At 42.0% G+C, this 288,358-nt stretch overlaps 2 protein-coding genes across 4 annotated transcripts; one reads left to right on the plus strand and one right to left on the minus strand.

The window, feature by feature from the left end:
- Positions 1 to 912: 912 nt before the first annotated feature.
- OC90 (otoconin 90) lies at positions 913 to 24,905 on the plus strand. 2 transcript variants are annotated; one of them, XM_067467030.1, is made up of 20 exons: positions 913 to 976; positions 2,341 to 2,408; positions 4,358 to 4,414; positions 4,620 to 4,679; positions 6,030 to 6,204; positions 7,330 to 7,442; positions 8,871 to 8,999; positions 9,717 to 9,758; positions 10,443 to 10,499; positions 12,472 to 12,522; positions 12,651 to 12,695; positions 13,938 to 13,988; positions 14,408 to 14,461; positions 16,019 to 16,069; positions 17,219 to 17,269; positions 18,747 to 18,884; positions 19,738 to 19,830; positions 20,392 to 20,566; positions 22,339 to 22,445; positions 23,944 to 24,905. In XM_067467030.1, the coding sequence occupies exons 2-20, from the start codon at positions 2,360 to 2,362 to the stop codon at positions 24,264 to 24,266; spliced, it is 1,821 nt and encodes a 606-aa protein (XP_067323131.1). In that variant the 5' UTR covers positions 913 to 976; positions 2,341 to 2,359; the 3' UTR covers positions 24,267 to 24,905. The 2 variants fall into 2 exon arrangements, with proteins under 2 accessions (XP_067323131.1, XP_067323132.1); XM_067467031.1 differs by lacking the exon at positions 12,651 to 12,695.
- Positions 24,906 to 26,387: 1,482 nt separating this feature from the next.
- EFR3A (EFR3 homolog A) lies at positions 26,388 to 124,880 on the minus strand. Of its 2 annotated transcripts, XM_067467281.1 has the most exons (25): positions 124,750 to 124,880; positions 104,766 to 104,836; positions 88,969 to 89,045; positions 85,745 to 85,872; positions 83,851 to 84,001; positions 79,041 to 79,162; positions 73,939 to 74,088; positions 69,801 to 69,938; positions 67,514 to 67,592; positions 65,252 to 65,387; positions 64,985 to 65,149; positions 61,587 to 61,701; positions 60,235 to 60,286; positions 56,714 to 56,886; positions 55,822 to 55,897; positions 52,893 to 53,054; positions 47,187 to 47,318; positions 46,639 to 46,709; positions 44,440 to 44,567; positions 39,712 to 39,762; positions 37,257 to 37,345; positions 34,981 to 35,029; positions 34,567 to 34,670; positions 32,560 to 32,609; positions 26,388 to 31,151 (listed from the first exon to the last, which is right to left on the minus strand). In XM_067467281.1, exons 2-25 carry the CDS (start codon positions 104,776 to 104,778, stop codon positions 31,046 to 31,048), a joined length of 2,517 nt encoding a protein of 838 aa, XP_067323382.1. In that variant the 5' UTR covers positions 104,779 to 104,836; positions 124,750 to 124,880; the 3' UTR covers positions 26,388 to 31,045. The 2 variants fall into 2 exon arrangements, with proteins under 2 accessions (XP_067323382.1, XP_067323383.1); XM_067467282.1 differs by lacking the exon at positions 104,766 to 104,836 and having other exon boundaries at positions 124,750 to 124,801.
- Positions 124,881 to 288,358: the final 163,478 nt, after the last annotated feature.

Genomic DNA, 288,358 nt, shown 5'->3' on the forward strand with positions numbered 1-288,358 from the left:
TCATTGAGAAGAACAGGGCTAGCGTGGGTGAAAACCATGTGATCATGCTTCCCCTTGAGGGATGGGTAAGTGGATGATGCAGTCGATGCGAGGTGTGGGCCAATGGGTTTCCCTTGCTGCCCACTGAATTCGTCATAATGCATGGCAAATCCACCCGCTATCACCCACCAAGTGGACCTCAGTGTGATGAAATCCTAAGTCTTCTTTTGACTTGTGGTGTCCCCCATGAATGTCATTTATATTTCATATAAATGGTATATTCATAACCTGAATGTAATTGTATACAATATTTTTTAATAATGTTCTACATGAAGCAAAGTTTGTGTGTGTTGAACTATTAGAAAGCAAAGATGTCACTCTCTCAGCCACTGATGTGGACAGTTTTAAATTTTGGAGTATTTCTGATTTTGGAATTCTGGATAAGGGATGCTCAGCCTCTATGAGTTCTTAGGTCATGTGTATATGTCTGTGTGTATTTCAGTGCTTTTTACACATTGTAATGCCTCACTGCACACACCAATATACCAGCTAGGCTTTTCAACACTTGGAGAAGCTGAGCTCTGTAAGGCAGTCTAGTTTTTCACCTGTCTCTCAACATGGAACGCTGCCTCTTATTAAGTTCTTACCATGTTGGTCACATGACTAACCAGGAGATGGCTAACAGAGGAACAATTGTTGTGTAATTACAACAGGGCCTGTATTATTTTGGGAACTTGCAGTACCCTGGAGAATAGGCCTATTTAATATAGCCCTGAGTATATAAATGATCTATAATGTTAAACCTCGCCGCCGCAAGCGTTGTGACCTGCAGAAATCTAATGAAAGGGCTGATTCAGAAGGGTTGAAGTGGGGAAAGGGGGGCTGAGGAAGAAAATGGTCACATGGGAAGAGGGGTCATATCCAGGTGGGTATAAATCACCAAGTTCTAACCTCCTTAAAGCCAATTTCCTCCTCCCTTTGGGCAATATTCTTCAAGGTAAGTCCCATTCCCTGTAATTTTTCTTGGATGGGGATCTTAGGTAATGAGGAACACATTTAGATCATAAAATATATAGACTAGGAAAGAAACTTTAGCAAAAACAAAAACCAGGAAAAGGGGGACAATCCTAACTGTGCTTTCTGGGGAACAAAGTCCATTTCAATCCAGCCAGACTTTCTTGAAAAAATACACTGTGTAGGATTGAGGCTGTTCGTGTTGGGTTGGATTGTGAGCACACATGAACATGAGATTCCATGCATGTTTTTCTGCAGTTCCTATTAAGGACTACAGCCTTAAAATACAACATGATAGCTCTTAATTAAAACAAGTAGGCGTATAAATAATACAGAAATGTGTTTCTGCTTTTGATGACTCCCAAAAACGTCACATGTTTGCAGTCTTTTTCTGTAGTCTCCATAGTAAGAATGTCAATAAAAGTCACATTTTTTTCATGTCCTGTAGAAGAAAGTGGGTCTTGAGACCCCTGGTTTAGAAAAGGATATTTTTAAATTTTTTTGCAAACATACAAATTATTTGTGAAAACGTTTTTATGCAGAAAACAACATTTTGAGCAAAAAACCAATGATTTTTGCACAAGGTATGGGGACAATCCTAATTGTGTCTTCAAGTTGCCTGTTGATTTATGACAACTCCATGGATTTGTTAGGGTTTTATTAGACAATGAATATTTAGGAGTGGTTTTGCAAGTTCCTTCCTTTGAAATGTAACCTACAGTATCTGGTATTCTTTGGAGGTCTCCCATACCAAGTGCTAACCAGGGCTGACTGCTTAATTTCCAAGATCAGACGGAATTAGTGCCATTAAGATATTTAGCCTTTTAGTGACTCTTACTATTGAGTAACTATGTCTAGAACCGCTAAAGTCTTATGCCATATATATGTATTTTCCTTTGGTAAGCCACCATTAAGGGCAATGTAGTCAATATACCAATTGGTGGATCTTTTGCCCAAGACTGGGCTTGATGAGCAACACCACCAATATGACCTAAAGTCTATTTTAGTCCTTACTAGAGTTTAACCTATTTAAGTTAATTGGATTTACCATGCTGGATTGGGACTGACTATCAGAATTTTGTTTGCCCACACACGTTCTGGATATGTATTAAGGGGAACTTCTTTGGGTTGGCTGTAGAACATCTTTATCAGCTCACAGATTTCTGTACTTCAAATGCATTCCTAGAATAATGCTTTCCTTCATCACTATTATATCATTGTCCTGGATAATAAAACAAATGTAGGAGACTACAGTAATTGGATAATCCCTCCCCCTTCTTTGGGGCAATTGTATTTTGAGATTTGAAGGCAATGTATGCAGTTTTACCATGTTACTTAATTCATCAGGAAAGTTTTCTGCAAAAGGATGATGGTAATCCTACTGGTGAAAGTATTGATGATATTGCATAGTAGTGGTAAGTGGAAAATTGTGTTACTATTTCTCCAGCTCTGTTAAGTAGTGTTTGTGGACATTGTGTAGACATTTTGCCTCTTTAGAATCGTCTTAGGCCCCTTCCACACAAGTGTATAAAATCCACAATGAACTGGATTATATAGCAGTGTGGACTCAGATAATCCAGTTCAAAGTATCGTGGATTAACTGCCTTGATATTCTGGGTTATATGCCTGTGAGGAAGGACTCATAAATATTCAATAACAACAGGTCAACAACATATGGTGCTAGGTTAACACACACACAACACCCAGTTTTGAAGCTCTGGAAAAAATCTAAAAGATTATTCGCAATAAAATTGTCCACTTTGTTGCAAAATATAAAAAATGTAAGGATTAAAGAAAGCAAAACAGGGACACTTAAGCATCCATTGGTCAAGAATATGAAATTCCTTGAAGTATGTGATTGTTCAAGAGGGCTGGAGAAAGTGTGCCTGCCAATTCATTTTATGGCCAACAAAGGTAAAGATTTTTCTCCATGTGCAAAATCACAATGATCCAAAACATCATTGGGCAACACCTAGCATCACCCAAATCACCTGAAATCGACAGAAAAAAACATGACAGTTAAAAACCAGATATGGTCTGGATGCCTGTTGGTGTGATAACCTCAGTATGGGGTCTTACACACACAGTTGGACTTCTTTGGTTATTGTACAATGGACATTATTTAGCTCATGGTTGGTTTAAATGGAGTTCTAAATTAACTTTTTATGTGGTTTTCACCATATTATCAGTTGCAAATAGAATAGGTCTATTGAATCAATTGGATCTACATATGTGTTGACTTAACATTCAACAATTGATTGAATAGATGTAATCTAATTGAGAATCACACACAAAAAAAGTGAAAAAGAGAGCAAAGATTAGGCCAACTTATCATGAGGTAGGGAATTGCGTACTGCAGGAATGGTGTGTATTTATCTGTGCTTTCATTTGTTGCATTCCAGTTGCCAAAACAGCCATTGTGTTTTCCTATTGTTTCTTATCTATGCTTCTTATTTGTGTAACACATATGCTTACACACCACTTTTGAAGTTCCTTTAAAAATGTGGTTGTACATATGTGGTAACTGTGTGTAATGGTCATTGGACATGTTTAGTTCATGGCTATGTAAGCAGTCACACAAATGTAACTATTTGATATTGGCATGATAGTTGCTGTGTGCCTTCAAGACATTTCTGACTTATGACAACCCTACGGCAAGTCTACCATTGGATTTCCTTGGCAAAATTTCTTTAAATTAAGCTTGCTTTTGCCTTCCTCTGAGGCTGAGAGAATGTGACCTGCTCAATGCCACCCAGTGGGTTTCCAAGTCCCAGTGAGGATTCAAACATTGCTCTCCAGAGTTAAATCACTAAAACAGGCACGGGCAAACTTAGGCCCTTTGGGTGTTTTGGATTTCAACTACCACAATTCCTAACAGCCTACCAGCTGTTAGGAATTGTGGGAGTTGAAGTCTAGAAGACCTGGATGGCTGAAGTTTGCCCATACCTGCTTTAGACTTTGCAGATTGATTTTTGGCTAAATCTCTGATGCCATGATCTTTAACGCAATATCCTCTTGGTAATAATGATACTGGACTCCTAGTTCCTAAGCCCACTTCTTAGTTCTTCTAAGCAGTGGGCTGTTAGAATTTCCCCCACTCATCCGCTGGCATTTTAGGAACCGAGATTCTTTTGCCGTCTCAATGAAATTCTGTGGTAAAACTCTGATTCACTATATAGTTCAGACATACTTTAATGCCCTGCCTTCTCAGCCCTATGCAGGACATTGGACTACTAATTGTTCTTTGTGGAATCTTTATACATATTTTCATATTTTGTGTTTCACAACGAGGCCCTAATTAATTCAAATAGTATTCAGATTGCTTTTTCTGTTGTAATTGTTTTTTCTCTTCTGGGTGAGCCAGGAGGTCAAGGGCCGGAGACTCCAGCACTTCCAATGGATCTTCCTCTTGTGACAGAAAGTAAGAAGCTTTTATTCAAAATCTGTCTAGCAATGAAAAATCTGGGAAAAGGGGGCGTATAAATGTCTGAAGTTGCACAGTGTGGCCTGATTTGAATTGTTGTTTACTTGTGGTATGCTTTCCACCATGTTGTCCTAGTGGTTAAGATGGAAGGAAATGAATTCTAGAAGAACACAATTAATATTGCAAAACAATTTTTATTCAGATAACATTACATTCTTCAATGGAGTCTTTGCAAATGTGGAAAGTGTTGCAGTGTTTTTTGGTAAGTCTAGCTTTTTGTTTCCTCATAATATTCATAGAATTATGGTAATCCAGTCCAACCCCCTGCCAAGAAGCAGGAAAATCATACTCAAAGCACCCCTAACAGATGGCCATTCAGGCTCTGTTTAAAACTTTCAAAGAAGGAGCCTCCACCACACTCCGGGGCAGAGAGTTCCACTGCTGAATGGCTCTCACAGTCAGAAAGTTCTTCCTAATGTTCAGGTGGAATCTTCTTTCTCGTAGTTTGAAGCCATTGCCCCGCATCCTAGTCTCCAGGGCAGCAGACAACAAGCTTGCTCCCTCCTCCCTATGACTTCCCTTCACATATTTATACATGGCTATCATGTTTCCTATCAGCCTTCTATTCTTCAGGCTAAACATGCCCTGCTCTTTAAGCTGCTCCTCATAGGACTTGTTCTCCAGACCCACAGACTTTAGGGGGAAGATATCCTAATATATATCAAGATTTTGTATATATTACTATGAAATGTTGATGTATCTGAATCCAATAATGTGCAAGTGCAAAATTGTATGTTTTCCTGTATATCAGGAATGAAGACGTGGGAGCCCTGTGAAAACTCTAAAGTGTTATTTTGCTCTCTTCCTGACAGATAGCAACCTTTTAATTTCATTTCTTCTCCCTTTCTTTCCTTTCCTTTACAAAATAAATCCATGGTCACTGACCAGTTTCAGTTATCAGTGGTCTGATTCTTAGGCTCCATCTTTATAGTCCCCCCCCCCCAAAAAAAAATTACAAACTTTCAGCATTTATCAAACCGTGGATATTTTCCTCTTGTGCATGAGTAAGTAAGTTTGGCTTAAATCAAGATTTATTTAATTTTATTTAAGATTTAAATCAAATTAATATGAACATAAGGGTTACTCCATGTCCTTACCCTCCTATCATTTCCTGTCCATGTTTTGATAAGTTTGCGTGGAGAATGAGAAGATTGACACTGAATCAAATTAGAATTCTGTTTACCAGGTGATAACTCTCACTGTTTTTTGTCCAGCACGAGTTTTTCCTTAACCTATCAATCTTGCATTTGAAATTGGCCATTGGAAGGTTAACTTAAAGTACAAGTCAGATTGCTGAAGCAACCTCTAAGTAAATTTTTATTAGAATAATAGAAATAAATTAATGATAGCCAGTCTGCATTCTCTTTAAGTTTGATCCTGGGAAGCCAAGGCCATCTTCATGAGACATGTTTGGGGATTTCTTTTTCATCTTATAAGGAAAAAACTTAGAAGTTTCTGAGTTTCTCCCCAAAATTCTCTGTATTGAAAAGAAACTTCTTTATGTATGTCAATGGGCCTTAATGTTGATTTCTTAACATGCATGTTCGTTTAGACTGTTTAGGTTCCCACTTCACCTGGCTCCAGTCTATATTCACCAACTTTCCTGCGTTGCTCAACTTTGTGAACAAAATGAAGTGCGTGACTGGCATTTGCCCAAGAGAGTTCGAAGACTATGGTTGTGCCTGCCGGTTTGAGATGGAAGGCCTCCCTGTAGATGAAGTAGATAAGTGAGTCTAACACTGGCTCTATACAATCATTGTGCTGAATGACAGTGTTGAGCAACTAAATCAACACACCAAAATTATGCAGAATAATAATAATAATAATAATAATAATAATAATAATAATAATTCGAACTTCAAAGACTCTGGCACAAGCCAATAAAGGTGGTCCCAGTGGTGATCAGCACACTGGGTGCAGTGCCTAACGACCTTGGCCTGCACTTAAACACAATTGGCGCTGACAAAATTACCACCTGCCAGCTGCAGAAGGCCACCTTACTGGGATCTGCACGCATTATTCACCAATACATCACACAGTCTAGAAACCTGGGAATCTGTTGTGGACTCATCTTGTTGTGTTTCAAATAATAATAATAATAATAATAATAATAATAATAATAATACACTTTATTTATATTCTGCTCTTCTCCCTTAGGGGACTCAGATAGGATTACAGTATTTACATACATAGGAAACCATTCAATACCCTTACAATCACAGATATAGTGAGACACACAAACATAAACAAAGGCAAGGCTTCTCCTTTCATTTCTGGCTGCTGGAGGCTATGCTCATTTCTGGCTTTTCTCCATTTTCAAGCTGAGGAGCCTGCATTGTTACCTCCTGATTGTGTGGCCAACAAAATTGGTTGAAGTGTCTCTTGCCTTTTCCTGCTGAAGCTGTACCTATCTATCTACTCACATTTGCATGTTTTCCAACTGCTAGGTTAGCAGGGAGCTAGGGCTGACAGATGGGAGCTCACCCCATCTCATGGATTCAAACTGCCAACCTTCAGGTCAGCAGTTCAGCCAGCACAAGGGTTTAACCCATTATAACACCACAGCCACAAGCAAGCCCACTTGAACATCCATGTGCAATGTGATCCATTGGATTGAAATGTGGACAATCCCCATTGAATAATTTGTGCACATTTAAGTATACCAACAGCATTACAGGTCTTAAACTCTCTATGATTCCAGATATGTGCGAGCTTTCGATGGTTACTTGAAGATATGGGAAAGAGAATTCTTTCACAGTAGGCCAGTGAAACATGGTTTGGGGACTAAGACAATACTCAGATGAAGTATGCAATGCTAATTAATTTTTTCCCCTCTCTCTTGCCCTAATAAGTTGCTGTTTCCAACACCGAAAGTGCTACGAAGAGGCAAATGATGAAGAATGTATGTGGGATCCTGCCAAGATGACTATGGATGTCAGCTGTCTCACCAAAAATATCACCTGTGGTAAGACTGAAGAGAAAAAGTGTCAAAGATTAAGGATGCGGAAAACAACAACCTTGTACATTTTCTTACCCTTGATGAGAAAAAAGGTGAAGGCAATTCATCTCCCTCCCCTAAAGAAAGGCCCAACATAAGAGTCTACTCACCCCATTCTGGGACTTTTGAATGAAAAAATCAGCTAGTAACAAACATTTATTTTCAAAAAACATCCTGTTTAAAAATATCAGTGTTTTCTATTGCCAAAACGATATTTTGCGCAAAAAGTCCAGGTTTTGTGAAACAAGTTTTTGTGTGAATTTTTCATGAAAAAAATAGCAAAACACACACACACAGTGCCACCTTTAACAACATCAACAACAAGTTTATTCTTATACCCCGTAACCATCTCCCTGAAGGGACAACTTACATATGGGACAAAATGCCCTCAAGACATAAATACAAAATATCCATTATGGCAAAAACATAATTAAAATAAGAGCATGGTAAAATATAACAATCCAGATAAAAATCCCAATTAAATAAAACATCAGAATATAAAGCAACAGCGTTGAAACTCAATCAAAACAATGCTCAACAAAAAGCAATAACCAGTAATACAATGGGCGTGACCAGGCTGTAAAAAGGGCTGGGCATAGGGTAGTGCAAATTGTGTACCATAGGGCCAGGGTCCTGGATGAAGTGCAGAGAACAAAAGATTATCAGGCAACCTAGGGACTGGGCATTTATAACAAGGGACCAAGTGTTATCGAATGCTAGCTGAAACATCCAGGTTTTCAAATCCTTGCGAAAGAAGAACAGTGTGAGGACTTGCCTAATCTCCCTTGGGAAGGTGTTCCAAATTTGGGGGGCCACCACTGAGAAGGTCTTCTCCCTTGTTCACACCAACCTTGCTTGTGATGGTGGTGAAAGTGAGAGGAGGGTCTCCCCGGCAGGTCTTAGAGCCCGTGCCAGTTTATACGGGAAGATGTGGTCTCAAAGATAGTCAGGACCCGAACCGTTTGGTCATATGTTCATACCAGAACCTGTTCTTTCAACCCTAGAACACTTTGGGGAACGGGGAGTGGTTACAAGATTCCAGCCAACATTTTCAGAAGCTTAATTTATTCTAACAATTTAATTCCTTGAAGACAATCTTTCTGAGCCAGATATTGGCCAAGAAGACCCCATTTTATATAGACTGGAATCATACGTTGTGCCAAAACTGCGTTTAAACTGGCTCTTTTTGTGAAATTTTCTCAGTCCTGAGCTCATTCTGTGCTGGCTGAGTCATGTCAGTGACACAGGATAGGATTTCCTCTCTACAAAATGAAATGTGCTTGTCCAGGTCGAAACCTTCTAGAGAGAAGGCAGAGTGTGAAAACAGATCTCTCAATACTACTTTGTATGTGGGCCTCTTTCTCTTTCGAAAACATGATTTTCTTTCATCTCCAGAGTCTGAAGATTCCTGTGAGCTCTTTCTCTGCAACTGTGACAAAGCAGCCATTGAATGTTTTTTGCACTCCCGGTTTAATTCTTCCATGAACAGTTTGGATGTTTCATTCTGTCCGACTCCAGTTACAGGTGAGAATATAAAGAGAGAGCTCTCACAGTGAGACCTCAGTTCCTGGACGTGCCTGGTTTTCCCTCAAATTGCATTCTGATGGTTCTTTTACTTGCTTAGTAACTTTGCATAATACCATTTTCTGGGACAAATTTATTTATTGTATTGTCAGAGGCTTTCATGACTGGAATCACTGGGTTGTTGAAGGTTTTTTGCGCTCTATGGCCATGTTATAGAAGAATTCTCTCCTGACATTTTGCCTGCATCTATGGCAAGCATTCTTGCTACCTCTGTTTAAAAACCTCCAAAGAATGACCCTCCACCACCACCGGGGCAGAGTTCCACTGCTGAACAGCTCTCGCAGTTAGGAAGTTCTTCCTAATGTTCAGTTGGAATCTCCTTTCCTGTAGTTTGAAGCCATTGTTCCATTGTGTCCTGGTCTCCAGGGCAGCAGAAAACAAGCCTGCTCCCTACTCCTTATGACTTCCTTTCACATATTTATACATGGTCTCCTCTCAGCTTTTTCTTCCACAGGCTAAACGTGCCCAGCTCTTTAAGCCACTCCTCATAGGGCTTGTTCTCCAGACCCTTGATCCTTTTAGTCGCCTTTCTTTAGATGCATTTCAACATCTCCCTTCAATTGGACACAGTATTCCAGGTGTGATCTGACCAAGGCAGAATAGAGGAGTAGCGTGACTTTCCTGGATCTAGACACTATGTTCCTTCTTTTTTTTCAGAGATGCCTACTGAGAAGAGCCTGACAACAGTTAAAATTTCAGGTATGCATTTTGCCCAACACAGCATTGGTCTCTGGCCTTTTGGGACAAAATATGGACAATATTTTATCAAGAATGGCATCAGAAAACAGGATCAAATAGTCACATTTTCTAATCATGCAATCGTATCCATCCCTTCAGGGATCTAGCTTAATACCTCACTTTGCCCTCAAGTCTTTCTCCACCCCATTCAACAATGCCAGCTTCAACCCTTTCTCCAAAATTGCTGACATTAGGAAATACAGCAAGTCTTGAACAGAGGGTCAAACTGATGGCTGAAAATTGGTTCTGTTGGTTCCACAGAACCAACCAAGTGTGGAGAGGTGAACTTCTTGCAAGATTTGTTCCGAAGTGATTTGCTATTGCTCTCCTCTGAGACTGAGAAAGTATGACTTGCCCAATGCCAGTCAATGGGTTTCATGGCCAAGTGGGGATTCGAACCTTGGTCTTCAGAGTCATAGTCCTGCACTAAAATCACAACACCACACTCACTCTGAAGATACAAATACTAAAATTCATTTGTACAGGGACATCACAGCTAAAAAGTGCATCAAGGTGCCATAATTGTGTGGTGTGGGTATATCCCTAGAGTGGAGAGAAGCACTGGAATAAAAGATGACACGTCAACACTGAATCTCAGACCAAAACAAGAAGCATGTTAATGCCATTTCTTTGTATTTTTTGCAGACCTTCAAGATCAGAGGATTGAAGACACACAGTTGACAGACACATCTGTGGCAGAGGGTATTCACTTGTCTCCCACTGTTCTTATTTAGTGTAGTTCTGGTCAGAATTTAAAATGAGCAGAAATCAATTTAGGCTGATTTCTCTTCCACAAAGAAGCAAAAACTTTAGCCCTTAGAGCTTATTTTCATGGTTATCAAAATATGGACTTACGCTCTGAGTTGGCTCCTGCTTGTCCTCATGATATTTTTTATCTTCCAGTAAGCATTCTGGGTTAAACCCGTTTAGCATTGTGTGGGGCTTGCTTGAAACTGTACCCCCATGGATTTGGGATAATGTGGACATCAGATCAAATTTGATTCATTAAATACACCTGCACCAAAATTGAAGTCTTCTAAAGGTCCTTTTCTATGTTCCATCAGTGAGCTCAGTAAGTTGTGACAAAAGCAAGGTTGCCTTTTGGATTTTTGGAGGGAGAATGGATCTTTTCTTCCATGGGTGGTTGAATCTGTGGATACAGAATCAGTGGATATGAAGGGACATCTGTAATTTTGACCTATTCAATTGTTTTGAATTGGTTGTTCTGATTTCATTACATGTCATCATGAGGTTCCATGATATTGTTGATATGTGCTGCAATGTTGGCTTTAATGCATGTTGAGTGATAGTCCTCTAAAACCCAGTTATAGGCCAGGATAAATAAAAATATTTTTTTAAAATAGATTAATAGTTTAAATCACATTGATTGATGAAATCTAAACATGAATAAATATCAGTATGTGCATTCATAAGTAATTTTGCATATTTTCTTTTCGGTATTCCAGAAAGTTTCCCCACTTTCTTCTAAGCTATAGAGAATGGAAAGATGAGATGCCTTATGGGGAAATGGGGTTAAATCAGTTGCAAAGTAGGGAAGGTATCTGCAAATTAATTTGCCAACCACAGACAAAGAGCAAATAACTTCTGTGTGCCTTTATTTTATGGTGTATGAGATTTGTCAAGCAGTGATGGATTCTGTTTATTTATTTATTTCGTATCTAAAGTATTCAATAAATTAGTATAAAACAAATAAACTGATAAGTGGCTAAATATCTTTTGACCAAAAATGGGCAACAGCAACTGTATTGTCTGTAGCCTCCAAAAACTCTTCCTTTGTACATGAGGCAGGCCATTGCAGACAAGCATGCAGATACAGAGTTGTTTGTTTTATTCCACAGTCACACAAGGTGAAGGATTTTTCTAGATAGTGCCATTTTGCCAGGTTGTCTTTTGATCTGCCCAATCCACTTCTGTGTCTGTTCAGGGACTTTCAAGTTACCTATTCTTGGTTTGCCCCCGGTAACAGAGACTCAGGGAGGGGGGCATCCTATTGAGATTTCCTGGTTTAGCTGCCCAGAGAGATATTCTTGTTGTGCTGGGGAAAAATTAAGAGGAGTGATGGTTCTCATGAAACTTTTCCTTGATTTGAGTCTACTGGGAGGAGGCTGATAGCAATGAAGTGGATGGCTTTCACAGTGTTCAACCTTATTTCTCTCACAGTTAGCAAGAACTTCCCTTCACACGTCAAGGAGGGCAATGCCAATTAGCTTGTAGAGTTTTTAAACAGCCGTAGGTTTGAGACATCTTGTGATTATTCTGCATGTTTTGTTCAATGCTATGTTCACCTGCTTCACGTGGACAGACTTGTGCCAAACAGGGTAGGCATAGATTCTTTTGATTTCAGAAAATACAGAGCATCATCTACCATCAGCATTATGAACAAAATTAAAACAGAATTGTTTTTTTTCTAATTGTTACAACTACACTACATTAGGACTTAGGCAGAGGATGATGAGACCTAGATTTTCCCATTTGGCTATGTGTACCACACTTCACTTACAGAGATGCTCTTCTTTATTGATTATTTTCCCATTAGGAAAAGAGTCACAGCAAGCTATTTTTCAATGTATTTGGAAAATTAATCTGACAATGAGTTCTGCCTAAGGTTTTCATGCTACTATGGATGTAACTTCATGTATTATATATCTTACAGCTACTCCACCACCCACCAGTGGAACAGTAGTAGAGATGTCAGGGACAGAATGTAAGTGCTTCGTAGTCATATGTTTTCATTGGTGTCATCAGTTGATTTTATTAGTTTGCACAATTGTTCTTCATTCTGTTGACAAAATTATTTCTCTCTTTGTATTTTTTCCACTTTCTTTTCAACAGTTACTTCCCAAGATAGAATTCTTGGGATCCATGGAGGAGGAGGAGGTGTGTATCCACTTTGTGCTCTTGTGAAGTACTTTTAAAATGTGGACATAGACATAATTGCTCAAACTGCCCTTTATGAATTAATGAATGAATCAATGGCCCAATTGATGAATCAAATAGTTAATAGGTAGGGGAAAAATCAATGGTCTTCCTATGGATTATTTGTTGAGTGATAATAATCAGAATGGAGACTGAAGTCAAGAAATCTGAAGACTTGGGCTTGGCATGGCAGCTGTGAAGGAACGACGCAATATGACGAAGTGTCAAGATATATATTTCAGTGCTAAAATCAGGATCTTCCATGCCATTGCATTTCTTGTCTCTAATATGATCGTAAAAACTAGATAATGAAGAAAACTGAATAGGAAATCGACTAATTTAAATGTAGTGAGGGAGAAGAGGTCTATGAGTATCATGGACTGCTAAAAAAGATAAATCAGTGGGTCCTAAAGCAAATAAACATGAAATCTCCCTAGAAACCAAAATGACTAAACTGAGCTTGTTGAATATTCGACATATCATGAGGAAACATGACTAAAAATAATAGAAAAGATAATAAGGATTAATAAGGTAGAAGGCAGTAGGAAAAAGAGGAAGGTTGCATGAAATGACTCAATTAGAAAAGCCATTTACAAGTTCTTGATCAAGGCTGTTGATGATAGAGGGTTTTGGAAGTCATTCATTCATTTTGGCGCAATTCAAAATCTACTTTGCAGAACTTAACAACAAAAGAGTGATCATTGAAAGGAAAGACAGAAATCATGTATTTTCTAATTGAGTTCTACTCAAATTTATGGTCCCTTGACTGATGCCAGTCTCACAGTCATTGGCTGCCAGTCCCTGGTGAGTTTACACAAGAGACAAATGATTATAGCCAATAAATACAAATATAATGCAATTCTCTAATATTCCTCAGACCTCACTACCTCTGAGGATGCTTGCCATAGATGCAGGTGAAACGTCAGGAGAGAATGCCTCTAGACCATTGCCATACAGCCCGAAAAAACCTACAACAACCCAATTCTCTAATACATTATAAGAAAACAAATGCTGGTTCCCAACATCAGATAGCTTTAGATTCACTCAAACAGTGCTTGGAACTGATCTTAAGCATTACATTGCTATTAACCGAATGTTCCAATTATTAATTATAAAGAAAGTTGGATTGTCTATTCTGTTACATAAGCTCCAGAGTAGGATCCCAGTCAGATGTGATCTAAGTTGTTATTTTTGCTTTGACAGATATTCCTTCCGATATTAGTGACCCGCTGGTGAAGGACTTGGAAGAGGGAGGCAAGTATATATCCACAGTTGGTACCACCAACTTCTTGTGATAATATAGGAGACAAAGATATCATTATCTCTATAAACCATGTATATATACACAAACACACACATATATACACATATACACAAATATATATACACACAAAACACATATGCACAGACTGGGCCACAGCAACGCATGGCAGGGGCCGGCTAGTTAAGTAATGTTATGCGAGCAGTTGGGGGATGCAGGCTACAAAAAACAGGGAGAATTTGCATAATTCTTTGTTCATGATAGAGATCTATGATAGATCTTAATCCAGGGCATACTATCCATCATTGTGAATTATTTGCAGATAATCAGGTTTTTCTTTTGGAATGGATGTGGACAAGTTTCTTTTTCTTCTCAAAATCTTATACTCTTGTCACTTTATTTGCCATTGTAGCTGTTACACCGGACATGGAGAGTGGTGGAGGATTGGAAAGCCTCAGAGAAGGAGGTGAGTGGGTGAGAATTGCTAAAAATTTCAGTTTTTCAACAAAAAAAAGTGGGGGGGGGGGAGAGAAGGTTAAAAGCTGGGGCTGGGGCACATTCACTCCCATATTAACATGGGAGCCACCAGCCACCTTTGCCTCCATGCCCTCCATGCTTATGCACCCCCCCCCCCCCAGGATAAGCGGCTCAGGCTTCTTGAGCAAAGACATCATAAATCATAACCATAAAAAACCAACCATCAAAGCAACCAATAGCCTAACTTAGAGGCCATATACTGAGGTGAGGGGCGAGGCAGTAGCTTGTGCAAAACAGTTGCAAGGACAGAGTGGATAGAAAAGTGTGGGAGCCAGATGGTAAGTTTGGGCTAAACGGGCCAAGTCAATTTGTGAAGCACATCTAATTATGGCTGGAGGGACCAACATTATCTAGTGAACTGATTAATCAAAAGCACATTGGAACAACCAAGATAACCTGCCACTTTTGAACTCTCACTTGCTGAGGTATTCCTGCGAGTATCTCTGTAGATCGTAGGAAGCTTTTGAGATGATCTGAGGGAAATAAATCATAGTATAGACTGTCATAGATGCTTGGAATGCTTGGAAACTGAAGAAGTAGACTAAACATATGAAATTGTCAAAGGCTTTCGTGGCTGGAATCACTGGGTTGTTGTAGGTTTTTTGGGTTATATGTCCATGTTCTAGAAGCATTCTCTCCTGACATTTCACCTGTATATATGGCAAGCATCCTCTATGGCAAAGACCTCACAATCTCTTGTGGATGCTTGCCCTAGATGCAGGTGAAATGTCAGGAGAGAATGCTTCTAGTATAGGGGTCTACAAACCTTTTAAACAATGGGCTAGGTCATAGTCCTTCTAACTGTTGGAGGGCCAGATTATAATGTGAAAAAAACATAAATGAATTCCTATGGACACTGTACATATCTTAGTGCAAAAAACACTTTAAAACAATACAATAATTAAAATGAAGAACAATTTTAACAAATATGCACTTATTAGTATTTCAATGGGAAGCGTGGGCCTGCTTTTGGCTCATGAGATAGGATTGTTGCCGTTGTTGTGTGCTTTGAAGTCATTTCAGACTTAGGTTGACCCTGAGCTAGGGTCGGGTAAATGACCTTGGAGGGCCGCATCTGACCCCCAGACCTTAGTTTGAGGACCCCTGGTATAGACTGTCATAGATGCTTGGAATGCTTGGAAACTGAAGAAGTAGACTAAACCTATGAAATTGTCAAAGGCTTTCATGGCTGAAATCACTGGGTTGTTGTAGGTTTTTTGGGATATATGTCCATGTTCTAGAAGCATTCTCTCCTGACGTTTTGCCTGCATGTATGGCAAGCATCCTCTATGGCAAGGACCTCAAAATCTCTGAGGATGCTTGCCATAGATGCAGGTGAAACGTCAGGAGAGAATGCTTCTGGAACATGGCCATATACCCTAAAAACCTACAACAACCCAGTAAACCTATGAAAGCTTATGCCACAAATTGCACACTGATATTCCAGACTAACACAGCTATGACTTTGTTTCATGACTATTTGCAGTAATATCACAGGAGGGTGTAACTGCTACTTTGGACAGTTTCAGGTCAGGAGGTAAGTCCATATCAACCATTGGCTTGTTTCCAGTTCTCAATAGAACTCCTAGTTGTACTGTGTATTCCAGATGCTGAAGGGATGGGTCATGTCTACTTAGGACAGAAAAAGGTTGCATCCTAGACACATCTTTCTGGAAGTAAGGCGCATTGGCAACAGTGGGACCTGCTTCCAAGGAAACATGGATTGGGCTGGTATAAATATTGTGCTGTAGTAAACAAAGAAACAACTCCTTCTTTTCCTTCTTTTCATTCATACCTTATATTTTGCCCCCTCCCCCCCCCCAAAAAAAACCTAGGAGTTATATTGTCTTACATATCAAAACAGGCACAGTACAGTTAAATATATACAAGATCAACATGAAAGTAGAATGAAAGCTTGACAAAACTGAAAACTAATTGGAACATGTCATTAAAATGTTACCTCTCCGAACGTATTAAATGTTTTAAAATGTTTACCTCTCTGAACGTATTCTCCCCTACGAACCATCAAGATTATTAAGATCATCTGGAGAGGCCCTGCTCTCGGTCCCACCGGCCTCGCAAGCGCGCCTGGTGGGGATGAGGGACAGGGCCTTCTCGGTGGTGGCCCCGCGACTCTGGAACTTTCTCCCTCTGGAGGCCAGAACCGCCCCATCCATCCTAACATTTAGGAAACGGGTGAAGACGTGGCTGTGGAGTCAGGCCTTCGATGAATGAGACAACACCATAGGACCCTGGATGGAAGTTGATGTAGATCCATCTTAATAGGACGACTGACCACTGTAGTTTTATATATAGTGTTTTTAAAGTTGTTTTTGTAATTGTGATATATGATATTTTAATGAGTGTATATGTTTTTATGGCTGGAAACCGGGCTGTGTCCCTCAATGAGGTTGAGAAGCTCAGTATAGAAAACTGTGAAATAAATAAATAAATAAATAATAAGCTGTGTAGACACAATACAATAACAGTGAAACCCATATCTGTGGTTTCACGTAGCCATCTCTGAGGTACAGTATCCCTCTAGGAATTGGCTAGATCCTCAAAGAAATTATATGGTACGCTTCCCTCAGATGCTTAGAGATTGAGGAGGTAGTCTTACACTATAATTTGCACAGTGACATGCCAGAACAACACAGCTATGTCTTTGTTTTATGTATATTTGCAGTAATATCACAAGAAGGCATAACTGCTCTTTTGGAAAACTCCATGCCAGGAGGTAAGTCCACATCACCCAATTGATTGCTGACAACTATGAACAGATCATAAAATGTGGCTGGCTGTTCACCTTTTTCCAGATGCTGAAATGAAGGTTCATGAAAGGAGACATGATGAACATGTTTAAATATTTGAAAGGATGTCATAAGGAAGATAGGGCAGGCTTGATTCCTGCTGCCCTGGAAACTAGGGATGATGTCACCTCAGCATTATAAAGCGGAGGTATTTGATGTATTGTCAAAGGCTTTCATGGCTGGAATCACTGGGTTGTTGTAGGTTTTGGCCATGTTCTAGAAGCATTTTCTCCTGACGTTTCAGCTGCATCTATGGCAAGCATCCTCACAACCTCTGAGTATGTTTGCCATAGATGCAGATGAAACTTCAGGAGAAAATGCTGCTAGAACATGGCCATATAGCCTGAAAAACCTACAACAACCCGGAGGTATTTGTTTCCCCATCAATCTGTTTGTTCCTGCAGAATTATGGGAAATATAGTTTAGGGAAGCCAAGGACCTCTGTAACTGAGAATTCCAAAAGCCCCACAGTAAACTACATTTTACAGAATTCTGAGGAGCAAACAATGTAAGGAAGTGAGTGCTTCTGCTTTATAACACTAACGTGGTATTCTCTTAGGACATGAAGTGATGTGTTGAAATTACAGGAAAGGAGATTCCACCTGAACATTAGGAAGAACTTCCTGAGTGTAAGAAGAACTGTTTAACAGTGAAACTCACTGCCTCAGAGTTCTTTGAGGCTTTTAAGCAGAGCTGGAAGGCCATCTGCCAGGGTGCTTTGAATGCACTTTTCATACATGGGAAGGGGTTGGACTAGATGTCCCATGTGGTCTTCTTCAACTCTATGATTCTCTGATTCTATGGTTCTGTGCATATTTTCCCAGACCTAAGATCTTCTGGCAACAGTGGGATCTTTTATTTTGGACTGGTATATTAAACCTGTAATGCATATGGAAACTCACCATCATCTTTATCCTCATCACATTTTTATATCCTACTTCTATCCATTCCTTAAAAAGAACAGAATGTATAGCAGCTTTCAACTAAAAATGAGTAAAGTGAAACATAGTCAAGGTAAAGGTTGTCCCCTGACATTAAGTCCAGTCATGTCTGACTCTGGGGTGTGGTGCTCATCTCCATTTCTAAGCCGAAGAGCCAGCGTTGTCCATAGACACCTCCAAGGTCATGTGGCCAGCATAACCGCATGGAGCGCCGTTACCTTCCCACCGGAGCAGTACCTATTGATCTACTCACATTTGCATGTTTTCGAACTGCTAGGTTGGCAGAAGAAGTGAAACATACAAAGATCAATATTAAAATCTGGAATAAGCAGGATGCTCAAGATGATGGGAGTCATTTTCCAACATAGTTAGAATATGGTTGGAAAACTCTCCATTGGTGAAGACCATTTGCAAAACAGGTTTTTTTCTGACAAGGTAATCTCTTCCTGATATTGTTAAAAAGGAACCATGGATATGTCTTCAGATCCAACTGAGGAAGCTTTCTTCACAAGGGAAACCCCTTCTGCTTCATCTGATATGAACTCAAATGATCCTCGAATGGTGCCAACCTCAGATACTCCAGGGCAAGCTACAGAGCATGGCAAGTAGAACTTCTCTAGCTGCGATTTCCAAAGAAAGTAATGCAAACTCTTCTTTACCCTTTGTTGTGTATTATTGTGTAGGATGGGACAGAATATCCTCCCAGGTGGAACACAAAGCTAGGATGAGCCCTGAAACTTAGTAGGAAGACAAACAAACACACAATAACTTGGGCCAAAGAAACTAAAGCACAGTTCTGCCCTCTGCCCAGTATGCTAACAACACTGGTTGAGAGAGAGTTTATTTCAAGCATGAGTATTTTAGAGCACTTCATAGCTGAATGCTTGAACAAGCATTTAGGTAGAAACTGGGAAAAGTACTTTTTTTTTGGACTGCAGTGCCCAGAATCCCAAGGGAAGGATATTAGAGGCAAAGTTGAAATACTTTGGCCACATAATGAGAAAACAGGAAAGTTTAGAGAAGACAATGATGCTGGGGAAAATGGAAGGAAAAAGACGCTGACCAAGGGCAAGATGGACGGATGGTATCCTTGAAGTGACTGGCTTGACCTTGAAGGAACTGGGGATGGTGATGGCTGACAGGGAGCTCTGGCGTGGGCTGGTCCATGAAGTCACAAAGAGTTGGAAGCAACTGAACGAATAAACAACAACAACCCAGAATCCCCCAGCCTACTTGTCTAAGGACATCCTGGATGCCAGGAACCTGAGAGTTATGATGCAAAAAAAGTAATTTCACCAAACTCTGGTTTTATGAATCCTGCAGAACAGGTTCTGGTCCATAAAAGCTTATGTTGCCAAAACTATCATTCCTCTCTAGGATTTGACTCTAATTTTTAGGTTGATGTGATTTACATCCTGACATTCTAAAATGAACCTGCTTTATCTAATCTGCAGAGAATAATTTCAAGATCATTGGAGAGGAAGGTGCAAGATTGTCCACCGTGGCTCCAGAAGAGACATCAGATCCCGGGGAATCCTTTGGAGAAGGTGAAGGGTCCTCTCACTATAAAACTGGGGCACGTGAGAAAAAGTATTGCAGGTTCTGAGGAGTTAATGGGGATTAAAAGGGCAAGCCACATGCTCTCAGCCTCTTGGGCAAGCCACATGCTCTCAGCCTCAGAGAGAAGCAAATCTGAACAAATCTTACCAAGACAAACCCACATTTCTGAGTTACGGTGACCTGTTGGAATCCATGTAGTTAATTTTGACCCATCTCTATAATCTATTGAAGTCATTTTGAATTTTAATCCTTACATCTGGCGTACTAACTATCCCTCCGAATCAGCAAATTTAATACATGTGACTTCTGTTTCATCATCCATGTCATTGATAAATATGTGGGATAGCACTGGGCTCGGGACAGACCCATGTGGCTCTCCGCTGGCCACTTCTTTCTTTCCAGGATGAAGAGGAGCCATTGGTAAGCATTCTTTGGGTTCGGTCAGTCAACCAATTCCCAATCCACTCCACAATAGCATTGTCTTTGGGATATAACATGACATTGGATGTAGTGGAAAAAATGACTTGCATTCCTTCTTCTCTGTATAGTTTGTGACCGCTACACCTTTCTGCAACTGAGAGAAAATGGAAGAATCAAGAGGGTATTGCCACAATTAGGCGAGATGCTTTATTGCTTAACCGATCGATGCCCAGAAGAGTTTGAATTATATGGCTGCTACTGTGGCCAGGAAGGGAGAGGCCAGCCATCAGATGACCTGGACAGGTAGAGTGCAAATACTTCTCACACAGCCTTGAGTTATGGCTGTTAATGTTGTCTCAAACTATATTAATTTTATAGTGCAGATGTATGCTATGGCAATGACAAACCACTGCATAATAAATCTTATCACAAAAGTGCTATGACAGGGTCTCCAGAAGCCAGAATCATTGTGAAGGCACATAACAACAACAACATAATGAAAAGATATTCAAATTGATCTTAGCTGCCATTTTCATCAACTCAAAGACTTCAGATAAAGATATGAATTTGCTGACAGGAGTAACGAATGGTTCCCATATCAGTGGGCCAGCGAATCCTTTCTGGGGTTTAGTCTGAACCTTTAGGTTGCTATACAATGGCTGGAACAGGGTTGAAGAGCCTTAAACAGTTTCTTATCATTTGAGCTTGAATCTGAAATGGAGTTATCACCCCACGGATATGCAAGTCACTCTGGCTGGTTACTGTTTGCCATTGAGGGGAATTAATTAATGTACTGGATCAGCTCTAGATTAAGGCACTGTGTGCAGTTGAGCTAAGTTTTGAGTGGGAAAAGGCATTCAGCAGCTGGAATTCCAAAATGAACCTTATTTCCTGAGTTTGATGTAGTATTTCTCAGTTCTGAAGATACTTATTTCTTACTTTTTAAGCTGTAATGTCTGCTGGATGCAAACAAATTGAAAAATATGAACTAATCTTTTGCAACTACATGGCAAATACTTTCTAGGCATTTTCTAGATCCTCTAGGCCAGTGTTTCTCAACCTGGGGGTCGAGATCCCTGGAGGAGTCGCGAGGGGGTGTCAGAGGGGTCGCCAAAGACCATCAGAAAACAGTATTTTCTGTTGGTCATGGGGTTCTGTGTGGGAAGTTTGGCCCAATTCTATCATTGGTAGGGTTCGGAATGCTCTTTGATGGTAGGTGGACTATAAATCCCAGCAACTACAACTCCCAAATGTCGAGGTCTGTACCCCTAAACTCCACCAGTGTTCTCATTTGGGCATACTGGAAATTCATGCCAAGTTTGGTCCAGATCTATCATTGTTTGAGTCCACAGTGCTCTCTGGATGTAGGTGAACTACAACTCCAAAACTCAAGGTCAATGCTCACCAAACCCATCCAGTGTTTCTATTGGCCATGGGAGTTCTGTGTGCCAAGTTTGGTTCAATTCCCTCGTTGGTGGGGTTCAGAATGCTCTTTGATTGTAGGTGAAGTATAAATCCCAGCAACTACAACTCCCACGGGATAAAATCAACCCCCCCCCCCCTCACCAACCCCACCAGTATTCAAATTTGGACGTATTGGGTATTTGTGCCAAATTTGGTCCAGTGAATGAACGTACATCCTGCATACCAGATATTTACATTACAATTCACAACAGCAGCGAAATGACAGTAATGAAGTAGCAACAAAAATAATTTTATGGTTGGTGGGTAACCATAACACGAGGAAGTGTATTAAGGGGTCATAGCATTAGGAAGGTCGTGAACCACTGCTCTAGGCAATTCTATGATGTTTCCGCTAGAGGCTAATTTCAGAGTCATGCTTGAGGACCTACTGATAGAGAGATGTCATCTCTAGGGATTTCCTATGTGCTCTAGCATGACTCTGGTATGCTTCTGCCAAAAGTCATTTGTTCAGTGGGGTTTGCTATTACTGACTGTTTTACATATCCACATGAAGTCCTGGAGTATTTCTCTCATGGATATGATGGCTGTATTGTACTATAGAGCGGTTGCATATTGTTTGCTTAATTAAGCAACTCTCTGCTTAATTGAAGGTGCTGTTTCTCTCACCATTGCTGCTTGGAACAAGTTAGGAAGTTGGGATGCCACCCAGAAAGAAATTCCAGATCTGAGGTTGTCTGTTTTGATCACACACCAAAGTGTAAGTTTATGATGAATGATGAATGAATTTACTTTCGTACAGTAAAACTGATCAGTCCTCTGTTATATACTGTACTGGTATAGATAAAAATTCAGACATTTTTGTCTAATGCAGAGCAGTCACTTTAACCTTAAGCTTACAGAAGTGCACTTCTCCGTGCAGCAACCTTTACACACAGATGAATGTAGAATTTGCATATATTTGAGCAATGATGTACACATTTGCACAGGCATTTTGCTGCACATCTGGTCTTGTAACAACATTTACCCAAAGGACAGTAGAAATGTATGCTCAATTTCCTTGATATAATCTCAACCAATGTATTTCACCTAAATAGGACATTTTGGTCTTCCAGTCTATTGCCTAAATTCTATTACTCAGTGGTGAGTAAAGACGACCCATTAAAGCCATTGGATTTACCTATATGTTGGCTCACTATTCAACAATTGATTCAATGGGAGTTACTTGATTGGGATTTCTAACAGGATCAAATTAATGTAGAAGTAAACCTAGAATATAGACATTTTGTAGCATCATTGCTTCAATACTGCTGTTACTCTCCCCCCAAAAAACAAAACATTACTCACATTGACCTAGTTGAATTTAGCTAGATGTTGGCTCAATATTTAAGAGCTGATTGCTATGGAATCCTGGGGTTTTGTAGTTTGGTGAGATACCGGTCCTATTTTGCAGAGAAAGCTAACTATTTTGTAAAGCTGCAAATCTCAGGATACCATAGCACTGAACAGAGCAGTTAAAGTGGTATCAAGCTGTGTTAATTCTATAGAATAGATACATCAGAAATCTCAGTCAATGTTTCTGTACAGAAAATGGGGTTTTGGGGTTTTGATGAACAAAATATATTTTGTGTGTGTAGGAAAGAAACCTCGTGTATTCTTGTGCAGAATGTTCTGAAAGTTTCAAGAAGTATAAACACTGGAAGAAAAGTGTTATTTTTCCTGATGCAGTTTTCCAAGGGGCAAGAGACCTTTCTCAGTGTGAGGAAATGAACACGAATGAAAATTGTATTGTCGAAGGCTTTCATGGCTGGAATCACTGGGTTGTTGTAGGTTTTTCAGGCTATATGACCATGTTCTAGAAGCATTCTCTACTGACATTTTGCCTGCATCTATGGCTTGCATTGCCTGCATGTATCGCCTGCATCTATGGAGGATGCTTGCCATAGATGCAGGAGAAACGTCAAGAGAGAATGCTTCTGGAATTTTTATTTTTGGGTTGTTGTAGGTTTTTCGGGCTATATGGCCATGTTCCAGAAGCATTCTCTCTTGACGTTTCTCCTGCATCTATGGCAAGCATCCTCCATAGATGCAGGCGATACATGCAGGCAATGCAAGCCATAGATGCAGGCAAAATGTCAGTAGAGAATGCTTCTAGAACATGGCCATGTAGCCCGAAAAACCTACAACAACCCAAAAATGAAAATTCTTTCTGCATGATTCTTTTCTTAGTAACTGAACAATGGTCATTTTCCCCTTAGGTATTGGATGGACCATGTGCGAAAAGCTCCTGTGTTCTTGTGATAAGGCAGCGGCCGAGTGCATGGCTGCAGCTTCTTTCAATGAAACCTTCAGCTCCCCAAACAGACAAGCTTGCCATGAGGACAAACTGCTTTGCCGCAGGGGAGGGCACGGAAGGCCCCTGAGTAGCCCTGGGATTGGGACTGGGTCCTCAACTTCCAGTGAGGAAGACAGCAGCAGTGAGGAGGCAGCGTCACCCAAGACTCTCTTGAGAAGGGGAAAGAGAGCAGCGCTCCTGGAGGCAAGGAGAAATGCCAGACCGTCACCACCACGAACCAGATAATCTCTATTTCATCCTTCCACTGGGAATCAACCAGGAACAGTCAGCAACAGACAACTAATATCTAAAGTTAGAGATGGGATATCTGTAATATCACTCTTTGGGTTTTCTGTAGTGACTTTCCATTCTTCAATGTAGCAGCTGTGAGAGAAGAGAGGTGGGAGGTAATTTGGATTAGTATAGCATTTGGGGAGAGGCTAAGCCATTCATCACTTGCTTTGCAATGGTAGTATTTACTCTATAGGGTCACTTATTTCATTTGTAGATATGTTAAGAAGCAATATAGTAATCTGTTGAAACCAAATCAACCCAGAGTTTGTGTGTCATCTGAAAGAGTAACCTATTTTAATTTGCATAAGCCGTTAGGGATTTAAATTGATGTCATCAGGTCTATCTGACAATAACTTGTGAGCCTTTGCATTTCTGCACAGGCCATAGAAAGGACAATGATTTTAATCTAGAAATAAAGGGTGCATCTACACTGTAGAATTAATGCAATTTGACCTCACTTTAAACTGTCATGGCTCAATGCTATAGACCTGAATCCGGCTACTCAAAATTGTATGTTTCAGTGTTTAATGAAATACAAAGGATCTGCTGTGACCAAAGCCCCAGGTTTTGCTTAGTCTTATCTCCTCCCTGACTGCTATCATTAGAAATGAATTTATTAAATGCATAAGCTGCAGAGTCTAGATCTGAGATTTTCTTCAGTACTTTCACTACTATTTAAGTATTATCATAGTGGTATTTTGCCATTTTTAAAGGCACATTTATTATATTTAGCATTACCTAAAGAGGATTTCAAATGTTCTTACAATTCCTAGGGCTGTTCCAGATTAGCCTGGAGCAACTAGGCTTTAGGGACGCAATTGCACCCAGGTTAAAGGCCTCACTTGCTCCAGAAAGTTTGTGCTTTTCTTTGGGGGGGGGGGGGGTCCTGAACCGGGATACAAAACCAAACCCCCCAGAAGAACCTTCAACTAGTCTGTTGCTTCCAGTTTTCTGCCATCCCATCAACTACTGGTCCAGTCAGTTTTAGTTATGGAAAACTAGCAAAATGTCCTTGGCCCCAAGCAGCAAAATATCCTGAGGCAGCCTTTTAAGAAGTTGAAACTTTATTGGATCACAACTCTCAGAATCCTACCAGTGATTTGAGTACTCACCATGACAACTGGGAAGTTTTGAGAAATGTAGGGCAAGAAAAGTAACATTCTTCGTGTTGTGCAGTGCAGTAAGTTCTTCTACTATGACTGCAAACTACCACCAAAAAACCCCCAAACAAACATCTCCCCTTTTCTGGCAATCCCCTGGTGCATAGAAATGATGTGCCAGGAGAAAAAGTGGGCCAGGAGTGATTTTCCTTCTTCCCCTTTCTCCTGGCGTGCCATTTCTATTCGCCAGGAGAGTGCCGGTGAAGGGGAATGCAGCTGGGCAAGTTATTTTCTCTCTTAAAGGCTTTTCTGGGGGGTTTGGGGAGGGCATTAAAGCCCTCTTGGATATTCTGGGCTCATGGAGCCTGGAATACAAAGACCTGGGTCTTTCAAAATGAGCCAGGTTTTTATAGTTGACAAATTACTACAGAAAAAGCAGGGTTTTCTTGTTTTGTCCTGAAAGCAGTCACTTTTATGTCTGGCGTCATTTGGACACCCCATATGTAAACGCAGGATCTCACGCTTCTAAGGGGCTGTCTAGATGTGCCCCTAGTTTTGATTTAACTGAGGTATTTTGTCCTAACACAAGCCAGTCCACTAACATAGAGTTTTTGCATTTAATGTTCTAGATCTAGTGTGTATCTCCCCATCAGGTGTTTCTTTTGGAAGGAAGAAGGGAGCTAGCCAGCTGGCCTTCTTTGGGTAGCTTTTCAATTTTCTTAAATTATCTTAATACTAGGAAGAACTTAAACTAGAGGTAGGGGTTGGTTTGTGCGATGTTTTCCAATGACTGCTTTTTAAAAACATGCATTATTTTGGGTTTGACTGTAATATGCCATCATTTGAGAGAAATAGAACCCACCCTCAAGTATTTGCATTGACAAGAGGTAAGCTCCAACAACAGCGAAATTCACCCTTAATTAGGAATGATCAAAGACAAAACACACACTGAAGACAACTCTCACATGAAATGTACAATTGCAGAATCTTAATTTCCCTTTTATTTTCCTGAATACAGAACATTACAGAAGCACATTGCGACATTGAATAAAAACCAGCCATTAGGTAAAGCCAAGAAAACATAAACAGGAAAGTAATCAACTAACATTAGTTTTACTCTATATTGATTGATTTCAACGCAAGGGGATAAATGCACTTGTCCATTTACACAACAATAATTTTCCCTAAGGAAGCTACAGGAATGATTGTCAGTGAAAAGCAAGACTACAGATACACTATGCAGGAGTCCTGTTTTCATATTTGAGGTACAACTAATATGCAAGGATCTATATGGTGCATCTATTTCTAGGATTTTGTTCTTGAGTGATATCAAGAAACAACGCTGTTGGAAAATGCCAAGAACACATGTGAATGAAGATAATTTAGAGCAATTTATGTATGGCCAAAGAATTCTGAATCCCAAAGTATGTAAGAAAAGGAAAGGGTCACATATAAACCAAACAGAGATGTTCAAAGGTGCAAATTTATGGACAAACTAGTATCAGTTGGCCTCATTTGGATGTGATTCTTCATGAAAAATATCCCAACTATTTTCTTTTAAAAAATAGATAGTGGAGTCATCCTATGAAATTCTCCAGTCATACCATAAGGGTACAAATGGAAGATGTACAAGTGTTTGTGCAAATCTAATTTGTGGCAAGAGAGCTTGGCACAAAGACAATAACAGTGATAGCAACCATGCTTGAGAAGTAATCCAATGAGGTCCACAATGTAGTGGCTTTTTAAATAAAGTAAAAACCATCCATGTGCACAATATTTTTATCTGCCTTGCTGAAATGACACTTTGGAAAAAAATGTCCATGAAGGCATAATGCAGTAGTTCTCAACCTGGGGTCCCCAGATGTTTTTGGCCTACAACTCCCAGAAATCCCAGCCAGTTTACCAGCTGTTAGGATTTCTGGGAGTTGAAGGCCAAAAACATCTGGGGACCCAGGTTGAGAACCACTGGCATAATGGACCTTGGTCTACATCCCAACTTTCCTATGTGTGTATAGATGGGTTTTATGTAGATGGTGTACAGACAGGCCAAGAAAAGTTGGAATAGGGTCATTAACTGGAGAGATGCTGCATGGCTGTGTGTATGTCTTAATATATATGTGGCGTCCTTCAGGCAGTTTGTGGACCAAACACAGGGAATGCTCTGAGTGCACATTCAAGTGATTCTTGCTTGGTCCTGTTGATTCTCAGGAATTACTTTAAAAGTGTATACAAGGAATTTATATTATATATGGGGAAGTTAGGATTACAGCTGGAAAAGGTTACTCTTTAGACTACAACACAGAGAATCCCCCATCCAGCAGGGCTACTGGCCATGCTTACTGAAAGGTCTAGAAGTGCAGTTGGAAAAATATACTGTTCCAAGCTCTGTGGTGTAACGAATGGCAACATTTTCAATATCTTTAAAGGTTATTCGGCCTCTTGGAAGCAATTACCCAAGGGATGTGTTCATTCTAGAAGGAAAGTCTAAAATAGTGGTTCTCAAATTACCCATGGGTCCCCAGATGTTTTGGCCTTCAACTCCCAGAAATCCTAACAGCTGATAAACTGGCTGGGATTTCTGGGAGTTGTAGGCCAAAACACTTGGAGAACTACAGGTTGTGAACCACTGGTCTAAAAGATACCATATTGGTAATTAAACTGAGTGGTTACATGCTATCTTAATAATAATGCATATTTCCCTCATCCCAACACTCAATCTACTGCTACTTCTAAGGGGACGGGGGTGGGTTAGGGTTACAATTAGTCCATTAGGATGAATGAGCCAAAGAATAATCTTGCAGGATGGAGTTCAGGTTCCAAAGACTTTGTATGAATCTCTCTGGGGTCCTTCAGGGCTCTCCATGAAACTCTTGCATGCCTAATATTGGTAGACATTTGGGCCAACCATCCAGTGAAATACAAGGCCTTGCTGCTGGAAGGGGGACCATTGTCACATCCTTTGGGTCATTTGGATTCCCTCTGAACATGAGGAAGAACTTCCTGACTGTGAAAGCCATTCAGCAGTGGAACTCTCTGCCCCGGCGTGTGGTGGAGGCTCCTTCTTTGGAAGCGTTTAAACAGAGGCTGGATGGCCATCTGTCAGGGGTGATTTAAATGCAATATTCCTGCTTCTTGGCAGGGGGTTGGACTGGTTGGCCCATGAGGTCTCTTCCAACTCTTTGATTCTATGACTCTATGATTTGGCTCCAACCTTGGACCTTCCAAATGTGTGGACAGTTACTTTCCAACACACTGGAAGAGGCCAGTGTTGGAGGAGGACAGCTTTGAGTACATCCACTGGGCTCTTTGGATCCAAGCTTAAAGTCTTGCAAGCCAGGTCTTTGTGCTACAACGGCTCCTTCGTTTTACCTACAGGACAGCAAGGGTAACAACATTCCTAATCATTTACACATTTTTATACATCACTTTGCAACACAACATTGAGAAAGGATTATATCCTAACATTTATACCAAATATATGAACTTCAGTTTAGCCATTAAACATAGTAAAATACATACAAACCACAAGGTCTTTAACATATGTAGGCCACAGCATCTTAACACACATAGATATATCGTCAAAAGGTCTTATACACCACATAGGTTTGAAGAACACTCATTAATACAAAGAGAGAGACTTCACACAACGTAACCTTTGCTTCTTCAGTTTCACAGTTTAGCATTTATCAGTAATTGATCCTTTATTCTTGTGATATCAAATATATATATTTCCTACTAATTTCCCCGGCATTGACAAAATAATCTGCTTTCCTGAAATCCAGTCTGTATGAAACTATATTTCTTTAGTCATGAAAAATATTGCACATTTGAGAACTTTCAACAGAAGTTATCTGCCTCTCGAGAGGTGCAGCTCTGGAAATGAAGGGAGCACTTTAGAAGTGCCAACGATGGCAGGAAAAGGTGCTCCATTCAAGCATGGAGCCAAACATGGCACGGTCAGCAGCAGGGTCCCACTCATGTATGGGGCTCTGCTTCACAGCTTTTGACCTTTGGCAGGAAATACAGCACATTTTGTTACCCTCTTCCCATTAGGTAAGACACTTTTTAATGGGTTTCCAAATCATTATGTGGAATGTTGAAGGCTTTCATAGCCGGAATCACTGGCCCCTACAACTGGGTTGTTGTAGGTTTTGTTGAGAGGTAATCACCTCTCAACAAAAGTTTACTCCAGGCACTGTCAGGCCATTATATGCTAATCAAGGTGGTCAGTTGAAACATTCACACCTAGCTCCAGCAGACAAGAGTCCTTTGTCCCACCCTGGTCATTCCACAGATATATAAACCCTTTTTCCTAGTTCCAACAGACCTCACTACCTCTGAGGATGCTTGCCATAGATGCAGGCGAAATGGCAGGAGAGAATGCTTCTAGACCATGACCATATAGCCCGCAAAAACCTACAACAACCCATTATATGGAATAGTGCAATCAAAATGTCTTGGATAGCTCAAGTAATATACATACAAATAGTTACATAATTATGAGCTTCATCATAGTCCTGTTAGGCAGACATGGATCTTCTTAAGTGGAACCCCAATCCAGGAAGAGGACGTCTGTTAGCTTACAAAACTGTGACATTTTAAAAACAAAATTAAAAGGAGAAGAAAGTGTGATCTGAATTAAATCCTTATTCTTCTCCTTCCTCATAAGGATAATTGGCAACATTGAAAACTAGTAAATGTATTTCTAGCCAGTACTACAGTGGCTAGAACTGAATGCAAAACATCTGCTGTTAGAGTGGATTTTCAACCAAGGAAAAGGTTGATACATAGCACCTTATCTGTGCATGCATTTTTTTCTATTTTACTTAGCAATAGAATTATTTCTAACCAAGTTAGGTTTCTCTTAACTGAAAAATCTTGGGTGCAGCATTTCTGTGAACGTGAATATCAAAATCTCAAAGCTTATAGGGAAAAAACCAAACTTCTCTAGATTCTTTGGGAAGGATCAGGAGATTCAATCCAGTTTCAAAACTATTTCTAATGGCTACTGCTCATGTGGTCATAGGCCTTTTAACAGTATAGTCCCGTGCATGTATTCTTGGAAGTAATTCCCATTAAATGCAATGGGGCTTCCTCTAGTTATGTGTACATAACTTTACAGTCTTGGTCACAAAGAGAGTCACACTTTATATTTACTAAGAGAAGGCCTATTCCACAGAAGTATACATCTATGTGAATTTTGTGAATTTACTGAAATGGAGAAAGAAAAATGTTTTGAAAAATACAAGTTAGACCTGTAAGAAAAAACCTCATGTGTACACAGATATTTAAAAAAGCCATTTGCAATTTAAATTAAAAGAGTAACACAATGTTAAAATACAGCAAAGAAATAGAGAAAAAAAGTCTTTGAAATTAACATAGGAGTGCAATTCAAAACCAAAGGTAATTTGCTCTATGGAGATACCACATTAGTTTAGTTCAGTATTGTTTTCTCCAGATGTTCTGGACTTCATTTCCAAAACTTCCAGCTGGTATAGTCAATGTACAGGAATTATAGGAGCTGAACGTCCAGAACATCTGGAGGAAAAAAGGTTGAGAACCACTGATTTAGGTGGAATAAGTATCAGAGATGTTTAAATCTTTCTTCTTTTGTTAAAAAATGAAGGAAGTTCAGTACACACAAAGATCTGGAAATTTTATCTCATAGACTGGGATGGACTGGTAATGGGCATGTCCAGCAGTGATTGATACTGTTCCAGAAGGGCTAGGAGGTGGTCTAAAAAAACAAGCAAAAAAGAGTATTATTTTTAAGCTTCACATATTCATAAATATTCATGATTTTCAGTGATAATCCTGTATCAGCTATTCTGTTAAGTACAGTATGACCCCTGTATCTGCATAAAAATACATAATTGAACTTCACATGGAAAAGTGAAACTATGGATCATAGTGAACTGTGTTGAAACAAAGGTTTTCCAGCCCAAGAATACTGTAGACTCACACTGAAGTCCATAGGAAATGTCTAGAGCAGGCATGGGCCAACTTTGGCCCTCTAGGTGTTTTGGACTTCAACTCCCACCATTCCTAATAGCCTCAGGAAAAGGAAATGGCCTGAGGCTGTTAGGAATAGTGGGAGATAATACTAATACTAATACTAATACTAATAATTTATTTATATTCTGCCCTATTGCCCCAAGGGGACTCAGGATGGATCACAATCCACATACATGGCAAACATTCAATGTCCTTTTGGACAGACATGACAGATATAGACAGAACAGAAAGGAGGTATGTTATGTCGACATCCAGCTTTTTGGCGCATTGGAGGCTGTGCTCGAATCCAGCCACAGGGTGGTGCTGTTGCTCCATCCTCTATGACGAAGAGCCATCAGGATTTGCGCCTTCCTTTTGGACGCTGGGCATTTTCTGATCTTTCTCTTTATGGTGTTGTTTTTGCAGTACCTAATTTCTCTACTTATAGCTCAAGCTGTTTTCAAACTGCTTAGGTAAACAGTGAGCTAGGCTTACAGTTGGGTGCTCATGCCAACAATGGGGCTTCAAACTGGCAACCTTTCATTTGGTAGATCTTATCATTGCTGGTGATTTACCACCTGTGCTAAAGCCCAGCTCTTTTGAAGTCCAAAACACCAGGAGAGCTGAAGTTTACCCATGCCTGCTCTAGAGAGACCATATTTTGTTGGATACAGATAAATGAAACTGTGGGAACTGGTCCTACAGATACCAGGGCCAAAATGTTACTTAACTAAGCAATGTCTTCTGGCCTACTTCCCTCTAAAATGACAGAAATGTCATTGACCCATATTTCAATTACAATTAAAAATGAATCTCATTCTCTCCATGCAGCCTGGTAAAGTTGTTGGGTGAAGCTCATGGGCTCATTCCAACGTTATGATTGTCTGATTATATGAGAAAGAATGGTTACCAAACCAAGTGAATTGCAACAAATGTTTTTAATATGGAGAAGTCATTGGAAGACTCATTGGCATCTGTTATTAACAGCCTGCAACACCCAAACCATATTTACTTGGAAGCAAGTCCTAGGAAAGAAGCCAAAATGGATGCAGCCTTTTAAAACTGCAGAAGAAAAACAAGTTAATTAACCCAAAATCATCTGTTTCACATATTCATTGCCACCTCAAACAAATGTATTACCGTAGCCTTACCGAACAGTGCGTTCCAATATCTGTGTCAGCCTGTCATGGAGGAAGTTTGCCTAGAAAGAGGAATGATTTATTATTTTAGAGAAATGCTGGATTCTCACCCTCCTCTTCCAACAAATTAGGCTAGAAAACTGACATCTCATAAAGCTGACATTGCTTGTTATTGGGATTTAACTGCACCAACAGCTCACCTGTATGGATGGGGTACCATGATCCCATAGACCATGTTCCTGGTGGGATTATGGCCAAGTGCACCCTCGCAGAATGAGAACAATAATTTAATTTTATTATTTTTTGGTATGTAAATGCCTGTTCTCCTTTTGTATGAGGGGCATTCATTAAAGATTTCACCTGACCCACTTCTATTTATCACAGGATGCTGAAATTGCACATGTGTAATGATATAAGTCTCTATAGATTACGTGCCAATTTACAGTCTTGATTTTACAAGTGCTGAAGTGGTGTGAGGTTTGATAATGGACCCAGTGGAATACAGAGCAGTCCTCAAGTTCTTTTCCTTGAAAGGCCACACACCAAAGGAGATGTTCGATGAGATGAAAGAGGTTTATGGTGATGATTCCCCCCATATGATGTAGTCAAGAACTGGCATTGTCAATTCAAATGTGGTTGGACTTTGGTGCAAACAGCTCCAATTTCAGGGCGACCCCACTCTGCTGCTGATGAGCACACCATCCAGCAAGTGGAGGTTGCCATTTTGGAAAATCGCCATCTAGTCCAAAATGTCCAGATTACTGTGGAGTCTGTGGAAAAAATCATCCAAGACCATGTTCACATATGCATAAGGTATCCTCTTGCTGGGTTCCCCGGCTGCTCACACCTTTCCAGAAGCAGGAATGAGTTGAATGCTCTCAGGCTCAGTCAACTATATGCCATGGAAACCAGGAGGACTTTTTCAACAGACTGATCACACAGGATGAAAGCTAGATCCATCACTATGATCCTGAGATGAAAGTCCAGTCAATGCAATGGAATCATCATGACTCACCGCCTCCAAAAATGGCACGTGCCCAGCCCAACTCTTGGCAGGCAAGGTCATGCTCACGGTATTTTGGGACCAGCACAGAGTAGTATTGATGGATTTTCTAGCAAATGGTACCACGATCACTGGGGCATACTATGCTTCACTCCTGCAAAAATTGCAGGAGGCCATCAAAACCAAGAGATGTCTGCCTTCTGCAAGACAATGCACCAGTTCACAACTCACATGTTGCCCAAATAATAGCATGCTCCTGTAGTTTTGAAATTCTACCGTATCCCCCTTATTCACCTAGTTTGGATCAAGACCAAACATGGTACACAGAGTCCCCATGGCCCACTCTACATCCTGGTACGGTCTGTGGGATGATGGAACATTCACAATGGGACTTCCAATACTTTCACTCACTTCCTGAGACCACTGCAACCCACACCAATGACTGATCAAAACCAAACTTGGCACACACAGCCTCCAATGACCTACATCCTGGTGTGGTTTGGAAGAGGGTGGACCATGGACGATGGAACTTACATATGGGAGTTGTAGTTCACCCGTACCCACTGAACCCAGTTGACATAGGATCTAGACTAAATTTAGAGCACAGACAAACAATGCCTTTCTCAAATAACCTGGGCACTGCTGGGTCTCCAAGTTAGTAACAAAACTTTATTTCTAGCCCGCCCTCTCTCCCCAAAGGGACTCAGGGAAGTTTACATGCACAAAAAGTAAAGCATTTACTGCCTCAGGTGAGTACAAAAGTATCAAAAGAGTACACAATAAAGCAACCGTAATAACAGTAAGCTTATGACGAAGAATTAAGCATTGTGATGAAAAATAAAACAAAACAATCCAATAAGACATAGTTAACTAAAACGTAAGTAAACATTACAACAAATACCCTAAAATGAATTTAAGATGAGATCTAGTAAAAGTGGATATTTAAATTATGTGATTTGAAGAACAAGATGGCTTAAGATAAGCAAGCAGGTTGCAGACACTGTCTAAATGCTCACCTTGGTTTCACATTGTGCGGCAATTTCTTCAAAAGGAGCCTTCTGGAATTTTTCAATCACAAGGCGCCTCTTTTCCTTCTCTTGTTCCTCAAGTGCATTGTTGTCTTTTGGGAAATTAAATAAAAATACTGAAGTTACATTTGCAAAGTATCTGATGACATTAGTAAAGCAACCAAAAATAAGGAAGCAATGCAAAAAGATGTCAATAAATCGCTGAAGTGGCAGTGGACATGTTTATCTGTCACAAAGTTCTAGGAGGAGTTGGAAGGAAGGTAATGTGATGCATCTTCTAACAAGCCATGGTTGATTAACCAGACAAAATGTATTAACCAATAAAAATCCAAATTGCTATCTCGGGTAACAAAAGATGGGGTGGGACAAGATGTGTGGACATAGAAACACAATATATCTTACCTATGGCTTGCTTCAGTGTTTCAAAGGTGATCTCTTCAGTGCTATTTGCCTAGAACACATAATGATGAAGAGCTTGATGAAAATACAGTTCAGCATGGTTATTTTGAGGGTCGACATCAGGACTATTCTTACTCCTCTAAGAGGTTATAAGGATGGAGTAAAAGCATTTTAAATGTTAAGACTAAGGTTATGAAACACTCTCACATATTTTCTAATTGTTGGCCAAAATGAGCACTGTGAAATAAAAAGATCCACCATTGGGAGATTTTTCTTTTCTGGACATTTTGTGAGAAATTTCCATCTCTTCTTTCCACAAAAACAGTTTTTACCATGAATTCAAGATCTTAGATACAATTTTTTTAATAATCTAAAGTATGCAAAAACTTTCCTAATTGCATCCAAAAAGAAAAAACCATTGAAAGTATCCAGTCTTTTTAGCAAAAGCAAAATAGTCATGATTTATCACCTTACATCAGACACTATTCCAATTTGAGCCCCAAATCCAAATGCCATAAAGGATGAGACAGCTGGCTTGGCATATGTTTATATTTTACCTTGAAAACTCATGATTCTTTGAGTCTCTTTTAAGAGAGAAAAGGCAGCATATAAATAAATATAATAATTAAGTAATAGTAACAATGACACAACTTTTAATTAGCTGGTCTTAGATGTTGAGCAACCTTTTCTCCACTGCTATTTAAAATTGAAATAAGAGAATGAACAAAAAGAGACAATTATTCAATTCCCGAGTATACTAAAGCTATCAAATATGAGAAGAATTATGGAATTTCTGGTGGAAATCACAGATGATGATGATACTTCATTTATATTCTGCTTTATTTTCTCAGAGGGACTCAGATCAGATTACAGTTCTACATATTTAAGGCAATCATTCAGTGCCTTTTTACATAGAAACAACAACATACAATACACAGTGGTAAAGAACTTCTGCTTCCATCTCCAGAATCTGGAGGTTATGCTCAACTTCGACCATGGGGAGGTGCTCTTGTTCCTTTTTTCCATGCCGAAGAGCCTGTTGTTCATCGTCTTCTCTGATCGTGTTGCATGTCTGCATGGGGCAACCTTCCTATTGATCTACTCGCATTACATGCTTTTGAACTGCTTGGTAGGCAGAAGGTAGGGCTGACAGCCGGGATCGCCCCCTGTGCAGGTACAGCTGTACCAGGAGCTCCAATTTTGTTTGCTTTGCATTGAATGTTTGTTGTAGTCCTAAGTTTCAGGGACTCTGCAGATAGGTGGCTTCTTTTGGCTGCAATCATAGGGCAAGCCACCTCTCAATTATAGTTAGGTTCCCTGGTCCCACCCCCTTTTTGGGTTTTGGAGGAAAGGGAGCCATTTTGGGTTCAGTCCATACAGAGAAGCCTTTCATGCAGGACATAATACCAAGAACTCCTGTAGAAAGCTTCATCTTCTACAGCTTGGCCGGGGAGAAAGGTCCCGTAGCTTGGCCGAGGATTATACAGCCTTACAGTTCCTTTGCTGAGGGACTTCAGCTGGCCATCACCGAAACCTGAACTCCTTTTCCCCTGGAAGTCTACAAAGCTCTGCTTGGTAAGGGTCACTTGCGGAAGCCAGAAGTAGTTGGTACCGGGTGCAGGGGCTCCACGCCAACAGAGGCAAAGACAGACTGCCCAAATTAGAAGTTAAGGATTTCCCCATTAGTTAGTATACAGTTATGAAGATAGTGCCTGTTCCCCATGGACAAGATTAAGAGAGAGGCAATAGACTGTTAAGAAAGCCTTAAAGTACCTGTTTGTTTTCAACAATAAAGAACTTTGTTGAACCTTTAAGCAATCTAAAGACTGTTTTAAGGAAATCCAAGGGCCTTTAATCTGAGGCAGCCCCGGCATCCTGTTGGGCACACAGAATTTATGTCCTGTCTACAGTCTTATGCACAGGCCCAGCGTGCGACAGCACACCGCCCAACTTGTGGCTTCAAACTGCTAACCAGATTTTCTGCCGCTATTGGCTTAACCCGCTGTGCTACAGCGGCCCCCAGTTCTTAATGTCTTTTACAATGATATAACACCAGTTCAAATGTGATGCTAATGAATACCAAAGAGACATCAGACTTTGATATGTTGCAGGTTGTAGGACTATATTAAACGTATATTACACATCAGCAATATTACTGATGTTGAATGCACACCAGGGTTTTGAGCTGATATTTTAAAATTAAAGGTGGGGATGTTGGAAAGCATTAGGAAACACAATGTAAAAATGACATTCTTTTAATTAAACGAGAATTTACATACCCTTTCCTCCTGATTGCAGCCTGGCAGAATGTCTACTTGAATTGACAAGGTGTCCACAATACTCTTCCTCCTGGACAGTCTATCTTCATCTGGACAAAAAGAGTAACAAGAATTCCATCACCCATCTTTTCATATACTTAAATTCATAGTCCCAGACTGATGCAAGTTGAATAAAATATTCATAAACTATTGTTATTTTGTTTACTTTTGTATCGGCAATGTATGGCATGATGGTCTTTATTGTGGTCTTGTTTTTACAAATTATTTCCCACAACCAACTACTACAATGCAAATGCTAAACTACCAATGCACGGTGATTCTCTGGCACAGTTAATTCTTAATTCTTCCAAGGCATTGACATCTCTGGCCCATCCTCTGTTTGGATATCAGTCAGTATGTTGATGACTTAAGTCAAGAAACAACTTCCTAAGATCTACAGAAATACACACAGGAACACCTCAGCAAGTGAGTGCAAAAGTGGCAGGCTAAAACCCAGAACCTCAATCAGTGACTGATACCAGATGAGAAACTTTCTTCTGAGCACACAGACGACTGGGCGTCTTGGAAGACACTGAACGGACGGTGCTCTGGTACCATGAGATGCAGAGCCAATCTTAAGAAATGGGGCTACAGAGTGGAGACCATGACATGCGAATGTGGAGATGAGCAAACCACAGACCACTTACTACAATGCAGTCTGTGCCCCGCCACATACACAATGGAGGACCTTCTTACAATGACACCAGAGGCAATTGAAGTGGCCAGCTTCTGATCAAAGGAAACTTAGCATAATGCCCAGTTTTCAAACTTTGTTTGTAGTTTTTATACATTATAACTGTAATCTCTGTTAGCTTCTTTCATGATAAATAAACACCTAAAGATCAAAAGTGAGAAAGACTAGAAATATCATCCTGCTGTATTCCAATTGCGGGAGGAAGAGACCACTATTACTTGATGTGGGTGCTGGCTATTAAGCTGGGCTTGGGGAGTCAGGTCAGGAGGCAAGATATAGTTATACATTCATAACTACATCTGTTATATAGAATCTTGGTGAGTATTTTTGTTCTTATTGGCAATTATTTCATTCCCCATACACAATGAAGACAAGAAGGGTTTCTATGAAGCTACTAGGAAGTTCATACATGTTTTTGCAACTTCTCTGGTCCAAAGTCATCAAAAGATTTCTTGGGAGTATATTTATAGTAGTTTGCTACAATTTTAATTGTCAAGGGATCATTGTACTGCATCTTGGGATTTATAGCTTGGTGAAGAACTTCAAATTCTCCCTCAGAGAGTTCTAGTCCAGCCACCCAACCAAGAATTGTAAGAACTTCATCAAAGTGTAAATCACAAGATTCAGTAAGATGTGGCTATGGCAGTTAAAGGTGTTGTCAAACTACAACTATGCATTGTAATTACACTGTCCAATCCAAAAACAGTATTTTAAATGGTGCCTGGAGGAATACTGGTGAGATACTTTTCAATCTCTTAGTTCAGTGGTTTTCAACCTGTGGGTTCCCAGGTGTTTTGGCCTACAACTCTCAGAAATCCCAGTTAGTTTACCAGCTGTTAGGATTTCTGGGAGTTGAAGGACAAAACATCTGGGGACCCACAAGTTGAGAACCACTGTCTTTTGCTGTTCATTCGTTCAGTCATTTCTGACTCTTCATGACCTCATGGACCAGCCCACGCCAGAGCTCCCTGTCAGCCGTCACCTCCCGCAGCTCCTTCAGAGTCAAGCCAGTCACTTCAAGGATGCCATCCATCCATGTCCTTGTTTGGACCCTCTTCCTTTTACCTTCCACTTTCCCCTGCATAATTGCCTTCTCTAAGCTTTCCTGTCTCCTCATGATGTGGACAAAATACTTCAACTTTGTCTCTAATATCCTTCCCTCCAATGAGCAGTGGGGCTTTATTTCCTGAAGTATGGACTGGTTGGATCTTCTCGCAGTCCAAGGCATTCTCAGAACTTTCCTCCAGCACCACTGTCTTAGTCCCAGTTAATAATCTGGAAACCAATTTCATAATGTAAAAGAGTTTAGCACTGGTAACAGAAGTTCAAAGATGTGCACCAAACTGTTATAGCAACACCTCTATAAATGCCAGAACCCATGCAAAAGAACCCATTTCTATACATTTGGAGATGAGTGAATTTCAACCCATCATTCAAAACAACACATCTGTAGATACTACTCCAATGGGATTTCAAGGGTTCGCCACAAAACAGAAAGTGTGTTGTGTGATGTCCCCATGGGATCCTTTTGGGAAAGTGTCTAGAGACGGGTTCAAAATTGTATGCGATGAGGTCCAAACTCACAACATAAAAAATTAGATGAAAGCCACAGTAGCTCTTTCTATCTATCTACGCAAAGGATGCTTACTGGGATGTCTACAATTCTAAACCACGACAGGAAAATGCTGCAAAAAAGGATAAGCAGCTATAGTTCCAATTTACCTTTTGACTTGCGCCTGCATTTATGAGGCTTTTTGCCAGATGGAAACAGAGCTAAATATCAAGAGATGTACAAAGGTGGAAACAAAACATTTAGGTTGACATGCTAGCCAGGAAATTCAAAAATAAGGATAGCAGAAAAGTCATAAACATGATGCCAGGATCAAGAGAACTAGATGACTGGAGAAAGGTGTTGACATCAGCTTATTTGACACACAAATGGACATGAGAGAGAAAAAGGTTCTATTTTGGGAAGACAAAAAACTCCAAACAAATCTCAAAGTGTCTACTGGCTACAAACAAAATCCTTTATAATATACAGTTACACCACATTTTCAGGTTGAACTTTTATGGATTTAATTATTCGCATATTGATAAATATAGTCTTTCAAGGAATTGCTACTTCCTCCAGCTCAAGTCTATATTCAGGTTGACTATAGAGTTGCCCTAGAAGAGCTAGAGAAGTGTCCTCTTAGGTACAAAAATAATTCAAGGATTTTTATTGGTCTGCTGTGAGTTTTCTAGGTTGTATGGTTATGTTTCAGAAGCATTATCTCCTGATGTTTCACCCACATCTATGGCAGGTATCCTCAGACCTCACAACCTCTGAGGATGCCTGCCATAGATGTAGGCAGGAGAGAATGCTTCTGTAACATGGCCATACAGCCCAGAAAACTCACAACAAACCAGTGATTCTGGCCATGAAAGCCTTTAACAACACAGGGTTTTCATTGGTGGTTTTTCAACTTCTATGGGGCCTATATAAGCCCCTCACAGCGACAAACGTGGAGGGCTGATTGCACCAGAACTAAAAGCATCTGAGTGTAACGTCTAGGGCAGGGGTCCTCAAACTAAGGCCCGGGGGCCGGATGCGGCCCTCCAAGGTCATTTACCCGGCCCTCGCTCAGGGTGAACCTAAGTCTGAAATGACTTGAAAGCACACAACAATGATGACAACAATCCTATCTCATGAGCCAAAAGCAGGCCCACACTTCCCATTGAGATACTAATAAGTTTATATTTGTTAAATTGTTCTTCATTTTAATTATTGTATTGTTTTTAAGTGATTTTTGCACTCCAAATAAGAGATGTGGTATGCATAGAAATTCATTCATGTTTTTTTTTTCAAATTATAATCCGGCCCTCCAACAGTTTGAGGAACTGTGACCTGGCCCTCTGTTTAAAAAGTTTGTGGACCCCTGGTCTAGGGTATAACCATTCCAAGCAGAGTTTCCATAAACCCGGATTTTAGGCTAACTGCCGTCATATCAACTGAATATCACAGAAGGGGAGAAGAGCAGCAGGTGTCGTACCATTACGCTTAAACCTAGCAATTGAGAGGAAAAGCACTCCCTCAATCCCAGCCATGGCCTCTGAGGCACAGAACAGCAACTAGGATTTGCTAGAGTTAATCCTCTCTTCCATTTCCATGCTCCTATCCTTGTGTTTCATGTCTTCTTGATTTGCAAGTATGACAGTAGGGAAGTGTCAAATTAAAAATCTGTAAGCTGCTCTGGGAGCCTTTTTGACTGTAGAGATGGGAATAAAGGCTCTAAGCAAATAAACATTGATGCAGTCAAGAAAGATAGCAGAGGAATTACAATAAATGTGCAAGCTGTCTTCAATTATGAGCAATCAGCATTCTCACATACCATGTGAGAGTATAGTATGATCCCAGTATCCACGATGGATACATTCCAAGATCTCCATGGATACCTAAAACCATGGATAAGAGCAAACCCTACCTTTTAATTATACTTGGGCTGAAGACATACCATAGGATCGCACTGGAGGATCTAGAATGGCCCACAAACACTTCCTGGGTTGGGGGAAAAGATTTTGAGTCTCAGTAACTGTGGATATTGAATCCAAGGGTAATGTACCAGGTTGTGTACTTGTTTGTTGAACAACCAGTAACTCTACTGGATCTCAGGAAATACCTTCTCCTGGCACAGCTTGCTACCTGAGATCTTTTGTCTGTCAACCCCTGAAATAACAAAGCCACACAACAGTTTTTGCATTAAAATATGGGCAACTTTTATTTAACTGTTACCCATTTAACTTGAACTGAGTCTAAATCATTGAGCCTGAATTTGGTGTGGCAAAGCCGAGGTAGCGTCCCTGCCCAGCTAATTAGGGCGAAACACCAGGGTTCCCTGAATCTGGGTAACCTCTATGGGAAATGTATCAGAGAAGTCTCTCTCAAAGTTAATGAGGCCAGACTTGTTACAGTAAGTCGCAGCAGGAACAAGTGTGTATGTTAAAGAAAAACCTTATTATGTTAATTATTATGTGCAGCTGGTAATGTAGGTCGGCCAGCATATTTTGACCACACACGGTGGGGTATAAGTGTATGGATTTTAGAATGCAGTTCGGAGAAGCAATATGCTGTAATGCTGGTATGCTCTAACAGCGATGCTCTCTGCTATGGTGGAACAGCTATTTATTTACTCAAGGTTTATGTTTTGCTCTCTCATTTGAATGATGATGAAGAAGCCTTATTCTATGTTACTTACAAGAACTATGTAAGTTTATTGCACTATTTGATTATGTACGCAGCACTGCAAGTTTATGTTTTGCCTCTGCTGATAAAATTCTTTCTGTTCCTTTTTCCTCTTGCCTGTGTGTCTTTTGCATTGGACCTGGCTAAAATCTGCTTCTGCACAACAAGACTCTCCCCATTCCTAGGCCATCTGATTTCACCTCACCTTGTCAAATAGACCCTAGGTGAGTGTTTTAGTTAATGGCCTTCACCCCTGAGGGAGGTATCTTGGGTGTATACCAAACCTTTTTATTTCCCTTACCAGTTGAAGATTATTTAATGGTGCACTATCCCAATTTGCCCCACAACAGTATAGGGTAGGCAAAAAACCCTTCCAGAACATAGGAGGGAAAAAATCCTACCTGATCCCATACAGCGACCAAAATTTAGACTGTTTAATGGGCAACTGTGGTAGGTCGCAGATCAGGTCTAGAATCATTTAGGGGCAGGCTCAGGCAATTAGCCTGGCTCTCTCCCAGCCCTCAGTACTTCCAGTCGGAACTACTTTAATTTCTCTTTTTGGGGAGAAGGCAAACTGCTTTCCTCCCACAGCTGCGCAGGGGTAGGACAGCTTATTAAAGTAGTTGCCAGACATACAGGGTTCTGCACCTCAGTTAAGTATCCTAGCTTTGCACCATTGGTTGGATATAATAATAATAATAATAATAATAATAATAATAATAATACTTTATTTATACCCTGCTACCATCTCCCAAGGGACTCGGTGTGGCTTACATGAGGCCGAGCCCACAATACATCAATACAAGCAATAAGAACCACAATACAAAACAAAATACAAATACTAATACAAAGCAATCGAAAATAAATCTCATACACAAATAGCATAAACATTGAACAATAGCACAAAACACATTTAAAATCTATGGCTGGGCCAAATGTAATTAAAGTTAAAAAATAATGCTGGACATGAACAAGAAAGAAAGAAAAGACTGAAATAGCAGTGATCTATACATTCTACAGTATCTTAGAACCTCCAAAGTGGAAACCCTGACAAATAAAACTACACTATAATGTCATTTGTTTGCTCTTGTTACTGCTCATTCACTAATATCACACCATTTCTCTCCAGACTGGGGCATAAAATGAACTACAAAAATATTATAGTATATTGTGTACACTCATGTAAACTCAATCTGTGTAGATTGAGGGCAGATTTTGGGTCAAATTATGGGTTTTGTATGACCTCTGAATAAGGAGAATGGGAAGCATCATTGTTGATTTGAGGGCCCAGTTAGCCCGGGCTGCTGCCAAACATTCAAAATGGGCAGAAGCAACACCGTGGCAGAGAAAGTAGAAGAGATTGGTGCTTCTTTTACGTTTTCTCAGGATAGACTAAGCTTTCACCTTATACCAGTCTATTCACAGAATTTATTTATTTATTTATTTTATTTATATCCACCTTTCTCTACCCCAAGGTGGACTCAGGGCAGCTCATATATGGCACATCCATAGTGCCTTAAAAACATACAATGGTAATTTAAAATAACTTGAATGAAAATTAATACATAATAACATGACTAAAATACATTTCAATGTAATCATGCCATCCAGGGTCAAAGTCTAGGGCCATTCTGTAGTCAAATTGCACATTTTCCACATTTAAATTACTTAACTGCATTATTTTCCAAAAGCCTGCTCCCAAAGCCAGACTTTTACTCTCCTTCTGAACGCTAGGAGGGAGGGAGCTGATCTGATGTCACTAGGGAGGGAGCTCCACAGCTGAGGGGCAACCACAGAGAAGGCCCTGTCTCTCATCCCCACCAGCCATGCTTGTGAAGACGGTGGGACCGAGAGCAGAGCCTCCCCAGACGATTTTAACCCCCGAGATGGTTTGTAGGGGGAGATATGTTTGGACAAGGGAATACGCTCGTAAAAGGGAATGGTTTGCCTTTTAATAAGGGCTAAGATATAGTACTATATTGACCTGGGAATAAGCCAGCCCTGGGTTTTGGGGTTGATTTTTTGAATAAAATTTCTGGACTTAGATGCGAGTATTTCGGGTAGATACAAACACATATAAAGAAATGTAAGGAAAAACATTAAAAAGGTAAAAATAGGATGAAATTGTGTACAAAAATGTTTAAAACAAATCCAATAAAATACAGGTGTGTGTGTGTGAAACACCAAATATTTTTTTTAAAAAAACTTGTGAACCATCAATAGCCTACCTGTCACAAGAGGTACATAAGGGACCGATAGCCGTTCCACACAGTATCCACTGCCACCCAGTGATTCTGCCATCTGGTTGGTCAGGAAAAACAAGTTTGTTTCATCCTTTCCCAGGGAATTGGGTAGGCTTCAAAACAAAATTCAAGATTATTAATTTCTATTCATCATAGCACTAAGCCAAGAAAACAACAGCACAAGAGGGAGTACAGATTAATGTAAAGATCTCAGAGGTAGTAACTGCTAATATTTTTGTTCCCCTTGACAGTTTGCAGAATACATGCATCTTGCCCTCTGTTTACCTTTAAAATCAGTTTTAGACTTATTTATTTCTGCTTTTGACACAAAATAAATTAAAACCTTTAAAATGGGTTGGGGAATATGTGGTCCACAAGGTGTCACTAGACATCAGCTTATATCACTGTTCATCATTGGATATGTGATATAAGGTTCAAGGCAGTTGCAGTCTAGCAACATCATAGAATCATAGAATCAAAGAGTTGGAAGAGACCTCATGGGCCATCCAGTCCAACCCCCTGCCAAGAAGCAGGAATATTGCATTCAAAGCACCCCCGACAGATGGCCATCCAGCCTCTGTTTAAAAGCTTCCAAAGAAGGAGCCTCCACCACACTCCGGGACAGAGTTCCACTGCTGAATGGCTCTCACAGCAGGAAGTTCTTCCTCATGTTCACATGGAATCTCCTCTCTTGTAGTTTGAAGCCATTGTTCCGCGTCCTAGTCTCCAAGGAAGCAGAAAACAAGCTTGCTCTCTCCTCCCTGTGGCTTCCTCTCACATATTTATACATGGCTATCATATCTCCTCTCAGCCTTCTCTTCTTCAGGCTAAACATGCCCAGCTTCTTAAGCCGCTCCTCATAGGGCTTGTTCTCTAGACCCTTGATCATTTTTGTCGCCCTCCTCTGGACACATTCCAGCTTGTCAATATCTCTCTTGAATTGTGGTGCCCAGAATTGGACACAATATTCCAGGTGTGGTCTAACCAAAGCAGAATAGAGGGGTAGCATTATTTCCCTGGACCTAGACACTATGCTCCTATTGATGCAGGCCAAAATCCCATTGGCCTTTTTTTTGCCGCCACATCACATTGTTGGCTCATGTTGAACTTGTCCACAAGGACTCCAAGATCTTTTTCGCACGTACTGCTCTCGAGCCAGGCATCGTCCCCCATTTTGTATCTTTGCATTTCGATTTTTCTGCCTAAGTGGAGTATCTTGCATTTGTCCCTGTTGAACTTCATTTTGTTAGCTTTGGCCCATCTCTCTAATCTGTCAAGATCGTTTTGAATCCTGCTCCTGTCCTCTGGAGTATTGGCTATCCCTCCCAATTTGGTGTCGTTTGAAAACTTGATGATCCTGCCTTCTAACCCTTCATCTAAGTCATTAATAAAGATGTTGAACAGGACCGGGCCCAGGACGGAACCCTGTGGCACTCCACTCGCCACTTCTTTCCAAGATTAAGAGGAAGCATTGGTGAGCACCCTCTGGGTCCGTCCATTTAACCAATTACAGATCCACCTCCCGTAGTTTTGCCTAGCCCACATTGGACATCAGAAGGGTTCCACATTCCGTTCCCTTGCTTTATTGTTGGCTGCTACTTAGGATCTTGAAAGACAACTTGGTCTACTGACTGGAGTGCTGGACCAGGACCTAGGAAACCAGGGCTCAAATCTCCCCTGGGCCATGGAAACCCACTGGGTGATGTTGGCCAAGTCACACTATCTTCAGGCGCTTCCAGACAGGCCCTATATCCCAGGATCTGATCCCAGGCTTTTTTGTTTATCCCACATTATCTGGCAGTGCAGACTCATATAACCCAGTTTAAAGCAGAAAACCTGGGCTCAGATCCTTGGATATAGAGCCTGTCTGGCAGGGGCCTTCGTTTCAAAGGGAGGAACTGGCAACAAATCTTGTAACACTGATTAAGGCTGATGAGGCTTGTAATCCAGTAACATCTGAAGGGATCTACATTCCATTCCCTCCCTTATATTCTTTTGAGCTACTTACTAATTGATTACTGACTTACTAAGTCCACCCAAAGTAAGAATTGTGCAACTCTCCAGATAGTGAACTGTAATTCTCAGCAACCTTTTGTGCTGATCAGAGCTGATGAGAACTGCAGTTCAACATCCCAAGAGCATGGAATTACCAACACAGGGAGCAAAAGATATTATTTTGCATACTTGCATTTCTTCTCTCTGAAAATGGTTTCTGGTAAAAAATAGGGTGCTTCTACATTTCTGGTTTCAATGACCTGCAAAACAAAACAAAACTATTGTTCTCAATACAGTGAAATTGTATTCTTGGTGTCATTCTTGATCTGGGTTGGAATGAGTATTTCATTGTGAGTCATAAAGGTGGAACACGTGTGAATAACCCTTTCAGGGGAACTGCTGCTTTTCCCTTGATTCATAGAAATATGTCTGCTGATATATTTATTGTGGTTGAGGAGCTTCTTTACTAGCTGTGTGGATGCCACACAGCTAGAATTGCCAAAAGCTCCATGTCAGCAAAAGGGCCACACATACTATAGGGATGAGCAACTGTGTCTAGATGACTACATTACACTCCTAAGAGATGTTGGACGACTGCAATTCCATTTGCCTCATACTGTTTGCCCCTACTTCCCAAAAAGCATTTACCTCAAATGCATTTCGTCATTGTATTGTCAATTTGCTTTCTCCCCAGAACCAATACCAGACATATGTGATACTCCAAAGCAATACATTACCTTGCCGATATGCTGGCAAAAAGCAGGAACCGCTATCATCTGGCTCAGAAAATTGAGGTAGGCAGCTACTACTGCCATGATGCTACAACGATGGAACATGGGCAAATTATCCTCATTAAGGATTGCAATGTCCTTCAATTTGAAAAAAAAATCAAGTATAAGATATGGTGCTCTACACATTTACGGAAACATAGAGAGCTGTATTCAATTTAATATAAGTGGAATGGAAATCCCCATTAACACGATTGTGCTGAATGACAATGATGTTGATGTGCATTCCACCTTCTTATCCAAGTGACTCAAGCTAATTTACAGAACGTTGAAACCAAAAGAAATTAAAAACATATAAAAACATCAATTGTATATGCAACTTGCTTTTAAAAAGCAATAAAGCAATTTAAATATTTAAAACCATGCAAAATTCATTAGGAGACAGGATATGAAAAGAAACAAAAACAACATTAAGAGGTTGTTGCAGTCCATTTTGAAAAGCCTATTAGAAAAGTGTAAATTTTACTTGGTCGTAACACTTCACTAAGGAGGATATTTCAAAATCTGAGGGCAGCGACTACCAAATGTTCATGAAAAGTTTGTAGGACTGAAATAATGGTTTCTCCTGAAGATCTCCCCCTGAAGTCACAGGTCCGCAGTTTGGGTGTCCTCTTGGATTCATCACTTATGCTTGAGGCTCAGGCGTCGGCAGTGGCTGGGAGGGCTTTTGCACAATTAAGACTCGTGTGCTAACTGCGACCGTACCTCGTAAAGGCTGAACTGGCCGGGGTGGTCCATACCTTGGTCACCTCTAGATTGGACTACTGTAATGTGCTCTATGTGGGGCTGCCCTTGAAAACGGCTTGAAAATTCCAATTGGTCCAACGGCCGACGGCCAGGTTATTAACTGGTGCTCCTTACAGAGAGAGGTCAACCCTCCTGTTTATGGAGCTCCATTGGCTGCCGTTCATTTTCTGGTCCCAATTCAAGGTGCAGGTGCTCACCTACAAAGCCCTAAACGGTTTGGGACCCGCCTACCTGCATGACCGCATCTCCGTATATGAACTCACACAATCCCTCCATTCATCTGGAGAGGCCCTGCTCACGATTCCACCTGCGTCACAAGCGCGTTTGGTGGGGACGAGGGACAGGGCTTTCTCTGTGGTAGCCCCCTGACTCAGGAACTCTCTCCCCAAGGACATCAGACAAGCCCCAACATTGGCAGTCTTTAGGAAGAGCTTGAAGACCTGGCTGTTCCAGTGTGCCTTTCCAGAATAGGAAACTCCCAGCATCATGTCCCAAACACACTTTATTAGAGATTTAAGATTGTCTGCACATCGCACCTACCCTAAAATCCTTACATTTCACCTGTCATGTCCAGCACTTTTAATTTTAGTCATTACATTAGGCCCGGTCCTAGTTTTAAATGTGTCATGACGTATTGTTTTAATGTTTTTATTGTTACTGCTTTAATGTTTATTGATTTGCTTCATGAGTTTGAGTGTTGTATTTGTTATGCTGTTGTTTTATTGAGGGCCTTGGCCTTTGTAAGCCGCACCGAGTCCTTTGGGAGATGTTAGCGGGGTACAAATAAAGTTAATAATAATAATAATAATAATAATAATAATAATAATAATAATATCTTAGAGCTTGGGCAGGGATTTCTAGGACAATATGGTCCTTCAGATATCCTATCTGAATTACATTATTTTGCACAAGTCATTGTGCAAGAAACTTAACTGTGTGATTCCAGAGCACATGATGTGCTTTGTGTTTTTTTAACTGGTCCAATAAAAATATCACTGTTTTGTGAATTTTTGGGGTTTTTGTGCTAGTAGTAATTCAAAAGAGCTCCAGAACAGATTGTGTCACCTTACAACTGCATTGAAAGATTGCTTGCACAATAAACATGTACTGGATACACCTCTGACTCAAATCTACAATCATTAATGAAATGGAGCTTATCCATAACTAGATAAATTACAAGGTGCTACAGGATAAACTACAGGTGCTTCCATTTTTACTCATGAATAATGTTAGCTATTTACATAGTGATATAAACACAACTGTAGAGTTTGTTTCCAAAATGTAGTAAAGGTAAAGGTTTTCCCTTGACATTAAGTCTTGTCGTGTCCGACTCTGGGGAGTGCTGCTCATCTCAATTTCTAAGCTGAAGAGCCAGCATTGTTCATAGATACCAAGGTCATGTGGCCGGCATGACTACATGGAGCACTGTTGCCTTCCCGCTGAAGTGGTACCTATTGATCTATTCACATTTGCATGTTTTCGAACTGCTAGGTTGGTAGAAGCTGGGGCTAACAGTGGGAGCTCACCCTGCTACCTGGATTCAAACTGCTGACCCTTTGATCAGCAAATTAAGCAGCTCAGCAGTTTAACCTGCTGTGCCACTGGGGGCTCCAAAACTGTATCATAGCAGCATTAAATAAAAGAAAAATACAGTTGAAACAGATAGATCACCAATTTCTTTCATGTTTTCGAACTGATAGGTTGGCAGAAGCGGGAGCTAACAACAGGAGCCCACCCTATACCGCAAAATCGAACTGCCAACATTCCAGTAAGCAAGTTCTACAGCTTAGAGGTTTAACCCGCTGTCTTAGCCCCTTCCAAAAGGTACCAAATAAAAAAGAAAGGAAAATTGAGTTATAGGTAGTAGAATATTATGTATAGATCAAAACTATAAAAATGTATCAAATCACTTCAGTACAGAGTTCGTATTTAAATTTAATTTTACATCAAAAGAATGCATGCCCACAGCAATTATTCAAAATTGGTTTGGGATACTGACTAGCACTTGACAACATGTCTAATTCATAACTATTTGATACTAATTATTCAGTGCAAAATTTATCTGCAACTGATGTTTCAGGACAAAATCAGTTGAGCGTACAAGCACCTCTTGAAAAAAAAAAGATTTACATCCATTCGGAAATTTCTAATTCACTTGCAACACACACATACACACACTTTATTACTTCCAATGGTTTAAGAGTAATATCAAGAACCCCACACCTCCACCTCCATGAGCAATTGAAAGGAAGGAAACATGAGAGATAAACCTGGTGGGGGATCTTAAACTTCTAGTAACATAAAATAAAACCCAGGGTGGTTCCAGACAAGCCTTTATCCCAGAACCATCCACATTTTAAAAACGCAGATGTTACTTGAGGCCTTTCTATACAAACCCCAGAAAGTGTGGGCTTTCTGAGTTGGGTGTCCAGATGCTCTCATGGAACGGCCACCCTTCCCCAAAGTCCCCAAACCCCTATGAAAAGTAAAGAAAACTTACCTGGCCTCCACTAGACTGTAACCGGAGTTCTCCCGGTACGTAGAAATGATGCGCCAGGAGAGCATGTCATTTCTACCCCCTTGCTCTCCTGGTGCATCATTTCCAAGCTCCGGGAGAGCTCCGGCTACAGTCTACTGTAGGCCAGGTAAGTTTTTTCTTACCTTTGAAAGGGGTTTGGGGGCTGTGGGGGAGGAGGGGTATTCCCACAGTTTTCCAGAATAATTTAGTCCGGAAAACTGTGGGAATGGTGTCTGGACTGCAGTCAAGAAATTCTAATTAATTTGCTGCAAACCAAAGTTTGCAAAGTTCTTGGCAGGGGGTTGGATTGGAAGGCCCATGAGGTCTCTTCCAACACTTTGATTCTATGCTTCTATGAAAGTTTCCCTAGTTTGTGGATAATTAATTCAGGATTATCCAGGACATCCTCTGGACAGCCCCTTCTTTATTTCGGGAGTTACTGCAAAAAAAGGGGCTCTCTGAATGCGCCCTCCACTTGCCTGCAAGTCAATCCAGCCCTGTGTTAAGCAACAGAGTGTGCAAAATCAACAGTTTTGCAATACGGATGCAATCTCTAGAGCCTGTGCATCACCATGAAACTCAGGTAGAGGTGATGAACTACAAAGCAGAACTTCACCCAGAGATAATTCCTCTTCAGAAACGGTTATCTCTTATGCTACATTCTGTCGGTAATCATATTCACAGCATTCCTTCTTCCAGGAATGAAAACAGAGGGAATACGTTCAATCTATTCCTTCCATGTTTTCACCTTCACCTTAATTTTTTTTTAAAAGCAAAGAAAGTCCAAGTTATGTGGGAAGCCGTGTGACTCATCTGCTCAGAGGCAAATGCTCCATTAAGCCCCTCCGAGGTAATGAATTATAGTACTAGAATACTCTTATGTAATAGCACTCTACTACTATCTCTGGAATACTTTCATGCAAGAGCACTCTAACACTAAAACCTTATTGAGTATCCCAGGAAAATTATATCTTTGCTTTTTTAGAGTAATTGCAAGTGATGAGATAAGCCACATGTGTCCCAGTGTTACTTACACTGTTTTATATTTTTAAGAAGAAAGGAAAAGAAATAAGATATTCAAAAATGACTAAGAAAGCTCACTTAGGGAACCAACATACAGAAAGGGTAGGAGTTGAACACATAACTGAATAAGTTACTGACACATAACTGAATGTGTAATTCTTATGCAGCCAGTAAAAATAATAGAATCATAGAATTTGAAAAGATCTCATGGGCCATCTAGTCCAACTCACTGCCAGAAAGCAGGAAAATCACATTCAAAGCACCCCAACAGATGACCATGGAGCCTCTGCTTAAATGTCTCCAAAGAAGGAGACTCTACCACATTCTGGGGTGGAGAGTTCACTGCTGAACAGCTCTCACAGTCAGGAAGTTCTTCCTAATGTTTACTTGGAATCTCTTTTCCTGTACTTTGAAGCTATTGTTCTGTGTCCTGGTCTCTAGGGCAGCTGAAAACAAACTTGCTCCCTTCTCCCTATAACTTCCCCTCACATATTTATACATGACCATCATGTCTCCTCTCAGATTTCTTTTCTGGAGGTTAAACATGTTCAGCTCTTTAAGCCACTCCTCACAGGACTTGTTCTCCAGACCCTTGATCATTTTAGTTGCCCTCCTCTGGACACATTCCAGCTTGTCAGCATCTCCCTTCAATTGCAGTGCCCAGAATTGGACACAATGTGATTCCAGGTGTGGTTTGACCAAGGCAGAATAGAGGGGTAGCATGACTTCCCAGGACCCAGTTACGATACTCCTATTTATGCAGGTCAAAATCCCATTGGCTTTTTTAGCTGACACATGACATTGTTGGCCCGTGTTTAACTTGTTGTCCATGAGGACTCCAAGAACTTTTACACACGTACTGCTCTCGAGCCATGCGTCTCCCATTCTGTATCTTTGCATTTCATTATTTCTGCCCAAGTGCAACATTTTGCATTTGTCACTGTTGAACTTCATTTTGTCAGTTTTGGCCAGTCATCTCTCTAATCTGTTAAGATCGTTTTGAATTCTGCCCCTGTTTTCTGGAGTATTATTTATTTATTTATTAGACTTGTATACCACCACTCCCAATTTGGCTCGGGGCGGTTTACAGCAGTAGATTAAAACAATACAATTAACTTTAAAATACAATAAAACAAGAACAGACATAGTCCTGAGTTATTCACCCATCGAAAGGTTGTCGGAAGAGAAAGGTTTTACAGGCTATTAGCTATCCCTCCCAATTTTTTCTCGTCTGCAAACTTGTTAATGGTGTGAGGTATAACTCATTCCTTTTTTTCCCTTAACATCAACCCAATTTCTGATTAGACATAATCTCTAGACATATCAAGGCTCCACAAACACATCCAGATACACTTGAAAAGTCTCACCTGTAGTGCAATGGCCACTCTGATGAGGTCAATGACCACTTCTTCATTGGCTAATTCAATGGTGATGAGAGCCAGAGTGGTATATAACAACTCAAAATTCTTTTGGATGTTGTCTTCCTCCTTACATCCTAAGTAGACATGCCTGTACAATTGCTGCCCATGCTAAAAAGAGGAGAAAGAGGGGGAAAGGCTACTGTTTATTTAAAGTTAGGTCGATGGAGGAGGATATAAGGTAGGAATCCACTTATTCAAAGAGAATCCAATCCCTTACAGAGGAAACATAAATCCACAGATAATAGCAAATTCTGTTAAAAGGAACCACCTCCAGCAACCCATATCATAGAAGGACACTGAAGAGTGTACAAAATGTCAACATCTCTAGCATTTTAGGTTCTTCAACATGGCCACAATGTGGCATAAGAATACTACAGAATTGCACTAGAAAATGTCTAGAGAGAACACTTTTCTAGCAATTCTAGGTCCTTCTACTGCTGGAAATATTTCACAGAATTGTGCTGGAGGACTTAGAAAATGTCTAGAGAGAACATCCATTTTTGAATGTGATCAAATTAAACTGCTGACACCAGTCCTGCAGATGCAGGAGTCGTATCATAGTTAAGACTTTACACTTAGCTTATTTAGAACAAGAACACATATCACTCTCTAGTACTAGAGTTGTGTAATTTGACCAAAAGACATGCCGTTTCAGGGTCCATTTTCAGCTAATCCCTCATTTGGTTAACCAGGAAGTTATTCAAATCGGGAGGGGTATAGCTGTTTTCATTCAGCAAAAATTTGGTCCATTGGCTACAATGTGAAATTTTAAAGGCTCAATTCTCAGCCATTTTAAGGCCTATCTGCATGAAAACTGCCTCAGTTTTAGATCCCATTTACAACTGCAGGCCTGCCAAATTTCAAAACAATTCACTAATCTTCCAATTTTTTATTATTATTTTAAGCTTTAACCATAACATTTTTTAAAAATAAGACAAACCGCAAGAGAGGATTCTGAGAATTATAGTTGCCGGTTGTGTCCATTCTCAGCCAATCAGAACATGGACACAACCAGGCTTTTTTATTGGCTGAGAAACAGAAAAAAAACTTTGACTCCCATTATGCTTCAAGAAAAACTCAGAGACTTTTCAATGCCTGCCCCGTGCAAGTGATGCATTGGAAAGTGAGTTCTCCAGCAGGTCCCTCTCTCGAGTAAGAGTCTAGGAAACTTTCCAAAAGTTTCCAGCAGCTGCTGCTGCCAGGGAAGGAGAAAAGGCCATTGCAATAATCCCATCTTTTTCAGGAGCCCAGTAGCAAACTGTTGCCTCAGGTATATTGCAGACTTAAATCTATTCAGTAGCTGATAAAATCCAGTTCTCTTAATCCATTTCACCAAGCCTTTCAGTTCCCTCCTACCCATTTAGGAGATTATATGAAACAGACCACCGAATATTACAAATAATTTTTGTTCAAACCAATTCGGGCCTGTGCAGGTGCAATTCCAACAATAGAAAGGGTATAGGGATTTTTAAGTTTAAAGATCCCACCCGCTGTCACCAATTGTACAGACCGTTCTTAAATTCTGCCACCAATTATACAGGTGTGGATGATTATGGATGTAATTAATCTCCGGCCTCAATTGTGTATAAGAATTTGTTATAGGGTAGGCCAATTATTACTTGTAAATTAAGGTAACTGCCACCAACGTGAGGTATTGGAGGTACCACCGATGAGATCTGGCTCCACAGACACAGATTAATGGAGATGAGACGGTCTTCAACAAAAGTTAACAAGTTTATTATGTACAAAGCGTATGGTTGCAGGCTGTTAAATAACTTTGAATAACTTATAGAACTTTGAATAACACTTGGTTTGCAATATAGTCTACTCTTCTAGATGACACAACTTGTGATTAACTTTTACTGAGGTGAAGCACTTTAATAAGCAATGTTTCCTAATGTGAATAGCCTTCCAATTTGATCTTTTCTTGATCAAATCCCTGACCTCTAGTCCTTCCCTGACTAGTGATCTTAACGAGCTTCCTTTAGTCTACTTTAACTAAAGAAACTGGCTAGGTTTCTCCCTTCAACCTTCCTAGACTGAAAACCTCCAGCTTTTCACACACACTGACTCTCCACTCTCCACTCTCAACTGCCAACTCCGACTGCTCCTTTCCACTGTCAATTCTCAACACTTCCTTTTCCAAAGACGCACATAACATTTTCTTGCTTGGCTCCGCCCACTTCTCACTCTCCTGCCTGGTCTCCTTGGCAACCTCACCGTGGATACAACCAGTTAACTCTAGTTTCAGCTACTGTTACCAACACAAATATATTCTAACAGTTAAACATATACATAGTATCAATGACTTCTGCACAGGGCCCTTTTTTAACCTCTTCCAGGCTGACTATAATCTAATTCTTACTGATCCTACTACTGGATTCAAACTGCGTCTTGAGCACTGAGTAGACCTACCAGTAAAGGCTTGCAGATTCTCCAGCTGGAGTTCTCTGGGTCTGTAAAGCTGTTTTCCCTCTGGAATTTCTTAGAGACTTTAGGGCTGTTTCCCTCAGACGCTGTAAGGCACTATGTCTCACTAAGACTAACTAAAAATGGCTCCCTCTTCCCTTCCCATCTCCCTGGGAGAAGAGGCGGATCCAAACTTAACAATGATAGACAAGTGGCTTGCCCTATGACTGCAAACCAAAGGAAGCCACCTTTTTGCAGAATCCCTGCATGCAAACACTTAATAGAAAGAAAATAAAGTTGGAGCTCCTGGTACAGACGTACCAGCACACAGCAGTAATCTACCACAAATTAAATGCCACATTTTTCATTGCATCATTGTATTAAGGGCACTGTGCTTCTTCTGTCTGCTTTCACAATCATCACCTGACATGCAGACTATTATCACAAATTAATGTAATATGATTACCTTTTTGATGAAATTCACATCTTGCCTTGAAATTTTGTCTCGTTTTATCTTCAGATCTGAAACATCAGGGATTATTCTAGGCAAAAAGAAATCAGTCAGTCAGTGTTGTAAAACAGCCTTCCATAATTATAATTTATAAAACATAATACTTCTCAGTAGGTGGGAATGAGAAGCGCACTGGAAAGCATATTCCATCTATTTAGACATTTCTGAAGTAATTTTCATTTTAATTACACCCAATGTCTAGTTTAAAAGATGGAATCATATGTAATTATGATTCAGCAGAAGTATAATATTTCATTTCGGACAAAACCTGTTTTGTACTAAACAGAAATATAATTACAATCTTAATTAAACCAACTTAGAAGAGATACATTCAGTATTATGCAGCTGGGGAATGAAATGATCCAGTAAGTTCAATTGTGGCATTCCTGTATTTGTTTTGTTTTTCCCCCACTGGAAAAATGAACCATGGCAAAGTTGCAGAAAACGGTCTCCGTTTAGTACCATGCATTGATTCCAGCCAGGAAACCATCTGCTAAATTACATTCGTCTGTCATGCATAATTAGTTGCCAGTTTTGTAGGAGGTAATCTAGAAGGGGAACTTTTCTCAACCAGAGAAAAGTACAGTCCCATGAAAGCATCTTACTCTACGGTGCTGGATGCAAAGAACTGTGCGTGCATGGGAAATAGCTGCAAGCACAATAACAAACCTTTAGGACACGAGTTTCAGAGTTTGAGAAAACTTGCTTGAGCAGATGGATTGTTCATGCCACCTATTCAAGCATTTGCCACAGGGATCCCTTCATTCTATTGATGTAATCCCTATATTACATTGAGATGAATTTCATCAGGCCTCAACAGAAGTTCCATCTAATGAAAAAGATTAACCTTATTCCTCGGAGCTTTGCTCTGTTGTCATGCCGATCGATAAGGTTATGCAGTATTTCAAGGACCAGTTGTCTTAGTTCGGAGTCATCCATGAGAGAAGGGGACAGCAAAGGGTCCAGGAAAGGAGCAGGGAGAGCAGCAGCAATGGACTTGGCACTATATCCTGTAGTCACCTGATTGGCAGAGAAGGTAAATATTAATTACCAAAGCAATACTCCTACTGGAGATTGATCAGAGGTTCAGACTGGAGGACCTAGACCTTCCTAGAGAAAACACTTCTCCAGGCATTTGTAAATCTTTCAGCATGATTTTATTATCAATTTCTAAAATGTGCTGTCGAAGGCTTTATGGCTGGAGGCCCTGGATTGCTGTGAGTTTTCCGGGCTGTTTGGCCATGTTCTAGAAGCATTCTCTCCGGACATTTCACCCACATCTATGGCAGGCATCCTCAGAGGTTGAGGGGTCCCCTCAACCTCTGAGGATGCCTGCCATAGATGTGTGTGAAATGTCAGAAGAGAATGCTGTGAGTTTTCCAGGCTGTTTGGCCATGTTCCAGAAGCATTTTCTCCTGACATTTCACCCACGTTTATGGCAGGCATCCTCAGAGGTTGAGGGGTCCCCTCAACCTCTGAGGATACCTGCCATAGATGTGTGTGAAATGTCAGAGGAGAATGCTGTGAGTTTTCCAGGCTGTTTGGCCATGTTCCAGAAGCATTTTCTCCTGACATTTCACCCACGTCTATGGCAGGCATCCTCAGAGGTTGAGGGGACCGCTCAACCTCTGAGGATGCCTGCCATAGATGTGGGTGAAATGTCAGGAGAGAATGCTTCTAGAACATGGCCAAACAGCCTGGAAAACTCACAGCAAACCAATTTCTAAGAGGCAGAAAAACAACTGAAAAGTGCAATAATAATAATAATAATAATAATAATAATAATAATAATAATCTTTATTAATACCCCACCACCATCTCCCCCAACGGGGACTCAGGGTGGTTTACATGAGGCCAAGCCCAAACAGCAAATTACAATAAAATAAAAAAACAAAACACAAACAAAAACGCAATAAAATACATAAAACATATGAATACAATAAGCAATATACATAAAACACATGAATGCAATGAACAATCCTAATGACAATGAGCGGGCCGCATGTGCAAAATAAAATGTTAAAATTCCACAGATATATAAACCTTTTTTCCTAGTTCCAACAGACCTTACTACCTCTGAGCATGCTTGTCATAGATGCAGGCGAAACTTCAGGAGAAATGCCTCTAGAACATGGCCATATAGCCCGAAAAAACCTACAACAACCCAGCGATTCCAGCCATGAAAGCCTTCAACAATAAAATGTTAAAAACTCAAGGTGAGATAAAAAAGGAGCAGATTATTTGTGAGGGAGAGCTCATGAAGAAATGGGGTTGTAAAAACATGCCTTCATACAAGGAGGGAAATGTACTCCAAGGGCAAAAATGTTGAGGGGAGCAATAGTGTAAAGTTGTGTGGCTACTCTCCGAAGGCGCAACAGAAGAGCCAGGTTTTGAGATTCTTTTTAAAGGTTTCTAAGATGGGGGCTTTCCTAATCTCTCCGGGCAATATGTTCCAGAGTCGGGGGACCACAGAGGAGAAGGCTTTCTCCCTTGTACCCACAAGACGAGTCTGTGAAACTAGCAGGGGTGAAAGGAGGGCCTTCCCCGAAGATCGAAGAGCTCGGGTTGTTTCATGGAGAGAGATATGGTCATGAAGGTAGGTGGGTCCCAAACAGTTTAGGGCTTTGTAGGTGATAACCTGCACTTTGAATTGGATTTTACTAATGGGAGAATCATGGAATCAGAGTTAGAAGGGGTCTCATAGGCCGTAAAATCAAACCCCCTGCTTAGTGAAAAAACTTTACCCTCTTTTTTGAAGTGGTCCAGAGGCTTAATCAACATTCTAGGTAGAAGGCTCCGTTGCCAACTGCTCTTATTACCAAATTTCTACTAATGTTCCATCAAAATCTACCTTCCTATAACTTAAAATATTACACCTGTGCTGGTACGGCTGTACCAGGAGCTCCAACTTTATTTGCTTTGTATTAAATGTTTGCTTGCAGCCCAAGGTTTCAGGGACTCTGCAGATAGGTGGCTTCCTTTGGTTGCAGTCATAGGGCAAGGCACCTGTCCATCATCGTTAAGTTTTGATCCCGCTCCTTGCTCAGGACAATTGGGAAGGGAAGGGAGCCATTTTTAGTTAGTCTCAGCAAGGAAAGCTAATGTACAGGCCGTGTGCAAGCTTCCCTTGTACAAAAGCTTCAACCCTTAAGACTTTCCAGGGGGAAAACAGTCTTAAGAGCATCCAAGACTTTCCGAGGGAAAACAGTCTTAAGAGTGTCCAAAGATTTCCAGGGAAACAGCCCTAAAGACCAAAGAACTCCAGCTGGAGAACATCTAAGCCTTTACTGGTAGGTCCACTTGGCGTTCGAGAAGCAGTTCGACCCAGTAGTGGAGCCCACATCAGTAAGGGTTAGATTACAATCAGCCTGGGAGAAGTTAAAAAGGGGATTTTCCATTTAAAGTAAAGAAGAAGTTATTGAAGACAGTTGCCTGTCCTTCGTGGGCAAGATTAGGAAGTCACCAGTTGCATAAAACGTGGAAGCATTTGTTTAACTTTCTGAAGACAAGAGAAGTTTCTGTTTGATTGTTCATTAATAAAAGACTTTGTTATACTTCACAAGCCATCTGAAGATCATTTGCGGTAGAAAACCTCTGAGAACTTCTCCTTGGGCCCCCTGGCTTCCCGCTGGACAAAGGTTGCACGTCCTGTTCTAAAGGAAATTCTTTACAGGCCCAGCGCGCAACAGAACAACACCTGGTCATACCCTCTGGGACAACAGAGAATGAACCTGCACTTTCCTCTCTATGAAAGCCCCAAGGAATGGCCATGCCCCATGCAACCCAGATATATGTCTATACTGTTGTGCAGTATTCAAATCACTAACAGACAATGTCCCATTAAAAACCCACAAATTTCAAAAGTTGAAATTAATGACTAACATAGATGTGTACATTGGACCATCTGGATCCACAGGAGTTCTGTTCCAGGAACACACAGCAAATCATGCAGATGATAATGCATGTGTCCACATCAGACCATGCACATGCACTTTGGCCCCATTTTAGGCATGGCCTGCAACAATCCATATTTCAGTTGAAAACATGGATCGGGAGCTTGTGGATCAGGAAGGTCCATTGTACTAGAACAGCAAATGCCTACGCTGGTAGCTCATGACTCAACACTGTTTCATAATAAATTTGCTTGCTATTTGATTCATCCTCATTTGGCACAAGTAATCAGTCAAATAACTATCAGACTTGAATTGTTCTCAAGGAAAATATATCATTTTCTCATGGGAAATGCCAACTTTTTTCATACTTAAAATTTAGAGAAATGACTATTCTGTTGACGGTCTATGAAAATAGTTTGTTTGTTTTTTTAAAAAAAAGTAAAATCTATTGCCTTTGTTATAAAAAAAGTCTTACCATCAGTAGTGATCTCAGCAACATGATCTGAATTCGCCTGGTTCCCAAATCCCTAAAAGCAAACGAATAAAACAAAAGTCTGCATTAATGTTGATCAACACTTTCCCCCAACAATACTAAATGCAATTCCTTAGGGAGATTAAATTGGAATACAATGGGTGCACATTTGTATTTAAATGTTGAAAGGCACTATAGTAAGTTTTTTTCCCTTAAAGAACGAAGCTTCATACACTTTTAATTAAAAACAAACCAGAATGTTTCAAGTCTAAAATCCTGCTGTTTGGACTGGGAATATTAATAATGTATTTCACAGAATATCTCTGAGAATGAACAAATTTCAGTATCAGCTAAAACTACTGGTTCTGCCTTTTGTGAAGGGATCTGACGTTGGTGCATCCTCCTCTCTCCATAAAAGAGAAGGGATATTAGAAAAGAAATTCAGGATAATGGACCGAAACAACGATGCTCCTATTAAAGCAGCTCCACTGGTTGCTGTTAAGTTTCCAGTCCCAATTCAAGGTACAGGTTATGACCAACAAACCCCTAAATGGTTTGGCCCCTGCCGATCTTAGTGATCACATCTCCCCCTATGAAATGGTGCTAGCTCTTCCTCCTCTCACTTCCACCACTGTCACGAGCATGGTTGGTGGTGTCAAGGGAGAGAGCCTTCTTCGTGGTGGCCCCTGAACTCTGGAACACCCTCCCTAGAGGGGACTCAGGGCAGCTTACAACTGACAACCATTAGATGCCAACAACAACAATAAAAACACAGTTAAACATTAATTAAAACATCACCATATGTTAAAAAGAACATTTAAAAGAGAGAAACCGGACAAATTAGATAGAGATCAAAACTATCCAAATATATCAAATCACTTCAGTACAGGCCTTGGAAAAATGGATTTTACAGCAAAAGAATGCATATTTTCTGCATGTTTTTTTCAGCTCCTGTAAAATTTGTTCAGAAGGATTAGGAACCTTTTGGAAACAAGCTCCACAGATGTCTCCAGGGCCATTGTAGAACACTTTGCTGTCCGGCGCAATGAAAAACATGGTGCATTTCATTCCTTCAGTACAAGACGCCTGGACTACCACTGCACATTGACTATTTCTTCAATACTAATGACAAGAAAGGGAGTATCTCACACCTAACCTGAGAGTACTTGGCTACCTTGGAGTGTACAAAACAGACTGGTGGAGGACAAAGCTGTGCGTTCCAGAAACTGTCCAGTGTAGTAAGAATGAAGGACATGACAAGTATCAACTACATCTGTGCTTTCTGCACCACCCAACACTATTCTAGAAGCAACCTGAACACAAGAAGTCCAAAATATGGAGTAAATAGAACTCACCCAAGTTGGCTGGTGTCCAGAGTATGAGACGTTGCCCCAAGAACAGGGACTTTCCCCATAATGAACATCATAATTTCCGACCGATGGTAGTCTGGCAGGTTGCTTCCAAAGAATCCTAGACGGAATGGGAGAGATGAAGAAAAAAGAAAGAATATTGTCGAAGGCTTTCATGGCCGGAATCACTGGGTTGTTGTAAGTTTTTTCGGGCTGTATGGCCATGGTCTAGAGGCATTCTCTCCTGACGTTTCGCCTGCATCTATAGCAAGCATCCTCAGAGGTAGTTTGCCATAGATGCAGGCGAAATGTCAGGAGAGAATGCCTCTAGACCATGGTCATACAGCCCGAAAAAACCTACAACAACCCAAAGAAAGAATACATCTCTTTCCCTAAACCAAAAGAAAATAGTTTAATAAATATATATTCAACCAACCTTTAAAAATATATCCAAAAAGATGCTAATGAACATCTATTATTATCACAATTTAACAAGCTCCCTTGAACCTAATTCCATTTCTAGCTTTAAAAAGACAATTTGCATATTCATTCATTTGTAAACCAATCAGTCATAAAGAGTGAAGCAATTTTCATTTAAATGCCTTATTGTTTTTATTGTCATTTTATTGTTAAACTTGATTTTACTGTCTTTTCAAAATTTAATCATTTTTAATCATAATATGATTTCCCAAGAGATATCCACTAGCAGAATTATCTTATGTAACTCCTATACTAAATATCATTGTAGACTAATGTTCAATACACACAGATGAAAATCCATTGCGTAACTGCAGCGTGCAGGTTCGAATCCAGGGAGAGAGTGGATGAGCTCTCTCTGTCAGCTCCAGCTCCCCATGCAGGGACATGAGCGAAGCCTCCCACAAGGATGGCAAAACATCAAAACATCTGGGTATCCCCTAGGCAACATCCTTGTAGACAGCCAATTCTCTCACACCAGAAGTGACTTGCAGTTTCTCAACACGAAAAGTATGAACAAAAATAAGAGCCAAGAGCCAATCCTCCAAAAACTAATCATTTAAAACCTGTGCTAATTTACATAGCAATGTTGTTCATGATACGTTGTCATGTCAGAATAATAACAATAATAATACTTTATTTATACCCTGCCACCATCTCCCCGAAGGGACTCAGGGCAGCTAACATGAGGCCACGCCCAAATAATTACAATAAAGCAAAGTAAAGTACATACAAAATAGTTAATACCATCAAATAAAAATGCTTAACAATGCTTACTTCAGCTATCACCTCCTAAACTGATGCAGGAGCCCAAGGGTGCTTTCGAAGCCCTCAATCAAACCAGACTTTGCAAGGTGTTTTTTTTTCCAGCCAAAAAAAAAAATTGCCTCTTCTTGACGCTTATAGCAGAACCCTTTGAAATAGACTATAGGGTCCCCCTAAACTTTTTAATATGATGGCGGTAGTAACACAAATATTATTCCAAAGATCTGAATTTGGATTACAAGCAGTCCCCAAGTTATGAATAAGATAGGTTTCGTAGGTTTGTTTGAAAGCTGAATTTGTATGTAAGGCAGAACAGGTACATTTTTAAGTGTAACTCCAACTATAGACAGGCAGACAGACAGTAAACCCCCCTGTGTTATTTGTTTTGCTGCCTGTGCCCTAATCAGGCTGTGGTGCAGTTAGTTAGTAGCCAGCTGCATTAAATCACTACTGACCGAGACGTCATGAGTTCGAAACTAGCCTGGGTCAGAGTAAGCTCCTGACCATTAATAGTCTAGCTTGCTGTTGACCTATGCAGCCCAAAAGACAGTTGCATCCGTCAAGTAGAAAACTCTTTATGTGGGGAGACTAATTTAAATAATTTATGACACCATAAAACCTTCCAACAGCATGCAGAAGAATGAGGAAGTACTCCATCAACGGACCCAAGTCACAAGTGGACGGTGAAGCAGCAGTTTCCCCTGTGGCCAGAACCGAGCATACCCTCATGAAGCTGGAAAAACTAGTATGTTAAATTGCCTCTGTGTCTATCTATATATGTTATATGTCTAAATGGCATTGAATGTTTGCCATGTATATGTGCATTGTAATATGTCCTGAGTCCCCTGAAGGGTGAGAAGGGCGGAATATAAATACTGTAAAATAAATAAATAAATAAATTTCACCTCACTTTCTGTTCTTGGGATAACTAGATTTTTTTTAAATGGCTTATTTGTTGCACTCCAGAACAGGAATAACTCTCTGACTTTAGAACACCACACACTGAGCAAGAAAACAATCCTTTTTATTGACGATAATTAAAAACAGCAAGGTAAAAAGATATGCTTTAAGAAGGCAAATAAGTCCCAATAAGGTAGGAAGATAAGGAGGAACAAAGTATTTCAAGGCAGGGTTCAGCAAAGTTCGAAAGCAAAGTTCAGACTTTTGTAATAAAATCCAAAGAACCAGGAAAGCATTAAACCACAGCATGAGTATACAATCCCAAGAGACCAAGAGTCAAACCATGAACAAGAAATCCTTAACATGAATCTTCCAAGCAAGGCTTCCATAGAACAAGAACTAGGACTTAGCGGGATTCTGAAATGATGCTTCATCTGACTATTTTTTCCCTCGTGAGAACTTTATATCCCAACACCCAGATATTCGTTTTGTTTTCCTTGACTGCTTCTCGCCTTTATCTCTCGAAGCCTAGTAGAACAGCAGAGGTCTTGGCTGAGCTGTCTGTTTTGGCTAAATTTCAGCCGTCTATGTGCTCGTTATTTTTCTGCTCATTATTTTCTCCAGGTGTCAAGCTGTTTCAAACCTCAAATCTTGGGAACTCTCTGATTCAGGGAGTAAACTATCATCTCTAGACCCTGTAGGAACATTCTCATGGGGAACTACCCTTTGAACTGGTGTCCCTATGTCATTCTCTGCATTAATATTATTGACCAAACCATCTCCATCTTGACCCTGAGTGACATCATTCCCCACATCAGAAGCACCTTGATCCTGAAACACAAACACAGGCTGAATTCCAACATTATTGTAGAAACAAGGATTGGTGAGAAAGCTTCCGTGGAGACAAATCTTTCCCTATAATAACTATTTCAAGAGTGAAATAGTTATTATTTCCCTTCCTAGGGGTAGATCTCTAATTTCTTGTTGTCTCACCCTCATTTGTAACTATAAGTTGTATGTAAGTCAGATATTTGTAACCTAGGACTGCCCGTAGTTGTCATTTCTCTCATTGGCTCACAGACTTACTGTGGTTACCCACCTCTCAATCCAAAAGGCCTGTCAATTAATATTATGAACTGGGAACCTTCTCTTTCTCTAACCATCCCAACAGAATTGTAAGGGACCCGAAAGGCAGCCTATAACCTGTTTGATGATACAACTGAAGATCAATAACAGTGGTTATACAGACAAGGCTCACTCACCAATAGTTTGAATAATAGCATTCTGGACAATTCTCTCATCGTTTTCCTTGGTGCTTGTAGTAAAGCTGCCACTGCTTATTGAGCTGCGTCGGTCACTTAATTCAAAATCAACACTGAAACGTAGGTGCTTCAGCAAAGTGTTGAACACTTCTAAGACTGTTGGGCCTGTGGAGAAACCAAAATAATGTCTTTAACATTTGGATTTTTTTTTTTTAAAAAAAAAAAACCAAATCAAGGCAAAGGAAAGGGTTGACTATTCCAACTCACCAATGGATCCCTTTGCAGCAATCGCAACTGCTTGTAACAGGGCTTGAATGATACCTGCTCGGACTCGGGGGAAATCTCTTTTGCGAGCATCCAGGTGTGCCAAAATTTCCTGGATTACATGATGAGAATACTGTGCCTGGGAAATTGAAATTCCTATTAGGTTCTCATTGCCAAGTGTTTTGAAAGAAGCACCTGATTCTTATTCATTATCATTATCTGCCTTTTCACTCCTTTTTCTTTTTCAGAACTCCCAGTACTATTTCCTGGACAAAGTGTCTAAAAAAGGCTGAACTTCAGTAAATATGCTTTGGTTGCACACAATTATGTCTCCCTTTCTTTCACTTCCTGCCACTCTTGTCTGAGATGCTGGGTTTGGCACAGCTGGTTGGGAGTCAGCTGCATTAAAATCACTATTGGCCAAGAGGTTATGAATTCGAAACCAGCCCGGGTCGGAGTGAGCTTCTGGCCATTTGTCTTGCTTGCTGTTGACCTGTGCAGCTCGAAAGACAGTTGCATCTGTCAAGTAGGAAATTTAGGTACTGCTTATGCAGGGAGGATATTTTAACTAATTTATGACACCATAAATACCCCTCCAGCAGTGTGTAAAAGAATAAGAAAGTACTCAATCGGTGTCACAAGTGGATGGTGAAGCGACAGCTTCCCCAGTGGCCGGAATTCAAAAAGCATATCCTCATGAAGCTGGAAAGTTAAATAGCCCGTGTCTCTGTCTATATATGTTGTGTGTCTATGGCATTGAATGTTTGCAATGTCTTTGTGCATTGTGATTCACCCTGAGTCCCCTGTGGGGTGAGAAGAGCAGAATATAAATACTGTAAATAATAAACAAGTAAGTAAATAAATAAATAATGCAGCAAGGTTAATCTCCTTTTCTATCTGTAAACAAATATGGAGCAAGGATGGAGTCACTAAAAAACTTGACATAAAAATGGACCAGTACAATTTAACAAAATGGCTTCATGAGAAGTTGGCAGGCAGAAAATAATCTCCGCCAGGTGACTTGAATTTGCTAAACGTGAGTAAAGGCTCATAGGAAAATAGGCATGCTATTCAGTAATTCAGACTCCAGGCTATGAGAGCTTTAAAGATGGAAAACCAAAACCTTTCCTCATGTCAAGAAGATGACTGAGAGGCGCAGTAAGTGTTATGTGCTCGAGGCACCTCATTCTATTTAAAATGGGGGCTGCTATATTTTTGCATCAATGGCAGCTTTTGCTCACTTCCCAAGGGCAGCCCTACAGTAGCTCTCATAGAGCACAATGGTGCATGTTAGTTGTGTACTTAGTTATGGAAATTCATTACCTAAGAGGTCCAGCTGGCCCTGATGAGAAAGACTTTGTTTTTACTGTATGTGGTTGATAAAGAGCTTTTAATGAAGCGTTTTATTATTTTACTGTGTTTTGAAGAATCTTTTAATGCTGTTTTTAAATCTGTTGCCCAAACTAGCTTGATACCATTTTAATTGTTGTAGCTCAACAACTAACCCACTGACACCACTTTAACACCAGGTTCCCAATTCCCAGTTAGTTCCACTAAATAAATAAAATCAGGAAAATAAAAAAAATATTCAACTGTGATGCCGAATAGGGGAGGAGAAGCCATGATTGGCTGCCATGTCGTCCCTTTGCAGATGGGAATCCATGAAGGATGGCCCATTTTGGGCACCCAAACAAAACAGATAAGCCGAATGGCCAAAGGGACAAGCTAAAAATGGATCTGTGCACATGTCTAGTAAGTTGTTTCTTCATCCGTATACTATACTTGAAGGAGTTGGGGGTGGTGATGGCTGACAGGGAGCTCTGGCATGAGTTGGTCCATGAGGTCATGAAGCAAATGAACGAATAAACAACAACAATACTATAATTGGACAGATTGGTATCTGAATGCTGATAGGGCCACATTTTCTGGCATATTAGAAGGCAATATGAATTTTTAGGGATTACATATACTTTTGTCTTCTATCTCACCATCTGGTGCCTGGACTAACTGCCTCATTCTTCCTAATAATAAGCCTGTCCCTGGTTTCTGTACCAGGAAAATAAATGTAGCAATTATACAGTATCTTTGGTTCAAAGTGTCTTTGCAGAAGCATCCGAGACATCCATATCTATTTATAGTTATGTATCCATCAGGAAGGAATACCATGCTACCTGCTACTGATTAGCCATTGGTGCATATTCAAAAGCATATGACTTTTTATTTTGTTTTTGTTCAAAATGATAAAATTAGAAAATAAAAACCTACCTGTATAGAATACATGATGATTTTGAAAATGGAGACAGCAAACTCATTGGGATCCCAGAGTCTGTGATGGTCTAAATGTCTAAGAAAACAAAATAGTAAACAATAAATGACATCACACTTGGATCAACCTCCGAGTTCAAGTGACCATTTAAAATGAGCTTTTGAATCAAGGGAACCTAAACCTTTGTAAGTTGTTTTGTGTGCCTTGAATTCATTTCCCACAAATTGTAATCCTAAGAGAACCCTATGATAGGACTTCCATATGTGTATGACCCACATATGTTCATACGGTGGGTTTCATAGCCGAGTAGGGAATTGAACCCTGGTCATCAGAGTCATAGCCCAATGCTCAACCACTACACTATGCTCCAAGGGCTATTAGAAATTGTGAATGCATTTGTTTTTGTTTGTTAGTTGGTTTTTTGGGTGGCAAACCTCAAACAGTCCCAGTCAGAATCATTGTCAGGTAACCTGAGAGTTGCAACCCAAAAGAGGAACTTTACAAAATGGTGGAACACATACACCTTGTGACCCAATTCTATAAGTCATAGTGCTGATGCAAGTTATTGATATGACTGGAAATTTCAAAGAGGAACTTAACAAAGTGGTGGGACACATACATTTTGTGATCCAATTCTATAAACTACTAGCTGTCCCCTGCAATGCGTTGCTGTGGCCCAGTCTGTTGATCTGGAAAATAAAGTAATTAGAAAGTGTTGGTTTCTAATGTATGTACTGTCTTGATGCTTGTGGGTAAAAAGTATTTCTTACTGTTTCTTTGTCAGTGTTGATGTGGAGAGGGTCTGGTTTGCCCACCCTGGAACATGAAACATATCATTGTCCTTCTTTAGGAGTCCCTTTCAAATCTATGACATTATACTTGTGTGTATGTGAACCATATATCTCTATATCTATGGCTGGATGGCTCTTTGTCAGGAGGACTTTGATTACATTTTCTTGCCCTGATGAAGGGAGCTGGATTGGATGGCCTCAAGTATTTTCTGTTGGTCATGGGGGTTCTGTGTGGGAAGTTTGCCCTGATTCTGTCATTTGTGGGGTTCAGAATGCTATTTGATTGTAGGTGAACTGTGAATCCCAGTGACTACAACTCTCAAATGTCAAGATCTATTTCCCCCAAACTGTGTTCATATTTGGCTGTATTGAGTGCTTGTGCCAAGTTTTGTCCTGATCCATCATTGTTTGAGTCCACAGCGCTCTCTGGATGTGGGTGAACTACAACTCCCAAACTCAAGGTCAATGCCCACCAAACCCTTCCAGTATTTTCTGTTGGTCATGAGAGTTCTGTGTGCCAAGTTTGGTTCAATTCCATCGTTGATGGAGTTCAGAATGCTCTTTGATTGTAGGTGAACTATAAATCCCAGCAACTACAACTCCCAAATGACAAAATCATAATTTTTGAGTGATGGTCACTCATTGTGTTGTAAGACATTTTGTTGCCAAATTTGGTGTGATTTCGTTCATTGGTTCTTTTGTTTTTAAGGTACTCATTATGTACAGAGCATATATATATATATATATAGAATTGTAGCTGGCAGTTGACCCACTAATATCAAGTGTTGCACATACTCAGTGCCTCCTGAGTTTACAAGACTCTCCCAGAAGATTCTGTGCTAGTCCCAAATAAGAGACAATTTAGAGTCTGTTAAGTCTTTATGTGCCTTCAAGCCATATTATGTCAACTTATGATGATAAAATGAATTTTGGAGGGCTTTCTTAGGTAAGGAATATTTAGGGGTGGTTTGGCCATTTCCTTCCTCTGAAACAGTGGTTCCCAACTTGTTTTTGACCAGGGACTACTTTGACCAGGGACCACTAGACCAGGGATCACTTTGACCAGGGACCACACTCCAACATTAATACCAAAAGGGTTACAAATCAGTTTTTGGTCAACTTTAGATTTGGTTTGGTTATTTGGGGTGCTGATTCAGACAATTTCATTGGAGAGACCACATCAGCTCTAGTTTCTGATATAGAACATATGCCATCCAGTAGTCACCATCTGCTCATCCACAGAAAACCATATTTAATCATCTAGAGCCGCGGACCTTATTTTAGGTCTTGCGACCCACCGGTTGGGAACCACTGCATCTGAACACATAGCCACAGGACTTGGTATTTGTTAGTGGTCTCTGATCCAAGTGCCAACCAGGGTTTAGCCTTACTTTCCAAGATCAGCCCAGACTTGGTGCCTTTAGGGTATTTCGTCCCAGTAGAATATATTACTGTTTTCTTAAATTAATAAGTACATACAGTATTTATTCCTTACGCAAAAACTGGTCGAACAGCATGGTTCATGTTGCCGTAGGTTGCTCGACCCAGCAACTCTCTGAAACAGTTCTCAGACAGCACAAATGGGTTCTCTTCTTTCTCTCTTCCTGATGGTGATGAAGGGGGGCAGCCACGACTGAAACAAAGGTTTGTTAATTCATCCATGTACCATCACTACACATCATGGTGGGGAAGACATAGCTTCAAATACCTCCCCCCCCCCCCGAATACTTAGACATTAGCTTTATTAATACATTTTGAATCAAAACATCTTAAAAACTACCTAAACTGACACAAAATTGTGGCAAAATTGGCCCCACCCCCTGTCTCTACAATTATGTGGGGAAAAAATACAACCAAAACATATTGCCTGGAGTGGCATTGCCTTCCCGCTGAAGCAATACCTATTGATCTACTCACATTTGCACGTTTTCAAACTAGTAGGTTGACAGAAGCAGAGCCTTACAATGGGAGCTCACCCTGCTTCCCGGATTCGAACCACCAACCTTTCGGTCAGCAAGTTCAGCAGCTTAGCGATTTAACCTGCTGTGCCACCGGGGGAGCATGCATATATACTCATGCATAAGTTGGATTCATGTATAAGTGAGGGCAAATTTGGATTTTAGATTTGGATATGTGCCGTGGATAAGTTGAAGGTTATTTCTTGGAGTGGGAAAAGCACCAATACTGCCTCAGAGTGCCAGTTGCTCCCATCACTGTCACCATTTCCCCACCCAGCATTCTTTTACATTCTCCCAGAATAGACTAAGCCAGTGTTTCTCAAACTCTGCTCCTGTAGGTGTTTTGGACTTCAGCTCCCAGAAATCCCAGCCAGCTTACCAGCTGTTAGAAAGTCCAAAACATCTGGAGGAGCACTGTTTGGGAACCACTGGAATAATTTATTGCTTTTACTTGGCGGCAGGGATATATTTAAATCGACCCATAGATAAGTCAATCCAGGTTTTTGGGCTTCTTTTTTGAGACATTTTTAGACTTATACATGTATATATTGTAGTATTTCTAGAGAATGAAGGCGCATGTTAACTATAAGCACCATATGTGCTTATAAACCAATTTCTTGTGTATAACTTGGCCTCTTGTGTAAGTCAAGGCCAAGTTTTGGCACCAAAAAGAATAGATTTCAATCTGGCCCATGGCTAAGTCAAGGGTCATTCTGTGTCGTAGGGAAAGTGCCATGCTCCTTAAGGGTATATCCTTGGCGCCTGCCATTTTTCCTCCCAGGCATTCAAATAGTCCAAAAACAGAGAAAGTATCAGTGATCAGTGTTTCTTTTAGTTCTTCTAGGGTGGACTAAGCTCTTACCTTTCACAGCTCTACTCAGAAATCGTTCCTTTTTTGATATGAGTTAATGTACAGTACTTAGATTGAATAATTCAACCTAGTTTTGGGGGTTCAATGTTTTGACTACAATTTCTAAATCTACACATGAGTATATACGGTACATTTAAGCATGTTGGCTTTATCCAGAGCTCTAAGGGGTTCTTTAAGACACTGCGCAGCATCCTTCTCTTTGAAGTGGGGAGTCTGCTGCTATCCCGTCACTATGGGGTTGCAGAAACTGTTTTCTCCATCATGAGGCCATCTGTCTGGACCATCTGTTTCCCGCCCACTCCTCAAGCAACCTCCCTCGGCACTGCCTCCATATGCAAAGAGTCACAATACCCAAAAAGAAAATGAGATGGGAAACTTATTGCCTGCACTGTATGGGGACAACAGATCAGCAAACTATAAATGCTGTTTTCAAGCTTTGCATCATGTCTGCATCTAAAGGGTAGACAGTGCACTATACTGATTAGCATTAGTCTTTTGAGTAGAATATCTTCATCTAAGGTAGCATTTCAAAGCTGCTGAATTCAGGGTTGCCACTATGCTACAGAAGTCTTAAGACTTAGGAACTGATCAATTTACCTCTTGTTTATGTATGTATGCAGTCACTTAAAGAGTTGATTTGGGACTGAGAAACCACAACATTTTCTATCTTCTTCTTACGTTGTCCTTGAGTTGTTTACATTACTGGGAATTATTTCTTTGCTTAAATTGAATAAATTGCTTATTGTGGGGAGGGTTACCATATCTAAAGGCCTGGCCCAGGTATCTAGCTTTCATGGGCCATCAGGCAGAACAAATTCTCAAGTTTTGTTAGATTCAGTTCTGAGCAAGAGGAAAGGGCTGTGTGCAAACCTTTAATACAGCTAGAACAACATCATATTGCTATATTTTGCAAGCTAAAATTGACTGGTTGCTGCAACTGCAAAGACTCTCCAGGGAGTCTCTGTGTTTACTTATTCAGTTCTGTGACGTCAGAGCCATCCTCTGCTCTGTTCTGCATCACCAACTGCCTACAAACAAATGAGTGTCTGTACCTTCACCTGGCAATCTATGAGATTTCAGAGAATGTTCTTACCATACATCAAGGGAACCACTGACCGCATAGGGAAGCTGATTAATATACACAGTCTACAAACTATCTACAGATCCACTAAGGGGCATTCCACACAGCCCTATATCTCAGAATACCAAGGCAGAAAATCCCACAATATCTTCTTTGAACTGGAATATCTGAGTCCACACTAAGATAATGTGGGATTTTCTGCCTTGATATTCTGGGATATAGGGTTGTGTGGAAGGGCCCTAAGAAAATCCAACAAAAGCTACATTCAGCAAAGGACAAGAGGGATCCTCTCACCTCTGCAAGAGTCTACCGTAAACCATGAAGCTGTGGACAAGTCTCCATAAGGACCACCAAACACAGTATTGCCAAAACACAAATCAAGGAACATGAAAGGCACTGCAGACTAATTCAACCTGAGGAGTCAGCTATAGCAGTGCACCTGATAAACCAACCTGGATGTAGCATATGATTTGAGAACACAGAAATGTTGGACCACAACTACCATGTCAGGCAACACAGAGAAGCCATTGAAATCCACAAACGTGTGGATAATTTCAACAGAAAGGAGGAAACCATGAAAATGAACAAAATGAACAACAACTCTAAGTCTAGTCGTAATTGTTCATTTGAGGAAAACCTAAGTTTCCAAACATGAAAATGTTTTCGTTCTGTATATGTAATGACAAGCCATGAACAAATACAAAAGTATAGGTAAAGGTTTCCCCCTGGCATTAAGTCTAGTTGTATCCAACTCTTGGGGGGGGGGGGGTGGTTCTTCCATTTCTAAGCTGAAAAAATGACATTGTCTGTAGACACCTCTAAGGTCATGTGGCCAGCATGACTGCATGGAGCACTGTTAGCTTTCTGCAAAAGCAGTACCTATTTAGGTTAAAGGTTTCCCCCTGACATGAAGTCCAGTTGTGTCTGACTCTGGGGGTTGGTGCTCATCTCCATTTCTAAGCTGAAGAGCCAGCGTTGTCCGTAGACACCTCCAAGGTCATGTGGCCGGCATGACTGCATGAAGTGCTGTTACTTTCCCGCCGGAGTGGTACCTATTGATCTACTCACATGTGCATGTTTTCGAATTGCTAGGTTGGCAGAAGCTGGGGCTGACAGTGGAAGCTCACGCTGCTCTCTGGATTTGAACCTGCGACCTTTCAGTCAACAAGCTCAGCAGCTCAGTACTTTAACCCACTGTGCCACTGGAGCGGTACCTATTTATCTACTCATATTTGCATATTTTCAAACTGGTAGGTTGGCAGAAACTGCGGTTAATAGCAGGAGCTCACCCTGCTTCCTGAATTCAAACCTCCAACCTTTCAGTCAGCAAGTTCAGCAGCTCAGCGGTTTAACCCGCTGTACTTCCAGGGGGCCTGAACAAATATAGTTGATATTTAATCTGTAATACCTAATGACATCAGTAGCAGTTGTCACTAAGTCTCACGTTTTGGACATAAACACTCAGGAACTGGGACCATCTTGAACCAGCAGCCCAGATTTTAGAATGTATGGGAATTGTAGTTCTTGATATATAAAAATTGCAATAGGCTTGGGAGCATCACTGAGAACAGGGAAAGCAATTAAAACAGGAGAAATATAGCCATCTTTCAAATTTGCATCAAAATCAAATCCTTACATTAATTAGATCATCAAATGTTTAATTAAATCATTAAATGATTTTTGATAGGGGGGTGAATGATTTTGTGAGCTCACATATACATACCTATCAACATCTTCAATCTTGTGCATATTAAAGAGGAGGGAGGGGACTATCTTGTCCATGTGCTGAGGCTCCCATATAGTGGCCTGAAGTTCGTCATTAACAGTCTTCCGGACCACTCCCTGAATGCCCCTGATTCCAGCAATACGGATCCTGGGGAAAAAGGTGAAAAATGACATTGTGAAATTACAATGTGCCAATGTCCTTTTAAAATGATGGAAATATAGCTCAATGCAGTGCTTCCTCCACAGCACATGAGAGAGAGCCATTTCTCCACATTTGCTGAGGTTAGGAGCACAGGACTCCCAAGAAAATAAAAAGTGACCAAGTGTTATCTGTGAAAACACTTCTCTGGGAATTTCATAGTTCCCTTCTACACTGCCATATAAAATCCAGATTACCTGCTTTGAACTGGATTATATGGCAGTGTTGACTCGAGTATAAGCCAAGCGTGGGAAATGCAGCAGCTGCTGGTAAATTTCAAAATAAAAAATAGATACCAATAAATCTATCCCAGATTATCTGACACTGTAGACTCATATAATCCAGTTCAAAGCATATACCGTGAATTATCTGCTTTGATCATTTTGATTATATGACAGTGTAAAAGGGGCCTTAGTCTTCCATCATGACCCCAAGATCAACTTTGGCTGGAAGTTGTACATAGAATCGCATTAGTGGGTATAGATTCATACAGAGGTGTTCTCTCTAGAAATCTTCAGGTCCTCCAACATAACCAAAATAAGGCTGGATCTACACTGCTCTCTATCCAAGGATCTGATCCCAGATTATGTGCCTTGAACTGGATTATATGAGTCTACAGTGCCAGATAATCTGAGATAAGCATATAATCTGGGATCAGATCAGGGGAGTGTGGAAGGGGCCTAAGTTGTCCATAGAATCCACACTAGTGGACCTAGAGATTCCTAGCAAGAACGTTTGTAATTTGGACAGTCTCAAATTACAGTTTTATGTAAATATTCAAAAACATTTAACCTTCAGAAGCCTCAATTAATGTAATTTTATTGGTATCTATTTTTTCATTTTGAAATTTACCAGCAGCTGCTGCATTTCCCACACTTATTATTTATTTATTTATTTATTTATTTATTTATTAACTGCACTTGTAGACCACCGTTCTCAGCCCTAGGGCGACTCACGGCGGTGTACAACATATAGAAACACTTTACAATAAGGCAATTACACAAACAACAACAACATCACTATTACTACTACAATTAAACTAGATCATTCACGACGTCACATCGTAGAATCACAATCCAATCTCGTTTTCCATATTCCGTTCCAATCATCATTGCCAATTGTCGAAGCACTTAATCAAACGCCTTCTCAAAGAACCACGTCTTTAGTTTCTTATGGAATATACTCGAGTCAATAAGTTTTCCCAGTGTTTTGTGGTAAAATTAAGTGCCTTGTCTTATATTTGGGCTGGCTTATATTCAAGGATATAAGATAACTGGAAAACATTACTTGTTCCATCAGGGATTTCGTTATTTTGAAAATGCAATCTCAAAATGGTCTCACCAACTCGCTCTCTCTCTCTCTCTCTCTCTCTCTCTCTCTCTAGTAAATTGATACAGGAACTTGCATTACCTGTAATGGGATTTTCCCAATGCTTACATTGTAATTTTGATGATAGAGCAATGGTTTCCAAATGTTGGTTCTCCAGATGTTTTGGATTTCAGCTCCCAAAATTCCTGACCATTTATTGGCCATGTAGGCTGTATTTGGGAGTTAAAGTCCCAAACACCTAGAGCAGTGTTTCTCAACCTGGGGGTCGGGACCCCTGTGGGGTCGTGAGGGGGTGTCAGAGGGGTCACCAAAGACCATCAGAAAACATAGTATTTTCTGTTGGTCATGGGAGTTCTGTGTGGGAGGTTTGGTCCAATTCTATCATTGGTGGGGCTCAGAATGCTATTTCATTGTGGGTGAACTATAAATCCGAACAACTACAACTCCCAAATGTCAAGGTCTGTTTTCCCCAAACTCCACCAGTGTTCACATTTGGGCATATTGAGTATTTGTGCCAAGTTTGATCCAGATCCACCATTGTTTGAGTTCACTGTGTTCTCTGGGTGTAGGTGAACTACAACTCCAAAAACTCAAGGTCAATGTCCACCAGACCCTCCCAGTATTTTCTCTTGTTCATGGGAATTCTGTGTGCCAAGTTTGATTCAATCCCATCATTGGTGGAGTTCAGAAGGCTCTTTGATTTTAGGTGAACTATAAATCCCAGCAACTCCAACATTCCCAAATGACAAAATCAATCACCCCCATCCCACCAGTATTCAGATTTGAGCATACCGGGTATTTGGGATTTGAAAATACATCCTGCATATCAGATATTTACATTACGATTCATAGCAGTAGCAAAATTACAGTTATGTAGTAGCAACATATATAATGTTATGGTTGGGGTCACCACAACATGAGAAACTCTATTAAGGGGTCACGGCATTAGGAAGGTTGAGAAACCCTGACCTAGAGGATCAAGGTTTGGGAGCCATTGCTCTGACAGAAATTTAAAGTCTCCAGTTTTTCAAATCCTATTGTATCATTGTTCATTATTTTCTTATTTATCGATGTATTATGTTTCACAGTGTTTTTGGCTAGTCAACAGAATTGGATATTTATTTATTTATTATATCAGAAGTGAACTAAGGGTACCGTTGTAATGTATTTTTTAAAAAAACACAGAGTTTAAAGACTTGGGATTCTACTAAATGTCCTTTGACCAGTAGCTGACCACTTGGAGTTGCTGTGCTGTTGCTGTGAGAAGATCCTCCATTGTGCATGTGGCAGGGCTCAGGCTGCATTGTAATAGGTAGTCTGTGGTTTGCTCTTCTCCAAACTTGAAGGAGGACATGAGAGAAGCCTCCCCACAGGATTGCAACACATCCAGGCATCCCCTGGGCAACGTCTTAGTATATGGGTTATTCTCTCACACCAGAAGCAACCAGAAGCGACTTGCAGAATGCAACCGGAATTGGATGAAATGCAAAGAATTTCTCTTAATATACTCTGCTTATATGAACAAGGAATACTTCTTTTCACCAGAGGGAGCTAAAGACCAGGCAATATGCTATTTTGAGTCATAAAACCGAAGGACACAGAGCATCCAAATTTTATTGCCTTTTCCTCAAGCTACTTACATGTTACTGTTGCTTATCTGCCCAATACCATTTTCACAGTCTAACAATGCATTTTTAACAATCCCCCCCCCCCAAAATCTATAAGTGATTCATTAAAATATCCCAACTAGTCTAACTGAAGCTTCCCGTGATAATGTGAAAAGTGATTGTCAGATCATACACAAACTCATTACAGAGAAACGTGTATATTTTGAGAAGTAAGATTTGGAAAGAGATTGGGTGTATGTATAATTCTTGAAGGTGAAACAGCCATCATTAATTTTATTTTATTTGTGCATTTTTTCAGCAAAGGATGCCAGCACATCAAGGCAACATATTATTATAGCTGCTTGGATCATTAACAGCGGCTGCTTTCTGAAGCTACGTTCAGAATTTCAGCTCCAAAGATTAAAAACACCGACATATGACCTGTAGCAATTTATTTTGGGAATAGAGATTGCCACAAATTGTTATGCGGAGGCACCGTGAAATGGTTTTCTGGAAAAAAAACCCAGAAAAAACATTGTTCTGTATAGCTGAGGGAGGGAGTCAAGCTCCTCAAGTCTAGTTGATGTGTCTTAGTCCAAGAAATTCCTGTGTTTTGGTTCAAAAAATCCCAAGCAGATGCTATTGAAAGCAATTCCCTAGTTCTTTTCTTGAAGATTCTGTACATTAAACTTTCATTCTCTTGGGAATAGAACAACAACATGGGATGCATCTCCACTGTAGAATGAATGCAGTTTGATACCAGTTTAACTGCCATGGCTCAATGTTATGCAATCATGAAATTTGTTGTCTGGTGAGGATGCTTGTGCATTTGGGGTAAACCTTGACCCGTTTCATGTTCCAGTTTTCAGTGGGGGCCCCAATATGTTTTTTTGGGAACCTCCCAAAATCAGGAGGGCAAATATCTGTTTTCGCTCTGGGGAGCTGAAAGATCCATTTTCTATCGGCTCATTGGGTCTCCTTCCCATCATGTGAGGCATTTGAGCTACTCTAGAGGAGAGGAACTCAGCTATAGGGAGAGGTGTGCTTTATGGGCCAGCATGGTACACTTACTCTCTCTTTCCGAGGTAAGGAGGCAAGTTCTAACTTTCTTACTCTAGAGGAGATGCTTGGTTGAAGGCAGGCACCTGCACTGGGCCTGCACACCACACATGCCCTCTCTCTTTCCAAGGGAAGGAAACATGAAGCGCCTTGCGCTCATGAAAGCGGGCGGGGGGGGGGGGTTGATGATAGGTTCTCGCTTGCTTTTGTGTTGAGTTGATTTTCATACCGGGAGGGGGCTTCCCGTTATGTGCTCCCGAAGGCAACAAAAGTAAGGAGAGAGCAGATGTAACAAAAGGAAATGTATCCAAACACAACTCTACTGGTGAAGCAAACTCAAGTTTACATAACTAGATAGCTAGCTACAGACAGACAGACAGACAGATAGACATACAGATATTGCAGTGCACTACCTCTTTCACATGGAGGGAAGAGCTTACTAATTATGAATCAATCCTCCCATCTTTCTTCTTTTTCCCCAGTTAAAACCAACTGCAGAATTAATTCAGTTTGACATCACTTTAGCAGCTATGGCTCAATGCTACAGAATCATGGGAACTGAGGATGAACAAGGTCTTTAGCCTCCTCTGCCAAAGAGTACTGGTGCCCTGCCAAACTACAAATCCAAGGTTGCATAGCGATGGCAGTTAAGTAGTATCCTACTAAATTAATTCTACAGTGCAGATGCACCCCCAGAAAGAAGACACGAACCAGAACAATCTGCAACAGTTGATTTTTACTTGAGACTAATGAGTTCTGTAACCACTTTTAACATGCTCCAGTCCCAAAAATGTGGTACATAAGCAGCACATCCAAATCAATATCAGACGACTGTAGTTATTGGAATCAAACATACAAACACTCTAGAACATATTTTGAAGGAAACCTACATATCTGATGACTTACTCAGTTTGTATTTCAGGGTCCTCATGGTAAGAGTGGCACATGGCACTGAATCGAGACACAAAGAAGTCATAACGCCGGTGGTACGAAGGTGTGTCTTCTTCAATATTCGCAAATTTGACAAACTAGTGAAATTGAGAGGGAGAAAACATGAGGTCAACATCATCTTCCACCATAACAAATATATATCTGATGGCAAAACATGAGTAATGTCATCAACACTTTAAGGTAATATCATTAAATCTTCTAGTTTCTTTGCTTGTAATGTTCCTCTGAGAGTCAGTTACATTCATCCCTCCATATTCACTGGAGTTAGGAGCACAACATCCCCACAAAAGTGAAAACCTACAAAATTGCTATTTTTTAAAAAAATGAAACAATACATTTCCTGGAATTTCTAGATCCTCCAGCATGACTCTATGATCAATTTGTGCAGGAATTGCACAGGAGAGCCTAGAGATAACTCTCTCAAGAAAGCTCTAAGACCACTTCCACACAGCTGTACAAAATCCACATTGAACTGGATTATATAGCAGTGTAGACTCAGTTAACACAGTTCAAAGCAAATATTTTGGATTATCTGCTTGATATTCTGGGTTATATGCTGTGTGGAAAGGCCCTCAGTAATCCATGATGATTCTATGGTCAACTTTCAGATGAAGGATCTAGAGAAGGATCTAGAGCATTGGTTCTCAACCTGTGGGTCCCCAGATGTTTAGGCCTTCAACTTCCAGAAATCCTAACAGCTGGTAAACTGACTGGGATTTCTGGGAGTTGTAGGCCAAAACCCCTGGTTGAAAACCACTGCTCTAGAGCTTCTTTGTGAGAACATGTTAATCAAATCCATGCATTATCAAAACTATAAAAGTCAAACCTCCAAATGTGGAGGGTCAACAGAACAACAAAGACCACATTTCAACACCAACACCACCACCCTGAATAACTCAATCACAGCGGGCATACCGACAATTCAATTGGAAGGCATATACGGACAACAAAGAACTTCCTCAGCATGGAAGATGGAGTGACAGACAGCACCCCCTGTGGCCAAAGTTGAGCACAGCATCCAGATTTCAGAGATGGAAAAAAGCCTATACCTCTTTTTATGTATTTGTCCTATCAATTGTATAATGGCATTGAATGTTGGCCTATATGTGTTCTATATAAAGTTTGTACGCCACTCTGAGTCCCCTTTGAAGTGAGAAGAGTGGGATAGAAATGATGTAAATAATATTGCTGAGACATTTTTCTCAGTGGCACATAAGAAGGCAAAAGGACCATGGACAACACAAGCAATGTTTGCAGCAAGTGAAGCAAGCCGAGGGCAAAGGGAAAATACAATAGGAAGAGAGAGAAACTGGGCTTTGTTAAAATTGTCTAAAAAGGTGGGATGACAGGAGTAGCAATTAGGAGTATTCCTGCCAAGTGTGAATAGTTGGAAGGTATGATAATGTATTGTCGAAGGCTTTCATGGCTGGAATCACTAGGTTCTTGTGGGTTTTTTCGGGCTATAGGGCCATGTTCTAGAGGCATTTCTCCTGATGTTTCGCCTGCATCTATGGAAAGCATCCTCAGAGGTAGTGAGGTCTGTTGGAATTAGGACAATGGGCATTCCACAGATATATAAACCCATTGTCCTAATTCCAACAGACCTCACTACCTCTGAGGATGCTTGCCATAGATGCAGGCGAAATGTCAGGAGAAATGCCTCTAGAACATGGCCCTATAGCCCGAAAAAACCCACAAGAACCTAGGTATGATAATCATTTCATGTCCATATAATGTGTCTATGCATGGTACTAAAGAAGCAGCCGTTCATGCTACTGCAGAAGTAAGAGAGGATTTGAAAACACACACAGTCATATGCCTCACTGCAAAACTGAGAGTCTTGTGGCATCTTAATGACTAAATTCTCTCAAATACAATACCATTAATGTCATGCTAAAAGACATAAAAGAAAACGCAGTATCGTTTTTTAATGACAGCAGAATGTCATTCGCCAACACAACATAAGAGAAAGAATAAAACAGAAGCACATGTTAGGAGAAAATATATAATCAGGCTTAAATGCCATCAAAAGGCTGAGTAAAACAGAAAGGTTTTCCAACTAGGCTGGGAAAAAGTGACAGAAAATGTTTGGTGATCATAATGTGAATGACAGCTTGGTGAATATAATATTGATGGCTTGGTGAACATACTCTCACATGGCCTTATTTCTGATTGCCATTAATCTCACTCTAAACACTGATAATACTGTATTTTGTATACTGTACATCGAAATAAGAGCTATATTGACTGTACTCATCCCAGACCACTGGCATCACTAAGGGTTGGTGTCACCCAATGCAATAACTCACTATGTCAACCCCACTCCCATGGATCTCCTCCCATACCAGATCAGACGGTCATGAATGACTTTTCAATGACTTTAAAGCATAGGTTCTTTGTATTGCAATTTCCAGTGCGAGAGGGTATATCAGATTGCAGAAAAACATTTAGACAAAGAATGATATTGGACATACAGATTCTATGCAACTACATTGGATTTACAATTACATGGCTAACAAACAAACAAAGGAGAATTACATTTCCAATCATCATTCACACACATGTACATGCATTCATCCTCATGCATCCAAATATTACCATACCCTTTTCTCCCTCCTTGGAGAGACCCTGCTTAGGGTCAGACCCTGCTTTCCTGCAACCTGCCAGCGCACAGTTCTAAAACTTCCATAACTTTAAAACACCAAAACTTCTTCCCTAAGCACAATGCCAAGGACCAGATCTCTGTTTTCCATACAGCAGAACCTGACTCCCTGCACAAAATCTAAGACTCCAAAAGTGCACTTCTTCCTCTTCCTTTGAGAAAGAAGCCCCAAAGTGACCAGACTGCTCCCATGCAAATCTGCCACTATCCATAGGTACACTATCTCTCTCCTTCCCATGGAGCGGAGCATAGTGGGTGGAACACATTCCTCAGGTCTACCACACTTTGAACATTATTAGGCTTAGTCTTTTTATAGAAATATTCTGCTGATGTAGTCCCAATGTTGTAAATTAATGATAAACGTCTTCCATCCTGGCTCCATCTCAGTTTCCGGGCCAGATGATGATTATTCTTCTTGATTGGTGTTGACAAACACAAGGCTTGTGTTGACTTCCTTCTTCACATGAGGAATGTTGCAAACATTTCTGTTATCACTGTCCCAGTTCTTATCAGAGATTACTTTTCATTTCTCATTAGCAACTTTTAATTATAGTCCAGAAAGCAAGTAGTTAGTCATTGCAGGTCTGGGTCTTTTGCTGGTGTTTCCAAAATCATTAGCTCCATCCATACATTCATATTTCATGTTTCCATTCATTCCCAAACATATTAAATTCACATTTATCAAATCTGCACATTGAATTTCTTATTACAAGACCACAACCCTGTAGCTAAAACACTAGACAATTTCACAAAATCAATGACTATTTAAAAAATTATCAACAAAAACAATACATGCTCCTAGCACAAGCAAGGGCAAACTTTAACCCTACAGGTGTTTTAGACTCCAACTCCCACAATTTCTAACAGCTTACTGGCTGTTAGGAATTGTGGGAGTTAAAGTCCAAAACACCTGGAAGGCCAAAGTTTGCCCATATCTGTTCTAGCACATGTGGATGAAAACTAGTATCATTGTCTTGGGGATAACAAGGACAGTTCCTAATAGAGTGTTTGTACATTAGTAGAAGGTTTAAAAAGTAAATTAGCACAGAGTTTTAGCCTTGTAGGTATATTGACACACTGCAAGCATTTTAAATATAAAAATAATATATTTCTGTTGTAACACTGTGCTAACATTTTATAAGCAAGTCGTTTTGATGTCACTTCCTCTGGTGCCTGAACCCTCCAACCCTAATTTAGACCCTCAATATCAGAGTATCACACTCATAAACCACGACACAGCAGACACTAGGAGTTATTATACAATCAACGAGCACATTCTGACTTTCCACAAGTGTCTAGACAAGACTCTGCCTTGAGGAGGAGAATTATCTACACTCAATGTCTGTCTCTTCACCATTCCATTGGAATTATAATATGCAGAAACTTATTTCCAGCTAATGTGTCTTCTGCCATAATCAAATGCATATTATATTCACACAGACAGGCCGCTCATAAAAATCTATTCCTTGGCAGTTCACACAATGAAGCAGACTAAAGTCTATGAAAGCTTATGCTACTTTCTTGCAGTTTCACTGCTACAAGGTCCCTTTTGCATACTGATTCAAACTAACATGGCTACGTCTTTGAATAATGTAGACCATGATAGAGAATGCCACTTGCATCTGATGAAGAAGACCCAAGTGTACAATAGAATGTGCTTCTAACATTTTTCTCTCATTTAGTCTCAGAAATGTATTTATTACAGATAAAAAGAATGCCTTTCTATTCCTCAAAGGTAGATTAATTACAGTGCAATTCCTTTAAAAAGTCACTAATCTGTGGTACAAACTATACTTTCCTCCTGTTGTCATCTCAACACCCTCAACTGGCATAAGATAGATATAACACCCAGAAACTTGGACTATTTCATTTTCCCCAATAACTTATCCAAATGCTTGGGACAAGAAATCATGTGTGTCTGTGTGTGTGTGTGTGTGTGTGTACACACACACACACACACACACACACACATATACATACACCATACATACTAAAAGTCATAATTTTAAATTGAACTGGGTAGGCCTGCTGGAAAAGATAATTCTTTAATTATTATTTTTTAAGAACCAGATACCTTGTGTAAATAAATGGAGGTATACTCACTGAGTTGGTTCCAAGAACCTGTAGCTTTGGATCCCCCGACTCCAGCAGCTTAGCCACCATGTGAAGGAAACTTTCCACAAATGGCTTAATGCTCTGAGAATGGCAAGCCATCAGAAGTTGGTCCAGGGCCTCCATGGCAATGAAGACATATCTAAGAGATCAGACAAGGATAGACCCACAGATTATAATATGCTGTAGTATTTGGTGAGCTTATATGGAGAAAGACCATTTGGTCTGGAGAAAGACCAAAGATGTTGCTGAATAGTAATTTGGAACGCCTGCACTTTGAAACTTGTCCCAGCCATTAATCTTATTTAGCTGCAGCATAAAGGGCAAGCTTTCTCAGCCAATCAAATTTTCTCTCCTGGTAATTAAAACATTGGTCCAAGAAAGCCTCCAACTGTCCTCATTTGGCAGGAAATGTCCAAATTAATCTTGGGTTGCTGTGAATTTTCCAGGCTATATGGCCATGTTCTGGAAGCATTTTCTCCTGACATTTTGGCCATATCTATGGAAGGCAGCCTCAGAAGTTGTGAGATCTCAGAGACCTCACAATCTCTGAGGATGCCTGCCATAGATATGGGTGAAACATCAGGAGAGAATGCTTCTGGAACATGGCCATGCAGCCCAGAAAACTCACAGCAACCCAGTGATTATGGCCATGAAAGTCTTCGACATCAAATTAATCTTGTGCTATAGTATTTTTACAATTGCTTTTCAACATCAAGTTTATCTCTCATCCCAGCTTTTCTTTTTGTCCTCAGCTTATTTCCTTTGCAGCAAAGTTCAAAGTCAAAAGTAGCTTGCATTCAACTGACTCAATGGATGGAAGAGGACAAGAAAAATCTGCCTCTTCCCTGTAGACTCAGGCAAAAGTAAACTTCTGCATCCTCTCCTAGCTTATGGAATGGTGATATGGCTGACATTACTGTTTTATGGTTTTAATTAATGCTTTATTTATTGTTTTAATTATTGTCTTATTGTAATTGTTGTATGTAACAACCTCTAATTGTTGCTAGGTGTAAGCCGTCCTGAGTCCCCCTTCGGGGGTTGAAAAGGATGGGGTTGAAATGCTAGAAATTATTATTATTATTATTATTATTATTATTATCCACAATAATAACATTTTCCAACTTAGTCACACTCTCACGTTGCTTAGCCACAGCTTTGAGATGTTGAAATCTATCATCCAATAATGTACCTCCTAGGAATCTAGCCCAGTTTCTGAAATCAGGGGTGCACCTACACTGTGGGAATAATGCAGTTTGACACCACTCTAACTGCCATGGCTATGGAATCCTGGGAGTTGTAGTTTGGTGAGGGACCAGCACTCTTTGGCAGAGAAGACTAAAGACTTTGTCAAACACAATACCCAGGATCCCATAGCACTGAGCCTTGGTGATTAAAGGGGTGTCAAACTGCACTAAATCTTTAGTATAGACACATACTACGGCAGTATGTCATGAACACAGAGTTTGGGGATAGGCCCTTTAGAGCTCATTGACACTTACTTTTGCTTAGAAATGCATAACAGGATCAAGCTTTAAGCCTCTGTCATTCTACAACTATAGGCACAGATGGTATACAAGATACAATACCCACACAAATGTCGTTTATGTGAGGATGTAGGAGGTAGATCCAATTCAACTAAGAGTATCACATTGAAACCCAATAGGCAGCAATAGGATATAGTACCTGGGATAATGAACAAAACAATAGAGGGAAAAGGTTTTGCAGAGCTATACTGTATTGTCCAATGAACAATACCTCCAGAACCATGGCTGAGCCACTGCAGTTGTTCCAGGACATTCTGTGAATGCTGATGGGGAGAATCAAAGATTCAGAGAGAGTGAACAAGACTGAAAGAAAAACCATTACTTAGAAACAATCTTACCCATAACGATGTCTGACAACATCTCGGCTCAATCGATCTGCTAAATAAGCACCAATCCGATCCAACTTCTCAGGAGCAGAAACAGCATAGAAAGTCAGTTTCTCCATATCAGCTTTGACGAGGCCATCCTGAACATAAAAATAGCTATCCATCAGTGTTTCCCTACTAATTGATGCAGAAAAGTTACTGCTATGATTTATACTTCCATTACTTTGTGGTTTTTGTTATGTGCCTTCAAATGGTTTATGACTTATTTCTCCATGTCTTCAGTAATATAATCAGCCAAGGATAATATGTTTCCTTTGAATGAATGCCTGGAGGAAGTCATGGGATGGATGAGGAAAAACATACTGAAACTGGATCCAGACAAGACAGTGGCATTTCCTGTCATGAGTCCTAACCTGGGTTTGGAAGTGTGTCAACTAGTGCTAGATGGGGTTACACTCCCCTTGAAAGACTGTATTTGCAGCTTGGAGTGCTCCTAGTTCCATCTCTCATACCTATCCAGCCCAGATATACAAGGGTTGAATGAAAAGTAATGCCTCCACTTTCATTACTTGGGTTTGGATGGGAATATTTTAATAAATCAAATGCAGAATGTGTTCTTTGACTACCACTATTCACTTTTTCACATAATCACCAGACAGTGGGATACATTTCTGCCAACGATGAACAAGTTTTCTGAAGGTGTCACAGAAGAAGTCAACATTCTGTTTCTGCAACCACCGTCTCACAGTTCTCTCAACGTCTTCATCAGAAGCATAATGATGTCCCTACAGATCTTCTTTCATTATCGGGAACAGATGGAAGTCAGACGGTGCTAAATCTGGACTGTATGGAGGATGCCGTAGGGTGGTGAGATCCAGTCTCTGAAGTTCTTCTGTGTACCCATCGTGCACAGATCTTCTGATAGTCAAGCAAAGCAATAATGTGACCCACACGGTCTTGTGAAATGCCAATTATGCTTGAAATTTCTCTCTGAGTGATACGACAATCATCCTGAATCAATCTGTCAACCTTTTGCTTGTGAAACTTGGTGGCTGCTGTCACAGGACGTCTAACTCTTTGTTTGTCCTGTGTCAGATGTTCCCACCTCAACATCTTTAAACTTACTCGCCCAATGACACACAGTACTCACATCAACACAATCACCATAAATAGCTTGCATTCTCTGATTAATCTCCTTTGGGGTGACACCTTCTGCTGTCAAGAATTCAATGACTGCATATTGCTTAAGCTGCATTGACTGACCATCTGTGCAGGGTTCCATACTTTGCACTTTAACAACACAGCCGTTCAATGCTAAGGCTTCCCACCAAAATGGAACTGTAGAGGAGAGTCTACTGAACAAGCCAGTACCTGCCACATACCGGTAGGGCCATCTGTTGAGGAGTTATGAAAGTGAAGGCATTACTTTTCATTCAATCCTTGTATATGAAGACCAGAAGTGCTTACTAACCATTTCAGCTGATAGACCAGCTGTGTCCCTTCTTAGAGCTGGAGGATCTAAAGATGATAGCATATATACTGGTAGCTTCAAGCTTGGACTTCTGCAGTGATGTACATTGGGCTACTTCTGCACCAAATACAGAAATTCCAAACAGTTCAAAACACGGCAGCAGATTAGTACATCTCAGAGAGGCATACCATGCTAGTATTAAAATCACCCCACTGGCTGTTAATTGATTTCTGGGCAAAGTACAAAGTGTTGGTTATGCCTTTAAAGCCCTACCTAATTTAGTCCAGGTGACTTACAGCATTATTCCCTTCTATATAATCCACCTCATACACACAGGTTCTCTGGATGGCATCTGCTTCAGTCAGCCCAAATTAGACTGACTGTTACCCAGAGAGGATTTTCTTCAGCCGCCCACAGATTGCTCTTTCCACAAATTGTGGAAAGAGCTTCAGCTCATGACACTATCTGAGATTAAATAATCAATATATACTAGTTTCTTCCAGCAGGTCTATTCAAATTATTTTTAAATTAGGCTTTTAAAGCATTTACTAGAGAGTTTGACTAATATTGTTTTTGCATGTTCTTTGGAATCCTCAGTGGCATTGCGAATTAAACCGCTGAGCTGCTGAACCTGCTGACCGAAAGGTTGGCAGTTTGAATCCAGGGAGTAGGGTGAGCTCCTGCTGTTAGCCCCAGCTTCAGGCAACCAAGCAGTTCAAAAACATGCAAATGTGAGTACATGAATAGGTACCGCTTCAGCGGGAAGGTAATGGCACTCCATGCAGTCATGCCAGCGACCTGACCTTAGAGGCGTCTATGGTCAATGGCGACTCTTTGGCTTCGAAATGGAGACAAGCACCACCACCCCAGAATCGGACACGACTAGACTTATTGTCACGGGAAAACCTTTGCCTTTTATGTTCTTTGAATTGATGTACTCTGCTTTGTTTGCATTTACTTTCCTCTGAGGCGAGACAGTGAATGTCCTTGGTCAAGTGTGGTTTTGAACCTGGTCTTCAGAGTCATAGTCAACACTTAATCCACGACACCATGCTGGCTGTTCGTTCTATCACTAATGCTAGTAAATCTATGGATTGCTGAATCTTCTTGTAATCCAAGATTCATTTTACCTTTTTAGTAGAGGAGGATAATGTTTATTAATTTCAAGTCCTCTGGTAACTCACCTGTTCTCCACGATTTCTCAAAAATGCTGGCAAGCAATTCTATGGGGATGTTAACAAGTTCTTTTGAATTCTCCAGTATACTGATATACTGTGTGCCCCCTCCAACAAAACAAAATTTGAAATACCCACAGGATTACATTAAACTGTGCAAAGTAAAAATATGCTAATTCTTGCTTCTAAAAGTGCATTCCAGAAAAAAAGCTACCTCCAAATGAGTCATTAGGAAGGCATGAACAAAAATTAATAAGAATTATCCTACTGGGAGACACTTAAATGTATCAAAGGGTTGATCATGTCTTGGCCAATGAAGCAAATACTGTAAAGTCATAAAGATAATAATTATCAGTGCTGCAGGATTGTGGATAGTTGGTGCTCCATTTGGAGAAGGAGATGATATCAGCAGTACTATTTAGGTTTTCCTGAAGTCAATGGGTTGGCATGAAACTGAACTGCATTTCAGCATTTTAGCCAAAAGTTAAAATGGTCGAGATAAACACTTAATTGTGCTGGAAATGGACTGGGAACCAAGTAAGGTGGTTCAACCATGAAGGTTACATTTTTAAGAGAATGACACTACTTACTTTTGGATCTTCAGGGAAGATGTTATCCACCAGACGTTTGTAGCGAGGACGTAAAGCAGCACAACAACAGCAGACGCCTGTTTAAAAAATAATATCCAAAGGCATACAGTGAGAAGAAATGGAACAGCCAGAATCAGGTTAGAACAGAAATGATCCAGCATGAACTAAAATTTAATGGAAAGACAATGGATGATATTTGAAACGTGTCCAGAGGACAGTGACCAAAGTGCGAACAGAGAGAGACTATGTATTCCTCCATGTCAGGGGATTCGCCTTTGTGGTCTCATCCAACTCTTATGATTTTATTTAGATTGAAATTAAGGCATTGAACAGAGCCTTATTTGTTCCAGTTAAACATTAGGAAGAAATTTCTTATGATAAGAGGTTTTGACAGTGGAACAGTCCAACTCATATGTTATTTAAGCCAAGCTTAGATAGCTAGCTCTCACGGTAATATTCTTGGAAATTCCATAACTTATTGGAAATAACTGCACCATAACCTTATTGAAAAGGTAAAAAATGATGTGAATCTCCTTGAATATGTGGAGACTACCTTTTGAAAACCACTAGTCAAGAAAAGCATGAGCTTGTTAGAAGTCAACTCTAAAAAAGTGATATTCATAAGCATTCATGTAACGGCATGCAGGTAACTCAGCTATTAAACTGAAGAATCATGTCTTTAAACTGCCAAAGATAAAGACATGTCACTACAAAAATATATTGGGTTAGTAGAGGATGGTTGTTTCTTTGAAGTAGAATTGCAGTTGTCCAAAAGATATACACTCCATTAAAACCTCTTAGATAAAATATGCACTCAGGGATTTAAAAAAGCAAAGTCTTCTTTGAAAAATAACATATCTTGTTTACACACAAACATCTTGTATTAGTTCACCATACAGGCACATTTCTTATTAAAGTTCAGTTATAGATAAGCTATAGTTCTTCTCTGAGTTGAATACACAGGTTATCATTCCTTATCAATAGTCCATAGTCTTTTAAGTATATGTAGCTGTACATACTGAAGTCCATAAGTCATAATTTTCTATTTATTTATTTATTTACTATATTTATATCCTGCCTTTCTCAATCTCGAAGGAGACTCAAGGTGACTTCCAGCATAGTCAATAATTCAATGCCTCAAAAACAATATGCATCCAATATACAATTAAATAAATATTTCAATTAAAATTTTAAATGAGATTTAGAACATTAAAGCATATAAAACATTGCAATTACAACTATAAAACCATACTATCCGCAATCAGGCCATTTCGGTAATCATTACACATAAATCCAAGTCCATCTATTGTACTGTGTTATTTGCCAAAGGCTTCATCCCAAAGCCATGTTTTCACCCTCTTTCTGAAGGTCAGGAGGGAAGGGGCTGATCTAATATCACTGTGGAGGGAGTTCCACAGCCAAGAGGCCACTACTGAAAAAGCTCTGTCTCTTGTTCCAACCAATCGCACCTGCAAAGGAGGTGGGATCGAGAGCAGGGTCTCTCCGAATGATCTTAATCTCTGAGATGGTTCATAGGGGGAGATACGTTTGGACAGGTAAGTTGGGCTTACTAAAGTCCAAAACAGCTACATGCTTTCATTGAAGACCAAACATATACATCCACCTCCATTGAGGTGTGAAGCAAAATACTGTATACAAAATGGAGTCCTGAGTCTAAACATGCTCAGTACAATCATATGTCTATAACTCATCCCCACACCAAAGAGGTAAGTCAAACTGAGAAATTATCATACACAGAATACAGGTTAGCAAAAATATTCATTAACAAATAAATAGTGAAAAGCTTGGGAGGTTGCTATTTCCAACAAATATAAACACTGGATAGCTTCAATGGCCAGGGGTATCTTCCATGGGATTTAGTACTGCTATCTTCTTTTTTCTACTCCCTTATTGCATAGCTTAATATTTTTCAATCCTACCTAACACACAACATTTGGACATATACAAATTAAACTGGCCAAATTTTGCCTGGTACAATGAGAAAGAACCTGGGGAATTTTTGAACTCATGTATTTTAATTCTGTGGAACTCACAGTGTTTCTGTGCAAAACCCACTTGGCTTTGACCAACAAGCATATTCAGCATGGCACGAAATCCACCTGCAAATGGATCAAACTTTCTAACCCAAACCATCTTTGGGTGGTCAGACCTATCTCAACTGACCAGCTTGGTTCCTTATGGAAGCTTCACTTGTTAGGTTATTTCCTTCTAAACCAGAGTCCTGCTCTCTTAATTCTGCTTGGAAATAGAGCTACGCCATTTTTGGGCTAGTTATTTCCCTTTTCATCTTTCTGGATTGTGTTTCACATGTACTTCATAGAACTCAGATCCAGCAACCTGCAGCAATTATGCAAAAGATTCAAGATTTGCATCATCTACTTCTCCTTTCTCATCATCTGCTTATCATTCATCATCTGCACTGCATAATTCAATCTAATGTTGCTAATTGAAGGGCAAAATTATAAAGGATGCTGAAACACCACCTCTTACTATTGGGAATCTCGCCCTTGACTATGAGAAGGGCAAAGCAAAGCTGTATGCATACCTTCTGACATTTCAGAGATGAAAATCAAAGTTTGGTCAAAGTGGTAGAAGTTAAAAACAACACACAAGGTAGAAATGGTCACAGCAGTTTGCTTTGGCCTGAGCCTACAGGGAAGGACAAGTTTTGTCCCTGCTCTCCTCTCTTCTCAGCGAGTTCAGTATGAACAAACTACTTTAGCTCATTCTACCCAGTTTGCAGCAATTGAAGGAATCAGGAAAAACAAATGAGAGGAAGAGAGACAAACTGGGACACTTTAAAAGTGGCATGACAGAGAAATAACTGGGATTGGCCCTGCCAAATTGGAACAGTTTGAGCGTATGCACATTTATGTAAAAAAATCTCTAGCACAGATGAGGTGCTGCTCTGAGGGTCTTTGGTTTCCAGTGGTTACTTTTTGGGAGTGCTTGCATACTATAAGACAGCGTTTCTCAACCTGGGGGTCGGGACCCATGTGGGGGTCATGAGGGGATGTCAGAGGGGTCACAAAGACAATCAGAAAACAGAGTATTTTCTGTTGGTCCTGGGGGTTCTGTGTGGGAAATTTGGCCCAATTCTCTCATTGGTGCGGTTCAGAATGCTCTGGTTGTAGGTAAACTATACATCCCAGCAGCCACAACTCTCAAACATCACGATTTATTTTGCCAAAACTCCACCATTGTTCACGTTTGGGCCTATTGAGTATTCATGCCAAGTTTGGTCCAGATCCATCATTGTTTGAGTCCACAGTACTCTCTGGATGTAGGTGAACTACAACTCCAAAACTCAAGGTCAATGCCCACCAAACCCTTGCCGTATTTTGTATTGGTCATGGGAGTTCTGTCTGCCAATTTTAGTTCAATTCCATCATTGGTGGAATGCAGAATGCTCCCTGATTGTTGGTTAACTATAAATCCCAGCAACTACAACTCCCAAATTATCAAAATCAACCCCCAACTGCACCAGTATTCAAATTTGGACGTATCAAATATTTGTGCAAAATTTGGTCCAGTGAATGAAAATACATTCTCCATATCAGATATTTACATTATGATTCATAACAGGAGCAAAATGACAGTTATGAAGCGGCAACGAAAATAATGTTATGGTTGGGGGTCACCACGACAGAAGTTGGTCGTGACATGAGGAAAATTGAGAAATTAAGGGGTCGTGGCATTAGGAAGGTTGAGAAAAACTGCTGTAAGATGTACGCTAGACAGATCCTAACTGAAGTAGAATATACTCTTAGGAAATTCTCCTTTGCCTAGAGATTTTAGAAGTTCTGTAGGGAACATAAAAGCACAGACCTGACATGTGCAAGGTCCCAGATCAGTCCCTCCAGGTAAAACGATCTCAAATATGAGATGATGAAAAACACCTCCTTCCTAGGAGAACTGCTGTCAGCCCTAGCAAGGCAATATTGAGGTTGACTGCAAATAACACGACACAAATGAATCTTCTCAGAAGTCTATATTTTTTTGTTGTTCTGTGCCTTCAAGTTGTTTTGGACTTATGAGAACTCTCCAGTGAATGTATCACAGGGGTTTTCTTGGCATTATTTATTCAGTGGAAGCTTGCCATTGCCTTTTTTCAAGATTGACAAGAACATTTTCAGGTATAACTTTGTAATGACAATCATTCTCTGGTGCATCTACATTGTAGAATTAATGCAGTTGGGCACCACTTTAACTGTTGTCACTCAATGCTATGACATCATGGGTGTTATAATTTTAGCATTCTCTGCCAAAGAGCACTGGTGCGTCACCAAGAACAAATCCCAGGATCCCATGAAATTGAGCAATGACAGTTAAAGTGATGTCAAACTGCATTCATGCTACAGTGTAGATGCAACCACTGTCCTGTTTTGCCCCAAGAATAGTCTAAACACTATGTTTACAGGAACCCAAAAAAGCCTTACTTCAGAAAAGTTTAAAGTAGAGAAATCAAATACACAAAAACAAGTTCACAAAAGGCAAGTTTGCAAAACAAAGTGAAAGTCTCTTGGCTGAGCAAAAATAAAGTCTTTGGTAGGGGCCGCGGTGGTGGAACAAGTTAAGCCATTGAGCTGCCGAACTTGCTGACCCAAAGGTAGGCAGTTCAAATCCAGAGGATTCGAATAGCCGCAGACGAGCTATTCGAATCCTTCTTGCTGTTAGCCTCAGCTCCTGCCAATCTAGGAGTTCAAAACATGCAGGAAGGTAAACGTCGCTCCATGCAGTCATGCTGGCAACATGACCAGGACATGTCTATGGACAACGCAGGATCCTCAGCTTGAAAATGGAGATGACCACCTCCCCCAGCGCGAGGGATGAAAGAGGAAGCCTTTGCCTTTGTCTGTGTATTTGTTTTTCATTGTGTTTCATTGTTTCAAGGCATTGAATGTTTGCCTGTGTCTGTATATATGCTGGAATCCGCCCCAAGTCCCCTCGGGAAGATAGGGTGGAATACAAATAAATTATTATTATTATTATTATTATTATTATTATTATTATTATTTATTATTATTCTCAAGGCAAAAACACTTACAAAGACGAGGCTTATTGCTGGAACAGATACAGGGACAAAGACAATTGGATCAGTTGCTGCCAGCAACGGCTGCTTCCCTTGCTCCTGATTTATAGTCCTCAGCCCACAGGATATGTGTATCTAGGGAGTTGTCTGATTACTGTGAGTCTTTTCAGCAATCCTGGCTGACTTATGCCTTGCTTATTTATTTATTTATTTATAAGTTTTGTATACCGGTCTTCTCACCTCAAACGAGGGACTCAGGCCGGTTCACAACATGTGTTCAAATACAATAATATACAAAAACAACACAGTGCATCATCATTACGGATTAAAATGTAAGTACAATAAAAACATCATCATCACATTACCCAAGTCGTCAATACAGTCACAGTCACAGTTCATCCTCCTCCTTCCATGTGGACGAAGGTTATAGATTCAGTCCTCAAATGCCATGTTCCAAAGCCAGGTCTTTATTAGTTTCCTGAAGGTCAGGAGGGAGGGAGCAGATCTGATCTCTAGTGGGAGGGAGTTCCAAAGCCAAGGAGCCACCACCGAGAAGGCCCTGTCCCTCGTCCCCACCAAACACGATTGCGAAGGTGGTGGGACCGAGAGCAGGGCCCCTCTGGAAGATCTTAATAACCTTGATGGTTCATAGGGGAGAATCCGTTCGGACAGGTAAACTGGGCCAGAGTCGTTTAGGGCTTTATAGGTCAGAACCAGCACTTTGAATTGTGCTTGTTGTTTCCTTTTGCATTCTTGAAAAGTAGGCACAACCAGTGTTCCTCCTTCCTTTTCTTCCTCCTGAGAAGGTCTGACCACCTGCCCAGAATCTCCAGCTTTCTCCTCTTCCGACTCCTCCTCAGGGGCAGAAGAGGAAGACACAACAACCCCCCCCCCCCCCCCCCGACACACACAAACACACACATATTTAGAATCAGAGAAGCTCAAGAAGTGCCCCTATCCTTCATCACGTTTAGACATTTTCTCAATTTCAAATCCCCACAAAACCTTGATTCTATGGCCAATAACAGTATATTTTGCAACCAGGTATATGTACAAACAATTCTTTTCTAGTCAGCTCAAAGAACGGAAATAGGAGCAATAAAATGCAAAACAATGCATCAAATGAGTATTTCATATCCAAAGGGCACTTCATGCTGGACAGTTCACTGACTTTCTCTTCCCTCCACTAGTTTATGATTCTTTAATTTCGCAGCCTGCTATGGATAAAGCAGGTAATAAAGGGGCTGCATACTACAAAGGGAAACTACCAACATCAGCAACTAATAAAATAATGACATTTCATAACCTGTGCAGAATGCTTCTAATTAAGCTCTAAGCAAGGTTTTGTCAAGATTGAAGGCCCAGATAGTGATGTGTAATACTGGACTATCATAATGTCCAACAGCAAGGAAAAACTCAGCATACAGCACAGTTGAAGCATAAAACCTGTGGGTCTGGACCCCTGGGGGGTTGCAAAGGGGTTTCAGAGGGGTCGCCAAACACCATCAGAAAATACAGTATTTTCTGTTGGTCATGGGGGTTCTGTGTGGGAAGTTTGGCCCAATTCCATTATTGGTGGAGTTCAAAATGCTCTTTGATTGTAGATGTACTATAAATCCCAGCAACTACCCAATGTAATCTGTACTTTCTGCATCTCTGTAATGAAGGCTCTGCAGAGAAACTCTAAATATTTGGATTGCCGTGAGTTTTCCAGGCTGTATGGCCATGTTCAAGAAGCATTCTCTCCTGATGTTTCACCCACATCTACAGCAGGCATCCTCAAAGATTGTCAGGAAACTAGGCAAGTTGGAAACTAGGCAAGTGAGGTTTATATATCTGTGGAATGTACAAGGTGGGAAGAAGAACTATTGCCTGTTTGAGGCAAATGTGAATGCTGCAATTGGCCACCTTGATTAACATTGAATGGCCTTGCAGCTTAAAAGCCTGGCTGCTTCCTGCCTGGATTATTTGTTGGGATGTGTTAGACCAGTGGTTTTTAACCTGTGGGTCCCCAGATATTTTGGCCTTCAACTCCCAGAAATCCTAATAGCTGATAAACTGGCTGAGATTTCTGGGAGTTGTAGGCCAAAACACCAGGTAACCCACAGGTTGAGAACCACTGTGATAGACTAAAATCTCATAGAAGCTCCACCAAGACTATCCAAAATGAAGGGCTGTTTTCCAAAGCACACGAACAGTCAAACTTTTTTGCAACTCTGCTTTTAATGCCTTTGGTTGTACTTGAGGCTGGAAATGTCAAATCCAAAATATTCCTTCAGGGAACCTTCCCTGCAAAATTGAAGTTTCTGATCATGGTCTCTTTGAGGTTTGTTACTTCTGGTCGCCAAACATTGGTTTAAGGAAGTGCTGGAGATGAAAGTTGAGTACTCTTCTGAAATGTCAGCTTTCTAAAGATTGTTATATTTAGCACATATCTTATATTTTTATATCAATGGCAGTGCCATATTGTTGAACTGAGCTTTCTTAGAACTGGTGCTTTCAAAGGTAAGCCATATGTTCACAACTCTGCCTTTTAAGTTTTATGCCTTTGCAATTTAATTGGAATTATTTTTAGGATGGAAAATAGAAGATCCGGATGAGGCAATGTACTCTGAAGGGAAAACTATCTCATACAGAAGAATAAGCATATTGAAGATGATGTATTTATTCTTTCTCCACATTCTCCTAAAGAAGACTTAGAGGAAATGTTGCTCTCTGAAGACTGTTGTGCAACAAGTCCCATAAGTCTTAGCCAATATACTCAATGGGAATTATAGGATTTGTACTCCAACATTCAAAAACAGAGCCCTAAACGGTTCCAGTCCAGCATATCTCTCAAAACATATCTCTATGAAACAGCTCAGAGGCTAAGATCTTCTGGGGAGTCCATGATGAGGACGAGAGACAGAGCCTTCTTGGTGGTGGCCCTTCAGCTGTGGAACTCCCTCCTCAGTGAGATTAGATCAGACCCCTCCCTCCTGACCTTCAGAAAGAAAGTAAAAATATGGCTATGGGACCAAGCCTTTGGAAAGTAACTTGTAGGGCAACAAAGGGATATGGAATATGTGCCATGAACATTGGAATGGCTCCGGATTACAATCTTGGACTACGTGGTTTTAATAATTGGTGTAATCTTTAAATGTTTTAATTCTTTGGTTTTAATGTAAATGTTTATTTTAACTGTATGTTGTTTCTAAGACATTGAATTGCTGCCCATATGTAAAGCCGCTCTGAGTTCCCTTCAGGTGGGGTATAAACATGGTAAATAAATAAATAAATAAATAAATAAATAAATATTCCCCATTCCTTTCATAGACCCTTAAAGATGTAACATTAGATTAATCAATAACATAGGATTCAAGGGAGAGGCACAAATCTTTTCTTGGTAACTACTAACTAGAGATGTAAAATTTCAGAATAGTTTGAAGCCATAAGCAAAAAAATCCATCATTTTTCTCGCTATTTTTTTAAATTAAACCTTTGAAATTTTTAGAAACATTAGAATATATATTGTATTAATAACATTTGAAAAAAATCACAATTCTATTTAGGGAGCATAACATTAATTATGTATGCTATATAATACAATTTTTGTTTCACATAAAATTATCATGTCTGGTATCTAAATGTACAATTTTTATGTAAGTAATACAGATGCTGGTATTTCCCTTTCAAAGAAATTATTTCTAGTTCAAATGGAATTACAAGGTCCTGAACTGTTAGAAAGTTCTTTGGAGCAGGGCCATCCATAGGGAGACCAAGGTGCTTGTTTATAAAGCTATTGTCCTCCCAACACTGGTATATGCCTGCGAAATGTCGACTGTCTACAGATGTCACATACAACTCCTGAAACAATTCCATCAGCATTGCCTCTGGAAAATCTGGAAAATCTCTTGGGAAGACAGGCAGACAAATGTGAGCATGCTGGAAGAAGAAAAGACCACTAGCATTGAAGCGATGCTCCTATGGCATCAACTCCGCTGGACTGGCCACTCTGTCCGAATGCTTGATCACCATCTCCCAAAGCAGTTATTGTACTTCGAACTCAAGAACGGAAAACAGAATGTTGGTGGACAGGAAAAGGGATTTAAAGGTGGGCTCAAAGCTAAAACTGTGGCATTAATACCGAGAACTGGGAAGCCCTGGCCCTTGAGCACTCTAGCTGGAGGTCAGCTGTGACCAGCAGTGCTCTGGAATTTGAAGAGGCACAAATGGAGGGTGAAAGGGAGAAATGTGCCAAGAGGAAGGCGCATCAAGCCAACCCTCAGCGGAACTGCCTTCCATCTGGAAACTAACGTCCTCACTGTGGAAGAACATATGGGTCAAGAATAGGGCTCAACTGTCACCTACGAATCCACCAACAAGACCCTACACTCGGAAGGCCATCATACTCAGACAAGAGGGATCACCTAAGTAAATAAAGAGCAAACAAAACCCAATATAAATAGAAGAATCCATCAACATTGGTAAAACAGAACAATTTTGTCAAGCAGAGATTGAGTATTCATTCCAATTAAAAAACTGAAAGTAGGAAGCCAAGACAAGGGATCATAACTTCATGGTATGTTGTATTCTGTTACATCATTTTCAGAAATATAAATTTAAAATGATTTAAAATAATGTATGAAATTACCTTCAGTCCATGTGTATATGGTATATATGAAATGTCAATGCATTTTGTATTTACACTTTGCTTTCCATCTCCAAAATATCTCATTACGTACATCTATCCAAATACAGGTATTGTAACATCCCTAATACTTCTGGACCTAAATATTTCAGATAAGGGATATTCAAGCTGCATACTGAAGTTCCTAGACTCATACCCAACTGTGTAGAGTTGTGATCATGAAACACGTTTAACAGACGTTCAGGTTCACTCCTAAAGGTTAATGGAGCAAGAACTCTGGTCAGATTCAATAATTTTTTGTTTGGCATAATACCTTTCTATCTCTCAGCAGTCATTTCCACTTGGACACTCAGGATGTTCGGTTAGCAGCAATATCCTCAGAAGCAAGCTGTTTCTGGAACAGCATGCCCACCCCTGCCTTGATGCTGGCCAGAGGCTAAATACTCAAAAGAACGAAAAATGTTCATGCTTATTTGCACGTTTCTCTTTCTGTCTATCTCTCTCACACAGTTTCAAATGCTATTTCAGAAATGAACTGCTGCCGCAGGGCTCTAATTTAATGGAAAACACCACCAAAGCGAGAAACAAAGACACGTTAATTCATAATATGCAAAACAAATGAACAAATACCATACCCTATACCAGTTTTTGTCAACCTTCCTAGTGCCACAACCTCTTAATTCAGTTCCCCATGTTGTGGTGACCCCCAACCATAAAACTATTTTTGTTGCTACTTCATAACTGTAATTTTGCTACTGATTTGACTTGACATATAAATATCTGATATGCAGGATGTATTTTCATTCACTGGACCAAATTTGACACAAATACCCAATATGCCCAAATTTGGATACCAGTCGGGTTGGTTGGGGGGGGGGGGGGGTGTTGATTTTGTCACTTGGGATTTATAGCTAACCTACAATCAAAGAGTATTCTAATCTCCACCAACTATGGAATTGAACCAAACTTGGCACAAAACGTAAAGTAGGACCACATATTACATGAGGAATAGATTCCAGGACCATTTAGGTAAAATAATATTCATGTATATTATGAAATCTTATTTTTCTTACCTGAAATGAACAATGCCTTGGGCTTCTCACTAAAGTGCACCACAGAACCATGCAGGAGGATCTAGCAATACATAGTGAAGTATTCTAGACCTGCAGCACAATTGTATGGCCAACTTCCAAAGGAATTTATGGAGGAAGCTTATCATAGAATCACACTGGAGGCCCACAGAGAACACTTCTCTAGGCAATGCTATGTTCTCCTGCATGTTTCTGTAGTATTCCAAGCTTTTCACATATAACTGAAATCACATTCAATACGCTTGCACAATAAGCAAACCTACTGCACATCCATGGCGGGTTGAAATGGGGGATCATTATGTCGTTGACCCACTGTATTTATATTTAATTGGAAGAATGAAGGATGCTATGGATGTCTGAGTTCGGACAGATTACAGCAAAGTCTAGTGTTCTTCACGCACTGGGCCTGTAATAATTGGCTTTTGAAATAGGACATGCACCTTGTGCCCAGCGGGGAGCCAGGGCGCCACAAAAGAGACCCTCAAGGATTTCCCTGAAGAAATGGTCTTTAGATGGCTTGAAAGGTTAAACAAAGTCCTTTATTATCTGAACATTAGGAAGAACTTCCTGACTGTGAGAGCCGTTCAGCAGTGGAACTCTCTGCCCTGGAATGTGGTGGAGGCTCCTTCTTTGGAAGCTTTTAAGCAGAGGCTGGATGGCCATCTGCAGGGGTGATTTGAATGCAATATTCCTGCTTCTTGGCAGGGGGTTGGACTGGATGGCCCATGAGGTCTCTTCCAACTCTTTGATTCTATGATTCTATGATTCTATGAAATTAAACAGATATTTCTCAAATCTTCAATGAGTCAAACAAATGCTTCAAGGCTTTAAATCAACTGGTGGCTTCCTTAATCTTGTCCACAAGGGACAGGCAACTGTCTTCATTAATTGTTCTTATACTTTGAGAGGAAAACCCTTTTTTAACCTCTCCCAGGCTGTCTGTTATCTAAGTTTTGTTATTGTGGGATCTACAACCGATTCCAAACTGCGTCTTGGTACCAAGTAAACCTACCAGGCAAAGCTTGTAGATTCTCCAGCTGGAGTTCTTTGGGTCTGTAAAGCTGTTTTCCCTCTGGAATTTCTTTAAGACTTTAGGGCTATTTCCCTCAGATGCTGCAAGGCTGAGAGGCTGCAAGCTCCCAGCCAGAGCTTTGGGAATTTCCCCCCGGAATGGCTTTAAAAATGAAGCTTTTCTGCAGGTGAAGCTTGTCCACGTCCTCTAACTTAGCTTTCCTCACTAACTAAAAATGGCCCCCTCTTCCCTTCCCATCTCCCTGGGAGAAGGGGCAGATCCAAATTTAACAATGATAAACAGGTGGCTTGCCCTATGACTGCAAACCAAAGGAAGCCACCTTTTTGCAGAATCCCTGAAACTTTGGAATGCATGCAAACACTTAATAGTAAGAAAATAAAGTTGGAGCTCCTAGTACAGACATACCAGCACATCTAGCATTCTAATTCTCTATTTCTAGCATTTAACTAATTTACACAGCAGCAAAAATGTAAAATCAGAAACTAAGAACAAGGGCCAAATGAGGGAAGAATCACGTTGAAGAAAAGCAATTTGCATAGGGAAAGAAAATGATAAAGCTCCTTGTGATTTCAAGTTATGTTAAACATGTACGAAACATTATGTGCCATGTTCCAAAATATCTTGACATATTCTGCTGGTATGACAGAATATTGAAATAAGACACAAACAAGTAAGGAACACTCCGTTTGGAAACAGTGCTTGTTCTCCATTGGGAAGTTTATTTGTGAGTCGTAGCCTTTTGCTGATCAATTGCTGCCATCGGATGCAATCTCCAAGAATTCTATATAAAGTTGGCTGAGGTGCTTGTTCAGGAGGAAAGCTTAGGTCACCAAGTGAAGTCACCCAGTATGATGTTATTAAATAAACTGTTAAATTCAATCTATTATCAGATTCCATTCATGAACCTTTGCTGTGTGGTTGTTGTGTGCCTTTATCATTTCCAACCTATGCTGATCATAAAGAGAACCTATCCCAGGGTTGTTTTTTTTTTGTTTTGTTTTTTTTGTTTTTGTTTTTGTAAGACTTGTTCAGAAGATATTTACCATTGCCCTCCTCTGGCACCGAGAAGGTATCACTTACCCCAGCTTACATAATTGAATTTTTAGCAGCGAACTGAGGATTCAAACCCTGTTATGCAGACTCATAGGACGCTTCCAGACAGTGTCAAAATGCAGGGGTTTTTTTTTTAAAAAGGGCAAAAAATCCTGGGATCTGACAACAAATACACACACAGACCTATCAGTCCCAGGAAATGCTCCCCCACCATCCTCATATCTTCCTTAGAAGTGGATCAAGATGGAGAGAAGAAAAGGGACAACCAGAAGGTTTTTTAAAAAACTATCTCAGAAATGAACTGGACCTTATATGCACATGCGAATATCTTAATGTACACACAAGCAGATATCGTTCCTCAACCAAATCTAAATTCAAGCCCTATTTAATACTGTATTATTATAAAGAGCAAAAGAAATTGCTTTCCAATTGTGCTTCTCTTGAGCCACCTTAGATTGTGGAATACTTTGGATTTCAGATGTCTAAATATGCATTGTCCTGTAGGAAGAGTAACAGATCATCTTGCAGCTTGCATTCTTAATATGTAAAACATATCCAAACAGTTTTGTGTGTGTCCGTGGCTCCATTTTATGACAGCCCAATCAGCTGTTTCAGGCCTTTAAAAAGCACACGTGCACTAGAGCAGTCCACAAAGCAGAAAGAAAAAAAGAGCATGTGTTTTGCATGACTGCAGGTATATACAGTAATGCGAAGGTGCACATTTTTTGGGCAGAATCGGTTTTTAGGTGCACCTTTTTAACACGTGCTTTTCAGCTGTGAATCTGATTTTAGCCATGTGTAGACGGGCCCATAGTAAAACACTCAAAAAATTACAGACTTCTCCTTTAGTAGTTACCAAGAAGTCTTTGAAAAGCCATCAGATAGGACATGAGAGGAGTAACATTATTCTTGCTCTGTTGCACCTCCAACAACTGGCAATTCAGTGATATGCTGCTTTCAAAATGTTGGCTTCCATAAAGTCATTGTGACTAAAAGCCATTAACTGGTAACCAAATCACCATCACCAAAACTCAAAAGAGTGGGTCTAAATATACCACAAGATTTCAGCTCAAAGCTTTTCTTTGCTGTTGCTGTAAGTTTTTAAGTCATGGCTGATTTATGTGAACATATCAAAGGTATTTTGTGAGCAAGATTTCTTCAGAGAAGATTTGTGTTTGGCATCTTCTGAGACTGGGAGTGTGCATGTTGACCAGGAGTACTTGGGGCCCATCCAGACAGGGCCCAAAATGTGTGAGCTCTCGTGCTTTTACCGGAGGCATCCAAATGATTTCCTCCAGTAAAAGAGGAATAATTTGTGACAAAACAGGAAAACCCCACTTTGTCATGAATTATTTTGATACTCCATTAGACCCGGGTCTTCCTGAAAGATCTGAGTCTAATGGAGTATGGTTCCTGTGGGGACAGACTACCGGTAGGCCTGGGTAACAATGGAAAAATTTGTTTCTAAAATCGATTTGTATTTGGGGGGTTTTTTTGTTTCGATATTTAAAATAATTACAAAATTTTCCTTTTAAAAAGTTCGATATTTACAAAATTTCGTAAATGTGAAAAAATTACAAAACATTAACGAATCGATTTCCAAAACAATAACGAATCGATTCGTTAATGGCGGACGCGACCGCGAAATACGCTAAAAAACCTCCAAAACCTTCTGAAGCTTCCCTCTCCCTCTGTTGTTGACTGTTGGTGTGATATTATAATTTTTTTTCACTAATTAAACCATAAAACTGGCCCAGACATGCGGAAATAATAACGAAACGACCTCAAAACAATAACGAAACGAATACAATATCGAAATACGAAGCATTTACAAAACGTTTTTGAAAATTCGTTTTTTTTAATAATTGCTCCAGAATGGTTCGTTATCGTTTTGTAATTGGAAAAATTAACGAATTATTAACGAATTACGAATTAACGAAACGAAACCGCCCAGCCCTAACTACCGGGTGTCCAATTACAGCCCAGTTCTCTTATTCGGGCCCCATGGGCCCTGAGAAGAGGAAACTCACCCCTTCCCAAATCTCCCCTAAAACCTTTGAAATAAAATAAACACTTACTGTGCTGCCATTAAGCCTCTCTGGATGCTCCTGTTGCATACCAATGTTGCACTAGGAGGCAGGGGGAATCTCTCCTACCCCACCAAACCTGCATCCTAGTGCAACACTGGTATGTGCCAGGAGCCTCCAGAGAGGCATCATGGTGGCCTAGTAAATTTTAAATTTTATTTAAAGGGGTTTTTTTTTTGGGGGGGGGGGTTGATATAGGTTGTCCCCATTCAAGCACAATAGTTACTCCACTGCAATGGGGACAAGTGACAGGAAAGTTGACTTTTGGGTGCAACATGAAAACAGGTTACTTTAACTTGCAGTCTGAAAATGCTTTTAGTGAGTTTCCATGATTAAGCAGGGTTTTGAACCCTGGTCCTCCACAGCTCTTTCAAGTTTTCATGCTGTCTTCCATGCATCAAAAATTAAAATTACTTACACTCAGTTAATCAGCTCATTGGTTAACTACTGCTTAACCAAGTAGGAATTCTTTCACCGGTCTTTGTGTGTTTGTCAGGAGCGACTTGAGAAACTGCAAGTCTCTTCTGGTGTGAGAGAATAGTCCGTCTGCAAGGAAGTTGCCCAGGGGATGCCTGGATGTTTAGATGTTTTACTATCCTTGTGGGAGGCTTCTCTCATGTCCCTGCATGGGGAGCTGGATCTCACAGAGGAAGGTCAACCCCCTCTCCCCAGATTCTAACATCTGAAGTGTTGTTCATCAGTCCTGCCAGCTCAAGGGGTTAACCCATTGCATCACCAGGGGCTTCTTTCACCCAATGAAAAACCCAACAAAAAGCAAGTATTTACAAACAGTAAGTTTATCCTTATAGTTCTTCAAAACAGGCATTGCATAAACCCCCCAAATACTCACCTTTCCGAACCATGATTTTGAAACCAGCTGCAGGTATTATGCATGAAGTTTAATTGAGTTCCATGCCTTATCTGTGTGAGAGAGGAAGAAAATGAATAAAGTTTTCACCAAACAGTTAAATAAAGTGTATTTGGTACTGCAAAATCTGTCTAACAGGGATTGATTAGGTGGAGGATAAGTTTGTCCATAATTATAGGTGACGAAGAACCTTATATCAATACTGGGAAGGGGACAGTTTCTTCATCATATTTATGGACAGAATGTCAGATCAGGATCATTCAGAGCAGATAGGTGAACTCTATTTTCCAACATCTCAGAACACTTTCACATAGGACTTAAATGCGCGTTGAAGCAGGTTTAAATGTCATCCCAATAACAAGCCATCCCGAAGTCCCCCAAAATAAGCACTTAATAGTTTTTAAAACTTACCCAGCCACCATTATCTTCCTCCTCACACCCAGGAAGATGGGGGCTGAGGAGGAAAATCCTACAAATTATTCAAGCCAAGTATCCCTGATCTCCACCAGCAGAAGTCCAAGATCTCTGCTCATGTTATCCAAAATATGGATCACAAGCAACCCCAAAGGGTCTATATAACTAGGAAATATCACACTAAGTTCTAACAAAACTCATCTTCTCATACCATGCTATTTTAGATCTCTCATATTTTTTTGCACGTGTTTACACATACTGAAAAGGTTGCTCTTTTCAACTGTCTGGCCTTCTCATTTAGCTTCAGATCTAAAAGTCAAACTGATACCTTCTTAACCTGTGCTTAATTGGTTTTAAGAGCTGAGAATAACCTTGCTGGCCTCTTTCTTTTCTGTTTCTTCTTTGCAACAACCTACCATTAGAAGCTGATTGCTAATGATAATACTTAAAGAAGAAAGAACCAATCATGTCAATGGGAGCTTCTTTGAAAAAATATTTAGAGAAACATTATGTTAATATGATAAGGAAATGTAAACAGCTGGCCCTCCATATTAACAGATTTTACATCTACGGCTTGAAACCTCCACCCCCGCATATTAATTTGCCATTTTATATATAAGGGACACCATTCTACTAGAGCATTGTAAATGGTGGGACTTGAGCATCCACAGATTTTGATATAGAATCATAGAGTTGGAAGAGACCTCATGGGCCATCCAGTCCAACTCCCTGCCAAGTGTTCCAAACTGTGTAGGACTCCAAATGATGACACCTGCACATTGAATTCAGACTTGAAGCAAACACAGCTCCTCTAGGCCTGGTGTTATACGTAGTATAGATAGTACCCAAAAATATATATAAACCAAAAATTGAGAGAGAGAAGACATATATGAAAGCTATCCAATAAGTCCAGTTTGCAAAACTTCAAGGGTGAGTGACACCCTTTGTTGTATCTGCCAGCCATAAATACTCAAACTTTGGGTTGCTACCAAACCTTTCATACTATTCAAATATTCATAATATTGCAGAGGAATTCTGCAATGTGAATAGACTCTTACTGTATTAAAACCTCCTACTTGGTGTGCATCTACACTGTGGAATTAAAGCAGTTTCTGCACTGGATACATTCCTGCTTCGACTGTGGTTATGCAAAATAAGGAAGAACTTCCTGACTGTGAGAGCCATTCAGCAGTGGAACTCTCTGCCCCGGAGTGTGGTGGAAGCTCCTTCTTTGGAAGCTTTTAAACAGAGGCTGGATGGCCATCTGTCAGGGGTGATCTGAATGCAATATTCCTGCTTCTTGGCAGGGGGTTGGACTGGATGGCCCATGAGGTCTCTTCCAACTCTTTGATTCTATGAAAATCACATATTTTATCAAACACCATGAAATTACATCATGTCTGGTTCCAGAATACCAAAAAGTTGTGTTGGAGCACCTAGAGATTCTTAGAAAGGTATCCTAGGAGAGTTGTGTTGCAGCATCTAAAGATTCCTAGAGTGACATCCTCTCTAAAAGTCTTCCAACACAACTCTGTTAATTTATGGGAGAAGAATTATAATGTTGCTTGGAGAACTTAGAAAATGCCCAGGAAATGCCCACATTTTCCTGCATTAGCTAAGTGAAACCAAGAATATGTGTTACATGGCTACAGGGATTTTACCGTACCAATTTGGCTATCAACGAGCCCTTACATGGTAGAAACCATGTTCATCACCTTTGGTCCTCTAAATGTTCTGAATTCTACCTTCCAGAATCTCTGAGCATTGTTTGTGCTGACTGAGCTGGGGCTTCTCGGGGGTGGAGATTTAAAATATCTGGATAGCCACTGGTAGAAAAGGTTCTGGGCCATTGTCTATCTATGAGAAAATTTACATACATCACAGAGCAGGACAATTGGACATTGCCCTATGTTAAATGATATTGTGCCCCAGCTCCTGTGCTCTCATCAGACGTGACAGTGCTGGGAAATATTGGTAATGATGGATAAGTTGTCTTTCTGGGAAGCTTGTCTGGTATTGTAAATGATCTCACCAAAGAAGCCTTTGTACATTTCCAATCAACTCCAGAGTTCTCATTACTTACTGTCAAATAATTCTTAAACCAGGTTTCTGACTTCTTACAGAAAGAGCCTTTGCACTAAATTTATCTCGGAGATGACAGGGCTTTTACCAGTACAATGGCTAATTGCCTGAAATAACAGCATACAGGAAAAGTAACCTCTGACAGAATGAATCTGATTAAATTAAGGACCAAGGCCATGTGGAGAAAAAATGGCTACATCAGAAAAACTCACATAACTTTCCCGAAACTCAGAATTGCAATCTTTGAGACGAACCACCTCTCAACTCTACCATTTTCCAAGGCTGATTTTGTGTGGATGCAAACAAAGGCATTCTTACTGCCCTCTTCCATAGTGCTCTCTCCACCAAAGTGATGCGTCTGGCCTATTTGAATGCTTGGGCAGTGGCTCTTTGGTGCTTCCCTTCCAAAGGAGCATTGATAAAGTAGAAGGATTCAGTAATTCTTTTAGGTTCTCCTGAGACACACTAAGCTCTCATCTTTCACTGTTCTACTCAGATAAAGAGATTGCTCCTTTTTTCATAAGAGTTAAGGTAGAGTAGTCACATTGATCTAAAATTTCAAGACTTGTGCATGAGTATAAATAGGACCTTTTGCATATCGGATTTGACTGTACTGCTTTACTGTGGGGAAATCAGGATTATCTTCTTCTTCTTCCTCTTTTTCTTAAGACATCTGGGTGATACTTGCACTTTACGGAACAAACAATGTTTGTACACTGTTTTGATAAACCAGCTTGATTTGTTGAGTCATATGAAATGTTCACTTAAACTGGTTACTGCTCTCTGGTCAATTCATCCTTTCCACTTAAGACAATATCTGAAGAAAGTAGAACATGTCCAGATGAGGTCAATCAAGATGGTAAAGAGGATAAAAGCCAACTCTATATGGAACATCTCTTATAGTATGCTTAAAACTAGAGAAGGGAAGAATAAGTAGAAATATGTCTGCCATTATTACATTTCAGGAAGGCTATCATGTAGAAACAGACTTTGTATTTCTAGGCACAAAGATTACTGCAAACACAGACAGGTAATCAGAAGATGTTTCCTTCTTGGGAGGAGGTCAATGACCAATCTCGATAAGATAGTTAAGAGGAGAGACATCACACTGGCAATGAAGATCCGCATAGTTCAAGCAATGGTATTCCCTGTAGTAACCTATGGATGTGAGAGCTGGACCATAAGGAAGGCTGAGCAAAGAAAGATAGATTCTTTTGAACTGTGGTGTTGGAGGAAAATTCTGAGAGTGCCTTGCACCAGAAGAAGATCCAACCAGTCCATACTTCAGGAAAGAAAACCCGACTGCTCACTGGAGGGAAGGATATTACAGGCAAAGATGAAGTACTTTGGCCACATATTAAGAAGTCAGGAAAGCTTAGAGAAGACAATGCTGCTGGGGAAAATGGAAGGAAAAAGGAAGAGGGGCCGACCAAGGACAAGATGGATGGATAGTATCCTTGAAGTGACTGGCTTGACTCTGAAGGAGCTGGGGGTGGTGATAGCCAACAGGGAGCTTTGGCGTGGGCTGGTCCATGAGGTCACAAAGAGTTGGAAGTGACTGAACGAATACACAACAATCATGTAGAAAATGAGCAAGCTTCTTTCTTGCTCATTCCATCCATTGGTCTAATCCACTGAATCTAAATCAATGGATTCCAGTGACACAAATAGAAAATAAAACAGACAACTCTGCATCTGTATGCTTTTCCATTGTGCCCTGCCTCATGTACAAAGGAGGAATTGTTGGAGGCTACAGACAATGCCATTGCTGATCAAAAGATATTTAGCTGCCTGCACACCTTCTATTTTTATCATTTTTATACTAATTTATGCAATGTTTTTGATACAAAATAAAAATAAATAGAAAATTCTGACTAAACATTTGGAAGAACTTCTGACAGTAAGTGATGCTTGACAGAGGAACTGACTTCTTCACAAAGTTATGTTTTTTCATTTGTCACTGATTTTTAAAGAGAATTTGGATAGCAACCTCCCAGGTGTGTTTTACCTGTGGAGGTGAACTAGGTAGTTCCTAGGGAACTTCCCAAAACTATAACTTCTTTGGTGTAGCATTACAACCATTCCAAAGCTTGGAAATTTACTCCCTTTTTATTATACATCCCATCCAACATATCTGGTGACCTTCTCTGGGAGCCATAGTCTGAGACTTCCTGAGCTATACCTTGCACCCTGTTTTTAATCACTTCATGAGAGAAAGTGGCATTAATTTGAAACTACATGCCCAGAAAGATCTAATTTAGCCCACACTTCCCCTACACACAAGGACCACATTCCACTGCTACCATCACTTATATAAAACAAGGTTCCATAAATACCATTAAATGAGAACACGAAACAGTGAAGACAATAAGTTCCTTCAAGTTCCCTTTATAGAATATCATACAGACACAAATCAGAAATACAGCAGAACAAAATTATGACGGTAAAAAGTATTAGACTGGGTAATTAAAAAAATGAGACAAGCCTCCAAACACGTTCCCTTTGTCTAATATGCATGTAATATTAATAGGGAGTATTATGACATTGTTGCCATGACAACCCCCACAAGTTTGATGTGAGGACTTCATCACACAATCAAAGCAGAAGGGATGTTAAAAAAATAATGGGAACTTTGTTGGCAAACAATGCTCAATTATCATTCCATAGGACAATGTAGTGGACGTATGATACGTTTTTTTAAAAAAGTTATTTTTGTGCTAGCAGGCAAGAAGTCTATTCATCTACATTATGAATTTTCTTCTTTCTTTCCTAGTTATAAAAAAAGCAAAGATTTCATAAAACATTTAGAGATTTGATGGGATTTAGTACAAAATATAGTATAACCCCTTTATTCATAGACTCAATATCCACAGTTTCACTTAACTTTTGTTGTTGTTCATTCGTTAGAATCATAGAATCAAAGAGTTGGAAGAGACCTCATGGGCCATCCAGTCCAACCCCCTGCCAAGAAGCAGGAATTCAAATCACCCCTGACAGATGGCCATCCAGCCTCTGTTTAAAAGCTTCCAAAGAAGGAGCCTCCACCACACTCCGGGGCAGAGAGTTCCACTGCTGAACGGCTCTCGCAGTCAGGAAGTTCTTCCTCATGTTTAGATGGAATCTCCTTTCTTGTAGTTTGAAGCCATTGTTTCGTGTCCTAGTCTCTAGGGAAGCAGAAAACAAGCTTGCTCCCTCCTCCCTGTGGCTTCCTCTCACATATTTATACATGGCTTTCATATCTCCTCTCAGCCGTCTCTTCTTCAGGCTCAACATGCCCAGCTCCTTAAGCCGCTCCTCATAGGGCTTGTTCTCCAGACCCTTGAACATTTTAGTCGCCCTCCTATGGACACATTCCAGTTTGTCAATATCTCTCTTGAATTGTGGTGCCCAGAATTGGACACAATATTCCAGGTGTGGTCTAACCAAAGCGGAATAGAGGGGTAGCATTACTTCCCTAGATCTAGACACTATGCTCCTATTGATGCAGGTCAAAATCCCATTGGCTTTTTTTGCTGCCACCTCACATTGTTGGCTCATGTTTAACTTGCTGTCCACGAGGACTCCAAGATCTTTTTCACACGTACTGCTCTCGAGCGAAGCGTCCCCCATTTTGTATCTTTGCATTTCGTTTTTCTTGCCAAAGTGGAGTCGTTGAGTCATTTCTGACTCTTCGTGACTTCATGGACCAGTCCACACCAGAGCTCCCTGTCGGCTGTCACCACCCCCAGCTCCTTCAAGGTTCACTTAACTACAATCCAAAAAATATAATCCCCAGAAGTGTTTGTACACTTCTCAAAGTCCCATTCCACACAGCTGTATAAAATCCACATTGAACTGGATTATATGGCAGTGTGGACTCAGATAATCCAGTTCAAAGCAGATATTGTGGATTATCTGCCTTGATATTCTGCATTATATGCTGTGCGGAAGCGCCCTGAATCCTCCAGTGCTATTCTATGGCATGCTAATGTTCCAAATGCAGACCAAACAAAGGATTTGCTATTATTGATGGATTCAGGTGTCAACAAGGGGTCTTGAATTGTACACCCCAAAAATATGTAGTTTACACTCTATTTTTTCACTTTTGAATTCTGTTTCGAGCAACTGAACTAAGCCAAGGGCAAAGGGGGAATGTTGGAGGAAGAGAGAAGAACTGGACCATTTTAAAAGCAATGGGGAAATGGGATGACAAGGGGGTAATGGGGCCTGACCCTGCAAACTGGGACAATCGGAGGGTACATCAATGCTACCCCTCTATTCCGCTTTGGTGAGACCACACCTGGAATATTGTGTCCAATTCTGGGCACCACATTTCAAGAGAGATATTGACAAGCTGGAATGTGTCCAGAGGAGGGCGACTAAAATGATCAAGGGTCTGGAGAACAAGCCCTATGAGGAGCAGCTTAAGGAGCTGGGCATATTTAGCCTGAAGAAGAGAAGGCTGAGAGGAGATATGATAGCCATGTATAAATATGTGAGAGGAAGACACAGGGAGGAGGGAGCAAGCTTGTTTTCTGCTTCCCTGGAGACTAGGACGCGGAACAATTGCTTCAAACTACAAGAAAGGAGATTCCACCTGAACATGAGGAAGAACTTTCTGACTGTGAGAGCCGTTCAGCAGTGGAACTCTCTGCCCCTGAGTGTGGTGGAGGCTCCTTCTTTGGAAGCTTTTAAACAGAGGCTGGATGGCCATCTGTCAGGGGTGATTTGAATGCAATATTCCTGCTTCTTGGCAGGGGGTTGGACTGGATGGCCCATGAGGTCCCTTCCAACTCTATGATTCTATGATTCTACGTTGTCCTTATATCCTAGGAACTGATCCCAGGTTATCTGCTTTGAACTGGATTATATCAGTCTCCACTGTCATATAATCTGGGATAAGCAGATAATCTGGGATCCGATCCTGGAATAGGACAGTGAAGAAGGGGCCACTGTTGTTGCTTCTCCATCAGGCTGCTTGCATTCATCAGATATCAGAACTTGATAATAAAAAGCCGGTAATGGAAGACTAAATCAAGACAAAATTAAATGTAAGCAGCAGATTGTCAATATGCTATATGCAATTTTCTAGTTATATAAAAATGTCAGAAGGTTTTCTGGAGAGAAAAACAAATAATTTCTCCTCTTCACAAATGTATTATTGGACTCGCTGAAGACTGCATTCAACAGCTGTCATCCACCAGTTTTTGCATCCCACACTAAATTCAAATTATTTATTACTGAGGCTTTTTAAAAAAAAACAACAGAGATTTATCAAAATACTAGAATTAGTTGGAAATACAGACACCGTAGGAACACAATACAGTGGGTCCTTGGTATCTACTGGGTTTTTGTTCAGGATGCTCAAATCCCATTATTTACAATGGGGTTGCAAAAAGGGTGCCCCTTATATAAAAACAGTGAAATCAAGGTTTCTTTTATGATTTTTAAAATATATTTTATTATGTTATAAACACAAATCAATAAGCCAAATTCCAAGTGTTGCACGTATAAATCCTGAGTAATTCAATGAATATTAAAGACATTATGCTAATTTACACTGGTGTAGATTATATTTTTCCCACCCTCCCTCTCTCTTCAACCACAGTATATTTCTACTAATCTTGCAGATCCAGCCACTGATAGAGTCTTTGTATTTTTTTTCTTTAATGTAATCATTGGCTCCTCCAACAATTTGATTTTCTGATTTTTTATTTTAATATTTTGAATTTGTAGATGGATAAAATCCATGGATATGGGAAGGCTGATTGTAGAAAGGCATGAAAAAAACAGACCATCTTGCTCTTAAGCCTCAATCTGGGCTGAATGCATGTATGAAATTCTGCAATCTGTAAATTTTAATCTCTAAATTCACCTCTGATAGTTTGTGCAAACAATTTTTCACAGATTCTTTCCACATTCAAACACAGGGGAACTCCAGACAAGACACAATCAGAGGCAGCTAATCACCTCTCCAGAAAGGATTCCTGCAGGCAGTAACAAGTCACACCTAAAAACTGTCAGGCCATCAAATGCTAATCAAGGTGGCCAATTGAAACATTCACACCTAGCTCCAACAGACAAAGAGTTCTTTCTCCCACCCTGGACTTTCCACAGATATACTATAAACCCAATTTTCCTAGTTTCCAACAGACTTCACAACCTCTGAGGATGCCAGGTGAAACGTCAGGAGAGAATGCTTCTAGAACATGGCCCTACAGCCCAAAAAACCTACAACAACCCAGAGTCTTTCTATTTCTACATAGCACTGATGCCCTGAGGACTAATAGCGTGAAGGACAATTAAAATAGAAACTCCAAGATAGCTGAATTCATCCTACAGTTCTATTATACTCCTTTAAATTCCTCTAGTAGAAGCACTGCAGTAACAGCTCTCAGGACCAAATATCCTTAAGAGAAGGAGACTATATTACTGGAGCGTCCTGATTAGCAGTTATGACCTCATAAGCTTGATTTAATGCAATGCAACTTCTGTATTCATGGAATCAGTAGCTGTGGTTATACTTACATGCATCTGACAAAAATATATTCTCTCTAGGCATTTTGTAGATCTTCCAGGCAATTCTATAGTCTGCTTCCACCTGACATTATATATACAGTCGCGCTGTAGGACCTAGCAATGCCTAGTGAAGTTTTTCTCTAGATATTTTCTAGTTCCTCCAGAGTGACTCTATGGGCAACTTCTGGTTGAAGCTGTTCATTCAGTAGAGCTCACAATTATCCACAGTTTTGCGGATCCATGCAAAGTCCTGGGATTTATCCTCATAGATACAGGGGTCATACTATATTTCAAAACTGCTGGGGATTCACATTTATGATCATGGATTACTGAAAACCTAAATCTGCAGAATGGCAGAATTCCAAATGATGTGCTTCCAAGGTGCTGCACATCAGGACACAGGGGAATTATGTGGGCAGTACTCCTATGTTGCAGGGTGCATTGAGACAAGCCATTGAGACAGGACAGCTACCTGTTTTTCAATGACAGAAGCAAAACTGCAAATTTCATTCTCATCAGATGACCCTGGGCAAGTCACACTCTCTCAGGCTCACAGGAAGGCAAAGGGCAACCCACTGTGCACAAATCTTGCCAAGAAAACTCCTTGATAGGAAATTACTTGAAGGCACACAGCAACAACAAGAAAGCTGTTTACTTGCTTTTAATGCAGCCACCCTTTGTAATGTTGAGATTGTAAAACCCATAAAACAAAATTATTACACTAATATATACCCATTTATCAGATTAGATGGTCTGCAGGTGTGTCCCTATATATAGCTATATAAAGAGCTGGGTTTGCAACAGGTGAAGAACCAGCTGTTTGTCTCTGTGCCTATTAGAAGGAATTTTGACTGCTTGTATGTGCCCTTCATAATTCAATTTTGTGTTAGGTTATTTATATCCACACTGAAAACTTCAAATGCAAAGTTACCCATAGCATCCCAGCAAATAGTGAAAGTTCGCTTCGCTTGGGTGAAATCATTACAAACACATCAGCACACAGACATCATGTTCCCATTGAGAAGTGTTGTTTATGTCTCGTGTTTAATGGTTTTAATGATTTTAATTTATAGTTATATGTTAGCATTTAGTTATTGTGATTTTTTGTCTACATGTATGTTGGCATTGAATTTTTGCCATTACTACATTGTAAATCGCTCTGAGTCCCCCCGCCGGGGTGAGAAAGAAGGTATATAAACATAGTAAATAAATAAATAAGTGCACTTCAGATGTTTCCATTCACATCTTTATAACAATAGTTTCTCTGGTGAAATATGAAACTATGCCTATCCTACAGAGTGAGAAACAACAGGTTCTCCTTGACAGGAATCACAGAACCCTTGAACTTGGATGAGACTATGTCCCTATCATGCAGAAAAGGCACTCCTAAAAGATGCCCATCCAACTTCTGTTTGAAAATCGTCAAAGAAGGAGTCTGCTACCCTCTGATGCTGACCATACCACTATCACTTTCCTGATGATAAGGGAGATTCACATTTTTATAACAGGGATCTGCTTGTGTTCTAGTATGGGGAGCATCAGAAGACCAGTTTGCTCCATCTTTGAAATGAAATACCTTCAGATATTTCAAGATAACTATGTCACCTCTCAGTCGCTGAACAGACTGCACTCTGGCACCACGAGATGCAGAGCCAACCTTAAGAAATGGGGCTACAAAGTGGAATCCACGACATCGAAGTGTGGAGAAGAGCAAACTACAGATCTTCTGCTGCGATGCAACCTGAGCCCTGCTACATGCACAATGGAGGACCTTCTTATAGTAACACCAGAGGCACTCCAAGTGGCCAGCTACTGGTCAAAGGATATTCAATCAACTACCAAGCTTGCAAACTTTGTGTTTTGTTTGTTTGTTTGTTAAAAATGCAATACAACTGTTTGGCTTGCTCCTGACACGATAAATAAAAATAAATAACCTCTCAGTCTTTGCTTCTCCAAGCTAAATATACTAAAATCCCTAAGTCATAGGGTCTAGTTTCCAGAACTCTGATCGTCTACGTAGGTTCCCCACTGTCGTGATGTGTTCAAGATTGTCAGTACTGTTTTTAGCACACTGGGTTGGATTGGAAGGTCCTTATGGTCTCTTCATACTCAAGGATTCTATGATCTATGTCCTTCTTAAAACAAAGTGCCATGAACCAGAATGGTTTTGATCTTCCATATCTTGCCTGTGTTTATACTTCATCTCCCAGATTCCATCACTGTTGGCTGTGCTGGCAAAGGTTTTAAAACCACAGAGTCGGAAGAGACCAAAAAAACCATTCAGTCCAATCCCCTGAATATCTAAACATAGCTATGGATGAGAACCTGTACAGGTGTCTAGGTCAGATGGAAACTTTTTCCCAGATGTTCAAAACTTCAACTTTGTGCAACCGCAGTAAGCCCTGGCAATAAGGAAGGGATTATGGGAGTCATAAACTAATGCATCTTGAAAGCAGGAGTATCTTCACCCATGACTGAGATGTAGACCTCAAGTTCAACCACTCATACTGTTAAACAACAGGATGGGTAAGATTGAAGCCTTGGGGTGCATTGATGAATGAATACAGTTTGACATTACTTTAAATGCCCAGACTCGATGGTATGGAATCATAGGAGTTATGGTAGTTTTACAAGGTCTTCTCTGCCAAAGATTTCTGGTTTGTCACTAAACTACAACTCAGAGAGGTTAAAGTGGTGTCAAACTGCATTAATTCGATAGGGTAGATGCTCTCTTTGAGAATTACTGCTACAGTATCCATCAGAAAGCTGAACAACCTGACTGACAATTTGAGGCATTCAACACAGAAATTGCCTTTTAATTTATGCACAACAGCTTGTAATTGGTGTCCTGGCTAGCAATTTCTGACGATTTCCCATAAATACTGGTGTAATGGCTAAATGATTTAAAATTGCTCTTCCTACAGAGCTATACTGAATGCTAAAAGTTAAATATTTAATATTCCATTGCATTTTCGTTTAAATGTATGGATCATCTAATGAATTGCTATTAGAGTTTTAAAAGGCTTTCTTCTCAAATGGGCTTGAATTGACAATACCTTTTAAAAACAGCAGCTCACAAGCTGAGTCAACCTCCTTTAAAATTAAGGAAGAATCGTTGCACTATTCAAAGTGAATCATTACCTGATTCAAATAGGCACCCTAACTAATAATACAACCACCAGATGAGTACGTGGCTTCCCCCCCCCCCCTTATTGTCATCCTATTCTTCTGTCAGTAAAGAATAGACTAAATCATTACAAAACATAGATTCAATTTTCAAATATACAAGGTGTCCATAAAGTCTTTTTGCCATTTAAATGGTAAAGAGACTTTAAATGGTAAAGGGACTTTATGGACACCCTGCATATTATACATGCAAAAACAGCATGGCTCTGATGATCATTTGTATGGAGGTAGAATATATTACTTGTAAAGAGTCAGCATGATGTAGATTAGACAGTAGATTGCTTGACTGGCATATGGAAAACAAGACTCAAGTGTCTACTGAGCTTTGAAAATTCACTGAATTCATTGGAAAATTCACCCCACATTTGCTAGGGCTAGGCTGCTTCTACAGAAGTTGGCCATAGAATTGTAGTGAAGGACTCTATATGGCTGTGTCTCCCAACCTTTTTTTTGATCAGGGTCCACTTTGACCAGGGTCCACTTTGACCAGGGACCACTCTCCAACATTAGTACCAAAAGAGTTACGAATCACTTTCCGGTCAACTTTAGATTCGGTTTGGTTTTTTGGGGTGCTGATACAGAAAATTACATTGGACAGATCGCATCTCGTCTGCTTTCTGATTCAGAACATATGCCATCCAGTAGTCACCATCTACTCGCCCACAGAAAACCACATTTAACAATCCTCAGCACTATAAGAGGGTTTTGCGAGAGTAGTCACTCTCGTTGCAACAGTGTAGTAACGGTGTGGCCATGGACTATATTTTAGTTCTTGCAGACCAATGGTGGTCCACAGACCACAGGTTGGGAACCAATACTCTATGGTCAGCTTCTACAGAAATTAACCATGGAATCACACTGGAGAACCTACAAATGTCTAGAAGGAGGACCTAGAGATTTCTATAAAGAACATATTAATCAAATCTGCAAAAATAAAATCAAGGTTCTGCAATTTTTTTTATCAAACTTGCAAAATGTTAAACCCGAAAATGCTGAACTGCTGACTTGAAGGTTGGCAATTCAAATCTGCAGGATGGGGTGCGCTCCTGCTTTTTTTTTTTCAGTGTCAGGAGGCTCCTGCTGTTAGCCCCAGTTCCTGCCAACCTAGCAGTTTGAAAACATGCAATTTTGAGTAGATCAATAGGTACCACCTCAGCAGGAAAAGGCAAAAAAAAAAAAAAAAAAGGACGCACTCCATGCAGTCATACCGGCCATACAACTAGGAGGTGTTTACGGACAACGCAGGCTTCTCAGCTTAGAAATGGAGATGAGCACCACCTCCAGAGCTGGAAATGAAAGGAGAAGCCTTTTCCTGTCTATTTGTGTTTCATTATATTTCATTGTAACAAGGCATTGAATGTTGGCCTGTGTTTGTTTATATGCTGTAATCCACCCTGAGTCCCCTTGGGGAGAAGGGCGGAATATAAATAAAGTTTTATTATAATAATTGTTATGATTGTTATGATTATTATAGGGCTCATCATAACTAAGAAAGCTATAATAAATATTATGAACTGCTGTGAGAAAGATATAAATGGGTCTGGAGAACAAGTGCTATGAGGAGCAGCTTAAAAACTGGGCATGTTAAGCCTGCAGAAGAGAAGGCAGAGAGGAGACATGATTGTTGTTGTTTATTTGTTCAGTCGCTCCAACTCTTCGTGACATCATGGAGACATGATAGCCATGTATAAATGTGAGGGGAAGTCAGAGAGAGGAGGAAACAGGCTTGTTTTCTGCTACCCTGAAAACTAGGGTGTGGAACAATGGCTTCAAACTACAGGAAAGGAGATCCTACCTGAACATTAGGAAGAACTTCCTGACTGAGAGCTGTTCAGCAGTGGAACTCTCTGCCCCGGAATGTGGTGGAGGCTCCTTCTTTGGAGGCTTTTAAGCAGAGGCTGGATGGCCATCTGTCAGGGGTGATTTGAATGCAATTTTCCTGCTTCTTGGTAGGGGGTTGGACTGGATGGCCCTCAAGGTCTCTCCCAGCTCTATGATTCTATTATTCGATGAAATTAATCTCCTTTTATAAGTGATGGAGGGTTTGTTCTCCTTTTCTCTCTAGTTTACTTTCTGCTTGTTTGCAGAGGGCAAACAAAGTTGGTTCCCTGTGGGAATATGCTAATTTCTCTCTCCAGGGCTACTAGGACATTTCATGAGAATTGGCTTCCTACCATAGCAAGGATTTACAAAAGCACAGACCAAAAGATCCTCTAGGACCAAAAGGAAGTATTGCCCCCATGCCCCAAAGGAATGTGCCTTGATTCCTTCCAGTTTCCCCAACTGGTGACAATATTTGGGGTTGGGGTATCTACTGCAATCTAATGTTCTTCTACAAAGCTTAATCCATTGTTATTTTCTTGATATTCCCCTTTGACAACAACTCCACAAGGTAGATTAGGTTGACGGAGAAGTGACCAACCCAAAATCATCCAGCAAACCTTGAACCCAAGTCTCTCCAGTCCAAGTTATCCAAGGGATATGTGCACATGTCCCTTGTTAAATTGAAATAGGACTATTATGATGTGGATCAACCTTATTAGATCATGCGGCTTCTGGAGCTCTGGCTCAATGCAATGGAGTCCTGGGAGTTGCAGTTTAGCAAAACACTAGCACTCTTTGACACAGAAAGCTAAGGACCTTATAAAACTACACCTCCCAGGATTCCATCGCATTGAGCCCTGGCAGTTAGTGGTGTCAAACTGCATTGATTCTACTGCAATGTTTCTCAATCTTCCTGGTGCCACGACCACTTCATACAGTTCCTCATGTTGTGGTGACCCCCAACCATAAAATTATTTTTGTTGCTACCTCATCACTGTAATTTTGCTACTGCTATGAATCGAAAATACCCCCTGATATTTTCGTTCACTGGACCAAATTTGGCACAAATACTCAATACGCACAGATTTGAATACTGATGGGGTTGGGGGGATTGATTTTGCCATTTAGGAGTTGTAGTTGCTTGGATTTAAATTTCACCTACAGTCAAAGAGCATTCTGAACTCCACCAATGATGGAGCTGAACCAAACTTGGCACACATAACCAAAAGTAAATACTGGAAGGGTCTGGTGGGCATTGACCTTGAGTTTTGGAGTTATAGTTCACCTACATCCAGAGAGCACTGTAGACTCAAATAGTGATAGATCAGAATAGAACTTGTCATGCATACTCAATATGCCCAAATGTGAACACTGGTGAAATTTGTGGGAAATAGACTTTGACATTTGGGAGTTGTATTGGTTGGGATTTATAGTTCGCTTACAATCAAAGAGCATTCTGAACCCCACCAATGATAGAATTGGGCCAAACTTCCCACACAGAACCCCCATGACCAACAGAAAATACTGTGTTTTCTGATGGTCTTTGGTGACCCCTCTGACACCCCCTCACAACCCCCACAGGATCCCGACTCCCAGGTTGAGAAATACTGTTCTACTGTGTAGATGCAGTATAGAAATCCCTGCAGGGGTTTTCTCCTATGCAAAAAAAGTTTTATTACAGTATTCATGGTTTTTCCACTTTTATGGGGGTCCTGCCTTGACCCCAGAAGATGTGGAAGGCTGAATGCACTGTTTTCAAAAAGTCTCAAAGACGGGAAGATCCCTGTGCAAAATCCAGACTGTACTACATGTGTCTGAACATGTGTTTCCATCTAAAATTATCCTCAGGCATTTGCCCACCATTATTCCATCTTCTTTGACGTAAGACCAATTTGAGGAAGGGGGGGGGGGAGGCAGGTACAAAAATAAAACTAGTTGAACTACTACGTGTTGTTTTTCTGGGCTTCTCTCTTTTCCCCATTTCCTTCTCTCCTCCTGAACAATCCTGTTAGTTCAAATCCAGAGGGAGAGTCGAAAAAGCTCCAGTTCTTGCGTAACAGGCTGCGTTTCACATCCCCTCCCATCAACTTCAACCTCGGGGCTGCAAAAGCTTGCTGGCAGTGAAGCATGGACGTCTAGAGAAGGAGGAAAGCGAGGAAAGCAGATGTGCTTGAAACTGAGGGACAAACAGGATTAGCCGCTCTAAGATGATCAGCAAAGGATTTTCTACCTTCTATCCCAGGCCAGCGATGAGTTTCACAAAGGCCAAGGTTACAGGGCTGTAGCCCATCAGTGTGGGAAAGGAGGACATTGACCCTCCGATGAAATGTTCCCACCGTCCTCAAATTTCCAGCATTGCAGTAACTCAGTTGAACATTTGGATGTATCCAAAGATGCAAGCAAGATGCTCAAGGGAATGTGAACACAGCAAATGAAATAATGGCTTAGTGTGCATCTCCACTGTGGAATTCATGCAGTTTCACCCCACTCTAATTGCCAGGGCTCAATGTTATGGAGTGGTGGGGCTTGTAGTTTCACAAGGTCTCATTCCTAGAGTGTTGGTGCCTCTCCAAATGGCAACTCCCAGGATGCCACAGTATTGAGCCGTGGCAGTTAAAAAATGGTGCTGAACTGCATTAGTTATATAGTTATATAGTGTAGATCAGTGTTTCTCAACCTTCCTAATGCCACGACCCCTTAATACAGTTCCTCATGTTATGGTGACCCCCAACCATAACATGATTTTCGTTTCTACTGTCATTTAGCTACTGTTGTAAACTGTAATGTAAATATCAGATATGCAGGATGTATTTTCATTCACTGGACCAAATTTGGCACAAATACCTGATACGCCAAAATTTGAATACTGGTGGGATTGTGAGGGGGAGGGTTGATTTTGTCATTTGGGAGTTGGAATTTATGCTGGAATTTATAGTTCAGTTACAATCAAAGAGCATTGTGAACTCCACCAATGATGGAATTGAATCAGACTTCACACACTGAACACCCATGACCAACAGAAAATACTGGAAGGGTTTGGGGAAAATTGATGTTGAGTTTTGGAGTTGTAGTTCATCTACATCCAGAGAGTATTGTGGAATGATAGATCTGAATGAAACTTGGCATGAATACTCAATATGCCCAAATGTGAACACTGGTGGAGTTTAGGGAAAAACAGACATTGACATTTGGGAGTTGTAGTTTTTAGGATTTATAGTTCACTTACAATCAAAGAGCAATAGTTCACCTACAAGGATTTATAGTTCACCTACAATCAAAGAGCAATTGTAGTTCACCTAAAATTGAAGTTTAGAATTGGACTAAACTTCCCAAACAGAACCCACATGCCTTGAAGTGACTCGCTGGTGTGAGCCTCCCTCAGCCTTACATGCTCTCCCTCACCTGCACATGTGCACTATGTTGCCATGCACCGAGCATGCCTGCTCTCCTCTCCTGCTTGGAGTCTAAGAAACCGCCCTCCCCTTAGCTGAGAGGCCAGCCAATCACGGCAGTAGGAGGGCTTTTGGTGGGAGGATTTGCCATCTGTTTCCAAAGTGGAAGAGAAGGACAGGCTGAGAGATCTTCAGTCTTTCCTACCAAAGGGATTCCTAAGACAATCAGAAATATATGTTTTCTGATGGTCTTTGGCAACCTCTCTGAAACCCCTTCACGACCCTCCCAGGGGTTCCAACCTTCAGGTTGAGAAACACTGGTGTTGATGCACCTTCACTCTCCATTATGGAAGAAATTTGTGGATTCAATGGGCATTTCATTTATAGAAGCAGATATCTGCCTTGAGGGGCAGTAAGGTAAAGGTAAATGTTTTCCCCTGACATGAAGCCCAGTCGTGTCCTACTCTGTGGGTTGGTGCTCATCTCCATTTCTAAGCTGAAGAGCCAGTGTTGTCCGTAGACACCTCCAAGGTCATGTGGCTGGCATGACTGCATGAAGCACTGTTACCTTCCCACCAAAGTGGTACCTATTGATCTACTCACATTTGCAAATGCTAGGTTGGCATAAGCTGGGGCTAACAGCAGGAGCTCACTCTGCTCCACTTATTCGAACCTGTGACCTTTCAGTTAGCAAGTTTAGCAGTTTAACCGACTGGGAGCAACACCATCATTTTTTCCTGCTCCTGCTGCCACTAAACACAATTCAAGATGGAAATTATAGGAATTCTGGATTTTTCCTTCTCTCCAATGCATACAGCAGTGGTTTGGCTGTAGTGAACATGGAAGGGGGAGTATTTGAAAGGAATGCTCTCTGTGTATCTTCATTCTCTCCAGAAAGCAACCTCTCTTTAGAAAAATAAAAAAACCCAAATCCCAGGAATACAATGTAGCCAGCACCAGTATCTTACACAAATGCAAGACACTCCACTTAGGCAGGAAAAATGAAATGCAAACATAGAGAATGGGGGACGTGTGGCTCGAGAGCAGTATGTGTGAAAAAGATCTTGCAGTCCTCATGGACAACATGAGCAAACAATGTGATGCTGCAGCGAAAAAGCCAATGGGATTTTGACCTGCATCAATAGGAGCCTAGTGTCAAGATCTAGGGAAGTCATGCTACCCCTCTATTCTGCCTTGCTTAGACCACACCTGGAATGTTGTATCCAATTCTGGGCACAATTCAAGAGAAATATTGACAAGCTGGAATGTGTCCAGAGGAGGGCGACTAAAATGATCAAGGGTCTGGAGAACAAGCCCTATGAGGAGTGGCTTAAAGAGCAGGGCATGTTTAGCTTGCAGAAGAGAAGGCTGAGAAGAGATATGATAGCCATGTATAAATGTGTGAGAGGAAGCCACAGGGAGGAGGGAGCAAGCTTGTTTTCTGCTTCCCTGGAGACTAGGACAAGGAACAATGGCTTCAAACTACAAGAAAGGAGATTCCATCTGAACATGAGGAAGAACTCCATGAGTGTGAGAGCTGTTCAGCAGTGGAACTCTCTGCCCCAGAGTGTGGTGGAGGCTCCTTCTTTGGAAGCTTTTAAACAGAGGCTGGATGGCCATCTGTCAGGGGTGCTTTGAATGCAATATTCCTGCTTCTTAGCAGGGGGTTGGACTGGATGGCCCATGAGGTCTCTTCCAACTCTTTGATTCTATGATTCTATGAGGACATGGAACAATGGCTTCAAACTATAAGAAAGGAGATTCCATCTGAACATGAGGAAGAACTCAATTAGTGTGAGAGCTGTTCAGCAGTGGAACTCTCTGCCCCAGAGTGTGGTGGAGGCTCCTTCTTTGGAAGCTTTTAAACAGAGGCCAGATGGCCATCTGTTGGGAGTGCTTTGAATGCAATATTCCTGCTTCTTCTTGGCAAGGGGTTGGACTGGATGGCCCATGAGGTCTCTTCCAACTCTAGGATTCTATGATTTTCAATGGAGAAGGAATGCAGAGGGATGCCACTTTCCCTGCAAAAGGGAATCCTGGGGCTTGTAGTATGGAGATGCACTAGTTAAAAAAAAATTGTGGATGGGTGCTGAATCGGTGGCTCTGAGAGACCAATGCAGTACCTTCAAGGCACCAGATCCCACCTAAACTTGGAAGCTAAGCAGGGCCATCCATGGTTTATCCTTGGATGGGAGATGGCCAAGGAACCTGAGGTGGTGGTGGAGAGTGGAAGCTGTATTTCAGAGGAAGGGACTGTCTGGGGTATTCCTTGCCGAAGAGAACCCTGCGAAATCAATATGGTCAGCATCACCCAATTCGAAGGGACATCTGCACACTTGCATGCCTTTCCAAAGCCAAGGCAAAGCCAAGGCACTTCTGGTCCCCAGCCTTTTGGATCAAGGGATGCTCAGCCTGCGCCTCCAACCCAGAAGAACACGGTCTCCACTGCCATCAAGCTAAGCAAAGAAGGCCAACCCTTCTACATCTACCCTTTCTGAGCTCTCCTTCTTCCTGTTCGCCTACAAAGGAGGAGAGGCCCCTTCTCGCGCATCGCCCCCCGCCGCCCTCACCTGCCGCTTCGATCCCGCATCGCCACCACCATCGCCACCATCTTAAGCCCGGCCGGCCCTATTAAAGGCTTCTCTGGTGCGCTGTGCCTTCTGGGGGATGTAGTTTCCTTTCTGCCCTCCCCGCACAGAAGCTCTAGCTCTCCCTCCCCCTTGGTGAAGGGATTGGGCGATGCGGAGGAGGAGGGTTGCGACAATTGTCGGGTTTGGTTTGGCAAAGACAGCGGGGAAAATCCAAAGGAAAGGATGCTTGTGAGGATGCTTGCCATAGATGCAGGCGAAACGTCAGGAGAGAATGCTTCTAGAGGACATGGCCATATAGCCCGAAAAACCTACAACAACCTCCAAAAAAAGATGTCTTCCTCTTCCTCCTTTTCTCCTTCCTCCTCTTCTTTTTCCATTTCCCTTCCTTCCTTCCTTCCTCTACTTTCTCCTCTCCCTTCTTTCTCCACGTCTTCTTTTTCCGTCTCCTTCCTCCTCCCTCCTCTACTTCTTCATCTTCTTCCTTCTCCTCTTTTCTTTTCCGTTTTCCCTTCCTTCTTCTCTTTTCTCCTCCTCTTCTTCTTTCTCTCCCTTCATTCCCACGTCTTCTTTTTCTTCCCCCTTTCTCCTTCTCCCTTCTCTTCTCCTTCATCCTCCTTTCTCTTCCCTTTTCCCATCCTTCCTTCTTCTACTTTCTCCCCTTCTTCTTTCTCTTTCTTCTTTCTCCACGTCTTCTTTTTCTTCCACCTTTCCCCTTCTTCCTCTCCTTCCTCCTCCTCCTCCTCTTTTCACTTCTGTTTTCCCTTCCTTACTTCTTCTACTTTCTCCTTCTTTCTCTCCCTTCTTTCCCCATGTCTTTTCTTCCTCCTTTCTCCTTCTTCCTCTCCTTCTCTTCTTCTTCCTTCTCCTCCTCTTTTCTCTTCCGTTTTCCCTTCCTTCTTGTACTTTCTCCTTCTCTTCTTCTTTCTCTCCTTTTTCCTCCACATCTTCTTTTTCCTCATTTCTCCTTCTTCTCTTCCCCTTCCTCCTCCTCCTCTTTTCTCTTCTGTTTTCCCTCCCTTCCTCCCTTTCTTCTTTTACTTTCTCCTCTTCTTTTTTCTCCCTTCTTTCTCCTTGTCTTCTTTCTCCTCCTCCTTTCTCCTTCCTTCTCTTTTTCTTCCTCCTCCTCCTTTCTCTTCCATTTTCCCTTCCTTCCTTCTACTTTCTCCTTTTCGTCTTTTTTCTCTCCCTTCTTTCTCAGCATCTTCTTTTTCCTCCTCCTCCTCCTCCTCCTTTTTCCTTCTTCCTCTACTTCAGTGATTCTCAACCTTCCTAATTCCTTGACCTCTTAATACATTTCCTCCTGTTGTGGCGACCCCCCAACCATCAAATTATTTCTGTTGCTGCTTCATAGCTGTAATTTTGCTACTGTTATGAATCATAATGTTAATATCTGATATGCAGGATGTATTTTCATTCACTGGACTGAATTTTGCACCGATTCCCTATATGCCCACATTTGCATGCTGGTGGGGGATTGATTTTGTCATTTGAGGGTTGTGGTTGCTGAGATTTATAGTTCATCTACAATCAAAGAGCATTCTAAACTCCACCAATGATGGAATTGAACCAATCTTGGCACACAGAACTCTTATGACCAACAGAAAGTACTGGAAGGGTTTGCTGGGCATTGGCCTTGAGTTTTGGAGTTGTAGTTCGCCTACATTTAGAGAGCACTGTGGATTAAACAATGATAGATGTGGACCAAACTTGGCACGAATACTCAATATTCCCAAAAGTGAACACTGACGGACTTTGGGGGAAATAGACCTTGACATTTGGGAGTTGTAGTTGTTGGGATTTATAGTTCACCTACAATCAAAGAGCATTCTGAAGCCCACCAATGATATAATTGGGCTAAACCTCCCACACAGAATCCCCATGTCTTGAAGGGACTCTCTGTCATTAATCTCCCTCTAGCCTTGCATGCTCCCCCTTCCTGCACATGTGCACCATGCTGCCATGCGCTGTGCATGCCTGCTCTCCCTTTCCTGCTTGGAGTCTCAGAAACAGCCCTCCCCTTCGCTGAGAAGCCAGCCAATCACAGCGGTGGAAGACTTTGCTGTCTGATTCCAAAAAGGAAGAGAAGGACACGTGGAGAGATCTCCAGCCTTCTCTGCCAAAGAGGTTCCTTTGAAACCCCTTCATGACCCCCCCCCCCCCCGGGGTGTGATCTTGGACTCATCGCTGAGCCTGGAACTTCAGGTTTCAGCGGTGACCAGGGGAGCATTCGCATAGTTAAAACTTGTGCACCAGCTGCGCCCGTACCTTGGGAAGTCTGACTTGGCCATGGTAGTCCATGCTCTGGTTACATCCCGTATAGACTACAGCAATGCTCTCTGCGTGGGGTTGCCTTTGAAGACTGCTTGGAATCTTCAAATGGTCCAACACTCAGCAGCCAGGTTGCTAACAGGAGCGGCACTCAGGGAGCATACAACTCCTCTGTTGTGCCAGATCTACTGGCTGCTAGTTTGCTACCGGGCACAATTCAAAGTGCTGTCATTAGCCTATAAAGCCCTAAACAGTTCTGGCCCTACTTGCCTCTCCGAACGCATCTCCTCCTATGAACCAGTTAGGACATTAAGATCATCTGGGGAGGCCCTGCTCTCAGTCCCACCTGCATCACAGGCACGCCTGGCGGGAACGAGAGACAGGGCCTTCTCAGTGGTGGCCCCTCGGCTGTGGAATGCCCTTCCTACAGATATCAGATCGGCCTCCTCCCTATTGGCGTTTCGAGGAAAGCGAAGACCTGGCTGTTCGAACAAGTATTCGATTAAGCAGTGTAATAAATATAGGAACACGGAATAACGAATGATGAGACTGGATTCTGATTTTACTGATGAGACGCTAATGATTGTTATATTGATGTTTAATTGTTGATGATGCTACTGTTTTAACTGTCCCATAATCATTTTGTGATGTTTTGCATTGCATTTTGCTGTTGTTAACCGCTTTGAGTTGCCTGAGGGCTGAGAAAAGCGGTATATAAATGAAGTAAATAAATAAATACATAAATAAACACTTCTCTAATGCATCTATTGGAACAAAAATTAATATAAGACCTCGTCTTGTTGTCAGGGAAATACGGTAAGAGTAGTTGGAAAGTGGAATTGACTCTCTTGCATAGTAAGAGATAGTGAGGAGCTTTTAATTGATTATTTAGGAGCAGATCTTCTGGATTTGTAAGAAGTTGGATTAATAGTGGGATTCTTTCCATCAGTACAAATTACCAGCAATGACTTTCCAGGAGGTTTTTCTCCATTCCCTCTACATCAGTTCCCTTTCAACTGGAAATGCTGAGAAGCTGAAACAGGAACTTTGCAAATAACTGTGCTGCACGTAGGGTCTAAATATAAATCCACTGGGTTTTCGTTTCCCTACAAATAGATCTCTTTCACACTTCCTGAGATTGGCAACCAGACAAAGAGCATCTTGCTTATGAAAACAGTACATTTCCAGGGCTTGAGAAGCCACATTTGCAAAAAAAAAAAATATGCATCAACCAATGAGGAAAGAATTCAAAAATGCATACACAAGGAGTATAGTAGTAGAAGAAAAAAATAAGAGCAGTGCTCTCTGCACCCCAATTAGTATTCTACACTCAAAGCAAAGTTTTCTTTCAGTACCCAAAGTCCCAGCATTGTAATAGCTTAGCACTTCAACTGAGGGTTTAGAAAGATAGTTTAGGAGTCCAAAGAAGAGTTGATGGGAGGCACAGTTACCAAGGGAATGTGAGAAGAGGAAACAGAATACTTGTAGATATTTACAATGATTATTATCTCAGTCTCTGCAATGGTTAGTCAGCTGGGGATTATAGAAAAAGTACATGGTAGGATTCTTATTTTGGGTATAGTCTTCATTTTGTCATTCCAGAGATCATATTTCAGAGGAGGGAATTACAAGGGTTGAATGAAAAGTAATGCCTCCACCTTCTTAACTCCTCAACAGATGGCCGTACTGGTATGCGGCAGGTACTGGCTTGTTCAGTAGACTCTCCTCTACAGTTCCATTTTGACAGGGTGTCTGCGCCCCACACCACTGGAGAAATTACACTGCTTAGCCGGTATTGCACCACCTGACATCCGCCGGGAAGTAGCAGCCAATAGTGAAAGGACCAAAGCAGAGACATCTCCAGCTCATCCTCTCTTTGGGTATCAGCCAGCACATTGACTTAAATCAAGACATAGTTTTCTTAGATCTACAGAGACACTCGCTGGAACACCTCAGCAAGCGAGAGTCCAAAAGTGGCAGGCCCAAACCCAGCACCTCAATCCATGGGTGATACCAGATGAGAGACTCCCCCCGGGCACACAGAAGACTGGGCGACTTGGAAGGCGCTGAACAGACTGCGCTCTGGCACCACGAGATGCAGAGCCAATCTTAAGAAATGGGGCTACAGGGTGGAATCCACGGCATGCGAGTGCGGAGAAGAACAAACCACTGACCACCTGCTGCAATGCACCCTGAGCCCTGCCACATGCACAATGGAGGACCTTCTTGCAGCAACACCAGAGTCACTCCAAGTGGCCAGATACTGGTCAAAGGACATTTAACCAACTACTAAGTTTGCAAAATATGTGTACTTTTTAAATCTGTGTGTTTGTTTTGTTCTGTTAGAAATGTAATACAATGGTATGGTTGCTGATGACACGATAAATAAATAGCATTGAATGGTTGTGTTAAAGTGCAAAGTATGGAACCCTGCACAGACGGTCGGTCAATGCGACTTAAGCAACATGCAGTCTTTGACTTCTTGACAACAGAAGGTGTCACCCCAAAGGAGATTCATCAGAGAATGCAAGCTGTTTATGGTGATTGTGTTGATGTGAGTACTGTGCGTCGTTGGGTGAGAAAGTTTAAAGATGTTGAGGTTGGAACATCTGACTTGCGTGACAAAGAGTTGGAAGTCCTTTGACAGCAACCACCGAGTTTCACAAGCAAAAGGTTGACTCAAGATTCAGGATGATTGTCATATCACTCAGAGAGAAATTTCAAACATAATAGGCATTTTGCAATAACATGTGGGTCACATTATTGCTTTGCTTGGCTATTGGAAAATCTGTGCACAATGGGCACACATGAAGCTGATGCCCGAAATGAAAGTGCAAAGACTTGAAATTTCAGAGATTGGATCTCACCACAGTGCAACATCCTCCATAGTTAAAGAGCACATTCTAAGGATTATTTCTGCATTTGATTTATTAAAATATCCCCATCCAAACCCAAGTAACGAAGGTGGAGGCATTGCTTTTCATTCAACCTTCGTAACAAACCACCTCCTAATTTTCCTTCCCTAAGAAACCCCAATGAAATTCAAAAGGTCACCATAAGTCCACAGGCAACTGGGGTGTATCTATACTGTGGAATTAATTCAGTTTGAAAGCACTTTAACTGCAAAGGTTCAATACTATGGGATCTTGGGAAGTGTCGTTTACAAGGTCTTCAGCCTTCTTTACCAAAGGGTGCTGGTGCCTCAGTAATCTACAAAGCATTGAGCCCTGCCAGTTAAAGTGGTGTCAAACTGCATTGATTCTTCAGTGTAGAATCAAAAGCAAACACACGTAGTTGTTAGCTACACCCTTGGGCATTAAGAAAAATGTGCATGTTTTAATAATACAAAGATCTACAGAAATATCTTTCGGAAAATTTCAAAACTGTCACAAATGTGTATACCAGTGGGATTTTGAGAAAGGAAGTGAAAATGAGACTTGACATATTTTAATATTCTTAACTACAAAGCTAAGCCCATTTTTTCTCCACCAGCCTTTTCCTCCCCGCAGCACCATTATGGGGAATAGAGCCATTGACCCTCTTTCTTTTCCCCAAAGTATTTTTTTCCTGTGCTTTCTTGACATTTTTTGTATCTTTGGGCATCAACACTTTTGAGTTTGAAGTACTGAAATGTTCATCATCCCTCTTTAATAGCTCCTCTGGGAAAGATCATTACAGGAATAAGCAAGCATCTGCAAATTGCTTTTTTTCCCAGGGTTGGCATTGCTTCTGGTTCGTGGTGGTTGTTTCCTTTCGTCTTCCTCCCTGTGACCAAGCCATATACTTTAAGGATGCAAAAGAATAGGAGTTAGCTTCACTTTGAGAATTTGTTTCAAATGTTTTGGAACTGGTGATGGTTTTATTTCAAAAAATCCAGAAAAACCTAGGCTGGATCTATACTGTCATATAATGTAGTTTGGAACTGCATTATATGGTCAGTGTAAACACATATAATGCAGGAGAGGATGAAGAGTTGGGGAGAAATATATGGGGGGATGTCTGGTTATTGGTGTTTTGATCTTTTTTCTATTTTTTTAATATATGTATTTAATAGTCTTGTGTTTTATGAGTGTGTTGTAACTAAGGCAGGTTCTACAGTGACCATGAATTGAACTACAGCAAGGGCTGGGCTTTAGCACAGCAGGTTAATGACCAGCTACAGTAAATCTTGCCAATCGAAAGGTTGACAGTTCAAAGCCTGGGCCAGGTGAGCTCCTGGCCTTTAGCACAGCTTCTGCTTACCTAGCAGTTTGAAAACAAATGTGAGTAGATTTATTTATTTATTTATCGTGTCATCAGCAACCAGACATCTGTATTACATTTTTAACAAAAACAAGCAAACAAACAAACAGACAAAACACAGAATTTGCAAGCTTGGTAGTTGATTAAATGTCCTTTGACCAGTATCTGGCCCCTTGGAGTGCCTCTGGTGTTGCTGCAAGAAGGCCCTCCATTGTGCATGTGGCAGGGCTCAGGTTGCATTGCTCTTCTCCACACTCGCATGTCGTGGATTCCACTTTGTAGCCCCATTTCTTAAGATTGGCTCTGCATCTCGTGGTGCCAGAGCGCAGTCTGTTCAGCGCCTTCCAAGTCGCCCAGTTTTCTGTGTGCCCGCGGGGAGTCTCTCGTTTGGTATCAGCCATTGATTGAGGTTCTGGGTTTGAGCCTGCCACTTTTGGAATCTCGCTTGCTGGGGTGTTCCAGCGAGTGTCTCTGTAGATCTTAGAAAACTATTTCTTGATTTAAGTCGTTGACATGCTGGCTGATACCCAAACAAGGGATGTGCTGGAGATGTCACTGCCTTGGTCCTTTCACTATTGACTGCTATGAGTAGATAAATTGGTACTGTTTTAAGTGTGGAGAGGATACAGGCACCCATAAGGAAAAGCAAAAAAAAAAAAAAAAAAAAAAAGGCCGGAAATTCTTTCAAGGAGGAAGTTACAAACAAAGCTCTTCAGCAGGGAAGATGGAGTGACAGCACACACACACACACACACACACACACACACACATGGTGGCTAGATCTAAGCACAGCCTCCAAGATGCCAAAAATGGGAATATATATATATATATATATATATATATATATATCCATCCTCTATCTGTATACAGTTGTCTGTCTTGTTAGTGTATAATGGCATTGGATGTTTGCTGTATATGTGTTCTGTGATCCGCTCTAAGTGCCCTTCGGTGTTTTTTTTTTCTTTCTGTGTCTGGGGTGACTTGAGAAACTGCAAGTTGCTTCTGGTGTGAGAGAATTGGCCATCTGCGAGGACGTTGCCCAAGGGATGCCCAGATGTTTTGATGCTTTACCATCCCTGTGGGAGGCTTCTCTCATGTCCCTGCACGAGGAGCTGGAGCTGAGGAGCTGACAGAGGAAGCTCATCCCCAAATTTGAACCTCTGACCTGTTGGTCTTCAGTCCTGCTGGCATAAGTGTTTAAACCATTGAACCACCAGGGGCTCCTCCCTTTGGGTTGAGAAGGGCGAAATGTAAATACTGCAAATAAATAAATAAAATGCATTATACGGTCAGTGTAAAACCATGTAATATAGTTTGATCTGCATTATATGGCCATTGTGGAACCATCTACACTGCCATATATATGGCAAGATTTATTCAGAGGGGGTTTGTGTTTACTTTCCTCTGAAGCTGAGCTGTGTTTCCATGGCTGAGCTGTGATTAGAACCCTGGTTTCTCAGAATTGTAGTTTGATAACCACTGAACCTGATGCTAACTTCTTTATCCAGCAAAATCCATCCATCCATCCATCTAGGGACTTTATTTTCATCTATGCAAAACACAAAACAGCAATGGCTTTTGGTTCTTGCAGTAGGTTGAGCATATCTTGATTTATGGTCTAATTTCCTTCAGTAATCTGGAGTGTTCCATTCGGCACTAATTGCCAACTCCAAAGAATGCAGTGTTTAAATGGGATATTTTCAAAATTATTATTAAGAGAAGAGCTTGTCGGCTATTAAAGGACTGCAGCAGTTAATTTGGGTTTAACATTCTGGGGTTGTTATGCAGTAAATTAATATACGCGAAGCAGTCCCATTAAAAGGGGTTGGATGGATGTTTAAAACGTAATTTTCATAACCTCTAATTTGTGTGTTGCTAATATCAGCAATGAATAATTCATGCTGAAGGAGAAGCAAAATATCAAGAGAAAGTCAGGGCACATAAGACTGGAATCAGGTAAATATTGTCCCCACCTTAAAAATAGGGGAGAAAGGAAAGCTGTGAAACAACAGACCAGACAGACTGAGAATCCTTTATCCTTTATCCAAAATCCTTGAAATCAGAAGTATTTGGGATTTCAGGGTTTTTACCCCCTTGGATTTTGGATCGTTTCTGATTGCTTGAGTTACTATTTATTTATTTACCCTATTTATATCCCGCCTTTCTCAATGCCGTAGGGGATTCAAAGCGGCTTACATATATAGGCAGCGATTCAATGCCACGTCAACATGCATACATAATAAAATAAACATACATATTAAAACAATCAATAAAAATAAAACCTTAAAACACTTATTAAAATCACATTATCCAAAATCATAATGCATGGCCATTTCAAATTGTCATTGCACTATTCCATAATTCTCTATGGGTTACTAACTCAATGCTTGATCCCACCTCCACGTGTTTAGCCTTTTCCTGAAGGTCAGAAGGGAGGAAGCTGATTGGCTATGGAGGGAGTTCCATAGCCAAGAGGCCGCCACTGAGAAGGTCCTGTCTCTCATCCCCACCAACCACACCTGTGAAGGAGGTGGGGCTGAGAGCAGGGCCTCCCCACACAATCGTAACTTCCTAGCTGGCTCATGGAGAGTGATATGTTCAGACAGGTAAACTGGACTACTACTACTACTATGTTCTACATACTGTAATCCATATTATAGACAGTCCCCAAACTATGAACAAAATAGGTTCAGTAGGTTTGTCCTTAAGTTGAATTTGTTTGTAAGTTGGAACAGGTACTTTTTAAAGTGTAACTCTAGCCATGTATGTGTGTGTGTGTGTGTGTATGTTTGTGTGTGTGTGTGTGTGTGTATATATATATATATATATATATATATATATATATATATATAAGCTTTGGATAGCACAGCAAAGGCTGTTTGTTTTGCTGTCTGTGCCCTTGTTTAAATGATTTCACCTCACTTTCTGTCCCTGTGAGAATTGGATTTTTGAAAAAAAAATGGCTTGTTTCAGAAACAAGGATTAGTGATAAAGCTTCAGTGGAGACACCTTTTCCCCATGATAACTCTTCCAAGAGTGAATTTACCTTTCAAGGGACATTCTTAAATATCTGACTCATGTCTATACACCCTGAGTCTCCTTCAGGGTCGAGAAGGGCAGGATGTAAATATAGTAAATAAATAAATTTTCATATATTCATTTTACACATAGATTGAGGATATTTTAAAACCAAATTTGTGCATAAAACAAAGTTTTAGGTACACTGAACCATCAGAAAGCAATGGTGTCACTATCTCAGCTACCCATTTGGACAATTTTAGATATTGAAGTACTTCAAAGTACTTCAAAATTTCTGGATAAAGGTTGTTCGTTTTGTACTGGTAATGGTGCTGGATGAAATTATAGAATAGACAGTTTAATTAGCTTTACATGGATTTAGTGAATAATATTAATCAGCATGGATTTGTCAGGAATAAGTCTGGTTAGTTTATCTTTTAAAAAAAATCAGGTTGATATATGAGTTCCAGAGGTAGAAAAAAAAATAGATTGTGGAAATTCTCAGTACCAGTGGTAAATATATATATATTTAAAGATATATAGACAATATTGAAAAGCATGTTCAGTGGTTCTCAACCTGCGGGTCCCCAGGTGTTTTGGCCTTCAACTCCCAGAAATCCTAACAGCTGGTAAACTGGCTGGGTTTTCTGGGAATTGTAGGCCAAAACACCTGGAGACCCACAGGTTGAGAATCAATGTTTTAGATGGTCAAGCAAACTTGGCAAGAAGACTCCCAGGCCTTTGCAATTCAGGCCTTGTTCTGTGCAAAATTAGCATGTGGTTGTTTTATACAGAAAATGGCATTTCATGTACAGGAAACAGGTGTGGGTTTTTGCACAAAGGAGGAGGAATATTATTTTGTGTATAGAAAAAAGTGCTTTGCATATAGAAAATATTATGAGGGCTTATTCATCACAACATACACATACATGCAAAAAGAAATCAAAAGCTTTCTAAGGAAAAAAATCTGTACAGAGATATTTAGTTGAGTATTCCTGAATTGTGATTCATTCCAACTTTATGATTCGGTGACTATGAGAAATGTATTATTAACAGGAGCAGTGTGAAAATAGCATCGCATCTGGACAGTTTGGGCCTTTTCATAGAATCATAGAATCAAAGAGTTGGAAGAGACCTCATGGGCCATCCAGTCCAACCCTCTGCATTCAAATCACCCCTGACAGATGGCCATCCAGCCTCTGTTTAAAAGCTTCCAAAGAAGGAGCCTCCACCACACTCCGGGGCAGAGAGTTCCACTGCTGAACGGCTCTCACAGTCAGGAAGTTCTTCCTCATGTTCAGATGGAATCTCCTCTCTTGTAGTTTGAAGCCATTGTTCCACGTCTTTTTGCCAGAGATTTTTAAGTAAATCTTTCTGAGGATTTTCAAGTAGAGGCTCTTGCAGCTCCCCTCTTTTGGATTACTTGCATCTCACAAACGGTTAGACTAGATGGCCTGTAAAACTCCACTTTTTAGTTATTATTCTCATTGTCCATTGATGGTGTTCCATTGAGCCTTGGAAAAATAAGATTTAAAAATAACTTCTCGTTCTCTTGATTCATTTGGCACAAAATTGTCTGGTTTGCTTTTGGCTTTGGCCTGAACACCAAAGTCATCTTATTTGTACTTTTGCCCAAATTGGGGAAAAATAGTCAATGTATAAACTGAAGAATCCAGCATATATGTTAAATGTTTATCAAGACCGGAGCCAATGAAAAACGATACTGATTGAACAAGCATTTCAATTGCCATGCAGCCAAAAAGAAAAAAAAAAAGAGTTTTAACAAGAAGGAAAAAAATATCTTAAGTCATCAATAGGGCAGGGAAGAAGACATATGCCTGCAAAGAAAATTCCCAAAGCAAAATAGAGCCATTTCATTCCATTAAGAGAGACAGAACATTTGTCTTCTAATTTTCTAAACAGATGGTCTGACACAGTTGGTAATGTTGGAAGGTGCAAATTTCATCTCACTCGTTCTGATGGGAGGAGAAAATTACAAAGCAAAACAAAATAGGAAAAAGGATTGAGTGGGGGAAGGGGGGATAACAAAGGCTATAGAGCACAGGTGTGGGGAAATTACCCATCATGAAACTAGGAGAAGGAGAGAGCAATTAAGGTATTTCTGATAGAGTGGTCAATGGTGTTCTCCATTATGAAGGATTATCCCATATTTGGGATGCTTTTGAGCTCCAAACTCAAGTTTAAAGATAAAGAACCCTAAGATGAAGGAGCAAAAACCATTAATTTGTCTGTCTACACGTAGTAGCAAGATACAGGCAGTCTCCAAGTTACAAACAAGATGGGCTGTGTAGGTTTGTTCTTAAGTTAGAATTTATAGGTAAGTTGGAACAGGTACATTTTTAAAGTGTAACTCCAGCTGGAAATATTTAATTTTTAGCTTTGATAGTACAAGGAAGGGTTAAGACCCCTTTGGTGTTTGTTTTGTTGCCTGTGCTCCTGTTCAGAAGATTTCACTTCACTTTCTGTCCCTGAGATAGCTGGATTTTGAAAAATGTGCCTTTTGTGGAAATAAGAATGGAAAGAGAATGCTTCAGTGGAGACCCCCTTTCCCCATGATAACTTTTCCAGGGGCGAATTTCCATTCTGAGGGGAAGATCTTTCTCACTTCCTGTTGTCTCACTCTCATTCTTAACTGTGAGTTATTTGTAAGTCGGACGTTTGTAACTCCAGGAATGCCTGTATTGCGTTAGTTGACACACAAGCCACCTGGCCACTGCCTTCTCTACTATGAAAGAATTTCCGTAAAGAACAACAAAACAGGGGTGCCAAATCTTAGCATGCTGTCTGGAGTCTCAATTGTGATCTTTTTCTGATGATCAGGATTTCACATTCTCCTGTTTCAGCTCCAGGGAGAGATAGGGCTGCATGAAAATCTCTAGTCAAGCAAAAAAGTAGAAGAGAGCTGTACAGCTTGATACAGTTTGCAAAAGTTGATGGATTTAAATAAAGAGTGGCAATTTGCAAGCACTTACTGGCCTAAAGGTTAGCAGTATGAATCTGCGAGATGGGATGAGCTCCCATTGTTAGCCCTAGCTCCTGCCCTAGCAGTACAAAACCATGCAAATTGTCGTACATCAGAGCAGGAACACCTCTGACCAAAAACAACACACCAGCTTGGTAAAATCAGCAAGCAGTTTATTGTAGAATATGTGTAGGAAAAAAATACAAAATAGTTCATGAGCTTTAGAGGGAAACAAGATCCATGAGTATATGGAAATCTGTGAAGCAAGACACTTGAAACCATGAAACAAAAAAGCAGGAAAATCCCATAGTAAAAACTTAGCTTGGCAAAACTTGGTGCATGAAACTCAGAGCACTTGAAACCAAGACTGTGATCAAATAACGACATTGCCTTGACTGAGGCAATTCACTCCCATGCACCCTTTTCCAGAACTCAAAACTAACAAGAAAGCATTCTTCTTGACTTTCCCACTAGATAATGGTTTGTTATTTTCATTTGCAGTAGACGAAGGGATCGTCTCAGAAAGCTCTGCCTCTGTTTACTAAAACTTTGCTTTCTGTCCAAGGATTCACTATCTTTGCCCTCATTAACCCCTACACCTGGCAAATCAATCTCTGCATCATTTTCAGACAGTTGCTCTGAGAAAAGCGGTGGAAGGTCTCTCCCAGGACTGTGGCCTTAGGAATCTTCCTGAAACAGCTCAGGAATCTCTTCTGAACTTAACTTAGGCCCAAGCAAACTGTCCTCCCCAGGCCCATCTTCAGGAACACCATTCCCATCATGTACATCTACATGAACATCAGACAGAATCACAGGCTGAACAGGATGACATACAAGCAAATGTGAGTAGAACAATACTTCAGCGGGAAACGACAAAAAGACACTCCAAGCAGTCATGCCAGCCACATGAACAGGAGGTGTCTATGGATGCAGGCTCCTTGGCTTGGAAATGGAGAAAGAACACCTCCATCAGAACTAGAGATGAGCACTGCCTCCAGAAGCCAGAAATGAAAGGAGAAGTCTTTGTCTGGGTTACTGTCTCATTGCATGTCACTGTAATAAGGCATTGAATGTTGATTATGCTGTGTCTGCTTATATACTGTAATCCGCTCTGAGTCCCCTCAAGGAGAAATGTGGAATATAAATAAAGTGATTGTTATTATTATTATTATTATTATTATTATTATTATTATTATTTCCAACTAAGAAAATTGGTTTTCTATCATGGCTTCCACATTCATGGATACCACTAACCATGGCTCCGTTAAAATTCCTCCACATAATCTTTGATTTTACCATTTTATACAAGAGATGCCATTGCACATTGCCATTGTATTTACTGGGACTTGAGCATCCATGGGCTTGGGTATCCATAGGGTGGGTGGGGGAGGGAGGGAGGGAGAATTCAATCCCAGTGGATACTCAGGGCCACTGTAAAAGCAACAAAAGGAAAGAAACAGAAAAAGAGAAAAGGGTGGAGAGGAAACACAGAATCAATTGCTATTAATAATTTTACCAGGATTATTTAGTTGTATATGTAACTAGCTGTCCCCTGCCACGCATAGCTGTGGCCCAGTCGTGATCTGGAAAATAAAGTAATGAGAAAGTGCTGGTTTCTAATCTATGTAATTCCTTTATGCTTGTGGGTAAACAGTATTTCTTGCTGTTTCTTTGTCAGTGTTGATGTGGAGAGTGTCTGGTTTGCCCACCTTGGAACATGCAACATATCACTGTCCTTCTTTATGGGTCCCTTTCAAATCTATGATACTATATCTCTCTCTGTGTGTATCATATCTATCTATATCTATATCTATGGCTGGATGGCTCTTTGTCAGGAGGGCTTTGATTACGTTTTCTTGCCCTGATGAAGGGAGTTGGACTTGATGGCCTTAAGTATTTTTTGTTGGTCATGGGGGTTTTGTCTGGGAAGTTTGCCCCAATTCTTTCATTTGTGGGGTTCAGAATGCTCTTTGATTGTACGTGAACTGTGAATCCCAGTGACTACAACTCCCTAATGTCAAGGTCTATTTTCCCCAAACTCCATATTTGGACGTATTGAGTGCTTGTGCCAAGTTTGGTCCAGATCCATCATTGTTTGAGTTCACAGTGCTCTCTGGATGTAGGTGAACTACAACTCCCAAACTCAAGGCCAATGCCCACCCAACCCTTCCAGTATTTTCTGTTGGTCATGGGAGATCTGTGTGCCACGTTTGGTTCAATTCCATCACTGGTGTAGTTCAGAATGCTCTTTGATTGTAGGTGAACTGTAAATCCCAGCAACTACAACTCCCAAATGACAAAATCATAATGTTTTGAGTGATGGTCACACCTTGTGTTGTGAGACGTTTTGTTGCCAAATTTGGTGTGATTTCATTCATTGGTTCTTTTGTTTTTAAGGAAATCATTATGCACAGAGTATTTTTATATATATAGATGGTAGCATTATATATTTTTCTTATATAAGGATGGGAGGTTGTCAAAGCTCAAAAGTCTTTTACAGCTCAGAAGAGACTGGGCTTTGTGATGGAACATCCAAATGAAAACACATTACCATAAGAATTTGATATTCTGTATTTTCCATTTAAAACACCCACTATAAAATAGTTCTTTAGACATTCTTATTAATGAGGCTCTTTTTTAAAAAAAACACAAGACTAAGAAGCAAACAATGTCTCCTTGATATATTCCCAATTAAACCTAGCCCTGCAGAGTCTGCTTAGCTTCTCCTTACTGAATTTTGAGTCATGACGGTGACTCATTATTCTATATCACTTCTAAAATTCCCTAAAGTGAAAGAGAAAAATGCCATGTGGGCATATCACTTCTAATAGGTTGGCAACACTGATATTAACATGACTTTTAAAAGTCATCTTAATGGGTACCATTTTACAGATTACACCTTGAAATATTCTCCAAGGTGAAATTTTCACTTCTAAAGAAATAATGTTTCCCCATGGAATGATTTCAGCGAACTATTTTCAACTTGGAATAGTAAGCTGCAAGCCTTGATTTATTAATTTTAAAAATAAAATAAAATATGAAAACCAATCCCCTTGGCTGCCTCTGCTGTAGCACTGCTTCTGGCATTTTTAAATGCCTAGGTGGCAAAATGGCAGCGTTAGCGTCTTTGGCGCTTCCACACAAAAGAGCTTCTTTTAGGTTTTCCCAGGATGAATTAAGCTCTTACTTTATGCCATTCTATTTAGAGAAGGGGCATAGTTGAGTTTGGACAATACATGACATTTGCCATCCCAACATGGAGTTTCCAGTCACGGGATGCCATGCCACTGACTTGGAAATATTATTTTTCACCTTTGTTATTCCCAGCCATGGAACATTTATATGCAGAGGCAGCCCTAGGTTATTTTCAAAGGTAAGCAAACAGCATTTTGGCGCCCCCCCCCCCCAACCAATCATTGATATATATTTTCTGTTTGTCGTGGGAGTTCTGTGTGCCATATTTGGTTCAATTCCATCATTGGTGGAGTTCAAAATGCTCTTTGATTGTAAGTGAACTATACATCCCAGTAACTACACTTGCCGCATTTGCTCCCTTGCATGGCCCGCTTTGGGTCCGGAGCCGTGCCTGAAGACCCCGGCGTGTGCACCAAAAGTCACCTCTTCTCCTGATTTCTCCTCAGCCATTGGGACCGAGAGAGAGAGAGAGAGAGAGAGAGGTGGAGATGCCCACCTTTCCTGAAGGTAGGCGCAAAAACAAAGGAGGGAGCGGAGGTGGGAGATACCTCCAGCCGGAGGGGCTCTCTCTCTCTCTTGGTCCCAATGGCTGAAGAGAAAGTCAGGAGAAGAGGCAACTTTTGGTGCACACACTGGGGTCTTCAGACACGCCTCCGGAACCGAAGCGGGCCAGGCACAGTGGCTCTGCCCCTTGGCCCACCCGCGGATTGGGGAGAGGACAGGAGGCGGGTGGAGTGCCGGGGAATTGGGAAAGGGAGCCGGTCATGGGGAAGGGATCGAATGCGGAGAACGATTGAGCACCGGCTCTGCTCACGCACCCGGTGGCTGCGTGGAGCAGGAACGAGAGGGGCTAGGTGAGGCTCAAGGGCCCGGCCCCTTTGGGAAGAGGATCACTCGGCAGCGAGGCAAGAAAACCGAGGCTTTCCCCGGACTGCTAGGGCTGTTGTGAGCTGAGGGGGCACTCCTCAAGTGGCAGTCGAGGGGCATTTACAGAGGCGTCTCTGCGCCCCTGGCAAAAAAAAAGTGTTCTGCTACCGCTTACTTCGCGTAATGGACGAGCCGCCCCTGTTTATATGGACAATACTTTCGGTGGGAACATGTATGGGAGTGTGGTGTTTGGGACATTAGGCTCAATCAGAAACTGAATACTTAAGGGACAATAAAAAATTTGGGAGATCTATCAGGGTCATTGTGTTTGCACACCAGGGATATTTAATCCCATCATCTGTCATCATCTCATCCATTGTTTTGAAACCTGCCAGCCCCTCTCCAACCATTAGACAGAGGGAAATGTCTATCTCAGGTGGCCAGTGCTCTCTCATTGGCTGAGGTGTGCTAAGTTCTCGCCTCTCCAGGGAGTCCCTGCTGACATCACACCAGCTCGGTTAATACTGTCATTACTTTTCTTTACTTTGAGTAGAGTGGTGAAAGGACATTTTGAATGCAAAAAAAAAAAAATGCAGTGGGCAGGGGCACCTGGCCTCTCAAACCAATGTTGGTACTTTCCTCTCGTCATTAAAAATACCATATTTTTGGCCCCCAAACCTGTCTTCAACTTATACATGAAGTTGACTTATACTTGAATATATATGATTCTCTACACTGTCGTGAGATCATAGAATCATAGAATCAAAGAGTTGGAAGAGACCTCATGGGCCATCCAGTCCAACCCCATTCTGCCAAGAAGCAGGAATATTGCATTTAAATCACCCCTGACAGATGGCCATCCAGCCTCTGTTTAAAAGCTTCCAAAGAAGGAGCCTCCACCACACTCCGGGGCAGAGAGTTCCACTGCTGAACGGCTCTCACAGTCAGGAAGTTCTTCCTCATGTTCAGATGGAATCTCCTTACTTGTAGTTTGAAGCCATTGTTCCGCGTCCTAGCTCCAAGGAAGCAGAAAACAAGCTTGCTCCCTCCTCCCTGTGGCTTCCTCTCACATATTTATACATGGATATCATAACTCCTCTCAGCCTTCTCTTCTTCAGGCTAAACATGCCCAGCTCCTTAAGCCGCTCCTCATAGGGCTTGTTCTCCAGACCCTTGATCATTTTAGTCGCCTAGAAAGATGTATCCTCTTTGATTTTATGTTCTATTTGGAAAAGTGGAAGGAGCAGAAGTTGACACATAGTCATACAGTCAGAGATCAAAGCAAGGAGATAAGCCAAGAAAACCATCAGGGAAATGCAAGGGAATAAGGATCTGAGAGCCAAGGTTAAATTACATGGAATATAAGAGTCAGAGGTATGAAGCAAAGTGTTGCAGGTCACTCCTGACAGGCCAAAAACTTCTAATTTCTGCCCTATTGACTGATATCTAGTCAATCGATAAGAAGCAGTGGAGAAATAAATGTGGAACAAAAGCATTATGTTTACTCTCAGCAAATTGTGCAAAAGGTGGTGATGGGAGTGGTATTTTTCCCTTTGTGTCAAGGCAGTATATTTAAGCTTTCAAATGATCGATGATATGATTTTTCCCCTATGGGTAATGGCAATGAATTAAACATGAAATATCTTGATGTAAGATCATGCCACCAACCTAAAAATAGGTTCAGTTAAAGAGGCTGAAATGAAGCTTTGATATGCACAATTAGGTTGGTTGTCTGAAAGGATCCAGAGCAAGGTGCCAGCTGGCAAATGCCTGAGCTGTGCCCACCTTTCTATGGACACCAAGCACACAACCAGCTCAGGCTAAGCTGATCTGGATGTCACATACACTGACAAAGTTAAAAACTTGTCATTATACTAAATTTCCTTTGACCAGAAGCTTGCCACCTTGAGTGCATCTGGTGTCACTGTAAGAAGGTTCTCCATTGTGCATGTGGCAGGGCTCAGGCTGCATAGTACATGATCTTAGCTCTTCGCCACACTCACATGTCGTGGACTCCACTTGTAGTCCCCCTTTTTAAGATTAGCTCTGCATCTTGTGGTGCTACAGCACAGTATGTTCAGCGCCTTCCAAGTTGCCCAGTCTTCTGTGTGCCCAGGGGGGAGTTTCTCATCCGGTATCAGCCACTGGTTGAGGTTCCAGATTTTAGCCTGCCACTTTTGGATTCTTACTTGCTGAGGTGTTCCTGCAAGTATCTCTGTAGATCTTAGGAAGCTATTTCTTGATTTAAGGCATTGGCTTGTTGGCTGAACAGAGGACTTGCAGCATAACTCCCATTAGCAATAGTAAGGGAAACTATCAGACTATCTCACATTGGTAACAAGAACCCAAATTCATTGCCTTCATCCCACATTTTCAGATACTTTAAAATTATCCAAGTTTTTTTCTCTCTTCACATATTCCCCCTTTGTCCTCACTGTACTTCAATTGTTATAAATTGAGTTCAAAGTTCGAAAGTATTTTTTATTTCTTAACTCAATATGGAGTCCAGATGAAGGAGGGAATTTGCCCTTCCCTGAAGTCTGACGCAAAACCAAACTGCTGCAGTCTCTCCTACCTTAACTTTTTTTCTTACTAATAACTTTTGCCATCTTGACTGCACCGGTGTTGCTTGGACACATGTTCTAAGCCAGTGTTTCTCAACCTGTGGGTCCCCAGGTGTTTTGGCCTACAACTCCCAGAGATCCCAGCCAGCTGTTAGGATTTCTGGGAGTTGAAGGCCAAAACATCTGGCGACCCACAGGTTGAGAATCACTGTTCTAAACTTTATCTTTGAAATGTTAGATGATATGCAAATATACCTGTGAAGGTGCTGGGAAAGAGAAAAGGACTTTCTCAGAAGGGCTTTTGAACAGACAGCTTTGTAAGGGAGAGTACAATCCTGCAAATGATTTGAACCTCAGCTTTGGAAACAACATATAATCCTACTCCTAAAGAACACCATGCAGCACTTATGTTATATTTGGGGTGAAATTTTGCTGGTTTCTTGTGCATACATTTGTCACACCTGCAGAAGGAATTGGACATGTATGCATTATGTGGAATGGCTGCTTTCGCTCAAAGTTGTGGAAGCAGAGTTGCACACATGACACTATTGTGCTTGGATATGCACTGTGTTTTGTACATGAGTAAAAATATGTATTTTGTTCTGCATTTGATTTCACATTTGATGCCTTGGTTCAGTTGCACAACATTGCCATTCAAAGCAAAGGTGTCCTGTCACAGTAGATGCATGGGGAGAGTCACATTATGGGATCCTGATGTTGGATCTTGGCCATTATGTGTTTTTGCCCAGCATGTTCAGTCTCTCATTATCAAACTCCGATGTAGACAGTGGCAGTTTATGACCCAAGGGGGAGATTGGCTCCTCTTGTGCTCCTGCACCACTGTTTGGCAAATGTTTAGAAGGCATTTCTGTAAACAAAACACACAGAGCACACGTAGCCAAAACTGCTTTAGGGGTATTATCAAATGGAAAATGTTGGAGACACTGCAGAGCTCTCCTTTCACTCCTTATTTCCCACATCATGAAACACATTGCGACCCTGTCTGTCAGGAGCCAACAGTTTTCACAACAACAACGTCATCTCTGTTCAAGGGCTTGCGTGTGGCACTTCTGGTGGATGCGCTGTCAGTTCTCAAAAACTTCTTGGCAGTTTGCTCTGCAGCTCTATTCACTTGAAGGCTTGCTGGTGACAGGGCAATGTCCATAGAGGGTGGAATCTGAGGGAACCGTTTAGGAAGAAAATCATTTATCCAAGAAGTCTCTCCAGAAGTCACACCTCTTATAAAATGACCCAAAGGACATACCATGCTCGGATTCTATGCTCCTGCTTTCTACATTGTAAATAGCATCATTACACTGACCTCAAAGGATATGCTTGGCTCTTACGGTTTGCCGGTGCTTTCAATTCTGCAAATAGCACAATTACTGATCAAAATCCAATGGTTAGTTGTAAGTACAGTAGACACACCGGGATTCACCAAACTGTGTATTTATTAACTTCCCTTTGACTGAATAGGTATGGGCTAATTGTTTTAATCTAGATGGGACTAACAATTGGATTTAGGACTTTCTCATTTTTCCTGGTTATTTTGATTGTTTCCATGTCATTTGGCTCCTCATCCCTTTACCTCAGATTCTTTGTCATCTCTGGACTTTCCCTTTTTGTCCTTTGCTTTTGTTGTCGTTGATAATAATAATAATAATAATAATAATAATAATAATAATAACAATAACAACTTTATTTTTATACCCCACCTCCATCTCCCCGAAGGGACTCGGGGCAGCTTATATGGGGCCAAGCCCAAACACACAGAGTTAAAACATAGCAAATAAAATATTAAAACAATATAAAAACAACATTATAACAATAGGAAGGCAAGCATCATAAGCAACAGTTGCTTCCAACTCTTTGTGACCTCATGGATCAGCCCACACCAGAGCTCCATGTTTGCCGTTGCCACCCCCACCTCCTTCAAGATCAAGAGAATCACTTCAAGGATACCAATCATCTTGCCCTTGGTTGGCCCCTCTTCCTTTTTCCTTCCATTTTCCCCAGCATCATTGTCTTCTCTAAGCTTTCCTATCTTCTCATTGTGTGGCTAAACTACTTCATCTTTGCCTCTAATATCTTTCCCTTCAGTGAGCAGTAAGGCTTTATTTCCTAAGGTATGGACTGATTATCTTCTTGTGGTCCAAGACACTCTCAGAATTTTGCTCCAACACCACAGTTCAAAAGTATCTATCTTCCTTCACTCAGCCTTTCTTATAGTCCAGCTCTGGACTTTTTCTCTTTTGTCCTTTGCTATTCTGCTGATAAGAGCCCCCAGTGGCTGAGCTTGTTGACCGAAAGGTCACAGGTTCGATTCCGGGGAGCGGCGTGAGCTTCTGCTGTCAGCCCTAGCTTCTGCCAACCTAGCAGTTCGAAAACATGCAAATGTGAGTAGATCAACAGGTACTGCTCCATGCAGTTATGCCAGCCACATGACCTTGGAGGTGTCTATAGACAACGTCGGCTCTTCAGCTTAAAAATGGAGATGAGCACCACACCCCAGAGTCAGACATGACTGTTCTTAGTGTCAGGGGACAACCTTTACCTTTACCCTATGCTGCTGATACACAATAACAGGTTTTATTGAAAACAATGATGGTTAATGGAGGTAGAAGATGGATTAAACTTAACTCATAAATATGTTTATTCTATCAAACAGACTCTTCTATCATATGGATCCTGGGTCCAGAATCCAAAATGCCCTTAATAGATTGGAGAACTGGACCAAAATTAACCAATTGAATTTCAATGGGAATAAATGGAAAATACTACTCTTACACAGAAAAAATTAAATGCACAGCTATAGTATGGGTGACATCGGGGTTGAAAACAGTACAAATGAAAGGAATTTAGGAGTCTTAGTAGACCACAAGCTGAACATGAGTCATTAGTATGATGCAGCAGCTAAAAAGCCAATGTGATTCTAGGCTGCATCATTAGGAATATAGTATCTAGTTTGAAGGAAGTAATCGGACCACTCTATTCTGCTTTGGTCAGACCATACTTGGGATATTGTGTCCAGTTCTGGGTACCATAATTCAAGAAGGATATTAAAATGCTGGAATGTAGTCAGATAAGGGTAACAAAAATGGTCAAAAGTCTGGAAGCCAAACCAAGGCCTATAGGGAGTGAGTTAAGGAGCTGGGTACAGTTAGCGTTGGAGGAGAGAAGGTAAGGATAAACACGATGGCTGTGCAGGTACAGCTGTACCAGGAGCTCCAATTTTGTTTGCTTTGCATTGAATGTTTGTTGTAGTCCTAAGTTTCTGGGACTCTGCAGATAGGTGGCTTCTTTTGGCTGCAATCATAGGGCAAGCCACCTGTCAATTATAGTTAGATTCCCTGGTCCCGCCCCCTTTGGGTTTTGGAGGGAATAGGAGCCAGTTTGGGTTCAGTCCACACAGAGAAGCTTTCCATGCAGGACATAATACCAAGAGCTCCTGTAGAAAGCTTCGTCTTCTACGGCTTGGCCGGGGAGATATACAGCCCACAGCTTGGCCGAGGATCATACAGCCTTACAGCTCCTTTGCTGAGGGACTTCAGCCAGCCATCACCGAAACATGAACTCCTTTTCCTCTGGAAGTCTACAAATCTCTGCTTGGTAAGGGTCACTCGCGGAAGCCAGAAGTAGTTGGTACCGGTTGCAGGGGCTCCACGCCAACAGAGGCAAAGACAGACTGCCCAGATTAGAAGTTAAGGATTTCCCCATTAGTTACAGTTATGAAGATAGTGCCTGTTGCCTGTGGACAAGCTTGAGAGAGAGCCAATAGACTGCTAAGAAAGCCTTAAAGTACCTGTTTGTTTTCATTAATAAAGAACTTTGTTGAACCTTTAAGCAATCTAAAGACTCTGTTTTAAGGAAATCCAAGGGCCTTTAATCTGAGGCAGCCCTGGTGTCCCGTTGGGCACACAGAATTTATGTCCTGTCTACAGTCTTATGCACAGGCCCAGCATGCGACAGCACAATGGCCATATTTAAATATTGGATAGGATGCCATATTGAAGATAGAGCTAGTTTGTTTCCCAACAGAACAATGGATTCAAATTATAGGAAAAGAGATTTCACTTAATCACTAGGAAGAACTGCCTGATGGTAAGAGTTATTGACAGTGAAATATGTTGAATGGCAATTTCTCTCCTTGAGGTTTTTAAACTGAGGTTGAATGGGAGAGCTTTGATTCTTGTACTCCTGTATGGCAGGGGTTGGACTGGATGGCCTTCATGGTCTCTTCCAACTCTGTGTTTTCTGTGATTCTAAATTATAATGCTCATATCTTCCAGAGATGGAGGTTTTTTCATGGTGCTCAAATACTGAAGCAAAAGCTATGGTCAAACTTTCACTTTGCTTTGAAGGGAAACACTTAAAAACACCTAAAATCCTCTACCTTGCATCTCCGTTTTTCTGGTCCTTCTCAAAGCAGCCAGAATAGAGAGACAGATCAGCCACAGTAAAGACCTCCTGCTGCTTCTATGGAAGTAGAAAGGAGGAAAGAAGGGCTCAATTAATTTCATAGCTCTATATGTGCATAACCACTCTGTCTCCAGAATGCTATGCTCAGGGTGAAAAGTTCAGCAACCCATTGCTTTATTTTGCCTGCTCTCTCTATTTTATACAGCACAGGGTAACCCTGTCATGGCATGGTGGTATCCCTTTGAACAGGTCATGCACTTTCTTGATCTTTAATGTGGCCATTGCAAAGACTGTGGGAGACAGAATGTACAGCCAACACATCTCTTGAACAGATGTGTTGAGACATCAGGGTGGAGAGAGTCCAATCTATGACCCTATTCCTGTGTGCAAATTCAGAGGAAATTGGGTTGGTATTACTTGAAGCAAGTCAATGATCTGACAGCAGCAGCACCATAGCCATTACCTCTGAGATCTCTGGCCTTTCCCATCTCTCAGAGGACAGACGTGTATGAAGCAGAACATGTTCTCGGGTTCAAAATTAGTCCGCTGTCCTCAGATGTAGTGCGAGTTTCTCTAGTGGTCAGTGTTGAAGTAATAATCCACTGATGACCCCATTAAGGTTTGTGTCCAGAACTAGGGGAGAGAAATGTGTCATTTTATTCTTTTGTTCTAGCAACATAGCTTTGGGAGGCTCTTTCTTGGCCACTGCAATAAAAGGGTGAAATAAAGTCACTAGCAAAGGAAGACTGATCATAGAGTTTTCAGAAACTAGTATAAAACAACAGGATATTGTTCAGAGTATGTAATAGTGATAGCTCTGTGTCCCAACAATTCCTCCAGAGCCCCCTTTCACAGCCATGACCACTACAGAGTGGGAGCAGTCCTCAAGATTGATTCCTATTATCTTCAGTCAGTGATGGCACTAGGAAGGCGTGTGGGTGCAAACAGCAAAAGGTGACACCTGCTGAGAAAGTGACTTCAAAATGACTATTTCTAAAAATTGTGCAGTGTTTCAACAGCAATTTGTTCTTTTAAAATATAAATATTCTTGCAATTAGTTATAAACTAATATAACTATAGCTGCCTTTCATTTTCTGGTCCCAACTCAAGGTGCAGGTTCTTACCTACAAAGCCCTGAACGGTTTGGGACCCGCCTATCTGCATGACTGCATTTCTGTGTATGAACCCACACAATCTCTTCGATCATCTGCTCACGCTCCCACCTCCTTCGCAGGAGCGATTGGTGGGGACGAGGGAGAGGGCCTTCTCGGTGGTGGCCCCCCGATTCTGGAACTCACTTCCCAGGGACATCAGACATGGCCCAACTCTGGCAGTCTTCAGCAGGAGCCTGAAAACGTGGTTGTTCCAGTGTGCCTTCCCAGAATAAGGAAAACTCTCAGCAATATGCCCTCAAAATGCACTTTACCACTGATCTAGGATTGAATGTGTTCCTTCATTTCTCTCTGAAAATCCTATCCCAGTTATATCCTACCTTGTTCACGTCAGCATTATCTTTTAATTTTAATCTGTTACATTTGGCCTGGCCATTGGTTTTTAAATGCTTATATGCCACTGTTGATTGTTTATGTGCTTTATATGATTTGTACTGTATTGATTGTTTTATTGATGTTTTGTTTATTGATGTATTGTGGGCTTGGCCTCATGTAAGCCGCACCGAGTCCCTTGGGGAGATGGTGGCGGAGTACAAATAAAGTTTATTATTAAAGTTTATTATAAACACAAACTCCAAGCTCCCAGTGATGCAATGGGTTAAACCCTGGCATGACTGCTAACCGAAAGATCGGTGGTTTGAATCCGGGGAGCAGGGTGAGCTCCCATATGTCAGCTCCAGCTTCCCATACAGGGACATGAGAGAAACCTCCCACAGGATGGTAAAGTATCTGGGCATCCCCCAGGTAGCGTCCTTGCAAACAGCCAATTCTTGCACACCAGAAGTGACTTGCAGTTTCTCGAGTCGCTCCTAACATGAAGAAAAAACCCCACAAACACATTTTTGTAAGCTCATCGTACATGCACTGTCTCAATATATCTACAAGGCTAAAACTCTGTACTAATTTAGTTTTTGAACTTTAAAATCTGCATGCACTCTGGTCACATCTTTTCACCCAGTTAAATGTCACTTTGAATCATATTGTTTTGCTTGCATGTGCTATAAGCACACATATTGCTCAGACCTCACAACCTCTGAGGATGCCTGCCATAGATGTGGGCATAATGTTAGAAAAGAATGCTTCTGGAACATGGCCATACAGCCCAGAAAACTCACAGCAAGCCAGTGATGCCGGCCGTGAAAGCCTTTGACAACACATTATTGCTTTTGTTTTTGTTTGTCAGATATGATGGTGTTTTAGTTACAACATGGTCTAGTAAGAGAGGAAGTCCCATACCAGGGGTGACACCAAACCTAGTGATTCCACCATCTTTATCAGAGGCTCCAGCCCCCCCCCCATCCCTTTTATTGCATTCAAAAATTAAGATATATTTTAATAAGTCACAATAGAAATTGTATCACAGTGATACACAAGCAAGGTGGTTTTAAAAATAATACAAATTAAATCCATAGTTTCGTGGGCCTTCCATGTGAGCAAAGCTGAACTTTGAAGTGGGAACAAAAGTCCTTTTAATACCAAATGCTTAGCTACATTTTCCAATCGCTTCCTGGATCAAGTGTAATATGTTGTCCATCAACCTTTCCAAAGTGAATGTATCTGCTAGAATGCAACTGATATGCTCAAACTTTGTATATTAGCTGTTTTAGTCTCCTGAAACCAGAGAATGTGAGAGAGCAATGAAAGAATTACAGAATCATTGAAAGGGGGAAACAAGGCTCATATAGGAATTCGTAAGTGAAGCACTCTTGAGAGATGGCAGTCCAACCTCAGATTTAAAACCCTCAGTGGGGGAGAGTCCACCACCCTCTATGGAAATCTGTTATTTTACCAGACAGCTTTCCTCACCAAGAGGGTCTTCCCAAAGTTTACCTAGTATCCATTTCTTTGTCATTTGAATCAACTAGTTTGTGTACCTGGTCTCTGAAACAGCTGAAAACAGTTTACTGCATCAGACATTTAAAGACGGCTGTCAAATCCTTTCATAAAGCTTTCTTCACGTTCAACATACAGAGGTCCCCATTTTCTCTGGGCTGTCATTGCTGTTTTGAATCAAAGGTATATTAGATTCTAAGGGGCACACTGCATGCTTGCATATGAAACTATTGTGTGTAGTTTTGGGCCATCTAGCCTTGTATTGCTTGTCTCCAAATATTTTTGGACTGCAGTGTCTACAGTCTCCTCCTTGTGGGCACAAGCTCATTGGAGTTGTATACCAATAAATATCTGGGGATGCCCTAGTTCCCCTTTCCTGGGAATAGGAGTGCTGTCCTTTTCAAAAGATTCAAGGAAAGGATATATAAATATAGTAAATGTAAAAGCCACTGAGATTCTGGGTTGCTGGATCAAAAGTCCAGACTGGAAACGATTAGATTCAATAATGCATGGTACATTTGTGCCTATCGCATATCCAGACTCCTGGAATGTAAATGGAGCATGCAGAGCTACAGACGATAAAGGCTAAAGTTGCACCTTTCGCTTTGTCTGGTGCCAAGTTGAGCTTTGCCTTGCTTTGTAACACAATGCTAAGAGCAGCGATTGTGCCCGAGGTCTGGTGTCTGCAGTCAGAAGATAAACAAAAAACACTCTGGCCAGGAGAGCTGATGGATTGTGAAAGATGCCATGCTTGTCAATAGACTGTCAACCTTGAATAGCTTTTGTGCTAAATTTGCAGCCATTATGCAATCTTAGAGCTGGCTTGTCTTGTACGTAGAAGAAGCATTGTAGGTTTCCATTTCACATTGGATCTTTTACTTTTGTCTTTGACGTCTTTCATTCCTCGCTGTGTCTATTCTTTGACATCCATAGAAGCTTTTCGCATTGTTGGGCAACTTATTAAATTATCACAGCATATTTCCATCGCAGTGAAATCCTTTTTCTAAATGAAGTTGTGAGTTGAATCTGATTCCAAGGAAGAAACACATTCAAGAAAAGATAGCGGCATGTCTGTCGGCAAAAGTCACCTTTAGAGGCCATGTCAATTCCTGATATATGTATATGAAATTGTCATGTAAAGCAGGGCCACATTGTGGGTAGCACTAAAATTCAGTGACACGTTTTGGAGAGTGAGAATTTAACATAGTTACATATCAAATTACACATGTAACATAATTACAATGTTACTCTGTGGATGCATCTACTGTGCAGGTACATCTGTACCAGGAGCTCCAATTTTGTTTGCTTTGCATTGGATGTTTGTTGTAGTCCTAAGTTTCAGGGGCTCTGCAGATAGGTGGCTTCTTTTGGCTGCAATCATAGGGCAAGCCACCTGTCAATTATAGTTAGGTTCCCTGGTCCCACTCCCTTTGGGTTTTGGAGGGAATAGGAGCCAGTTTGGGTTCAGTCCACACAGAGAAGCTTTCCATGCAGGACACAATACCAAGAGCTCCTGTAGAAAGCTTCATCTTCTACGGCTTGGCCGGGGAGATATACAGCCTACGGCTTGGCCGGGGAGATATACAGCCCACAGCTTGGCCGAGGATCATACAGCCTTACAGCTCCTTTGCTGAAGGACTTCAGCCAGCCATCACTGAAACTTGAACTCCTTTTCCCCTGGAAGTCTACAAATCTCTGCTTGGTAAGGGTCACTCGCAGAAGCAAAACATTTTAAACATTTTAAATATAGTTGTTATTTTAAATGTGTTATTGTAATTATGAACTATGATATTTTACTGATTGTATGTTTTTATGGTTGTAAACCAGGCTGAGTCCCTCTAAGAGGTGAGAAGCTCGGTATAGAAAACTTTGAAATAAATAAATAAATAAAGCCAGAAGCAGTTGGTACTGGGTGTAGGGACTCCACGCCAACAGAGACAAAGACTGACTGCCCAGATTAGAAGTTAAGGATTTCCCCAATACAGTTAGTATACAGTTATGAAGATAGTGCCTGTTCCCTGTGGACAAGATTGAAAGAGCCAATAGACTGTTAAGAAAGCTTTAAAGTACCTGTTTGTTTTCATTAATAAAGAACTTTGTTGAACCTTTAAGCAATCTAAAGACTCTGTTTTAAGGAAATCCAAGGGCCTTTAATCTGAGGCAGCCCCGGCGTCCCGTTGGGTACACAGAATTTATGTCCTGTCTACAGTCTGATGCACAGGCCCAGCGTGCGACAGCATATCTGCATTGCAGAATTCATGCTGATTGACATAGAATCAGAGAATAATTGAGTTGGAAGAGATCGCATGGGTCATCTAGTTCAACTACCAGCAATGCAGGAAAAGCACAATCAAAGTATCCTTGACAGATGGCCTTCCAACCATCAAGGAAGGCGCTTCCACCACACTCCAAAGCAGAGAGTTCCACTGCAGAACAGTTCTTACAGTTAGGAAGTTCTTGCTAATGTTCAGGTGGAATCTCCTATCCTGTGATTTGAACATGGCATAGTTTCCACTTTCCAGACATTTGATCATCTTAGTTGCCCTCCTCTAGAGCAGTGGTTCTCAACCTATGGGTCCCCAGATGTTTGGGCCTACAACTCCCAGAAATCCCAGCCAGTTTACCAGCTGTTAGGGTTTCTGGGAGTTGAAGGCCAAAACATCTGGGGACCCACAGGTTGAGAACCACTGATCTAGAGGGACACCTTCCAGCTTGACAATATCTCTTTTAAACTGTGGTGCCCAGGATTGGGCACAATATTCCAGTTGAGGTCTAACCAAAGCAGAAGAGACATCACTTTGATTAACCTGGCCCAATGCTATGGAATCCTGGGAGCTGTAATTTGGAAAGGCACTACTACTCTTGGACAGAGAATGCTAAAGACTTTATAAAACTGCAGCTCATCGGATTCCATAGCATTGATTCCACTGTGGTTAAAGTATCAAAGTGTCAAACTGCATTGATTCCACAGTTCAGATTCCCCCTGAATCAGAAAAAAAAATAAGAGAAGGAAAGGTGTGATAGAATTTTTCTATAATGAGTTATTTTAAAATATAGTGTTGTGGGTTGCAATCCAGTTCTTGAGATTATGTGCTAGTAGATTTGAAAAGCTATTTTTGAAGGGCATTTAAAAGGCATTTTCAGAGGCATTTTGACAGGTTTGTTTTTCAAGTTGTTATCTCAAGCAATTTATGATGCTTGAGAAATATGTGAATAGCATATGTATTGCTGGGTCAAGCAGGAGTAGGGAAAAGACAAAAGACAGTTTATTAAATAATATGCTTTAAGAACAGCTTGCCCAACTTGTCCTTTTCCAAAACTGTTGTGCAAGCCTGATCTAGATGATCAAGCACAGCTCCATGGTCAACATCCAATGAACACTGACTATAGAATCACATGAAAAGATCTAGAGATTCCTACAGAGGTGTTCTCTTCACTGGGGAAAAAGTGATTTTTATTTGCATTTTCCCCACTTTCACTGGGGGTGGGGTGGGGGGGAAGGTTAACTCACTAGGCAAGGTTGTAGCAACCTCTCATTTTGATTTCCTAGACTTTCCTTCTTCTTTTTCATCACCAAAAAGGAATTGCCACTCCTGGAAGTCTCCAAAAGAAGAAAAACTGCATTGAATTAGTCTACATTGCTTAATATAAAACAATACAGGTATTTCAAAAATCAGAGGTCAACTTCTCTCCACTTCCAGATTCATGGAAGGAGTTTTGGTGAGCCTGGGCATTGCTTCTTGTGGTACTTCTGGTCACTTTTGGACTCTCTCTCTCTTTCTCTGTTTTGAAGTACATCCAAGGGCCCAAACTGTGACTCCCAGTTTTTCTAGTAAGGAAATGTGAAAATCTGGAAAAATGTTTTGACAGAAGATGGGAAGGCCTGCAGACGTCAAAGAACATTTCAGGAGGTTCATGCACACAATAGAGTGAATGCTTCCTTCTCCTGATCTAATGACAAAAAAACAGCTTGATTCATTATTCCTTAACATGCCAGTTTGGGGATCCTCAAATAAGCAAACTGGGAACTCCTTGCCATCTAAGGTGTATCCTGTTTCTTATTCTAGTGCTTAGCATTCTTTGTTGCTCTGGAACCAAACACCAAGACCTGCAGAGCAGCCTATTTTCAGAGCTAACTTGCTGTGGTTCAGTGCTCTCTAATGCTTCTTTTGTCTCTTTGTCAAACAATCTTTTTCCTACTCTTCAATTAGGAAAACAGACACCTTTCTTTCTAAATGACAGCTGAATCAAACCTGTGCTGAGAAGCTTATAGCCTGAAAGGCAAGGAAAGAAAGGGGCTGAAACCCAAATAGAAATATCAAATTCTAGGTCCTGGAACTGGAAGAGAAATCCTCTAGCAAAGGCTTTAGTTTACTATAAGGTCAGTAACAACATTATGAATACATTAAATCATGACTTCAACTTAGTGAAAGGTAACATCATACTTTGCATACTATAAGTGTATAATTATAACTGCTTTGATAGTTACAGGTATCCAAAAAAGTTGGAGGAATAGCATTTGGCCCAAATGCTGGCTTTTTTGTTGTTTTTTGTGCCCGAAAATAAATTCCCAACAATATTCATCAGTGCACTGAATGGATTGAATGGAAACCATATACAGCTATCCACATTTTTAAAACTAATATGGAATCATAGAGTTGGATGAGAGCACAAGGGTCATCCACTGCAATCCCATTTTTCCATATAGGAATATTCAATCAAAGCATCCCTAAAGTGACCCCGCTACTCTCCAAAGCAGCATATTCAGATGTCGAACAGTTCTTATTGTCAAGAGGTTCTTCCTAATATTCAGTTAGAAACTCTGTAGTTCAGTGTTTCTCAACCTGGGGGTCAGGACCCCTGGAGGGTGGTGAGGGGGTATCAGAGAGGTCACCAAATACCATCAGAAAACACTATTTTCTGTTGGTCATGGGGGTTCTGTGTGGGAAGATTGACCCAATTCTATTGTTGGTGGGGTTCAGAATGTTCTTTGATTGTAGGTGAACTATAAATCCCAACAACTACAACTCCCAAATGTCAAGGTTTATTTTCCCCAAACTCCATCAGTGTTCACATTTGGGGATATTGAGTATTTATGTGAAGTTTGGTCCTGGTCCATTATTGTTTGACTCCACCGTGCTCTTTGGATGTAGGTGAACTACAGTTCCAAAACTCAAGATCAATGCCCAGCTAACCCTTCCAGTATTTTCTGTTGGTCATGGGAGTTCTGTGTGCCCAATTTGGTTCAATTCCACTGTTGGTACAGATTAGAATGCTCTTTGATTGTAGGTTACAACTACAACTCCCAAATGACAAAATCAACCCTCTTCAACCTCACCAGTATTCCAATTTGGGCATATCGGGTATTTGTGCCAAATTTGGTCCAGTGAATGAGAATACATCCTGCATATCAGATATTTACATTACAATTCATAATAGTAGCAAAATTAAAATTATGAAGTAGCAACGAAAATAATTTTATGTTTGGAGAACTGTATTAAGCGGTCACGGCATTAGGAAGGTTGAGAAACACTGGTGTAGTTTGAATCCTTTATTCTATATCATATTCAATTGGAGTGACATTAGCTTAATCAGATAATTTTCATCTTCACTGTGTAGATATCCATACCTTTCCCTCTTCAACGTAATGTAATGACTTCATCTGAAAACAATTCCATTTTTCATTTGTGTACTTTCATATTTGAATGGGAGAAGAGCCACTGTGCCAGTTTGCTTTACCATTAAACATAGAAATGTCAAAGATCTCCAAAGCTTAGTTGGATGACTAAATGGCATAGATTTTTAAATTGCCTAAGTGTTATTGTTAGTCCCAACTAGAATGAAGCCATTAAGTCAATTGAATTTACCTGTGTGTTTTCTTTCAACCATTTATTCATTGCAACAGTTCTAGTGGTGGCCAACCAGGATTTCAACCACGCAGTTACTCATTCTTGGATGGTTCATAATTATTTGCCAATGCCTTCAATGAACCACTCTTCATGGAGAGTATGAAAACAACTGCTGCGCATTTCCTATTTCACAATGGGGCAATAATCAGATACCATGGCACATATATACAATTGATTGGATCGTGTTAAGTACTGTATTAAGCAGAAGGGTGGCATTGTGCAATTACCATGCAGTTATGTGAATGTAGATGTACATGACAACACCATAAGGTAGGTTCATCTATTATTTTTATCTGTACTTCTTAAAATCTTGGTAAATCCCATACAGGCTACCAAAATGATTCTTTTTGGATTATGGATGGTTCCTCGTAAATTACTCACAGGTGTTCCAAATGAAAATCCACAGCAATGATATTAAAAAGAGATCAACAGTAGTCATTTTCATGTTGGGCTCTGTAATAATTCATAGCGTACTAGTAATTAGACTTTTTTAAAGCATCTGCTGGCTGATCATCTTAAATACTAATTATCCTTCCATGAAAACATACCGGGGAATGGAAAGTTTTGCAAAAATAGCTGTATGTCGTGCTGAAGTTTTGCATTGGGAACCTTGGGAACAATTGGCTGATGTGTAGTTGTTCCATTGGGTCAACAACTCATGGCTACAGGATGGTGTGGGACTTGTCAAACTGCATTGCAAAGAGCTCAGGTGCATCCTATACTCACCATCTTGAGGGTCTTTCAGTCACTTCCATGATCCCTTCTCTTATCTGCTATAGCGAGTACAATTCTACATTTGGTTCTGAGAGCTGTAATGTAATGTTCATTTATGGGATTAACATAACTCAAAAACCACTGGATGAATTGCTGCTAAATTTGACCACAAGACACCTACTAACCCAGGGAGTGACCATCACTAAAAAAATGGATTTTGTCATTTGGGAATAGTAGCTGCTGGGATTCATAGTTCACCTACAATCAAAGAGCATTCTGAACTCCACCAATGATGGAATTGAACCAAACTTGGCACAGAGAACTCCCACGACCAACAGGAAAAAATTGGGAGTTTGGTGGGCACTGACTTTGAGTTTGGGAGTTGTAGTTCACCTACATCCAGAGAGCACTGTGGACTCAAAGAATGACAGATCTGGACCAAACTTGGCACGAACATTCCATATGCCCAAATATGAACACAGATGGAGTTTGGGGAAAATAGACCTTGACATTTGGGAGTTGTAGTTACTGGGATTTATAGTTCACCTACAATCAAAGAGCATTCTGAACCCCAACAACAACAGAATTGGGGTAAACTTCTCACACGGAACCCCCATGACCAACAGAAAATACTTAAGGCCATCCAGTCCAACTCCCTTCACCAGGGCAAGAAAATGTAATCAAAGCTCTCCTGACAACGAGCCATCCAGCCATAGATATAGATAGATAGATATGATTCACACACACACAGATAGAATCATAGGATCAAAGAGTTGGAAGAGACCTCATGGGCCATCCAGTCCAACCCCCTGCCAAGAAGGAGGAATATTGCATTCAAATCACCCCTGACAGATGGCCATCCAGCCTCTGCTTAAAAGCTTCCAAAGAAGGAGCCTCCACCACACTCCGGGGCAGAGAGTTCCACTGCTGAACGGCTCTCACAGTCAGGAAGTTCTTCCTAATGTTCAGATGGAATCTCCTCTCTTGTAGTTTGAAGCCATTGTTCCGCATCCTAGTCTCCAAGGAAGCAGAAAACAAGCTTGCTCCCTCCTCCCTGTGGCTTCCTCTCACATATTTATACATGGCTATCATATCTCCTCTCAGCCTTCTCTTCTTCAGGCTAAACATGCCCAGTTCCCTAAGCCGCTCCTCATAGGGCTTGTTCTCCAGACCCTTGATCATTTTAGTCACCCTCCTCTGGACACATTCCAGCTTGTCAATATCTCTCTTGAATTGTGGTGCCCAGAATTGGACACAATATTCCAGATGTGGTCTAACCAAAGCAGAATAGAGGGGTAGCATTACTTCCCTAGATCTACACACTATGCTCCTATTGATGCAGGCCAAAATCCCATTGGCTTTTTTTGCTGCCACATCACATTGTTGGCTCATGTTTAACTTGTTGTCCACGAGGACTCCAAGATCTTTTTCACACGTACTGCTCTCGAGCCAGGCATCCCCCATTCTGTATCTTTGCATTTCATTTTTTCTGCCAAAGTGGAGTATCTTACATTTGTCACTGTTGAACTTCATTTTGTTAGTTTTGGCCCATCTCTCTAATCTGTCAAGATCGTTTTGAATTCTGCTCCTGTCCTCTGGAGTATTGGCTATCCCTCCCAATTTGGTGTCGTCTGCAAACTTGATGATCATGCCTCCTAGCCCTTCATCTAAGTCATTAATAAAGATGTTGAACAGGACCGGGCCCAGGACGGAACCCTGCGGCACTCCACTTGTCACTTCTTTCCAAGATGAAGAGGAAGCATTAGTGAGCACTCTCTGTGTTCGTCCACTTAACCAATTACAGATCCACCTCACCGTAGTTTTGCCTAGCCCACATTGGACTAGTTTCCTTGCCAGAAGGTCATGGGGGACCTTGTCGAAGGCCTTACTGAAATCCAGGTACGCTACATCCACGGCATTCCCCGCATCTACCCAGCTTGTAGCTCTATCGAAGAAAGAGATCAGATTAGTCTGGCATGACTTGTTTTTGATAAATCCATGTTGACTATTAGCGATGACTGCATTTGTTTCTAAGTGTTTGCAGACCGCTTCCTTAACAATCTTTTCCAGAATCTTGCCCGGTATCGACGTGAGGCTGACCGGACGGTAGTTGTTTGGGTCGTCCTTTTTTCCCTTCTTGAAGATTGGGACCACATTGCCCCTCCTCCAATCTGCTGGAACTTCTCTCGTTCTCCAAGAACTCTCAAAGATGGTTGCCAATGGTTCTGAAATGACTTCCGCTAGTTCCTTCAATACTGTGGGGTGTAGTTGATCTGGCCCTGGGGACTTGAACTCATTAAGAGCGGCCAGGTATTCCTGGACGACTTCTTTCCCAATTTGGGGTTGGATGTCCTCCAATCCCTCATCCACTCCATCTTGCTGAGGTTGAAGACTCTCTTTTTGTGAGAAGACCGAGGCAAAGAAGGCATTAAGTCATTCTGCCTTTTCCCTATCCCCTGTCAGCATTGCCCCATCTTCTCCTCGAAGAGGTCCTATCGCCTCCTTGTTTTTCCTTTTTCTACTGACATGAGAATAGAAGCCCTTTTTATTGTTTTTAATGTCCCTGGCAAGTCTGAGCTCGTTTTTTGCTTTAGCCTTGCGGACCTTTTCCCTACAGGTGTTGGCTATTTGTTTGAATTCTTCTTTGGTGATTTCTCCCTTTTTCCACTTCTTGTGCATGTCTCTTTTTTGTCTTAGCACAGTTAGAAGTTCTTTGGACATCCATTCTGGCTTATTTGCACTTGTCCTATTTTTTCTCTTTGTTGGCACGGTTTGCAATTGCGCCTTGAGTATTTCACTCTTGAGAAATTCCCATCCATCCGTAACTCCCTTGTCTTTTAGTATCTGTATCTGTGTCCACGGAATGCTGCTCAGCGTTTCCTTCATTTTTTGGAAATCAGCTCTCCTACAGTCCAAAATGCGGGTTTGACTTGTCTTAGTTTCGGCCTTCCTTTGTACCTCAAATTGCAGGAGCACATGGTCACTTGCCCCTAAGGATCCTACCACTTCGACCGCATCAATCAGGTCCTCCACATTTGTTAGGATGAGATCAAGAGTAGCCAATCCCCTTGTTGCCTCTTCTACCTTCTGGACCATGAAATTGTCTGCAAGGCAAGCGAGGAATTTGTTGGACCTTGTACTCTTGGCCGAGTTTGTTTTCCAGCAAATATCGGGATAGTTGAAATCGGCCATGACTACTACATCTCTTCTCTGTGCCTGTTTGGTCAACTGTTGGCAGAAGACTTCATCAAGTTCTTCCTCCTGGCTTGGGGGTCTGTAGTAGACGCCTACAACGACATCTTTTTGAGTCCCAGTTCCCTTGATTCTTATCCAGATGATTTCAAGCTGGTTTCCCAGATTGCTGTCTTGAATCTCTTCTGCAGCATAAGAGCTTTTGACATATAAGGCTACTCCTCCTCCTCTCCCCTTTGTTCGGTTTCTGTGAAAGAGGTTATACCCCTCGATATCTACATTCCAGCGATAGGAGTCATCCCACCAGGTTTCAGTGATCCCTATGATATCATATTTGTGGTGTTGTGCTAAAAGTTGGAATTCGTCTTGTTTATTTCCCATGCTCTGTGCATTAGTGTAAAGACATGTGAGCCCCTGGGATCTTCCCTTGAGCTGTTTAATTGGGATTATTGTGCTTTTGGTCATAGATTTGAAAGGGACCCCTAAAGAAGGACAATTATATGTTGCATGTTCCAGAGTAGGCAAACCAGATAATCTCCACATCAACACTGATAAAAAAACAACAAGAAATACTGTTTACCCACAAGCATAAAGAAATAACATGTATTAGATACCAACACTTTCTCATTACTTTTCCAGATCACCAGACTGGGCCACAGCAATGCCTAGCAGGAGATGGCTAGTGAGATGTATACGTGTTGTGCATGGTTCTGAGCCAGTTTTGAAGGTTCAGCAGTTTGGAGTGATGTCATAGATATTAGAAAATTCAGGAATTGCCATCTTGGGATTGAGGAGACAGAAGTGTGAGTGAAAAGCTATAAATAGCAAGTTGTACAAGAAAGCTGCTTAGCATTTTGACACATGGGAATAATGGTGAGGGTGAGGATTATTAATCACCCTAATGTGGGTGATTAATCATTTATTTGCTTAGCTACAACAGTGAAGTGCACAGAAGAAAGGTGCATTGTACACCAGTCTGTGAGGTGGAAGAAGGAAGCCTGTTTAAAAAGGTTGTTAAGGACAGATAGGCATGTACAGAGAGAGTCTATGAAGTATATCCCTTCTCCTTTCAGTTGGATAAGTTTTACCCACCCAACAAAAAGTGATTTTGCCCTTTCATCCTGGACAATGAGCTGGAAAGATGGACCTGTGCATCAAATCGCTGTTGGCATGGTAAGGTTTCCTATTGCTGCCTTATTGCACTGTCCCAAAAGCTTGGTCCCACAGCCAAGTTTTTACCATCCTTCTGAAGGACAGGAGGGAGGGGCCAATCTAATCTTAGCAGGAAGGGATTTCCATAATCAAGGGGCAATCACTGAAAAGGCCATCTCTCTCATCCCTGCCAATCGCAACTGTGACAGTGGTGGGACGGAGAGCAGGGCCTCCTTGGAGGATCTTAATCTCTGAGGTGGTTCATAGAGGGAGATGCATTCGGATAGGTAAACTGGACCAGGCAGGCCCGTAGCCAGGATTTCATTTCGGGAGGGGGGGGTAATTTTTTTCAGGGGGGAACGGGGGGGGGGGCTGAGTTTGGAGGGGGGGCTGAGTCTGAGTGAAAGAGGGTCTAGCCTAGCAAACCTTTTGTATCATTACCCCAATACCCCCATGCATATGGGATACATTGAGTATGGTGATCAGATCATGATATGAATAAAGATAACAGTTTAAATAATGCACCAATAAGGCCTTTTCGCGGACCATGAGAATTTCGGGGGGGGGGGGGGCTGAAATATTCCAGTATTTTCTATTGATCATGGGGAGTCTATGTGCCAAGTTTGATACAGGTCTGTCATTGGTGGGTTTCACAGCACTCTCAGGATGCCAGGAGAATTGCAACTCCCATCATGCTGGTTCAGTCCCCCCACCCAAAGAAAAATCCCCCTTCAGTATTTTCTGTTGGTCATGAGGGGTCAGTGTGCCAATTTTAATACAGATCTGTCATCGATGGGAGTCAAGTTCTTCTTTCATCTACTTTTACTGCCTGAGGGTTTTGCATAATGCAGTAGGTTAGGAAATAAAGAGATCCAAGTTTTGTTTTAAGAGGAGGGGTACAATGAATTTCAATCAGATTTTCATACTCTTGCGTGGACTTTTAAAAAGGCTTTTAAATGAGGTTAAACACCTTTTTTTTGCACAACTCCTTTAATGTTTTTGCAGAACCAAGAAGTTTGAGGAATAATAATAGTAATAATAATACTTTACTTGTATTTCACCTTTCTCCCCGAAGGGACTCAGAATGAATTACAGCATATAAACAGACACAGGCAAACATTCAATGCCTTGTTACAATGATATGCAATGATACACAAATACACAGACAAAGACAAAGGCTTATTCTTTCCTTTCCGGCTCTGAAGGCGGTGCTCACCTGCAGCTCTGGGGGAGGTGCTCATTTCTGTTTCTAGCGTTGTTGGTAGACACCTTCTGGTCATGTGTCTGGCATGATTACATGGAGCGTCTTTTTGCATTTTCCTGTTGAGGTGGTACCTATTGAACTACTCACATTTGCAAGATTGGCAGGAGCTAGGGCTAACAGCGGGAGCTCACCTTGTCCTGCAGAGTCAAACTGTGCCAACCTTCAGGTCAGCACTTCAGCAGGACAAGGGTTTAACCCATTGTGCCACCAGCTGCTCTAGATACTGCTCTAGACATGGAGCAATGGATTCTCCTCTTTGGGGTTTCCCAAGACTTGAAAATGTGTGTTACAACTGTTTTCTGAATATTTTCAAATATACCATCTGTCCTTATTGCTCATGTATGCCTATTGAATTGTTTTGTAAAGGCTGATGTGAAGAGATAATAATTATGTGTGAATTATTGCTGGTGCACAAATTTCTACTTTTCAAGAAAGACCACTGGCCACTGTGTAGAACAGCTCAGCATGCAATAGTCTGGTGCCAATGCCAACCTCAGATTATTACACTGTTAAGAATTACTTTCTACTTTTTTAACTGAACTGTTAAACACTCTCTCTGTTGGTCATGGTGAACATAATAGTATGTCCCTATTGTTCCCTGAAGTCATCTTTTTGTCAGTGTTCTGGCAACTTAGTAGCAGTTGTCCCTTCCTAAAGGGAAATAATCAGCAATGTCTTTAAAAAAATATTTTGAAGGAGGAGTTCTAATTAGAATAGGAAATTGCACATTCATTTGGGCTTTTGCCCAGCCTGTGTGCCAAAGGTTTCCAGCAGAACTTTGAGTCTTTGGGAGAATGAAAGCCTTAATTCTCTGCCAAGCTACCTCCTAGGTGACATTAAATGAGGCATGTTATGCAAATTAAGACAAATTATGCCAGCACCATACCTCTATTTGCTACCCTGTGTGCAAAGAGTGTGTGTGAAACAGGTTTAATTCTGCAAAGATAAGTAAATAGAAATGTTTCAGCCAAATACTCTTATCAACTAGATGCACGCATTTCCTATTTAAAATAATCGAGTTATGAAGTTGGGTTATGGAGACACTATAAGGCAGTGGTTCTCAACTTGGGGTCCCCAGATGATTTTGGCCTACAACTCCCAGAAATCCCAGCCAGTTTACCAGCTGTTAGGGTTTCTGGGAGTTGAAGGCCAAAAACATCTGGGGACCCCAGGTTGAGAACCACTTCTATAAGGACTTTCAGTAAAATTCTTCTGTCTTGGAAGAATCAAAGCATTCCAACAAAGTGGCCATCAATTCTTGGTTTAAAAACCTTCAAAGGAGACTTCATCAAACTACAAGGCAATGTATTCCACTGTTGAACAGGACTTACCATCAGGAAGTTCTCCCTAACATTTTATGTCAGCGTTTCTCAACCTGGGGGGTCAGGACCCTGGAGGGGGTCACAAGCAGGTGTCAGAGAGGTCACCAAAGACCATTGAAAAACATAATATTTTCCATTGGTCTTGGGGTTCTTTGTGGGAATTTTGGCCCAATTCTATCATTTGTGGGGTTCAGAATGTTCTGTGATTGTTGGTGAACTATAAATCCCAGCAACTACAACACCCAAATGTCAAGATCTATTTCCCCTCAAACTCAACCAGTGTTCACATTTGGGCATATTGAGTATATGTGCCAAGTTTTGTCCAGATCCATCATTGTTTGAGTCCACAATGCTCTTTGGATGTAGGTGAACTACAACTCCAAAACTCAAGGTCAATGCCCACTAAACTTTTCCAGTATTTTCTGTTCATTATGGGACTTCTGTGTGCCAAGTTTGGTTCAATTCCATTGTTGGTGGAGTTCATAATGCTCTTTAATTGTAGGTTAACTATAAATCCCAACAACTACAACTCCCAAATAGCAAAATCAATCCACCCTGAACCCCATCAGTATTTGGGTATATTGGGTATTTGTGCCAAATTTGGTCCAGTGGAAGTACATCCTGCATATCATATATTTGCATTACGATTCAAAACAGTAGCAAAATTAGTTATGAAGTAGCAATGAAAATAATTTCATGGTTGGGGTTCAGCACAGCATGAGGAACTGTATTAAGGGTTCACAGCATTAGGAAGGTTGAGAACCACTATTTTAGGTGAAATTACTTTTCCTGTCATTTGAATCCATTGTTCTGAGACACTTATGGAGCAATAGAAAATAAGCACACCAAGCACACAGAAGGTGGTAGTGTGCTTTCGAGTCATTCCCAACCTATATTGACTCCAAGGTGAATCACAGGGATTTCTAGAACTGAGAGTGTGTGACTCCTCCAAGATGACCCAGTGGGTTTCCGTGACCGACTATGGAATCAAACCCTGGTCTTTAGAACTGGAGTCTAATGCTCAAACCATGACACCATGATGGCTTGCACTGAAGGATGAGTTGCTTTATCTTCAAGATGTATATTCAACACATCCTATTTGTTGTGGTTCAGCAGAGTGCTGGGAATGATAGTGCAGATGTGGGCTCTCAGTTTTCTTCCCATGAATTTAGAGACAGGCAATTTAGAGACAGGTCTGTGTCTTCAATGTTTTCACAAGATTGGAATGTGGGTGATAAGACAGTTGCTGGGAAGCAAGGTCAGACGGTTCCTGGGTTGCAAGGCCGCGCAGGACAGGTGGTGCGAAGGAGTGCGCGGCTGGCAGAGAAGTGTTGACCTCATCTGTGGGAAAACTGCTAGTTAAGGCTTGTTTGATGTTTGCTGTTTTGATATGTAACGTATAAGTAATCTGCCTGGACATGGATCCTGTGTTAGTTTCAACGTTGCAATATGGCTTGCAGTAGCTCCAGTTCGGGGGCTAGGAATTTAGCAACGGCCTGCTTCATGTAACCTTAAGCTGCTTCCTGGTTTTGGCTTCTTGCTTTGCTCCATGTCTTCTGCTTAAACTCCAAAGGATTATATTGAACTTTTTACCTTGTAACCACTGAATTTTTTACTGCTTTTACTTTGATTGTTTCAATAAACTTCCTACTTCTCAAGATTGGCTGGTTTTGTCAGAGAAAGCAAGGTGAATCTATTCTGAGGCACAACAGTTTGAAACTAACCCCAACAAAGTCCTTGCTTCTCACAGCCACTATGAATCCCGCTGAAGCTCAGGCGATGCAACAACAGCTGGTGAACCTTCAGCAGCAGATAGCAACGATGCAAGGGCAAGCAGCAGCTAACCCTCCGGTCCAGCCGCTAAGGACTCCCATGGCGTTGCCTAACAAGTTCTCCGGACACAGCCAACGGGTCAAGGACTTCCTGGGGCAGTGTGATGCCTATCTCACCGTGCGGGCAGCGGAGTTCCCGGATGAAGCCGCCAAGGTGGGCTTTGCCTACAGTCTGTTGGAGGGCCCGGCCCTCTCCTGGGCCACCGCATTACGTGAGGCTGCTTCCCCTGTGTGCAACACCGTCAAGGCTTTTATGGATGAACTGCACAAAGTATGGGGAGGCCAAGTGCACCGGGAGATGGCGGATCGTAAGTTGCGAGCTCTCAAGCAGAAAGAAGGGCGTTTGGCCGAATACATCTCAGAATTTCGTGTTTTGCAGCGGGAGCTTGCCTGGAATGATGCCGCCTACATGAGTGCTTTCAAGGCGGGGCTCACCCAGGAGATGCAGTTGGAGGTGGCCCGTTCCGCTGTTCCAGCCGATTTGGAAGAGTTGATGTCCCTGTGTATCCGGGTTGATGGGACTATGACTACCCAACGCCATATCCTTGCCGGCTCTCGGCCAGTTGGTCGAAGGGGAGCCGATGCAGGGGTACCACGTCGCTTGGGACCGCCGCCAGCTCATGTGCTTGATGCAGAGGAGCCCATGCAGTTGGGTTCCATGCGCCCCAAAATCGATGCGGCGGAAAAGGCGCAAAGACAACGGCTGAACCTGTGCTGGTATTGTGGGGGCAGTGGACATTTTTCTCGGGAGTGCCCAGTAAAGAAGAAGACAAGTCCTCGCCTGGCGGGGGCCTCTGGTTCAGCGGAGGCCGTGGCGCCCCCGGCCCAGAGTTCGGGTGAACAATGGGCCGAACAGCCGGCGGGGGAAGGCAACGACCGAGTTTAGCTGGGCTCGCTGACTCGGTCTCCATCCCGTTTCCAGAGCCCGCGACTGGGGTGCTGTTCTTTCTCTTGGTTTCGTTTTGTATAGCCCAAAAGATTCCCACGGCGGTGCACGCCTTGGTCGACTGTGGGGCCACTAACAATTTCATGGACAGTCGGTTTGTGGAATACCTTGGATTACAATGTTTAGACCTCCAGCCTCCCCGGGATGTACAAAACTTTGATGGGCGCTCGCTGAAAGCCGGGCCGGTGGCTTGCTATACGGCGCCCGTACAGATGAAGGTCGGGGACCATGTGGAAGAGGTCTCCTTTTTGGTCACGGACCTTCCACACGCTGTGGTGTTGGGAATTCCTTGGCTGGCCAAGCACAACCCGACCATTTGGTGGTCCCAGAAACAGTTACGGTTCACTTCGGCCTTTTGCAAAGACCATTGCGGCGGGGAGCGGAAGTGTCGGCTCGCAGAGGTTGCCGCACAGGCTACGGGCCAGCTGCCCGCCAAATACCAAGATTTCTGGGACGTTTTCAGCGAGAAGGAGGCGGAGAGACTTCCTCCCCACCGTCCGTACGACTGCGCTATTGACTTGATTTCGGGCGCCCCGATTCCGCGTGGGCGGTTGTATTCTCTCTCGGAACCAGAGCTGGCAGCTCTCCGGGAGTTCTTGGATACCAACCTACGCAAGGGGTTCATTCGTCCCTCGCAGTCGCCGGCCGGCTCCCCAGTTTTGTTCGTCAAGAAAAAGTCAGGGGAGCTGAGACTCTGTAATGACTATCGGGCATTGAACAACATCACGATCAAGAACCGTTATCCGCTTCCCCTCATCCCGGAGTTGCTCAACCGGTTGCGAGGAGCTCGGATTTTCACCAAATTGGACCTTAGGGGGGCTTATAATTTGGTGCGCATCCGGGAAGGGGACGAGTGGAAGACAGTCTTCCAGACCCGTTTCGGGAGCTTTGAATACAGAGTTATGGGTTTCGGGCTCTGCAACGCTCCAGCCACGTTCCAGCACTTCGTCAACGACGTCTTCCGCGACTTTCTAGACCGTTTTTTGGTCATTTACCTGGACGACTTCCTGATTTACTCGACGAATCCCCGTGACCACACTCAACAGGTGCGTGCGGTGCTTCAGCGCCTGAGGGATCATGGTCTGTACGCGAAGCTGGAGAAGTGCGCTTTCGACCTAGAGGAAGTAGACTTCCTGGGACACCGCAACTCAGCGGAGGGAATCTCCATGGACCCCACTAAAGTCTCCGCGGTGTTGGAATGGAAATCCCCTGGGAGCAAAAAGGATATCCAAAGATTCATGGGGTTCGCCAATTATTACCGTAAATTCATCCCAGACTTTGCCCGCTGGGCGGACCCCATTACCCAATGCCTGAGAGGTAAACGGCCGTTCCTATGGACTGAGGCGGCTGAAAGAGGGTTTCAGCGGCTCAAGGAACTTTTCACTTCCCAGCCTATTCTGCAACATCCTGATCCTACTAAGCTGTTTGTGGTGCAGGCCGATGCGTCGGATGTGGCGGTCGGGGCAGTGTTGCTACAACCTGCGGGGGATCATCTCCAGCCCTGTGCATACTTTTCTCGACAGTTGACTGCCCCAGAACGGAACTACACCATTTGGGAAAAGGAGCTCCTAGCCATCAAGTCAGCGTTTGAAACTTGGAGACATTGGCTAGAGGGTGCTTCCCAACCAGTGGAAGTTCATACGGATCACCGCAATCTGGAATATCTCCGTACGTCCCGGAAGTTAAACCAACGACAGCAGCGTTGGGCGTTGTTTTTTGAGAGATTCAACTTCCGAATTTGCTATGTGCCGGCGGCCCAAAACAAACAAGCGGATGCTTTGTCGCGCAAGCCGGAATATACTCGGGGCCAAGAAGACTCCTCAGAGTCCTGTATTTTGCGGCCAGAAAACTTTGCATTCACCAGCACAACAAGGCCCCCTCCGACTCTGGCTGAAAGAATCCGGGCGCGGCAGCAAGAGGACTTGTGGGTGCAAGAACAACTGGAGGCCGGATTAAAGTTCCCATTTCAAGAAATAATGGGATGTTGTGTCATCGTTCACAGGTCTATGTGCCGCTCGGCCCCGAGCGGGAGGAAATCTTAAAACTATGCCATGATACCAAGCCGGCGGGACATTTTGGGATTTTTAAAACAATGCAGCTAATACTGAGGGACTTCTGGTGGCCCAAGATCCGGCGAGAGGTCGAGAAATATGTCAACGGCTGTCCTGTTTGTCACCGCGCCAAGAATCCTACTGGCAAACCGGCTGGTTTGCTACAACCTCTGCCTACTCCGAGTCGGCCCTGGGAGATTGTGTCGGCCGATTTCATCACGGATTTACCGGAGTCCCAAGGTTTCACTACCATTTTGGTGGTGGTGGATCTTTTTACCAAGATGGGACACTTCATTCCCTGTGGGGGAGTGCCTACTGCCAAAGAAACTGCTGATTTATTCCTAAGCCACATTTTCCGTCTGCATGGACTTCCAAAGAGTTTGGTGACCGACCGTGGGGCTCAATTTACCTCGCACTTCTGGAAGGAGATACAACGACAGTTAGGTATCGAGAGTCGGATGTCGTCAGCGCATCATCCACAGTCTGATGGCCAGACCGAGAAGACCAACGCCACCCTTGAACAATACTTGAGATGTTTTGTAAACTATCAACAGGACAATTGGGCATCGCTTCTTGCTGTAGCCGAGTTTGCCTACAACAATGCTACTCACGGGTCGACTAAAGAAGCCCCGTTCTTTGCTAACTATGGATACCACCCCCGGTTCTTTCCTTCCGTGATTGGGCCTGGGGAGGTCCCTGCTGCTACCACTTGGCTGCAGGAGCTCTCAGTGATTCAAGAGATCTTAAAGGCTCAGCTTGAGCAGGCAAAAGAGGATTACAAACGGATGGCTGATACCCATCGTCAACCAGGTCCACCGATTCAAGTGGGAGATCGTGTTTGGCTGTCCACTAAACATCTGCCTATCCAACGCCCCTCTCGAAAGTTAGACGCACGTTTTGTGGGACCGTACCCAGTGGTAGAACAGTTAAATCCTGTGACCTTTAAACTAAAACTCCCGCAGGGTATGCGGATTCATCCAGTTTTCCATCGATCTTTGCTACGACCCGCCACGGAAGTCCGGCCGGATGCTGGCGGGGCTCCTCCGCCCCCCCCCCCGATTCTACGCGATGGCGAGGAGGAGTTCGAAGTAGCGGACATTTTGGACTCTCGCCGTCATCACCGCAAGTTACAATACTTGGTGGACTGGGTGGGCTATGGGCCTGAAGAGCGCTGTTGGGTGGATGCTCGGGATGTTCATGCTCCTCTCCTGGTGTCCCGGTTTCACCGGGCCTACCCGGCCAAGCCCGGGCCAGTGGGGGGGCCACGGGGGGGGGCCCTAGGGGGGGGATAGTGTTGTGGTTCAGCAGAGTGCTGGGAATGATAGTGCAGATGTGGGCTCTCAGTTTTCTTCCCATGAATTTAGAGACAGGCAATTTAGAGACAGGTCTGTGTCTTCAATGTTTTCACAAGATTGGAATGTGGGTGATAAGACAGTTGCTGGGAAGCAAGGTCAGACGGTTCCTGGGTTGCAAGGCCGCGCAGGACAGGTGGTGCGAAGGAGTGCGCGGCTGGCAGAGAAGTGTTGACCTCATCTGTGGGAAAACTGCTAGTTAAGGCTTGTTTGATGTTTGCTGTTTTGATATGTAACGTATAAGTAATCTGCCTGGACATGGATCCTGTGTTAGTTTCAACGTTGCAATATGGCTTGCAGTAGCTCCAGTTCGGGGGCTAGGAATTTAGCAACGGCCTGCTTCATGTAACCTTAAGCTGCTTCCTGGTTTTGGCTTCTTGCTTTGCTCCATGTCTTCTGCTTAAACTCCAAAGGATTATATTGAACTTTTTACCTTGTAACCACTGAATTTTTTACTGCTTTTACTTTGATTGTTTCAATAAACTTCCTACTTCTCAAGATTGGCTGGTTTTGTCAGAGAAAGCAAGGTGAATCTATTCTGAGGCACAACACTATTATTCATTTTTAATGCTTATAACAAGCAAGCCATGTCTGTAATTTGCGTCATCAATGCAATTGATGCTGAAATGCATACAGTTAGTGGAAGACTGGTCTCACAGGGCAGAAATTCTCTCTAGAATGTATCTCACCATTTGACAGGTGAGGAGGGAAAATGTGCAGTTTCTTAGTCTCAGGTGTCAGAAGAAGAATTGACACCTCTACTGCTGTTAAGGTAATGTGGCACTTGCCACCTCAGCAGCAGTCAAATGACAACAGCGCTCCACCTGTTTGAGTAAAGCTGGTGACTTGTGCACCTTGTGAAATAGGATGAGATAGAAATATTCAAGAGGAGGATGATTTAATTTTCCATTCAGAAACTGATCCTGTGGGTCTACACTGGTTGAGACCAGTGAGCTAGAAAAATACCAAAAGATTTGGCAAGAAAATATCATGAACCTTTTCACTAAGTCTGAAAGTATTATATCCTTGGATGAAGTGTAAAGAGAGACAAGCTCAAAGTGTAAACAAGTATAATCTGCAATTGACCTTTCCCATCAGTTACCCCTAGTATTCATTAGGGCTGGGCGGTTTCATTCGTTAATTTCGTAATTTGTTATTAATTCGTATTTAAATTAGCTTACGATCCGATATTGAGCCATTTTGGAATAGTGTGAGGAGTTAAATAGATTTGAAACAATTTTTCAACTTATTTCGTAATTGTTTCAAAATTGTTTCGAAATTGTTTCGTAATTATTTTCGCATGCCTGGTGCAAGTTTTATAGTTGTTGTTTGTTTTATCACACCAACAGTCAACAACAGAGGGAGAGGGAAGCTTTAGAAGTTCCTTCTGTCCCATTTGGAGGTTTTTTCAGCATATTTTTAGCATATTTGGAGGGTTTTTTTAGCATATTGCGCAATCGCATCCGCCATTAACAAATCGATTCGAAAATTACAAAATTTCGTATATTTCGAAATTTTTAAAAGGAAAATTTCGGAATTCTTTAAAGAAACAAAACGTGATGGACCCCTTAAAAATGAATTGAGTTTAGAAACAAATTTTTCCGTGGTTACCCAGCCGTAGATTCATGATGTTCCCTTAGAATGAAACTTCTCTCCCCATCCCTGTCCATGCTTTTCCCATTTGCTAGTTTCTGGCAGCTTAGGAAAACTAGAGAAATGCTTTGCAAAACAAGATAGTTTTCCCTTGAAGTATATCATTGATTCAAGAATCCATGTTGTAAGGCACATCTATGTGTTCAATTACTGCAAGTTATTTTCACTTTAAGTGTCACCATTCAGTGCTATAGAATCATGGAAGCTATAGTTTGACAAGCCTTTTAGCCTTCTCTACCAAAGAGGATTGGTACCTCACCTAACAACAAATCCCATTGAACCACTGAGCCTGTGCTTGGCAGCTGTGACAGTCTGGATGAGGGTGAACAAATTGAAATTGAATCCGGACATGACAGAGGTCCTCCTAGTCAGTCAAAAGGCTGAACAAGGCATCAGGCTGCAGCCTGTCCTGGATGGAGTTACACTCCCCCTGAAGTCTCAGGTTTGCAGCTTGGGAGTGATCCTGGGTTCATCACTGAGCCTGGAATGCCAGGTCTCGGTGGTGGCCAGGGGAGTTTTTGCACAATTAAAACTTTTGCGCTAGCTGCGCCTGTGTCTTGGGAAGTCTGACTTGGCCATGGTAGTCCACACTCTTGTTACATCCTGAATACTTTACTGCAATGCACCCTATGTGGGGTTGCCTCTGAAGAGTGTTCAGAAGCTTCAACTAGTCCAACAGGCGGCAGCCAGATTGTTCACTGGAGTGGTGTACAGGTAGCATACCACCCCCTGTTACGTCAGTTCCACTAGCTGCCGGTTTGATACCGAGCACAATTCCTGACGTTTTGCCTGCATCTATGGCAGGGATCCTCAGAGGTCTGTTGGAAACTAGGAAAATGGGATTTACAGTGTTCTCTCACTTATTGCAAGTGTAACATTCTAGGACCACCCGTGATAAGTGAAATTCTGTGAAGTAGGGACATTCCCCCCTCACCCTCTTTACCTTACTCTTCCTCCTCCTCATCGCAACCTGGGCCTCTTGCCTCACCTTCTGGAGGGATTGAGGAGGTGGTGGAGGCATCTCAGGGCCCAAGCAGTGGCAAGAGGCCCAGGTGGCGACGAGATGCCTCTTGCTGCCGCTTGGAGCAGCAGCAGCCACAATGCTCGGCCTGGGTCTGTTGGCAGGACAGGAGGCACTGAGGAGGAGGAGGAAGGTAAAGTGGGTGAGGAGAGAAGAGCCATCCCTGGCTCTTTTTCTCTCCTGGCCCTCTTTACCTTCCTCTTCTTCCTCCTAGTCACCACCTGATCCTCTTGCCACCACTTGGAGCAGCAGAAGCCATGCTGCTCTGATCCAGCCTGTTGGCAGGAAAGGTACCTGTTGGTGGGTGCCCTCCTTGATGGCGGAAGGGGTCGGGAAGAGCCAAAGACCCAATTGAGGAGGTGGCAGAAGTGCCCTCCTGTTGGCGGGTGCCCTCCTTGATGGCAGAAGGGGTCAGGAAGAGTCAAAGAGCTGATTGAGGAGGCAGCAGAGGCCCAGGCAGTCATGAGGTACCACTCTCTCTCTCTCATTTCTGCTCAGTGTTCCCTCGCTACTTAAATTCACATTTTTAAAAAACCCATGAAAAAGTGAATCTGCGAAAAGCGAACCACTAAGTTGTGTATATATCTGTGGAATAATGTCCAGGGAAAAAAGCATTCTTGTCTGTTTGAGGTAGGTGTGAATGTTTCAATTGGCCACCTTGATTAGCATTTAATGGTCTAGCAGTTTCAAGGCGTGACTTTTTACTGCCTGGGGGAATCCTTTGTTGGGAGGTGATTAGCTGACCCTGATTGTGAGGATGCTTATAACAGGCATCCTCATAACTTCTGAAGATGCCTGCCATAGATGCAGGCAAAATGTTAGGAGAGAATGCTTCTGGAACATGGCCATACATGGAAAACTCTCAACAACCCAGTGATTCTGGCCATGAAAGCCTTTGACAATACATTAAACCTAGAATTGCACTGGCCTTTTTTGCCACTACTATCACACTTTGACTCAGTTTACCTTGTAAAATACTAATGTCTTTTAATCCGTTGCACTTGGTGTGCAATAACACATTTCTCTGGGATTTTTTTTTCAGAAAAGGAGACAATGTTACACTTTTCAACTTTCCTTCCTACTGCATTCGTGGCCACTTATCGATCCACAATCGGACCAATTATATCCATTTTCTTCCACAGCTTTTTCAGACATCTGGACTCATTTGATAAATGCCTGGCATGTCTGTTTTGTGAACCCAGGAATCTGTCTTTCTCTTTTAATTTTTTTTCTCAGCAGTGCTCCTATCTATGACTGCTCACATCTGTTACTCTTCCTGCTGTGCTGTTCTCTTCTTTTCCCTGTCTTCGAAGCAGTGGCAAAATTCTTCTCCATGGGTGTCCTCAGGTGAGATGTACATTTTCCAGAGTGAAAGGCTTAGCTTGACTATTCGACGCAGGCTCTAGCCTGCTGTTAGCTGTCCTGCTTGGCGGTTATTTTCAGATCTCAATTTTCTCTCAGAAAAATACAAGCCAAAACTTATTTATAGCTTTCTTTAGGTGAGGTACAACCATCTGCAGAAAGCAGGGTAAAATGAAATAAGGGGACAATAAGTGTGGTCCTGCTCACAAATCCACTGGGTCTCAACCTATGGGTGTTCAGATATTGTTGACTTCCAACTCTCAGAATTCCCCACCAATGAACACATCTAGCTCAGGAAATAAGGTGTGATATGACTTTTGGAGTTACACTAGATAATTTACCATCTGGGGGTCAGGACCCCTGGAAGGGGGGGGTCGCAAAGGGGTTTCAGAGGGGTCACCAAAGACCATCAGAAACACATATTTCTGATGGTCTTGGGTACCCCTTTGGCAGAGAAGGTTGGCGATCTCTCCACTTTTCCTTCTCTTCCATTTTGGAAACAGACAGCAAATCCTCTCACCAAAAGCCCTCCTCCTGCTGTGGTTATAGGTGAACTATAAATCCCAGCAACTACAACCCCCAAATGTCAAATTCTATTTTCCCCAAACTTCACCAGTGTTCACATTTGGGCATATTAAGTATTTGTGCCAAGTTTTGTCCAGATCCATCATTGTTTGAGTCCACACTGCTCTCTAGATGTAGATGAACTACAACTCCCAAACTCAAGGTCAATGTTGGTCATGGGAGCTGTGTGTACCAAGTTTGGTTCAATTCCATCAGTGGTGTTGAGAATGCTCTTTGACTGTAGGAGAACTATAAATCCCAGCAACTACAACTCCCAGATGACAAAATCAATCCCTTTCCAACCCCACCAGTTTTCCAATTTGGGCATATCGGGTATTTGTGCCAAATTTGGTCCAGTGAATGAAAGTACATCCTGCATATCAGATATTTACATTAAGATTCATAAGTGTAGTAAAATTACAGTTGTGAAGTAGCAACAAAAATAATTTTATGGTTGGGATCACCACAATATGAGGAACTATATTAAGGGTTTGTGGCTTTAGGAAGGTTGAGAACCACTTCTCTAGAATATAGTGATGTTCCCCTCATTGATGAACACACTTCCCCCCAAAAAAACACAATGAAGAAAAGTTCCCACCCACCACCAAAGTAGCCCCTTCTAGACCCATTATATAGGTAGAAATAATAAAGCCCTCCATATCTTACTGGACTGCAACAGCCAGCATTTCGCATAACTGCTGCACACCAAAATACCTGGGAGTTACTCTGGACCATGCTCTGACTTACAAGAAGCACTGCTTGATTACCAAGCAAAAAGTGGGTGCTAAAAATAATATCATAGAAAAGCTGGCTATTTCTTGGTTTTATGGTTATTAGTATTACTGGTATCGTCATCATCATCATCATCATCATCATCATCATCATCTTTGAAACCCTACACATTGACATATTCTGAAAACTCGCACCACAGTTCATTGAAGTTGTCCTGATTTAAATTTAAATATAATGTTTTAGTGAAGTCTACAAAAACGCAGAAAGGAGTGGCATAAGGAAAGATGGTCCTGTCACAATAAGTTTTGTTCTTTGACTGGAACCTTTCTCAGTCTTTGACAGAAATGAAAAAAGAAAATATTTCTGATGAGTGAGCTGGCTGGTATTCTGGACAGACAGGAAACAGATTCTCTTCAAGCTGCACCATGCCTTTGAATGTTGACAGTGATGATTTGAAACTTTTACATACAAGACACACTGTCAGTTTTGTCAGTATTTTCCAGCCTATTCAAGGAATTGTCTGCATCAACATAAGCAAGTTCCATGGAGGTCCTGCACATGGCATGAGCATGCATTACAAAGAATCCTAGGATAGGGTTGTTGTAGGGTTTTTTGGGCTACATGGCCATGTTCTAGAGCAGTGGTTCTCAACCTTCCTAATGCCGCGACCCCTTAATACAGTTCCTCATGTTGTGGTGACCCCCAACCATAACCCTAACATTATGAATCGCCATGTTAATAATGATCTGCAGGATGTACTTTCATTCACTGGAGAAAATTTGGCACAAATCCCAGTATGCCCAAATTTGAATACTGGTGGGGTTGGCGGGGGAATTGATTTTGTCATTTGGAAGTTGTAGTTGCTGGGATTTACAATTAACCTGCAAACAGAGAGCATTCTGAAACCCACTAACAATGGAATTGAACTAACGTTGGCACACAGAACTCCCATGACCAACAGAAAATACTGGAAGGGTTTGGTGGCCATTGACCTTGAGTTTGGGAGTTGTAGTTCGCCTACATGAAGAGAGCACTGTGGGCTCAAACAATGATGGATCTGGACCAAACTTGACACGGATACTCAATATGCCCAAATGTGAAAACTGATGGGGTTTGGGGAAAATAGACTTTGACATTTGGGAGTTGTACTTGCTGGGATTCACCTACAATCAAGGAGCATTCTGAACCCCACCAATGATAGAATTGGGCCAAAGTTCCCACACAGAACCCCCATAACCAACAGAAAATACTGTGTTTTCTGATGGTCTTTGGCGACCCCTCTGACACAACTTCACGACCCCCCCAGGGGTCCCGACCCCCAGGTTGAGAAACACTGTTCTAGAAGCATTATCTCCTGATGTTTTGCCTGCATCCTCAGAGGTAGATATATCCCATAGTGCAGACTCAGAGTTTTGAACAATCATCTATTGGGTGATTGTACTCTGTGGACAAGAAGTAACACATGGCATATTGTTGAATGCCCCTTTACTTCTGGACAAATTATATTATAAAGCTGGCACAATAGCTTTTGCTTGTGTGGATCACATATGGTTAGGTGGTAGACTGTCATAGAATCATAGAATCATAGAGTTGGAGGAGGCCTCATGGGGCATCCAGTCCAATATGGATAAGAACGGAGAGGGAAGTAAATTCCAATTCCCGTCTTTTAAATTCAGATTGGTAACTGTCTATTTTATCTCTAGAATACACATGAGAGGGCAATAAAACAATGGGCATCCCATGAATGCCTTTCTGGAGCACAGCCATCAATCCATCAGGGACATTGCCATTCCATCCTTCATTACAGAACCAAGTTCAACTATGTACCCTCTAAGACTCCTTCTGGCCAAATATATCTAAATTTCTAAGAGAGTACACTGTTAAACCACAATCTGTTAGTGTTCCATCTTAAGGAATCTGGGGCATCGTAGTTTGATGAGGTATTTAGGATTTTCTGCTAGAGCAGGGATGACAACAACCTGTGTGAGAGGAAAGGGGTAATTTTACTCTGAAGACGTCCTCTGCTCAAATGAGCCACAACCATCATCACATGTCAAAATATCTTTGCTTTTCTTCAGAGTACCTCTCAAGATGGCAATTGGAAGTGACATCTTGTGACTCCCTCATGCCACGTTGAAAGGGGGATCAGACCTGTAAAAGTCTGTATGCTTCTATTTAAAAATGACCGATACAGTCTCTTGGCAGAGAGGCTTTGCAGGAAGCCCTTATTAAAAATGGCCACCACAATTCTACCCTATCTTAAATGGCCAAAAGGCTAGGCACACTGCATTTTTTCTGGTTCCCCAATGCTGAACACCACTTGGTAAGAAAAAATGGTGTGAAAGGAGAGAAAAAGGGAGCTGCCTTTATTTCTTTGCTTTGGGCAAGGGAGGGGTAAAGGAGTGGGAACTTCTTGCCTGTGCCTCTTGGCTTTGGCTTTTCTTCCAGCATCGGCCCATATGTCAATTCAGGTTTTTGGGTCAATTTTTTTGATCAAAAATATTCAACTTATACATGAGCGTGTGTGTGTGTTCATCAATGCAGCCTCTCTAGAAATCAGTAGGAATGAGCAGAGCCAAACCAGACAGTCATATGGATTATGTTAGTATATAATTCATAAATTGGGATTTATAGTCTTTATACATTTATAAACAGCATAGTTCTCCTTGTTTTTCCACACATACACACTGTTTTCAGTGGTGAGGTACACTGGGATTGGCCAGAGCCCACATCATTAGCACTTGTATAGAGTGTCATAAGGCTAGCATTGTGTTGTGGTTTGCATATTGGACCAAGGCTGTGAGAGACCACAATTTGAATCCTAGTACATCCATGGAAACCCACTGGGTGACCTTGGTCAAGCCATACTTTTTCAGGCTCAAAGTAAGGCAATGGTAAATCCTTAGGGCAGGGGTCCACAAACATTTTAAACTGAGGGCCGGGTCACAGTCCCTCAAACTGTTGGTGGGCTGGATTATAATTAGCAAAAAAATGAATGAATTCCTATGCACACTGCAAATATCTTATTTGTAGTGCTTTTTAAATAAAAAAACCCAATACAATAATTAAAATTAAGAACAATTTTAACAAATATAAACTTATTAGTATTTCAATGGAAACTGTGGGCCTGCTTTTGGCTGATGAGATAGAATTGTTGTTGTTATTGTGTGCTTTCGAGTAGTTTAATACTTAGGTTGACCCAGAGCGAGGTCCGGGTAAATGACCTTGGACGGCCACATTCAGCCCCTGGACCTTAGTTTGAGGACCCCTGCCTTATGGTTTTCCGAAGTCAGAAACAACTTGAAGGTACAAAACAGCAACCAGACACACATACATAACTGTAGATGCTTTGTCCGTTCCAGTGTACATGCCCCACTTGCTCAAGCCATATATCCTACGGATAGCAACATATGACTCTTGAGACTCCAATAAAATGCATGCATTGTTACTTCCATTCCCTTAAGAAGGAGGATTCGACTTTATCAGTACATTATTTGAGCAGTGTGAAAGACACTGAAAACGGTCTGCCACTGTAATATTTATATGGAAATCTTACACTGTCTGAATTTTCTTGGAAGCCTTGAGAGCCAATAAACCTATTTTAGGAGCACGCTGCAGCTTGTCAGGTGTACTGTCATTCAGAATAGATGGCAAGGTAGCACGGCCCATATTTCTACATGTTTTGTCTATGAATGAGCTATTCTTGGTTCCTTCTTCTTCTTCATTTACAAGTCTATATGACTCATCTTCCAAACAATTGAGGCAGTCCAATTATATTCCAGTGATACTCATCTATATTTTCTGACATTCCTGTACATATCTAGCTAACTATTAAGTTAGCTAGATATTAACTAGCTATTAACTAGCTAACTATTATGTCTAAGTCATAACTAAAAATTTGATGTCACTGAACATTATAATTATTTGAGAGGGAATGTTTTTTGTTTGTTTGTTCATAGAAATTATTCCCTTCTCTTCAGCACAAATGGCTCACATTTAGAAATCAGTAATTTCTAAATTTCTAAAGTAATTTTGAATAGCTCACATTTAGAAATCAGTAAGAGGTTTGTCCTCTTAAAACTAAATTACAGTTTTTGTTATATCTGAACTAGCCCATAGAAGGATCTGAAGGACCTATTAATTTGGATCTAAGGGATTTAGCTCTCTCTGGAGCTCTCTCTCTCTCTCTGGAAGATGGGATTTTTGAGTTGCCCCTTTGCTAATCCTGGCAATATAGAATTAATCTATGGTTCAGCACATCTCAGCTAATCCATGGAGGGCATGTTCTCATGTTGATTTTTCCAGATAACTGCACAAGTATCTTTCAGCTTTGTTCCACTGGAGCAGCAGGAGTACATTAATTTATTTCAAGAAGCTGCAGTTTGATGGATTTTCCACCTCGCCAGGCATCCACATGTCTTCCTATCACCGAGCTTTAGTTGTGTAATATTTGGTTCAGCACAAATGCATTGTTTGTTGACCAACCTTAAAATGTGTATCTGTTCAGTTTTAGAGTTAAAGTCGAATTTGTCAAGCAATTACACGTCACAGCAGGGGGACACTGAAGCATTTAACGAAATCCTCCAAATTTTTCTTCAGGTCAGAAATAGTCATGGCCTATCATTTAGAGAGAAATGATGTGAGATGTCAGGATGAACCCACTTGTAAGAACTTTAGAACATAAACTTTTCATTCCTAAACATGGGGTGACAGAGATTGTATGCTGACTCATACCATCCCGAATAAAACTCCAAGATGCTGAGTCAGAACCATTTACTTTACATAACTTCAGTCTGGCTGGCAGTCACGTTGCATGAAAGTTCAAAAAAGGTAAACACTGTCGTGTCTCAGGTGTCATGTAGCAGTCTAAAAACTGACTTGGAAACTGAAGAGCAGGTAGAGAAAACCCCTAGCGTGCATCACAACCTGAGCCAGTTGAGTGATGAGCAAACCCAACACCCCTGATCCTAAGACCTCCGTGCTACATGGCAAACCTGACATCTTCTGGCCCTAGTACTGTAACTTGTTTCTAAGTGCCAATATCCCACCTATCAATTTAAATTCCAGTCAATGTTTCTTTAAAACAGGATTAGGCAACTACATTGGCCTCCCATAGAATCCTTGCAAAGCTACATGTGATTACCTATAAAGCCATTTATTTATTTATTTATGACATTTATATTCCATCCTATCTCAACCTCCGCAGAGGGACTCAGGATGGTTAACAACAACAAAAAACATAGGTATAAACAGTATGAAACATTATAAAACATTAAAACAATCACCAATTTAAGTCATTGTCCTAAGAGCAGTCCATCAGAGTTCATTAAAACCATAGTTTTGCCATCAAGTTAGTCTAACCCACAAAGGCCTGATCCCAGAGCCGGGATTTTACTTTTTCCCAGAAAGTCAAGAGGGATGGAGTGGATCTGATTTCACTTGGCAGGAAATTCCATAGCCGAGGGGCCACTACAGGTACTTTCTCTTGTCCCCACCAACCGTGCTTGCGATAGTCAGGGGACAGCAAGCAGGGTCTCCCTGGATGATCTTAAGGTCCTAGGTGGTTCGTAGTGGGAGATACATTCGGACAAGTCCAACCTATTGCTTCAGGTTCAACCTATCTTCATGACCGCATATCTTTTTATGAACCGATGTGGGCTCTGAGATCAACAAGAGAGGATCTCCTCTCGGTCCCACCACTATATCAAGCGTGGTTGATGAGGACAAGAGAGAGAGCCTTCTCTGTGGTGCCCCCCCCCCCACTCTGGAATACCCTCCCAAAAGAGATTTTATTTGTTCCCACACTTCAATACTTCCATTCCAACCTGAAAACATGGATGTTCAGACATATCTTTGACCTTGAATAGGCTGAATGGGCCCATATGAGGCTGTCACTTGGCACCTTGTGAATTGACAGCAGTTAGTTTTATCTACTGTTGTTTTAAAATTGTTTTTATTTTATGTTACATGTGCTGATGAGGGTTGTTGTTATAACTTTATGTGACTTGTTTTAAACTTTTGTACCATTTTTGTATTGCCTTGTAAGCCGCTCCAAGTCCGTTCGAGGAGATCCATCAAGTGTCCTAGTGTCTATATATATATATATATATATATATATATATATATATATATCAATAAAAGTCCCCCATAAGTTAACTCCACAATGTCCTTCTTTTCAGCCAGGAAATAAACCAAAACTCAACCAGAAGTGAACCAGATTTTGTATAGAACTTTAGTATCTCCTTTTCTTTAGTGGGAAAGCCTTGTAGTTAAGAGTACAGTAAGATCACCCCTGTCATTCTTTTTACTGGATCATGAAAATAACTTTTTAAAAGTACTGACACTTAGGCTAATATTCTACATAAATGGCAAAGAGTGTAATTTAACAGTCATTATCTGATCTGTTGGTCTTAATACATGTATCATTTGATTACAGCAATGGAATTATGTCATGATAGTTCAATGCTACTACATAACTAAGTTGCAACACTGCACAATTGAATAACCATTGCACATCTGCAAGCAAATTTCACAATGGTAAAAGAAAGCAAGTGTGGTGTAGCGGTTTGAAAACTGGAATTTGAATCCCCGCCCAGCCATGACACCCACTAGGTGACCTTGGGAAAATCACACTCTTGTTGTTGTTGTTGTTGTTGTTGTTGTTGTTGTTGTTGTTGTTGTTCATTCGTTCAGTGGTTTCCAACTCTTCTTGACTTCATGGACCAGCCCACGTCAGAACTCCCTGTCAGTCGTCACCACCCCCAGCTCCTTCAAAGTCAATCCAGTCACTTCAAGGATACCATCCATCCATCTTGCACTTGGTCGGCCCCTCTTCCTTTTTTCTTCCATTTTCCCCAGCATCATTGTCTTCTCAAAGCTTTCCTTTCTTCTCATGATGTGGCCAAAGTACTTCATATTGGTCTCTAGTATTCTTCCCTCCAATGAGCAGTCAGGCTTTATTTCTTGAAGTATGGACTGGCTGGATCTTCTCGCCGTCCAAGGCACTCTCAGCACTTTACAGTCAATTATTTATATAGGTCACAATGCATAGGTCACGAACAAGATTCTGGATTTATTTATTTATTTACCATATTTATACCCCGCCCTTCTCAACCACAAAGGGGACTCAAGGCGGCTTTACACATTCTATGCCTTAAAACAGCATACAATTAAAATAAACATTTAAATTAAGATTAAAATTAATACACATTAAATCAGTTAAAATATTCTATCCATTATTAAACCACGTCATCCACAATTGTAATCCAAAGCCATTCCAATAGTTATTGCACACATTCTATATCCTTCTATTGCACTTCTCCAAAGGCTTGATCCCAACACCAAGTTTTCACTCTCTTTCTGAAAGCCAGGAGGGAGGGGGATGATCTAATATCACTGGGAAGGGTGGTATAGTCTGTCCTCCACATCTGGTTTTATTGTTTATTTCCAGTATCTCTATTTATTTTCATTTTCTTTATCAAATTGTCTCGATCCTTACTTCTGTGGTGTTTGTCTCAAAGCACAAAATGGGGAAAGTGTTACATGCAAAACAAATCACCAGATCTTCTTATTTAGAAGGTACTAAATGGATATGAAGCCCAGCTCCAGCAGGGATTTAAACATGTGCCTGGGAACGGCACTAATAGATGTCAGAAAGAGTTCCGTGCTGATAAACACAAAATAATGATTCCAGAAACATTGAATTAAGAGGGGGAGAGAGGTGTCACTGTGGAGAAATCGCCCATAGAGCAGATGTGCCAGGATAAAGGTTTGCAGATCATTATAACTCAAATCTCCGAAGACTTCAATTTTGTCTGCAGCTGCTGTTGAAAAATTCAGCTGCTAGACTGCCTCACTGGTTTTCTTGATGGCTGAATTAGGAAACCAGTGGGATGATGTTGACTTATTTACCACAGGCAGCATAGGTTAGCTTCAGCTCCAAGCCATTTAACATAATTCGCCCCTCAAAGGGAATAGGGTACATTCTAAAGAAGAAATTATGATTAGCTATGCTCTGTGCTGTTTCTGTGCACAACTATAGAGTCTACTTTAGATTGGGACAGACCAGGCATAGACAAACTTTCTAACTTGAGGGCTGCATAGTGGGCTGGAGCATGGTGGGAAGGCCAAGAGGGAGGGGTTCTCCCTAAGTCCCCTCCCTTCCCTTCCCTTCCTCTACTCTTTTGGAGGCAGAAAGTGAAGGAAAGAAAGGAAATGTTTGGATCCCAAAAGAGTTGATCTTAGTCAAGATGAGATAGTGGTTGGGAGAGGAAAACATGTATCCATTAGGCCCCATATTGCCTATTCCTGATATATAATCCTAGAATCCTAGAGCTGGAAGAGACCCCCAAGGGCCATCCAGTCCAACCCCCTGCTATGCAAGAAGGCACAATCAAAGCACTCCTGATATCCTCTGTGCAAAGCCTCCAGAGAAGGAGATTGCACCACACTCCAAGGCAGCCTATGCCACTCTCCAACAGTTCTTACTTTCAGGAAGTTCTTCCTAAGCTTTTCAGACAAATCCCTTTCCCTGCCATTTGAACCAATTGCTCCTTTGCACCCTGGTCTCTAGAGCAGCAAAAAGTTAGTTTTTCCCTTCCTCCTACTCAATGGGACACCCTTTTAAATTTTGAAACATGGTTCTCATGTTCTCTCTCTGCATTCTCTTCTCCCAGATAAACATCCTCCAAGAGGAAAGGAGGGAGGGAGAGAAGGAAGGAAGGGTGGAAGGGTGGAAGAGTCTGGAGGGAAGGAGGGAAGACAGAAGGAAGGGAAGACAAAAGGGAATAAATGAAGGAGAAAGAGAGAGAGAGAGGGAAGGGGGGGAGGAAAGAGGCAAGCAAGGAAGGAATGACTAAAGGGTGGAAGGGAAGGGAAGAGGAAGGGAGAAGGAAGGAAGGGAGAGAAAGAGGAAGGAAAGAGAGAAGGAAGTAAGGATGGTTTTTGTGCCCTCCAGTAAGAATAGGTGATAATTTTCCATGGTTTTGTACCCACACAGGTGAAGCATGGTAAAACTTTATCTAAGGGACTGTTAGGATAACCTATTCAGATCCCATCATCACAAGTCAATATCATAAATAGGAAATGTATGTCCCTCTATATCAGTAATTCCCAACCTTTGGTCCTCCAGTTGTTTTGGACTTCAGCTCCCAGAAATCCCAGCCATCTTACCAGCTGTTAGGAATTGTGGGAACTGAAGTACAAACACCTAAAGGACCAAAGGTTGGGAGCCACTGCTCTAGATGTTGCCTGGCTGCAATTCTCATCAACCTTGGCCAATGGAATCAGGGGAGGTTGGAAAAGAAATTAACCCAACAACATCTGAAAGGAGATGTTCTTTGCTTGTTTAGTTTATCCTTCCTTCCTTCCTTCCTTCCTTCCTTCCTTCCTTCCTTCCAATAATAATAATAATAATAATAATAATAATAATAATAATACTTTATAACAGCCAACTGGTGGCCTATAGGAAGTTCAGAAGGAAGAGATGGATGTATCCAACCATGGAAACTGTGCCTGCCCATCCATTCATCCATCCATCAATCCATCCACAGGAGCTATGTATACCCACCAAAAGTTATTCTGTATTTCAGACTCTGTGTGGATCATCTTTTAAGAACCCATCTCTTCACTTCGGAGCTTAACAGTCTTACCCAGAAGCTGTTCCTGAATTTGAAGACGCGGCAGATCCAAAATTACTGACTCTAAAAATAGATACGAGGCTCAAGAGGCATTAAACTCACTCTGACAAGTTTAATTAATCATCCTCCATCCACAAAGAAAGTAATTCATCATATCACTCCTTTGCAGCAAAGATGCAGCCCAGATACGGTTTCCAGGCACCAACTATTTACTCAGGAAGTATTCTCTCCCCTTCCTCTGCCACCAGTCATGTGGTTCTTAAAGAAAATAAACAAGTTTCCTATTTTTTCTGTGCTTATTGAAAGAGTGAACAAATTGTACCATCCGTTCCTAGTGTTGCACACCAGGGCTGGAGTAAGCACATTTGAACCCATAAACACACCAATTTTCTTTAATAAGCAAAGCAAGTTATTGAAGATTAATATAGAAATAGTCAAAAGGTTAAAAAAAAAGCATTCAAATAGAGAAAAGGTAATGTCCACAAAATCATCAATAAAGCAATGTAAGGAAATCAAATCCAAATCCAAGTCAGGAGACAAATCAGTCCCAAAATCCAATAAACAAATCCATAGGAAGAAAGTCTTTCTTTTCCAAAGAAAGTCCCTTGAAGAAACAGGAGCAAACTTGAATCAAATAATCCAAATGCAGTAGCTTGAAATCAGGAAAACCAGCTTTAAAAAGTCTCAGCATGAACATGAAAACAAGGCAGGATTATACATAATTCTCAGCATGATCAAGAAAGCACGAAGCAGGCATGAAACCAAACACTGGACAGATTCACAGGCCCTATTTTTATTCAGAAAGCCATGGCAAAAGCATTCCATTTCCCTTGGGAAACCTCTCCCTGGCCCCTTTTTTTCTCTTAATCTTTCAGACCATCTTTTAACCCATTCCAGGTGGCGATGTTGATTCATTTGACTTCTCCTATCAAAGTGTGTCTGGTCCTCCCTCAGCTTGCCAATTAGTACATTCACAGTCACTATCACTATCTGGCCTTGGATGTTCAACCTTTTCCTCGGCCTCTTTTTCTGTTAGCATGGAAGCATCTTTGCCTTGGGAACCAACAATCCCAGAATACTCTGGTTCACTCTGGCTAACTGTACACTTTTGACCATCATTTCTAAACACAAACCCCTGAGAATCAGCAGAAACCTGGTTATTTAACTCAGACATTGGAACCTCTGCAGACTGCTGATCATTCTACTTTGAATCCTGTGGCAGAGAGACAATCACAGGCTGAACCCCTACACCTATCTAACATAACAGTGGGGAAAGCTGATGGGAATTACAGTCCAACAGTATTTTCAAGGCAAAAAGTTATCCATTCCTATCTGAGAGGCTTTTGAACTTTCAGGAGACTTAATGGCATGAGAATTTATTTGTCTTGGTAATCCGTTTCCCTACAGGAATCTGCACATTAATCCACACTGCAATTGTAGGTATGTACCTATTTTGTAATTGTTTTTGTTTTCTTTCTTTCTTTCTTTCTTTTTGTTTTTGCTTTTGTTTTGTTTTTGTGTTTTTTTTAAAAAAAACATTTCTTCAGAACTGGGATGTCCCTTACCAGTAATTGACTTGACCACTTCCCGCACCACAGGCAGCAACAAAGGATTGTGGGAGCTGTGCTGCAAACATTTAGGGGATAAAAATCCCCCAGCACACCTTTAAGATATATAGCTTTGGTGCAATAAACACATTTTTGGAAAATTATATTTCACAGATTTGCATGACAACTTGTTCGGATTTATCTCAGTTTAATTGAATCCATAATGTTTCAAATCAAGACATATTGTGTATTGGGACAATATGCAGATTGGGATTTGTTGTGCACCAAGACCATCATACAATATCCATATTGCTGGCTCTACTTTTGCTCTACTTGCTTCCATAGGTACATATCTCTACTCCTGTCTTCAGTAAAAGTGGAATGTACAATGGCACAGTTCAACTTTGTGCAGTCATTGGTTGGTTGATGATGATGATGTAACTTTCCAATAGGATGCCCACCATTATTACTGGGAACATTCCTCCGGCATATGGTGACTGCATGACTCCGGCATATGGTGACTGCACCAAACCCTTCCAGTATTTTCTGTTGGTTGTGGGAGTTCTGTGTGCCAAGTTTGCTTCTATTCCATCATTGGTGGAGTTCAGAATGCTCTTTGATTGTAAGTTAACTATAAATCTCGGCAACAATGACTCCCAAATGACAAAATCAAGGCCTCCCCAAACCTACCAGTATTCAAATTTGTGTCAAAGTTGGTCCAGTGAATGAAAATACATCCTGCCTGCATACCAGATAATTACATGACAATTCATAACTGTAGCAAAATTCCAGTTATGAAGTAGCAACAAAAAAAAAAAATTATGGTTGGGGGTCACCACAACATGAGGAACTGTATTAAGGGGTTGCAGCATTAGGAAGGTTGAGAAACACTGATTTAGACCATTGTTGTCTACCTTATGGTGGATGTCCAGGCAAGACAATTGAATTTCGGGTAACATCTGCCTGAACAGGCTAGGAATTTAAGCTTGTTCCTTTTTATACATAACATTGTCTTTTATCTGCCACTTATTTGCAACTCCCCCCCCCCCAAAAAAAACAAACAAACAAACAAACAAACAACCCTTTCACCAGGTTAAACCAATCAATTTGTATTATAATAGTTTTTGTGTGTGTTGGGAGCAACTTGAGAAACTACAAGTTGCTTCTAGTGTGAGAGAATTGGCTGTCTGCAAGGACGTTGCCCGGGGGATGCTGAGTTGTTTTGCTATTTTACCATCCTTGTGGGAGGATTCTCTCATGTCCCTGCATGAGGAGCTGGAGAGAGCTCATCCATGCTCTCTCCAGATTCAAACCTGTGACCTGTCAGTCTTCTGTCCTGCCAGTGCAAGGGTTTAACCCATTGCACCACCAGGGGCTCCTATAACAGTAAATATAATAATAGTATAGATGAGAAATAGATAATGGTAAAGATAAGAAACATGGGTTGGCTGACCCATCTTGATACTCCCCGGCTTGAATCATCAACCTAATGCAACAGATTATATTAAAAAGGATAAACTGTAATCCTATGGGGAGAGGAGGGAAGAAATCTGCTGGAAACAGAAGCTGATCCCCCAATTCCAATAGCACAGCCAAATCCCGCTCTTATAACGTAGCATATTCAGTCAAAAGATACTTTATAAGGGAGGATTTATGACAGAGCCATAATTCAATAGAGAGGGTAGAGATGATATCACAGACCAGAGAAACAAACCTTTGATTGATTGATGAGCTCATTAGAACCCTGAGATTGAATTACAGCTCCCAGTAATTTATCAGTCGTCTCCCATCGCATCCATTTTATGATGTTTGAAAGAGATTTACAAGTTTCACTGTATCCTTTTAGCCAGGAGGATATAAATAGCCAAACTCACAGTCCACTTTGGAAAAAAAAAAACTATAGAGGCATTCAGCTTTGCTTCTATTCAGGCTTCTATTCTAATCAAAGATTTCATTTCTGCATTGCTGATGGTGTCGATCATTCTGGATTAAGGTTTTGGCTTGTTTTATTTTGTTCTCCCTGCTCAATCCCTTTTGTGTTCAACAAAGTGATGGAAATTTCCATCAGATATTAAAGTATTGTTGTGGGTGGTAGAACACCCTTTCTTTAACTGAACTGATTAAAAGTAGAAATACCTTTCAGCATCTATTTTATGGGGCAACTTCTTGTTCATTGAGCGGAATTTGATAAGCATGTGGGGAGAGATTTTGCACTAAAGATAAGCCTGAATTCCTGGCAGTTTAGAATGCAAGCCTCTAAATGCACTCTAAGGTCTCCTCGTTTGTATTATTCATGAACTAGATTGCCTGGCATCCTTTTATGTCTTTACAAAGATGTGCAACTGTATGGCTGGAATCCAACTGGTTAAATCAACTGTTAAGTGGTAAATCAACACTTAGCTAAATCCAATAGATTAATGGCTGGACTTTAATCAGGATTAACAATATGATTTATCCCACGCAAAGTGCCTAAATATCCAAAGGCAGCAGATTCCATCTGATCCATCTGCGATGGGAGACTGCCAATAAATATCAAGTGATCATAGAATCATAGATCTGTGAAAACATAAAGTTTGTAGAGACTGCAAGTGCCATCCAATTTAACCCCCTTGTGTTATGCAGAAAGACACAATAGAGGTGTTTTTGATTTCAGTTCTGTAAGAACCGCGGGTTTGGGGTCCCGGCATACCTAGCTGCAATTCAAATAAGAATCAGCAAGATGAAGGCAAGGACCAGAGGTTTTATTTACTTTGGTCAAAGTGGATGTCAGAAGATCTGTGCTTTCAAACCAGACATAAGGGCAATTGATATATGTCGAAATATTTATAGGAGTTTGATAGCTATTTTGTTGTCTTGAGTGCTAATTGGTGCCGACTAAGATCTGTTCACTGATTGGTTGAGGCACACTAAATGCTGCTGCAGCAGATTGGTCTTTGGGTTTCATGGGAACTTTAATAACCTTCATTGCTCAGTTTGAACCTTGGGTCTGCCTCTGGTGGGTATGTTGAGGAAAGTAATGTGGGTAGAGTTCAGGCTGATGACTAATGGCTGTATTCCTACCAGCCCAAGGTGGGTCAATGAGTCTAGTCTGGCAAAACAATGGGTGGTAATGGGTGTTGGCCCACCTGAATGGATTATAAGGGTGAGGCATTAGATAACTTTCATGAGCTTTTGATCTGCCCAAAGATTAATCCTTTGGTTTTTTTTTTAAAAAAAAATCTTTATTTGATTTAAAACAAAAGTACATAATTATGCTAAAATACCAGATAGATTTTGATAGACAGTACAGATATAGGTTAGTTAAAGATAGAAGTATAGAATAGTGAGAAGGTTTGGACAGAATGGGACAGGGATACGTGATGGACAGTAAAGAAAAGTAAAAGTGGTAATTAGTAGTGAATAAAGAGCTATGTAGATAGATAGATAGATAGATTGATTGATTGATTTAAAAGCATACAGATGAAGGTATAGAGTTCTTGAGGTTCTTTCTTTTGCTAAATATATTGTCACTTGTTTTCAATCTGTCTCTTCTTTCTAGATATTAAATATGTGAGTTTGTCCATATTTCTTATGTCTTGAATTTTTGTCAGCCATTCTTCTTCTTCTGGGGGTTCTTCCCTTTTCCAATTTTTTTGCGTAAGATATTCTAGCTGCTGTTGATAATAAAAATAGTAATTTGTCTTTATTTTTATCTAGTTTTAAATTGTGTATTCCAAGGAGGAAAGTTTCCAGTTTACTTGGGATATCAATCTTGAGCATTGCTTGTATTGTTTTATGAATCTTCTTCCAGTCATTTGTTGCTTTAGTACATGTCCACCATAGGTGGTTATATGTTCCTTCTATTTTTACGCATTTCCAACATTTCGAGTTGACATTTTATAATATTTTCCTAGTTTATGTGTGGTCATATACCATCTATGGGCCATCTTGTACCAATTTTCTTTTAACTTTCATGACCTTTTGGTCAGCCTAAAGATTAATCCTTTGTTGAGTGCATGGAGGTATTGTTAAGAGATTATACCTGCTACCAGAAGGGATGATGTGATTTGTCCTGGGTTTCCCTTTGGGGTGTGTGTGTGTATGTGTGTGTACATGTTTCTTTAACCTGTAGATTCTGGGCAGAGATTGTCTGTGAAGGTTATCTGAATTGGGTTTCTGGGAGAAAGGTCACTCATAGTCTCAACACTGGGATACCTCTTGGCACTTCCTTGGGCTGTGGGTTCTGGAGTCCTTTTAGGATCCTAGGATTTAAATAACAAAGGCACACCTGACATATGCCCATCCACCCTCTTTTTAAAAACCTTCAGAGAAAGAGACTCATAATATTGCTCTGTTGAACAGCTCTTAATGTTTTAAGCACACAGTGTACTTTGGAACATTCTCGCCAATACCTAGATGTGCCTCTTTGCATGTCGCTTCTAGTGACAGATTTGTAAAGTTATAAAATACGAACAGTGATATAGAACCTTGGTCATGGTCTCTTGCTATAAGTCTGATCCACAACAGAATGAAAGCAAAGGATCTGTATTTAAGCTGGTTTCATTCCACTGAGGTCACTGGGATCAATCTACTCAAATTCAATTACTTGAATAAAAATAGCTTTGGCTTTAGATTTGACTTTAATTCTAACGGATTTCTTTTCACTTGGGTCTACAAAAGGCAGTGTCATCAACATGAAGAAGTGTATTTATTGTGGCTTGAAATCACCTGTGTATAGAAACCCCAAAAAATCTATACAGGTTAATTTTAGACTCATAGATTGCATGTTATGAGTTTCAGTGGCACTGTGACTCACTTCTGAGAAATACTTCTATTCTTTTGCTAGTTGGTTTTTGGAATTTGAAACTCAGTGTTGGATTAGTTCCCTCTTTGGAGTTTGTGTAGAGAAGGCTAAAGACTTTATAAAATCCTAGGATTCTATTGCATTGAACCATGGCAGTTAAAATGGTGCCAAACTGCATTAGTTCTACAGTGTAGATGCACATCTAGAAAAGTTTCTCTCCAATAGACTCATTTCTTTTGCAGATCTATATAGTGAGAGGTTCTCCTTAAAACATGACAGTCCCAGGCATTTAGGGCTTTGAATGTCATCATCATTTGCTAGAAGCAAATTGACAGCCAACACAACTCTGTTAAGAACTGTGTCACATGTCGCCTATATGATATCATACAGGCCACTCCTAACACAGAAACTGCATGGGCTGCCAATGTGCTTCCAGTTGGAACTCAATGTTGACATTCAGAGCCTTCAACTGTTGGGACACTAGCACATAAATGAGCCTATAGACAACACACAACACAGTCAACAACTTTTCTGCAGCATTTTGTAATACCTGTTGCTTCTGAAAAATCTTCAAGGACAAACCACCAAAGTGGTTTCATTGGGAAGTTATTAATGCATGGACTGCTGTGGCTAAGATGTCCCATTCGAGAAATCTGAAGAAATTAGGGACCTGAAGACACTTTTGCCAAAGCCTTGTTTATAGTCAACACAGGCTGTCTTGACACAACCTAGTTTGCCAAATAATTCACAAGCCCTGACAAGTGAAGTCTCACCTCCGGTGTGAAAACAAAACACCAAGTACATGTTTTGTTCACTTTATGCGATTTGTGAAATAAAGTTGCTAACATTTTTTTGTTTAAATTTTGGAGCTTAAGAAAGAAGTGGGGAGTGAAAGAGGGGGTGGGAAGAAGGGAGAACATATAAAAATGATGGATTCGTGGTAACAAAGATACACATATCCCAATCAATGGCCCTGTGTCTATGAACCACACATGGATGCGTATGCACATTTGATTGTGCATTCCCCATCACATTTGATGCCTTAGTTCAATTTTACATTGCTGGCATTCAACACAAGGGCTGCATAGTACAACTGATGCATAAATCCACACATGGAGATTTCTGCTATGCTGTCCTGATGTAGGATTTTGGAACCTGGGATCCATAAGCCAAGCAGATTTGGGTTGATGAGAGTTGGCTCCAGCCACATTAGCAATATTTCAGCAAGATATGCCACAGTAAGTCATGTTTTAAGAAGTCAAATTCTATTGTGTAAGAGAAAATCAAGGTGATGCCTGACATATGCCAGCAAATATGGAAAACACAAGAATGGCCATCAGACTGGAAAAAATCAACTTATATCCCCATACCAAAAAAGGGAAATGCGAAAGACTGCTCAAACTTTCAAACAGTGGCCCTTATTTCTCATGCCAGTAAGGTAATGCTCAAGATCCTGCAAGGAAGACTCCAGCAATACATGGAGCGAGAGTTGCCAGATGTACAAGCTGGGTTTAGAAAAGGCAGGGGAACGAGAGACCAGATTGCAAATATCCGCTGGATAATGGAGAAAAGCAAGGAATTTCAGGAAAAAAACAACATCTATTTCTGCTTTATTGACTATTCTAAAGCCTTTGACTGTGTGGATCATAATAAATTGTGGCAAGTTCTTGGTAGTATGGGGATACCAAATCACCTTGTCTGTCTCCTGAGAAATCTGTATAAGGATCAAGTAGCAACAGTAAGAACTGACCATGGAACAACAGCAGGGGTCCTCAAACTAAGGCCCGGGGGCCAGATGTGGCCCTCCAAGGTCATTTATCCGGCCCTCGGTCAAGGTCAACCTAAGTCTGAAATGACTTGAAAGTATACGACAACAACAACAATCCTATCTCATCAGCCAAAAGTAGGCCCACACTTCCCAATGAAATACTAATAAGTTCAACCTTGTTAGAATTGTTCTTTTTAATTATTTTAATTTTAATTATTGTATTATTTTAAAGTGTTTTTGCACTACAAATAAGATATATGCACTGTGGATAGGAATTCATTCTTTTTTTTTCAAATTGTAATCCGGCCCTCCAACAGTTTGGGGGACTGTGATCTGGCCCTCTGTTTAAAAAGTTTGGAGACCCCTGAACAACAGACTGGTTCAAGATTGAGAAAGGTGTACAGCAGTGTTGTATACTCTCACTCAATCTGTTCAACATGTATGCAGAACACGAACTCAAGGCTGGGGTTAAAATTGCTGGAAGAAACATTAAAAAACTTAGATATGCAGATGATACAACTTTGATGGCCGAAAGCGAGGAGGAGCTGAGGAGCCTTCTAATCAAGGTGAAAGAAGAAAGCGCAAAAGCTGGGTTGCAGTTAAACATAAAAAAAAACACAAGATTATGGCAACAAGACTGATTGATAACTGGGAAATAGAGGGAGAAAACATGGAGGCACTGACAGACTTTGTAATTCTAGGTGCAAATATTACTGCAGATGCAGGCTGCAGCCAGGAAATCAGAAAACATTTACTTCTTGGGAGGAAGATTAGAGACATCACACTGGCAACGAAGATCTGTATAGTAAAAGCAATGGTATTCCACATAGTAATCTACGGATGTGAGAGCTGAGTGAAGGAATATAGATGCTTCTGAACTGTGGTGTTGGAGGAAAATTCTCAGAGTGCCTTGGACCGCGAGAAGATCAAACCAGTCCATAATTCAGGAAATAAAGCCCAACTCCTCACTGGAGGGAAGGATATTGAGGCAATGATGAAGTATTTTGGCCACATAATGAGAAGACAGGAAAGCTTAGAGAAGACAATGATGCTTGGCAAAATGAAAGGAAAAAGGAAGAGGGGACGACCAAGGACAAGATGGATAGATGGTATCCTTGAGGTGATTGGCTTGACTCTGAAGGAGCTGGGGGGGGGGGGGTGTGGCTGACAAGGAGCTCTGGCCTGGGCTACTCCATGAAACCATGAAGACTTCATGGAAGAGACTGAATGAATAAACAACAAGACAAAATCATTCAGCCTGGAGAAAAATCTCAATATATTAGGTGTCATAATTTAAGTAAGGTTCTAATGAGTATCAAACAAAACTTTGGACCAATCCCTGTGCTCTCTAGTACAGTTTACCTTCTATATTTGTGGATTTGATTTTTGCAGATTTGATTATTCACAAATTTGAATCAAATCTTCACCTGGAAGTTGACCACAAAGTCACACTAGAATTTCCTAGGTTCTCCAGTGTGACTTTGTGAGAATACCTCTCTGGGAATTTCAAGATCCTCCAGTGAGATTCTATGGTCAACAAGTATGCTTTTTAATTTGTCTTTTTCATAATGGTCCTGCCCGCTCAGCTGTAGTGAAGTTGGAGCGCCGATTGTAGAAGAACAGAAGAATGTTGCCTCTGAAAAATTATTGGAGAAAACCACTGCCTTAAGGATCAAATAGGATTTCATCTCCACTTGACTCCTGCCCTCTTGTAAAAGTTGCCTGTAATCCTCCAAAGCGACATAGTCTATCCTGCAATGTCATATCCTTACACAGCTTTGAGCAAAAGAGACTACAAGAATGTCAATCTTGAAGTCTGAGAATAAGTTGAGATCCATATGAGACTTAAGGAGTGTAGAGGGATATGTTAAGGACTTCTTCCCTTGAGCATCTTTAAATCCTTTCTGGAACAATCTAATGCAGTAGGGATGAGAAGATATGGGCATCGCTTGTCATGATTCATTTGTTTGACTTCCAGGCATTCTTATTAGCTGCAAAAAGCCCTCCCAATTGTGGACAAAAGCAAATACATGTCTGATAACTCCAATTAATTGGGAATAACCATCTGAAGGAGATACTTGGCAGATATGTTGACTTTGGAGACTAACATCCTCCTGACTGGGCCCAAAAACCCTATTGCCATCTGCAATAAAACTTGTACTCTCCAACTACCAAAAATAATTTAGGTCACTCATTCTGCTGTGTTAAAATTAAAGGAGACAGTCTTCAACTTGTTAATGTGCCTCTGGAATTACTGTGGATTTCCACTGTCGGGCAAGGTACTTCTCAGGGGAATTCGACATTTAATGCAACAAATGAAACCTGATGTGTAGGACACAATGCCACATGAAAGGATTTGAGTGACAAGGATGAGGGACAGAAGTGACAAGACAGCAAAAGCAATGCCAGATTTTACCAGGGCATACAGTTATATCTTTTCTACCCAATGAGTGTTCTTTTCTCCCCTTTTCAAAAGAAGAAAACTGTGTGTTTGGAGAGTACTTGACATTTCTTCAGTAGGAAAGGCACCCGAGGCTAGATCCATCTGTGAACATCAGGTATCAAGCCCTTTCTCTGCAGACTCATCCATCTTTTTTTAGCTTTGGAATCCCTGAATGATGACTGTCTGGTTGTTGACCTTGTTAGTCCACACAGCTGCATGCAAGCTGGATCCAGAATGTGTATCTGTGCGAGTGTGGAGGGGATTGATGTGATCCTTCCTGACAGGTTCTGAGCAAAAAACATCCAGGAACTACTTTTCAGCCCCATCCTGCCAAAATGCAAACACTCTTAAAACTTATTGAGATATCTCAATTTTAAGAACTTTGGGAAAGAGCCATAATTCAACCAAAGTCTATATTTCGGATATGAAGAGGCTCTTGAGATAGATTAATTAATACTTGGATTCAGTATATGGATCCATTCTTTGGGAAGTCAATTGATCTGGTAACTTTGTTGACAGAGGTACAGAAGTTTGTCCAGTGGATGAGATATTATGGATCTTAGCACAACAGGAAATATGCTATCTCTCTGATTTTAATGAAATACTTTTTTAAAAACCCAAGATTAAATACTAGGCCTGGGTAACAATGGAAAAATTTGTTTCTAAAATCTATTCGTTTTTTGGGGGGTTTTGCGTTTTGTTATTTAAAATAATTACAAAATTTTCCTTTTAAAAAGTTCGATATTTACGAAATTTCGTAAATGTGAAAAAATTACAAAACATTAACGAAACGATTTCCGAAACAATAACGAATCGATTCGTTAATGGCGGACGCGACCGCAAAATACGCTAAAAAACCTCCAAATGGGACAGGGGGAACTTCTGAAGCTTCCCTCTCCCTCTGTTGTTGACTGTTGGTGTGATATTATAATTTTTTTTACTAATTAAACAAAAAACAACTATAAAACTTGCCCCAGACATGCGGAAATAATAACAAAACGACCTCAAAACGATAACGAAACGAATACATAACGAATTACGAAGCATTTACAAAACGTATTTAAAAATTCGTTTTTTAAAAAAATTGCTCCAGAATGGTTTGTTATCGCTTCGTAATCAAGAAAATTAACAAATTATTAACGAATTACGAATTAACGAAATGAAACCACCCAGCCCTATTAAATACACTTATCTTTGCAGAAATTTAACACTGGTTAAAATTAAATAACTACACAGAAAGAGCTTAGCTAATGGAATGTAACACCTGACCAGTGTCCCCAGTTTTCCATGTTTTCTGCTGCTTGTTTTCTGATGCTCTGGAGATTAGGACAAAGAGGAATGGATTCAAATTGCAGGGAGAAATATTCCACCGAAACATTAGCATTTTTCTCTGGAGGTTTCTAAGCAGGATGACCATGGGTGCTTTCACTGAGTTTTTCTGCCTGGCAGGGGCCACCCAGTCCCTGATTAAAAACCTCCAAGAAAGGAGACATAGGATGTTCCCATGATGGTGAAAGCGGAAGCATAGTGCTATAGACGGACTTTAAAAGAGCTGGTAAATCACCAGCAATGATACACAATACCAACTAAAAGGTTGCCAGTTCGAAGCTCCGGTTTGGCGTGAGCACCCAACTGTCAGCCCAGCTTATTGTTCAACTAAGCAGTTTGAAAACAGCTTGAGTTGTAAATAGGGAAATTAGACACCACTAAAACAACGTGGGGGGGGTGCATTTTACGACACCATAAAGAAAAAGAGCAGAAAATGCCAGATGACCAAAAGGAAGGAGGAAATTCTGATGGCTCTTTGTCATGGAATGTTTGTTGTTTATATGCTGTGCTCCGCCCTGAGTTCCCTTCTGGGTGAGAATGGCAGAACATACACATTTTAAATGGCTGGATTCAAGCACAGCCTCCAAAGCATCCAAAAAAAAAAAAAGCTGGACATCGACACAACATTCCTCCTTTTTTTTCTGTCTGTCTCTATCCTATCTATACAAAATGGCACTGAATGTTTGCTGTGTATGTATACTGTGATCCACCCTGAGTCCCCTTGGGGAGACTCAGGCGGAAAATAAATAAAGTGTTGTTGTTGTTGTTGTTGTTGTTGTTAATTATGATATAGTAAGTGCACCACATTTTCTGGGGTTAAGGGCACCTACTAAAAATGGGAAAACTGTTTTTTCTTTTAAGTGGGAATATTGTGAATTTAATAACTTTCTATATTTATTTTTAAGGGCTACAAAAAACAGAGAACACTGCTAGGAATATTTAAGTCCTCTGGTGTTGATCATACAATTATGCTGGAAGACCTACAAATGCCTAGAGAAGTGTTCTATCTGGGAATCTCTAGGTCAGGCAATAACAAACTTGGGGCCTCCTGGTGTATTGGATGCCAACTTCCACGATTCCTAACAGCCAATACAATGATGGGAATTGTGGGGGCTGAAGACCAAAACACCTGGAGGGCTGGAGTTTGACCATGCCTGTTCTAGCGGTGGGCAGGCATTGGAGTGTAATCCAAGAAGAATATGAACCAACACAAAAACCATTTAATATCTGCCCACCTGCTCCAGTACACACAAACACTGAAACAATCCTAGCTGATGACCCAGAAAATTCTCCATTTTAACATAACTGTTCTGGAAAAGATTTGCTAATGAGAACAAGCATGCTTCCAAGCTTGGGAAATGTACCCAGTTGATGATTTGGAAAATATTGAAGAGAAACAAGATTGGTGATGTGGGCTACAAAGTTCATGAGCTGAAGTATGTGCAGAAGCAGCATTCTGTGAACACCCCCAGAAGGTCTCTGAATTAAAGATGTATTTAAAACAGCAGGGAATGGGGCCATATCAATGAAAGTCACAGCCCAGATTGTAGACTTACTCAGATGGTGTCATCAATTCCAACTGTCTTCATTTGTCAGGGACAGCCCTGATTCATCCTCTGTGTTCCCACTTTTTTGGATTTTATAAAATGCTCCAGTTTCTCTCTCCTCCACCACTTTCTCCATGGGTTACCTCAACTGCTCCAAGCTGAGTTCAAAGTGCTAGGGTAGAATTATAGAATCAAAGAGCTGGAAGAAATCACAGGAGCCACTCAGTCCAACCTTCTGCCATGCAGGAAAAGCACAGTCAACGCACAACCAACAGAAAGCCATTCAATCTCTGTTTCAAAACCTCCAAAGAAGGGCAGCATATAATACCATGTTTGAACAGTTCTTACCATCAGGAAGTTCTTTCTAATGTTTAGGTGGGATTAATTTTTCTGTAGTTTAGGATCCATTGCCCATGTCCTTGTCTCTGCAGGAGCATAAAACAAACTTGCCCATCAAGATCGATTCAAAACGATCTTGACAGATTAGAGAGATGGGCCAAAACTAACAAAATGAAGTTCAACAGTGACAAATGCAAGATACTCCACTTTGGCAGAAAAAATGAAATGCAAAGATACAGAATGGGTGACGCCTGGCTCGAGAGCAGTACGTGTGAAAGTCCTCGTGGACAACAAGTTAAACATGAGCCAACAATGTGATGTGGCGGCAAAAAAAGCCAATGGGATTTTGGCCTGCATCAATAGGAGCATAGTGTCTAGATCTAGGGAAGTAATGCTACCACTCTATTCTGCTTTGGTTAGACCACATCTGGAATATTGTGTCCAATTCTGGGCACCACAATTCAAGAGAGATATTGACAAGCTGGAATGTGTCCAGAGGAGGGCGACTAAAATGATCAAGGGTCTGGAGAACAAGCCCTATGAGGAGCGGCTTAGGGAACTGGGCATGTTTAGCCTGAAGAAGAGAAGGCTGAGAGGAGATATGATAGCCATGTATAAATATGTGAGAGGAAGCCACAGGGAGGAGGGAGCAAGCTTGTTTTCTGCTTCCTTGGAGACTAGGACGCGGAACAATGGCTTCAAACTACAAGAGAGGAGATTCCATCTGAACATTAGGAAGAACTTCCTGACTGTGAGAGCCGTTCAGCAGTGGAACTCTCTGCCCCGGAGTGTGGTGGAGGCTCCTTCTTTGGAAGCTTTTAAGCAGAGGCTGGATGGCCATTTGTCAGGGGTGATTTGAATGCAATATTCCTGCTTATTGGCAGGGGGTTGGACTGGATGGCCCAAGAGGTCTCTTCCAACTCTTTGATTCTATGATTCTATGATTCTTCAATATGACATTGTCACCACTTAACCTTTCTATTCTCCATGCTAAACATACTCAGGTGGAAGCAGAGAAGAGGAAAGGTTGAAATCTTCCCTTTCTCTGTAGACCCAAGCAAAACCAAACCGCTGTATCTTTTCTTAGCTTTTGTTTTCTTCCTCTTAATAACTTTCTTGACCACATTTTCATGTTGCTTCACCACATGTCATCTGCAAAATGTTGGACAATGTGTTCTACAATTGTGTAATTGAGCACTAAAGTCATATACCTATATACTTGAGTATAAGCCAACCTGAATATAAGATGAGGCACCTAATTTTAACACACACAAAAATGGGAAAATGTGTTGACTCGAGTATAAGCAAAGGGTGGGAAATGCAACAGCTACTGGTAAATTTCAAAATAGAAATAGACATCAGTAAATGACATTAATTTAGGCATCAGTAAGTTTATTTATTTATTTACAGTATTTATATTCCGCCCTTCTCACCCCGAAGGGAACTCAGGGCGAATCACAATGTACATATACACGGCAAACAGTCAATGCTATTTTTGACAAACAAGACATACAGACAGACAGAGGCCATTTAGCAGTTCTTCCATTTTGGATGCAGGAGGTTGCTCGATTCGGCCACAGAGGGAACTGTCGCTTTGTCCACTATGAGCCTTTTTTATTGCAGTATTTCCTCCTTGCTCTCTGACATTTTTATGGTGTCATAAGTTAGCCCCCCCCCCCCACTTTAAGTGGTCCCTAATTCCTCTACTCACAGCTCACAGCTGTTTTCAAACTGCTTAGGTGGACAGTGAGCTAGGCGTTTGTTTGTTTGTTTGTTTGTTTGTTTGTTTTTAACAGATCGGGAGCTGAACCCCGACTCGGGCTTCGAACTTGCCACCTTTTGGTTGGCAGTGATTTATTGTAGATGTTTAACCAGTTGTGCTACCAGGTTAAATGTTTTTGAACATTTAAATGAAACTGCAATTTAAGATAAGATTGTCCAACTCTGATTAAACCATTATTCTAACCTTCTGCAATGTAAATGTGCTTACGTATCCTTCCAATAATAATAAAGTAAAATACATGTAATAATGATAATAATAAAGTAATTTATAATAATAACAGTAATAATAGAGTAAAATAATAAATTCAATAATAATAAATAGAGTAAAATAATAAATGCAACAACAACAATAACAGAGTAAAATAATAAATAACTTTGATTCGAGTACAAGCTGAGGGGGGCTTTTTCAGCCTAAAAAGGGCTGAAAAACTCAGCTTATACTCAAATATATATGTAACTCTAGACTGAACAACAGGAGGCAGCATCTGTTGATGAAGACTGCAGTGCTACTCATAGCATCATAGAGTTGGAAGAGACCTCGTGGCCCATCCAATCCAACCCTCTGCCAAGAAACAGGAAAATGTCATTCAAAACATTCTGATTTTTCCAAGTGGTTGAAGAGCCATTTCATACAGTGTTTTCACCCACCCTCAAACACAGACTTCCAAACAGCTATTAGCACCTTGAGAGAATCATTACCTCTACATCGCTATAGCTTCTAGTGGCTTAAGTTAATTTGACATCATTTGGCTGGCATTCATGTCATTTGCCTTAATTCAGTTTGCCTTCATTTACTTTGTTGATTTCATCTTTGTGAAAACGAAAGTGAAAAGATGACACAAATGGAGGCTGGCAAAGGGCAAGCTGTTGCATGTATTGGAAAGCAAGAACTAAGTCATAGCAGAAACTCCTTTTGTCCTTTCTCTCCACATTTCCAATCCAAGTGTTTTTTTGTGTTTTTTTCTAAATCAGCGGTTGGGAAAGGGCATCCCCATGGGCCAAATGTGATCCCCAAGGGATTTTTAAAAAATCAGAAAGAAGGAAAAGTAAAAGGAAAGTCATGGCACTTAGAGATAGACACTTGATTTTGCCAAATTGTATTTGTCATGAGTAAGTCCATGGAAACTTGTCATGAGTAAGTCCTCTTGGGTGGAATACTGTAGTTACTTCATCCATTGGGAAGTAACTACTATATTTCACCCAAGAGGACTTACTCATGGCAAGTTTCCATTTAATTGCTACCAGAACTGTTTAATATAATTTGCATTGGTTCTAGGCCAGTGCTTCTTAAACCTTTTCCACGTTTAATTCTTTTCTGCCCAAGAATGTTTCATGTGGCCCTGTGATGAAGTGTGAATTTTAACCTACAGTTATGTATAATTATAGATAGGTGTTTAAAAGGGTAAGTATTTAAAATAGCATAACTGGGGGGTGGGGGTGGGGGTGGGGGATGGGGATGGTAGCCAGCTCAGCTCACTCTGAGCTGGGTTGCCATGGAAAAAGGGGCGGAGCCAACTGCTACTTGGCAGGGCAGGCATTTTAAAACAGTCAGTCTGTAGTCTGAGAACTGCAGGAACGGCTGGTTCTACAGTGTTGATAATCAGGGAAGCAGTCTGTACTTAGAGAACTACAGGGAAAGGCTGGTTCTACTGTGTTGAGAACCAGGAAGGTTTAGGCTTTTAGCCTGTGTGGTTTAAATAGGTCATGTTAATTTTAATATTTGTATCTATGTGTTTTATCCTGTATAATTTCTGCTATGTAAATCGCCTGGAGCATCTCGGATGGAGGGCGATTAATAAGTAATTAAAGATGATGATGTTGACTTATTTAGATTAGTAGTTGGTGTATGAGCAAAAAGAGGGAGAGAACCCCAGTAAGCATCTTTACTGCAACAGAAATAACACAGGGAAAAAATAAGCTGGTACTTGAAGTGGACTGTTAAGGAAAGAAACTCAGTTTGAAGAAAAATAAGTTTAAAACCTGTTTAGTGGAAGGAACAGTCCTCTAAAGAGTTGCTTGATGAAATGTTATAAATGTAACCTCTAAAGAAATGTGCCTCTAGGAGTTAAGAAACATTGAAACCATTAAGCTTCTTTTATACTTCAATAAACTTGTTACAGTTTCTCTTAAAGGCAAGTCTCTGTTACGAATAGTTTCAAGTCAAGCAGTGCTACACATTAAAGAAAGCTCAACAAAATATTACAAGCTATTAGCTGTGTTATTTATATATTTATTTATTTATTTTATCAATTTTATAAATCCATTACAAATAGTAGGAGACCCTGATAAATCAGTGACAGCCCTACTGCTTCTGGTGTCGTCTTTACAAAGTGGTAGCGTCGTTACAAAGTGGTGGCATCTTTGCAGGCCCTATGTATATATTAGGGCTGGGTAACCACGGAAAAATTTGTTTCTAAACTCAATTCATTTCCAGGGAGCGCTAGCGTTTCCAAATTCTAAATACTTCCAAAATTTTGAGATTTCAAAGTTTCGTTATTTATGAAATTTCGTTAATTTCGAATCGATTCGTTAATGGCGGACGCGATTGCGCAATATGCTAAAAAAACCTCCAAATGGGACAGGGGGAACTTCTGAAGCTTCCCTCTCCCTCTGTTGTTGACTGTTGGTATGATAAAACAAACAACAACTATAAAACTTGCACCAGACATGCGAAAATAATTACGAAATAATTACGAAAAAATTACGAAATAATTTCGAAATAATAACAAAATAATTACGAAATAAATTGAAAAAATTGTTTCGAATCTAATTTACTCCTCACACTATTCTAAAATGGCTCAATATCGGATTGTAAGCTAATTTAAATACGAATTAATAATGAATTATGAAATTAACGAACGAAACCGCCCAGCCCTAGTATATATGGGTATATGACATGGGTATAAAAATCAGACATTAATTGTAATAGAAATAAGGGGATCCCATCTGGAGTCAGGATTCACAGTTTAGGAAGCAATGTTCTAGATTAAGCACTCATTCATTAAGTAGGTCAGTCAGGTACAAACCTGCCCTAGAGCAGTTGAGATCCATGCTGAATTCATTGCTGTGATTCTCTCTCCTTCCTAGTTGTGCTTCTCCTCCCCTATTCAGCATCATGCAATGCACAAAGAGGTTGGTGCATGCTACTCGCACAGGGTTGCTCTGTGAGTCCTGCCTGTTTGCCAATCTGAATAGAGAGCACCATGACATATCTTATGCAAGCTGTGTCTAAGAAAGGGTCCCAGGAGGGCTGCTTCCTTAACCCTGTTTTACAAACCCAGACTCCATTGAAAGGAAGATAGGAAAGGGGAGACTTATAAGTTCCCCATTTCACCAGTGGGCTGAATCTTCCCAAATCTTTCAGCTGCCTAGCCATAATTTTATTTATATATTTACAGAGTTTATATTCTGCCTGAAGGGGACTCAGAATGGATCACAGAACACAAACAACAGAAAACATTCAATGCTGTTCAACAGACAGGATAGACAACAAATAGAGGTATTGTGTCAGCTTTGGCCTCCTGGAGGTTGTGCTCGATTCCAACCCTGAGTACCTAATGAAATTTGATACCAAAAATGGATGGCCTTCCAGCCAAATTGCACAAGCCTAAAGCTTGATACTTGTATTAAAAACTTACCAGAATGGAACTGAAAAAATGTTATCCAATATTTTAGTCCCCCCTCTAAAAAACCCCCACCTAGACACTGCATTAAAACAACAGTTGGGGAATATGTAATTGCTTGATATTTCTCATTTAAATATGTAATAACTGAACTAGTCATTTATGTGTTTATTTTATACCCCACCTTCCTCCCCAAGGGGAATGAAATCAGAAATTAAATAAAATGGAGAAAGAAACGCAATTATATTGCTCCTTAACACTAGAAAATATGCAACATAATTGAGATCTTATATAATGATGGCTAGTCAGTTGCCATCTTAATTCAAAATTCTGGGCAAAGTTTTTTTTTTGGCTTGTTGTAGGTTTTTTCAGGCTATATGGCCAAGGACTAGAGGCATTCTCTCCTGACGTTTCGCCTGCATCTATGGCAAGCATCCTCAGAGGTAGTGAGGTCTGAGGATGATTGCTATAGATGCAGGTGAAACGTCAGGAGAGAATGCCTCTAGACCATGGCCATATAGCCCGAAAAAACCTACAACAACCCAGTGATTCCAGTCATGAAAGCCTTCGACAATACATTTTTTTTGTTAGCCAGAATGAACCAAAATCATTATGACAACTATGTGATTTTGGACTGTTTAAACCCCTCTCCCTGCTCTGTCTTACTTCTGCACCCATGAATAGGTTTCCCATTTTCTTTCATCTAAGACTGGAAAATGGGAAAACTATTTGGCTGCAATCAGTCAAAAGAGGGCAGCTGTCTCATTCTAAAAACCACGTCCCCAATTCACTTATCATGTCCAGCACAGTATCATCCCAATGCCTTTGAAGAAAGGACTGATGACACATTTTGCATTTATAACTCTGTGTGTATCTTCCTAGGGATTATGCTTTCCAAATAACTCTAGAGCTGTCAAAAGAACCAATATTTGCATTGTGAGTTTGCCTGGTCTGCCCACAGTGAATGAACACCCAAGACCTTGTTCAATAACAATGTGAATGTCTCTTAATGAACTCTGGAGGCTTCTGAACAGAGCAACTGTTGGGGAGTGGAGTAAACAGAGCCTGTAGTTACCATCTGACCATTGTATCCACAAGGAATATCTGAAACCATGTATCACTGCAAACCCTATATATGCTTCACAGGGCAGGTGGCATTCACCTGTCAGTAGAAGAGAATGAGTTATTCCTGTACAACCTAGAATAAAAGGATATGAGGGTATTGACCACCAGCCTGTACGACCAAGGCATCAAATGGATGTTTGTCTCTTGCAGGGAGACTGTAAGATTTTAGTGTATGATTTGGTGCCTTTTTGGTGAAGAATGGTGCTCTTGAACAGCCTCCTTAAGTATAGCAAAATAGAGGTTGTGAAAGAGCCTACCCTTAGAGATAACGTAAGGATTTCCTCTCTCATATAAAGTCCAGCAGTTTGGGAAGGATGACCTAAGGTTTATCGTCCAGAGAAATACTGGCTAGATTGCCCCAAGGAAAGCTAAGGAGGTGGTCACAGAGAGATGCCTAGCGCTCAGCCAGATCCACATCAGCTTCCTCTCCACTTACTCATTACACACAGGTATAACCAAATTGAACAGGCCTCTAGAGCAAATAAAAGGGCCCTTTTAAAAACCAATCTCTGTGTTAGGCTCATTATTTCATGGTTGGTCTGTCAGAAATATTAAAAATTAACTGGGTATTTTTAATTACAAAAGTGTGAGGTCAAAGCCTGTTAGAATTACTGGGCCAAAGCTAGTGCCATCCTGAGGAGTGTGAAGTAAACCAATGTCTGAGAGAAGTCTGTATGAGAGAAGCCTCATGTGAGAGAGCTCCAGTGTGAAGGCTGCTATGTGTAAAGCTATGTACTTGTTCATTCATGTTATGAAAACCTTGTTCTTGCAAATAGTGCAACCATGTTATTTTACCAAGATTATGGCAACCAGACTGATTGATAGCTGTCAAGCAGAGGGAGAAAACATGGATACCGTGACAGACTTTGTATTTCTAGGCACGAAGATTACTGCAGATGCAGACTGCGGCCAGGAAATCAGAAGACGTTTACTTCTTGGGATCTTGATAAACAGTGAATAGCAGAGTCATCACACTGGCAGCAAAGACCCACAATAGCATTCCCCATAGCAACCTATGGATGCGAGAGCTGGACCATAAGGAAAGCTGAGTGAAGGAAAATAGACACTTTTTATAGAATCATAGAATCATAGAATCAAAGAGTTGGAAGAGACCTCGTGGGCCATCCACTCCAACTCCCTGCCAAGAAGCAGGAACATTGCACTCATTGTTTTGAATTTTAGTGTTGGAGGAAAATTCTGATAGGGCCATGGACCGCAAGAAGATCAAAGCAGTCCATACTCCAGGAAATAAAGCCTGACTGCTTGCTGAAAGGAAGGATAGTAGAGGCAAAGATGAAGTACTTTGGCCACCTAATAAGAAGACAGGAAAGCTTGGAGAAGACATTGATGCTGGGGAAAATTGAAGTAAAAACGAAGAGAGGCCGACCAAGGGCAAGATGGATGGGTGTTATCCTTGAAGTGACTGACTTGACCTTGAAGGAGCTGGGGGTGGTGATGGCCAACAGGGAGCTCTGGTCTGGGCTGGTTCATGAGGTCACGAAGAATTGGAAACAACTGAATGAATAAACTACTAAAACAAATTATTTTACTACAAAGAAAAGCCTCCTATGAAAGACATAACACTGGTCTGTGTGTTTTTGTCCTTTTTATTACTTTGGCTACTGGTGCTGGGTCACGCTGCTGCTAATAAGTTACTCTGCTGTACATTTATGAGGAGGGTCTTTCATTATTAAGCCCACTTGCCCAACATGGTCATCAATAGCAGACCCTGTATTTTAAAATATTTGGTCTGGGAGCATACCATAGAATCACATTGGAGACTCACAAGGATACCTGGGGAGGGGGGGCATTATTTGGACCATGAGTAAGTGAAACCTTGGATATTGGGTATTGCATTTCTGGGCTACAGCACCTAATTTCCTTGTAGCAATGGGACAGGTGGCTTCCATGCTAGTGAAGTGATGAATCTGCTCTGGACTTTAGTCCTAATGGTAAAGGAGCTCTCCAAGGGGCTGAATCTCTTTTGGAGATTGAGTTCATTCATTTGGAAACCTCCTTTAAAGTTCAGATTCAAATATGGGGCAGGTTCATTGCCCTACCAGGCAAAGTCCACTACCTTCCTGGTCATTTTAGTAACATTTTACTGTGCATTTCCCAGACTGATCATATCCTTGCATTTTAATATTTCAAATTGCACCATATATTTGTGAAATAACATGATGCCGTTGGCAAGATTTTTTAAAAGAAAGAAGTGGGGGGTAAATGGTGAAGTTGCTGACATTTTTTTGCAAGAGGAGAACTGGAGGAGTCAAAGAAAGAGGACAGTTTTCCCTTTCAGCTCCTGTTGCAGTATCATGTCATCCTCACACTTTGAGGAAAGTGTTAAATCACTCAAGTGAGAAGCTGCCATATAGAGCCACCGTTCTCTAACATCAAGGCTACAATTAACGCTGAGTGATTGTCTCCAGTCTAAAATGGAGAGACATTTAGTTTAATGGCTTTATAATTGAAGGGGGATAGTGATGCTTTGAAATGGGAAATAGCTTATCAACGTCCAAAGAAATATATATATATTCTCCAGTACTTGTCCTAAACGACACTTCCTCTCATTCTCTGTGTGCTTTTTGTTTTCTCTCTTAAGAATCTGTTACAAATAGGGAAATTTGATTAACGTGTGCTTCATGGATTTTGACTTTTTCTGAAGCTACTGGACTAATGTGTAGAAAATACAAATTGTGCACACAACCACATCATGTTTGGTGGAAATAATTGAGCACATTTTTTTCATAATATAAAAAGTAAATGTTTTTATCAGTCCAGGATTCTAATCATCAGGGTTTCTTGACACTTGAGAAATAATTGTTTACAGTTTCTTGCAATGATTTCATTCTCCTTCTTCATTGTATGGATATTTGAATGATATCTGGATATCTGACTGTGAGAGCCATTCAGCAGTGAAACTCTCTGCCCCAGAGTGTGGTGGAGGCATCTTCTTTGGAGGCTTTTAAGCAGGGGCTGGATGGCCATCTGTCAGGGGTTATTTGAATGCAATATTCCTGCTTCTTGGCAGGGGGTTGGACTGGATGGCCCATGAGGTCTCTTCCAACTCTTTGATTCTATGATTCTATGACCTAGGGCTGAGATTTGTTGAAGGGGGTCCTCTGTGTCCCACTATGGCTGCCCCCCTTTAGAGATCTGATTTGCACCCACACTGTTAACATGTTTCCCCGAAAATAAGACACTGTCTTATATTAATTTTTCCTCAAGAAAACACACTATGGCTTATTTTCAGGGGATGTCTTATTTTTATTAAGTATGGTACAACAATCTGCATTTATGGGAATGATCTCTCTGGGCTCAGGAGCAAACTGCTTGCTGAATCTTTCTCCTTATCCCCTGGTGTTCATCTGGGGTGAGAAAGACCCAAAGACCGTTGCTGGTCAGTGCTGGGGAGCAGCAGCTTTACTGGTGTTTGTGGGGGGGGTGCGAAGGAGACCCACAGAGTGTTGCTGGTTGGTGCTGGGGGAGAGAGACCCACAGTCAGGGGTGGCTGAACCATTATGCAAAGTAAGCATTCACAGTATACTTGATTTTGCCCAGGGGCGCTCTTGGGGGGAAATAGACCCTGACATATGTGAGTTGTAGTTAGTGGGATGTATAGTTCACCTACAATCAAAGAGCATTCTGAACTCCACCAATGATGGAATTGAACCAAGCTTGGCACACAGAACTCCCATGATTAACAGAAAATACTGAAAAGCTTTGATAGGCATTGACCTTGAGTTTTGGTGTTGTAGTTCACCTACATCCAGAGAGCACTGTGGTATGAATACACTTGTGGATTTTGGGGGAAATAGACCTTGACATTTGGGAGTTGTAATTTCTGGGCACACAGAGAACTCCCACGACGAACAGAAAATATATATCAGTGATTGGTTGGGGGGGGGGGGCGACAAAATACTGTTTGCTTACCGTTGAAAATAACCTAGGGCCACCTCTGCCCACAGTGCTGAGTAAAATGGCAGCCACAGCTTTACTTCTTCTCCCTGAGGACACACAATACCTAAAGCAGAGCGTTGTGCTCCTCACTTCACTGAGAAGACTTTCACTTTGACTTTCTGTGTCTCCCTCTATGCCTCAGCTTACAGCACGGAATGACCAGGACGTGACAGGGGGAGCTGACATTGTAAGTAGCCTAGCCAGGCTTATTTTCTGGCTATGACTTATATTGCGCAAATGCTTAGAAATCCTGCTACAGCTTATTTTATGGGTACGTCTTATTTTTGGGAAACAGGTTCTCATTCTAGCATTAAATAAAATCATTGATGTTTTATATTAGTTATACTTATTTTCTTGCATGTCTCCCTAGATCTAAATATAGAGGAATGTATATAAATATTAAAATATGTCTCTCTGTGTGTGACTGGATCTACACTTCCCTATAATCAAGTTTCAGAATGTGGATTAACCACACTGAACTGGGTTATATCAGTCTACACTGCCCTATAATCGAGATCAATGCAGTTAACCCATATCCTGAAATGGGATTTTAAGGCAGTGTAGATCCAGCCTCTGAATGTGTCATCACTTTGACCTTTCAACATAAGTTGATTCCATTAAATACATTGAGTTTTTAAGGCAAATAATAATCAGAGGTATTTTTGGCACTTTCTTCCTGTAAATGTTGCCTACAGCACCTAATATTTGTTGGCTGTCTCCATTCAAGTACTAATAAGGTCTATTCCTGTTTAACTTCCAAGATCAGACATAATCACACACATAAGCATATGCACACATACATAAACAAATACACATACTCACACAAATACAGCGAGACTCCCATATCCATTGGAGATAAGGTCAACAATTCTCAGCATTGAGATATGGCAATTACACCATGTAAAACTACATCGAGTCTACTCTATAGTACTCCTGTGAAGTTTAGAGGCTGGTTTGGTGGAGATAAACAGGGAAATATAGGCTTCTATGTAGTGGTCATGGGAAAGGGCACAGGAAAGCAAGATCAAAATAGAACATGAAATACTAGTTACCTACCTTCTCTTTGGTTTCAATAGATGCTGGCAATCCATGATGCTTGGAATACCAATGGGAAATGAAGCAGCTCTCCAGGAATCAGTTATGTCTTGCCAAAATCATTCTACATTCATTCCTCATTCTGTGCTTCCACCATCTATGACCTTCACATTGGCTGAGTCCATGAGACAAAGAAAATAAAACCAAGTCATCACCATAAAACACTCACAGAATCAATCAATGCATTAAAAAGCTGTTAAAAGCAATTGCAATAATTCAATACCCGTTTACCAAAGGCATCTAGGAAACAGAAACACACACTGATGTAAATCAGGCCAGGCATAATGGCAGGTAGTCTATGAAAAAGACTCCTAAACCACAATGTTAAGGGTGTTATCTGTTTCTCATCAGTATTGTTGAAGATGGAAATGTTCATTAGTTATAGCAGTTTCCTTCAGAACTTCTTTTAGCATTTCTTTCTAAACTGTTATTAGTCTATTAATTACGACTTTTGATTGCTGTTGTTGGCCAATGGCTGGAGGGAGGGCACATTGAAGTGTTTTACTTGACTGCTTTTTCCCCCCATAAAAATGTTAGGATCTCCAAACCAGGCCAAGAACCTACATCTCACTGGTGGAGCAAACATTTCCACCAGCATTGGTAAGGGAGGCTGCCTGGTTGCTTTTCCTGATGAATGGTGGATACCTCTTTCTACAAGGTCCCAAAAGATACATAAGTAGTAGTAGTAGTAGTCCATCATGAATGACACCAATTGGATTCCAGCTGAAGTTTCTCCTTTCTCTTCTTGTCTATTCTTTTCAAATGTTTATAAAATGTACATGTCATATCTGGAAAAAATCCCCCAAACCTTTTTTTTTTTTTGGCCAACACCCTGTGTGCCTTCATTGAAATCAATTGGAGACAGTAAACCCCAAGATTTCAGATAACAACATCCTTTCAACTATTTAAAAATGGCTATGATGTCCCCTCGGCCTGTTTTCTCCTGCTTGTGACCAGAAAGTGTCTGGGTCTAGGGTGTTATAATCCTTGAAGTGACTGGATTGACCTTGAAGGAGCTGGGGATGGTGATGGCCAACAGGGAGCTCTGGCGGGGGCTGGTCCATGAGGTCATGAAGAATCAGAAATAACTAAGTGAATTAACAACAACAACAAACTGAGAAAAGGAGAATTGGGGGGGGGGGTGATTTAGCCATTTTGTGGTTAAAAGTGAATTCCAACTTACACTACTAAAATAGTGGATTATAATGGTTATAAGTCTGCCTTATGTCCTTGTAACTCAGCAATACAGGGCCCTTCCACACAGCCATATATCCCAGAATGTCGGCAGAAAATCCCACAATATCTATATTGAACTGGGTTATCTAAGTCAGATAATGTGGGAATTTCTGCCTTGATATTCTGGGATATAGGTGTTGTGTAGAAGGGCCCAGAGTTACCAGCTTTTATTTCAAAACTAGCTTGGCTACCCAACATTGCCTGGGTTAATTTTTTAATTAAAGTCAGTTTTTTAATTAAAGTCAGTTTTTTAATTGTATAAAATGCATAAAGTTGTGGGTGAACTACAACTCACATCATGCCAGATTTGCCCTGAGAAACTCAATCAGTACTTAGAGTTTGTTATGTTGGGCAATTTTGCTCTAATGCATCTTCAGTGGGGTTCAGTGTGCTCATTGGATGTAGGGTAAACTACAACTCCCACTATGGTGAGTCAATCCCCTCAAACCCCTCCAGTAGGTTGAGTTAGTCATGGGGGTTCCATGTGCCAAGTTTGGTCCAGGTCCATCATCGGTGGAGGTCACAATTTCTCAGTTGGGGGGGGGGGGGGTGAACTACAACTCCCAGAAAGGAAAGTCAGTTCCCTCCAAACCCCTCCAGTAATCACATTTCAGCACATCAGGTATGTTTATTTATTTATTTCAAACTTTTGCACCCCATCCTTCTCAACCCTTGAGGGGTGACTCAGGGCAGCTTACAATGACAGCAATTTGATGCTTGCAACATAGAAGACACATTACAATACAACATTACACAGTAGGCAAAAACATTAGGTTAAAATCCATTTTAAAACATTATTCTTAATCATATAGCCATATCCGAGTTTGATTCAACGACCAATTGCCCAGTCCAAAGCCTGTCCATAGTCAAATCTCAAAAACATTTCAATTACTATCAAACCTGCTGTTTGAATGCCTGGTCCCAAAACCATGTTTTGAGCTTCTTCCTAAAGGAGAGGAAAGATGGTGCTGACCTATGTATGCCAAGTTTGGTCCAGATCGGGGCGGCTCAACCCATTACGCAAAGTAAGCATTTACAGTATAGTTGATTTTGCCCAGGGGCGCTCTTGAGGTGCTCTTGGGGAAAAATAGACCTTGACATATGCGAGTTGTAGTTACTGGGATGTATAGTTCACCTAAAATCAAAGAGCATTCTGAACTCCACCAATGATGGAATTGGACCAAATATGGCACACAGAACTCCCATGACAAACAGAAAATATATATCAGTGATTGGTTGGGGGGGGGGGGCGCCAAAATACTGTTTGCTTACCATTGAAAATTACCTAGGGCCGCCTCTGGTCCAGATCCATCGGTGTTTGGATTTATAGAGCTCTCTGACTGTAGGTGAACTACAACTCCACCAAATCAAGGTGACTTTCCACCAAAGACCTCTAGTATTTTTTGCTGGTCATGGGAGTTCTGTGTTCCAAGTTTGGTCCAAATGCATCTTTGGTGAAGCTCAGAGTGCTCTTAGATTTGAGGTGAACTATACATCTCAGTACCTACAACGCCTGTAAATCATGGAGAATTCTTCCCAAACCCCTCTAGTATGTTCTGTTACTGGTCAATTCTTCTGTTTGCTGTGTGCCATAGAAAATAATAGGGAAGGGTTAAGGGAGAGGCATTGGGTGAGGTCATGCAAATTCCACACCAGTGGAGAGAGTAAGAAACAGTGGGATGCTTGTGGTGGAGGACACATATAAAATCTAGGATTAAATTGTCCCTGTACGAAAGCCTTCACTTGCATGGTGGGCAGTATGGTGTTTGTGGAGGACATTGGCAGGGCTCTTGTACATGTTTAAGGCAGTCTCTATAACCTTCAGTGTGATTAGAGGGAGGGCCATTGGTGTTTCCTGAGTAGTGGGAGTTACACTATTTGTGGATGTGGGGAGCTTATCTGTGTTAGTGAACACTCCGTTCACACACACACATACACATTTTCACTTTTATTATGTATATAGATTAGAAGTCAACTTCTGATCACTTCTGGGCTGTTTCTGGTTTTTTTAGTATGTCCCCAAATGTTCAAGGGACAGAACAATGACCTCTAGACCCAATGGACATGTCCCTTCTTGATTTAAATGAAAGAAGGAGGAGGGAAAAAAGAGGAAGGAAAACAAATGGGGGGAAAAGACTCCACAGTTGTTTCTATCAGGGTCATTTAGAGAATAATGAAATGACCTCCCAGAGAATCAGAATACTAAAAGGCTAATGAGATTTGATGGGTAGAATAATCTTGACTCATTAGATAGCAAAAGGAGTCTTTCATTCTTAAATTGCCCCATCTGCCCTGTTATTAAGGGAAAGGAGTCAAAAGGTGAAACATTAGCATATCTGATATAAAAGTACAGCAGCAAGAAGACCGAGAGTCATTGGGGAGACCTTTCTCTAGGGAAAAAGAGTGCAAAAGGAAGGGAGTGGGGGAAATGTCATTTGAAAGCTTACATGCCTGCATTTCTGCAAACTTACTTTCTCACTGGTTACAGAATCTTGCCATTTTTCCCTGGTTTCTATAGACAGATGGTAAATTGGCAGGTATTTATTTGGCACATTATGCCAACATTTCTTCTTCTTTCTTCTCACTGACAGATGTGAATGCTGTGACATTTAGTGGTAGGGTACAGTCGATTGCTCTTTGGGTTTGTCTACAATGTAGAATCAATGCAGTTTGACACCACTTTATCGGTCATGGCTCAATGCAATTGAATCCATGGGAGTGGCATTTTTGCAAAGTATTTGGCCTTCTCTTCCAAATGGTGTCAGTGCTGTGCCAAACTTCAAATCTTAAAAACATGGTAACCCCACCTATACCTCCTAGAGGAATGTTCTCTTCCAATGTCTGTTGAGGGGGCTAACGTGGCCTTCTAGTTTCCATATCTTCCCATCCGTGTTCATTAAATTCTACAGTGTAGATCCATCCTTCTTCTTGATGGGAGAGGGAGCAAGTTCTAGAGTAGCATTAAGAGGGAGTTGTGAGGGGAGTGTCAGAGGGGTTGCCAAAGGCAACCAGAAAACACAGTATTTTCTGTTGGTCATGGTGGTTCTGTGTGGGAAGTTTGGCCCAGTTCTATGGTTGGTGGGGTTCAGAATGTTCTCTGACTGTAGGTGAACTAATGAATCTCAGCAAGTACAACTCCCAAATGTGAAGGTCTATTTTCCCCAAACTCCACCAGTGTTCATATTTGAGTATATTGAGTATTCATCCCAAATTTGGTCCAGATCTATCATTGTTTATATTCACAGTGCTCTCTGGAAGTAGGTGCACTACAACTCCAAAACTCAAGGCCCATCAAACCCTTCCAGTATTTTCTGTTAGTCATGGGAGTCCTGTGTGCCAAGTTTAGGTCAATTCCATCATTGGTGGAGTTCAGAATGCTCTTGATTGTAGGTTAACTATAAATCCCAGCAGCTACAACTCTCAAATGACAAAATCAATCCCAGTTGAACCCCACCAGTATTCAAATTTGAATGTATCAGGTATTTGTGCCAAATTTGGTCTAGTGATTGAAAGTACATCCTGCATATCAGATATTTGCATCACAATTCAAAACATTAGCAAAATTACAGTTTTGAAGCAGCAATGAAAATAATTTCATGGTTGGTTGTCACCACAACATGAGGAACTGTATTAAGGGGTCGTGGCATTAGGAAAGTTGAGAACCACTGTTCTAGGGTTTCAAGTTCAATCTCCAAGAACTTACAAGAGTTTCTCCAGTTTCTCCTTTCTCTATGAGCCAGGAATTCATAGATGATTTTTGATCTGAAGGCAGGGCACTTTTGGTACCTTGCAAACTCAGAAATGTCCAGAAGCAGCATTTTATTATTTTGAATGAGTTTTAGGGGTTGGTATGTCCTGGGAATTCCCCAATGGCTACATGTGACCCTTCATAGTTCAGTATTCATCTCTGATATGTGTCTAGTCATTAGGTGCTTTCTTAATGAGTTTCACATTACTATACTTCAACCTGACAACTCATAGAGACTGAAACCTCACAAGAAAGACTGCTATAGCAACAGAATGCTCTCCACCAACTTTTCAGGGAAAAAATCGGTCCCTTTGATACATGGCTTCAGTGTGGTGTAAGATTGGAAAACTTGGAAAAAACTTGGTAGGTCAAATAAGGTTGAGACTTGGAAAATCCAGGGTCAAATCTGAACTGAGCCATAAAACACACAGGATGCCTTCCATCCAGTGTTTCTCTCTTTACCTGTCTCATCAGCCTGTTGCTGTTATCAGAAAAAGGTAGAGAGCAGATCACTGTTTTGAGAAAAGTAGAGAATAAAATTGACTAATAAATAAGAAAGTCTCCCAAGCAGTTCACCACACCAGCACATTGGAAAGTGTCTCCATAAAAAGTATGCAATCAAAATGTGCCTAAATGGGTTAGCACAGATAAGATGCCAGCATACTATTACAGAATATCTTTCCAGGACTGTGAATTTTCAACATTAATTAACAAAATAGATGCAGGTGTTTTTAAATTGGGGGCAGGGGGGTGTCTTGTGGCGTCAATGCAAAAGAGAACAAACCTGCTTGGGAATAAATACAAAGTTAAAAGTACCGAGCCAATTAAAATCTGAAAATGATGTGATAACAGTTTTTCACAGGCTTAAAATAGAAAGCTACAGTTCTTTGTAATGGAGCCTTTGCATAGAATTACAGGCACTGAAATCAAAACACTATATTCTGTGTCACTTGTGACTACTAATTTTGGCTCTGGATTCCTTATGTGCATCTACACCAGTGATTCTCAATATTTTTGACAGGGACCACTTGACAAGGGGCCATTTTGACCAGAGACCACTCTCCAACATTAGTACCAAAAGGGTACTAATTAGGGCTGGGCGGTTTCGTTCGTTAATTTCGTAATTCGTTATTGATTCGTATTTAAATTAGCTTACGATCCAATATTGAGCCATGCAGGAGCAACTAAAAATTGAAACGAATTTTTCAATTTATTTCGTAATTGTTTCGTAATTGGTTCGAAATCGTTTCGAAATCATTTTGAAATCGTTTCGAAATTGTTTCGTTATTATTTCCGTATGTCTGGTGCAAGTTTTATAGTTGTTTGTTTTATCAGTGATAAAAAAATAAATTATCACACCAACAGTCAACAACAGAGGGAGAGGGAAGCTTCAGAAGTTCCCCCTGTCCCATTTGGAGGTTTTTTTTAGCGTATTGCGCAATCACGTCCGCCATTAACGAATCCATTCAAAATTTACGAAATTTCGTAAATAATGAATTTTTTTTAAAGAAAAAATTGGAATTCTTTTAAAAAACGAAATGCAATGGACCCTCTAAAAACGAAACGAGTTTAGAAACAAAATTTTCCGTTGTTACCCAGCCCTAGTACTAATCTGTTTTTAGTCAACTTTAGATTCATTTTGGGATGGTGATTTAGAAAAGTATATTGGGTAGACCACATCAGATCTAGTGTCTGATACAGAACATATGTCATGGTCAGCAACAGGAAAGGAGTGACAGGCGGTGTGAAAAGAGTGGAATTAAATTAAGTTAAATTAAATTAAATTAAGAGGAAGGAGGTTCATGAACCAGATTTCCGTCCTCGTGGCCCACTGGTGGTCCATGGCCCATAGGTTAAGAACCACTGATTTACACTATAGAATTAATTCAGTTTGACACCACTTTAACTGCCATGGCTTCATGTTATGACATTGTGGAAGTTGTTGTTTTACAAGGTCTTTAGGATTCTCTGCCATAGTGTGCTAGTGCTCTCTAAACTACAAATCCTAAAGACATGGCAATCCCCCCATGCCTTATAAAAGGATTTAATTTCATTTTATTTTCACACAACGTGCAGTGGGGCATATCGTCCTTCAGTGCTTGCTGAGTTGCTAATGTGGTCTTCTAGCCTTCCAAATAGGGCCACCACTGCCCATTCCCTTCAGCACAGGGGTGGAGAACGGGGTGCTCCACAGACATATAGTTTCACATATATGAATCTCTCTCTCTCTTTGTCCCCTTTACTCTTGCTGCAAGAAAGGAAATGTGATGAAGACAGGGTACATTCATTTTCAAAGAGAATATGTATACAGGCAGTCTCTGAATTGCAAACACCAGACTTACAAACTACTCATAGTTAAAAATAGGGGTGAGACAACAGGATGTAAGAGAAATCTATCCTTTGGAAGGGACATTCACACCCAAAAGACTTATAATGGGGAAAAGGCTGGAGTTACACTTTAAAATGTTCCTGTTTTCACTTACTTACTTACATATTCAACTTAAGAACAAACTTGCAGAACCTATTTTGTTTGTAACTTGGGGACTGGCTACATATGCCAACAAACTTTTGAAAGCTGGATGTTTCTTTTTTAAAGAAAGGGCTTTCATAGCCTGCTCTGCCGGTTTCAATTGTGTGTTTTCATTATTATTTGTAATCTTCACAGAATTTATGAAATTGATTTGGAAGAGACCACAAGGGGCATCCACTCTGATTTTCTCTTCTCCAAACTAATCATACCAGATCACTAAGCCAGGCTTCCAGACCTTTGGCCAGTTTGGCCACCCTTCTCAAAACACATTCCAGCTTTTATTCAGGCAGGCTTTAAGAAGAAGGTTTTAAAAAATCAAGTCAAAGGGGTGCTGCGGTTTTCATATGCTTTTTAATAGATTTTAGGATTTTAACTGTGATTTTTTTTCATACCATTGATATTTTATTCTTTTTTAATGTTTGCATATTTGTAGATTTTTAATTGTATTGAAATGCTTTAAACATAAACTACTTAGAGTCTCCTTTGTGGAGAGAAAAAGTGGGGTATAAATAAACATCGTCATGAATATCCTACTTGGATTGTGGTGCCCAGAACTGGATATAATATTCCAGTTCTGTCCTCCTCGTTCATGGGATTTGCAGACACAGCTTCCCCACAAATGTAGAAAACCAACAAATATATCCAGGGGTAGATAATGGGGTGTTGACTTTATGGTCTCAGTGAGAAATGAGCTACCTGTCATATTCTTTGGACATAAGAGAAATAGGAACCAGTTCTGCACACACATGGAACATAACTTATCTGCAGATCTAGTTCCTCCACCTCTTTTGCCCTTCTGCTGTGTGTTACTGTTCCTTATTGTATCTCTTTTTGCTAGGGGAAAACAGACATCCATCGCACACAGGAAGAGGAGCTAGATCCAAAGGATAAGTTAAGAGGTGAATGTGGCCAGTTCCTCGTTCTTTTGAGCAATTGAAGCCCAGTACCAGAAAAAAAAGAAATGTGTAGTCTACCCAGCTCCTAAGCATTCTTCCTTGCTCACTTCTCAATGCTGAATGTTGCAGCCCAGCCACTTTTTGATCCCTTTTCATCCAGACACCACACCGTTCAACAATAATAATGATTTTATTAAGAAAGGAGTATATAAAAATAACAGCTTCAAAATAGTGCAAGCAATTCTCTAAAAGTCATTTAAAATAAGCAAACTAAACATGCAAGAAAATAAAAGCAAAGACTAGATTGTAAAAATAGAATCTTAGTACATCCATGAGCTGGATATCAAGAGCTTGACACAAGGCAGAGAGCAACTCTGAACATGAATCCAAGAATCCTAGAAGGTAAAACAAGAAACTGTAATCCCAAGGTGGTGACATTCAAAACACTATACTTCCAAAGACTTGAAAACTTGAGCTTGATTATAATCCCAAAGCCTTGAAAACCTGAAACAAGATTTGTAATCCAAACAGGAGACATGCAACTTAAGCAGGAAAACAAGATCCAACCCTTATTTATTTATTTATTTCCTTCATTTCTACCCCACCCAGAGGCAGCCCTAGGTAATTTTCAATGGTAAGCAAACAGTATTTTGGCGCCTCCGCCCCCCCCCCCCCCCTCCAATCAATCACTGATATATATTTTCTGTTCGTCATGGGAGTTCTGTGTGCCATATTTGATTCAATGCCATCATTGGTGGAGTTCAGAATGCTCTTTGACTGTAGGTGAACTATACATTCCAGTAAATACAACTCGCATATGTCAAGGTCTATTTTCCCCCAAGAGCTCCTCAAGAGTGCCCCTGGGCAAAATCAACTATACTGCAAATGCTTACTTTGCGTAATGGGTTGAGCCGCCCCTGATCCCACCCTTCTCCCTCAAGGGGACTCAGAGCGGCTTTACCTAAGGACCAGAACTCCTGACTCAGAGCTACATAGACAAGCAACTTGATACATGAAATTCCAACGTTGATCCCCACACCGAACAAAGTCTCAGATTTCTTAAGAAGTCTCCCTCTTCCTAAACATCATTATTTCCCACGCTTGGGCTCTCTTTATCTTTCAGTCTGCAAGAGCAACAAAGCTATCTCTGCTCTGCACCCTCCTATCTGAACAATAAACACTGGGTTAGTGGTAACCCTCCGATCTCCCCCACATTTCTTTCACAGTTAGTTTCCCTAACAACAGATCTACCCAAAACATCTTGAAAAACACTTTTGCTTTCCCCCACAGAAGTACTGGGCTCAAACAAAAAATCCTCCACCTCATCCCCAGAGGCTGAGACTTTACAGGCCTCACCAATGAAGTTGGCAACCTCAACTTTGGGAGATGAGTTGTGGCACAAACTTGTGAATAATCAGAGCTGCATGTGGGAAGCCTATGAAAGTGAAGAGATTTTTGTGTGTGTTTGAACTGCACTTTATTTATTTGAAACTCAGGTGGGGCATGGATAAAATTAAAGAAAGAAGGATAGGAGGAGCAAGAATTTTTTGTTCATTGTACAGACTAAAGTTTGTACAATGCACAAATGTTGGTTTCAAGTCTGCAGGTATATAAAATAAGTATAATATAATAAAACATTAATGATAGTACATTAACCTTTGCGAGGGTTGCTAAACAGGTGTGTTTTCCTTTTTGTAAAATATACCATAGCTGGAGCATTTTCTGCAGAGTCCACTGTAAACACTGCATGTTGTTGCTAACAGATTTGTGTAAATGGATGGCATTTGGAAACCTTTTACTGTGGCCACATTCTTCATGACTCCAGCATTAAGCTAAAGAGACCCCATTTTGCATTGGGACTCACAGTTTAAGAAGTAGTGATATAAACAGTTTATGTACAAGTCATAATTTCTGCCTTCCCAGGCTTTGATGCCTGAGTTTTTGTTTCAAAGTAGCGATGTTCCTGAAATCCAGTATGCAAGAAAATAAATTAAAGGAACAGGCAGGCAAGACAAAATATGCAGAACTTCTCACTCAAAGAATCCTGCTGTTTTTGCTTCACACCTAATTCTCTAATGAATCATTTCCCAAGTTGATGGCAAGGAAATTGAGTTCAGTCTACCCCACAGAACACTGACTTAATCTAGGTTAATTAACACCAGTGAAGCAAGTGATCATGCATGTAAAAAAGATGTTTTACTCCACAGATGATGCAGTTTAGGTCATAAAGATGCACCTCTAACCTTTAAATTGAATCTCTATGGAGAACTGTTCCAATTTAAGCTCTTTTTTTTGGAAAAAAAATGGAATAGAATAATGCAGTTCAAAAAGCAATAATTTGGGAATACAATTTGGTCTGTTCTGTGCGGATGAAAGGTTACAGCAATTAATAGACTTTTTATTGGCATCATGTGTCTCTTATAGGGAAATGAATGAATACATATGTAAAAGGTAGAACCAGTTTAATTTTCGAGTTGTGTAAAGCCCTTGGAGAAGAATGGAATAATCTGTGAATAAGAGGGTATAGTGGTGCAACAGGTTAAACCTCTGAGCTACATCGATAGTTTCCGCAGTCTGTTCTTTCCCCCCCTTTTTTTGAAGAGAGTGATGATGGTGGCATCCTTGAAATCTGCTGGGATTTTCTTGGTCACTCACACTTTTTCTATGAGCTGGTGGAATTGTTGTGTCAGCTCAGGTCCTCCCACTGTAAAGATTTCAGCAGGGATCCCATCAGGTCCACAGGCTTTGTTATTTTTTTGTTGCCTGATGGCATTGCTGACTTCTTCCAAACTAGGCAGTGCTGCAAGCCCATCCCTGGTTTGTTGTTGCAGGATTTGTGATCTTGATAGCCATCATAGATCAGATTAGCCTGTGGTCTGTCCAGCAGTCGTCAGCACCTGTCATGGCTCTTGTGAGAAGCATGTCATGGTGGTCTGTGGCACGTGTGATTACGTAGTCTCAGAGGTGCCAATGCTTTGACCGGGGGTGCTTCCATGATGTCTTCAACTTGTTGATCATGACAAGGTTGTGTTCTGTACATTTGATGAGAAGCAGGATGCCATTCGAGTTGCTGTTTCCAACCCCATCTTTTCCTATGATCCCTGGCCACAGGTCGAAGTCTCATCTGACTTTTGCACCCTCAGGAGGATGATTTCGTCCCCCTTAGGTATCTCCAATAGGACAGTGTCCAGCTGACAGTAAAAAAAATTCTTGATGTTTTCATTGGCATCTAGTGTTGGTGCATAGGCACTTATGATGATTGTCTGTTGGTTTTTGGCAAGTTCAATTGGGAGGGTTGAGAGTCGTTCATTGATGCCAGTGGGTGCTTTGGTCAGATGCTTCACCAGATCATTTCTGATAGCAAAGCCAACTCTGTGCATTCTTTGGTTTTCTTCATGCAGTCCCTTCCAGAAGAAGGTGTAGCCTCCTTTTTCTTCCTTCAGCTGTCCTTCAGCTGTCCCTCTCCTGCTCTCTGGGTCTCCTGAAGGGCTGCTATGTCGATGTTAAAGCATCCCAGCTCCCTTGCAATGATGGCAGTTCTGTGTTTGGGATGTTCACTGTCAGTGCTGTCCATCAGTGTCCATATGTTCCATGTTCTGAAGTTCATTTTTCTATTTTAGCCGCAGTGGACCCCACTGGACGCAGCAGTCCAATCAGGAGTAAGAGAGGCAGACTATGTTTAGGGCACACCTTTTCTAGCCCCTTCTCCATTTGGGTGAGCAGAATAGATCCTAAAAAGGGATGCTCAGTCATTGATACAGCCGCCAAACTACTCAACTGCCTCGGACCTTGAGGTAGAATGACTGAGTCCATATACACCGCCCATGTGCCAGGCTGTGTCACAGTCCTGCCCCCAGCACCACTTGCTGATCACCATGGGACTTTTGTTGGTTTTTTTTATTTTCCTTGGAAGACGCCTGTGCATGAGGGTTTTTTTAAATGTGTGGAGATCAGTGCACAACTGATCAACGCACAGTCTTCACAGAGTGGGGTTCTACTGGTGGCATAGTTTAACACGACGACCATGGATTTTCAATCTGTTGCAGCCTTCTTCCGCTTTCACAGCCATTATAACATCTACCATGTTATCCTCCGCCTGCTCCGCCATTGAGGTCTTTGAGTCTTCAGAACATGGAACGTACGGACTTGGTCTGGAATGTCCCCCAGGCCACTCCTGGGAGTGAATGACTCCAGTCATTGTGCCCGCAGATTCATTAGAACACACAAGCCCCCTCACCACGACAAGGTGACAGTTCATCAAGGGGGATGTAGTGATACTGGCCACATGACCTAGGAGGCGTCTACAGACAATGTAGGTTCTTTGGCTTAGAAATGGAGATGAGCATCACCACACAGAATTAGAAGTGGAAGCCTTTATCTGTGTTATCTGTGTGATGTTGTTTCTAGGCATTGAATGTTTGCCTTTGTGTTTGTGTATGCTGGAATCCTCCCTGAGTCCTCTTGGTAAGATAGGATGGAATAAAAATAAAGTATTATTATTGTTGCTATTTTTATTGTTATTATTTTCAAATTAAGTAGATATATCAGCAGTTGTGTGGTATAGGTTGCAGGACTATCAGACAGCATGGCTGATAGTCAGATATGATGAGACTTGCAGCCCAATTGGACCTGGATTAATGTTTTCCACTTTTGGTTTGTGACCATAATAATAACTTGCATTCATTTGATTGGAGCTAGAGGGTCACAAGTTACACAGACTAGTGTGTTGGTTTCATTTTAGAAACAGAAATAGATAATTTAGAACCCAACAATCCAGGGGAAAAATCAAAACTACCTCTAATATTTAATTTTTAGGTATGTTTGTGTCCTGCCATTAGAGTTATACAGTAAGACCCTTGTACCCCACCCAGACTGGAACTATGGATATGACTGAACATCATTAAAATCCTGCTCCAACCTACTGTATAAAGTTGTGTTGGAAGAAAGTATCCTTATTCACTTGCATCCACCCTGATTTTGTTAGAAAACATAGTACATACTGGTACTATGTTTACCAGTAGCTTTTATTCAGTACAGTGAGCACAGCAACAAAAAGAATTGGTGCCAGACAAGCTGCTGATCCATTACAAGAAAATTCATAGCATTGTGTAAATTACCTAAGCAGCATCATTTTTTTTTAAAAAAAAGAAAGGAATACAACATCAACCACAACAGAAATAAATGGTTCCCTGAGGGAGAAAAGTAATCAGGCAAGGATATAAGCACTATAGAAAAAATGCTAAACTTTTTTTGTTTTCAACTATGAGAAATATGTAATTGACAAAGTTGTTTCTGGAAGACATGGCTGCTTAACTGACTTTGGAATGGAATTGATAAACAGGAAGATTTGTTGCCACGTCTCTCTGCAGCTCTTTCAATGGATTTCAGATGGACTGAGGTGTGTGCATTCATCGCTTGGCAGCTGTATCAAGTGAAATGCAGTCTTATAGAATGACATTGTGCAAGGAGGTATCCTGTCATTCCCATGCAACATTGTCATCTCTGTTTTGGAAAAGGAGTTAGGAGACTTCCAGGCCTAGGAAGAATATTTTAAATAAAGGATGAGAGGAGATATGATAGCCATGTATAAATATGTGAGAGGAAGCCACAGGGAGGAGGGAGCAAGCTTGTTTACTGCTTCCATTGAGATTAGGACAAGGAACAATGGCTTCAAAACACAAGAAAGGAGATTCCATCTGAACATGAGGAAGAACTTCCTGACTGTGAGAGCCGTTCAGCAGTGGAACTCCCTGCCCCGGTGTGTGGTGGAGGCTCCTTCTTTGGAAACTTTTAAACAGAGGCTGGATGGCCATCTGTCAGGGGTGATTTGAATGCAATATTCCTGCTTCTTGGCAGGGGGTTGGACTGGATGGCCCATGAGTTCTCTTCCAACTCTTTGATTCTATGATTCTACTTGAAAACCTGTGGTCTGGAGCAAAGATAGATAGTGAGACAAGCAGTTCAATTCAACCTCACTTTCCTACTTGCTGTACTTCAATGGCTCAGGCTTTCTCTCAGATGCACGTGCCATGACAGCCAAGTATCACTGGTGTGCAGATGTTGAAAGAAGGGCATCAGATTGTATTTCACTGGGTCTTTTATTGGCTCCTGATGAGTGTCTTTCACCTTGGTTAGCTTTATGTGCCTATAAATGATGGCCAGATAGGAAATCGATGCCAGTAAAAAGAAGTTGTTAAGCCACTACTAATAACAAGACAAAATAATCTTAACTGACATTTATGCCTTCTCATGAGGGACAAAACTGAGACAACATTATTAACAGCTTTATCAGCTTCACAAGGCCAGTACTTCAACGTAAAGGGACCATACCAAAATGTGCCTTTAACTCAGCTTCATTACTTATCATATGTTACTAGGGAATAAGCCTAAACAGAGGGAGTTACTTCTGGTGCAGCATACTGGTTCAGAAAAACACAAGTAGAATATGTCTTTAAATTCTTTTTTACGAAAATCATAATCTCTTCTCCAAGCTTGCAACCTCCTTTGGGCATGACTTGCATGGGAAGAAGAAGCTCCATTTTCTATTGATTGGAGCACAGTTCAAAGATGTTTCCATGGGGAGGGAGAAGTAAGCCAGGAAAAGTTACTTTGGTAGTTATACTTAACTTATACTTAACACTGCATATTAAACTACTTAGCTGCTGAGCTTGTTGACTGAAAGGTTGCAGGTTCAAATCCGGTGAGCGGCATGAGCTTCTGCTGTTAGCCCCAGCTTCTGCCAAACTAGCAGTTTGAAAACATGCAAATGTGAATAGATCAATAAGTACCATTCCAGTGGGAAGGTAGCGGTGCTCCATGTAGTCATGCTGGCCACATGACCTTGGAGGTGTCTATGGACAATGCTGGCTCTTCGGCTTGGAAACTGAGATGAGCACCACACCTCAGAGTCGGAAATGACTGGACTTAATGTCAGGGAAAAACCTTTATCTATCCCTACACTTAGCTGAAACAGAATTTCAACCATTATTAATAGTGACTTCTTGCTCTTCTCCCCAACCCACCCCCCACTTCTCCAGGAAAATTCCTTCTTGACAAGCTGCTTGAGGAGAAGTAGGTCCACAAAAGAAGGAGACCACACTAAAATCAAGGAGGCCTTGGCCCTGAGATGCAAGACATGACCAGGATAGTAGATGGCTGGGGATCTTTGAGGTTTCTCATCCACAGAGTCACAATAAATTGAAGTTGATTTCACCACAAAGAATAAAGGACAAGATTCTTCATCGCAGTCTCCTTGAACTGTCCAAAACGTGAACTGTCCAAAATGAACATTTTCAATGGAAATAATAGGAATATATTGAAATATGTTCATTTATAGATGAGGCTAATATAGTGTGAGATTCTAAAGATGAATAGAACCACCATAAACTGCAGTTGACTTGATAGCAAATAATAATGATGCCCATTGGGTACTTCTGTTGTGCTCTAGCACTTCCTAGCTGATGTTCTGGTGTGCAACATAGAGCACCTCAATACATATCAAAGTCTACTGCGCATCAACCTTGGTGCCTCAGACACTTTACTGACTACCATCGCAAAATGAGCACCCATATGTTGTAAACCGTTAGTTAAATGCAAATATTACATACATGTAAGATCTTTTATGTAAGTCCTAAGCAGGATAATAGCCAACACAAACAACCTCTAAAGTTCAGACTATAATCCAAAATGGATTTATTCACCTACTCAATATGGAAGCCAGTTTCTGCTACAGCTGACCTTCCAAGTATTTGTCTTGTAGTTTGTACGTTTTCTTGATTGTGTTTTTTATTACAAAGACAGTAAAATACACCCACCCACCTCGGCTGCACCTCCATACACACATGGTTGTGAATGCACCGTAGCTTTGAAGCTTCTGCCTCTGTTGACAGTCTCAGAATAGGGTAGGCTTATTAATTTAAAACCTCTACAATCCTGGATTCCCAGATGTATAAATCTTCCAAAGTTAGATTTGGCAAAGGATATGTGATTTATGGGCAACTATGTTCCATTAAGACATGGAGCTAAATCTGTGTTTCTTCCCTCCTTTTGCTCTCTCCTCACATTCTATTAATCTGCTATTTTAAGTTCATATTTCCAGAAGAACTTTGGACAGAAAAGTAAGAAAGGCATGAAGGCAAGAAGTATGATCCAATTAAAATATACTTTCTAGTCCAGGGCGCTTGTGCCCTGCATTGTGCTGGTCAGTGACCGTAATAAAGGGGTTTTTTTTTGTATTGTAATAGAGAGAGTAACAGTGCTCCATGCAGTCATGACCTTGGAGGTGTCTATGGACAACGCTGGCTCTTTGGTTTAGGAATGGAGATGACTGCCAACCATCAAAGTCAGTCACGATTGGACTTAATGACAGCGGAAACCTTTACCTTTACCTAATAGCAAGAGTAAGAGTGTAGCCATATGGGTGTCCACTCAGAGGTAGGTCTCACTGATTATCCAGATTATCTGCTTTGAACTGGATTATATGGCAGTGTAGACTCACATAATCCAGTTCAAAGCAGACAATGGGTATTATCAGCTTGGATAATCTGAATTATATGATAGAGTAGAAAGGGGCTGAGTTCAGTGGATTTTACTCCAATTACTGCAGTAATGCAATAAATTAAATTGAACTATTTGTAGATTTTATTTCGGCCACATTCTCATTTGATGCTGCACAAAGTCATTTCATGGTTGCATAAGAGAGGATTCAGACAGTTCTCATGGAAGCACAAAGCCTTAGCAACAAAGGTCCACAGTGTGAATGTATCAAGTGGTCAACTGCAGCTTTCCCTTGGCAGTGACACATAATGAGCTTAACCATTCTGGCCTGCCCAATTATTTTTTATATTGACAGCGTGCTTCTTTGCCTCAAGAACCACCTTGTGTTATTTTTATACAGCCAACATTCAGAGGAAGATCCACAATACATGCCAGACTGTGTTAAGTGGACAAACTTTACTCCTGTCAACATGAGCAGCTAGTTCTGCCAGGGTAAAAGGCACTAATTGTATCAAGGTCTAATTTGAGAGCTTGAAAGGATAGAGAGTAAAAGCTTCCACTCTTTCATGTTCTCAAAGGGGAAGCCTTGAAATAACTTGAATTGTCCAGAATGAAAATTTCCAGTGGAGACCTAAGCAATGGGAATACCTTGAAATATGCTCATTTAAAGGCTAGGCTTTCAGGGATTGTGACTTTCAAATGAACACAAGTTCAGAAATTGCCATTGGTGTGCTGCTCTTCACTGTAAATAAAGTCCAAAGGTTCAGAGATCATGAGCCATGATCAGCTAGAAGCCAGTAGTCTGCATTCATTCTCATGGGCAAGAGGCACCAATTGTCAAAAAGTCCAGGATCAAGGAAGTCATAAATCAGATTCAGAATTCCAGGATACATCCGTACTTCAAGGGTTTTAAAACCATCAGAAGAACCTTCATGTTCCCACATATGTTGTTTTCAGTAACTGATCTCAGCAAGGTAACTGACATTACTGATTTATTTATTTATTTGCAAAATTTCTACCCTGCCCTTCTCAACCCCCAGACTCAGAGTGGCTTACATTGGCAACAATTCGATGCCGCCAAAAAATGACAACTATAACAGCAATGTAAACAATAAATAAAACAATAGATTAGAAACAGTTAAAACATTATTATCATAGTCATGTAGTCCAGTTTGACATCCAAGGTTTGACATCATGCCTGCTGGCCAAAAGCCTGTTTCCAAAACCACAATTTTAATTTCTTCCTAAAGGAAAGGAGGGATGAAGCTGACCTGATCTCACTAGGGAACGAATTCCACAGGTAGGGGGTCACCACCGAGAAGGCCCTGTCCCTCATCTCCACCAGCCGCATTTGCGAAGCTGGTGGGACCGAGAGCGGGGCCTCCCTGTATGATCTTAAACTATCAGGCAGAACGTAGAGGGAGATACCTTTGGACAAGTAAGCTGGGCTGGAGCCGTATAAGGTTTTATAGGCCTGGACCAGCACTTTGAATTGTGCTGGTCCTGGCTCAGAAATGGACTGGCAGCCAGTGGAGTTGACATAGGAGATGGATGGTATGCAGCACTATAGGCAGCACTTTCATCCAATTTCCAGATCTCAGGAAGTGTTTCAGTAAGCCTTCCTCAGCTATGTTTCTCCTGATGTCTTTATTCCAGCCTTTCACTTTGCCAGTGAGAGCCTCTGCCCTTTCAGCTCTTCTTCCTGGTCTGAATCTGACCTGACAGACTCAGAAGGAGAGCTTGGTTGCTTTCTGGAATCTGCTGGGACTCCTCCATAGGTTAGACTATTTCTTCTTCTAATTACAATTCACTTCCCGGGGGTGGATATGTCAGGTGCTGTCATTGCTTTCGGGTGTTTGTCCCATATTGGGTTTTATAGGAGACTAGATGTCCCCTGCCATGCATTGCTGTGGCCCTGTCTGGTGATCTGGAAAATAAAGTAATGAGAAAGTGTTGATTTCTAATATATGTAATTTCCTTATGTTTGTAGGTAAACAGTATTTCTTCTTGTTTCTTTCTGTGTTGATGTGGAGATTGTCTGGTTCCCCTACTCTGGAACATGCAACATATAATTGTCCTTCTTTAGGGGTCCCCTTCAAATCTATGATAATATATCTCTGTGTGTGTGAGTCATATATACCTATCTATATCTATGGCTGGATGGCTCTTTGACAGGAGGGCTTTGATTATGTTTTCTTGCCCTGGAGAAGGGAGTATGACTGGATGGCCTTAAATATTTTGCATTGCTCATAGGGGTTCTGTGTGGGAAGTTTGCCCCAATTCTGTCATTGGTGGGGTTCAGAATGCTCTTTGATTGTAGGTGAACTATAAATCCCAGTAACCACAATTCCCAAATGTCAAAGTCTATTTCCCCCAAACTCCATCTGTGTTCATATTTGGGCATATGGAATATTCGTGCCAAGTTTGGTCCAGATCCATCATTGTTTGAGTCCACAGCGCTCTCTGGATGTTGGTGAACTACAACTGCCAAACTCAAGGTCAATGCTTACCAAACCCTTCCAGTATTTTGGGAGTTTGGTTCAATTCGATCATTAGTGGAGTTCAGAATGCTATTTGATTGTAGGTGAACTATAAATCCCAAGAACTACAACTCCCAAATGACAAAATCAATTTTTTTGAGTGAAGGACATACATTGGGTTGTTAGGTGTATTGTGTCTGAATTTGGTGTCAATTCTTCCAGTGGTTTTTGAGTTCTGTTAATCCCACAAACAAACATTACATTTTTATTTATCTAGATGTGTCAGAGTTAACTGGAACTGTCCAAAGTTCTGAATGGTAATCCATGATCTCTTTATCTGCAGGGCCAGTTCCTATGGTGTCATTTATTCACTTCCAATAAAATATGCATTTTCTGGGTCTCAAAGGACTTTATGATGTTTTTGGTCTGGAAGTTCTTCAATAATTTAACTATTATATGTAGTTTTATCCACAGAACATCCACAAACATATCTCCTGTGGATACAGGGGATATACTAAAGGCTCTGCATTTTGAAAAAATATTTATTTATTTAGAATATTTATATTATGCCCTTCTCACCCCACAGGGGACTCAGGATGAATTACAATGCACATATACATGGCAAACATTCAATGCCATTAGACATATAACATATATAGAGCAACACAGGGACATTTTAACATTCCAGATTTCTGGCTTCATGAGAGTATGCTTGATTCCAGCTACAGGGGGAGCTGCCACTTCCCCATCCACTTGTGACACTGATGGAGAACTTCCTCATTCTTGTGCATGCTGCTGGGAGGTTTTATGGCATCATAAATTAGTTAAATTAGCCTCCTCACATAAAGTGGTACTTAAATTTCCTACTTGACAGATGCAACTGTCAGGCTGCATAGGTCAACAGCAAGCTAGACCAGTGGTTCTCAACCTGTGGGTCCCCAGGTGTTTTGGCCTACAACTCCCAGAAATCCCGGTCAGTTTCCCAGCTGTTAGCATTTCTGGGAGTTGAAGACCAAAACTTCTGGGCACCCACAGGTTGAGAACCACTGAGCTAGATTATTAATGGTCGGGAGCCCACTCCGATTCGGGCTGGCTTCAAACTCATGACCTCTCAGTCAGTAGTGATTTAATTCAGCTGGCTACTAACTAGCTGTGCCACAGCCTGGTCCTAAAATACCTGTAAAAGACTCTCAAATGGCATTTAGTGTAAATTAAGTGGCCCGAAACAATGGGTCTGTTGCCTACCTATGACACAGTTTATTGTTTCTATTTTCTGACCTGCCATCTATTAGTGAAATTTTCCCCAGTCTTTCATTCCTATATGGAGGGTGAAAAATAAGAGGTTGTTCAATTCATCCATGGTTGTTATCCATGGTTTCTGGATTTATTTATAGCATTTTAAATTTCCAGTAATATATTCAGTAGGCCCGATGTAACTAAGATAATAATTGCAATTTTACCTATAGACTCCAAAAACGGAACTATTGCATTTCCACCTTTTATGAAACACGGTGAAAATAGTTGCAGTACTGCGAATGAGGAAATAAGAGGGTGAAATTGTTCCAAATGAGAAGGATGTTACCCTTCATATGACTTTAGCTACAGCTCTCTTGAATTGTTCAGCTTCAAAGCACCCAGAGCATTATTCCAAAGCCATTTACTGGCAAAGGTGGAGAGGAGATGATTGCTGAGATCATACCTGGGTGCACTGCTAAAGCCAGGAAAAGAGAGTTGACATTATCCTTCCACGCCTCTGGTGCATTGCAAGATAGCTGGGAGAACAATATCATTTCTATTTGCATGGTTTCCCCTCTCTTCCCTCTTCACCGGATGATAAGAACCTGTGACATCATGGTCCAGGTGCTTTGTATCTGTGTGTATGGGGTGATGTGTAACTATGCTAGTGGAGCATTACAGTCCACCCAAATGATATTAGATTTAAACCTCTGACTACCCTATTCACAGGTCCCAAACTCTTATTTATTTGGTAGAAGAAAAGATGAGTCACCAACACCCATTGCTATGATTTCCTAGCTATCCCCATCATCAGAAAGCATTGTCAAAGGCTTTCATGGCCTGAATCACTGGGCTTTTGTGCGTTTTCAGGGCTGTATGGCCATGTTCCAGAAGCATTATCTCCTGATATTTCACCTTCATCTATGGCAGGCATCCTCAGAGGTTGTGAGTTCTGTTGGAAACAAGGAAAATGGGGTTTATTTATATATCTGTGGAATGTCCAGGGTGGGAGAAAGAACTCTTGTCTGTTTGAGGTAGGTGTGAATATAGTAATTGACCACCTTGATTAGCGTTTAATGGCCTAGTAATTTTCAAGGTCTGATTTCTTACTGCCTGGGGGAATCCTTTGTCGGGAGGTGATTAGTTGGCCCTGATTGTTTCTTTTTTTGGAGTACCCCTGTTCTTGAGTGTTGTTCTTTATTTACTGTTATGACTTGGATGCAGGCAAAATGTCAGGTGGGAATGATACAGGAACATAGCCACACTGCCCAGAAAAACACACAACAACACAATCATCAGAAAGGTTTACAATGATTATCAGTAATGGAATGGCATGAGAAATAAATGAAATGTGCATTTGTTGGGGAAATCAGTGGAATGTGGCACACGATTACTCTGACTGCCATCTGGCAATATGTTGCCACAAGTGGACATTTTGGACACCCCCCCCCCCCATTCTTTCCAATGCCCAGTTTGGGGAGATGCCTCTCTCAAAATATTGAATCATTGCAAACCTGACGATCGGGCTGTGGCACAGCCAGTTAGTAGCCAGCTGTATTAAATCACTACTGACTGAGAGGTCATGAGTTCAAAGCCAGCCTGGGTTGGAGTAATAATAATAATAATAATAATAATAATAATAATAATCTTTATTTGTATACCACCCTATCTCCCCTAGGGGACTCAGAGTGATTTTCATAAATGCAAAATAATACAAAAACATACAATATCAAATAAAAACATAGGCATAAACTGTTAACACAACATATACATTAAAATCAATTTAAAATCAGTTCTGCTCTCTTCTTCATGCAAGGTAAGCTGCCAGGGGCAAAGATTTCAATACAGGGCCTGGACTATTTGGAATGGGCTGAGCCAAAGAGAAGGGAAAAATGGCTGAATACTATAGTACAATGATCGGTTTCAGCAATGGCCCTACTGGGGTAACTGGGGGCCCTCTCAGCCATCAATAGTCTAGCTTGCTGTGGACCTAAGCAGCCCGAAAGACAGTTGCATGTCAAGTAGGAAATGTAGGTACCGCTTTATGTGGGGAGGCTAATTTAACTAATATATGATGCCATAAAACCTTCAGCAGGATGCAGAAGAATGAGGAAGTACTCCATCAAAGGACTTTGTGTCACAAGTGGATGGTGAAGCGGCACCTTCCCCTGTGGCTGGAATCAAGCATATCCTCATGAAGTCAGAAAGCTGGAATGTTAAATTGTCTCTGTTTCTGTCTATACATGTTGTACGTCTAATGGCATTGAATGTTTGCCTTGCATATGTGCATTGTAATCTGCCCTGAGTCCCCTGCGGGATGAGAAGGGTGTAATGTAAATACTGTAAATAAACAAATAAATAACCTTTCTCTCATTTTCAGATTTGTTTTAAAAATGTGAAGAGAAGACATTGCTTTTTAGATACTAACTCCCAGAATTGCCCATTACCCACATTGGCTGGGAAGATTCTGAGACTTCTAATGCCCCACAAAAAAGCTTCTTACTCTGCATGTAAATGAGTTTAACACCATTGTCTCCAACCTTTTGCCCTTCAGGTGTCCTATTCTACAACCCTCTCCATCTGTAACCAGCACTGCCAATTGCAACAGGTGGCCAGGTTTGGATTGAGAAAGTCTAGGGCCAAACCCTTGAACCCCCCCCCCCCCCCAGAAAAAAAATGTTTAAGGCATCTTATTAACACACCTTGGTAACTGAATGCAATTAGAGGGAGCTGAACAGCTCAGAGCTTTTTAAAAAGCATGCAGAAATTTATTCCGGCACCAACAAATTATATTGATGTCATCTCGTATACTGCAGGGGATAAAAGAATTAACAAGCTTTGCTCTTCACAGTCGCTGGCTCTGAAGTGCCCTTGAATTAGTCAAGGAGGTTTACCCTGGCCAGTCACTTTTTGTGCTTCTAACAAAGGCCTGCAGAGAAACAATTTGAGCAAGAGCAGAACCAATCCAGATTTTGATGGGAAACAGGCGGAGCACAAATAGCTGGAGTTGGAGGCTGGCAAGAGGCTGAGACAATGTTTAACATTGGTGGTATGTAAATCTCTGCCAGCTTCGGCAGGTAGAAGTCACAGCAGAAACAGCAGCAAAGGGATGCGCATGGTGTGCCTGGCAGTTTCCGCACAATTCTGAAGCATTGCCCAGTGGCCATTACAATCAATGGACAAAGTTTGCACTGCAGACAATGTGGATGTTGGATACCTCTTTATACCAGTGTCTAAATGGGAAATACGCAAGAATTACCAGGAGTTACATCATGGTGGCACAGCTAGTTAAACAGCTAAGCTGCTGATCTTGTTGACTGAAAGGTCGGCGGTTCAAATCTGGGGAGTGGGAATGAGTTCCCACAGTTAGCCCCAGCTTCTGCCAACCTAGCAATTAACCGGTGGCGCAGTGGGTTAAAGCGCTGAGTTGCTGAGCTGCTGAGCTTGTCGACCGAAAGGTCGCAGGTTTGATTCCGGGGAGCGGCATGAGTTTCCACTGTCAGCCCTATCTTCTGCCAACCTAGCAGTTTGAAAACATGCAAATGTGAGTAGATCAATACCAGCCCTGGCGGAAGGTAACAGCACTCCATGCAGTTATGCCGGCCACACCACCTTGGAGGTGTCTATGGACAATGCCAGCTCTTCGGCTTAGAAATGGAGATGAGCACCAACCCCCAGACCTGGACACTACCAGACTTAATGTCAAGGGGAAAACCTTTACCTTTACCATACATCATCATTATTCACTAAGATATTGTATTCCTATGCTTTATCTATTTTATTGTGATGTTTGTTCTGTTGTTTTGGTTTGATTTTGTTGTCATGTACTACTGGGCTCGGCCTCATGTAAGATGCCCTGAGTCCCCTTTGGGGAGATGGTGGTGGGGTATAAATAAAGATTATTATTATTATTATTATTATTATTATTATTATTATTATTATTAAGATGATTCTGGCTTTTGAATCTATTTGGGGCACAGCTTGGAAAGATTGCAATACAAACAGTTTAATTACATATAACAAATTACCAATCCTGCTGAAAAAAACCTAATTTGGAAAAATGTAATTCTAACATATGTGTTTCCTTTTTTTTACACCTCCAGGAGAGAAGAGTTACCACAATAGAGAAAGCGCTGATGAGGCCATGCACTTCAACATTTACCATGACACACCACTGAGTCACAGACAATAGTAAAAATGGAGAGCCTTGTTATCACTTCATTCACTTGCTAGAACAAGAATGATCTGTCAATGACTCAGACATTTTGACAGACAATGTCAGTGTTTCTGCTCTGAAAATGTCCTAGAGATGCCCTCTCCATTTCCTGCTTTCCATTACACTGTGCCTGGAAAAAATTCTGAAAGATGGAATAGAATTTTAAAAATAGAACACAATAGAGATGCTCTGTCTCTCTCTTATTCCAATCTCCCCAACTTCCTTCTGCTTTATGATTTTTTGTGATTGAAGAGAGATATTAACAAGCTGAAATGTGTCCAGAGGAGGGCGACTAAAATGATCAAAGGTCTGGAGAACAAGCCCTATGAGGAGCGGCTTAAAGAGCTGAGCATGTTTAGCCTGAAGAAGGGAAGGCTGAGAGGAGATATGATAGTCATGTATAAATATGTGAGAGGAAGTCACAGGGAGGAGGGAGCATACTTGTTTTCTGCTGCCCTGGAGAGTAGGGCACGGAACAATGGCTTCAAACTACAAGAAAGGCGATTCCATCTGAACATTAGGAAGAACTTCCTGACTGTGAGAGCTGTTCAGCAGTGGAACTCTCTGCCCCAGAGTGTGATAGAGGCTCCTTCTTTGGAAGCTTTTAAACAGAGGCTGGATGGCCATCTGTCAGGGGTGCTTTGGATGCAATTTTCCTGCTTCTTGGCAGGGGGTTGGACTGGATGGCCCATAAGGTCTCCTCCAACTCTATGATTCTATGATTAAAAATTTCTTTAAATGCCTATTACTCACTCTTTCAGTCGGTTTCACCCACTAGTGGAGTCTCCGGTGGTGCAGTGGGTTAAACCCCTGTGCTGGCAGGATTGAAGACTGATAGGTCGCAGGTTCGAATCCGGGGAGAGGCGGATGAGCTCCCTCTATCAGCTCCAGCTCCTCATGCGGGGACATGAAAGGAGCCTCCCACAAGGATGATAAAACAATCAATTAATCCAGGCATCCCCTGGGCAACGTCCTTGCAGATGGCCAATTCTCTCACACCAGAAGCAACTAGCAGTTTCTCAAGTCGCTCCTGACACGACAAAAAAAAAAACACCACTAATGACTCCTTCATTCCAGCTTTCAGCTTCCTGCTGGGAATGCCCTAGCTTAGTGTATCCCAAAGTGTTTTGGATTTCAGTTCCCAGAATCCTTGATCATTGGCCAAGGCAGCTGAGGCTTCTGGGATCAAAAGGAGCTGGGCATGTTTAGTGATGAGCCTGAAGAAGAGAAGGCTGAGAGGAGATATGATAGCCATGTATAAATATGTGAGAGGAAGCCACAGGGAGGAGGGAGCAAGCTTGTTTTCTGCTTCCCTGGAGACTAGGATGCAATGGAACAATGGCTTCAAACTACAAGAAAAGAGATTCCATCTGAATATGAGGAAGAACTTCCTGACTGTGAGAGCCGTTCAGCAGTGGAACTCTCTGCCCCAGAGTGTGGTGGAGGCTCCTTCTTTGGAAGCTTTTAAGCAGAGGCTGGATGGCCATCTGTCAGGGGTGATTTGAATGCAATATTCCTGCTTCTTGGCAGGGGGTTGGACTGGATGCCCATGAGGTCTCTTCCAACTCTTTGATTCTATGAAGTCCAAAAACACTGAGAGGAATCACTACTCTAGCTGGGGATCCTTCATTGAACAAGGGGTTGGACTTGAGGGTCTGTCAGGCCCCTTCCAACTCTCTGATTCTGTGATTCCAAGACACCCCACAATCCTTCCACTCATTTTCCTGGCAAGTGTTTTATGTTCATATAAGAGAGGTACATGCTTTTTCTTCTTCTTTGTTTTCTAATTCAATTTGGTTTATTTTTATATCTTATTTTCCAACTCAACTGTGTGTTAGGAGAGAGACGGAGAAAAACAGGTAGTGATAAAAAGAAAGGCAACCTGTGGCTTGCTTGTTTTATGTCTCCAGTAAAATCCTTCCCTCTCAATAAAATCTTAATAACATTGGTGCTTTAATTTCATACATCACAAGTCTCTTTACAGCCTTGGTGACTGTGTAAAATATGCTAGCAGGGTTTGCACTGTATGTGGCAGGACAAAACGCTAAGAGAATCAAGCTTCATAATAAAACTATGGGAGAAGGTTTAGCCTCCAAAATCCTTTACATGCTGCAGTATGGGGCCATACACATGGGTTTATGTAGATGTGGAACAACCATTTTGTCTTGTGGATACTTTGATATGTTGAGATCCCGGTTGCGATGACAGTAACTTAGGAGTAACAGTTCTAAAAAAGTTATTAGTAATTCAATTCTCCAAAAAGGCAGGCATTGACTATGTTGCATTAGTGCTGGGTGAAGCCCATCATTTGCATTGTAACTATAACTTTTAGAGCTATGCTTATCATCATTGGTTTGGGGTCTCTCTATATCAGTGGTTCACAATCTTCCTAATGTTGTGACCCCTTAATACAGTTCCTCATGTTGCAATTATTTTTATTGCTCCTTCTTTGGAGGCTTTTAAACAGAGGCTGGATGGCCATCTCTCGGGAGTGCTTTGAATGAAATTTTCCTGCTTCTTGGCAGGGGGTTGGACTGGAAGGCCCATGAGGTCTCTTCCAACTCTTTGATTCTATGATTCTATGATTCTATGATTGTACTTCATAACTATAATTTTGCTACTGGTATGAATCATAATATAAATATCTGATATGCAGGGTGCATTTTCATTCATGGGACCAAATTTGCATAAATACCAGATATGCCCAAATTTGAGTATTGGTGGGATTTAAACATGGGCTCAAAGCCAACTTTAAAAACTCTGGCATAGACACTGAGAACTGGGAAGCTCTGGCCTGTGAGCACTCCAGCTGGAGGTCAGCTGTGACCAGCAGTGCTGCAGAATTTGAAGAGGCACGAATAGAGGGCAAAAGAGAGAAATGTGCCAAGAGGGAGGCGCATCAAGCCAACCCCGACTGGGACTGCCTTCCACTTAACCAATGCCCTCACTGCGGGAGATGATGCAGATCAAGAATAGGGTTCCATAGTCACCTACGGACCCACCCTGGAGGATTATCCTACTCGGACAATGAAGGATCGCCTGAGTAAGTAAGTAAGTAAGGGTTTGGGGCTAATTTTGTCATTTGTGAGTTGTAGTTGCTGGGATTTATAGTTCACCTACAATCAAAGAGCATTCTGAACTCCACCAATGATGGAATTGAACCCAACTTGGCACACAGAACTCCCATGACAATTGTGATGATTGTTGTAATGCTGGCATCTAATTGTTGCCTTTACTGTGTAAGCCGCCCTGGGTCCCCTTCGGGGTGAGAAGGGCGGGGTAAAAGAACCCCCAATAAATAAATAAATAATAAATGACTAATAGAAAATACTGAAAAGCTTTGATGGGCATTGACCATGAGTTTTGGTGTTGTAGTTCCCCTACATCCAAAGAGCACTGTGGCACGAATACTCAATATGCCCAAATGTGAACACTTGTGGATTTGGGGGAAAATATACCTTGACATTTGGGAGTTGTAATTTCTGGGATTTATAGTTCACCTACAATCAAATAACATTCTGAACCCCACCAACAATAGAATTGGGCCAAACTTCCCACACAGATCCCCCATAACCAACAGAAAATACTGTGTTTTCTGATGGTCTTTGGTGACCCCTCTGAAACCTCCTCATGCCCCCCCCCCAGGGGTCCCGACCCCCAGGTTGAGAAACAGTTCTCTATATGATGGAGTAGGTATACCACATCATTGATGTGCTGGCTCTGGCTGTGTCCCATGCTGTTGCCTTCATTTGCATTCTGTTTGGGGTGCTTGCTCTCTAGTATTCACTGGAGACTTCAGGAAAAGTCCACAGGTTTTGGTGACACCTGGCTTGACAACAGTACATGTGAAAGGGGTATTGAAGCCTTAATAGACCCCAGGTTGAACATGAGTCAATGTTGTGATATGGCCACTAAAAGAGCCAATGTGATTTTCAACAGCATCAATAAAAGTATAGTGTTTGGCTCAAGGGAAATAATAGTACCACTCTAATCTGCACAGGTCAAACCTCACCTGGAATACTGTAGCCAGTTCTGTGCACCACAATTCAAGGATATTGATCATCTCAATCATGTCCAGAGAATGACCAAAATGGCAAAAGTACTGGAAACTGTCCTACAAGGAGAAGTTTAGAAAGTTGGATATGTTTAGCTTGAAGAAGGGAATGCTAAGAGGGGACATGATGGTCATATTTGAATATTTGAAAGGATATGATATTGAGGAAGAAGCAAGCTTGCTTTTTGCTGCTCCTGGGACCAAAACAAAGCAATGGAGTGAAACTATTGGGAAAGAGATTCCATCTAAACATCAGGAAGAGCTTAATTTGTGATGGTTAGAACTGTGGAATATGCTGCCCCAGAGTGTGGTGGAGTCCCCTTCTGTGGAGGATTTTAAAGTAAGGCTGGGTGGGCATTCTTCTTTGGTGATTTCTCCCTTTTTCCACTTCTTGTGCATGTCTCTTTTGTGTCTTAGCACAGTTAGAAGTTCTTTGGACATCCATTCTGGCTTCCTTGCACTTGTCCTATTTTTTGTCTTTGTTGGCACGGTTTGCAATTGCGCCTTGAGTATTTCACTCTTGAGAAATTCCCATCCATCCGTAACTCCCTTGTCTTTTAGTATCTGTGTCCACGGAATGCTGCTCAGCGTTTCCTTCATTTTTTGGAAATCAGCTCTCCTAAAGTCCAAAATGCGGGTTTGACTTGTCTTAGTTTCGGCCTTCCTTTGTACCTCAAATTGCAGGAGCACATGGTCACTTGCCCCTAAGGATCCTACCACTTCGACCGCATCGATCAGGTCCTCCGCATTTGTTAGGATGAGATCAAGAGTAGCCAATCCCCTTGTTGCCTCTTCTACCTTCTGGACCATGATTCTATGATTCTATGATTCTATGATCTGTTGGGAAGTTTTTGGTTGTGTCTTCCTGTATGGAAGGGCTTGAACTGGATGGCCCTTTTGGTCTCTTCCTATTCTATGATTTCATGAGGGCTTTATATATAGGCATGCACTTCCTGGCAGTCCTATTTTCAGTCACTTGGGCCTGCGCGTATTTGTCAGATTCTAAATAACAAGAAAGCCCACAATGGCAAGAAATGAGATAATTAATCACAGCTTTCCTTATTACTAACTTTCAAAGTTCATAGTTAACTGGACAAGGATAAATTGCAGCAAATAATTGGCACTGTTGCCTCCTTTTCCTTCAAGGTCATACCAGCCACACACTAAAAATAAACAGAAGTAAGAGCCAAGATTACATCAATTACTGTTAGCAAAACCTAATGCTACATTGGCTTCTGGGAGAGAAAAACAAAGTGGTCAGTAGGATGGAACAATTGATACATGTCATCACACTTTTTCACTGTGTTGCAAGTGCAACTACACAAGGTTACACACATGGCCATACATGTTGCTCTTGGATACACTTTCCACATGCAGATTTGGTGTGCTTTTAATTGTATATTTATTGTTTTACTTGCTTAGGACCACCTTCCAACACAATAGAACCATAGAACCATAGAGTTGGGAGAGACCTCGTGGGCCATCCAGTCCAATCACCTGCCAAGAAGCAGGGAAATCAAATTCAAAGCACCCCCAACAGATGGCCATCCAGCCTCTGTTTAAAAGCCTCCAAAGAAGGAGCCTCCACCACACTCCAGAGCAGAGAGTTCCACTGATGAACAGCTCTTATAGTTAGGAAGTTCTTCCTCATGTTCAGGTGAAAACTCCTTTACTGTAGTTTGAAGCCATTATCCCACATCCTATTCTCCAAGGCAGCAGAAAACAACCTTGCTCCATCCTCCCTATGACTTCCCCTCACATATTTATGCATGGCCCTCATCAAGTCTCCTCTCAACCTTCTCTACTGCAGGCTAAGTATGCCCAGCTTTTCCAGCCACTGCTCATAGGGCTTGTTCTCCAGACCCTTGATCATTTTAGTTGCCCTCCAGCTTATCAACATCTCTCTTCAATTGTGGTGCCCAGAACTGGACACAGTATTCCAGATGTAGTCAGACCAAGGCAGAATAGGGGGGTAGCATAATAATAATCTAAATAAATAAAAATGTAATGTTCGTTTGTGGTATTAACAGAACTCAAAACCAGCGGGCCAATTGACACCAAATTTGGACAGCATAGACATAACAACCCAATGTATGTCCTTCAGTCAAAATTTTGTCATTTGGGAGTTGTAGTTGCTGGGATTTGTAGTTCACCTACAATCAAAGAGCATTCTGAACCCCACCAACGATGGAATTGAACCAAACTTGGCACACAGTTCTCCCATGACCAACAGAAAATACTGGAAGGGTTTGGTGGGCAGTGTCCTTTGGTTTTGGAGTTGTAGTACACCTACATCCAGAAATCACTGTGGACTCAAACAATGATGGATCTGGACCAAACTCTACAAGAATACTCAATATGCCCAAATGTGAACACTGGTGGAGTTTGGGGAAAATAGAATCTTGACATTTGGGAGTTGTAGTTGCTGGGATTTATAGTTCATCTACAATCACAGAGCATTCTGAACCCCACCAACGAAACAACTGGGCCAAACCTCCCACACAGAACCTCCATGTGGGCCACAGCAACGCGTGGCAAGGGATGGCTATATAATAACTTTATTTTTATACCTCGCCACCATCTCCCCAAGGGGACTTCGGGTGGCTTACATGGGGACAAGCCCAAGAATCACAGATAAAAACAACAGCATTAAAATCAATCAAATAAAAACACAACACAATCACAACAACAATAACATTAAAACAATATCATGGGTGAAAAACAGAATCGGGCTGGGTCTAGGCTCAAGTAGTGCAATGAATCCTTAAGTAGAGAAAATGTAAAAATTCAAGTATGAAACTCTAGAGAGAATACCTTGGTGATAAAGAGTTGAAATTGGTGGTGTAGGCCAAACTAAAGGGCAGGAGCATAGATAGTGTCAAGTTAATTCTCTGGAGAACAGCTTAATAAAGGCACAGAGGAACATCCAGGTTTTTAAGTCCTTACAGAAGGTGGGCGAAGTGGGTGCTTGTCTGTTCTCCTTAGGTAGAGGGTTCCAGAGCTAGGGGGCCACCACTGAGAAGACCCTCTCCCTCATCCTCACCAACTGCACTTGAGACGGCAGTGGAAGTGTGATCGAGCTCTTTTTGGGGGGCTCTCCCAGTGAGGAAGGCCCCAGGAGACCGCTAAGGGGGTCTTTGACCTTGGTGAGCAGCCAGCGAGAGCCAATCCAAAGCGCAGGAATATTAAGAATTTATCTCACCAGAGGCTGAAGAGGTATCCAGTGACCGAAGCGTTTTATTGTGATTCAGCTGAGATCAGATGCGTTACAGGGATAGTTCCACCATAAGCATACGGTACAGAGGTTTTCCAGCATTTTTATACACACAGAACAAAGGAAAAACAGTTGAAACTCCCGCCCGCCCTCAGCTGGCTTCGCCCTGATTGGCTGGCCCTGGAACAGCTGGGAGGAGGCTTGGCCGCATGTCCCGCCTCTCCTCCAATCGGCGAGTGCTGCTGCTTCCAGGGGGCCAATCGGAGCTTCCCTAGTGCCTCCGAAGATGGTCCAATCAGCAGCCAGGAGGCGGGACGTAGTTTGACAGCTCAGAGGGGGCGGAATGCCCGGGAGGCGTCCGCCAGCTAATTTCTGAGCTTTTGTTCTTAGCGGCGGGGTGGCAGACAGGAGGAACAAAGAGCTTCCTGGTCCCTGGGTTGAATATGTGTGGAAATATGAAAAGGGGCTGTTGATGGCATTTGGATCTCAAAACTCTGTAAACAAGGGGACCCTGAAGACAAAGGAGCTGCACAAATACCATGGGTTGAGTTAATCAGTCCTTTTTTCCGGGTTTTGGTTGACTTATCTCTCAGCCCATTGTCTGAACTCTGAAAATGAGCCCCGAGATAAGCTCAACCATGGCCCATGCAAGTGTAAATGTGAATGGATTAACTTTAAGGAAATAGGATTTCCTCAGGTCACATTCCTTTTCTGGGGCAAAGTTCAGAGGGGGAAAGGTGGGGAAGAGGGTCAGGGTACATTTCATAGATTTCATTTTATACATATTACAAGCTTCATGTTCTTCATACATTTCATAGATGAATCCCCATCCCCAACCCAGCAAAGTTTATTAAAAGAAAACAATAATAAATGTATTTCATTCTTGTTGGAATCATAGTCTCCTTGGTGAAAGCGCATGTAGGCTGAAGCTGCTTGTCCCTCCAAGCTAGCCTGGTCTGAGGTTTGTGTCCAAAAGTGTGGCAGAGAAACAGTCCAAGATGTGGAGCAGAAAGTCAATAGGAGAGGGCAAGCAAGAGAGTTCAAGAGGGGGGGGGGCTTCCGGGTTGCGATCTGTGAAGCAATGTCCTTTTGGGAAACTACATTTTCCTGATCAGGGGCCAGGGTCCAGTGCACAAGCCAGAGAATTCACAGAGAGGAAACAGGAACCCAGTTATGTGTGCTGGGTCAGGAAGCAACAGAATCCATTGTCCGGCCCTTGGCGAACTACAAATACTTGGGGGGGGAGATGCTCCGCATCAAATCCTCCCTTCGAGGCTGGAAAATGGTCACACTCATTTTCCCAAGCCTCGACAATTCTTTAGCACCCAGGGCCTCTTTCTAGACTGATTAGGTTGTATTCTGTTGATTATTTTGGGGCCCAACTTAAGCAACAACAGCAGGACCCAGCAGGGTGGGAGAGACCAGTGGCAGAGTGTCCTTTGGGTTGGAGAAAAAAGACTGAAGCAAGAAGGTGAAGACGGTGGTGGCAGGGGATGATGGAGTCTGTGATGGCAGTCAGCATGGAGCACTCAGGGGTCCTGAGTGAATCCTCAATGGAGAAGGATGGCACATGGTGGAATTCTCCCATCTGGCAGTGGTCCTCAGGCCTCCTGGGGGCGCTGGCTCCTCCCTTGGCACTTGGGGGAGGGAGAAGATGGGGCACAGCCTTGCTACTCCTTCTGGCGTGGCGCCTCCTGGTGACCGCAGACAGGTCCGGCTCTCCATCATCACAGAGACTCAGGGGTGGTGTCTAGGACAGTCAGAAAGAAGGTTTACAGCCCCCCCACCCCCCCTTTCCCAGCCCAAGGGTAGTTAGTAGGGAAACAAAGGGAAGACTTTCATACCTAGTGGGGACTGCAGTGGTCCTTTTGGGGTCATCCCCTTTGCACAGCTCTGGACAGCAAGGACATCTTTCCTTCACTGTGGGACCCTGGATGCTCCTCCTGCGATGGCATTCCCTCGTGGGGGGTGCAGACCAGCCTCAAGGGGGGAAGCTGTCTCTTCTAGGTGGCTCTTTTAGGATCTTCCTGCATCATCTGGGTCCCAACTGCCACACGGAAAGTCCATAGAGCGCCTCCCCCAGGTAGTTGTCTTCGGCGGCAGGAGTGGATTATGGGTCCCACAGTTTGAGTTGACGTTTCGGTGATTCCCTGTGCAGGGGAGACCTTGCCGGACCCTGCTGCCCCCCTCATGATTAAGCCAATTAGGGGGATAATTAAAACATACACATACATGCGCTCAGGGAAAGGGGAGGGAGGAAGGGCCAGGAAGGAAAAAAGCATCAGAGGGACTGCGTGTGTGAGAGAGAGGCTTAACCATAGATGTGGGTGAAATGTCAGGAGGGAATGCTTCTGGAACATCCCTTCCTTTAGGTTTGAGAAGAAGGAGGTAAGAGGGAGCAGCAAGATTTCTCTGGGAGATAGAGGGAAGAAATCACAGCATACTGGCTTCTTGGAAGCTGGGAGGGGACGGAGAAGAGAGAGAGAGAGAGAGAAGGGATGGGTTTCAGAGACATTTCACAAGCGCATGGAACTCTTTGGTGAGGTCTGGTCCTTAGAGAGAAAAGGGGAAAAGCAGAGAGAGAGAGAGAGAGAGAAACCCAGCAAACCTTATTTGGCAAAAGGGAACAGGAGCAGGAAAAAAAAGGTCCCCTCTTGCACCTCCCTTTGTTTGCAAGAGGAGAAAGGGAGGAGAGGTTTGAAAGCAAAAAAAAAAAAAAAAAGGGGGGGGGGAAGTTGGGGAGTAAAGAGAAAACAAAGGAAGAGGCAGGGACATTGGTGACTGCCTCTGAAAAATGGGTTTTGTAGTTGCACAGAAGAGAAGGGGAGAAGAAGAGAGTTCTTGGGTCAGGGAAACCGGGGGAGAGAGAGAGACAGAGTTTTGCAAGGCAGCCGAGTCACATCAGTGGCAGGGTCTCTCCCGGTGGGGAGGAACACACAAGGCACTGAATATTTAGCCTTAGGAAGAAAGGGATTTGTAGTAGCTTGGTGAAGAAGGGAATGAGCAATGCCTTCTTTTCCCATCTGAAGGAAGGAAAAGGTGGCACAGGAGAAAGCAGGAGAGGAGGAGAGCAATGAATTTCCCTAGTGCATTTCCTCAGGGAACAGGAAAAAATAGAAGGGGCATATAAATGCAGACATATCATAAATAGGGAATAGGGAAATGGCGGGGTTGGAAAGGAGAGGAAGGAGTCAGGGAGATTGGGTAAAGGGAAATGGGAATGGGATGGTAGGGGAACAAGCAATTTTTTTTCAAGGATTGGGAAAAGGGTCTGGAGGGGGTTTCCTGGGGGTTGGGGCTTTGTTACCTTCCCCTTGCATGGTAGGAGTTGGCCACAACTACCCCCCTTCCACCTCCCTCCGGCACATGGCAAAAGGCATGAGGCGTAGGCGAGCTCGGTCCACCTGGCTCTCCCACAGCGATCCGACTGCCGTGAGGGGGCCACGAAACTCCACCTTCTAAGGGCCTGGTGGGCCACCTCTTCATGCATTTTTTACCCTACTGGCCTGCGTCAGTGATCGCTACGCAACCCTGTCCCATTCCGCCAGTATTCTTCCTAAAGGTGTTTCCGATGAGACAGGACGTTTGATCCTGGAAGAACAGACGCCCATCTCTCAGCTACCAGCTCCACAGACCAGTGGTTAATCAGGGAAGCCCCCCCAACCGCAAGGCAGGCCAGAACCTGAAAAGTCCCTGGATAGGAGAGCTCGGGGCGATCAGCACTTGGCTGCTAGGCAGTCCAAAAGGGGAGGACTCCCTTTCCCACGTAGCTCCCACCAAGTCCGCAAAAAGCGAGCTGAGTTGCAATTCCGGGCCTCAAACGCCTAGGTGTTCGCTACCCCCAGTCAGGAATTTGTTACCGAATCCCAGAGAATCCCTCCCCAGTGGGCCAACTCCGAAGCTGGTTCGGGAAGCCTAGGATCCCTCCCACCTGACGACCACCGGGGCAGCCCACGGTTGCTTTTTCTTACCCGTCCGGACGTTTTCCTTTCCCCCTTCCGCGTCGGTCACTCCTCTTCCAGGAAGTCCTTGGATCAAGGCTTCCCTGGCACTCCTTTGTGCCAAAACTCCAGGTCAGAGCTTGGGAGGAAGTGGCTGCGGGAGAATTTGTAGTTTTGTCAAGAAGGAGAGTCCAAATTAAGAGAGGCGCCTCTTTTCCCAAGCCGTTCCTCCTTTGCTGCTGGCCTGAAGAATCAGACCAAGGTGCCTGCTTGAAAATTTAGGCTATAATTTAGTCTGGACCTCAAGCAGGAGTCCCTTCGTGGTAAAGCCAAATTGTTATCGAGCTCTTTTTGGGGGGCTCTCCCAGTGAGGAAGGCCCCAGGAGACCGCTAAGGGGGTCTTTGACCTTGGTAAGCAGCCAGCGAGAGCCAATCCAAAGCGCAGGAATATTAAGAATTTATCTCACCAGAGGCTGAAGAGGTATCCAGTGACCGAAGCGTTTTATTGTGATTCAGCTGAGATCAGATGCGTTACAGGGATAGTTCCACCATAAGCATACGGTACAGAGGTTTTCCAGCATTTTTATACACACAGAACAAAGGAAAAACAGTTGAAACTCCCGCCCGCCCTCCCTCAGCTGGCTTCGCCCTGATTGGCTGGCCCTGGAACAGCTGGGAGGAGGCTTGGCCGCATGTCCCGCCTCTCCTCCAATCGGCGAGTGCTGCTGCTTCCAGGGGGCCAATCGGAGCTTCCCTAGTGCCTCCGAAGATGGTCCAATCAGCAGCCAGGAGGCGGGACGTAGTTTGACAGCTCAGAGGGGGCGGAATGCCCGGGAGGCATCCGCCAGCTAATTTCTGAGCTTTTGTTCTTAGCGGCGGGGTGGCAGACAGGAGGAACAAAGAGCTTCCTGGTCCCTGGGTTGAATATGTGTGGAAATATGAAAAGGGGCTGTTGATGGCATTTGGATCTCAAAACTCTGTAAACAAGGGGACCCTGAAGACAAAGGAGCTGCACAAATACCATGGGTTGAGTTAATCAGTCCTTTTTTCCGGGTTTTGGTTGACTTATCTCTCAGCCCATTGTCTGAACTCTGAAAATGAGCCCCGAGATAAGCTCAACCACGGCCCATGCAAGTGTAAATGTGAATGGATTAACTTTAAGGAAATAGGATTTCCTCAGGTCACATTCCTTTTCTGGGGCAAAGTTCAGAGGGGGAAAGGTGGGGAAGAGGGTCAGGGTACATTTCATAGATTTCATTTTATACATATTACAAGCTTCATGTTCTTCATACATTTCATAGATGAATCCCCATCCCCAACCCAGCAAAGTTTATTAAAAGAAAACAATAATAAATGTATTTCATTCTTGTTGGAATCATAGTCTCCTTGGTGAAAGCGCATGTAGGCTGAAGCTGCTTGTCCCTCCAAGCTAGCCTGGTCTGAGGTTTGTGTCCAAAAGTGTGGCAGAGAAACAGTCCAAGATGTGGAGCAGAAAGTCAATAGGAGAGGGCAAGCAAGAGAGTTCAAGAGGGGGGGGGGGGCTTCCGGGTTGCGATCTGTGAAGCAATGTCCTTTTGGGAAACTACATTTTCCTGATCAGGGGCCAGGGTCCAGTGCACAAGCCAGAGAATTCACAGAGAGGAAACAGGAACCCAGTTATGTGTGCTGGGTCAGGAAGCAACAGAATCCATTGTCCGGCCCTTGGCGAACTACAAATACTTGGGGGGGGGGGGAGATGCTCCGCATCAGAAGCGAGAGAAGGGCCTCTCTGGAAGACCATAGGGTATGAACTGGTTCATAGTAAAAGATAGGCACATACAAAACCTGGCTATGACAGCATGACTTCCCTGGACCAGTGGTTCTCAACCTGGGATCCCCAGATGTTTTTGGCCTACAACTCTCAGAAATCCCAGCCAGTTGACTAGCTGTTAGGATTTCTGGGAGTTGAAGGCCAAAAACATCTGGGGACCCCAGGTTGAGAACCACTGACCTAGACACTAGATTCCCATTGGCTTTTTAAGCTGCCGTATGACATTGTTGGTACATTGTGTTTTGTGTGGCACAATTTATGCGTAACTTTGGAGGCAGATATTTTCTTTTCTTTGACTTTTATAATAGCTACTGCTGGCCTTGTCGACAGCATTGGAATGAAGTTTTTTTTTGCTTCCCCCTGCCCCCAACCAAGCATTCAGGAGAGTTCATTTTCTTTCTTATGAGGAATACAAGGTTTAATCAGAAAGAGAAAATTAAGTATAACTTTTTTTCTTTCTCTGTTTGGATCTTTTGATTTTGCTTCTTCTTTGAGCAAGACCTCTTGTCCAGAATATTAAAGTTTAAAGCCAGGAGTGTCAAGATTTGATTAAAGTCCAATGCAGACAGCTCTACAAGCCTCTCATTTCTTTTTAGATTAAAAAAATAGTACTAAATCAATTGCCAAATGGACAACATCATGACCCTTTCAATACCTGGGCCAATGTGAAGACATGAGAGGTCTCTGGAAGAAAACTACAGTGATGAAATATCAGGAAAGGACATAAATCTTACACAAATGTTCAGGAACAGTGTATGTTTCTCTTCCTCAGCCTGCACTTAAACATCATCGGCACTGACAAAATTACCATCTGCCAGATGCAGAAGGCCACCTTATTGGGATCTGCACGCATTATTCACTGATATATCACACAGTGTCCGACGTGTGATCCAATTCAACAGCCAGCAGAGTGATCTTGTTTGCTGTGGACTCATCTTCTTGAGTTTCAAGTAATAATGTTTATTTATATCCCACCACCATCTCTCCAAAGAACTCGGCGCAGTTTACAAGGTACTCCAAGTGCAGCCTATAACACAAATGGTACATAAGTATCAAACAACCACTTACAAATACAATGCACTGAGTACAATGCATTGTATACAAAAATATAAATACAATGCACTACAATACTGATTTTCATCAACATTCTTACCCCTTCCTTCCCCTTAACATATATAGGCAGTTTCCGAGTTACAGACATTCGACTTACCAATAACTTATAGTTAAGAGCAAGGGTGGGACAGCAGAAAGTGAGGGAAATCTACTGCTAAGAAGGGGAATTCAATCCTGAAAGTGTTACTATGGGGGAAAGGTATCCAAACTAAATCTATCTCACCAATACTTGTTTCCACAACAAGCCATTTTTTCCAAAAACCAATTGTCACAAGGACAGAAAGTTAGAGGAAATAGTCTGAACAGGGACACAGACAGCAAAACAAAGACCACAGGTAGGTGTGTGTGTGGAGAGAGAGAGAGAGAGAAGGAGAGGGAGATGACCATGCCTCTTCCTCTCAATCCTCTCCTAGCTTTCCAAAAGAGCCAGGTATTTATTTATTTATTTATCGTGTCATCCGCAACCAGAACATTGTATTACATTTCTAACAGAACAAAACAAACAAACAGATTAAAAAAAACACAAATTTTGCAAACTTGGTAGCTGATTAAATGTCCTTTGACCAGTATCTGGCCACTTGGAGTGCCTCTGGTGTTGCCGCAAGAAGGTCCTCCATTGTGCATGTGGCAGGGCTCAGGTTGCATTGCAGCAGGTGGTCAGTGGTTTGCTCTTCTCCACACTCGCATGTCGTGGATTCAACTTTGTAGCCCCATTTCTTAAGATTGGCTCTGCATCTCGTGGTGCCAGAGCGCAGTCTGTTCAGCGCCTTCCAACTCGCCCAGTCCTCTGTGTGCCCAGGGGGGAGTCTCTCATCTGGTATCACCCATGGATTGAGGTGCTGAGTTTGAGCCTGCCACTTTTGAACTCTCGCTTGCTGAGGTGTTCCAGCGAGTGTCTCTGTAGATCTAAGAAAACTATTTCTAGATTTAAGTCGTTGACATGTTGGCTGATACCCAAACAAGGGATGAGCTGGAGATGTCTCTGCCTTGGACCTTTCACTTTTGGCTGCAACTTCCCGGCGGATGTCAAGTGGTGCAATACCGGCTAAGCAGTGTAATTTCTCCAGTGGTGTAGGATGCAGACACCCCGTGATAATGCGGCATGTCTCATTAAGAGTCACATCCACTGTTTTAGTGTGGTGAGATGTGTTCCATACTGGGCATGCGTACTCAGCAGCAGAGTAGCATAGTGCAAGGGCAGATGTCTTCACTGTATCTGGTTGTGATCCCCAGGTTGTGCCAGTCAGCTTTCGTATGATATTGTTTCTAGCACCCACTTTTTGTTTGATGTTCAGGCAGTGCTTCTTGTAGGTCAGAGAATGGTCCAGAGTGACTCCCAGGTATTTGGGTGCGCTGCAATGCTCCAGTGGGATTCCTTCCCAGGTAATCCTCAGAGCTCGGGATGCTTGTCTGTTCTTAAGGTGAAAAGCACATGTCTGTGTTTTAGATGGATTAGGGATCAGTTGGTTTTCCCTGTAATAGGCAGTTAGAGCACCTAGAGCTTCAGAGAGCTTCTGTTCAACCATCTCAAAGCTCCCTGCTTGAGCGGTAATGGCATGATCATCAGCATAGATGAAACTCTCTGTCCCTTCTGGCAGTGGCTGGTCATTTGTGTAGATGTTGAACATGGATGGAGCGAGCACGTTTCCCTGAGGCAGGCCGTTCTTCTGTTTCTGCCATCTGCTTCTCTGGCCCTGGAACTCAACAAAAAAGCTCCTATTTTGTAGCAGGTTTCCTATGAGACGGGTGAGATGGTAGGTGCTGAAGGGGGAGTTACTGATTGGTAGTGTTGAAAGGAGCCTGCAGCGTGTTTGATGGGAGGAGTATGGTATTTGTGGGTTTTGGCCAAGCCCTGTGCCCCTAACCCCCATGAATGTGGAGGGGTGGCTGATTTTATAAATTCAGTTTTAATATTGAGCCATGGTATGCTATTAAATATACTTGGGTTCATTTTAGTTGAGTCCCCACTGAGGCAAAAGGGTGAAGTATGAAGAAGAATGGGGGCTATTCTGGCCATTTAAATACCCTCAGGAGTAGTTTTCCATTCCCTTTAATCTCAGTTTGGAAATTGAAAGCATCTAACAAGTCCATTCAGCTGCAGTCAGCCAAAGTGAGGCAGCTGGCTCATTCGAAACACAGCATCCCACATCTCCGCTCACTTAACATAGCCTTAATCACTGGACCAACTACTGGCAGTCTATTACCATGATGCCTTTGAAGGGAAGGCTGGTGTTATATTTTGTATCTATCACTCTGCATGTATCTTCCCAAGGATTCAGCTCCCTTAAAGCTCCATGGCCAGCAGAAGAGCTAATATTTGTATTATGCGTTTGCCTACCCTGACTGCAATGAATGAGCAACCAGGGCCTTTGTCAATAGCAATGTGAACATGTCTCAATGAACTTGTGGAGATGTCCAGGCAGCACAACTGCAGAAATGAGCCAAGGAAAGCTTGCCAATGTTACTTTTGTTTTTAGTTGCATTTCCAAGAATCTTTGAATCAGCACAGCCAATAGTCTTTTTTTGTTTTGTTAAAGAGACTTATTAGTCATCACACAATAATAAAAAAAAATCATAGAACTAATGTTAAATTCACAGGATTGATGCTATATAAATTAACTGGCTGCAACTAATCCTAATTACCCATCTCTGATTTAAAATTTAGTAATACTTTTCTGAAGGACCAAGGTGAGCAATTTGTAGCCTTCGAGATATGTTGTACTGCAATTACTGTCACCCCCAATATTTTCTTGCAGGCCAAGATTGATAATGTGATTTTTTATTTATCATATCAGAAGCGGATCAAGGGTACAGTTGTAATGTACTTTAAAAACACAACATTTAAAAACTTGACATTATATTAAATGTCATTTGACCAATAGCTGGCCACTTGGAGCGCCTCTGGTGTTGCTATAAGAAGGTCCTCCATTGTGCATGTGGCAAGGCTCAGACTGCATTGTCATAGGTGGTCTGTGGTTTGCTCTTCTCCACACTCGCATGTTGTTGCCCATTTCTAAAGATTGGCTCTACATCTTGTGGTGCCAGAGTGCGGCCTTCCAAGTTGCCCAGTCTTCTGTGTGCCCAGGAGGGAGTCTCTCATTTGATTATCAGCCATGGCTTGAGGTTCCAGGTTTTAACCTGCCATTTTTAGTCTCTTGCTTGCTGAGGTGTTTCTGTGAGTATCTCTGTAGATCTTAGAAAACTATTTCTTGATTTAAGGCATTGGGATAATGTGATGCCACTCAACAACATCTGGGAGATAATGTGTTTTGGGACTATGGAATATCCCAGAAGCATATCATAGAATCATAGAATCATAGAATCAAAGAGTTGGAAGAGACCTCATGGGCCTTCCAGTCTAACCCTCTGCCAAGAAGCAGGAATATTGCATTCAAATCACCCCTGACAGATGGCCATCCAGCCTCTGTTTAAAAGCTTCCAAAGAAGGAGCCTCCACCACACTCCGGGGCAGAGAGTTCCACTGCTGAACGGCTCTCACAGTCAGGAAGTTCTTCCTCATGTTCAGATAGAATCTCCTCTCTTGTAGTTTGAAGCCATTTACAGGACTTTCTAGAATCCATTTACAGGACTCATGTTGTTTTTTTACTGCAATAAAAACTTTTATCCCCATGTAAAACATGTCCTTTGTGCATATCCTGGAGCAGAATGTTTTTTCTTCCCCATGTGCAATTGCGCTGGGGGAATGGGAGCTTTGCATAACCAAAGGCAATCCCTTTGCTTTTTGTTTTCCTATCATTGAGATTCTGGGTGAGTTTTCAGTTTGGTCTCTGATCAATAGAAACCAGCCTTTCAATGTAAATGTCTAATAAGCATCTTTTTGATGGAGAGTTTTAGTCCCTAATCCATATATTTTCCTGTACATTTGGCTCACTTTAATTGGGAGCTTGCAGCTGTTCTTTAATTATATGGCACCTAACGAGGCAATAATTATTTTACATTGCTAGTGAGTCCTCTCAATAAACCAGGACATTTACCATTAATCCAATTATTCCTTGGTAATCTGATGGTTTCATCAATACTCGTGAGATATTATCCAACTAGAGCATATCTCTCCCTGGTGTTGTTCTCCTTTGCAGCAGTCCACAGATGTAGCCATTCTTGACATTTTCATGTGTGCAACGAAAAAGATTAGTTAGTTTTCTCTGTGGGGTTTGTGGATTTTGTCAGGAGGAGCAGGTGTAAGCTGAAAGTGACCTCATGAAGACAGGCCTGTGTAAGTCAAGCTGTGTGTACACCTTCTGCTTCGCACATCCTCCGACACTCCAGCAAATAATATAACACCATCTTGACACCCTGCATTTTCCCTTGAAATTGACTGCGGTCAACTTTCGCTGTTTTCCGAGGCCTGGATAGCCTTTTAGTTCTTACAGACTGGAAGCACACAACCCAAAGATGACAAAATGGGAAGATTTCATTTTGAAGACTCCATGGTTTCGCCTCAGAATAAAAGAGTGCCCAATCAGTTAAAATAACTTTGAGAACATGTGAATGTATTCACATCAGTGGTCTTAGGGCCAAACTGCATGTTACTCACGGCTTCTATTTCAATGGAATGGTGAATCTGCTTGGGATTTGGATTTGAGCATTAAAGGAGATGTTCACAATGCTGAACCCTATTTTCAAAATTGTTTCATAATCTTGGCAAGCTTTGTCAAAGTTGAAAATGAATAGTTCAGCACCTTGAACAGCTCCTTCAATGTCTAACCCTGTAGCTAGCAAGTTCTCTGTTCTGGTGACATGAAAGCTACCAGCTGTCACCATTGCACAAAATCATCCAGTACCATCCTCTGTAATGCAGGAAAACACAATCAAAGCACTCCCAACAGATGGCCACACAGTCTCTTCTTTACAATCTACAGAGAAGGAGTATCCACTACACTCCTTCTCTGTGGCCTTCTCTGTGGTAGCCCCTCGGCTGTGGAACTCCCTGCCTAGGGATATTAGATCAGCCCCCTCCCTCCTGAATTTTTGGAAGAGAGTAAAAACCTGGCTCTTCGAGCAAGCACTCGGAACTTGAGATGGAGAATGACCCAGGAACGGCCAAGACGATGAAACAGATGAGGATTGGAATGAGAGGATATAGCTCTTTTTAAACTGTTATTTCACTGTCTTTTTGTCTAAATGTGCTTAATTGTTTTGCTTTTTGAATGTATGTATTGATGGCATCGAATTGTGCCAATATGTAGACCGCCCTGAGTCGCCTGTGGGCTGATATGGGCAGGATATAAATAATGTAAATAAATAAACAAACTCTATAACGGATTATTCCACTGTTGAACAGCTCTTACCATCAGGACATTCTTTCTCCTATTCAGATGGAATCCCTTCGCCTGAAATTTGAATTCTTTGCTGCATATTCTAAGCTCTAGAGCAGCAGAAAACCAGTTGGCTCCATCTTCATTATGATCCTTTCACATATTTAAACATGGCTGTCATGTCCCCTCTTAATGTTCTCCAGTACTAAACATATAGACCTCATTGAGGTTCTGAGAGAAGAATTTGCTTTGGTTAAAAAGTCTTTTTATTTACAGTTTTCTCACTTTTTGCAGGCACAAATGCCCTCCCACAGTATTCTCCCATCCACCTTAATGTCACCTAAATGCCTACAGCCACTAGGAGCCGGTCAAAGCACATTGTCCTGCCAGGTAAATATATCTGTGTAGCGAGAACATCTCTTAGGAACAGGGCTCCCTGTGGATAGAGCTGACACTTCTCAGTGATGGCTCTTTTAATCAAAGTTGTAGGAAAAGTTGCCACTGAACACAGATATCCGTGCTGAGAATATTCTATATAGACTCCTGCTTAACTGAAACATTTCATGTGCCAGTTCTTATAGAGCAAGTATGGAAAAACTTCAGCTCTCCCAGTGTTTTGGACTTCAACTCCTACAATTCCTAACAGCCTATGTCTGTTAGGAATTGTAGGAGTTGAAGTCCAAAACAGCGGGAGGGTCAAACTTTGCCCATACCTGTTATAGAGTATTTTATTATGTAGGAATGTAATTCTTCACTGGGAGGCATCTACATGGTAGAATTAATGCAGTTTGGCACCACTTTAACTGCCATGGCTCATTGGAGTTTCAGTTTTATAAGATCTTTAGCCTTCTCTACCACATAGTGCTGGAGCTTCACCAAACTAAAATTGCCAGAATTTGTAGCATTGAGCCAAGACACATAAAATGTTGTCAAATTGCATTATTTCTATGGTATAGATACATCCTGAGAAAACTTATGCTATCGACTTTGTTCTCTTAGTTTGTCTTTAAGATGCTACAAGATCCCTTTGTATGTCGATATTGCAAACTAACATGGCTATTGAATTCTGAACAAGTATACATAGAGTGTGAACTCCACCCAAGTAAATTGAATAAAAATAATTTGCAAACTTTTGGTTAAGACAGTACATCTTAGCCCGAAGAGACCATGTTGAGAACTCTCCAACTCCACTGGAAGTCTTTTCTCCAAGGCAAGAATGAGGAATCAAGTCTGATACTTTTGCACACAAACTATTTTGTATTGCTTGTGGAAAATATAATGATATTTTCCAAAAGTAACACAAAGCGTTTTTGTGCAAAGTCTCTTTTACCTCTCTGTAGTTAGGCATATGGCGGTGCTTAAAGAATTCCTGATTAATCACAAAAAAACTCATCATATTATAGTACTTTTAAATAATCCATCCAACAAGGCAACATTTTTCATATTTTTACTTGACTGAAATGTCTAGTAATCACTCTTGAAGCTATGCAAAATTTCTCCAATATTGGGGAAAGAAATATCACCATGTCTCACTGAGGAGAAAAAAAAATTGTTGTGGTGTACAATTTATACATGATGTAAGTCAGGATTTATACTCTTTCTTTACCCTTGCACTCCTGCAGTTTTGCATAAAGATAGCTGAGAGTCCTACTCTAACAACAATTTGTCAGTCCTGCTCTAACAACGATTGGTAATTCTTCCTTGTCAGCAAGGAAACCCTTGAGCAATAATAAACCAGAATAAGTTACTAGCCAGAAGGGTATGGTGTACTCCCCAAACTTGAAAAGTTGACATTTAAATTAAGGTCTTTGCATAATGAAGAGAAATGCAATTTTGTTTCAGTATGATAGAGTATAAATTTATTGTGTTTCCCTTGAAGAATTCGCTCCATGGTATCCACAACAAAACCAGCTGAGGTTTAAAAGAAACTCATTTCAACAGAAATACAATTATTGGCAATATTGACTTTGGAGCTAAGCAAGATTCATCAAGTGGTTGATGCTGCAATGAAGGCATAAGGAGGGAAAGTGGAAAAACACATCACAGTGTGTTAAGGCAGCATTTCTCAACCTGGGGGAGGTCATGAGGTGGGTGTCAGAGGGATCACCAAAGACCATCAGGAAACACAATATTTTCTGTTGGCCATGGGAGTTCTGTGTGGGAAGTTTGGCCCAATTCTATCATTGGTGGGGTTCAAAATGCTCTTTGATTGTAGGTTAACCATAAATCCCAGCAGCTACAACTCCCAAATGACAAAATAATTTTTTGAGTGATTGTCACTCCTTGGGTTAGTAAGTGTCTTGTGGCCAAATTTGGCAGCAATTCGTCCAGTGGTTTTTGAGTTATGATGTCACTCAAAACGAACAGAGAATATATAGATATAGATATAGATATATCATTGGTGAAGCTCAGAATGCTCTTTGATTGTAGGTGAACTATAAATCCCAGCAACTACAACTCCCAAATGACAAAATCAATCTCCCCCAACCCCAACAGTATTCAAATTTGGGCATATTGCGTATTTGTGCCAAATTTGGACCAGTGAATGAAAATACATCCTACATATCAGATATTTACATTACAATTCATAACAGTAGAAAAATTACAGTTATGAAGTAGCAACACAAATAATTTTATGGTTGGGGGTCACCACAATGTGAGGAACTGCATTAAGGGATCATAACATTAAGAAGGTTGAGAACTATTGTGTTAAGGACTAATATAGTCTGTATCCAGGGGGAATTGGTTCCAGTACCCCGCCCCCCAATTACTACCACCACCACCACCACCACCACCACTGCTACCAGATCCAGAAAAAATATGGCATCTCAAGCTCCTCATATAAAGGATGTGTGCAATCTATTCCACCCCAAGCACACATTGAAGGCAGCTGCTGTGCATGTGCATGAACCAAAATTCCCTTTCCCATTCCACTGACGATTGGTTCCTTCTCCTTCTCTCCCTAGTATGCACCCAAAGACAACTGCTGCACATAAACACATCGCCAGCCTCCCCTACACCTTCCACCTTGACAACCAATTCCCTCTCCTTGTCCTCCTTCTCTTGATCACTGCCCATGTGCAGTGCAAGCAAAGAAGCCCTACCTCCTTTCCCCATCCCATCCCATCCTGACAACTTGTTCCTTCTCTTCCATGCCTTCACTCACTTCCCCATGTGCCATGCATGTGCATGAAACCCAACCTCACATTGATATCTCTCCCTGAAAATCAATTCCCTCTCTTCCAAACCTGTAGGTTGCTCAGGGCAGAGATGAATATTTCAATGTTATTATATTAGTATATTATTATATTAATTTTAGCCAACAATGTCATGCAGCAGCAGCAAAAAACAAAAACAAAACAAAAAACACCAAGGGGCTTCTGGCCTGAATAATTAGATTCTAGTGTCTAGATCCAGGGAAGTCATGCTACCTCTCTATTCTTCCTTGGTCAGACCACACCTGGAATCACACTGTGCCCAATTCTGGGCATCACAATTGAAGGGAAATGCTGGTCAGCTGGAATGTGTCCAGAGGAGGGCGATGAAAATGATCAAGGCTCTTGAGAACAACTCCTATGAGGAGCGGCTTAAAGAGCTGAGCGTGTTTAGCCTGCAGAAGAGAAGACTGAGAGGAGATATGATAGCCATATATAAATATGTGAGGGGAAGTCATAGGGAGGAGGGAGCAAGCTTGTTTTCTGCTGCCCTAGAGACTAGGACACTATGCAACAATGGCTCCAAACTACAGGAAAGGAGATTCCAACTGAACATTAGGAAGAACTTTCTAACTATGAGTGGAATTCACTGCCCCAGAGTATGGTGGAGGTTCCTTCTTTGGAGACTTCTAAACAGAGGCTGGATGGCCATCTGTCAGGGGTGCTTTAAATGCGATTTTCCTGCATCTTGGCAGGGGGTTGGACTGAATGGTGCCCAAGATCTCTTCTGACTCCGTTATTCTATGATTCTGTAATCAAATTTTAATTAGTAAGCCTTCTGACTGAAATCTTCCAAATTAGACTAGACTGGATCCATTTGAATCCATGGTTCAATCTGCAAATCCAGGGTCCATGAATACAGGAGACCCACATTTTACATTTTTTGCATTAAGAACTTGCATACTATTATATTACTGATAAACATTTTTATTGACATCTTTTTAAAAGCAATCAGCATTGATCTAAACTGAAGCCCCAATACTTGATGCATCTTGAAAGAATGTCATTCCTTGAGAAGCAGTAGTAAAAGAGGTGTCTTTCCTCACCAGGTTTTGACTAAATTGGTGGCTTAGCTGGGCTTTTATTCCATCTTTCTCCTTTATTGGCCCTTTGAATTATAAGCCCTTTTTTAATGAACTGAGCTGGCACGTCCTGTCCCTACCTAATGGTCCGTGGCACCAGAGGGAAGATTCCATCTGAAAAGCTATTGAATCAACAAGCCATGAATCACACAAAGAAGGCAATTTCCAAGCTCTGGGCACAAAAGCCGGACATTTATATCAGCGCCAAAAAGGAGACCTTTGCCAAAGTGCTTCCCTTGACCTAGATTTGGATGTTTCACTACCTCCTCATGAGTGTGTGCATGTGAAGAAATGTTCCACTTCACACTGGGTAGTGCAGGAAAAAAGAGCTAATTGTGTTAATGGTTTTTCCCCCTTATATGAAAGTGTTCCTTGCAACAAGTTTTGCTTTACTTAAGCCTGGAAAAGGAATCCAGATTTTGGATCATTACAAATTGGGCCCCTGCATGTCAATGCAAGACAGGGATGCCATCACTACATGCTCTCCAATATTTCACAGATGAGACCAAGACCAGGAAAAATCAGGTTATGGACATAATGCAACACTGCTGGTCACAGCTGACCTCCAAGCTGGATCACTCATGGGCCAGTGTCTATGCCAGAGATTTTAAGGTTGGCTTTGAGCCAATCTTTAAATCTCTTTTCCTGTCCTCCAACATGCCATTAGCTTTTCCATTAGGAGAGAACACACAAGTTAAGACAAGCTTCAGCAGTTTACTTTTGCCTGAGCCTACAACAGTGTTTCTCAACCTCATGGTGTGCTGGAAGAAGACAAGACCACCAGCATTGAAGCGATGGTCCTCCGCCATCAACTACGTTGGACCGGCCACATTGCCCAGATACCCAACCACCGTCTCCCAAAGCAGTTTCTCTACTCCGAACTCAAGAACAAAAAATGGCATGTTGGAGGACAGGAAAAGAGATTTAAAGATTGGCTCAAAGCCAACCTTAAAATCTCTGGCATAGACACTGAGAACTGGGAAGCCCTGGCCCGTGAGTGATCCAGCTGGAAGTCAGCTATGACCAGCAGTGCCGCAGAATTTGAAGAGCTATGAATGGAGGGTGAAAGAGAGAAATGTGCCAAGAGGAAGGCGCATCAAACCAACCCTGACCAGGACTGCTTTCCACCTGGAAACCAATGCCCTCACTGCGGGAGACGATGCAGATCAAGAAAGGGCTCCATAGTCACCTACGGACCCACTCTGGAGGATGATCCTACTTGGATAATGAAGGATCGCTTCAGTAAGTAAGTAAGGAAGGAAGTAAATAAGTAAGTAAGTAAGGTGACCCCCAACCATAACATTATTTTCATTGCTACTTCATAACTGTAATTTTGCCACTGTTACGAATTGTAATGTAAATATCTGATATGCAGGATGTATTTTCATTCACTGGACCAAATTTGGCACAAATTCACGATATGTCCAAATCGGTGATGGAATGCCCTCCCTAGGGACATTAGATCGGCCCCCTCTCTTTTAATATTTTGGAAGAAAGGTAAGACTTGGCTCTTTGAGCAAGCGTTTGCAAATACAGCATAACAGATATAGGAAAATGGACTGACTGGACAAATGAAATTGGACAATGGTTTTAACAAGGAGACTCGGATGACATGTTTTTATTGATCTTATTATGTTTTTATATTATCTTAATTGTTTTATTGTATCTGTATGCTTTGATGTCTGACTGTAAACCGCCCTGAGTTGCCTACAGCCTGAGAGGAGTGGTATATAAACATAGCAAATAAATAAATAAATAAATAAATAAATAAATAAATAAATAAATTCGGACACTGGTGGGTTTGGTGTGTGTGTGTGTGGGGGGGGTGATTTGGTCATTTGGAAGTTGCAGTTGCTGGGATTTATAGTTCACCTACAATCAAAGAGCATTCTGAACCCCACCAACAACAGAATTGTGCCAAACTTCGCACAGAGAACTCCCATGACCAACAGAAAACACTGGAAGGGTTTGGTGGACATTGACCTTGAGTTTTGGAGTTGGAGTTCACCTACACCCAGAGAGCACTGTGGACTCAAACATGATGGATCTGGACCACACTTGGCACAATTCTTCAGTATGCCCAAATGTGAACACTTGTGGATTTTGGGGAAAATAGACCTTAACATTTGGGAGTTGTAATTGCTAGGATTTGTAGTTCATCTACAATCAAAGAGCATTTCCCATGCAGACAACACCATGACCAACAGAAAATACACCATGACCAACAGACAATTTCAACAGAAAGGAAGAGACCATGAAAATGAACAAAATCTGGCTACCAGTATTAAAAAACTCTAAAATTACAACAGCAAAACAACAGAGAGGAAACAACCAGGCACAGATGAACACCTCCCAGCAAGAGATTTTCCCAGGCTCAGGCAGGCCTTCAAATGAAGGTCATCAGCTGAAACATTCACACCTAAATGCAGCAGGGAAGAGCTCCTTGTCCCATCCCAGCCATTCCACAGATATATAAACCCATTGTCCTAATTCCAACAGACCTCACTACCTCTGGGGATGCTTGCCATAGATGCAGGCGAAACGTCAGGAGAAATGCCTCTAGAACATGGCTCTACAGCCCGAAAAAACCTGCAAGAACCTAGAAAATACTGTGTTTTCTGATTATCTTTGATGACCCCTCTGACACCCCCTTGTGACCCCCCCAGGGGTCCCAACCCCCAGGTTGAGAAACATTGGCCAACAAGGAAAAACATGACCAGGGGCGGCTCAACCCATTACGCAAAGTAAGCATTTGCAGTATAGTTGATTTTGCCCAGGGATGCTCTTGAGGTGCTCTAGGGGGAAAATAGACCTTGACATATGCAAGTTGTAGTTACTGGGATGTATAGTTCACCTACAATCAAAGAGCATTCTGAGCTCCACCAATGATGGAATTGAACCAAATATGGCACACAGAACTCCCACGATGAACAGAAAATATATATCAGTGATTGGCCGTGATGCAGAGCATCTTCCCCCCCAAGTATTTGTAGTTCACCAAGGGCCGGAAAATGGATTCTGCTGCTTCCTGACCCAGCACACATAACTGGGTTCCTGTTTCCTCTCTGTGAATTCCCTGGCTTGTGCACTGGACCTTGGCCCCTGATCAGGGAAATGCAGTTCCCCAAAGGACATTGCCCCACTCTCCACTATTTGCAGATTCTTTTGCGGACCTTTTCTGCCCTTTCTGATTGACTTGGTGCCCTGGCATCACGGGCTTCCCCCATGAACTCAAAACCAAGCCGCTTGGGGAGAAGGAGCTCCCCGCCTGTGTGTGTGTGTGTGCCTTTTGCTGAAGAGGATCATATCTCAAGAACTCTATTGATTGCCTTTATCAATTTCTGCGGTCTTTTCTAATAAACCTTGCTGGGATGGGATGGGGATCTTTCCTATGGAATCTATGAGTTATGAAAACCTATGAAGGAAATATGTATGAAGTATATGATGTATGATGAAATGAAATGAAATGAGATGAAATGTACCCTCACCCTCCTTCCTTGCCCTTTCCCCCGTTTAACTTTGCCCTATTGAAAGATATGTGACCTGGGATTACAGTTAAGGAAATCCAATCTCCCTGGAAGAGGCTCCATTCATATTTACATTGCATGGACAAATACTGGCAGATCTATGGCTTTGTTTTCAGAGTCGGACGAACAAAGACCAGAAATCTGTCAGCCAAAAGGCCCGGAAAAACAGACTGATTAATCCAATCATGGTGTTTTGTGTACGCTCCCCTGTGACAAAGGACTCCCTTCGCCACAGGGTTGAGATCCAGACACCACCCATAGCCGCCCTTATTTTCCTATACACATCCTTTATCGAAACCCAGGAAATCCCTTGTCTCCCCTTCCGCCTCCCTGCCGTGCGAAGAACAAAAGGTGTTCAATCAGCTGGCGGACGCCTCCAGGCATTTCCGCCCCTCTGCGCTGTCAAATTACATCCCGCCTCCTGGCCGCTGATTGGACGATCTTCAGAGGCGCTCCGAGGGCCCTGATTGGCCCCCTGGAGGCGACAGCGGCCGGCGATTGGAGGGAAGGCGGGACCAGCGGCCAAGCCTCCTCCCAGCTGTTCTGGAGCCGGCCAATCAGGACAGAGGGGACTGACAGGAGGCGGGCGGGAGATTCAAACCAGGATTTCTTTGTTTCTTCTGTATAAATATGCCTGAAATTTACTGTACTGTATGCTTTATTGTGGACTCATCCCTTTAATGCATCCTTTTCAGCTGAATCGCAAAATAAACGCCTCGGTCGCAGATTTCCCCTTCAGCCTCTGGCGAGATTGATTTTCAACGTTTGTGCGTCTTTGAATTGGCATCCGCTGGCCGCTCGCCAAGGTCAGGACCCATTCGCGGTCCTTAGGGACTCCCCTCGCAGGGAGAACCCCAAAAGAGCTCGATATCATTTGGCTTTCCACGAAGGGACTCTGCTTGAGGTTCCAGACTAAATTATAGCCTAAATTTTCAAGCAGGCGCCTTGGTCTGATTCTTTGGGCCAGCAGCGAAGGAGGAACGGCTTGGGAAAAGAGGCGCCTCTCTTAATTTGGACTCTCCTTCTTGACAAAACTACAAATTCTCCCACAGCCACTTCCTCCCAAGCTCTGACCTGGGGTTTCAGCACAAAGGAGCGCCAGGGAAGCCTTGATCGAAGGACTTCCAGGAAGAGGAGCGACCGACACGAAAAGGGGGGAAGAAAACGTCCGGACGGGTAAGAAGCCAACCGCGGGCTGCTTTGACTGCCAGGTGGGAGGGGATTCTAGACTTTCTGAACCAGCTTCGGAGTCGGCCCACTGGGGAGGGATTCTCTAGGTCTCGGTAACAAATTCCTGGCGGGAGGTAGCGAACATCCACGTTTGAGGTCCAGAATAGCAACTCAGCTCGCTTTTGCGGCCTTGGCTGGAGCTACGCTGGAAAGGGAGCCCTTCCCTTTCGGACTGCCTAGCTGCCAAGGGCTGATCGCCTCGGGCTCTCCTGCTAGGGGACCGTTCAGGCTCTAGCCTGCCAGCGGTTGGGGGGGCTACCCTGATTAGCCACTTCAGTGTGGGGCTAGAAGGAGAGAGGGGCGCATGTTATTCTGGGGTCAATCGTCCTGTCTCATCGGAAACACCTTTAGGAAGAGTACTGGCGGAATGGGACAGGGTTGCGTCACTGACGCAGGCCAGTAGGGTAAAAAAATCGCATGGAGAGGTGGCCCACCAGGCCCTCAGCAGGTGGAGTTTCGTGGCCCCTCATGGCAGTCGGATTGCTGTGAGGGGGCCAAAGGGACCGAACTCGCCTCTTTTCCCATGCCTTTTTTGCCATGTGCCGGAGGAGGTGGAAGGGGGGTAGTTGTGGCCAACTCCTACCATGCAAGGGGAAGGTGACAAAGCCCCAACCCCCAGGAAACCCCCTCCAGACCCCTTCACCCTCTCCCTTTGGAAGAAATTGCTTGTTCCCCTACCATCCCATTCCCATTTCCCTTTACCCAATCTCCCTGATTCCTTCCTTCCCTTTCCAACCCCTCCATTTCCCTATTCCCTATTTATGATATGTCTGCATTTATATGCCCCTCTGTTTGTTTTTCCTTCTGCTCCTTGAGGAAATGATCAGGGAAATTCTTTGCTCCCCTCCTCTCCTGCTTTCTCCTATGCCACCTTTTTCCTTCCTTCAGAGGGGAAAAGGAGGCATTGCCCATTCTCTTCTACACCAAGCAGCCTACAAATCCCTTTCTTTCTCAAGCTGAATCTTCGGTGCCTGTTTATTTATAATAAACAGTGTCTCTCCTCGCCAGGAGAGACCCTGCCACTGATGTGACTCAGCTGCCTTGCAAAAGTCTCTCTCTCTCTCCTGGCCTCCCTGACCCAAGAGCTCTCTTTTTCTCCCCTTCTCTTCTGTGCAACTACAAAACCCATTTTTCAGGGGCAGTCACCAATGTCCCTGCCTTATCCTTTGTTCTCTCTTTACTCCCCAACTTCCTTTTTTCTCCCAAAACCCCTCCTCCCTTTCTCCTCTTGCAAAGGGAGGTGTAAGGGGGGACCTTTTCTGTTCCTGTTTCCTCTTGCCAAATAAAGTTTTCTGGGTCTCTCTCTCTCTCTCTCTCTCTCTCTCTCTCTCTCTCCCTCTCTCTCTCCCTGCCTTTTTTCCCCTTTTCTCTTTAAGGACCAGACCTCGCCAAAGGGTTCCATGTGCTTGTGAAATGTCTCTGAAACCCATCCTCTCTCTCTCTCTCTCTCTCTCTCTCTCTCTCTCTCTCTCCTCTCTCTCTCTTTCCTCCCCTCCCATCTTCTAAGGAACCAGTATTCTGTGAACTCTTTCCTCTATCTCCCAGAGAAATCCTGCTGCTCCCTCTTACCTCTTTCTCCAAAAACCTAAGGGATGTTCCAGAAGCATTCCCTCCTGACATTTCACCCACATCTATGGTTAAATCTCTCTCTCTCACACACGCAGTCCCTCTGATGCTCTTTTCCCTCCTGGCCCTTCCTCCCTCCCCTTTCCCTGAGCGCATGTACGTGTATGTCTAAATTATCCCATTAACTGCCTTAAATATGAAGGGGGCGTCGAGGTCCAGGGGTCCCCTCTGCATGAAGAGCAACTGGTCGAACTGTGGGACCCAAAATCCACTCCTGCCGCTGAGGACAACTACCTGGGCGAGGTGAGCAAGGGAGGTCTGTGGACTTTCCTGTGTGGAACCCAGATGGCACAGGAAGATCCCAGGAGAACAGGACCAGACCCCTGCCGCCCAGAAGAGACAGCCCCCCCTAGAGGCTGATCTGAGCCCCCACGGGGGAATGCCATCGCAGGAGGAGCAACCAGGATCCCACAGCAACTGCCATGAAGGAAGGAGGCCCTGCCCGTTCCAGAGGCTGTGCAGAGGAGTGGCCCAAAGGAGACCACTGACGCCCCCACTAGGTATGAAAGTTTTTCCCTTTTGTTTCCCCACTAACTACCCTTGGGCTGGGAAGGGGGGGTGGGGGGGGCTGTAAACCTTCTTTCTGACTGTCCTAGACACTATCCCTGAGTCTCTGTGATGATGGAGAGCCGGACCTGTCTGCGGTCACCAGGAGGCGCCACGCCAGAAGGAGTAGCAAGGCTGTGCCCCATCTTCTCCCTCCCCCAAGTGCCAAGGGAGGAGCCAGCGCCCCCAGGAGGCCCAAGGACCACTGCCAGATGGGAGAATTCCACCATGTGCCATCCTTCTCCATTGGGAACTCACTCGGGACCCCTGAGTGCTCCATGCTGACTGCCATCACCGACTCCATCATCCCCCTGCCTCCACCGTCTTTACCTTCTCACTTCAGTTTTTTTCTTCTTTCCAACCCAAAGAACATTCTGCCACTGGTCTCTCCCACCCGGCTGGGTCCTGCTGTTGTTGCTTGAGTTGGGCCCCGAAATAATCAACCGAATACAATCTAATCAGTCTAGAAAGAGGCCCTGGATACTTGGGGGGAGTGTCGAGGCTTGAGGAAATGAGTGTAACCATTTCCCAGCCTCGAAGGGAGGATTTGATGCAGAGCATCTTCCCCCCCAAGTATTTGTAGTTCACCAAGGGCCGGAAAATGGATTCTGCTGCTTCCTGACCCAGCACACATAACTGGGTTCCTGTTTCCTCTCTGTGAATTCCCTGGCTTGTGCACTGGACCTTGGCCCCTGATCAGGGAAATGCAGTTCCCCAAAGGACATTGCCCCACTCTCCACTATTTGCAGATTCTTTTGCGGACCTTTTCTGCCCTTTCTGATTGACTTGGTGCCCTGGCATCACGGGCTTCCCCCATGAACTCAAAACCAAGCCGCTTGGGGAGAAGGAGCTCCCCGCCTGTGTGTGTGTGTGTGCCTTTTGCTGAAGAGGATCATATCTCAAGAACTCTATTGATTGCCTTTATCAATTTCTGCGGTCTTTTCTAATAAACCTTGCTGGGATGGGATGGGGATCTTTCCTATGGAATCTATGAGTTATGAAAACCTATGAAGGAAATATGTATGAAGTATATGATGTATGATGAAATGAAATGAAATGAGATGAAATGTACCCTCACCCTCCTTCCTTGCCCTTTCCCCCGTTTAACTTTGCCCTATTGAAAGATATGTGACCTGGGATTACAGTTAAGGAAATCCAATCTCCCTGGAAGAGGCTCCATTCATATTTACATTGCATGGACAAATACTGGCAGATCTATGGCTTTGTTTTCAGAGTCGGACGAACAAAGACCAGAAATCTGTCAGCCAAAAGGCCCGGAAAAACAGACTGATTAATCCAATCATGGTGTTTTGTGTACGCTCCCCTGTGACAAAGGACTCCCTTCGCCACAGGGTTGAGATCCAGACACCACCCATAGCCGCCCTTATTTTCCTATACACATCCTTTATCGAAACCCAGGAAATCCCTTGTCTCCCCTTCCGCCTCCCTGCCGTGCGAAGAACAAAAGGTGTTCAATCAGCTGGCGGACGCCTCCAGGCATTTCCGCCCCTCTGCGCTGTCAAATTACATCCCGCCTCCTGGCCGCTGATTGGACGATCTTCAGAGGCGCTCCGAGGGCCCTGATTGGCCCCCTGGAGGCGACAGCGGCCGGCGATTGGAGGGAAGGCGGGACCAGCGGCCAAGCCTCCTCCCAGCTGTTCTGGAGCCGGCCAATCAGGACAGAGGGGACTGACAGGAGGCGGGCGGGAGATTCAAACCAGGATTTCTTTGTTTCTTCTGTATAAATATGCCTGAAATTTACTGTACTGTATGCTTTATTGTGGACTCATCCCTTTAATGCATCCTTTTCAGCTGAATCGCAAAATAAACGCCTCGGTCGCAGATTTCCCCTTCAGCCTCTGGCGAGATTGATTTTCAACGTTTGTGCGTCTTTGAATTGGCATCCGCTGGCCGCTCGCCAAGGTCAGGACCCATTCGCGGTCCTTAGGGACTCCCCTCGCAGGGAGAACCCCAAAAGAGCTCGATATCAGCCGGGGGCGCCAAAATACTGTTTGTTTACCATTGAAAATTGCCTAGGGCCACCTCTGAGCATGACGCAGCCTCGTCTCCTCCCAGGGATTTGAATGCAAACAGCACTAGCACTTTTGCAGCAACTGGTGTAAGCTAAGGACAAAGGGAGGGTGTGGGAGGAGGAAAGATAAACTGGGACATTTTCAAAGCAGTTGAAAAAGTCAGATAAGAGAGGGTTGAATGGTGCTCTCCCTGACAAATGAGGACAGTTGGAGGACATGTCAGTATGTGTCCAAATCAAGAGGCAGCTGGATCTTTTATGTTTGCAGTTGGTGCTCTTTTGCTGTCCCCAATTTATGTAATGCTTCAGCAGCTCAAGGTCAGATGGCGAGACAGCTGGATGGCCTGTGTTTGTGAAGCAAAGCAAAATTGTCAATCTCTTGGCAGTGAGGTCAGCATCTTGTGCCAGGAACCAGAGGTGTCCACGGGCCTGATTTGTATTCAATTTATATTGATCCAGAATTTCAAAGGGATCTATAATATGGGTTTGTAATAGAAATTCTAATTCTAGTTCATCTTCCTACTCTTCCTCCACTCTTTTGTCTTTTTGCAGAACTGAAATACAAGCTAGTTTACAAAATAATTTAGTTATTTATTTCAAATCACACTTTTCTTCCATTATGGGCCCCAAGATGGCTTATTTTATAAGATTAGAACAAATCACAGCTGAAACAATGTGTGGTACATAATTTGTGGTCCCTGTGTTTGCTATATAGCTTCAATTTGACTCAAACTTTGGCAGCTCTATCAAGTCAGCACAGTCTATTGTTTTGAGTGTTGAACTATAACTCTGGAAACTAGAGTTCAAATCTCTGAGCTGCTATGAAAACCCACTGCATGACCTTGGGCAAGTCACACACTCTCAGTCCCAGGAAACTCAGTGATAGCGTCGATTAAGGTTGTCATTAGTCAGAAAGACTAACCCCCACTGGTTATTTATTTATTTATTTATTTGTCGTGTCAGGGCAACCAGTCAATTATATTACATTTCTAACAGAACAAAGCAAACAAATAGACAAAATACAAAATGTGTGAGTTTGGTAGTTGATTAAATGTCATTTGGAGTGCTTCTGGTGTTGCTACAAGAAGGTCCTCCATTGTGCATGTGGCAGGGCTCAGGTTGCATTGCAGCATGTGGTCAGTGGTTTGCTCCTCTCCACACTCGCATGTCATGGATTCCACTTTGTAGCCCCATTTCTGAAGGTTGGCTCTGCATCTCGTGGTGCCAGAGCGCAGTCTGTTCAGTGCCTTACAAGTTGCCTAGTTTTCTGTGTGCCCACGGGGGAGTCTCTCATTTGGTATCAGCCATTGGTTGAGGTTCTGAGTTTGAACCTGCCACTTTTGGACTCTCGCTTGCTGCGGTGTTCCAGTGAATGTCTCTGTAGATCTTAGAAAACTATTTCTAGATTTAAGTCGTTGACGTGCTGGCTGATACCCAAACAGGGGATGAGCTGGAGATGTCTCTGCCTTGGTCCTTTCACTATTGGCTGCTACTTCCCGGTGGATGTCAGGTGGTGCAATACCGGCTAAGCAGTGTAATTTCTCCAGTGGTGTAGGACGCAGACACCCCGTGATAATGCGGCATGTCTCATTAAGAGCCACATCCACTGTTTTAGTGTGGTGAGATGTGTTCCACACTGGGCATGCGTACTCAGCAGCAGAGTAGCACAGCGCAAGGGCAGATGTCTTCACTGTGTCTGGCTGTGATCCCCAGGTTGTACCAGTCAGCTTTCATATGATATTGTTTATAGCACCCACTTTTTGCTGGTGCAATGGGTGAAACCCTTGTGGCAGCAGGACTGTTTACCAAAAGGTCAGCAGTTCGAATCCAGGGAGCAGGGTGAGCTTCTGACTGTCAGCTTCTCATGCAGGGACATGAGAGAAGTCTCTCACAGGATGGTAAAACAAGTCTCCCACAGGATGGTAAAACAGTGTCCTTGCAAACAGCCACATACAATAACCCAATAACCCAATTGTTTTGAACTTCTACTATGCTCATATTCTAATGTTGTAATGTTTTAACAGAGACTTCCCTTTAGATGTTATGTTGTGGGGAATGTGATAAAATGGTTTATGTTTCAATGAGGTGTGAGTTATCATGGGAGGAATGGCCCTGCAAGGCAGCAAACTTGTCCTGGAACAACCGATACAAACCTTTACGGATGATTTATGCCTTTCTTCAAGGCTAATGGGGACACGTCATAAGAATGGCTTCTGTTTCATTAAGAAATGTGTCCCAACTCAGATTCGAGTACAAACACAGAGATGCATGCGCTTTTGATGACGAAAGGGTAGGGCAGTTCTCATGACTCATCAGGATTTCTAGATATTTATAAAACATTCCAAAGTGAGTCATTGATCATCCCCAGACATTCAATTGGCTGTGACAGCATAAGAACTTTTCTGAATGAAGTAGTAGGAGCTAAAACCTTGGTAAAGATTTTGTACTTTAGAGACCTCATGTGTCTTTGGGGCCTCCAGAAAACCCTGGACCCCACTCTCAATAGTTCAAAATGGCTCCACATAGGCCTCATGGTCAATGAACACTGACCATTTAGTCTATACCAACCTATAGTGTAGAACATGTGTCCGCTGTGCAGGTGATTACATAGGAAATCCTGGAACTAGTTTGAGGCCCTGATGATGACTGCACAAACCACAGAGTACCAATGCACATTAAGGGCTTTCTTTCATGTGCTTTTATGGGAGTTTTGTTCTCTGATCTCTCTCTTTTCAAGTAGAGAGCTTCAGGTTTTCTACTTCGATGCCTCTCTGCAAGCTATGCAGATTTTCATGCAGATTCTCTTTTCCTCTGGGCATAAAGTCATTGTCCAAAGGTTGAAAAAGCACAGGCTGCTCACAAACACAGAACATAATGCATTCCTTATGGCCTTCATTTTCTGGTCACTGCACTTTGAAGCTAGTTTTGAACTGCTTTAAATGGTCAATGTAGATGGGATCCCAGTTTCAAGCAAATGGCATTGTTAGAAATAGCAAAAATGGGCAAATTAACTGCATTGAACAGAGATAAATTGGTAGATAACGTTTTGAAAGTTTGGGTGCCATTCCTAATATTTCTTTTCTGAGAGGGAGTGAGAAAAATATATTGCTTAGCAACTTTGAAAATTATCTCCTGCTTATAATTAAAGAGCTGGAGGTTGCTTAAATATTTAAAACTGATAGTAGTTTATAAAAATATTAAACTCTATATTGCCAGTAGAAAAACATAACCAGCTCCCTAAGCCTCTCCTCATAGGGCTTGGCTTCCAGCCAATTGATCATTTGGCTGGATGCATGTGCTGTCGCACGCTGACCTGTACATAAGACTGTAGACACTGACAGGACATAAATTCTGGGTGCCCAACAGGACGTTGGGGCTGCCTCAGATTAAAGGCCTTTGCATTTCCTTAAAACAGAGTCTTTAGATTGCTTAAAGGTTCAACAATGTTCTTTATTAATGAAAACAAACAGGTACTTTCTTAGCAGTCTATTGGCTCTCTCTCAATCTTGTCCACAGGGAACAGGCACTATCTTCATAACTGTAACTAATGGGGAAATCCTTAACTTCTAATCTGGGTAGTCTGTGTTTGCCTCTGATGGCGTGGAGCCCCTACATCCGGTACCAACTGCTTCTGGCTTCCGCGAGAGACCCTTACCAAGCAGAGCTTTGTAGACTTCCAGGGGGAAAGAAGGAGTTCAGGTTTCGGTGATGGCTGGCTGAAGTCCCTCAGCAAAGGAGCTGTAAGGCTGTATGATCCTCGGCCAAGCTGTGGGCTGTATATCTCCCTGGCCAAGCCGTTGAAGACGAAGCTTTCTACAGGAGCTCTTGGTATTATGTCCTGTATGGAAGGCTTCTCTGTGTGGACTGAACCCAAACTGGCTCCTATTCCCTCCAAAACCCAAAAGGGGGTCGGGACCAGGAAACCTAACTATAATTGACAGGTGGCTTGCCCTATGATTGCAGCCAAAAGAAGCCACCTATCTGCAGAATCCCTGAAACTTAGGACTACAACAAACATTCAATGCAAAGCAAACAAAATTGGAGCTCCTGGTACAGCTGTACCTGCACAATGCATCTTTCCTTTTCAATATCCTTCTTGATAAGCAATGCCCAGAACTGGACACTTTACTCCAGGTGAGTTTTGACTAAAGCAGAATTGAAAGGTGCTATAATTCCCCGGATCTAAACACTATGCTCCTTTTGAGGCCTCTTCAATTGCTCTTACTGCTGCCCTTTGCCTCAGAAGATAAACTCAGAAATAGCAGTTCCAGATGTAGCTGTCCATGTGTATTTTTGGTGTGGAGCAGTACTGGATCAACCTTGCTTAGGGTAAACCACTTTGCAGCATCACTTCCTCAGCCTTTGGGGACACTTAATATTAAAGGAACATTTGTGACCTGCCGGTATGCCTTCTCATCATGAATCCACTAACAGGAGCTCTTCCTGAAATGTGATGATATTTGACCATGGGCCCCAGCTAAATGGATTACTCGGAGATAGTGTTAATATGGTTTAGCCTTGAGGCAAATTTGCCATTCAAAATACAAATAATTCATTTCGGTGCTGGGATGAAACCTGTAACAACAATTCATTGCATCATGACAACATTTGTTATATTCTGAGAAGTGCACTTCAGTCCCTGGGTGGAAGAAGTTTACTTATTATTGTTGTTGTGTGTGTGTGTGTGTGTATTAATTCTAATTTTTAAATTACATTCTTTTCAGAGGACAAAAGTATTTTATTACCCAACACATGGTAGGTGTGCTATTGGTATCCACTGGAATTTGGTATCAGTGGATACCAAAGCCCTCAATGGACACCAAAATCCACAAATGCTCAACTCCCATTATATATTGTGGAGTATTAAAATTGGCCCCCTTATAAAAACCAGTAAAATCAAGCTTTGCTTTTTGGATTTTTGCAGGAGATGTAGAATACTTTCAAGCTCTCAATGGTTGAATCCTTGGATACAGAATCCATGGCTACAGAATCTATGGGTTCAGAGGACTGACTATTTATAGTGCCAGAATGAAGAGGCATGTTCAAAGGAGGCCATTTTGTAATTCATGTTTGGCATCTAGTTAACTTTGACTTTTGGTATCCATATTAATGAGAGATTTTCAAGAGCATGATTGTCAACTATATTGCTCTGATCTTCCAAATGCAGGACTGTGGCTTCCGTGATTGCAGTACAATTGTCCTATTTACCTACCATTTATCACTTTTCCAAGTATAATCCAATGCCTCATGTTTCCTTGTAATGTATCTATACTATGATAGCCACAGTTTAAGTCATTTTGCCTTCTAAGTAGAATCCGTGATTGTGTATTGTCTAAGGCTTTCATGGCTGGAATCACTAGGTTATTGTAAGTTTTTCAGGCTATATGGCCATGTTCTAGAAGCATTCTCATGACATTTCACCTGCAACCTCTGAGGATGCCTGCCATATATGCAGGTGAAACATCAGGAAAGAATGCTTCTAGAACATGGTGATATAGCCTGAAAAACCTACAACCTAGAATCCATGATTGATTTGCTCTAGGACTTATTTCCTTTTTTGGAGTCCATTCAGGAAATTGTTTAACCAATGCTAAGTGCCATAGGCCAGGCTAGAAAAATAGGATGAATCAATCCCAGTAGGCCTGTGTCTTTCTATCCCATCTGAACATTAGGAAGAACTTCATAACTGTGAGAGCTGTTAAGCAGTGGAACTCTCTGCCCTGGAGTGTGGTGGAGGCTCATTCTCTGGAGGCTTTTAAACAGAGGCTGGATGTCCATCTGTCAGGAGTGCTTTTAATGTGATTTTCCTGGTTCTTGGCAAGGGGTTGGACTAGATGGTTTACAAGATCTCTTCCAACTCAATGATTGTATAATTCTATTCTGCCCAGCCTCATCACTGGTGTGGCAAATGATGTGCCCACAAGTAACATTTTCTGTACAAATCACAACTTTCTTCCTTCCCTCTTGTCCTTGCTGAGTAGTAATTTTCCTTCAATTCTAAACAGGTGCCTGTCATCACTCTTGAGTTGGATGAGCATGAATGAATTAAAACTTAATTCAGACAAGACAGAGGCACTCCACACACATCAGGGAATAGAGCTTCAACTTGTACTGGGTGGAGTTACAATCTTCACCCCCAAAATGTCAAGTTCACAGTTTGTAAGCTCAGTGAGCATCACACTGGCACAGTTAAAGTTTGTGTGCCACTTGTTAAAAGATGTTGAATCTATCCTTTGTGATACATACCTATGATGCACCTTTTTGATTACTTTTCTCTTGATCCAAAGAACTATAGAACGTTTATTAACTGGAGCTGCCTGCAGAGCATCCATGCTGCAACAGCTCATCAGGCTGCTGGTCCATTTCCCAGCACAAGTGTTAGTTATGAGTGTGTGGCCACACAAGGGCTACATGGCACAACTCATGCAACCTTCCTCATACTCAGATAGGGCTCACTTCAGACGGTCTTCACAAACAAGGACCAACTAAGGAAGAAGATGACATATGGTAGGAAAAGAGTCCGAAAAGGCCAGCTTTCCAAGAAGAGAGCTGGAACTTGGACAAAGATTTTGTCAATTGATACATCTCCCTTGATATCCCCAACCCTTTGGAACAGCCCATTTGTTTATGTCTCCTTCAGCTCCAATCTAGACAATCTCCCAGAGGAAGAATACAAGGACATGTAAAGGTGATAAAGAAAAGCCAGAAGGTCACAAGGATATGCAGTGAAACCTCAACTGAACCATGATTCTCAGCACATCACAGTGTCCTCAAGAAGATAATAGGAAGATAATAATACCATCTTTCCAACACCTCATATAATAGTGAAAGAAAATGTTATATCGTATTTCATAGACATGCTGCAGGCCATGATATTAGGTGAGATTATACATTGCAGTTGCATAGTGTAAATTCCCACATGCAAATGCTAGTTTTAATTATATTATGCAAATCTTGTTAGTTCTGACTGGAGTAGAGCCATTGATTTGTCTGTGTGTTGACTCACAATTCAACAATTGATTGAGCAGTTGGGATTTACCACTAGTATTCTAGATTCTATCATCATGTTCTTGGAGTCAGTGCCAAGTGGCCATGTGGACACTGACTGCTCATCCATTGCTCACAGTGTCTTGTTCACAGAGCCAAAAACAATAGCCTCCTTTGCCTAATAAAGTCTCCCATTATTTTTAGGTAAACGAAAACATTCCAGCTCTCGGGTCTAATATGGTCTTCAGAATTTTTCCGTGTGGCCCTCAAAAGGCTCCTTTTATCAGGTTTCTTCCCCAAATCCTATTCAGAGATTGAACAATGAAGCCACAGAATTAAAAGACTGTCTAACTTTATCTGGCCCATGGAAAACATTACCAAATCTTGCAAAATACACCTTTTCACATTCAAATAACCCAGAAACCTCCACTGGACATGTAGCTTTTCCAGTCTCTGAGCTTCGTAGCCAATCATCAACCAAAAAAGCGGGTAGCATTCCAGACTTGAATGTATCCTATTTTGGAAATAAAATTTAGCATCTTGGATAACTGTTGGATAAAGCTGGAGAGAAAACTCAAAATGAATTCATGGAGTCTACTAAGAATTCATTCAAACCTCACAACTAGATTAGGTTAGATTGTGCTCTGCTTTTTTTATTAAATTGGCTTGTCCTTTATTGTTTTGACTGGGGCTGGTACAGCTGTTAGTGGGCTGTGGGATCCCCAAATTGACCTCCAGAGCTCCAGGACATAAACATCCAAGGTTGTAGGCATGCTAGGGCATGCATCATTAGCCTAATCTATGTGTGTAATACCGCTGTTAAGAGATACAAGAGGAAAACCCATCAAATGGGAAAGCTAATTACCCTTGGATGCTCAATATTGTGGTGTTAAGAGAGTCCTGCTTTCCAAAATAAATAATAAATTTAACCGAAGGCCTCCCAAGCCTTTCATATTTTGTTCGCCTGTTCCTGTCTTATGTGGTTCCTGTCTTCCTTCTAATTTTCTGCTGATATTTATTATCTCGTTAGAGCTTTCAGTGGAGGCAGGCTTGATAAATTGCCTTCCATGACAATTTGTGCTGCAAGAAATCATAAACCCATTGTTCCATTGAGAAGGTTGTGAAGCAGTTCAGGAGCAGGGAAAGTGGCTAGATACTCTCTTGCACACAGGGCAGAGATTTGGGGTAAAGAATTGAACTGTTCTTTTTGGTCTGATATTTCCCTCTTTGTGGAGCTCCCAGTGCCGCAGTGGGTTAAACCACTGAACTGATGAGATTGTTGACTGAAAGGTCGCAGGTTCGAATCCGGGGAACGTCGTGAGCTACTGCTGTTAGCCCCAGCTTCAGCCAACCTAGCAGTTGGAAAGCATGCAAATATGAGTAGATCAATAGATACTTCTCCAGCAGGAAGGTGATGGCGCTCCATGCAGTCATGCCAGCCACATGACCTTGGAGGTGTCTACAAACAATGCTGGCTCTTTGGCTTAGAAATCATAGAATCATAGAGTTGGAAGAGACCTCATGGGCCATCCAATCCAACCCCCTGCCAAGAAGCAGGAATATTGTATTCAAAGCACCCCTGACAGATGGCCATCCAGCCTCTGTTTAAAAGCCTCCAAAGAAGGAGCCTCCACCACACTCCGGGGCAGAGAGTTCCACTGCTGAACAGCTCTCACAGTCAGGAAGTTCTTTCTAATAAACACCAACCCCCAGAGTTGGGCATGACTGGACTTAATGTCAGAGGAAAACCTTTACCTTACTATTTCCCTCTTTGCACCTTATTCTGTTTTAAGGTATGAGATTGTAAGTCACAATAACTGTAGAGCTACTGTTGCCCTGAACTAGTAAATAAAACAAATTCTGCGAGCTACTTTTTAGCTGGTGGGACCTATCATTCATTTTGTGCGTCCTAGCCTTCTGGCCAACATAAGTTTCAAATATGTTCCTTGCCAAATCTTCCCCAAGACCCTAACTTAACCACGGCGTGTAAATCCCTATGTATGAAGTTATACTTTAATTAGACTCTGCACCCCTTGTGTTAAATAGCAGTGTTGTACATTTGAACGTACACCCTCTAACATTTCACAGATCAGTACTAAAAGAAACTGAAGGTGACACCAAACTTACTTGTTTGAATAGCTCCACTCCTACCAGCCTGTTTCCAGTCATAATTCAAAATGATAACTGATACATTTAAAACTCTATGTATACTTTCCAGTTTTTCAGACATCAAAACTGGGACACATGTGCCCATGCAACGTCAGGATGTGGTTTAAGATGGCAAAGGTTATTCATGAGAAAGAACATACAAGTCATCTGGGACTGCAGCAGTTCACTTTTGCATGACCTACAAGGAAAGTCGAGTTTTTGTCTTTTCTTCTCATCTTCTTTTCTTTCATTTCCTACTGAATTAACTAAGTCCAAACTCCTGTTAGACGTTGATCTCAGTTTCTAGTTTGTAGTAGACTCTGAGAATGCAGGGCAAATGTGGGAGAAGAGAGAAACTATAATCATTTGAAAACAGCTTAAAAAGTTTTTTTACATGTCAGGAGCAACTTGAGAAACTGCAAGTTGCTTCTGGTGTGAAAGAATTGGCTGTCTACAAGGATGTTACCCAAGGGACGCCCAGATGTGTTACCACCCATTGGAGGCTTCTCTCATGTCCCCACATGAGAAGCTGGAACTGACAGATGGGAGCTCACCCCGCTCCCTGGACTCGAATCACTGACCTTTAGGTCAGTAGTCCTGCCAGCACAAGGGCTTAACCCATTGCATTACTGGGGGCTCCTAGTCAATGGTAATTTGGCTGATCCATGTAAGTTCCCATTTGTACAATGGGGCTACTCTAGTTGAGATTGACTCCCCAGATTTAAACTGCTGAACTTTTGGTCAGCAGCCCTGCTGGCACAAGGGTTTAACCCATTGCACCACTGGGGGCTCCAGTGAAAAAGTGGAATAACAGAATAAATTGGGGCTGTCTTTGCCGTATTAGGACAGTTGGATGGATGCTGCATGTTGTATTGAAATGAATGGAAACATTCTGCATGGGATAAATATCCTTCTGTTTCCATAAGAGAATGTACATATGTATAAGACACTAACAGTGTTCTGAACAATAGCTATCTTAATAAAAGTGTATGCAACAGTCTTTGCTCCTCTTTCTCGTCATTGCTCCGGCAATGTGCACAAAAAGGAAAATATTGCATAGTGTGCGTATACAGTATGTCCTCCACTTTTATGGATGCTAAGGAAACAGGTATCTGTGAAACTTGGGGGGGGGGGGGGGGAAACCACAAATTTAAAATGTGTCTTTTTTAAACCTGGGGAACTCCTCTCTAGGTCCTTTGAGAGAGGTCACCCTGGAAGACTGAAAATTGCTAGAAAGAACATGTGGACAATTTCAACAGAAAGGAGGAAACCATGAAAGTGAACAAAATCTGGCTACCAGTATTAAAAAAATTCTAAAATTTCAACAGCAAAACAGCAGAGGGGAAACATTCAGGGACACCTATCAATCACCTCTCAACAAAAGATTGCCCCAGGCTCTGCCAGGCCATCAAATGCTAATCAAGGTGGTCAGTTGAAACATTCACACCTAGCTCCAACAGACAAGAGTTCTTTGCCCCACCCTGGTCATTCCACAGATATATAAACCCACTTTCCTAGTTCCAACAGACGTCACTACCTCTAAGGATGCTTGCCATAAATGCAGGTGAAACGTCAGGAGAGAATGCCTCTAGAACATGGCCCTATAGACCAAAAAAACCTACAACAACCCAGAACATATTAAGCCAATCTGTGAATAAGCAAATTAAACATGCAAATTTGGAAGGCTAACTGTGGCTTCATGCAACCTTTATGTTGAAGAGCAGGGAAGTCATGCTACCCCTCTATTCTGCCTTGGTTATTTATTTATTTAATACATTTCTATACCACCCCTCTCAGCCCAGCGTGACTCGGAGCGGTTAACAATCAGCAGCAATTTGATGCCAAACAATTACAACAATTTTTAAAAAATCATAAAATACAGTTAAAACACTAGCAGACAATATAAAAATATAAAAACCATACAAAGGATTAAAAACATTGTCATAAGCATCTCCATATCAAATCATTGTCCAGTTGCGTCGTCAGTGGTTCCATGATATCGTATATCTATGCCGCATTTGGGAAGGCCTGTTCGAAAGGCCAGGTTTTCAACATTCTTCAAAAAGTCAGGAGGGAGGGGGCCAATCTTATCTCTCTAGGCAGGGCATTCCACAGTCGAGGGGCCTCCGCTGAGAAGGCCCTGTCTCTTGTCCCCGCCCGACGCATCTGCGAGAAAGGCTGGAGCGAGAACAGGGCCTCCCCAGAAGATCTTAACATCCGAAATAGTTCATAAGGAGAGATACATTCAGATAGGTAAGTTGGTTAGACCACACCTGGAATATTGTGTCCAATTCTGGACACAATATTCCAGGTGTGGTCTAACCAACTTACCTAGCTGACACCACAATTGAAGAGAGATATTGACAAGCTGGAATCTGTCCAGAGGAGGGCAACTAAAATGATCAAGAGTCTGGAGAACAAGCCCTATGAGGAGTGGCTTAAAGAGCTGGGCATGTTTAGTCTGAAGAAGAGGAGGCTGAGAGGAGACATGATAGCCATGTATAAATATGTGAGAGGAAGCCATAGGGAGGAAGGAGCAAGTTTGCTTTCTGCTTCCCTGGAGACTAGGACGTGGAACAATGGCTTCAAACTACAAGAAAGGCGATTCCATCTGAACATGAGGAAGAACTTCTTGACTGTGAGAGCCATTCAGCAGTGGAACTCTCTGCCCCGGAGTGTGGTGGAGGCTCCTTCTTTGAAGGCTTTTAAACAGATGCTGGATGGCCATCTGTTGGGGGTGCTTTGAATACAATCTTGCACCGAGAGGGGGCCGAAGAGCTCCAGGAAGCTGCTGGTTTAAGTGCTCGAGTGTCTGCACTGGGAAGGAATTTTATCGCCATCTGACTCTTTTATTGTTTTATGTTTTTGTTTTGTTTATTATTTTTATTCTTACTCTATTTTCCTACTTTCTCTTTTTGGCTAGTGTTATTTTGGTCTTAGATTTAGGATAGTTGGCTATATGTTGTATGTTGTCTGTTTGGTTTTAATTGCTGAGTGCATGTTAGGAGGTCATAGTGATTTATAGGTTTGATATCAGAGGATTGGATTGCTGGGGTGGGTCAGGGAAGAGGCCCAGGAGAGCGCATGAGCCTGTCTGTGACATAGGAATACTATATAGGAAGGTGCGGATGGTAGCCGAATGTGTTTAGTCTAGGGTTGTGATATAGTGATTCATAGGAAGGAGTGGATGTTGTTGGGTGTGTTTAGTCTAGTGAGAGAGTGAGTCGGCTTAGTCTAACTGCCCGAGTGATTTGTGGGAGTGGGTGTAGAGTGTGACATAGGAAGTGTGCATGATTACTGGGTGTGGTTAGTTTAGTGTGTGCGAGCGTAGGTTAGTGTGGCTGGTAGAGTGTATTGTGGGAGAGAGAGGAGGGTGTGGATCCTTGGAGTGTCTGGGAGTGGCTGGCTGTGTTGGTAGTGAATGTGATTGAAGCGAGTGGGAGTGCCCAGATTGAGTGGTGTGAGAGCTACCTTTAGACATAGGAATGGATGAAGCAGAGCCTCATGCGAAGAATGATCTTTTGCACTTTTACAACCTCCTGAGGGAATCGTTTAATCATGTGTTATTACAACTCAGGTTTTTAAACGAGAAAATGGACCACCTCCTTAGAGGTTTTGCCTCTTTCTCGGGAATTCCTGTGCAATCCTTTCCCCCAAAGACTGAGAACTCTTTGTGTGCAGATCTAGCTAAGGACTTGTGCCAAAATGGGGAGAAAGGCACGTCGGATCTTGGGGATCTTGGGGCTGAACGAGGAATGAATGATGAGTTGACTAAGGGAAGGGGAGAACTTTCGGGCAGTCATAGGATTGAGAACATCGTGGAGTGGCAGCGGTCTGTGAAGGCCGCTCAGAGGACGATCAATAATACAACAACAGATCTTTTGGTTCAGCCAACCGCAGCCGGTGCTCAGGATCAACATCTACAAACTGATATGTTTGCGGTGGACATTGCGGACCAAATGGTTAACAGAGGCAGATGGACCTCTAAGAGGGCAGTTTGTAACTCCTTGGCCCAGATCCTGGGTAAAAGACCACAGGAAATAAGACTAGAAGCCATAGTGTGGTTATGGAGGGACTACCAATCATCTGACCATTCCTCCCGTCTTCAAATAACACCAGAAGACAATTCATGGCTCGGAGAGCTTATGGCAAAGCGCTATGACTTAAAGAAATGGGGCATTACCATTAGGAGGGTAGTTGTGGACCCTCAGATACGCCCCTTATTTGCCTCCGGGGTTCCTTCTTGCCATACCCCATCAGGTCCCCGTGCATCCACAACTAGCTCACCGGTTAGGGCCCCCCCTCCTGGTTCGTATAATTTTGAGACTCCATCCGTCCCAGTGGCCCCCACTCAACCAGCTACACTCCTTCGCTTGAGAACCCTTCCCTTATTCAGTCCACTCAGCTCCCTTGATGTTTCATTATCTACTTCATCATCAGAAACATCCCTTCCCAATGCCCAAGGGAGACTATTCCCCAGCCCGACTCCTTCTTCTGAGAGCTGACTAGTTACAGATCCCGGCCATGCAGGGGGGGGGGGAGGGTTCCGGAGGAAGGGGGTGCCATTCAAGTCGTGTGGGGGAGGAGATCTGCGGGTCACCGATATCCCAGGGAGAAGCGCAACAGAGTCCTTGCGACCCTGGGAAAGGTGGGTAGTGGTAGGCTCCTTGGCAGCCCCCTTGGTCTTAAGGTCCTGCTGATTAATGCCAGATCCGTTAATGGTAAGACCGCGGCCATCCAGGACTTGATCCTGGATGAGAGGGCGGATCTGGCATGCATTACCGAGACCTGGTTGGACGAGCTGGGGGGAGTAAATCTCACTCAGTTGTGTCCACCAGGTTTTGGAGTGCATCAGCAGGCCAGACAAGGGGGGCGGGGAGGAGGGGTCGCAGTCTTTCGGCAATCCATCGCCGTGATCAGATGCGCTGTCCCGCAGGCTTCTGGTTTTGAGTGTGTCCACTTGAAAGTGGGGAGCCGTGACAGTGTGGGGTTCCTGCTGATGTACCGCCCACCCCGCGACCCAGTAGTCTCCCTGTCTGAGCTAGCGGAGGTGGTCTCTAATTCGGCCTTGGTCTCCCAGCGCCTGGTGGTGCTGGGAGACTTTAACATCCACGCCGAGACCACCCTATCTGGCGCAGCTCAGGACTTTATGGCCACCATGACGACCATAGGACTGTCACAAATAATATCTGGTCCCACTCATCAAGCTGGACATACTCTTGACCTTGTTTTCGTGGCGGACAACGAAATGATTAGAGTGGAAGATCAAAACACCCTTCCGGTGTCATGGTCTGATCATTATCTGATCAGTTTTAGACTTGCTGCGACTCTTAACCTCCGCAGGGGTGGAGGACAGATTAAAATGGTCCGCCCTAGGAGACTGATGGATCCGGATGGTTTCCTGAGGAATCTTGGGGTTCTTCCTGCCTTGGAGCCTGGCGATTCCATCGACGCCTTGGTAACTCTCTATAATGGGGAGATGTCCAGGGCGTTAGATGCGATCGCACCCGAACGCCCCATCTCGTTGCGCCGTGACAGGCCATCTCCCTGGTTCACCGGGGAGCTGACTGTGATGAAGCATGCGAGAAGGGGGCTAGAGCGCAAATGGAGGAAAACTCGGGCCGAGTCTGATCGAGCACGGGCTAAAGCCTCTCTGAAGGCATACTCCGTGGCTATACGGGTGGCCAGGAAATCATTCACGACCACCCGTATAGCGTCTGCAGCAAATAGATCGTCGGAGCTGTTTCGGGTCGTGGGGGAACTCCTCCACCCACCTGTGGTGGAGGAGCTCACTGATGACCCAGCAGCTTGGTGTTGCGATTTCGCACACCATTTTGCAGATAAAGTCGCTCAGATACGTCTCGAGCTTGACTCCACTTCCATCGCAGTGCCAGAGGAGGTGACGGAGACACCTGCTTGTCCATCTTTGTGGGATTCTTTTAGGCTTGTTCTTCCTGAAACTGTAGAGGAGGTTCTTGGGGCTGTGAGGGCGACCACCTCACCTCTAGACCCATGCCCATCTTGGCTCATTAAATCAGCCAGGGAGGGGCTGGTTGACTGGTTTGTATTGATTGTCAATGCTTCGTTGGAGCAAGGGATTTTTCCATCTGGTTTGAAACAGGCAGTGGTTCGTCCACTCCTCAAAAAAGCCTCCCTTGACTCCACGGTGCTGAATAACTACAGGCCAGTCTCCAACCTCCCTTTCTTGGGTAAGGTGCTAGAGCGGGTGGTCGCCTCGCAGCTCCAGGGCTTCCTAGACGATACCAACTACCTAGATCAGGCACAGTCGGGTTTCAGGCCTGGTCATGGCACCGAGACAGCCTTGGTCGCCTTGGTGGATGACCTCCGCAGAGAGCTGGACAGGGGGAGTGTGACCCTGCTGGTTCTCCTGGACATCTCAGCGGCTTTCGATACCATCGATCATGGTATCCTTCTGGGTCGTCTCTCTGGGATGGGCCTTGGGGGCACGGTTTTGTCGTGGCTCCGGTCCTTCCTGGAGGGATGTACCCAGATGGTGAAGCTGGGAGACGCCTGCTCGGACCCCTGGCCTTTGTCCTGTGGGGTCCCGCAGGGCTCTATCTTGTCGCCCATGCTTTTCAACATCTACATGAAACCGCTGGGAGAGGTCATCCGGAGTTTTGGAGTTGGGTGCCATCTTTATGCGGATGACACACAACTCTACTACTCCTTTCCACCTAATTCCAAGGAGGCTCCTCGGGTGCTGGACGAGTGCCTGGCCGCTGTGTCGATCTGGATGAGGAAGAACAAGCTGAAGATCAATCCCGACAAGACAGAGGTCCTCCTGGTCGATCGTAAACCGGATCGGGGTATAGGGTGGCAACCTGTGTTGGACGGGGTTACACTCCCCCTGAAGCCACAGGTCCGCAGTTTGGGTGTCCTCCTGGATTCTTCGCTTACACTTGAGGCTCAGGTGTCGGCGGTATCCGGGAGGGCCTTTGCACAATTGAGACTTGTGCGCCAACTGCGACCGTACCTCGTGAAGGCGGATCTGGCCGGGGTGGTCCACGCCTTGGTCACCTCTAGAATGGATTACTGCAATGCGCTCTATGTGGGGCTACCCTTGAAGACGGCTCGGAAACTACAATTGGTCCAGCGGGCAGCAGCCAGGATGCTAACTGGAGCTCATTATCAAGAGAGGTCAACCCTCTTGTTCAAGGAGCTCCACTGGCTGCCATTTATTTTCTGAGCCCAATTCAAGGTGCAGGTGCTCACCTACAAAGCCCTGAACGGTTTGGGACCACCCTACCTGCGTGACCGCATCTCCATCTATGAACCCACCCGCTCACTCCGGTCATCTGGGGAGGCCCTGCTCGTGATCCCACCTACGTCGCAAGCGCGCTTGGTGGGGACGCGGGACAGGGCCTTCTCTGTGGCAGCCCCCCGACTTTGGAATGCCCTTCCAAAAGAGCTTCGTCAGGCCCCTTCTCTGGCAGTTTTCAGAAGGAACCTAAAAACTTGGCTGTTCCGATGTGCCTTCGCAGATTAGGAATCCCCATCCCAAGTCCTAGATGCACTTTAGCACTACTAATGTTGCTGCACACCGCACTTAATCCTACGTTCCTCCTGCCATCTCAGCACTTTTAACTCTGTACCCCATTGCGCTGGCCGAACCAGTTTTAATAGTGTCTTGATGTATTGTTATTGTGGTTATTTGCTTAATTGTTTGATTTGCTTGTTTATTGTTGTGTTATGTTTTCTATTGTATTGTGTTTTGAGGCTTCGGCCCGTGTAAGCCGCATCGAGTCCTTCGGGAGATGCTAGCGGGGTACAAATAAAGTTAATAATAATAATAATAATAATAATAATAATAATAATAATAATTTTCCTGCTTCTTGGCAGGGGGTTGGACTGGCTGGCCCATGAGGTCTCTTCCAACTCTATGATTCTATGAACCAAGACAATGAATACACAATGTGCACACAAGTGTGCTAGTGCTTCTTATCTCCCTGTGCAATAACACTGCATACCCAACTCTGCCTCTCCAGCCTTGAACTGAATGTAGTCATTCCACTTAGCACAAAAATGTATGACCACTCTGTAGAGGGATTATAACTATGTGCAAAGCACTAACTGGATTCTAGCCAGGATTTATGTTAAGCCCTTTCTTTGAACAAAACTGGTATATTTTCCTTTGTGAAGCTAAAAATGCACATGCACAGCAAGCACCAAACACATAGAATCATAGAATCATAGAATCAAAGAGTTGGAAGAGACCTCAAGGGCCATCCAGTCCAACCCCCTGCCAAGAAGCAGGAATATTGCATTCAAATCACCCCTGACAGATGGCCATCCAGCCTCTGCTTAAAAGCTTCCAAAGAAGGAGCCTCCACCACACTCCGGGGCAGAGAGTTCCACAGTCAGGAAGTTCTTCCTCATGTTTATTTATTATTTATTTATTTATTTATTTATTATTTGCATTTATTAACCGCCCCTCTCAGCCCGAGGGCGACTTGGGGCGGTGAACAGCAACAAAAGAAACAGTGTACAATAAGTCCAGACAACACACACCAGACAATACAAATATAACATATACTTACACTAAAAATCCGCTTCGTCAAGTCCTGGGGTCATGGCCAAAATTCATAGTCCTAGTCCATTCCAGAGTCGTTCAAGATACACTCAGTTGAAGGCCTGCTCGAAGAGCCATGTTTTCAGGCCCCTACGAAAGGCCATCAAAGAGGGCGCCTGTCTAACTTCAGCAGGGAGGGTGTTCCACAGCCGGGGGGCCACCACCGAGAAGGCCCGCTCTCTCGTCCCCGCCAGACGTGCCTGTGAGGCAGGCGGGACCGAGAGAAGGGCCTCCCCGGACGATCTCAAGGCCCTCGTGGGCTCATAGGCCGAGATGCGGTCTGCAAGGTATTTTGGGCCGGAACCGTTTAGGGCTTTGTAGGATAACACCAACACCTTAAATTGGGCCCGGTAGCGAATCGGCAGCCAGTGGAGCTGGGACAGCAGGGGCGTTGTATGCTCTCTGCGTCCTGCTCCCGTTAACAACATGGCTGCCGCGCGCTGGACTAGCTGAAGCTTCCGGGCCGTCTTCAAGGGTAGCCCCACGTAGAGAGCGTTGCAGTAGTCGAGGCGAGATGTGACCAAAGCGTGTACCACCGTGGCCAAGTCAGACTTCCCAAGATACGGGCGCAGCTGGCGCACGAGCCTAAGCTGTGCAAATGCTCCCCTGGCCACCGCTGAAACCTGAGGCTCCAGGCTCAGCGATGAGTCCAGGGTCACACCCAAGCTGCGAACCTGCGCCTTCAAGGGGAGTGCGACCCCGTCCAGCGCAGGCTGTAACCCTATACCCTGTTCGGCCTTGCGACTGACCAGGAGTACCTCTGTCTTGTCTGGATTTAATTTCAGTTTGTTCGCCCTCATCCAGACCGTTACAGCGGCCAGACACCGGTTCAGGACTTCGACGGCCTCCTTAGTAGCAGGTGGGAAGGAGTGACAGAGTTGGACATCATCTGCGTACAGGTGACACCGCACCCCGAAACTCCGGATGATCTCACCCAGCGGCTTCATGTAGATGTTAAACAGCAAGGGGGACAAGATGGAACCCTGAGGAACGCCACAGATCAACGGCTGTGGCGCTGAACAGGAGTCCCCCAGCAACACCTTCTGAGTACGACCCTCCAGAAATGACCGGAGCCACTGCAAAGCAGTGCCCCCAAGACCCATTTCTGCAAGGCGCCCCAGAAGGATACCGTGGTCGACGGTATCGAAGGCCGCTGAGAGGTCCAGGAGCACCAACAGGGACACACTCCCCCTGTCTAGCTCCCGGCGCAGATCATCCACTAAGGCGACCAAGACCGTCTCGGTACCATGTCCCGGTCTGAAACCAGACTGTGCCGGATCCAGAATATCCGTGTCTCTCAAGAATACCTGGAGTTGTGAGGCCACCACGCTTTCCATGACTTTGCCCAAGAAGGGAAGATTGGAAACAGGCCGAAAGTTGTCCAATTTAGTGGGGTCGAGTGATGGTTTCTTCAACAGCGGCTTTACAACAGCCTGTTTTAGGCTCGCTGGAATCTTGCCTTCCCGAAGGGAGGCATTAACCACCACCGTTACCCACTCGGCCAATCCCCCTCTGGCCTCCTTCAGAAGCCAGGATGGGCAGGGGTCTAGGATGGACGTGGTGGGTCTCATTCCTCCAAGTATCTTGTCCACATCCTCGGGTTTCACAAACTGAAAAGAATCCAACAAAATCGGACAAGCAGGTGCTTGTGTCACATCCACAGAGACTGCATCTAATGTGGCGTCCAGCCCAGAGCGGATCAAAGCGACTTTGTCTGCAAAGAACCGAGCAAATGCTTCACAGCGCGCTGCCG

Source organism: Anolis sagrei, chromosome 4, assembly GCF_037176765.1.
Source record: "Anolis sagrei isolate rAnoSag1 chromosome 4, rAnoSag1.mat, whole genome shotgun sequence".
NCBI classification, from domain to species: Eukaryota; Metazoa; Chordata; class Lepidosauria; order Squamata; family Dactyloidae; genus Anolis; species Anolis sagrei.

What these genes read in the sequence shown, in the direction of transcription:
- EFR3A (XM_067467281.1), bottom strand. An exon ending in TGCTGAGATCACTACTGATG is followed by an intron (nt 56,887 to 60,234) that starts GTAAGACTTTTT and finishes TCTGCCAATCAG; the next exon opens with GTGACTACAGGATATAGTGC. An exon ending in GAGTGGCCATTGCACTACAG is followed by an intron (nt 47,319 to 52,892) that starts GTGAGACTTTTC and finishes TTCAAATTGAAG; the next exon opens with GACATTGCAATCCTTAATGA.
- OC90 (XM_067467030.1), top strand. Translation starts at nt 2,360, where the DNA reads ATGATGGTAATCCTACTGGTGAAAGTATTGATGATATTGCATAGTAGT. An exon ending in GACAACAGTTAAAATTTCAG is followed by an intron (nt 9,759 to 10,442) that starts GTATGCATTTTG and finishes TATTTTTTGCAG; the next exon opens with ACCTTCAAGATCAGAGGATT. An exon ending in GGAAAACTCCATGCCAGGAG is followed by an intron (nt 17,270 to 18,746) that starts GTAAGTCCACAT and finishes ATTGTTAAAAAG; the next exon opens with GAACCATGGATATGTCTTCA.